General features: G+C 49.3%; 3 protein-coding genes and 1 long non-coding RNA gene across 15 annotated transcripts; 3 read left to right on the forward strand and 1 right to left on the reverse strand.

The window, feature by feature from the left end:
• Positions 1-6438: 6438 nt before the first annotated feature.
• On the forward strand, positions 6439-132204 carry LOC122201876 (transforming acidic coiled-coil-containing protein 2-like). Of its 5 annotated transcripts, none has more exons than XM_042907839.1 (17): positions 6439-6496; positions 22565-22690; positions 33506-33640; positions 79689-79834; positions 90182-91478; positions 95483-95543; positions 96685-96883; positions 103880-103941; positions 105354-105469; positions 106219-106390; positions 115233-115376; positions 115838-115914; positions 120223-120266; positions 125480-125640; positions 125829-125935; positions 126339-126459; positions 129981-132204. In XM_042907839.1, the coding sequence occupies exons 5-17, from the start codon at positions 91084-91086 to the stop codon at positions 130044-130046; spliced, it is 1725 nt and encodes a 574-aa protein (XP_042763773.1). In that variant the 5' UTR covers positions 6439-6496; positions 22565-22690; positions 33506-33640; positions 79689-79834; positions 90182-91083; the 3' UTR covers positions 130047-132204. The 5 variants fall into 5 exon arrangements, with proteins under 5 accessions (XP_042763773.1, XP_042763772.1, XP_042763774.1 ...); XM_042907838.1 differs by lacking the exon at positions 6439-6496 and adding an exon at positions 7212-7452; XM_042907840.1 differs by lacking the exons at positions 6439-6496; positions 22565-22690; positions 33506-33640 and adding exons at positions 49864-49963; positions 107682-107822; positions 108716-108805 and having other exon boundaries at positions 79689-79825.
• An 8124-nt stretch (positions 132205-140328) lies between these two features.
• On the forward strand, positions 140329-185309 carry BTBD16 (BTB domain containing 16). Of its 3 annotated transcripts, none has more exons than XM_042908961.1 (16): positions 140329-140510; positions 141010-141081; positions 142456-142607; positions 146026-146099; positions 148283-148426; positions 152062-152151; positions 154024-154138; positions 157649-157718; positions 159015-159145; positions 166203-166322; positions 177756-177847; positions 178728-178810; positions 181037-181114; positions 182257-182355; positions 183672-183845; positions 185161-185309. In XM_042908961.1, exons 2-16 carry the CDS (start codon positions 141064-141066, stop codon positions 185227-185229), a joined length of 1509 nt encoding a protein of 502 aa, XP_042764895.1. In that variant the 5' UTR covers positions 140329-140510; positions 141010-141063; the 3' UTR covers positions 185230-185309. The 3 variants fall into 3 exon arrangements, with proteins under 3 accessions (XP_042764895.1, XP_042764896.1, XP_042764897.1); XM_042908962.1 differs by having other exon boundaries at positions 142459-142607; XM_042908963.1 differs by lacking the exon at positions 141010-141081.
• Positions 185310-235783: 50474 nt separating this feature from the next.
• Positions 235784-238733, reverse strand: LOC122201988. The gene is made up of 3 exons (XR_006194410.1): positions 238598-238733; positions 237135-237340; positions 235784-235993 (listed from the first exon to the last, which is right to left on the reverse strand). It is a non-coding gene; the product is annotated as an uncharacterized LOC122201988 (long non-coding RNA).
• PLEKHA1 (pleckstrin homology domain containing A1) lies at positions 237177-275221 on the forward strand. Of its 6 annotated transcripts, none has more exons than XM_042908076.1 (12): positions 237177-237317; positions 242697-242753; positions 245172-245217; positions 251738-251835; positions 257591-257716; positions 261514-261657; positions 263438-263506; positions 269818-269882; positions 270498-270561; positions 272180-272269; positions 273523-273593; positions 274878-275184. In XM_042908076.1, exons 1-12 carry the CDS (start codon positions 237177-237179, stop codon positions 275086-275088), a joined length of 1182 nt encoding a protein of 393 aa, XP_042764010.1. In that variant the 3' UTR covers positions 275089-275184. The 6 variants fall into 6 exon arrangements, 5 of the variants coding, with proteins under 5 accessions (XP_042764010.1, XP_042764011.1, XP_042764009.1 ...); XM_042908077.1 differs by having other exon boundaries at positions 273523-273563; XR_006194409.1 differs by lacking the exon at positions 270498-270561 and having other exon boundaries at positions 273523-273563; positions 274878-274928.
• The last annotated feature ends 6631 nt before the right edge of the window (positions 275222-281852 follow it).

The raw sequence follows: 281852 nt of genomic DNA on the forward strand, positions 1-281852 counted from the left end.
CAAAATGCTCGCAAATGTTAACGAGTACTATAGTTTTAAAAAAGTTTTTCAGTTGCCTTTTTGGTTTCCTTTATCTGATTGTTGAGTGGGGAAGGCAGAGAGCAAGCTGTCATGTGGGAAGTATCTTTGCCACCTTTCCCAGCTGGCAGCTGAGGGGATCACCTGTTAGGTGAGCGTGCTTTTTGGGGTTGGGTCTCTGGTGGCTGGGGGAAGCCTTGAGATCTGTCTTGCTGCAGAAGAAGGACTTTAAGGTGCCGTGAGGTCCTAGCTGGAAAGGCTGAGGGAGGCTGGTCCTGGGGGAGGGGACCCTTCTGCCAGGAGAGGGGAAAGGTGGCAGGGATGAGCCCTGGGCCGACAGTCAGCACAGCAGGGACAAAGCCCGTGCAGGGGCAGCACTGGGGGAGACTAGGTTTTCTGCCCGCAAGCCGACCACACTCTGGTTCAAGAGACAGCACACAGGCATTAGAAGACAAAAACAGCTCAAGGCCCTAATCATCTTTGCCTTTCGTTTGGCAATTGATGTAGGTGGCCACCAGCCCGGATCCCGAAGGTATTCTCCGTGAGGCAGGGGGTTTGTCACTTCTGTCCACGCCTGTCTGCCAGCACCTAGGAGGACCTAACCCACTGAAGGTGCTCAAGAAATCTTTGTTGAATGAGCTAATCATAGACTCGTTATCACAAAACGTTCCTCGGTAGATTCAAGAATAGATTTCATTCTCACTACCTAGAGCATTCTATGTTTCTTCTCCTGCCCCCTTTCCTTCTTTTCTTAGCTCAACATTTCAGCAATGTCATTTAGTGATGTACCACCTTGAAGACTTACCTTATCTATAGACCGTTCGTATCACTATCTACTTACTGTTTGTCTTTCTACTGCTTCATTTGTATTTCCTTGTATCATGTTGTTCCATCCCAGGGAATCTCTGGGAAGTTAGAGGTTTGGTGTGCTAATTACGTTTCTTTCGTAATATGCGTTAAGTGCATAACTATTAAAATATCCCCAGAGGAGTAATCTTAATACGGTAACACCTTTTTATACTCTACAACTCACCTTAAGTATTCCCTCTTCTGGAAAATCTCCCCGTACCTCTTGCAGGGCTGATGAAATATTCCCTTTTTGCCCCTATCGTGTAGTAGCCATTCCCTCGTCTGACCTTAGGAGTGAGCACAGAGACCTTGCACAGGGCCCCAACATAGCAGGTACTCGATAAGTGATTTTGATGGGCTGAACGAAACTCCTTGAGTGTATCCAAGTTTACACCGTCTGGCTACACGTAGGTGCCCCGACCAGAGGCCCTGTTATTCCATGAGGACAACATTCAGGGGCTCAGTGTTCCTGAGCTCCTATTCGGGTGCCCGCCAGCAAGTCAGATACATGAACTTCATTTAGACCCACACCCCCAGCAAAGAGCGAGTGTGTTCTTTGTCCAGGGAGATATCACGTACTCCCCGTCGGTTAACCAGCCAGCCCTGTGTATTTCTAGTGTCCGGCCTTATTTCCCAGATTTCTCTATGTATCCGGTTGTGGCATTGGCAGTCCAGGGAGCGGCCCTTGGTCCAGTGGGGCAGAAGAAAGTCTTGGGATAGAATGGAAGTTCCTTTCAGCCTACTGAAATAACTTCAGTTGTATTTACTGACGTAACCTCTACACCCCACGTGGGGCTTGAACTCACAACCCCAACCGAGCTCAAGAGTTGAATGCTCTTCTCACTGAACCAGCCAGGTGCCTGTAAAAAATAACTTCTAGTATACACACTGTACCCTCTCCTTCTTCAGGCACAAGTGCCAGCTACCCCTGGGGTCGGCTGGTGTTCCTGGTTCCACGCTCCTACTTCTTGCCTCTCCAGCTTGAGCCTGTCTTTCCAGGCAGGGTCCTGCCTTATACGGTTTTGTCCCCCCCGTGGGCACCCGGGACAGTGATTGCAGATGCTCAGGGAATATTTTATTAGTTCGCAGGTATTTTTGTGTCGGGCAAGTTTGGGCACAGGTTTCTAGCCTGGCTCCCCACGTTCGTGTGGCTTGTCACTTCTCAGCCACAGCAAAATACCGTTGCCACAAAAGAATATTAAAGGAAACTGCAAACAGGTAGCCAAGCCTTCTTTAGTGGACAGGGCAGGGGTGTTTCCTAGGCACCAATTTGCCTTTTGTAGTCCAGAAGGCTCCCTTGGCAAATGGTCTTTCATTTGCTTTATTGTGGCTTGCCATCCCTTTCTGCAGCCTTAGGTTTGGTATCTGCCAAATGAGCACTTCTCAACATCACTGAAGTTGATCGTTCCGTCAGGGTGCTTTTCAGGATGCAAGTAACAGATGGCCCAATACGAGAAAACCTCGGCCATAATAGGTCCAATCCCCTCGCCTGCAGGGAGTCCAGAGGCAGGGCACTGTTAAGGTCGAGTAATTCATTAGCTCATTTCATCTCCCCTTCTACCCACATGTGGTCTGTTGGCTGATGTCCTCCTGGTCATCGTTTCAAGCTGCCTGCGGCAACACCAAGCATGAGCCCTCGAGACCACGTCAAGAGGCAGGGGGACATCTGGGCGGGAGATACACCATCTTGTGTCTTCTCTGAAGACTCAGGACAGTGTCTCCATAAGCCCAGTTGACTTCCCTTTCTGTCTCACTGGCCGAGGGTCACATGTCACATGTGTCACGATTATTGGAACATAAGCAAGTCCATAAATAGGGAGAGGGAACCTCACTTTTGGAGACCACCAGTGACCCGCACCGCCAAACTTTTCTTCAGAGTTTCTCGCAGTGTGGTTTGGAAAGCGTCTCGGCCCAGAACATGCTTGCTAACATGCACATTCTTGAGCCCCCCCCCCTTCCCTGACCTACTGAACCAGAATCTCTGGGAGCATTTTAACAATAGTCCAGTGGGTCTCACGGGCACTGAGTTTCAGACGATAGGTCTGGTGTTTGTGGTGGTCTCATTGACAGACCGTAGGCAATCCTTCGGCAATGCTGATCCCTTTGCGGGGAGGCTGAGAGAGCAAAAGGAAGGAAGAGTTAGGCTTCAAAATTTCCCTTCCCAGTCCTTGCCTTTTGGAGATTCAAACAGAAATATTAACTGATGCAGGGGTGCCCGGGTGGCTCAGTCGGTTGAGCATCCGACTTCAGCTCAGGTCATGATCTCGCAGTTCGTGAGTTCGAGCCCCGCGTCGGGCTCTGTGCTGACAGCTCGGAGCCTGGAGCCTGCTTCGGATTCTGCGTCTCCTTCTCTCTCTGACCCTTCCTCACGCATGCTCTGTCTCTCTCTGTCTCTCAAAAATGAATAAATGTTAAAAAAAAATTTTAAAAAGAAATATTAACAGATGCAATGTTGATATCTAGGATTTGCTTCAAAAATAATCTGGGTAGCAACGGGGAAGTGAGCATGGGAACAAAACAGAAATGGCCATGAGTTGATAATACTGAAAGCGGGTAAGATACATATTATACCGTTCTCTCTACTTACATTTCAAAAAAAAAAAATCTCCTTCCGGGAAACCTGCCCGGTCCCGGTGCAGCCTTTGACCTTGGGTGTCACTCTCCTTCTTGAGACTCAGGCGGGATGCCAGGATTCCAAAAGCAATGGTTCTTTTCTATAAAGCAGTGTTGCCACATTTTATCCCCCCCACCCCCGCCCCCCAGCTTCTCTCCAAACGAACCTTCTCTCCAAACAAAATCTTGTGTGGAACCCAAAGATAATGACAAATAACAGTGGGAGAGCTCTGGTCATAGGCACTATGGGTGCCTCCCGGGCAGCCTTTAAGGTAACCCCAGAAACCCTAGAAGAGAGATTAGCAGCGGCTGCACGACAGCAGCCAAAACAGTGCTGAAAACACTCATACAGACAGCATTTCTGCAGAGGCCTTGGCCCTGTACTTAGACCCAAGAAATCCTTCGGATGTGAAGATTCAGTCCTGGATGCAGTTACTAAGGCACGTGCTTTCTGCCTGCGATTCCATCTTTTTCTATAGTTTCCGGGTATCCCAAGTCCCAAGGCACGAGCACACATCTTTCCTCCTCTGTACCAGCAGGAGGAGACAGGGAGTGCACGTTCACTATAGCTTCAGCTTTGCGGGCTGGGCAGCATGTCTGTCTGTGGCTGGGACCAGAACCGTGTGGGCCGGCTGAGAATTTCTGGTGTGGGTCAACTCCATCACTTGGTGGGATTTGAATCTCAATTTCCTGTGATATAGGGAGCTCTTGACTTCATCTTTTTTTTTAATGTTTATTTATTTATTTTAAGAGAGAGAGAGTGGGGGAGGGGCAGAGACAGAAGGAGAGAGAGAGAGAGAGAGAGAGAGAGAGAGAGAGAGAGAGAGAATCCCAAGCAGGCTCCACACTGTCAGCACCAAGCCTCATGTGGGGCTCGATCTCATGACTGTGAGGTCATAACCTGAGCTAAAATCAAGAGCCTGAAATCAAGTTGGCTCAACCGACTAAGCCACCCAGACTCCCCTTGACTTCATCTTCTTTTTTTAAAAATTTTTTTAATGTTTGTTTTTGAGAGAGAGTGCAAGCAGGGGAGGGGAAGAAAGAGAGGGAGACACACGACCCAAAGCAGGCTCCAGGCTCTGAGCTCGAACCCACAAACTGCAAGATCATGACCTGAGCCAAAGTCGGACGCTTAAGTGACTGAGCCACCCAGGTGCCCTTTTGACTTCGTCTTCTAATGAGTATATCCTACACTGGCCCATGGCTCTGTCTGGCCGCCGGCTGCCTAACACCACAGCACTGTTTGAGCGTGGAGGTGCCTTGGAGGAGTGCTAGGGACAAGCCTTGCTCAGCCAGAGTGATCTCCTGCAGTGAGTAATGTTAGACGCTAGAAACATTCCTAGAATTCAAGATACTTTCATAAAATCCTTCAACAAAGAGTAAATCACAATAATAACCAGATACCTACCGCCTTGGTTTCCTATTGCTGTTGTAATAAATTACCACAAAATTAGTGGCTTAAGACAATATAAATTTATTTTCTTATAGTTCTGCAGGTAAAACGTCTGCCACGGGTCTTAACTGCATTCAAATTACGGTGTCTGTAGGCGTGTGTTCCTTTCTGGAAGCCTAGGGAAAAATCTACTTCCTTGCTTTTCTGCAACCACATTCATTGGCTCACGGTGCCCTTCAAAGCTAGCATAGCATCTTCACGTGTCTGTCTGTCTGTGCTTCCATTGTCACCCTTCTTTCCCTGACCTCTCTTCTTCCCCCCTCCTTCACTTCCAAGGACCCTTGTGATTACTTGGGGTTCACCTGGATAATCTAGGATAATCTCCCTATTTTAAGGTCTGGTGATTAGCGACCTTAATTCCATCTACAATCTTAATTCCTCTTTGCCATGTAAATTCAGGTGTTCATAGACCGTGGGGCTTAAGATGTGGACATTCTCAGTGCAGGGACATCACTTGGCTGACCACACCACTGGGTTTTCAAAGCCCAGTGGTATCTTCCTTTGTCATGAAAGAGATGCATCCAGCAGGTTTCACGTGGAAGGGACAGCTCCTCAAATTCATCTTAGCTCTTTGCCTAATTGGAATGCTTGAGCTTAACAAGGTAGAGAGTGGGGTTTTTTGTTTGTTTGTTTGTTTGTTTGTTTGTTTTACCATAAATGGGTATGACCTGGAATTAGGGCACAAGGACACAGAAGACTGGGCATTACAATTCCCGCTTTTCCAATAGTGGATGGTATACACTGAAACAAATTAGAAGATTTTGGTCTCGGTTACCACACTTGTGAAATGGGTACATTAATACCCATTGTGAACAAGGAGTCTATTTAAAATTTTGTTTGTTCACTTATTTATTTTGAAAGAGAGAGTGTGAGCAGGGGAGGAGCAGAGAGAGAGGGAGACAGAGAATCCCAAGCAGGCTCCGCGCTGTCAGCCTAGAGCCCCACAAGGGGCTCCATCCCACAAACTGTGAGATCATAACCTGAGCCAAAAACAAGAGTCAGACACTTAACAGACTGAGACACCTGGGTGCCACCTAGGTGTCTGTAACAAGGAATTGATTTAAATTTCCATCAGAAACGTGGCTCTTAGAAGCATGGTGTTAAAAAAATTTTTTTTTTTTTTTTTAGTGGAAGGTGATAAAAGTCTGTTTCTTTATTCTACATGGAATTCTCATTCAGGGCCATCAAGCCTCGGGCATCTGTTTCTTTCTTTCTTTCTTTCTTTCTTTCTTTCTTTCTTTCTTTCTTTCTTTCTTTCTTTTGTTCTTTCTTTCTTTCTTAAATATATGATATTTATTGTCCAATTGGTTTCCATACAACCCCAGCGCTCATCCCAAAGGGCATCTGTTTCTTTAAGAGGAGGAAAGGAAGCGTTGAGTCATTTGTGAGTCTCTTGCCCTTTGGTCCCTGCATATAAAATATAGCAATGCTTTCTTGAAACCGAACTTAAAATAGGAAGCCTGGCATCCGCATATAGCCACAGACTCTTAATTCTTTTCCTTCTTTCTGCCTCGCTGCAGAAATAGCCAGAGGAAGGGTGAGCCTTCAGGGCGGTACAGGCAGGTAAGCGCCACTTCTGGGTATGAGGTCGATGTTAGCGCAGGAGTCGCTCTGGGGCCCTATAAGGGGAAAAATTACAACCAACAAGTCGCAAATGGAAACACAGGCTCCCTGCAAATACCGGGAAGCGGCTTGGCTTTAGTCTCTGCCTACTTCCGAGGGCAACGGCCCAGGAGAAGGCAATCAAGTTTGGCAAACTGTAGAGCACAGCGCACTCTAAAGCATCTGTGGTCGGGCAGGGTTATTCGGTCTCCGCAGATGAAAACAGAAGAGCCAGAATTTGGCTCCAAGGAACAAGCGAGGCACCATTTCATCCCCACCTTCTTTTTCCGGGGCCTGCTCCCGGCTCCCCAGCTGTGCGCCGATCGCAGGGTTGGGACCCAGGGCCCGCCCTCGGCCTCAGGCATTTCGCACGGTGCCTTCCCCGCCTTTGCCAGGCGTAGTGGAAAGCGCCGTGGAAAAACTCAGACCCGTAACAAGTGGTCATGACTCAAAGGCTCCTGGAAGTAGCCTGCGGTGCGTTCGGGAGCCGCGTCCGGGCCGCGCCGCGTCCGTCCGGCTGCGCCCGTCCCCCGCTCGCTCTGCGGCCGCCGGGGCCCCGGGGCTCCCGGGCGCGCCGCCGCCGGCCCCGCGCATTCCTGGCCCGGGAGGAGAGCGCGGCGGGCGCCCTGCGCGAGCAGCTGGCCGCGCGCGGGCCGCTCGGAGCGCCGAGAGCTGGGGGAGGAGCCTGGCCCGGCCGCCGCCGCGCTCCCAGTCATTGGCCTTTTGTGCTGCAACTTTGCCCGACCCTCGGGGGGCCGCGCCGCCCCCGCGCCCGCCCCGCGCCGTTGCCCCGGGAAAGTTTGCGTCGCCGGGCCGGGCCGTGGGGACTCCGCGCGCCGCCGCTCGGCTCGGGAAAGTCAGCCGCGTCCCCGAAGGAAGGCGACTCCGCGCGAGTCATCCGCGATCGCCCCGGGCGGGTAAGTGCGCCGCGGCCGCGGGCGGGCGCCCGGGGTCAGGGAGGAGACGGGCGTCCCCGGGACCTTGGCCGCCAGACAAAGGCGTGCTGGAAGTGGTAGCCGAAGCTCGCCCCGCTTTCCCCAGGAGGCACTGGCTGCGGGCAGGAAAGAGGCGAAGCACGCATTTGTGGCCCCTGCTGGCAGAGGAGTGTGTCTGCGGGGCGGCCGGCGGGTCCCGGGAGTGTGCCCGGGAGGCTCGCTCCGGCGCTGAGACCGCTCGGGGTGCGCGCCCGCGGCCGGGGTCCCCGCCCAGGGTCGAGGTCTCCGCCCGCGATCGGAGTGCGCGCGCGTGGCCGGGTCCTCGCCCGCCGTTGGGGTGCGTGCCCGGGGCCGCGGTCCCCGCCCATAGGTGGAGTCCCCGCTTGCAGTTGGGGTCGGGGACCGGGGTCAGCGCCCGCAGTGGGGTCCCCGCCGGTGACCCGGCTGTGCGCCACCCCCGCGGGGGCTCCTCCCGAGTTCGAGCGGTGCCACCCGGTCGCGCGGGGTCACCCCCGGCGGGCCACGGCGGCGCGTGGATTAGCCATAAAACTGCACTGCATTTCCTCCGAGTTGGGGACTTTTAAATTCTCGAATAGTTACGTCAGCGGGGCCGAGCGCACTTCAGGGCTCCGGCGAGCACGTGACCCGCGGAGCTTCCCTCGGGCGTCCTTGACTCCCGGGCCCCCGCGGCGTGAGTCTTCCTTGGCCTCTGGACGTCCTCGAAAGGCGACTTCGAGAGTCCTGATTCCCCGCACTGGCCGAGGGCGCTTTCTGCAGCACGCTGTTGCCTTGGAGCTCAGGCCGTGTTCGTTGTCCTTCTCAGTGGTGGTCTTTCCTTAAAATGGCATCATCATCGTCATCGTCAGAGGGTTATCCTTGTTGTTCTTATCTGCTAGCTCTGCCAGATGCTGGGACAGGACCTTGTGGCCATGGGTTAAATACAACCGAGGTAGTGCGAGAAAGGGTGACTCCAGGCAAGGGTGGACTGGGGAGGTGGAAATAGGAGCTCTGTGTCAGGAAGGGCCCCCAGGGGGGCTCGGTTGCCGCTGAGACAGTGTGCAGGGGTGGGGGGTGGGGGTTACGGCCGTCCCAAGCCCCTACCAGCCGGGTACTGGAGATTCAAGGGTGCTGGTGCTGTTTTCTGTTTTATGCCAGAAGAGGGCGGAGATTCGTTAGAAGGCAAAGAACTCTGTGTTCTTCTTTCTCTGGGATTCTCTATGAGGCCACATTTCAAAAGCTGTTTTCATTGTAGTATTTGGAAGTGACTTTGGAAATGTCTGGGGCCATGTCCCGAGGCTGGGTTTCATCTGTGGTTTCGTCCATTCCGAATCACTTAACATGTTTCAGAGTCGAGTCTTCACGATTGTTTTCAGGGGCCCTGTTGAAGTTGGTGTAGCTGGAACTGGAAGGAAGGGTTTGCTGGGGATTGGGGAGTGGACTACGACAGCCGTGGACTTTGAGCAGCTCAGGCTGTGAGGTCTTGGAGAGAACAGGACCGGTTGTGCTGCGCAGGTGAGTCCCCTGGGGCTCCTGCTCACAGGCTCTGCCCTGGGCTCAGGCATTCTCCTCGGAGGAGAGCGGGAGCAGGAAGTAGGTCAGGAGCTGCCCTCCTTGTGTAGATGCCACGGCCGGGCTCTCGGGTGCCCGGTGCGTCCTCTTCGTCTCGTGCATTGTTGCTAGTCCCTCAGGTAGGCCAGGCACCCTAGAGCCCGACCCACCACAGGCTTCACCCGCTTATGGAGATGCACTGAGCAAATGCGCCCCGTCTGGGAAACCTGGACAGAAGCTGCTCCCGGTCCCTCTGTTCACCTCCTTCCTCTTTGTCTCTAAGTTTGAGCCCTTAACATTGATTATAGCTGGAGGGAAACTGGAAGATCCAAGTTGCATTTTACAGGTGTCCAAAGGGAAAGTCGGACAAGTCCAGAGTCACATGCGAAGGTGGGACTCAAACCCAGGACCCCAGACACCTGGCGCGGTGTGCCTTCAGCCAAGTCCTGGCGGCCTCTTTGGTCTCATCCTGCTTCGTACTGTGGTTATTTATGTTTGTCATTTCTGTGGAGACAGACACTGCTCGAGGGAGGACCTGCCTAGTTTGTAGTACACCCTGCAGGAGTGACACGGGCCTGGAAAGGGGGGGGGGTGGTCAGTGGTGGTTGAAGTGAATAAGACACAGCCCCTGCTTTCAAGGAGCAGTGTGTGTGTGAGAGAGAGATACTCCTGAACATACACCTGCTGGTCAGGCTTTACGAGGAGACTAGTGCCCAGTAGGGGATGTCTGGAAATGTACGAGGGTGTTTTGCTTGTCACTGTGACCAGAGAGGCCACCACTGATATCTCTCTGGTGAGGGTCTGGGATGCTGTGCATGGGATATTCCTGTACAACCAAAAACTGTCTCGTCCACAATGCCAATAGCACCCCCTAGAGAGGACCCTGCAAGGGTCAAGGGTTTGGGGAATTGGGAGAGACCAATTCTACTAGAAGATGCATGATGGGGGTCTATGGGCTTTTGAGGCCCCAGGCTGCAGGTGTAGATGAGGCTGGGAGAGACCGAGGGCTGAGTTTAGAGCACGTGTGTGTGTGTGTGTGTGTGTGTGTGTGTGTGTTCTTTGGAGATTCGGTTCCACAGCCAAAAGCAAATGGTTCGTGGATGAACTGTGGTTTGGGTTTACAGGCCCTGGTACCTTTTGCACAATCAGGAGAAGGTCTAGGAGGCTGGTGATCGAGTCTCTGACTCTCCCCGCACAGAGGAGCAAAGCGAAGGAGAAGGCTGCAGAACTGGGTGCCCTGGTCTCGCCCACTGTGACGCATGTGAAATCTGGCTCGATGGCTGGGTTTTGTCTCCCTGTCCCTCACCGAGGTCACGGTCCTTTGTCTATAACCTCAATAATCATTTCCACAGCAACTCACTGGGATGACAGAGCGGCCCAAGGGTTACGGAACCGTTCAGGACAAAGGAAAAGGCATGAAAAAAAGAAGACCCAGGGAAACAAAGCTCCCAGTTTAGAGACTGAGCTCCTATATTTGAGTCTCTGCCCCACTCTCGCCAACTGTGTGCCCTCGGGCAGGTCACTAACCGTTTCTGAGTCCCCATTTCCGTCTCCTCATGGTGGGGACACATACCCCTGCCTGCCTGGCTCCATGGAACTGTGGGGGCAAGTGCCATCATGTGCCCGCAAATACCTGGCAAACTGTGACGTGCTGTGCAAACAGGAATTCCTGGTTCTGTTTCTCACCTGGTTATGATTCAGTCCCTAATACCTCCAAGAGCTGATTTTTATTGTTATTATTTTTATTTTATTTATTTTTTAAAGGTTTATTTATTTATCTGAGAGGGAGGAGAGAGAGAGGGAGCGGGCGAGCACAAGCGGTGGAGGGGCAGAGGGAGGGAGAGAGAATATCAAGCAGGCTCTGCGATGTCAGCCCCGGAGTCCGTGGTGAGGCTTGAGCCCACGAATTGTGAGATCGCGACCTAAGCCACAATCAAGAGCCTATGCTCAACCAACTGAGCCATGTAGGCGGCCCTCCGAGAGCTTAGTTTTACTCTTCGGATTTTTAGGTGGGAATGAGACGGTGTGCTAGTCAACATCGTTCTCTTATTTGGAAGCCACTCAGCTAGCCTCCGCTTTTGTCTGTCCTCCCGTTTCATTGGTCGTTTCTATTTTGCCCAGAAAACAAGTAAAAATAACAGAATAGGAAACTGACTTCAGCTCTACCCACAGAGAGCAAATCTGGGGAGAAAAATGGAAAGAAGAAGCAGCTGCTGCATGGGCTCATATGCAGGTGTGGCTGTTTCCAGCCGCCCTCATCCCTCTCCCTGTGCACCTGTGGCCACGTGGGCTCCCCCCCCCCCCCCCCCCCGCCATCTGTGTCATTTACAGCCATGGCTTCTGGCCAGCAGTCCCAGCTTCCAGCTCCCGAGGGCAGGGGCTTGGTTCACATCATGATGGTTCCCCCAACGGGAGCCCCGTTCCAAAGAGAAAAGGCTGTAGGAGGTTGGCTCATGTCGGCATCAGGAACATCTTCTCCTTCCATCTTTTATCCTTCTGACTCTCGGCTTCCCATGGCTGCCTGCCCTCCAGCTGCCTCCTTCCTGCTAAAAAAGGAGAAGGTTCGGTATCTCGCGTGTGCCTTCAATGCAGCTTGCCCAGGAACCTGCATTCGACAGCTCCCTGCGTCAAGCTCCCAGGGTATCTGGCAGTCAGCCATGTGCCAGGGTCTCCCTCATCGAGGGCTGACCAGACCCCACCTCATGTCTCCCGCCCTGCCCTCTGGAACTGCGGGTAGATGCCTTTGTTCCTTGCAGAGGGTCTAGGCTTCACTGCATTCTGTGTGCGTAGGGAGAGCTGTCCCGGGTATTCGTGCTACTTGTGTGGTTTTGGAACCAGGGGGAAAAAAATCCGTGACCGTCAGAAGAAACTGAGGATTCAGCAAGGTTTACAAACACCAACAGGTAAACTTTGGCCTTGTCTGTGTAAAAACACTCAAGGCATTCGTTCAAACTCCGGCGTGCGAGCTGAGATGCCCGCTCTTACGCTCGAAGAAATTAGAGAGGAAGCCGGCCCTGGTCTGAATTAAGTGGCAGCGAGGGCACTCTGGTGGCAGCAGCTGATAACATCTCTGTTGTTGCTACTTTCCATGCATCCATATCGTCAGCAAATATCTATTGAGCCCCTGTGATGTGATTGACACCATGCTTTACACATGCTTCGAGCCCTTATCTCTTTCAACAATCTTTTCAAGTTATACAATTTGTCCCCATTTCACAGGGTCAGAGTCTGAGGCTCCAAGAGGTTAACAAACTTGCCCAGGGCCAACATGGCTAGTAAATGGCAGAGCTGGACTCAGGCTCAGATCTACCCTCTCCAGAGCCTGGGCCGTCTGGTACTTAGAGTTGCTACCCACCTACCTGCCCTGTGGACGACTCAGTTTGATTTCTGTGCCAGTGTTCTGGTGGAAAAGAGTCACCTGTGGGTTCCATGCGCTGGCTTTCGGGAGAAGTAGGCACCCTGGGCCAGGATCTTGACCCCAGAAGTGCTGGCCCGTTTGGCAGGTGTCTTGTCTCAGCCTTGTCCCTTTGATCCGGGGGACAACTGCATCATCACTCCCCTGAGCGTGTGGCTTTTCCCAGCACCTGGGTGGGATAAGTTCATTGTCTCTTGAAAAGAACAGTGGGCACCGCCTCCTTGCCTCGTCCTCCTGGAATGACTTCCTCCCCTTTGGGCTTGTCATCAACCCCCGTTCTTGCGCCCATTAACCCCAAGGGGTGTGGGAATGGCAGCCCAATTTTAACGCATGATTAAGTTGTACACGAGAAAAACGTCTCCTTCCGCGCCTCCTCCCTACCACCAGGCCTCCTGGGAGCTGGAGCCTTGAGTCACCAGGTCACTCCCTCCCTCCCGTCCTTAAGTCCTAACCAGGAACCTGGCCCCTGGCCAACGGGGCACTGTCCAGGCCTTCTCCCAAGCCAGGCCAGGGGCTGAACCTCTGGAGCCTCAGGGTTTGCAGGTCAGAAAATCACTGGGCTGGAAGGGAGCAGAGACGATGAACTGTCCAAACCTCCTCTTCTGGAGGGGGCGCCCACAGCCCGGGGAGGGAAAGGGTTCGCCCAGCTCGCCTGTGCCGGCTGCTCACCTGTTTTCCTGGGGGAGGCAGACCCCGCCTGGCAGCTTTCCTGTCACTGTTCACGGCTCATCCTGGAGAGAGATGCTGCTTGGGGCCGCGCGACCGCGACCCATCTGCCCTCGAGGCCTGGGGTCAGAGCAACCAGGACGGTGCTCGGCTCAGGGTGGCTTTGGGTAGAGCGACTTCCCTGCCCAGAGGCTCCGTTTGCTCTTGGTGAAATGGGCTGTCGCGTTGCTTCAAGTGACAAATGGCCTGCATAGTGCCTGGCACACTGGATGTTCATGAACATTGATTCCCTTTGCTGCCACCTGGATTCCTTCCTGTCCCATGACGTGTGCTGGCGTTCACACGGAGCCAGGGGTTTGTGCGGTGTGCCCACACCTGGGGGTACACACCTGGGCAGGGGAGGGGGGGCGTGCGGACTGGGACTGCGACAAAGCGCTTCCTTCTGGGGTGTTCTGTGGGGAAGGCCGTGCCCCCTGTTGTGTTTGTATTCATGATGTGGACCGCGTCCCAGGTGCCGGGTCCTTTGCCAGAGAAAAGTTCTGTGACTGGGCTCCACCCTCGCCACTCCCTGTTCAGACAGGGGCCAGCCACTGCCTGCTTTGGCAGATGGGGAAACTGAGGCTCTGAGGAGTCTTTCCACAAGGTCACGCAGCTCTTTATTGCTGGCGTGGGTCCAGCTCCTGCCTTCTGGTCCTACTCTGGCCTCCTGCCACCTGCCCCCGGGGAAGTGGGGGAGGGGCCTTAGTCATCAGCAGAAGCCCAGAGCCTTCCTTTCAGGGAGCGTGCCACAAATGTTCTACACCTTAAAAATTTGGCCCCCAAATATGAAAAGCACAGCTCATAACTGAAACGGACAAATGTTCAATTTTGAGTGTCTATAAAGTGTCGCGTAGTATGACCCACGTTGTTGGAGCTCATTTACCTCTTCGAAGAGGCAAGCCGCTGGCTTGCCTCCCTGTGGCTCTGTCTCTAGTGGTTCGTTCACCCCCGGAAGCGTTTTCCTTGCTGACTCTGGGCCGGGAAGCTAGCAGGGAACACAGTAGATTGTCCTTTCCCTCTTGCTGGAGCCGTGATCCCCCTGCTGGCCTGTCCCCTCTTCGTGCCCCACAGTGCCCCTCCCCACCCCAGCCCCACCCCGTTGGCCCTGCCACCCCAGGGGCCTCCACGTGCAGCTGAACTGTGACATGCCCGCTGGAGGAAGGACCTGGGACACAGCATGGGCTCCTGTCATGGGGACAGGCTCAGCGGCAGAAGGCCTGCGTTCTCGCCACTGTGTCTCTTTGCCAAGTTACTTCGTTCCTTGAGCCTCAGTCTCCTTTTGTAGAAAAGAAGTTTTCTGCCAGCTGCATGGGGTGATGGAGAATCACAAAACACAGCCTTTGGGGAAAGTCTCAGGTACCATACAAATATAAGTAGCTGTGTATTTTCTCAAGTTGTTTTTGAAGATGTTTAGTATTTTTTTTTTTAAGCGAAGGCTAAATCTTTAGATTGCTGGACTTTCGTATCGGGGAGTAGAAAGTCTCTCTTCTCCCTGACGTGGGCTCTAGGATCTCACAGGCAAGTTGCTTTGCTTGGAGTCGTGTGGGAGATTCTGCCTGTTCCTAGCTCGAGCCAGGCCCCCCCACTGTGTGGGGTTGCCCGGATCCTGTGCTTTGGGACTTGGGCTCAAATTCTGACCACTCCTCACCCCTTCTAAGGGCTGGATGAGCGAGCGTGTGCATAGTTTCCCTCCGTGGCAGATAAAAGCACTTAACAATGCTCTCTTATGACTGCTGTCATTATCAAGCCTTTGATTGTAATTACTTAAATTTGTTACAACATTTAGTACATGCTAACATACTGTCGTCGGCAGTAGGAACAGTGCCCTTGAGACCTTGGGCAGGCCCCTCCTCTGTCGGGGTCGGCTTCCTCCTCTGCTCCCGGGCACGGTGGGACTCTGGTTTTAGGAATCCTATTATCTATTCAGCCCCACTCCTGTACCTGGCCTTCAGGATTGCCAGGTCATATCCTTCTCACCTCATCGTTTCCCAGATCAGAAAAAGGACAAGTCGTTCTCCATAGGGGCTGAAAAAAAAAAAGCAAAGCATTGCTTGTCCTGAGCAGGTGCCAGGACCACAGAGCTGGATACCTGTGAGCACAATTTCTCAGGCTAGAGCCGAAGCAGAACACAGGTGTATCCTGCCCCTCAGGCCAGAGGACGAAGGTTTCGGCTCCAAATGCCAACGGGGAGATCCGCAGAGGATGCGCGTCGCGTGTGTGCTCCTTATGTTATGTGCCGTGGCTGTGGCGCCTGGCCTTCGCCAGCTGGGTCATGCCCGGCGCGCAACGGGCCAACAGCTCGTGAAGATGTGAGATTTCAGAAGATTCCATTTTGCTGATTGACGACCGGCTTTGCTCCTCTTTCTGAAACAGGAGTGAGCAGATGTGAGCCGCAGGGGGCTCCGTTTCAGCTCTGTTGGTGAGAGCTGCGCCAACGTTTTCCGGAGCGCAGCGCACGGCGTCGAGGGGGCCTTGCCCCCAGCTTGGGTGCTGCCTGGTCCTGTTATGACCTATCTGTTACTCTCTCTGTATTAGAAAAAAGGAAAGGTAGCGCATCAAAACCACATTTGTTTTCTTTCGAGGCTTTCTTCAATGCTTATTTATTTATTTGGAGAGATTGAGAGAGAGAGAGCTGGGGAGGGGCAGGGAGAGAGACTCCGAAGCAGGTTCCACGCTGTCGGTTCAAAGCCCGACACGGGGCTTGATCTCAGGAACCGCGAGATCACGACCTGAGCGGAAATCAAGAGTCAGACGCTTAACTGACTGAGCCACCCAGGTGCCCCAGAATATTCTTTTAAACTGAACAGCTGACTTCACTGAAAGATAAGTCTTAAGTAGATAATAGTACAGTAGGTCTAAGGTATTAAGTACAAGGTGTGAAGTTACTAATGTGGTTTCCAGCCAATTAGATATTCAGAATCCAAATCACTTTTTATTTCTCTCTGTGGCACCCGCACACGCCTGGTGCTGGGCAGACATCACGAAGCCTGTGGCACGGCGGGCCCCAGCTCCTCTGCAGGTGCCAGGGTTCCATCCAACGTTGACCCGGCACCTGAACTCCTCTGCGGCCTTGCTTGCATTTCTTCCTTCGACGTATTCCCCACCCTGGTACATAGTGCCACCTCCCAAATATTCTGCTGCGGGGCACCTGGGTGGCTCAGTCGGTTGGGCTGAATATTCTGCTGCTCCCCTGCTCGTAAATCTCGGATGCTCCCCATCGCCCCCCAGCCAGCAGATTCTTGGCCCGACTTTTGAGGCCTTCTCCAAGCTGGCCTGGGCCCCGGCTGCCCAGATGAGCGTCCACGGCTCCCCTTCTGGGCGGCCCCATCACTTGCCACGGTGTGTCCTCTAGGACCCAAACTGAGTCCCGGGACACTGGGGTGTGGCCATTTGCCCGCGTGCCTTTGCCCAAGTAGTTGTCGTTACTGAAATAATTTTCAACATACGGAAAAGCCACAAGAGTAGAAAACTCCCATATTCCCTTTGCCCGGATGCCTCCGTTGTTGACGCTTCACCACATGTGCTTGGTCACTCCCCTGTATTAGCCTGTCTCTTTTTCTGGATCATTCGAGAGCCAGGTGCAGACACGACTCTGCCACCCTCCAAAATACAAACCAAAATAGACACTCCAGTGTTTGCCTCCCCCGGAACAAGGACGCTCCAGCATCACGCCAATGCAGCCATCCAACTGGGAAATAGATGCACTGTGTGACCGTATCACCCAGGCGTCAGGACCCATTCAGATCACCAGCTCGTCCCCTTTTCCATCTGATCCCGAATTCAGTCCAAAAGCATGTGTCCTACTCGACGTAAGCTTGCGGACTCTCTTCAGTCTGGGAGAATTCCTCAGTCTCCCTTTGTCTTTCATGACCTTGAAGAGTACAGGTCTTTCATTCTGGAAAAATCCAACATGTGTCTATCCATAGTTTTCTCATGACCAGACTCTGGCTGGCCGTTCTGGCCAGTCATCCCACGGAAATGATGCTGTGCTATTCCCAGGGGGGGTCATGTCCCAGAGCACAGCGTGATGACCGTCCCTCCGCCAGGGATGGTGATCCTGGTTGATGCCTGGCCAGGTTGGTGCCCACCAGGTTTCTCCACCAGTAAGTGGATCCAAGAGCACACGATATCCTTTCCTTCTTTAAACCACCCGCCTGCCTTAGCGACCTTTGATGGCTGCCCAAATTGACCACCGCCCAGATGGTTCTGCAATGGTGACTTTGCTTCCATCATTCCTCCTACGCTTTTGACAAGTTGCCCTTGTACTGGAGAGAGGAACTTTTCCTTCTCCCCTTTTTGTGCATTTGTTTGTGTCTTTGTATCTGTGTGAACTCATGGATTATTACTTTACTGGATGGGTTAGAACCCATTAGTATTTGTATTTTTTTATGCCCGAATGCTCCCAGATTTGGCCAGCGGCAGCCCCTTGGAGGTGATTCTTAACGTCCTTTTGACCTCTCTGGGCAGAGGGAGCTGGGAAGTAGAGGTATGTGTATGTGAGTGCGCGCACACACACACACACACACACACACACACACACACACACTCTGCTACACCCAGTTCTGTGTTTATCTCATGCCTCTGATTGCAACACTGCTCGAGAGTGCTTTAGAGCCTAATCACCTTTTGTATATGCAAATGCTCTGTGAGAACCTGGCTCCCATTACCCTTGATGTGGTTCTTTTTCTGCTGCTCTCCCTGTCCCTTCTCCTGTGACCTTCCTTGCCCTGTCCGAGGGAAGGGAAGGGAAGCTTAGTGGCTTTCCTTCCAAACCATCTGAGAGAGAGAGAGAGAGAGAGCGAGAAGAGGGAGAAGATTCTCTTTTTAATCCAGAAACCCTTTTGCACTCGTCTGTCTGCTAAGCACTTTGCTTGCCCCGTTCCAGATCGCCCCACCTGAGAGAACCCTGGTTTTCAACCACAGTTTGTTCTGTTACCACCCTTCCCGGCTCTCTTTATTTTAGACTTTGAACTCCCCGTGCTCTTGATCGGCCTGTCAACTCCGGAGTGCGCGATCCCCATTTCCTTTTGACACTGCTCTGCTGAGGCACGATTGGCACATAAAAAGCTGTGCATTTGAATGTCCGCGACTCGCTGAGTTTGGGGATGAGAACACACCTGGGAAAGCTTCATCACCATCAAGACGTAAACGTGTCCATCATCTCCCAAAGTTTCCTTCCACTCCCGCTATTAGTATTAATTATTGTTATTATCTAGTGATCCCCATTGGATTCAGCCCGGGGCCCTTCTCAGGACACAGGTCCCTCGCGTGTGCGTAGAGCTGAGGTGCAGGCTTTTTAGACCAGAATGTGACTGTCTTCCTTTCTGATGCAGAGTCCTCTCTGCCTCAGTGTCTAAAGGGCGGGTGACTCATGGCCCTTCAGAGGAGCACTTGTTGAGGCCAGGGCCCCTCCCTGACATTCCAGCGGGAAATCAACCCTTTGCTGGCCTGACTAAATTTATAGTGGGCTGGTCCTGGCAGCTGGGGACAGCAGCTGGTGGTTAAAATCTCTGACAGATTTTTTTTTTTTTTTCCCTCCGAAAAATGTTTCGGTCACTCTAGTCCGAGCACCACCACGGGGAGAACTTAGAAGCCATTTATAGCCTCTTGCAGTTGGCCCAAGAAAAGCTGCTTCATGAGAATCCCTCCACTTCCCCAGAAGCCAGCTCTCCCCCATTCTCAGCCATCCGGAACAGAACTGGGTCACTAGAAAGACACAAAGGCCTCGGAGCTGCTGGTACAATGTGAATTTGACAAATGTTTTTTTTTTTTAGTAATTTCTTGTGGTTCAAGCTAATGTATGTATGTGTATACACACATACACTTTTATTTTAAAATTATTATAATTATGTTGTACGGGAGGTTTATAAACCTGTATCAGTGCCTATTAACTCTTGATCTACACACTATTCTAACACCCCGAGCTATGTGTCTTAGTCTGCACGTGAGAAGCAGAGAACTGAAGGCGTAAAGTAGAGGAGAGTCAGGTGGGTTAGCAGAGGTGCTGGCTGACGGCCTGCGAGTGAGGGGCGAGGCTGAGTTGGGAGAGTCCTTGGTGACGGTGCAGCCCAGGGCCTTTGCTTTTACAGATGGAGCAGTCACCTGGCTGAGATCCCAAGGTGGGGCCGGTCTAGAATCCAGCCCTCTTGACTTCATGTACAATTGTGCTTTTAGTGCCCCAGCATACTTCCTCACTGACATCATAGTGACTCAAGATGCTGATTGTGTGTCATTGAGAAAACATTTCATTATGTTCAAGATTCTCTGTTCAGAAAAATCGGAGAAGTGTCCGATAGGCTTTGAAGCATAATTCCTCCCAAAGAGTTAAAGTAACAATGCCATCCCACAGAATATGCAGACAGATATCTCTTCCTCACCAGATCCTCCACTGGAACCTTCATTTTCCCCAGTGGTGCCTGGCGAGCGAGGCGTGGCTGCGTTTGTGCCTTGGGACGAGGCCGACAAGCCCGTGGAAAATGTCAGCACAAAAGTGGGGACTTGACTCTGATTGTCCCATCCCTTCAAACTTTCGCTGAGTTACGTACAAGCCGAAGTTGCTCCCTGCCACTTGAAACTGTCCTTAAATATGTTTTCTTGTTTATTTTGCTTGTAAAAGCCGTGCATAGTCAGCACAGAACTAGAAAACAGAGACAAGTTCAACGGGAAAAAATACTCATGGGGCACCTGGCTGGCACAGTCCGTGGAGCAGGTGATTCTTGATCTCAGGGTTGTGAGTTCAAGCCTCACATTGGGCATAGAGATGACTTAAAACCGTAAAAAAAAAAACCCACTCATAATTGTACTACTGAAAGAGAATTACTATTAACACCTTGGCACACATCTTGCTTGGTGCTTGTTCACTCTGCTGCACGTTTCCTGCGTGTGTGTTTGTACATACGTGTACATATCTACATGTATACACACAGATATATAAACACTGATATACACGTGCACATGAGATCTGGATCGTGCTACTGACATATTTATTTATTTATTTATTTACTTATTTATTTTGAGAGGCAGAAAGAGAGAGGGAGAGAGAGACTCTTAAGCTGGCTCTGCGCTGTCAGGACCGAGCCCCGATGCAGGGCTCAGTCCCATGAAGCATGAGATCATGACTTGAGCCAAAATCAAGACTCAGATGCTCAACGAACTGAGCCTCCCAGGCGCCCCCATGCTACTGACAGTTTTAAAAACATTTCTTTAGTTAATGATGGACGTAATTACCTCTAGGGATGTGGAGATCTACCTTATTTTTTTAAACAGCTGCCAATAAGTCTGTTTCTACAGCTTTGCCTTAATATGATTAACTGTCTCCTACTGTGGGACATTTTGGTTGTTTCCCGTTTTTTTGTTTTGTTTTTGGGGGGGGGGGTTGCTATTATGGTCACAGATGTGATCAGCATCTTTGTTCGAACCCTTAATCATCGTATCATCGTAAAATAAATTCTTGGAAGTACAGTGGCTGTGTTGAAGGGAACAAAGTCTTTTCTCGCTTTCCGTGTGTATTGCCAGAGCTCCTGGGTGATGTTTTTCCATTCAGGTTTTTTTTTATTTTTATTATTTATTTATTTTTTTTTTTATGACTTTGGAAAGTCGCTAATGCCTGTATTTTAGGATTCTCTGAATTGTGATCCAGAATCCCTGCCATCGTCCCGCCTCCAAGCTGGCTCCTTCCTTTTCCCCTTGTACGCCTTTCTCTCTGACTCCTTGGGCCTGGTCGCAGGGCTCTGAGATCGAGTTCTGGGGGATTTGGAACGGTGGGTGGGAACCGTGGAGGAAGAAGGGAATGTCACAAGGTCCATGGGAATAAATAGTAAGGTGTGGTCATGGGCTTGTGCTGGTCTCATCACATTTAAAACATAGTTTCAGGAAATTCACCCTGGGCCCCCCTGCCTCTCATTCATTTCAATGCCAAAGGCAGCACTTTGTGGCAGAGCATTGGATAGAAGTTGGGGGCTGATTCCTTGGCTTAGGGTCTAGTTCCAGTCCCTTGACCTGGCCTTGGGACCTGGCTCCCGTCCACCCCTCCCCTTCCCAGTCTCCGCCATCCACACTCCCTCCACACTGACCTTCCCAGTCTCTGTCAGCCACACTCCCGCCACACTGACCTTGTTGTTCATTGCTCTAGAATGGCCGACTCCTCCCTGGTTCGGCGTTTTCAGATATGTGGCTGCAGACCCTCTGTCTTTCTCTGACTCTTCAACCTTTGGGACACGGCCTAGAGTGGTGGTTTAAAAACATTGCCCCTCGAGTCAGGCTTGGGTTTATATCCTGCTTCTGCCCCTTACCAGCTGTGCAACCAGGGACAAGTTATTCAGCCTCTCTGCGCCTTAGTTCCCATATCTGTAAAAACCCCATTACCATGAGGTTAATGATGGTACCCACCTCACAGGGTTGTCGTGAAGATCATATGTGGTGATATCTATGAGGACTTAGACTGGCAGTTCCTGGCACACAGTACACGTTAGTGAACATTCATTATGGCGAGCTGACCGGGTGGCCTCACCCTACCCCCTAAACAAGGAAATGTTCCCTGTCTCCCGGCTGGGACCTCCTGGCTTTATCTCACACAGCCTTCTGTATCTTTCCTTCTTGGTGGTGACTGCGATTGGTACTAAACAAGCATTTTAAGAAATGTCTGACTCTTGCCTAAGACTGTAAACTCCACGAGGACGGGGCCCGCCTCTTCCTCGTTTACGACGCAAGAGTCAGGCTGCAATCCGTGCCTGCTCACGGAACAAAAGTGAGGGCCCTGCTCCTCGCTGCCCAGAGCCAAGTTCATCAGAAAGAAACACTCATGGACCTCCGTGATGAACTAGTAAGATGTACCCGATTATGGAAGGGGCTTCCCAGCAGAGTGAGCTGTTGTGTTGACCAGACTGTGACGGTGACCTGTGTCCCTCTGCACTCTCAAAGCCCGCTGCCCTTGGAGGCTGTCTGGCATCCACTTTCTCAGTGGATGAAGGGCCAGTGCGGTTTTTAAAAGTTTCTAAGGCATATAGTTCAAAACTTAAACAACAAAACAAAACAAAACAAACAAAAAAAAACGATTAAATGAATTACTAGGAAATGGAAATGATACCCGGCCAGGATTTCTCCTTCCTGAGCACTATTGACACTCTGGGCCAGATAATTCTTTGTGGTGGGGCTGTCCTGGGCATTGTAGGATGTTTAGCAGTGTCCTGACCTTTATTATTAGATCCACAGACAAAATTACTCTATCAAGTCGCCCTGCAGGCTTCTAAAGACTCAGTTTCTGTGTTTTCTCCTCCTGGGCCAGCGCCACCTGTGGGCCACACTTGGAGTAGAAGCAGATCCTTCCGGAAAGCCTGCTGGGGGTCCAGATAAACTGTGCTGTTCGAACACATTGAAAACTTCAAGGAACATTTCTGAGCCTGGGTTTTTTTCCTCTCCTCTCCCTAGGTCACCTATAGCGGATGATGTCATCCAGCCAGCTGCCCTCGAGGACCTTGAAAACCCACTGTTAGCCACCTCTCCCCACCAGGGTGAAGCCATCAGCCAGGTCTCCGGGGACCTGACAGCCCAGAGGTACCGTGGGGGCTGGGCCTGCGTCTGGTGGTGGGACCCCGGGGCCCAGTCTCTGAGGCTGCCTCCCTCCACTCCCCTCCCCTCCCCTGAACGCCACCCCTACGTAGGTTTGCACGCCTCTGCTGCACAGGGCTGGGGACTCTTCTTGGGGCCTTAGGGACCTAAGGGGACACGAAGAAGACCCCGCCCCAATGAGCGATTTAGAGATCTGTTCCCTTGTGATCTTCAGGGGCCCCTATTTAAAATAGAAGTCCTCTGGGAGAGAGGACGTGCTATTTATACCTCTCCAAGGAATGACTCAGTTGACTGCCTCTGACCTCCCAGGACACGAGCTGGGTTAGCAGAGAGCTGTGGTCAGAGCAGAGGGGAGCCAGCAGCACCATGGGGAGAGGGACCGGGTCCTTGTGCCTTTGCTTGGCCGACGGGTTTTGCCGGGGTGGGGGGGGGCGCGGGGGTTCTTCCCTCACCTGCACTACGTGCCTCGGCAACCCCACAAAAATTGCAGATGTCCAGGTGCACTGTGCATAACCCCACTGGCACTTGATTTCCAAGAGGCTTGCCCAGCATCAGCCTCAGGACTTGGTTCAGATGCCAGTACACACACACACACACACACACACACACACACACACCTATCTCTCTCTATACACATGCTCCTCCCCACCCCCCCCCCATATATACATATAGGTTTATTTAATACATACACACACACACACACACACACACACACACGCCCCTATCTCTCTCTATACACATGCTCCTCCCCACCCCCCCCACATATATGCATATAGGTTTATTTAATACACACACACACACACACACACACACACACACGCTTCCAGTTTTGAGATTTAATTCACATGACGTTGCATAAGTTTAAGGTGTTATATACACAGATGTTTTAATTTATGTTTATATCAGTAAAGCAGCCCCAGTGTGTGACCCCACATGGCAGCAGGGATAGCGTGCTGAACAGGCGCTCCCATGGACGCCGAGCTGGGAAGCTGGTGGGGCACACCCATCCATCCAACCCTCCCCCACCCACCCCCCCTGGCCATTTTACAGGAGGGACCCAGAGGGGCAAGCGGAAGCTCTCTGAGCGCTGGATGCAGGGCGACTTGGCTGTGGGGTTCTGTGGCTCCCAGAAGAACTCACGTGTCTTTGGGTCTTGTCCGTGTTTCTGAAGTTCCCTCCCAGCCCTGAGAGCGTATTTTATTTTTTTTCATTTTTATTTGTTTTTTAATATTTTTTAATGTTTATTTAGGCAGAGGAGAGAGGCAGAGTGCAAGCAGAGGAGGGGCAGAGAGAGACAGAGACAGAATCGGAAGCAGGCCCCAGGCTCTGAGCTGTCAGCACAGAGCCCAATGTGGGGCTCGACCTCACAGACCGCGAGATCATGACCTGAGCCGAAGTCAGATGCTTAAGACTGAGCCACCCAGACGCCCCCCGCCGAGACTGTATTTTAAATGATTTGTCCCAGACCGCACAGTAGGCAGTGATAACTGCTCTTAAAGCTTGCTCTGAAGGCCCCTTCTGTGCCCCAGGCACCGCACTTGAGTGTGTCACATTGGGTGTCTCTGTAAATCCTCCAAATACCCCTAGGAGGTGAGGGGTTCTCTTAGGAACCCCTTCGCCATTTTACGTATGAGCAGACTGAGGCTCGGTTCCGTTAACGTGTTCAAGGACACGTAGCTGGAGAGTGGTGGAACTGGGATTCCAAGCAGGTCCTGCTGGCCTGCCAGCCTGTGTTCGGCTGCGGGGAGAGCCAGTTTCCGCCTCCCACAGTGCACGGGGTTCCGCCTACATCACTGGCCCCTTTCAAGTCCAAGGAAGATGACGCACTGTAGGGCTGTGTCACCTCTGACCGTGACCAAGAGTGATCACAGGATGCAGGAAGGAACCAGTGGTCAAGTACAGATTTTATCTGTGCTGAGAACTTGGCCAGCTTTCTGGCTTTATTTCCCAGGAGAACGGTGCAGGTAGAGTTCAATGAGCAACTTTGGTGCCTGGCCAGCGTTATTGAACATTTGTCTGGGGTCTCATTTTCTTGGTTTTACTGGAAATCAGTAGAAAAGAGGCAGTGCTGATAGGAGCAAGGGTGGGTCTGGCTTTGGTCACCAGCTGCTTCCACAGAATACTCATTATTCACTGATTCCATATTTGTGAATTTGCCCCTTCCTAAGATTTATTTGTAACCCCGAGATCAACGCTCATGGCTTGTGGTCATTTGTGAACATGTGCAGAGCAGCAAAAATCTGAGCTGCCTGGGGCCCTTGTTCCCAGCGGGGGTGGAGGAAGACGCCCTGTCTTCTTATTGTAACTCTCTTACTGGAAACAGGTGTCTGCATGGTATATTTAGGGCCATGGCTTTTGTAATCTTGTGCTTTTTCGTTCATGATCTTGCTGCTTAAAATGGCCCCCAAGGGGGCGCCTGGGTGGCTCAGTCGGTTAAGCGTCTGACTTCGGCTCAGGTCATGATCTCACGGTCTATGAGTTTGAGCCCCATGTCGGGCTCTGTGCTGATGGCTCAGAGCCTGGAGCCTGCTTCAGACTCCCTGTCTCTCTCTGCGCCTCCCCTGCTCACGCTATGTCTGTCTCTCTCTCAAAAATAAAAAAGATTAAAAAAAAATTTTTAATGGCCCCCAAGGTAGTGCTGAAGTGCTGTGAAGCGTATTTAAGTGCAAGAAGGCTGTGGTGTGCCTTCCGTAGAAAATATCCATGTTAGATAAGCTTCATTCATGTTAGATGAGCTTCATTCAGGTGTGAGTTATAACGCTGTTGGCTATAAATTCAATGTTAATGAATCCATGATATCTATTAAATAAGATGTTTTCACACAGAAATGCACAGAAAACAAGGTTACGTAGTGACGGGTTGACAAAAATGTTGTGACCAGGGGCTTAGAGGAACCTAACCCAGCTTACCTGCTGGGAACGGTGGTTCACAGTTTAGCTCCCGGAACAACTTGATAGAATGTAACTACTGTGGGTAACAGGAATCAGCTGTACCTGACCTTGCCGATCCCAGAGAATAACCACGAAGGGCATTCTAGGTGGGCACTGGTTGCTTTTTAACCTCAGAAATGGCCCTGCCGCCCCACCCCACCTGTCTTACCTGCTGGGGCTGCTGTGACAAAGGACCACAGACCGAGGGCCTTATAAACAGCAGAAATGTATTGTTTGTAGTTCTGGAGACTGGACGTCTGTCAGGGTGGTCAGGTGAGGATCCCCTTCCCTGCTGCAGACTTCTTGCTGCAGACTTCAAATTAATTAATTAATTTGAGAGAGAGAGAGAGAGCACAAGAGGAGTGGAGTGGCGGGGGGGAGACAGAGAGAAAGAGAGAGAGGGAGAATCTCAAGCAGGCTCTGCTCCGTCAGTGAGGAGCCAGTCTTGGGGCCTGAGCTTATGACCTGGGAGATTATGGCTTGAGCTGAAATCAAGAGCCGGATGCTCAACCAACTGAGCCACTCAGGTACCCCCTGTGGGGTCTCTTATAAGGGCACTAATCCCGTTTGTGGGGACTCTCAGGACATACTCATATCCCCAAGGCGCCATCTCCTATTTCCAGCACATTGGGAGTTAGGATTCCAACATGTGAACTGAGGGAGGACACACATATTCAAACCACAGCACCACCCTCGGATCCCCTCGCGGGTCGTGTCCCGCGTAGGGTAGGGACAGGGGAGGCAGAGGGGAAGAAAACAGGACAGAGAAGGCTGAGACGGTGCACTCTAGAGGTTTGCTCCCCCTAGGAGTAGGTTGGTACTTTAAGTTTCAAAATTAAATTTAAATTAAAATTTAAAAAAATATATATTTTTTTGGCATGGAACTGGAGGGTTTGCTTTAAGCCACCTTTCTGCCTCTGTCTCGATTACCTATTGGTTCTTTGGTGCCACATCTTTCCCTTACAAGACGTCTTCTTTCTGAATTGGAAAAAAAGGCACCCCCATCTCTGAGGCAGTTCTCAAATACAATGAAAGGCATTCGCACGCCCCCCTTCTTCTCTGTTAAAGCCGTCGGAGGACATCAAACCTTGCTTCTTCCCCAGGGAAGAGCCTCCGAACCTGCTCTAAACCGGTTGACCTTCCCTTTTTGCCGTTGGCATCCCTGGGCCCAGACCTTCGAGAACATTCTGCAAATGACTACGCTGTCCATGGCCCATCTGTTTAGTATTTTCAAGACCGTTTTTAAAGCAGCGGAACTTGTTTTTTAAATAAAACCACACTTATTAAACAGAGTAAAACGGGGCACTCTGGTTACATCCTGGAAGTTCCTTTAGCCAGGAATCCAAACAGAGGGGTCTCTTTAGACCTTGAGGGCTCTCCCTTGGACACAGCTGGAAAGCCACTCACCTGACTCCTGTCCAGGGAGGCCAGACTCTAGTGTGCATCCAGATAACCCAGTTACAGCACACATTGCTGCCCCGCCCCTAGAACTTCTGACTCAGGAGGCCTGGGGAGCAGCCCAGGACTCTGCATTCCTAAAAGATCCCAGGTGATGGTGCTGCTGGTCTGGGGTCCACAGCCGGAGAGCCACGAGGTAAGGCGGTGCCGTTCTCGACCTGTCTGGCTATCTGCAGCTCTTCAGGATTGGAGACATCTGCCCCTAGCAGCTGGTGGCTCGAGTTTCTGATTCCCACTGTCAGACGAGAGAGCCAGGAGTGGGCATAGCTCCAGCCAGTGTCATAGCCTCGCTATGGAGTTACCACGGTCGGAAACTTCAGAATTTTCTGAAGTTGAAAGACAGGGAATTCATGCAGATTTACAGCTTCTGTTTTTCCTCTTGCTCCTGAGCCATGCGTTTATTTTGGGGGCAGCGTTTGCACCAAAAGATTTTCAGCTGTGGGTATGCAGGAGCGGGTTCAACTGCCTCGCCGAGTTTAACCAAACTTTTATTGAAGCAAGCACCGTATCGTAAAAACTGCATGACAGAGTGAACGTATTACTGTTGCTGTTGTTGTTTTTAATTTAGAATAGGGATCACGCAAAAATCTTCTCTCAATTCCAAAAACAATAGATATAAAATAAATAAGTGACAGAATTCCTTTATGCCATTTAAAAGGTATGTGTTGGGGTGCCTGGTGGCTTAGTCAGTTAAGCATCCCAGTTCTTGATCTTGGCTCAGGTCATGATCCCAGGGTTGTGGGATCAGAGACCCTGTGTTGGGCTCCATGCTGAACGTGAAGCCTGCTTAAGATTCTCTCTCTCTCCTTCTGCCCCCTCCCCTGCTCGCGCACTCCCATTCTCCCTCTCTCTCTGTCTCTCTCTTAAATAAATAAATAGATAAATGGTATGTTAAAGGTACACGTTTACGAATCCAGTTGATGTGGCCAGTACCCAGTTGGCCGAGTAAATTGGGGTGCATCTGCATGCTCGGACAGGGCCTTTGAGTTTCCAAGTAGCTGGCTACTATTACATGGAAGCTTATCACTTGCCATGTTGGCAGGGTTCAAATATTGCCAATTTCATATCTCAGACGAACGCATGACCTTGTCCTTGTTTTGGTTTTTCACGGATCTTGAGCAAATTTATCTGTGTAGGTAGATTTTTCCCTTCTGAATAAATCGCTACATCTTGGCCACCTGAGATCAGTTTCCTCCGTCCTCTGCATGCCCCTCTCTGCAGTCTCTGTAACCACAGAGCCACTGGCCACTGGGGGGGAATTCGTGACCCAGATCAAAGGCCCTCGGATGGCGTTGGGGTGGTGTTTATGGCCTTTCCTCTAGTTTATTAACTAGCCTGAGTTCTGCTTGGGTCAAGCTCAAAAGCAGTTTCCCATCTCTGAACATAGGCTTGCTTTGTGGAGGGAAACAGGGTAAGAATGTTCTGGGAAGGAACTGATAAGCCAGTTCAGGGTTAACTGTGTGGAGCCAGCCCCCCTTGTTGAACGTGTGAAGGTCAGGATGTTTAGGGCCTGTTCACACTCTCTCGCATGGGCTGAGTTTCACATGCTGGTTTATCTCGAGAGAGACTAGAAATAGCTCGAGGGGCCTGCCTTGGAGCTTCCAGCCAGTTTGCAAGCCTGTCTGGGCACCTTGGGACTCAGGCTTTGCAGCAGCTGCATCTCCGAGGAGTGTATCTCCCATTGCTGAGACTGTCTTATGGAGGGAAGCACAGGCCTCTGCTGGCCTGCTGTCCGGGGCCCCGACCGGCCAAGCTTAGCTCTCCAGAGCAACAGTGTCAAAGTGCTTTCTCCCCTCTAGCTTGTATCTGACTTTCCATCTGAATCGAGTCTTTGGCCTTAGCCTTTGCCCTATTACGTGATTGTGTGCACTTGGGAATTCAAGAAGGAAAAAAATCAAGAGCCTGGGAGGAAAGCCTGTTGTGCTAATACCTTCCAGATGGCGATACGAAATGGGAGATAAGGTGGTGTCGCCCATCTGGCCCGACAGGACGTGCTGTGTTCTGCCCGGGGTTTGGGGGATATTATCGCCCTCCGTGACAGCCAGGTCACTCTGGTGTCTGTCTTTGGACAGGGGCTTAGCTTGGCACCTCCGGCCGATCTCTGAAATGCAGTTCGCTATCAGGTCAGTGGGGGATCTGCCGGGAAGGACTCAAAAGCCCGGAACAGGCAATCCAAAGGTAACAGTTACTGGCAGCATCTTGCCATGGCTGAACTCACAGGCCTGTCAGGCTGAACGGAAGCCCTGAATGGACATCGTCCGTGTGTCTCCGGTTCCTGCGTGGGGCGGAAACTGCATCCAAACGGTTAGGAGACCAGTTGTTGTTTGTGGGGACCTGGGTGAGGCACTGAATCGGAGATGGCGAAGTCTGGCCATTAGCCATGGCTCGCCGTCTGCGTTAGGAAGGATTCTAAGGTCTTGTCCAGCTGGGCCTAGCAGGAAAGAGTGCCATGATCAGTAAGTCATGCCTGTCTGCTGGAAGGAGGTGTGGTGGCTCATGTGGCCTCTTCTTGTTAACTCTTCTCTTGAACAAAAAAGGCTTAAATTAAATCAACATTTCCTTCATTTTCCGAAAAGATAAACATGCTGTGAATGTGAATTCAGCTTCTTTGTTATTCCACTAAGGCTTGGAAAACATTAATTCCTTAAATGAGAAAAGGGAGCTCAGAGTTTTATTAAAAAGGCCTTCAGACACCCTACCCCCGGCCCATTTTATAGAAGAAATCGAGGCAAGAGAAAGTTAGTACCGCGCAGAAATGAAATGAGAATTCACGAGTGAGGCCTGCATCGGGGTGCCCTGGCTTCCTCTGTGCCGGCTCGGTGGCCGTCCGGGAGTTCCCGCTGAGGGCTGGCAGGGGTGCTGGCCATTGCCAAGGGCCCGGCTCCCTGACCGCGATGTCTGAGGACGAGCCCCTGCTGGTCAGGGAGGCTTGGGTACAGACAGAAGCTGGCACAGAGGGGCTGAATTGTCCCCACCTTGTCTAGCAACGCTGTCCCCCAGGGCAGCTCAGGCTCGGGGCGGGGTGGGGGGCAGTACAGGGACCCTGTGTAAGTTCCTGCTTGGCGTCTAGAACCAGGGCTGGCCCTGTGGGCAGGCCACCCAGACAGTCGCCCAGGGCCCTGTGCTTATTTCAATGGTGTGCTGTCACCGTCCTGAGATTCTTGATCCTTCTGGAATGCGGGGCTCTGTATTTTCACTTTGCATTCCATTTTGCCCTCGAGTCAGGTTACTGGTCCTGCCTCAGACTGGGATTCCAAGAAGATTGCACAGGTGTCCTGCTGTCGGTGGCCTATGTGTGGGGGACGCAGGGAAGGAGCTGTCCTGTGTTGAGCACTTTTCACGTGCCAGGCTCTGTGCTGGGGGCCGGAGAGGCCACAGTGGCTGAGACTTTAGTAGGGGAGCAGGACACCTTAGCTGAAAATGAGGTGCTCAGAGGTGGGGCCGGGCCCAGCCTGGCCATGCAGGATGGGCATATTACCCCCACCTGGGGAGGGGGTAGTTTGGTGGCCCCTCAGGATGATTATGGGGGGGGCTGGGAGGGGGCGAGAGACATAGGCATTCAGGGGCACGGTCTGCTTGAGCCAAGGCACAGAAGCAGCCTGGGGCATCAGGGGGCCAGCTTGGTGGGGTTGGAACAGAGAGAGGGAGAGGACAAACCTGGGAGGGGACAGGGACAGAGATGGGGTGTGGGAGGCCAGGGAGTTTTTTTCACCTAGGTTCCTAAGGCTGCAGAAAGTTGGGGAGGCTTTCAGGCAGGGCAAGGACCTTATCAGAACTCGAGCTGGGTTATCCTGGTGACCGTGGGGGTAGGTGTGAGGGGACAGAGGAGGCAGGCAGAGCGGGGCGTGCAGGAGCCCTGCTCAGAGAAGTCGTAGCCGTCGTCACCAGCAGAGGTGGCCGGGACAGAGAGGTTCCGGAAGGAGAAGGAGGTGACTCAGCAGGAAGGGGTGATGGAGAGATGAGGACAATCCCAGCTTCTGGCGCTGATCTGAGTCACTGAGCGCTTCCCTGTTGGGGCCTGACCCCCCTGACCCCTGGCAATGGGCCAGCAGCCAGCTGGAGGCCCCTGGGGGGGGGGGGGGGGCTCTGTTCTTAACAGAGCAGTTGATTCATTTGTTTGGTACCTTTGGCTCAGAGAGCCTGGTGCGGGAAGGGTGTGGCCCTGGTGGTGGGCCAGCAGGAGGGAGGGTGAAGGGCGCAGGCTCCATGGCCTCCAGGCTAGATCTGAGGGGACCCCCAGTGTTCCCAGGGCAGGGAAGTACCTGTCACCTGTGGGCACGCCCCTCAGCGGAGTGTGACTGTCAGTGCTCTTCGCCCGTGGATTTGGCTTTGCTCTGGGGCCACAGATCCCAGGCCGCGTCTCCCACTCTCTCCGCCAGGGTTTTCAAAGACGGAAACCTTCCCCTGCCGTTCCCCTGCCCAGAGTTTTCTGGAAGCAGCAGAACCACGGTCTGTATCGCCTTCCTCCAGCTCACATTAAATCAAACCAGATCTTTACGGGGCTTGCCGAGGAGGGAGCACTGTCACTCCCGTAGGAACCGAAATCGGGGACTAGTAAATTTCTGTCCACTTGTGCACTGGCCTTGCTCCAGGCTTACCCATGGTCCTTACGCTCTGGTCTCTGTTTTTCTCCTCATTACACGGGGGAAGAAGGCATCCTGGGCTCCCGCTCTGCCTCTGTTCCTGACACCCGGCCTGGTCGTGCCCAGTTGGGACACTCCATCTCTCCCTGTCCCTCTGCCTGTTAATCCAGTGCTCACTGTGGGCGGCCTGGCTACATGTTGCGACTATATGACTTCGGCTGAGCGACCTCAACTCTCTGCGCCTCAGTTTCCTTCCTTCTTTGTAAAGTGGGGAGTGGTGACATTTGCCTCAGAGGGTTGTTGTGAGGGTTATTCGAGGTCCTATGTGTAAAGTGTTGGGCACAGGACCAGGTACCCGGCGCCAGGCATGCTGGACCGGCCGCCTACCATAAGGTACCAGGGACAGGGCGCACGGGACCAGGCACACCAGACTGAGCTCCCAGTGGGGTTGAGCTTCTGCTGTTTTTGTGGCTGTCGATTAGTAATGCCCAAGCCGGGGCGCGGAGGCTGAGGGATTGCTGGCTTGGGGAAGGGCTGCAAGTCCAGGAGCACCCCAGGCAGCGCGTGTTGTAGGCGCTGAGGGAGGCCGGCCTGGTGGGAGCAGGGCACGTGAGGGCCAGGGCGGTGGAAACGGGGGTTGAGGCCGAGGCGGACCCCGTAGTACCTGTTAAGCAGCGACGGGGAATTGGAGAGAGGGTGCATGGGGTGTGAGGGCGCCCCTGGCAGCTGTGCTCCACACCAGGAGGCCAACCACACGTAGGTGGACCTGGTGGAGATGGATGGAAATTAGCAGAACATTCTTGACACTGAGACCCAGGGGTCCTGTATTTCTGCCACCCGGGGGGCTTCCTGCAGGGGTTCCCACACAGAGGGAAGAAATGAGCCCTCTACCAGAGGCTCGGAAACCTCAGACCCTGGCTCCAACCTCAGGCCTGGTTTCAGGCCCTTGGTGCTGAGTCACATAATTATAACTGGGCCGCCTTCGGCCCTGCCAGCTTCCCTGTGGGCAGTAGAGTGGACGGCTGGAGGGAGGCTGGGAGGGCCGACTCCCCCCGAAAACTGTTCCCAAGCTTTAGTCTGTGGACGGCACCGTGAGCCTTGCTTTTTGCCAGAGTTGAACATCAAACCTGTTTTGAGCTCTTTGCTTGAGGATGTGTTTGCAGGTGGCTGTCCTTCCTACGTAAGGTCCCCACCCAGGGGCCTTCTCTGCACTCCGGGTATTTCCCTGGATGTCCAGCAGGGGGCGCTCACCCACTGAATGTGGGATGCCGCTCTGCTATAGATCTCTGAGCACCCGCACCCCCCCCAACCTCTCAAAGGGTCCCCACAGGTCCCTGGTGCAGGTTCCTTGGCTACCTGTCAGCCTTTTGGCCTTGACTTTTATCAGCCTCGGATTTTAGGGGGTGTATCCCAGGGCGTTTGCAAAGCTGTATCGTAGTCCTCGATTCACAGAATTCACTGCCTATAAAAAAATGATTCGAAATGATCATACAAAAGTCCCCTCCCCAGAAGAAAAATCACACAAGACAACTCACAGAGTGTCCTGAGCACCCGCACTGCCTCCATCAAGGAAACACCAGGTTCTGCTGAAACCTCACACACGAGGCATCCACGCCTGACCAGGGGGCTGTGGCACCGGAGGGTGCCTCCACTGTGTCTAAGCAAAGGCCCCGGGGAACCGGGCCCGGGATTGAGGGAAGCCATGTGCTGGCTCTTTAAACAGCCCGTCCCACATGTGTGGGGTGAATTGGGTGGGGTGAGGGGGCCTGATGAATGTGCCATTAATGAGCCAAGTTCCACTGGGAATAATTCTCCCTTTGTGTCCCCAGCACCTCCCCAGCTGCTGCCTGTGCGGATCTCACTCCCCGAGCCTCAGAACATGTGTCTTTGCCTTCTGCCCCAGCTGGTGATGGAGTAGAAGCTTCCGCTCTCTCCTGCCAGGGTCTGGCCAAGGACTTAAGCAGGTATTGTACTAAACTTTCCCTCCACGGTCGCTGGAGAGGAGGGGCCTGGTGGTCTCTTCCCCCTAGGCCTTGGACTCAGCTGCCATCGGGTATGGCACCAGCAAGGTGTTGACAATCTGGATCTGTGATGCCATGAATTTGGGCTGTAGCCGATGTGGAGTTTACCCCTGCAGGCAGGTGTCTGTGTCACCATGGGGGCGTCCTTCGTGAGTGAGTGTATTATCAGGGGTCTCCAGAGAAACAGATCCAATAGGAGGTATATATAGATACAGACAGAGAAACGTATGTTAAGGACTTGGCTCATGTGAATCTGGGGAACTGACAAGTCTAAAATCTTCAGGGGGCAGGGGGTGGTAGGGGCAGCAGGCTGGAGAGCCAGGGAAGAGCCAAAGCTGTAGCTCAAGTCTGAAGGCCATCTGCTGGCAGAATCCCTCTTCCTTGGGGGACCTCAGTTCCCATTTACTGATTTATTGACTCATTTATTTCTATCAATGTGGACTTGGGGTTATCTATTTTATCCTTTGGGTTATAATAAAATAACACTTGATTCTTTTTTTTGGCCCAAAGTATCTTAGCTTTGGCCATTGGGCCATTCATTGGCTCCCAGGGCTTTATGTTGAGGGGGTCCAGCAGCCCTGAGGCAGGATAGAGATACAATCAGATGTGCATTTTTGTTTTTATTTTAATGTTTATTTATTTTTAAGAGGTAGAACATGAGCAGGGGAGGGGCAGAGAGAGAGGGAGACACAGAATCGGAAGCAGGCTCCAGGCTCCGAGCTGTCAGCACAGAGCCTGACGCGGGGCTCGAACTCACAGACCGTGAGATCATGATCTGAGCTGAAATCGGACACTCAAACTGACTGAACCACCCAGGCGCCCCAAATTTGCATTTTTAAAGGCTCTCTCCCTAGCTGCCTGGCAGGGCAGGACTGGATTCTGCACTGACCAAGACTGTCCTGAGGCTCTGTGTCCTGCCCAGGGCCAAGACGAGACCAGGCGTGGCTGCGGTTAAAAACACCCTCCACTGCACCTGCAGACTTTGCTAAGTCCTCTCTCTCCCTGGCTGCTCTTAGCCACGGGGCTGTGGCCTAGATCCAGGGATCCAAATAAAACTTGTCTTTTCCCCTCTGGTGTGGGTCGTGGAGGTTCTCAACTTAAGTTTCAAAAATGCACAGATGAAAATTTCATTTTGCTGAAATGGAAGTTGTTTACGAGCCTGGGCCGGAGAGTCTGAAGTTCTCGTTGGTCTCATGGTTTGGAGATACATTGTGCATCTGTTCCCATTTGCAGCCAGGCTTCTCTTGCTGGAGCTGGCGTGCCTTCTTTGTGTTTTCACCGTGCACACGCATGGTGCAGTCTGTCCCTGCTCCCCCCACCTCTGTGGTTTTATCTTTTCCTCTTTGGGCTTGGAGGGGAGTGGCGGGGCAGTGAGGCCTGGTGTCTTGACAAAGAAGGCCCAGGGCACATCTTATTACCGAACGGACAGATGTTCTGTTCTTGCAAGCATGCTGGGCGGCTTCCTGCTGCCTCGTCCTGCTTCTGATGGCTGCTGTGGAAATGATGACACAACCCCACGTTTCCAGGGCAAATGGCTTTTCTCTGGGAATTTTCACACCCCCTCCCTTCCCCCATCCCCGTTGGTAATCATTAGGGCACAAGCCTTTGGGAGAACAGATGTGACTTTGAGAGAGGCCGCGGGGAGGAGAGAGAGCTCCGTGTGCAACCCTGCCTGAAGCAAAGGGCTTGTCCTGGGAGGGACGCTGTCCACTGCGGTGGCTGGGCTTCTGGCCTTCCCTTCGCCTCCGGCCCTGCCCTCTGCAGCCTCCACACTCAGCAGACCCCCTGACCCATAAGAGCATTCTAGACAGCATCCTGTAGTGGTGAGCTCTAAGAGGCTGCAGCCAGGCAGAGAGTCAATGATAAAGAATTTCTAGCAGTACAAGTCCAAAGCCCTCACTCATGCCAAGGCAGCTACAGCTGACCACGGGTTTTTGGAGCCTCTGGAGGCTTGTGGCAACGAGCCTGGTATGTTGGTACCTGGGCCGGTGGGGGAAGAGGGGTGAACCTGAGCAAACAACATCCCTGTTCAGAACTGACTGACGTGCCTGTCGGCCTGCCGGGGACAGCTGTCCCACAGGAACTGGTAACTTGGAAGCCTGGCCAAGGGCTGCCTGGAAAGACCTGGAAGAAGTGAGATTAAGAAGCAGCTTCCTGCAAGGAGGAAGTGATCCCATGCTGATACAGGAGGCCCAGGGCATAACACCCCTGAGAAATGCCACCCCAAACTGCAGCCTGGGATTGGGGAGGGGGGGACAGGCAGGTGGCCTTGGCTCACCGGGGTTTCTGGTGAGATGTCCCCTGGGCCCTGCCTACGTCGGGCAGCCCCAGATTTCTCCACACTTCTCCCGGACTTGAGGGATTTTCCTGGCAGGAGCTGGACTGCGTGACTCCCTCACCCCACCCGGGGTGGTACCCTCTTCCCCCAGGTTAGAGACGTGAACCCCTTCAAAAGCGTTCCACGCCCTCGGAGCCAGCACGTGTGTGAGCTCCCAGCTCGGTGGTTAATTCTGCAGGTGGGGTCGGGACCATCCTCTGTGTTTTAAAGATGTCGGGTTGCTGAGGCTGAGGCTCTCTGGCAACAGGAGCTTCCCCGAGCGGACTCGGGTCTGACCCAGCTCGTTCCTTATTTACATATGCCACCTGTCATTACGGTCATTCTCATGCCTGAAAGACCCACTTCTTACAGGGCAGACCGGGCACGGGTCTGCTGTAGAGCGTCACCCTCCTGGCGGGACCAGCACAGGCCATCCGAGTGGGGCTTTGGGCCGCTGGCCCGTCTCAGGAATGGGAACCGGGGTGGGGGCAGCTGGGCGGGCTTGTCTGGAAGCTGTACCCTGCTGGCTTCGGCCGAGGAGCACAGTGGAGGGAGGCCGCTCCTTCCCCAGGGGAGTAGGTAGAAGTTGGCCGCCTCCGTCTGGGCAGAGCAGGTGTGGAGGGGTGGGGCCGGAGACCCTAGCCCCATAGTTCTTTTTCCCTCTTCTGGAAAGGAGGGGTGGGCAGCCAGGCGGGGCTTCTCTGGTGTGCCCCCAGAGGAAGTGCAGAGCATCAGCTTTGTGACCCCAGCCGGACTGGAGTCCCGGGACCCCTAGGGCAGCCTGGAAGGGAGTCCGACCTGACGTGGGGTTCGGTGAGGAGCCAGTGAGGGCGTGGCCGGGGGTGCCCAGCGCAGCTCCCAGAAGGTGGAGAGTTTCAGGGCAGCGGGGTCTGGGAGCTCCCCCTCCATTCCTGGTAACCCCCTTGGTCCCGTATTATGTTGGCTGCTGTGTGCTAGTTTTCGAGTTTGGCTTTTCTTCCAAGCCAAGCGTATGCCTTAGAGCCTCCAGCCCCAGCTGGAGGTGGGAAGAGAGGGGTTGCCAGCAGCAGGCCGTTCATGGACTGCCCGAGGGGAGGTGGAGAAATAGACCCGAAATCCAAGACAGGGCCCCAGGGAGGTAGGGTGGAGGAAGGGCTTCTCACCAGCACAGGCCTGGCTCAGGGCCCTTCCCCACCTAGCATGGCTCCTGCCAGTGTCAGTCAGTCAGTCAGCTTCTCTTATTCTTTAGCTCGTGAGATGCAGTCACAGGCCTGCTACAGCAGCTGCAGGAAGTGATGAGTGCTCTCAGTCTAGTGGATCATATAGTGGGGTATTCTGCTTTATTTATTCGCCATCTGTCCATCCATCCGCCCGTCCATCCATCCTCCTGCTCGGCATACACGTCCTGGGTTGATTCTGTGCCATATCCCACGTGTGATGTGGTGCGGGGGGAGGAGCATGAAGCTGCAGAGACTTGCCTCTTGTCCGTTAATGAGCTGTGTGACCTTCGACAAGTTACTTGACCTCTCTGAGCTGTCGTTTGCCCATCTTTAAAACGAGGCTAGTAGTACCCACATCTTGGAGGTAATTGTGAGGAGAAAATGAGGTATGTGAAGAATGTAGCTCAGGGCTTGACAAATGGGAGGCATTTAATTAATGCGGGCTCTCCCCTGACATCCAGCGGTGCTGGGAGTGCTGGGGGAGAGGAGACGACACAGCAGTGATCCAGCACGTAAACTCTCCAACTGGCTGAGAACAGAAGAGCCAGAAGAGAGTCTCCTCTGCCTGGAGGAGTCGGGGAGGCTTCCAAGAGGGGGAGCCGTGTTTTCATGGGTTTTCTAGGTGTTTGCTGAGGGTGAAGAAGGAAAAGGTACTTCAGGGAGGGGGAGCTCTGTGTATCGCAGCCTCGGGGGGAGGTGGTGATGCCCAGCAGATTTAGGCAGCGGGTCAGGAGAGGCCTGGATGGACTGGAGGGGGCAACACAGGTGGTTGTGGGCCGAGTAGTGAGGTTAGCGGGAAGGGACGCAGGCATGGCGGGCGGTGGTCAGGTTTGGGGGTGAGCCTGTAGCCAGACTGAGGAGTCTGCTGGGACCCACAGTGTGAAAGAAAGATTGTTTCCCCGGTATTTTTTTTTTTTTAATTTTTTAACGTTTATTAATTTTTGAGAGACAGAGTGCAAGCGGGGGAGGGGCAGTGAGAAAGAGAGAGAGAGAGAGACACAGAATCCAAAGCGGGCTCCAGGCTCTGAGCTGTCAGCCCAGAGCCTGACATGGGGCCTGAACCCACGGACTGTGAGATCATGACCTGAGCTGAAGTTGGACACCCACCGACTGAGCCACCCAGGAGCCCCAGATTGTTTCCCCTTTAAAGCAGGGGAGAGTCAGGACTGAGTGTGGGGGTGGGGAAAATCTCTGATGGCCAAGGGGAACCTGGATGGTGAGAAGAGGCTGGAGGTCACGGGGCCAGTGGAGGTTGGTACTGTGGTCGAGGTGGGAGGTGATGGTGAACTGAACTAGGGCAGTGGCTATGGGGCCCGAGAGGCTCTGAATCTGTCTTTGTGTCTTTCATTCCCCCCTTCCTTCCTTCCTTTTATCCTTCCTTCCTCCTTCCCTCCCTTTCTTCCTTCTTTCTTTCCTCCCTCCCTCCCTCATGTTTGTTGAGCTTCTGTTCTGTGCAGGCCTCACAAGCTGTTGCCGGGGATACAGTAGTGACCCTGCAGACATGGGCCATACTTCTGAGGGGACTGTGCAGGGACAGCGATTCCTGGGCTGGGCTATGGTTCCAGGCGGGGGCTCCCAGGACCTTGGGCTTAACACCGGCATTTCCTCCCTGTGCAGCCCAAGGCTGGGGCTCAGGAGGGCAGGGGTGTAATTCCCCATGGGGCTCAGGAGGGCAGGGGTGTAATCCCCCATGGGGCTCAGGACAGCAGGGGTGTAATTCCCCATGGGGCTCAGGAGGGCAGGGGTGTAACTCCCCATGCAGTGCCACCCAGCATGCAGTCCCAGCTTTTCATGTCCTGGCTACAAGGCAGAGGACGGCCGGCTCTTTGGGGATGGCTTGCCCACTTTGTGCCCCCAATAAGTGCCCCTTCTCCTGACTTTAAAAATCCATCTCATTGAGCATCCTTGCCTGGTGGCTTTGCAAACCATAGGATCCTGTGACCTTTCTCAGGTTTAGAAAGATGGGGGCTTCCCTCCCTCCCCCTTTTTATTGTCCCCGTTTTAAAGATGGGAAAACTGAGGCCCAGTGAGGTCAGGACCTTGCCTGAGGTTACAAGCTCTGAGAGCAAAGTTGTGGTGGGAACCGTTTGGGTCGGGTGTCTCAGCAGACTCCTACTCCAGGGAGCCTGCCCAGCTTCTAACTCCTCCTCCTGAATGAGGAGCTCTGGGCTTGGTATCCCTGGATGCTGTGAGCGTCAGTGAGGCAGGGACACTGAGTGCTCCCCGGGACAGAATGACTTCTTGCTGTTCCGTGAAACAGCACAGCAGCAGCCGCAGCTGACGTGTATTGAGCGCTTGCTGTATGCCTGGCATTGCTGTACTAAGAACATTTGGTATGTTATTTCACTTACACCTTGCAATATCCATGTTGGTGGGAAGGTCCTATTGGTTTTTAGTGCACAAATGAGGAAACTGAGGATCAGAGGGGTTCAGTAACTTCTCTGAGTCAGTTTAAGGATTCAGGTAAATGAGAAATTTCCCCTATTATCCATTAATCTTTCCGAATTAGGTGAGTGAGGAAGTGAGTTTAATTCAAACCTCATTCCTGGGCACCCCACCCTCCCCTCCCCACCAAAATCACACATACGCAAAGCAAGACTTGTCGATGGGGGGGTAGGGGGGTGGAGCTGAGGTCGGGAAGCTGGGGGGCGTGGCTCTGGGCTTCGCATGTGACAGCAGTGGGAAGACCTAGGATCATTTCCGTGATTCTCCGTAAGCTCTGGCCTCAGTTGGAGAGAATTTCAGTTTTGGCCTCTCTCCTCTGTGCCCCTGATTACGGGTCTGTCCACCCGGATATCCACCCATCCCTGTGTCCCCATAGTGGCCAAGAGCCTCCCATGTGCCCAGCTATGGGCTAAGCACTGGGCATTCCGTGGGGCATATGGGAGTTGTGGCCTCAGCCCTCCAGGAGCCCACCTTGCCCAAACTTGTTTCCTAAGGAGAAACCGGATGCTAAGGACGCTGGGGGGCGGGGGGGGGGGGGTTGCTACCCTGGGATGAAGGGGTGAGAGCAGGCCCCTCTGGTCAGCTGCTGACCTCCCAGAAACAAAGGAGCCACGCCGTGTTGGAGAGCAGAGGCATGTTCCCAGGCTGGGCAGTCGCTGCACCGTGGAAATGCTCACGCGAAGGAGAAACCCTTCATCTCTTTCCGGATTAAAAACTTCAAGAGATGCAAAACCATGTAAATATAGCGGGCGCGTATTCTGCGTCAAAACTGAATACGTACCCGGCCTCTGAAAGCGGCTAGGAAACCCAGTGGTACCTCTCACACGTGCTTCCTTAAAGTCAGCGGATGAGGCAGGAATTGGGTCGGTCTGTTGTCAGGGAAAGATTGCCTTCACGTGGACAAATCAGTTCCTGAAAATCTGAGTATTTCGGGAAAATAATCCCTTATCTTCAGACACAGTTACAGGCTAATTGCGTCCAGCGACGACTAGACAGGGTGTGGATGGAATTACACAGACAGGCCCGCTGGGAAGGTTATGAAAAGAGGGTATTATTTTTAGGGCTTGGTAACGCACACACGCGCGCGTGCACACACACACACGTCTGCACACACGCACACACGCACACACACACACACAGCGCACAGCACACGCCTCAGACGCTATGCTAATTATGCTATCAGTAGGTGCTCACGATGCTATTTCCGGCCCAGCCGTTCTGGATTCTGTTCTGTCACGGAGCCTTGAGTCAGCAGTTCTGGTCCTCGGCGCCTGGCTTTGGCTGCACCGCTCGCAATGAGGCCAGCCCCATGGCAGCCTCCGTGTCACTGCTCCTCAGGCACGGAGAGTCGTGCCCCCTCAGACCAGCCGCCCTGTGCCCTGCCTAGCGCGGGGAGCTGCTGCTGGGGAGCCGCGAGGACCCGCTCTCTGCTCGCAGTGAGAGAAGAAGCGAGACACTTGGAGCTTCTGGCTGCACCTGTTTGTGTTTTCCTCCTGGGAGCATTTCCACCCCGACCGGCCTCTTTGGAGCCCCGGGCAGGACCCCTCTCCTGCTGCAGGTGGCGGGGCCTAAAGTTCGCCACCTCTTTCACCAGTCTGGCTTCAGAAACCAGCCTGCTGCTGATTTTGGCAGCTGGGAGATCCCCTCTCTGCCTGCAACTGAATGTTTTTCTTCAAAGGCCTCTCTTCCCTGGGACCAAGTAACCTCTAACACCTTAAGCTTAAGCTCTAGAGGAACTCAGTGGATTAACACATCAACATTCAAACCAAGTACCGTATTTAATCTCTCTTAACAGGCACTGAAAAGTGCTTATGGAATTTTCTGTTCTTGGAAAGATTTCCCCGAGAAGAAAGAGGGGTAACACTGGTGATGTTCTTGATCTGCAGCAGAGGCAGTCACCTCTGGCCCAGGCTAGTCCACCGTTTCTCTCTTCCCAGGTCTGAGCGAAACTTGACGTTGTGTCTAAGGGCGGGCTTGAACTCTGGAGGTCAGAGTTTTATTGGGCCCGATGTCCACCTTGGGCCACCCTGTTTGTTTTTGCCTGTGATCTTAAACCTAGCGTAATACCGGCAGTTATAGGAACAGCCTGGATTCTCTAAAGACAACTGTTACCTGAGGGGCGCCTGGGTGGCGCAGTCGGTTAAGCGTCCGACTTCAGCCAGGTCACGATCTCACGGTCCGTGAGTTCGAGCCCCGCGTCAGGCTCTGGGCTGATGGCTCGGAGCCTGGGGCCTGTTTCCGATTCTGTGTCTCCCTCTCTCTCTGCCCCTCCCCCGTTCATGCTCTGTCTCTCTCTGTCCCAAAAATAAATAAAAAACGTTGAAAAAAAAAATTAAAAAAAAAAAAGACAACTGTTACCTGAGAAAGGCCACATAAAATGCATCCGCTTAAGTCAAAGTTGTATGGGAATAGCGGGGAAAAGGTTTAATTGCGACTCTACCTTGAAAAAAAAAAACACATGAAAAATTACGAAAATGGCTTATTTTATATTTAACAAGATGTAGGCTTTCATTTTTTTTTTAAGATGTAGGCTTTCATGATAGCCATATGTTAATATTTAGAATGAACAAAGAGTTCTGCCCCTATTATTCTGACAGGTTTTCGGGGCTGTGTTCTCACCTCACATTTGACTCTTGCTGCTGAAGCAGAGACCCTTCTCTGTAAATACGCAGGGGCTTAAACAGTTTTCTGAAGGGCTCCTCTCAGCTCCTTGATCTTGACATTGCCTCTCTGAAGCCGCCTTCTTCACCTTCCTGAGTGTCTCTTCTTCATTCGTTCACAGAATGCCGTTTGTCACGGCTTCGGGTGGCTTTTGAGCACTTCCGCGGAATCGGGTTCAGTGACTTCACGGTGTCCTGCATGTTTTGCTAAATTTACGGCTTCCTCTGCACTTGGTGGCATCGTGCTCGCACCGACAGTCACTGAGAGATGAGCCAGACAGGCTCCCTTCCCTCTTTGAGGGGGGATTGAGGCTCCAAGGCATCGTTTCGTTGGCGGAACCCTCGTAACGCTGACCTTTGCTTCCTCTTCTAGAACCGTGTTGCCGTGACAACATGGATGGTGGGGACCCTCTCCGAGGGATGGGACAACTTGAAACATATCCTCTGCGAACCTCTTCGCTTTCTGATTTTCCCGATTGCTGGGGGAAGCCGAGTAGCTGCTGCTTTGCTCGTGGAAGCAGGCTTTGAAATTGAAGGGTGCTGTTGAAGGTGTGGGCCACCATATTCATGGGCTCTTGGCAGAGGACCCACAGGAAAGAATATATTGAGAGTGTCAGTCATAGAAACACCTGCTCATCCGCGGAGTGACTTTTTTTTTTAAACTTACTGGGTGTTGTGAATTATGTAACGGATCGCGATCGTTTCCCTTTTTGCTTTGGCTGTTGGGAGACTGCAACTTATTCCAACAAGGGCTTCTGGAATAACCTTACCCCCTCTGGCTTTTCTACACCTTTTCTACCTGAGTTTCTTCTTCCTCCCTCCTTTCCTTTTCTTTCTTTCTTGAGTCGGGGTGGGGGGGGGGGGAGCCGGGGAGGGGCAGAGAGAGAAGGAGAGAGAATCCCAAGCAGGTCTTGCACTGCCAGCACGGAGTACTATGTGGGGCTCAAACCCACAAACTGTGAGATCATGACCTGAGCTGAAACCAAGAGTTGGATGCTTAACCAGCTGAGCCACCCAGGTGCCCCTCTTTTTTGCTCCCTTGAAATGGAAGCTTAAATCCTTTTTGAAATTAGGTAGAGCGGGCACCAGGGTGGCTCGGTCGGTTAAGCATCTGACTCTTGATTTCAGCTCAGGTCACGATCGCACGGTTTGTGAGTTTGAGTTCTGCATCCTGCTGGCTCTGTGCTAACAGTGCTGAGCCTGCTCAGGATCTTCTCTCTCTCCCTCTCTGTTCCCCCCTGCTTGTGTTCTCTCTCTCTTTCAAAATAAATAAACTTAAAAAAATTGTTTTTAAATTACGTAGGGTATATTTTCCAGAAAGTTTATCTCAGGAGCATCTCCTACAACTTCCATCTCAAAAGAGCTGAATGGATTTGGTAAAGGAAGAAAGGTGTTTGAGGCTCTTATTTTGTCGTCTTGGATGTGCATTGTTTGCCACTAATTCCTTTCTCATGTGATGAGACTTCTTGGCACTAACTTAAGTTTTTCATAGCCCCCGAGGTTTCCCCCATCAGCCTGCCTTCCTTCTTTTTTTTTTTTTTAAATATTTTTTAACGTTTTATTTATTTTTGAGACAGAGAGAGACAGAGCATGAACGAGGGAGGGTCAGAGAGAGGGAGACACAGAATCTGAAACAGGCTCCAGGCTCTGAGCTGTCAGCCCAGAGCCCAACGTGGGGCTCGAACTCACGGACCGTGAGATCGTGACCTGAGCCGAAATCGGCCGCCCAACCGACTGAGCCACCCAGGCGCCCCCCTGCCTTCCTTCTTGTAGGAATCAAAGGTTAAAATTGCAACCTGCATGCTTCATTTAGAAACAAAAGTGAGTCCCCTCTCTCTTGACCGATTTCTAGCTCATTTTGGGTTGCCTCTTTGGGCATAACAGTAAAACCCACAGCCTCCATTTTCTGTCGTGACAGAATTGAAAGAATGTTCCCCATGAAGAGTAGTCTTTGGAACTTCTTTGTTTGAAAGGAACTCTGGAAGGTCTCATGCGGATATGGTGAAGATGGTGAGGAAGACATATAGTAGAGCAGCCCTTTCCAAGAAGAACGCGAGAGAACTTTCTGGAAGGGATGGGATTTTTACCTGAGCTTGCGCTTCAGCCCAAGGAAACCACTCAGGCTCCCGAGGGTGAGCATGTGAGGTTGAATGTTGGAGTCTAGAAGATTGATAGAACCCATCAGTCTTCTCCCCCTTCTCTATTCATCAAACAATTCAAGACGTTTGCCAGGACCTTTGCCCATGCCCTCTGTGGTTTCACACCGCATGTCTTTATGGAGCCCTGGCTGTACGTAGGGCACACCGTGTGGCTGGAGAGCAGAGCGCAGGTGCAGACACACGGATAAAGTGGGATGGGACAAGGATGCACCAAGGCTCCCACCTGCCAGCGGTCGAGAGAAGTCTGAGGGCCGGCTGGGACTGACCCTTCCAGGAGCTGGCCCGGGGCTGTGGCTTGATACCTGGGAGGCATTGAGAGAGCTGGGGAAGGTGGGGAGGGCGCCTGCTCGGCAGCGAGGTCACAGGGAGGACCCTGGCCCTGCTCAAGTACAGGGTGGAGCGTGTCACAAGATCAAAGCCAGGATATGGAATTGGGACTTCTTCCCGAAGGCAGTGGTCAGCTTTTGGAGCAAGGTCGTGTGACATCCAAGCTGTGTCTCCCACACCCGGGGACGAGGATCCCAGATCTGTCGGACCTGGTGGGGAATGTGCCAGCAGGGTGCCATTCGTGCCCGCACCTGGTCCTGTTTGCTGGCCGGATGTGCTGGTCTCGGGCTCACGTTCGCGTGTGGTCGCTGAACTTGGGCCACACGCAAGGGCTGAAATGGAACAGCTCCCAGCAACTGGAACCTTAGGGAGACGTCAGCGAGCACAGAGTGGTGTGACGTGGGTTGGACTTTGGGGGCCTCAGACGGAGGAGCAAGACGCAAGCAGGCGGTGGTAGTACGGTCAGAGCCGGCTCCCTAAAGAGAAGGTTCACGCGGTTTTGGGCAGCGGCCCACAGCCCCCACCACGGTGTACTGGATGGCGGTGAAGGCCAGCAACTTGAAGAAACAGGACCTGGGCCTCCTCCATCGGTGTTTACATTCTTAGCGTTCCCCAGATGGAATTTTCTGTGATCTGACCTACTTTTCTTTAGCATGTGTGCTTGGGCTAATTAGCAGTGCAGGGGTCCATCGGTCCTGTTTGGAGAGCACGGCTGCTATGGCAACTGGAGACCTCTCCGAGGCTGCAGGCGAAGGGAGAGCGGCCCAAGTTTGTTTCTCTTGCAGTCTCAGAGGTGTTTCAACTTGCTCCCCCACCTTGACTGTGGCCCAGTGGGATTTAAAAGTCTCTAGCACATAGTTTATCTCTCAGGTACAGAGATTTGGCAGGTCGGCCGATCTTTCCGGTATGTGTCAGTAAGTAACTTGAGGACAGACTTGTCTTACTCAACGTTTATAGGCCAGGTACATGGCAAGGGTGTTAATATGTGTTGAATCGCTAATTGTTTTAGAAATCGTGGGTGCATCCCTCGATTTATCCAGGTTTCGAGGGTGTCTTGAGGACATGAGTAGGAGGGTCGGCAGTGGGGCCGGTCGACGTGGACTTAGCTTGCCAGCAGGGTCCCAGAATATGTGTGCGGTGATCCAGAGGCCCCAAGAGGGGCTGAGTTCACGGTTTCATTGCAGCCACTGCTAGAAGCTTCAGGGATCACTGGTTTGCTGTAGAGGGGGCACGCTGTGCCTGGGGCAGGGAAAAGTCTGGAGAACCAGCTGGGAATGAAGAGATGGGAAGGAAGGCAGCACCTCCGGAAGAAAGATCAGGAGTAAGCAGAGGGGAACCGTGCATGGCGTCTGTAGGCTCAGCTGTAGACAGTAGCGTGGCCGGGTGGGTGCTCGCTGCAGGTGTGGATAGCTGAGGGCGTGAGTGCTTGGAGTGCTAACCGCTGGCATTTTAGTCATTTCAGATGGAATCTGTGCTTTCTCGCTGTACGAACCTACGATTGAACCTTTGCGGAACGATTTGGGGTGGGACGGGGTGAGGGAGGGAGGAGGGTGAGGCAGGAGTGGGGGCTAGGGGGTGGTGTCTGTGTTATATGCAGTTCTCGTGATAAACCATGACCCGGGGCTGGGTCTACAGAGCACTGACGCTGGGTCGGATGATGGCTCTGGACTGCTGTTGTTTTGAGTTTCCTTGGTGTGGCTTGAATGGTTTGTCTACCTTCTCGCTTTTTTCTTTTAAGTTTATTTATTTTTGAGAGAGAGAGAGAGAGAGAAGGAGGGGCAGAGAGAGAGGGAGAGAGAGAATCCCAAGCAGGTTCTGCATTGCCTGCACGGAGCCTGACGTGGGGCTCAAACTCACGAACCGTGAGATCATGACCCGAACTGAAATAAGGAGAGGGAGAGAGAGAGAGAGAGAGAGAGAGAGAGAGGTAGAGAGGGGAGCGTGAGCACATGAACAGCAGCAGGCCCTTGCGGCCCTTGTCCTCTGGAGTCGCTCTCCCTCCCCTGCTTTTTTTAGTTTGACGTTTTCTGTCAGCTGAATTACTAGGTAACCAAATTTGTTTTAATCATGTGCCAGCTGAGCATCAAGAGGCCCTAAACGAAGATGTCAGAAGTTCTTCTGTAAGCACACAACACAGACTCGTGACGTTTGGACTTCCGTGGCATCCACCTCACCGGTGCCCACATCGTTATTTGTTTTTCCCCGCGTTCTTGGTGGCGTTTTTGGCATCACTGAGTCGGTGGCAGCCTGCTAAGTGAAGTGTCACTGTGTCATGACATTTGAGTTGCTGGGATTCCACATAAGAGGACCTCATTTTATCGACTCCTTATTTCCTTAAGGGCACTTGTTTAGGGGAAGATGCTTCTCATCAAGAAGGAAAGAAAGTTAACACTGCCCGGCACCAGTTAGGGGCCTGGTCCTGGGACCCTATATATATATATACACACATACATAAAATTTTCTTTAATTTCCCAATACCTTGCAAAGTCCACACTTTCCCTCTTCTGCCAGCTGAGGAAGCAGGGCTCAGGATGGTTAAGGGGTTGGCTGCAGCCTATACCACAAATGAAGAAGATGCCAGGCTTTGAATTCTGGTCTCATTTCAAAGGCCTCTCCTGTTATTGTGGCAAACCCTCACCTGCTGAGGGTGAGGACCTTTGGATGGTTCTCTGCTTTCACGTGTCGTGAACCAAAAAGCTGATGAGTTCTGACTGTGGTTCTTCATTTTTTTTTTTAAATTTTTTTTAACGTTTATTTATTTTTGAGACAGAGAGAGACAGAGCATGAACAGGGAAGGGTCAGAGAGAGGGAGACACAGAATCTGAAACAGGCTCCAGGCTCTGAGCTGTCAGCACAGAGCCCGACACAGGGCTTGAACTCACTGACCTCGAGATCATGACCTGAGTCGAAGTCAGCCGCTTAACCGACTGAGCCACCCAGGCACCCCTGGTTCTTCATTTTTGTAGCGCTGAGTTTGGCTAAAGCCCATACCCTTGGTGCCCAGGGACGGGGTCGCTTTCCTCAAAATCTTGTCTAGGTTAGTGCTTATGAAAATTTTCAGCTCCAAGCAGTAAGGTTGCTTGGACTCCCAAGTGTACATGGGGCCCAAGAGATCTGCTTTCTGGCGGGAAACAAACCCTCAGGGTACCGGAGGCGAACAAATTGCGGGAACTTTGCCCCTAGATGACACCCTGCGCCGACAGTGAGTGACGGCTGCCCAGGACGTGCTTTCCAGAGCAAGCCTCATCGGGCCACCCAGACAGTTACCCTGCCTGCGAGATTGACATTAGCTGCCTTCATCGAAACGCAAAAGTAAACCTTCTCCGGGTTTCCTGCAAATTTCATGTTGTTCTGGGAAACAGTTTTGATTCTCTGGCGTTTTGTTTGACAATAATCTTAAGCAGGCACAGGAGAAAGCCAGTCGGCCACGAAGTCTAGAACTATCCTGACGTTATGAGCGGCAACCTCAAAAGTCCCTGGCCAAACATCCTTGCCACAGCTTCAGAAAACACTCAGGGTATTGGAGGAAATTTCTAAATGCTTTGAGCAGTTCTGTGTTCATTTTATTTTTCTTTTGGCCACAGTTTAGATGCATTTTAAGCTTACTGTGCCATGGGGTGAAGACATGCCGGGAAAGTGTAGAAGGGTTTTCAGCTGATCATCAGGGGCTCGCTTTAATTCCGTTGCCAGCCTGTGTTTGGAGCGCACAGTACAGTTGCACTGAAAGTAGAGCCGGGGCAAATGGTCAGGCTCCCAGGAGTGCCCCAGACTTTCGAACCTGTGAGAGATGGAACCCTTCTCTAGTAGCTTTTGGTGAGAAGGTCCCGGAGCCCAAGCCTTGAGCCTTTGTGAGCTAGCTGGAGCCAGGCGGGGGACCTGGCAAGCTGGGCATTGTTGCCCTAGCCAGGGCGGGGGCCGCGGTGATGGGGTGTGTTTAGAATCACAGAGTTGGGCCCTTTGGTTGTAGGTCACAGCAGGCTGTCTTTTCCCTGGTCACCCTGTGGCTTTCAGGGCTTGACACGGGCCTGTCAGCTTGCCTGGCCTCTGGTTAGGGGGAGCACCTGCTCAGGGCTTCTCCGTGGAGAACTCACCTGGTGGCCAAAGGTGGGGTTGCAGACCTTGTGGCAGGCCGTGGGCTTCTTTCTCTCCACCTTGCCTACCAATTGTCTGAGCGAATCGGAGGCCGGACCGGGTTGGCTGTGAGCAGGGAGCCAGGCCCTGGGATCTCCCTGGTACAAGCCTCATCGGGCTCCGGGCCTGGCCACCGGCCTGAAGGAGGCAGAAGGGGACAGTTGGAAAACCGCACACATCTTGCACATTTCCCGCCGCAGCCTGTTTACCTGCCCTCTCTCCCTCCACACACACACACACACTGGTGGGAGAAAAGTCTATTCCCCTCCTTCTGGAGGGATGAGCCAGCCGGGGGGCGGGTGGGAGGGGGCGGTGGAGAATACCCCTACTTCTCCCTGCGGTCAGCTCGGCGGAGACCACCACGCCCCTCCCTCCTTGGGGCCCCGGGCTCCCCAGCCCGCAGTGCATTTGCATTTCAAAGCCACACAATGCGGTCGGTCGGGGCGAGGCAGGGGAGGCTGGGGGAGGCGGCGCGCACGCAGAGGGAGGGTCTTCGCGCTCCCTCCCCCGGCCCCGTTTCCGGAGCCTGCGCCGGAGCTTTGTGAAGATGCAGGCGTCGGGGCCGCTCGGCGATGATGACATCACCGTGTCACACACCGAAGCCGGGCTGCCGGGGGGTTTAGGAGCAGCTCCACTCGGACCACACCGGCGCTCACGCTCACACTCGCGCGCCCCGGGCAGAGCCGCGCGCGCCGGCCACACTCGCGCACACTCTTAGGCGCGCGCCGGCCACACTCGCGCGCACACTTCCGCGGCGCTCGCTCCCCGGGCTCCGGCTTCGGCCCTAAGCCGCAGCTCCCCGCCGCCGCCGCCGCCACCGCCACGGATGCCAGCAGCTGCTCCCATCTGCAGTGCAGCAGCCCCGGCCGCCGGCCGGTCCGTCCCGGCTCCCGGCTGGAGGAATCGCGCCAGGACGCTGGCCCCGCTCGCGGCTAGTCTGCTCGCCAGGGCGCAGCGAGGATGGGAGGGTCGCAGTCCCTGCAGCCAGTCCCAACCAGCGACCCGAACCTGGAGGCTTCCGAGGCAATGTAAGTGCTCCGCGGGGCCGCCCGGAGGGCCCCCCCCGCCCCTACCCCGGGAGGAGGAGAGGCTGCCTGGGCTTTGTTAGTGTCGCCTCTCCAGATGCCCGTGCAGCCTGGAGCCCGGGCTGGCCCAGGGTTCTCGGCAGCCTTACATGGCTTTGCCTGGTGGCTGCTCCTTTTAGCATTTAGTCCTCCCTCTGGAATGAGCGTCTGGCAGCCCTAGGACTGCCCCCGCCTGCCCCCCACCCGGCAGAAATGACCCTCTGGCATTCGATTTCAGTTGTTCAGCGGCCCAGTGCATGTTCCGGGGCTCCTGCCATGAGCATCTTAACTCTGCACCCCCAGCACAGTGGTATTTCCTGCAACGGAACAGCCGGGCATCAACAAGGGCCTCTTGGGAAGAACCCTTGAGTGTGGCAGCTTGGTGCCCATGGAGACAGACCAGTTTAGGGGCAGCCAGTCGCCTGGCCAGGCAGATGGTGTGGATCATGGCTGGGAGACATTCAGTCCTGTTAGCTTAAGCATCCGTATACTCACTCTGGTGAGCATTGTGGAGGACAAGGCTGCTTGCTATTATTAGTCAAGCCAGAGGAAGTCTTGTCATTGGTCCATTGGTCAAGGCAGGGCTTGACTGCATTGATTCCGGAGCCCAATCTTTTCTCCAAACCACAGAGCTGATGTGCTCAGAAGAGGCCTTTATCCTGGAATCCTTAGTATTGCCATTTCTGTATGGTCGTATCCATTTCCTCTCCAGGCATGTCTGGAGGTTGGGGCTTATTGGGTAGATCTGGCTGGCTGCCGGGCACATTTCAGCAGGTCAGGCCGGCATCCAAGGTGGGCCTCCACATCCCAGGCTTACCTGCTCTACTTTCCCGAAAAGAAGAATGTCTTTCAGAAAAGAGTATTTTCTGGGCATCTGGGGGTGGGGCGGTAGGTGAAGTGATTGCTTGCTGAGAGCCACTGATGTGTAGATTAAAAGATTAGCAGGGATTGGTCTGGGTGTTGTAGTAGGGACAGGGTGCCATGTGGGGCTTCCTCACTGGTCCCCACGCCTGGGCTTCAATGAGGAGCTAGCTCAGCGCGGTGATGTAATGCTAGGCTGAGCCTCATGGTTTTCTAAGGCCCCGTCTCTTTAGCAGTGAACCATACTTAGGAGCAGGTGTGCACTGATCATTTGTCTTCCTCCTTGTAGCTTGGGAAAGCGTCATCTTACAACGGGAGGCACATCAAGCTGAAGACTTTTTTTTTTTTTAATGCTGTGAGCCTTGTACTACGCCTACCCTGTTTTTTGTCTCTGTGTCATATTGTTAGATGCTTGGAAATACGTATCACCAGAAAAGACTGCAGCCTAGGCAGAAGAGAACAATTTCAACCTATTTTTTAAAAGTCTGTGAACTGGAAATCAGTTCATCAGTGCTAATCACTAACTAATTGGTATCAGGACTCACGCCTGTCAAAGAGCGTAAGAGGCTTGGAAAAGACAATGTGACCGCATGCTTGGGAAAATATGTGCCTCAGCCATTGGAAATTCAGCTCACCGGTCCCCAACATCCCCGCCCTCTTTCCCCGTTGAGTTAAGAAATGACCAGTATTCTGTTGGCTGAGGGCTGAGTTTGGGGAGATTCAATTAGGCAGAAGCTGCCTTTTGGATAAGGCCCCTACAGGTTGGTTCTGCCCTGTGGGGATAGCGGCGTTTGGGTAAAACTCCAGGCTGATCGGCCACATTGTGCTGAAGTCTGCTTATCAATATTGCATGGTTGAGTTCGTTCCTGTGCGCCAGCCTGAGGCATCTCTCCCTGGAACTGCTACTTCTGCAGTCTCTAAATGGAGATCTTTAGGATAGTACAGATGCTCATTCACTGATCCCACCCTCCAGCCCCTACCCTTTTTTTGTTTTTAAAAATGAAGAGAGGGGACATATTTGGGGCTGGTACCGTTCCCAACAGTTATTTTTCTCTAAAACCCCATCTCTGCTGTCTGAATAACGAGGGGCTCCTTTGCTACTGCCGAGTTGCTCGTTTCCAGTCTAGAGGTTTTAAAAAGTGTGTTAAGGGAGCGCCCCTCTTCCGTACAGGCACAAGCCTTGCACGATGGTGTGTATTTCCCTGCGCCTCAAAACGCACGCCCAAGACAGTGCGGCACATGGTCCGTGGCGAAGAAGCTGCTGCTGCTGCTGTCGGGGTTGCTGGGGTGGAGGTGAACTTGGGGTGGACTTCTGCTGTAAGACCGTCCGTGACAACTGGAATCTAGAGTAACCCTTTGTCTGTTTTTCTCTGCCGAAAGATGGGCCGGAGTTGGGCACCCCCGCGGAAGAGTGAAACCAAAAGACAGAGGGAGGCAGGATGAGGTGGAAATGCCTGCAGGAATTTTTTTAGCGTCAGGATTTCTTTCTTGCCTTCTGCTTTCAGGTGCGGGGTGCCTTTGGGCAGCTTTTGTAGCCCTGCCTGGTAGCTTCACGCTGTACAGAGTGCGGTAGGGTACGCAGGTCGGGGGTGGGGGGTGGGGTAAGATCCAGAGTCCTGAGTCTCCCTCCTGGCTGGTGGAAACTTAAATCCTGGAGGGGCAGGAGGGCACGTGGGGCTGGGAGCCGGTGGGGGGGTGGGGTGGAGGCTCAAGCATCGACCCTTCCCTTGCTCCTCCCAGGGTGGTCCCCAAACTGCTGCATCGCCTTCTCCGAGGGGCTTGTTAACAAATGCACAGCCCCAGGCCCCTCCCCAGACTCTCCATTTGAGCCAGAGATCTGTCGAGATGCCCGCTGAGCTGTCGACGAGAAAGTTTGAGAAGCCCTGAGCTAGCTCAGTGTCTCCATCCTGGTCGGTGAGGAAGTCTGGCCACTTCTCTGGCTGATTCTTTCCTGTGTGGGAAAGAAGTTCCGGTAGCAACAGCGGCCACTGTTTCCAAACAGAACAGGGGAAGCTGGGAGAGGAGAAATCTGCTGCAGAAAACACTCGCTAACCAGCGCAGCCACGCTGGGAAGTGCAGGGAAAGGACAGGAAGTGCTACAGTTAAGTGTGGTCTCGGCTATTGATCAGACTTGCTGTTCCCGCCTGTGCCTTCCTCCCGCGGCGGCGGCCCCTTGTGGCCCTGCTGCTGCTGAACGAAGCGGCACAAAGTCCTTTATCTTATGTTTAATTGGAGCTCCCACCCCCAGCCGGTTCCGGGGGCTCCCGATCAGCTAGGGGGACCCATGCCCCCGTAGAGCAAAGTAGAAAGGCCAGGCTGGGTGGAGAGGGGCAGGTTAAGGATGGTGGCAGATTCACCATGGAGGTTTTCTGCTGCCACCAAGAGAAGGACGTGGCATCTGCCGGGAGGAGAGAACTGGATTAGGAGCACCCTGGGGGAAAGCTGATGGGCTTGGGCCAGGATTTGACAAGCAGGTGGGACAAGACTGATAGTTGAGAGAGTGGCCGAGCCCAGAGACTCTGGTTCTGCCCCGCCTGCCTCGAGGGTTTCTCCAGGTGAGGTACCCTGTCTGTAAAGACTCAGAAGGCGAAAGCACCCGCCCGTGGCCAAAGTGGGTACACTGTGTGCCTGAAGTTTGCCAACGTTTCAGTAGTTCAGAAGGCCAGAAAGGGCTGCTGGGGCTGCTGGTAGGAATCTATCTGACTGGAGGCCTCACCAGATCTCTTTCAAAGCCTTGTTTCTCGAGGTGACCCTTGGCTAAGTCATTGCCTCACGCGACCGCATCCCTGATGTGGGCTGCAGACAGCTTCTCGGTTCCAGGAAGCCGATTGCACTTTGGATATTATCGTTGGACAGAATCAGTTGAGTTTTGTGCCCCCTAAAATGGAATGAGCTCCAAAGTTAGCTGTACAGTAGGAGTTGCCTGAGTCCCGAGGGAACCTCTTGGGTGCTGTCTTGATTCAGGTTGCTATGACAAAATACCACAGATCGGGGAGCTTAAGCAACAGACATTTGTCTCCAGACAGTTCTGGAGGCTGCAAGTCCCACATCAGGGTGCTGGCAGATTTGGGGTCTGGTGAGGACCCACTTCCAGGTTTAGAGATGGTTGTCTTCTCCATGCATCCCTGGCCATAGAAGAGAAAGCAGAGATTTGATCCTTTTGTGGGGGGGGGGGGGGGGGGGAGGGGAAGAGAGAGATAGAGGGAGGAGGACGGAGAAGGGAGTATGGGGGTGGGAGGGAGGAAAGAGAGAGAGATGTGTCTTCATTTTTTTAAAAACGTTTATTTATTTTGAGAGAGAGAGAGAGAGAGGAAGCACACATGAGCAGGGGCAGCGTAGAGAGAGAGGGAGAGAAGCCCAAGCAGGCTCCACTCTGTCAGTGCAGAGCCTGATGTGGGACTCGAACTCATGAACCACGAGATCACGACCTGAGCCAAAATCAAGAGTCAGACGCTTAACCGACTAAGCCACCCAGTCGCCCTTGTGTCTTCTTTTAAGGGCACTGATACCATTCACGAGGGCTCCACCCTTATGGCCTAATTACTTCCCAAAGGCCCTACCTCCAGATACCACCACCCCGGGGGTTAGAGTTTCAGCAAACAGATTTTGGGGGGACACAAACATTGAGGGCGAAAGCAAGCGCTTTTCCTCCGCCATCATTCCTCGGTATCTCCAGCATGGCCCCTGCGGTCCTTTACTGCTTTCTCTGTGGGACTTACTTGCAGGCTTTCGCTAAGGTGAGCCGAAGGCAGGAACCTTCCGGGGCCCTCCAGGGAGCTGCCAGTTGTCCAGGGAGTCATGCCATCCCTTTCTGCTGGGGCAGTGGGATGGAGCGCCCAGTCGTTACAGGGTGAGCAGACATGGCTGGCATATTTATCGGGTGAGTATGGGTACGTGTTACATCTGGGTCGGTGGAGTCTGGGCCACTCTCTCCCCATAGGCCCTCTGCCCCCATCCCCCTGTTTCTTTCCACCATCTGTGGCCTGTATTTTCTGTGGCTGTATCTTTGGTTGCCTAGGACCTACTTCAGCCTGAAATCTGATTGGCTGTTCGTGCCAGATGGATTGCCCAGCGTTCCTGGGTGAGCAAAGGATATTGAATAATTCCATCCTTTCCCCCTTAAGATTGATGATGAGGACTTAGGCATTGGAAACAGTGGCTCCGTGAAAACCAATTGTTCATGGACTAATGCTTGTGTTTCAGATTGGACAGGAAGGAGTCTGGGGAGGACCGGTTGGCCACAAAGAGCTGGCTTAGTCAGAACTGCTCATACACACCCATCCCGCGTCGGAAGCAGTGGCTCAGATGGACCCTGGTTCCGTTTATATTTACAGGTTCCCTTTAGCCGTTGTTTCTGGAGAGCAGTTGTGTGCTGTTTGCGTCGCCAGACGTGGAAACGTATCTGGATTTTGTAGCGTGAAAGCCAAGAGTGCAAAGTTCTGCGGCCCTGAGTAGACTAGATTTAGCAGAAACTTCTGTGTTCTGGATGTTTTCCACTGTGGAAATATGGCATCCATTAATCCTATGAGGCAGGCACTTCCAGCCCCGTTTTAGAGGTGAGGAAACTGAGGCCTCTGGATGGCTTACAGCAAGGGCTCAGCACACATTTTCCATAAAGGGCTGGGTAGTAAGTATTTTAGACTTTGCAGGCCATATGGTCTTGGTTGCAAGAACAGCTCTGCTGTTCAAGTGTGAAAGCAGTCCTAGACAATTAGTAAAACCAGTGTTCCAGTAAAGCTTTACTTACAAAAACAGGCGGTGGGTTGTAGCGGGCCGACCCCCTGGTCACACAGCTGGCCAGGACAGCGCTGGGATCCATGCCCCCTACCTTCACGACTGTTTATGAGCACAGGGGTCCTCAGGTCTTTGGCCTGGGCCACATGCTTTGTCTCTCTGTGCTCTCTGCAAGCTGTTGCATGGGCTTAAATACTATCACGTACTGAGAACCCCCTGGCTGATGCCCTTCCCCTTTCTCTGAGCACCCTGCTTGCCCAGCTGCTCACTTCATATCTCTCAGGTTTCTGATGGAGGGCCCAGGCTTAATGTGTCCCAAACTGAACCGATGGCCTTCCTTCTCTCAAACACAAAAAAATCTATATACAAACCAACCCAGTCCCAGCCCAGCTCCCCATATCAGCACGTGGCACCCCATCCAGCCAGCTGCTGCACCCAGAAAGTCTGGTTTCCTCCTCTTCCCGCTCCTTCCTTCTTCCTTAAACAGACCGATCAGGGCCCTTCCCCCTGTCTGCTTCCCACTGGTTTCCACCTGAAGTCCCACCTTCCCTGTGGGGGCCTGCGGGTCTGGCCTCCCGCTTCCCCTTGCCAGCTGTTCTCCGGCCACACTGGTCACCTGTCAGCTCTTTGAACGTGCAATGCTCAAGTGCCTCAGAGCCTTTGCACGTGCTATGGGTCGTCCAGAAGGCATTCCGCACCGTGCCAGCCTGACAGACCCATCTCCAGCTTCAAATCTTGACAGCTTTTCCTGCTGTTACTCTCCAGTGCTGTCCAATGAACCTTCTGGGATGATGGAAAGTTCTGTCATCTGCACTTCCCAGTATGATAGCCACCTAGCCTGTGGCTGTTGAGCACTTGAAGTGTGGATAGTGCATGCAAGCAATTGCATTTTATTTTATTTTGAATCTATTGTTGTTTAAGCTTATTTATTTATTTTGGGGAGGAGGGGCAGAGAGAGGGAGAGAGAGAGAGAGAGAGAGAGAAACCCAAGCAGGCTCCGTGCTGTCAGCACAGAGCTCGATGTGCGGCCTGATCTCATGAACTGTGAGATCATAACCCGAGCTGAAATCAGAAGTCAGATAATTAACCGACTGCCCCACCCAGGCACCCCCAAGAAATTGAATGCTATTTATTTATTTATTTATTTATTTATTTTTAATTTTTTTAATGTTTATTTTTGAGACAGAAAATGCCCTGGGCTGTGCAGAGAGGAAGGCTATATTCCTACTGCCACGCTTTTTCCAAAGTCCTTGCTGGCTCCTTTCCTTGTACCGCGTCTCCCCGGACATAGTCCAGCTCATCAGGTCCCCACTGCGTTCCGTTCTTTGCATCTTGGACCTAGATAGGCTTGGAGAGGGCGTGCTTAACGGATCTGGGAAGGCCCCTGGTGTCCCCAGCAGCAAGGTTGGTCTCTGCTCTTCAGGCTTCAGAGAGAGAGACAGAGCACCAGTGGGGTAGGGTAGAGAGACAGGGAGACACAGAATCCGAAGCAGGCTCTATGCGCTGTCAGCACAGAGTCTGACGCGGGGCTCGAACTCACAAGCTGTGAGATCACGACATGAGCCGAAGCCGGACATCCAACCGCCTGAGCCACCCAGGGGCCCCAAGAAATTGAATTTTGGATTTTAATTAAAATAGTCACACATGGCAAGAGGCGATTGATTGTATTGAACACCGCAGCTCTGTATCATTCTGTTGTATGAGTTCTTCATAATACTCTGCAAAATATATAGTTATGGATTTGTCTCGTTTTTATTTAAAAACTTTTTTTTAACGTTTATTTTTGAAAGAGAGGCAGAGCGTGAGTGGGGGAGGGGCAGAGAGAGAGAGAGGGAGACACAGAATCTGAAGCAGGTTCTAGGCTCCGAGCTGTCAGCACAGAGCCCGATGCAGGGCTCACTCTCATGAACCGTGAGATTATGACCTGAGCCAAAACCAAGACTTGGACACCTAGCCGACTGAGCCACCCAGGTTACCCTGATTGATCTCTTTGAACTGTTCTCATCAGAATGGAAGCAACCTGAGGGCCTTGTATTTATTGTGCTTGTCCCCAGTATCTAGCACAGTGCTGAGCACGTAGTACGCACTCAGTAAACAGCTTGTTGAATGAATAAATGCATGAAGAAATGGATAGTCTTACTGGCAGAAACAATCCTAGGCACACGTCTGCTCCACACTGAGCTGTGCTCAGGGGCCCTGCAGCCGGGGACTTGGAGGGGCAGGAGAGGCTTGGCTCGACCTCGGGTGTTAAGGTTCTGCGGGCCCCACGTGAGGACGGGACCCACTGCCACGAGGACGGCCGGTTCAGTGCTCTGCCTGCCTGTCTCCCCTACGTGACTCTGCCTCGATGCCCTTGCCCAGAGCATCCCAAGCAAGTACACTGCGGGCTGCAGCGGATGGCAGGTCACCCAGTGACAGGTCACGGCCCTGCTGTCTCCCCCTCTCTCCTCCCGGATGGTTTGCTCTTCTTACAGGACTGTGCACTCAGCCCTCTCCGTTCTGCCGTGTCTTTTGGCCGTCGCTTAGCTGGTGTCTCTTGCCTGCCTTCCTCTCCATCCACCTGAGGATGCTGCTCCTCCTGGAGCGGGGAGGGGGACAGGGCGGCTGCTGCCCGAGCTGCAGAGGCTTACAGGGAGGCTGGGGGGATGGCAGCGCATTACCTTTGCTTCTGCCTTCTTCGCCCTTGCAAAGGGGAGCAGCTGCCGGGGCCAGGAAGGTGCATGCCCCCACCCCCGGCCCCGCCACTGTGAAGTGAAGAACCTTTTGGGCCGGTGGGCTTCTCAGAGCTCTTTTTGCACCTGCCAGCGCTCCTTACTTAGAACGGTTGTTTCTGGGTTGGCCGCTTCCATGGTTTACTCTGCTTTGTCCTTAAATGGAAGCAGCAGCAGCCTCTGGCTCTGGGCAGAGCATTGGGAGCTGGAGGTGGGGGCAGGGGTGGGGGGTAGGGGTAGGGGTGGGAGCTGGGGGTGGGAGCTGGGGGTAGGGAGGTAGAGGTGGGAGCTGGGGGTGGGGGCAGGGGTGGGCCGTAGGGGTAGGGGTGGGAGCTGGGGGTAGGGAGGTAGAGGTGGGAGCTGGGGATGGGGGCAGGGGTGGGGGCAGGAGTAGGGGCAGAGGTGGGGAGGCCCCATCCTCAGTTTGCTCTGTGTCCTTGTGCGGCTGACGCTGACGACTCAGGCCAACTGTTGGGTCCAGTTTGCCGTGGGCATCTGGGCTTCACTTCAGGGTGTTTGTGGAGATTCAGAGTCTGAGAACTTTACAGCTGAACCATCAGGGCCTGAGAAGTCACAGGGGGCTTATTCTTAATGCAACCTTGTTTCAAATTCCACAAGCACATCATTGGTGAAACACCACTCAGGCCTTTCCTGCTGGTCTTTTTTTTTTTTTTTTTTTTTTTGATAGAGAGATTGAGTGCCAGTGTGTGCACCTGCCGGGGAGGGGCAGAGAGAGAGAGAGAAATGGTGCCTGACTCGGGGCTCGATCTCCCCAACTGTGAAATCATGACCTGAGCTGAAATTAAGAGTCGGGCGCTTACCTGACTGAGCCATCCAGGGCCTGCTGGTCTTTATTGAGCATGACTCAGGTAGTCAAAAATTTTAATCTCTTCCCATTAACTTCCAATTTGCTAAAAAAAATTTACATTTATTTTTATTATTATTTTTAATGTTTGTTTATTTTTGAGAGCGAGAGAGAGCGTGAGGGAGGGAGGGGCACAGAGAGGGGGAGACACAGAATCTGAAGCAGGCTCCAGGCTCAGAGCTGTCCGCACAGAGCCCACAGTTAGCGTGTGTCTTTGCGCTCAACTGTCATTTTTCTTTTTTTGGTTTTCCGATTCCTTCCCTCTCCTCAGGGAGGTTCTAAAGATAAGTTTGCAAGAAAGGTCGCTGTTTATTTGCTCTGTTCATCCTGAGTGAGCAGTGGCTGCAGATACGGCATTTGTCGAGGCTGAAGCTTGACACTTGTTAAAGCTAGGGCTGCTCTCTGTCTGGGCTGGGGGAGAAAGTCCAGCGGAAGAGAGTGTCACGGTGAGACTTGCCACCCTGTGTGTGGCGGCTCGCCGTGTCTCCTGGAGCTCTCCCGTGCAAGCACCATCTTTAATGGGGATCAGGTCTGGGTCTCTGGACCTTCAGGAACAGTCTGATCAAAGGGGCTCCAGCTTCTGAGTTACTCCTCTTTGCCATTCACCAGGGCCCTGGGGTGGAAGTTGCTGGTGGCTAATTGTTCTACTTTGGAGGGACATGCCTGGCGTGCCCTGTGAGTATTTTCCAGGAAGAAGGCGGAGAGGCTGGCCTGGCTTTAGGGAAAACATCTGTAGACTTGTAGGTCGTGCGTGGGATTTCCTGGCCCAGCCTGGTTCGGAAGTGGGTCCTGTGACTTGTTCATTTCCCTTAATGCTCGAGGGGAGAAAGAGTGGCCCCAAGACACTGAAGGGCAGGGCTGCGGGGAAGAGGCCATCACAGCATCAGTGTCCGAGGGACTCTGCTCTTGGGGAAGAAGGAGGAGGGGCCGGAGTGCAGAGTGTGTGTGAGGCAGCGGGGCGGGAGCATAATGCCAGCCCGGCCCCCGGGGCACTACAGCCCGAGTCTAGTGGGCAACGAGTTTCGATTCCTCCTAAACCAGTGACTGGCAAAGTCTCTAAGTCTAAGCGGAAGGTTTTATGACCAGGAACACAGGGTCTGAGGGGCTGTCCCTGGGCAGAGGTGCACCCAGAACGTTCCTTCCTCAGAAGGGCTCTGCCTGTGGACTTAGCCGGGTACCTTGGGTAGAAGGCACAAAAACCATGTGAAGTAACTTAAAGACGAGAGAATGTATGTGTCCTATGACTGACAGGTAGGGTTCTTCCAGCAGTGATTATCAAGATGGCTTTGGAAAAAAGGACCCCTCTCCCCCACAAAAACAAACAAACAAACAAGCAAAACTGAGAAAAACCCCAGAACAACCTAGAGCAATAGAGTTGGTGGCCTTTAGAATCACTTTCTTTGAGGGGCGCCTGGGTGGCTCAGTCGGTTGAGCGTCCGACTTCGGCTCAGGTTATGATCTCGCGGTCTGTGAGTTCGAGCCCCGCGTCGGGCTCTGTGCTGCCAGCTCAGAGCCTGGAGCCTACTTTGGATTCTGTGTCCCCCTCTCTCTTTGCCCCTCCCCCGCTTGTGCTCTGTCTCTCTCTCTCTCTCTCTGTCAAAAATAAAATAAACATTAAAAAAAAAATGAAAAAAAAAAAGGATCACTTTCTTTGATGTACAGCAGGGGACCTACACCTGGGGCTGCCTCGGGCTCCCTCTCTGACCCGAGGCTGCAGCTGCTGGGGGACCTGAGTGCCACGGCCTCTGGGACTGTCTGCACGGACCTAGAGCCACATCGGGGAGGCGAGGAACCTGGGGAGCACTGGGGTGCTTGGCTGGCCTCTGGACTGGTCTTGAACAGCTCAGCTCGTGTCTCCTGCCCTCACTGGCGAGCCTGCTCCTGGGACAACTCTTAGGTGTTTTGACACCCATAGGGAATATCTTTAGTTACCAGACTGGAGATACGTGACCTGAAGCAGAGGGAAGGGGAAGGGGAAGCGGAAGGGGCAGGAGGAGGGCCGTCAGGCCTGGCTGGAAGCTTCCGGCAGTGTTCTCCCAGGATTTTTGCTGTTGATGGTATCTGATGCTAGACAGAAGTGGAGTCAGTGGGAAAGGGCTCCAGGTAAGAAAGGACAAGGCGTACCTTGGTGGCAGATGGTACCTGGAGGTGCTGTCTATGAGGATGAGGGAAAGCAGGGCTTGAGAAGTGGAGAGGTGTTTGCTCCTGATGTCTGTCACGTCCAGTTGTTCTAGTGACAGATGAGAGAAGGGTGTGTTGGCGCCCACCCCTCTCTGGGGGGTAGCTCTTAGCACCCAGTCTAACTGCACGGTCCTGGGGCTGCCCCCAGACTCCAGAGTCACGGCGAGGTCGAGCCAGGGCCCTGTGGTCACCAGCCACCTGCTCCCATGCACGGGACAGCGGGCAGGGGGCTGAGCGGAGGCTGTAGCCAGCAGTGTTCTTCTGGCCACTTTCTCCCTCCCTCATGTAGGCCCTGAGCCCCGGCCCTTCACGTGACCTCGGTGGACCAGAGGAGGGTTCTTTCTCCTTACTGGAAGACCGTGTGACTGTGGGTCCCTGTCTGTGACCAGCATATCGTACATGGACCAGAGAGCTGGGTGGCATTGGACTGAGGGGGTGCCTGATGAACTGACCTACTGCTCCCAAGAAAAAGCGGGGAGAACCTGCGCGGGTCACCACCAGCCAGCCCAGCTCCACTGTTGGGAACAGTACAAAGTTCGACAAATTCCACCTTTAGAAAGCTCATGGACCACAGCACTGGCTCAGTGCAAAGCTGTCCTGGGTTCCTGGGCGTGTGGCATTGCGGGTCCACGCAGTGCCCTTGGAGGCTCAGTTACGACATCTGTGAAATGGGGCCGATACCCCATCCCCCTCTCTGTTGCTGACAGAGTCTACGGATAAAAAAGAATGCATGCTCATGCTGGGGACTCTGGAGAAGAAATGACAAATAAGATGTTTGAGTACTGTGCCTGTGGCTTTTAGTTTTAGTTTTAGTTTTTTAAATATAGCATCGTTCCTAGTGAAGTCTGCTGAAGAAACCCTGAATTGTTGCCGCTTTGTGCCAAAGGATGCATTAGTGTCACTCTTCAAGGAAACCCCTTAGTGCCTGTGAAGTGGAAAAGGTGCTGAACCTCAGAAACCAGTCTGCTCAGATGGGCTTTCTCGAATAACACACTGTCCGCCCTGTGCTCACTCTCCTGGCTTTATGCTGTGCATTTCCCAATCTGTGCTTGAAGTATATATTGTATTAATTATATTACACCATATTACACCATATTACATCATATTTATTATATTATATTATATTATATTATATTATATTATATTACATCGTATCATATTATACAGTGCTATACTATGTTGTGTTATATTCATAATCTCCTGAATACTGGTTTTCTCCAACCTCTCCAAATGTAACCATCTCTTCTAAAGCTCAGGGCTTGGGGCGTCTGGGTGGCTCAGTCGGTTAAGCGGCCGACTTCGGCTCAGGTCACGATCTCGCGGTCCATGAGTTCAAGCCCCATGTCCAGCTCTGTGCTGACAGCTCAGAGCCTGGAGCCTGTTTCAGATTCTGTGTCTCCCTCTCTCTCTGACCTTCCCCCATTCATGCTCTGTCTCTCTCTCTCAAAAATGGATAAACGTTAAAAAAAATTTTTTTTTAATAAAAAAAATAATAAAAGTCAGGGATTAAATTAATCCTGGCATGGTGTGTGAAAGGGAACCAGGGGTATGGGGGTGATTGGGTACAGGCTTTCCTGGAGATGGTATAAATTGCCCAACTCTCAGGGGCCCTGGGAAGTATTTCCCTCATACTCAGATGTAATATTTCACTGGTAAACGTTCAGCGGGGATAAAATAATGGAGGGCTGCATGGAGGAGGGGACACTTCCACCGAGCCTTTCTGAGCAGGTCTCTGCTGGGCAGGAAGAAGCAGCGAGAGAAAGTGCAGAAGAGCTGGAAAGGTCTGCTGGGGGACTGGTGGAGGGCAGGGTGTGGGGTTTGGCTTGAGTGCACAGAGCAAGAGCGGGAGGCGGGATCAGAGGAAAACGTCAGGGGCCAAGTCGTGGAAGGCCTCACGAGGCGCTGAGGAATTCGCACAGCCTCTGAAGGAGTTAAGAGGGGCGTCACGTGACCAGATTTGGGTTTAGGTTCGAGGAGAAAAGGAGAAAACAGCCCACCTTTGTTTCTTCATCTTGGTCTGTGTCACACAAGTGACTAGAATTCGGGAGTTTCCAGATTTGTTACTTAAGACACTGGGTGGCCTCTGTATGGGTCCTTCTTTATAGAATTAAAAGCCAGCCTTCGGGGGCGCCTGGGGGGCTCTGTCGGTTGAGTGTCCGACTTCGGCTCAGGTCATGATCTCACGGTCCGTGAGTTCGAGCCCCGCATCGGGCTCTGTGCTGGCAGCTCGGAGCCTGGAACCTGCTTCGGATTCTGTGTCTCTCTCTTTCTGACCCTTCCCTGTTTATGCTCTGTCTCTCCCTGTCTCAAAAATAAATAAATGTTAAAAAAAAAAAAAATTAAAAAAAAAAAAGCCTGCCTTCTTCAGGATTGTTTGGACACTGGCTTTCTGAAATTCTCCCCCGAGGCCCTTCCTCGTTAATAAAGAATTCCCAAGTCTTATGCCCCCATGTGGGTGGTTTGGTGCCTCAGAGGCTGCCCACCAGGGGGGTTGTTTGCAAGAAGCGGGGGCCGTTCTTGAGGGGACAAGAGGACATGTGCCCAGTGGGGGCCGTTCTTGAGGGGACAAGAGGACATGTGCCCAGTGCCTGTAATTCTTTCTAAGTGGAATATACAGTCATTTGAGTTGCATCTCCTTGTACGTGTAGACAGACACAAGTTTTTTGTTTTTTGTGTTTTTCACCTCTTTCCTGGATAATGTACGGCCTCGTAGCTTGCCATGCAGATTAGGGCCGCCGAAAGGGCAGGTCTGACCCTAGGAAGCCAGAATGTGTGTGCAGGTAGGCAGAGCCGGTTAGCTAACAAGGAAGGCAGTAGGAACCTAAGGATTTTGTTTTTGAAATTTTATTATTATAGTTTTCATATTTATTTTTGAGAGAAAGAGACAGAGCACGAGTAGGGGAGGGGCAGAGAGAGAGAGGGAGACACAGAATCTGAAGCAGGCTCCAGGCTCTGAGCTATCAGCACAGAGCCTGATGTGGGGCTTGAACTCACGAACCGTGAGATCATGACCTGGGCCGAAGTCGGACGCTCAACCGACTGAGCCACCCAGGCACCCCCCCTTTTTTTAATGTTTGTTTATTTTTGAGAATGGGGGAGGGGCAGAGAGCGATGGAGACAGAGGATCCGAAATGGGCTCTGCACTGACAGCAGAGAGAGCCTGATGCGGGGCTCGAACTCACGAACCGTGAGGTCATGACCTGAGTGGAAGTTGGAATCTCAGTGGACTGAGCCACCCAGGCACCCCAGGAACCTAAGGATTTTGGAAAGAGCGGCGTGTCGGGAGGCTGAAAGCGAGAGAAAGGGAACCCCCAGAGGAAGATGCAGCTGTAGGAGGTGATGAGGGGTCTGTGCCCGGGACCCTCCGAAACTAGAAAGGGACGGGAGGCTCCCCACTGACGTTTTCTAAGCAGAGAGGACAATGAAATGGGGAAATGGCTTGATCTGTCAACGTGGCCTGCGACAAATAAAGGAAGAGATAAACCCCTAATTATCTAAGTCAGCTTTCATTAAGATGCCAACTGGAGCCAGAAGCATGACTTTTAAAATCGTAGGAACCTTGAGATAAGGGAAAACTTTGAGCCTTTGATGCAAGAGATGTGAGAAAACAAAGCACAAAGCGGCCCTTGTCCTAAAAAGAAGAGAGAGAGAGAAGTCTGGTGCTGGTTTAGAAGTCAGAGGGCTTGAAAGGCCTGAGGAATAGAAATAGGCAGGTGCCATTGTCCGATTTCTACCTCATTCTGTTCCTTTTATCATCAAATTGAGTAGTATAGTGGCAGGAAGGTCAGCTCTGAGGGTCTGTTTTAAGTCAATTGGGTTATTGTCACCAAACCCTTAACCTTGAGGCAGTTTGCCTGTTTGATGTGGGAAATTGGATCCATTCGATGGAGCGTCGTCATATGTAATTGGAATCTGAGGTTCCTTATCAGCCTTGTCATATTTAAACCACTGATTAGGGCTCTGATACTTTCGTTATTGAATCAGCCAGTGTAAGAGACGACTCTTGGAGTCCAGAAGAACAATCTTCTTGCTTGCATCCATAGTACTGACAGTAAAAAAGTAAATGCTTATTATTTTAGCCAAAACTTTTTGAAAGCACACTTGGGATCTCAGCTTTCAACTTAACCTTCCACGTGTGTCTCGAGTCTGACCGCTCCTCACCTTGACTGCCGCTGCTGGTCTAGTGCACGGCCCCGCCTTCTGTCTCTGGACTCCTGTCCCCTCGATGATCGGATGGGCTCTGCCCCAGTCCCCCACTGCTGCCCTAATGCTGTTGTCAGAGCAGTCATGGTGGCCTTTGAAGACCATACATCTGGGGGAGTCCTTCCCCCTTTGAAGCCCTCTGCTGGCTTTCCAGTTCCTCGTGGCAGACTTCCTCCTCCTGGGTCTCTCCTCCTCCTGGGGGCCATAACTAAGGCTGCCTCTTGCACCTGGTAAGCTCCTTCCCACCTCAGGGCCCTTCATCCTGTGGTTCCCTCTGCCTGGAACCTTCTTTCTCCAGCTCTGTGATTACTGGCTCCTCCTTCCTTCTTCATGTCCGTCTTCCTTTGACGGAATGCAAGAGAGAGAAACTCTAGGTGCACCCCGGAGCCCAGAACAAACTAAGTCAGCACACCATCTACTTTGCTGATTAGAATTTCTGCCAAAGTGGCTGTGAATTAATTCGGTAAATACTCGAGTGAAATTTATTGCTTGATTTTACAATTCCTCGCCCACAGCCTTTTTAGCAGCATGTGTGTGTGTGTGTGTGTGTGTGTGTGTGTGTGTGTGAAGGAGAGGGGGGTGTTGGGTATGTAGGAGGAGCAAGAAAATCATAATCTTTTCTCCTTGCTCATGAATCATTGGTATAGCTGTCTCCTGACTACAGGGGGCTTTAAAGAAAGTAGGGCTATGCTTTATGTTTCTCTGGTTCTGTTCGGGTGAAAGGTACAATAATCTTTTAACACATTAAGGACCGGAGAGAGTGAACGCTTTCTAGATGCCTGGCATTGTGTGAGTACAGAGTCACTTCTCATAGCAACCTCGTGTGGCCGGTGGTACTCCCACTGGATAGAGGAGGAGCTGGGCCCATGGTCAAGGTTGTGTGAAGGAACCTGTCCGAAGTTGCCCCCCTCACAAGTGGCAGAGCATGAGGTTTTGGAGCCAGATCTGTAAATGCTCATTTTTATATTTTGTAAATATTGTGCTGTCTTCTACAAAATTAACGGATTCAGATAATTTAGATATTATGTATGAAGAGCATGCTCAACTTCAGACTTTGTTCAGAATTTCTTTAATAGCATGTCAAAGACTGAGCATTGTTGCTGCGTTACATATGAGAGAATGGCGTGAAAAATATCCTGATGCAGGCAATGCCTCAGGAATGCATGTTTGCAAGGCGTTGAACAATACTTCTCTGCAACTGGCATGCTATTTACAAGCCATTCTTTTCCTTTTGGTTCTGTAAAGCGATTGGAAGGAAGGGACAAAAGATGTAAGTGCTCCTTCTTTATTGTACAAAAGCACTGTTTGCAGACATTGGTAGAAAAAGGGTTTTTAAAACTTTCTAAACGTTGGGCTTTACTAAAGTACTACAGCCATCCCAAGGCCAGGTTCGTACGTTTTGTTTCTAGTTGCAACATCGTGGTTGAGACTCAGGGTGGACTGCACATTGCCATTTATTTAGCAGAGCCGGGGAACAATTTTTAGGGGAGAGTTTGTCTTTGTGATTCGCGGAGAGAGGCTGTGGGGGGTATCGGTTGAATATCACCTCCAGGCAGGACCCAGAGAATTACTGATTTTTAGGTAAATGAAATCTAACAATAACTAAACCCTCTCTGGGTTTAGTTCTCTTAGTTAGCAAAGCTTCAGGGTCTCCGGAGGCTGGCTCAAAGTCAGCGGTCTCAGCAGGAGGGTGTGATGCTGTGATTTATAATCCCAGCTGCTTGGATCTCACGAGGAGCTCACAAGGCTTTCTGGGCTGCTCAGGGCTTAACAAAGTGGTTGAAATCTACCCGTATGGTGCATACAGCTGATCCTAGAACAACACGGGTTTGTGCTGCGTGGCCCCATATACATGTGGTGGTGGTTGTTGTTGTTGTTGTTGTTGTTTGATGCAGTTTGGTGCAATAAACGTATCTTCTCTTCTTTATGATTTACTTAATATTTTCTTTCTTTTGGTTTACTTTCCTGTAAGAATATGTTATGTAATACATGCAACATACAAAACATGTGATAACCAGCTGTTTATGTTACCAGCAAACCTCCTGGTCAACAGTAGGCTATTAGTGGTCAAGTTTTTGGAGAGTCAAAAGTTATACTTGGATTTTGATTGCATGTGGGGGTCAGTGCCCCTAACCCCAGCATTGTTCATTGGGTCAACTGTATGTATTTGTTAAAAGCAACCTTGATGTCACTCAGTAATGAATTTACGCTGAAACATTAGGAAGAGAGGACTCTAGGGATGTTAATGTCCAATGCAGCAAAAGCCCTCAAATCCTTTCTCCATTGCTATTATTATTTTTTTTTTTTAAAGAAGCATCATGCTTTTTTTTTTTTTTTTTTTTTTTTTTTTGCAGGGGGTGGGTGGGGAGAAGTAGGAGAGAGGCAGGGAGAGAAGGCAAGAGGGAATCCCAAGCAGGCTCTGCACTGTCCGCTCAGAGCCTGATGTGGGGCTGAAACCCATGAACTGCAAGATCATGAGCTGAGCCAAAAACAACAGATACTTAACCGACTGAGCCACCCAGGCACCTGTCCATTGCTATGGTTAATAATAGCTTGCAAGGCTTTAAAAGACCACTCTAAAGGCAAAATTTTAAATGATGAATTACAAAGTCAAAACACATAAGCTTTAATTATTGATAGAAAAGGGCACGATTCAGATAAGCAGGACAGCCTCCAAATATGCTTTTCCTCCTTTTGACTAGAAACGGGGAGGGAAACGGGGAAGTAAGAGGTGGGGGCGTGTGCATGCGTGCTCACACACACACACACACACACACACACACACACACACACACAGGGGGAGGGGAGGGCAGAGGAGAGAGAGGCAACTCCTGAGACAGAGACTCCAGAGCAGATGGAGGCCCAGCCGGATTCAGAGTCTGAGACAGAGGCACACAGAGATAGACACAGAGACAGACAGAGACTTAGGTGAGGCCGCTTTAGACGTGAAGAAGTGAGGAGCCGGGAATGCTGAGGCCGGAGCCACCCTTGCTCTGCTGAGTGGAAATCGTGGCCCCTTTGAAAGACTCTGCTTTGAGCTTAGTCAGCACTTGAGTCTCCCTTGACCCCATGATGCTATGGCCTTTGGTCCAAGATGTGAATCAGTACGGGCAGCAGCATTCAGGGGCTGATCCAACCGCCCTGCAGAGGGCATGTGGCCAACCCCAGGGGTCTGGGTGGCCCACAACCTCCCCTGTTACCCAAAGTAGATTGTAGGAACTCAAACGGTTATAGTCAGGAGGGCAGGGCTGGGGCCTCTTGGATGCGCACTCGATGGCCAAATGAGGGGACAGGTTAAGGTGTGGCTGAGGAACAGGGGGGCAGGAGTGAGGAGGGCAGAGGGCAGGAGACCCAGGCTGGCCTGGCTGGCTGCTCCCATGGGGCGGTTGTGGATCTAGATGCCAAAACCCCGTTTGATCCATCACCCTGGAGTTGAGGATGCCCTGGAAACCGATGGCACCCAAATATACTGGAGACTGAGTTGCAGACCAGCCTGCCATCCTACAGGAGCCATTGGGACGCAGAGGAAGCTGCTTCGTTTGGGACAAGGGGCACAAGACACGTGCTCTCGTCTCAGCTCTGCCCCTGCTGGGCTCTGAGCGCCTCCTTGAGTCACTGGGCCCTTTGGCTCCAGATTCTCTTCCTCAGGACCCAGAAGGATGTGAGCGTCTTGTGAGCGGGTAGCTGCTGTGTCTGACGCGGCTGCCCAGGTGCTCGGCTCGGGATAGGTGACAGACAAGTCCTGCTGAAATTGTCATAGAATGGTGTCCACACGCCTCACCTGTTGTGAGGGTCAGATGGGAGGAGGGGTGAGGAAGCTGAGGAACAAAGTGTAAAATTGGCTGGGGTGGGCAGTCCCTGGTTGAGTCCCTGGTTGAGTCCCATCCTGGTGCCCGGGTACTGCCTGGGAAACCACCCTGAAATCAGAAGGATGCTTGTGGTGTGTGGAAGGTGAGCCAGGGAGGCAGAATGGGTGCTTCTTGGGGCACCTGGGTGGCTCAGTCGGTTAAGCGTCCGACTTCGGCTCAGGTCACGATCTCGCAGTTTGTGGGTTCGAGCCCCGCATCGGGCTCTGTGCTGGCGGCTCTGAGCCTGGAGCCTGCTTCAGGTTCTGTCTCCGTCTCTCTGCCCCTCCTCCACTTGTGCTCGCTCGCGCGCTCTCTCTCTCTCTCTCTCTCTCTCAAAAATAAATTAAAATTTGTGAATGGATGCTTCTCACTGGGTGTGGGAGCATGTGAAGGGGCAGGTCCCTGGTGGGTGCGTCTGCCCTGGGCTATGCAGAGAGGAAGGCTATGTTCCCATTGCCACGCTTTTTCCAAAGTCCTTGCTGGCTCCTTTCCTTATACCACGTCTCCCTGGACATAGTCCAGCTAATCGGGCCCCCACTGCGTTCCGTTCTTTGCATCTTGGACCTAGATAGGCTTGGGAGGGCGTGCTGAAAGGATCTGGGAAGGCCCCTGGTGTCCCCAGCAGCGAGGTTGGGCTCTGCCCTCTTCAGGCCGGCATCCGCCCTTTTACCAAGGCAAACACATGCTTGTGCTGAGATACCTTTTTCTGAATCCAAAAACAACATATATGTTGCCTGTATGTGCGTATATTTCTGTCTCTACATAGGTATATATGTGTTCTGGAAGTGGGCCTATGTGTTTATGTATATTTCTTTGTGTTTATACATGATTATGATGTCCCAGGTCAGCTCCTACTATATGCAATTCCTTAATTTGCTGTTTTTCCTACTTATTACTTGGAGCTCTCCTGACGGTACATGTGAACCCACCGTGCCCGCGTCATCAGTATGCGGTGCTGAGGGAGGGGCTGTTACCTGCCAGGTGCTGGGGAAACCCTAGGGGCTGACCAGACATGACAGTTCCTTCCGAGTACTTGCATCTTGTTTCATGGTTTTTCTATGTCATGGATCACTCAGTCTTGATAGATGCTGTCTGTGCACCTATCTTCTCTGCCCCTCTGACTTGCTTTGGTTTCAGAAACTAGGTACCAAACCTTCTTTGTCAGTTAAGGCTGATAGAACAAAAGTGCCATATGGGGCGCCTGGGTGGCTCAGGCGGTGAAGCCCCCGACTTCGGCTCAGGTTGTGATCTCGTGGTTCGTGGGTTCGAGCCCCGCGTCGGGCTCTGTGCTGACAGCTCGGAGCCTGGAGCCTGCTTCGGATTCTGTGTCTCCCTCTCTCTCTTCACCTCCCTTGCTCGTTCTCTGTCTCTCAAAAATAAATAGAAAGGTAAAAAAAAAATTTCAAAAGTGCCACAGATGAGATGGCTTTAACGGTACCCATTTGTTCCCCACAGTTCTGGAGGCTGGGAAATTCAAAATCAAGGCCCCAACAGATTTGGTGACTGGCAAGAGCCTGATTCCTTGTTCATAGATGGTGGTGTCCTTACCATGAAGTCACATGGCCGAAGGGGACAAGGCAGTTCTCTGGGGTTTCTTTTTCTAAGAGGGCCCTACTCCTGTTCTAATCCCATTGGAAATTAGGTTTCAACGTGAATTTTGGGGACATTTACACACGCACATTGAATCATAGTGCAAACCCGTTAGGATAGTATATAAAAGAAGGAAAAGTATGTCTTTGGACAAGACCAGAAGAGCTTTCCACTGAGTACCGTACAGGATTTTCAGCGCGCTTGGTTGGACAGAGATATTTATGTGTTTACTTGGGTGCTGGTTGTGTCTCACCTGGGTGAGATACTGTTTGCTTGTTAACGGTCTGACTAGGTAGGATGGTCTGGAGTTGTTCCTAGAGAAAAGAGAAGTCCTCTTGGTGATGATCTATTGGAAGCTCCTTTTTTTTCTTTTAAGTTTATTATTTTTTGAGAGAGAGAGAGCGAACAGAGGAAGGGCAGAGAGAGAAGGCGAGAGAGGATCCCAAGCAGACCCTGCACGGTCCACACAGAGCCTGATGTGGGGTTCGAACCCACAAACCATGAGATCATGACCTGAGCCAAAATCAAGAGTCAGATGCTTAACTGACTAAGCCACCCAGGCGCCTCTCAGAGGCTCCCTCAATTCTGTGTGTTCTATTTTTTTTCTAGCTAGCCTCCATAAATATCTTATTTCCAGTTCGGTTTTTCAGAATCTGAGTTTAAAGATTCCAACTAAAGTCACCCAAGCAAAGAGTTCAGCTACAAAGATGAGATGTCAGGGATATCATTGCAGAAGGCAAGGGAATTAAAGGGTAGCCGAGTCTCCCTTCTTTCTTTATTTCTCCTGAGACTCGATTGGCATTCTGGCATCTCTCCCGGATCCGCTTACAAACAGGTGGAATCCGCAGCCTGGGGCTGCTGACTCAGCCTGGATTCACACCGCCCGCAGGAAGGCGCTCAGCCACTGGAGAGCCTCTCTTGCTGAGCGCCTGGTATCGTTGCACATAAGTCCGTTTTAAAACTAAGTGTGTGGGGATGGGATGTTCCATTGGGCACCTGTGTGTGCACCCACACACGCACAATGCCGCACCGAGCCTCCCCCATTCTGGAAACACTCCCCTGACCCTGGAGTTTATGGGTTGTGTACACCTCGAAGGAAGGGTAGAGTCCAGATCGGCGTGACTTTCAGAGTCCCTGCGTCCTCTGGGACCCACTTCTGTCCACAGACGGTCTGGCAGGACGGCCCTCCCACGTCGTGTGTAAGCTCCAGCTTCCCCTCCATGCCCAAATCGGTAGCTGTGATGAAATAAAAGAGAAGACTTAGTTTGCTAGCAAATTACACTTCCCCGAGTTTCTTTCTTTCTTTTTTTTTAATGCGGGGCTCGAACCGTGGGATCGTGACCTGAGCCAAAACCAAGAATTGGACGCTTAACCGACTGAGCCACCCGGGCGCCCCCATTTCCCCAAATTTCTAATGGCGCGTGACCTAGCTGGAAGGAATTCCGTGGTAGACGTTCATTGCTTGTGGGTCTCCTGACCGCCTTTCGGGGGATTCTGTCTGCCTCCCCCATCTGTTCCATGGGATCTGGGTGGGTTGTTTATTTATGTGTGCTTTTATGCCTTCACCATGCCACTTCCCTCGCCGGGGACGCTATCTAACCTCGAAACGGCCAGTGTGTTGATTGCCAATATCCCTTGAGCCCTGATGGTATCCCTAAGTAGCCAAGTGACAGCTACTTGTATCCGAAGATGGGAGCTGTCTCATAAACCCCACAGACGCTACGTGCTGGGAATCTTGGGAGAAGTGTGCTGTCATCTGCTTTGATTTTCCCTGGAGCTTGAGCCTGGAAGAGTCTAGCAGCAGCCCGGCTTGCCAGACCCTGCGCTGTGTTCATGGAAGACGGCACCTGACTCAGTCACCCGACAGTCCAGGAAGGGTGTTAGCTCTTGGTTGTGTTGAAATAATGTTCTCCCTTGACTTAAATGTTAAGGAGTGATATTGCAGAGCAAATCCCTTTTCTTTTCTTTTTTTTAATGTTTATTTTTGAGAGAGAGAGAGAGAGACACCCAGTGCAAGTGGGGGAGGGGCAGAGAGAGGGAGACACAGAATCTGAAGCAGGCTCCAGACTGAGCTGTCAGAACAGAGTCCGACGCGGCTTGAACTCAAGAAATACGAGTTCGTGACCCGAGCCGAAGCTAGATGCTTAACCAACTGAGCCACCCAGGCGCCCAAAAAATCCTTTTCTATACGTATGATAGGCACATTAAAGTGAAAGACCCTGTTCAGTCAGCCCAAAAAAATCACCAGTCAAGTTGTTTTAGGCAGGAGGGAAGTGTGTGTGTGTGTGTGTGTGTGTGTGTGTGAGAGAGAGAGAGAGAGAGAGAGTATGCACACATGTTCCTGCAAGGACCGCATTTCTTGACGAGCCTGTCTAAAGTGGAATATTTTGATGAATAGAATTTAGTGGAGAGCAATCTCACAAACATCCTGTCGCTCAAATCCATCAGACTCTTAGATGCAGAGATGAAGGAGGTGATCTGATCTGCCGAGAGCTCCGTTTTTGTTTCTGGAAGATCTCCCCCACTTCAGGGATGGCCCGGTGGTCTTTGGGGCTGGAGGACGTGAGCCTCCTATGGATGCAGGGCTTTGGGCCAGCACTGTTGCCTCTCCCTGGGTTTGGTCAGGGGGAGGGAGGCTGGGGGGCACTTGCACCACTCGCTCAGGTGGGCCCCCCCCCCTCCAGAATCTGAGAGGGTGGGGCTTATGTCACAGGAAGCCCCCCCCTCTAGAGTGCTGGTGCTGGGACCATTCACTCTTGCTGGGTGGTCACAAAATCCTCTATCCCCAGGCTCACTTTCACAAGAATTCTGAGAAATTGCTATAGAAATAGGTAACTTTCTAGAAGGAGAACTTTCCTTTAGCAATGTTTAAGAATGAACTGTTTCTTGGACGCCTGGGTGGCTCAGTTGGTTAAGCTTCTGACTCTGGGTCAGGTCATGATCTGGCGGTTCATGGGTTTGAGCCCCACGTCGGGCTCTGTGCTGACAGCTCGGAGCCTGGAGCCTGCTTCGGATTCTGTGTCTCTGTCTCTCTTTTTGCCCCAACCCCACTCATGCTCTGTCTCTTTCAAAAATAAATAAACATTAAAAAAAATTTTTTTTTAAAAGAACAAACTGTTTCTTGATAATCAGATAACATGTAAGTATAGGTAACTTTAGATTTCCAGGTGGGGGGCGGGCACTGAGGTTAGGAGGGAGGCTCTTATTGACGAAAAGCAGGCTGGTTCTAATGAATGTCGTGTCGTGTCCTTGCTGGAAAGGGCTGGTTACTTTGGGAAGTCACTGCAGCTCTCCTGGCCTCAGTTTCCTTGCCTGTTTATTTTATTTTATTTTTTGAAGTTTATTTATTTATTTTTCAGAGAGCATGCGTGCAAGTAGGGGAGGGGCAGAGAGAGACAGAGAATCCCAAGCAGGCTCTGTGCTGTCGGCACAGACCCTGACGTGGGGCTCCAACTCTCAAACCGTGAGATCATGACCTGAGCTGAAATCAAGAGTCAGACACCACACCCATGCGTCCCTCCTTGCCTGTTTCAAAGGATGTGATAAGCATGTTGGAATGGGAAATTTTCTACCGTCTTCAGGGTTGGAAGATTCAGTCTGTGGTGTTTGAGATTTATTTCCCCAAACCCTTGAATGACCTCCAGTACAACTTGAGCAAAACATAATCATTTAATAAGCTGAAAACTACATTCGTAGCACCTCTTTATTAAGAGAGACCCGTGTTTTGTTTATAAACATAGACATTCACACATACTTTTGTGTATACGTGTATGTATGTGTTATTATACTAACTTCATTTTATATCGTGCTAACCTATATTACATTAATTGGTGTGTGGGTGCTGATCTTTTACTATTTTGTTGTTATAGTTCATGGAAGTAAAACATGAAAATATTTAAAGTAAAAAGAGAGGCCAACAGGCCCTGGGGTTCTACACTTTGCCAGCTGTCCCGCTTTGGGGACAGTTTGCATAAGTCTCTGTTTTAACACAGCGTGTTATCTGTGGAGGGACTGATTCCTTCATTGCGTGGAGCACAGATTTTCGAACTGTGCTCAGTGGAACTTCAGAACTATAGAGAGATTCTCTGAAATCTGAGAAAATGTTTGAAAAAATACTTTAAAACTCTACGAACAGACACCCGGGGAACTTGACAGGTTTAGTTTCGGTGGCTAGCACAGTCTCTCTGTACTTGGGATTATATGTTTCTATCTTTCCTTCCCTTCTGTGCACACCACGCTGGGTGGCATTGGAGACCACCAGCATACTGCCTTGTGCTGATGGATTAATTTAGTTTTGTTCTTCGGTAGCTCTTCTGCCCTGTCTGCCTTATTAAAGAATACAGGGCAAGCTGCTAAAAAACAGGTGCTGTTTGTAATCACTCATCAGGTTGCATCAGGACTTTTCCTGATAATGTGCAACCAGGGGAGAAATCAGCAGACAGAGCTCATGCTGCAGTTAGCATCGCCAACCCCTAGTGTCAGATTTTCAGGTTTGTCAAATAGCTTTATTGTTCCCAACGATAGACTGTGTAGTGAGAATATAGTATAAATTGAGCTTATAAAATAAACGCAACTTTTCTCTATGCATAGGATTCATTTGGAAGAATAGTTCTGCTGTTGAAAATATCTGGGAGCCACTGAGACAGGGAAGAGAACACAGATTTTATAGGCAGACGGTTCTAGATTTGAGCCCAACTCCCGTAGCTTACTAACTAGATGGCCAAGGGCAAAGTACTTTGCTTCTCATAGTAGTGCCATCTGTAAATTGGGCTTGCTCACCGCCAGGCAGGATATTTTTGAAGATTACAGAGAAATGCACAAATGGACCTAACCCGTGACCTGACACATAACAAAAAGTTCAGCATGTGATAACTATTACCAAGGTTTTCGTGCTGGGCCATATTTCATGCCTGGCCATTAAGAGCTACCTTTTACACTATGGAAAGACATTCTCTCGGTTTATTTGCATGTATTTGCATATTGACTTATATGGTGAACATAGCGTATGCATATCCTGGTAAATACATTTTCGTATAATTTAGAGACATTTTGGCAGACTGGAGTGGCGCGTTCTTTCTGATGCATCTTTGCAGCATTAAGTTAATTTCCTTTTCTTTCATTTTGAAAGTCTGTGGAGCCTTAACCGAAGAATTTATTGTACTTTAGTTTTTTCTAGTAGAAAAAAAAAATCAAACAGCCGATGGGAACTGCTTTTATGCATTGGGGCTCCAAAGTGCTGCTTTATTTGTGTGTACAGGCTCTTTGTGGGTGGACTGCAGAAATCCCTGCTCTTGGAAATGTTTCTGAGCCCTCTGGGAAACTGAACAGGGAAAAAAGAGCTAATTAAAAAAGCTGCCATCCGCCTCCTCTAATTAACTTGCTCTCTGCTCCTGGGAGAGGGTACGGAAATGTGAAAATAACACAGGCATCACCGGAAGTGAATGCCATTCTTGTGGTGCTCCGGTCGGTCGCCCCGTGGTGTTGTGATGCAGAAATGGTTCACGGTAAACAGGCAGGGAATCACAAAGGGGCTCCATGTGCCCTCTGCCTCCCTCACTGGGCAGTGGTGAATGGGGGTTCCTTCTGAGCAGGTGTTCCGGCCATCCGGGCAGCTGCAGCAGGAGAGACCTCATTGGAATTCAGCAGCTTGAGCCCAAGAGTATCTGGCCCTCCCTGTTGCTTGCCTGTGCTGTTAGGGAAGAGCAGGGGCCCTCTGCGCTCTAAAGCCGCACATCGCCGGGGCCCAGGGTTGCAGAAGCCAGGGGAAGAGCTCTCAGCCTCTCGCCCCCTGTCTCTGCTGCACTTTGGAGAAGCTCGCAGCATCCGTGACTGGCGGTGCTGCTAACGTCTTCCTGACATCTTGGGCAGATTAAGATCCCAGAGACAACGGCAAGGGAATCAGGGGTGGGCATTTAGGGGACGGAGGCCGTCCTTCAGCAGAGATGGCTTTGGCCTCCTGGCGGATGTGGCCCCTGGTGGAATGGGCCCAGTGGATGTGGACAGCAGTGAGTAGCAGTGGAGACTCCAGTCTGATGGCCCTCCAAGGAAGTTCTGGAAAGAGGCAAGTTGGCTTTGTGTGTCTTGTCAGTGTTGCCCCTGCCACATTCCGTGCTGGGGGGCAGGGTGACTTCCGGGACCCCCCAGGGTGATCCAGAGTCTTATTCCTCTTTGATATTCCCTTGTGTAACTTCCTTGTGTTTTTCATGCCCCTCAGCAGACTCTGCAAAGCTCAGGTACCTCGATCTGTCGTTGTCCAAGCGTGTATCTTCACTTCCCTACACAAAAGCGAAGGCCTTTAAATATTAATGTGTGTTTGTAAAAGGTCCGCATGGCCCCCATCCTGTTTGCGTGGAGTAAGTCTTTACTCAGGAAATTTGATAGTGTGCAGGCTTCAGCTCGTTGGATCTCATCAAAAGCAGATCCGATGTTTCTGTTCATCTCTTTGGGTCCCCTGAGGGCTTTGTGGCTTTGCTGGAGGAGCCAGGGTTCTTGGGGATGGGGGAGGGTGGTCTTTGGCACTGACAAAATGAGCCACTGACGAGTTGTAAAAACATCAATGTAGATCTTTCTGAAGGAGAACTCACCAAATGGCTCTTTTTTCCTGTGCCGGCAGACGGTGGAGGGATTGGCCTGGTTCCTGGCTCTCTCTGCCCGCTGGCAAGACAGTCGTTGGGAGAGGTTGCCCTCTGCCGAGGTCACTAGTCCTCTGACCCTTGCAGAGCTCAGCAGTGTGAGCACCTCGTGCTCCGATGCTCACCTGGTCCGTCACCCTCTGATTCCACGTCTTCACCCAGATTGGCCCGCTGGGCCACTGTGTCAGCCCGGAACTTAAGTAGCTGCCCTCTTGATCATTGCCTTTCTTGTTGCAAATGAGTAAGCGGCCTTTTGGTGTATTTACAAGATCTTGAGATGGGCATCAGCCCAGGTGATGCTCTGCTTCTTGGGCGCTGGCATCCTCAGAGCAAGCTTGGGCCGGGACCGTGGACCGCTGGGCATCTTGAGCAAGGGCCTCAGGGCACGTGCCTGGCTCCACCATCTGGGGAGGCCTCATTCTTTCTGGCTTAAAATGGAGCCCCCGGGAGAAGGGGCGTGATGAAGAAGGGCCGTCTGGGTTTTCTGGAGCCCAGGACAAGGCTTTAGTTGAGCAGCTCCCCACCCTTACCCCCCTTACCCCCCCCCCCCCCCCCCCCCCGTTACTGGGAGGGGCATCCTCTGGGTGGAATTTTGGGCCAGTTCTCTGGGTGAGACCATCCTGCTGAGCAGTGAGGGTCATTATCATATCATTGGGGTCAGCAGGCTGTGTTTTCTGTCTCCCGCTGGCACATCCTCCAGTGAGCTAGCTAGCTTGCTTTCCTTCTTTCTTTTCTTTTCTTTCTTTCTTTCTTTCTTTCTTTCTTTCTTTCTTTCTTTCCCTCCTTTCTTTCTTCTTTCCTTCCTCCCTTCCTCCCTCCCTCCTTTCTTTCTTTCTTTCTTTCTTTCTTTCTTTCTTTCTTTCTTTCATCCTTCCTTCCTTCCTCCCTCCCTCCTTCCTTTTTCTTTCTTCCTTCCTTCCTTCTTCCCCCTCTTCCCTCCCTCCTTTCTTTCTTTCTCTTTCTTCCTTCCTCCCTCCCTCCTTTCTTTTTCTTTCTTTCTTTTCCTTCTTTCCTTCCTTCCTTCCTCCCTCCCTCCTTCCCTCCCTCCCTCCTTTCTTTTTCTTTCTCCCTTCCTTTCTTTTTCTTTCTTTTTTCTTTCTTTCTTTTCTTCCTTCCTTCCTCCCTCCCTCCTTTTTTTCTTTCTTTCTTTCTCCCTTCCTCCCTCCTTTCTTTTTCTTTCTTTCTTTCTCCCTTCCTCCCTTCCTCCCTCCTTTTTCTTTCTTTCTTTCTTTCTTTCTTTCTTTCTTTCTTTCTTTTCTTCCTCCCTCCCTCCCTCCCTCCTTTCTTTTCTCTTTCTTTCTCCCTCTCTTTTTCTTTCTTTTCTTCCTTCCTTCCTCCCTCTCTCCCTCCCTCCTTTCTTTTTCTTTCTCCCTTCCTCCCTCCTTTCTTTTTCTTTCTTTCTTTCTCTCTTTCTTTCAGTCAACAGATGTTATTCACTGCCTTTTGGCTTCAGCTCAGAAATGCTGTGAGAAACCAGATTGGCTGCCATCATGGCCTTGAAGCTCGGTAGATGAGAGAGACAATTAACACAATTAGAAGGTGAATAAATCCATAATAAGTTGTGAGAAGCTCTGGGAAGGAAGGGCAGCAGGAGAGAATGACAGGGTGGAGAAAGGCCATATGAGATTTGGTTTCGTGGAGTGGGGATCCTACAGCGTGTTGGAATCATGGCATTGAAATGCGTTCCTGGGAATATCGGTTTGAGTGAATTGGTGTCAGTGTTGACCAAAAGATTCCCCTGTGTTTGTATTTGCCACTAAGGCCAGAAATAGGAATTTTTCTTAGAGCTAAGTTTCAAAGCATATATCATGTGGGCACAAAGCTGGTGATAATGAGATTCCCTCTTGGGAATCATGAGGGGAAATGATTTTGTTCACGTCTGTCCTGGAACAGTCGAATTGGGTGAGCCTGATTCTAGCAGTCTCGGGTGGGGGGTCAAAGTCCTCACCCCCACGTGCAGTGGGGGGCCGCACGTCCTCAGCAGCACTGACCCCTGGCCCCTCGGAGCAGACTCAGCCCTGGCCCCCACCTGACCTTGCGTTTCTCCTCTCTTCTCTCCATCAGGAGTTCTGACTCTGAAGAAGCATTCGAGACCCCTGAGTCGACGACTCCTGTGAAAGCCCCACCAGCCCCACCTCCGCCGCCCCCCGAAATCACTCCAGAACCTGAGATCAGCACACAGCCTCCTGTGGAAGAACCAGGTAACCAAGGTCAGGTGCTCCCCGGGGGAGTTTGGGGGCAGCCGTGGGCTGGGGCAGCTGGAGGAGGGCACCCACTCCAGGGGGCCATCACTGGGGCTCTTTAGACACTCCCAGCCTCTGGGGCCTCTGCTCTGGGCTGTGTTTTGTGAATGAAAACTAAGAGTGAGCAGATATAGTGGATTATACGTATGGGGGAGGCCTGTGGAGAAACCACCTGGCATCCAGAATTGGATTTGATGGGCCAAGCGGGTCTGGGAGGTTTCTGTTTGGGATTCTATCTTGGGTTCTAGTATGTGGCCCTTGGGCCCTGTAAGAACACTGGTTCTGTCTGGACAGCCCGCATGAACCTGCATTTTTATTAAAGACCATAGCCCCCATGGGCTTGGGAATAGAGATAAGCGGTAAATGGGAAAGAAGAGAAAGCCATAGATAGCCAAACCCGCTCGTGGATGGTTCGTTATTCCTCGTTAATCACAAGTTACCTGATTTCATATCACTTTCTTCCCTAGTGTGACTTCAAACATAGACCTTTCCGTGCCTTTCAGATGTGGTGGTTCCTAGAGGTGGTGGGGGCGGGGGGGACGACAGAGCTCATTCCCCAGCCTGCCCACCTAGCTGGTGCTCTCTGCATACATTCTCCAGTTATACTGCAGGGGTGGGACCACCTCCAGCCTGAAGGTTTAACAAGACCTGGAAGGAGATGGGGACTGCCAGAAATGGCCCCACAGGCTGGTCAGGGGCCAAGTGGTCCCAGAAGTATGGCCCCCTAGCCTGGTCAGTGGGCCAAGTGGTCCCAGAACCGATTTTACAGGCCGGTCAGGAGTCAGGTGGTTCCAGAAATGGCCCAGCAGGCTGGTCAGGGGGCCAGGTGGTACCGTCCCGAAACCTGGACTACCTATCTGCTTTGGGCCCTGTAGTTTAGACGGCCTCACTCTGGCTTCCCTCCAGCCACAGCCCTTGCTATGTGGTGGGGCTGCCTGGCCAACCTCCCCTTACACCACATTGTGGATACCTGGGGGCAGCCACTTCCTGGGCCCGCCTAGTCCCCTTCTCATGGCCCATCTTCCCAGGGCTGACTGTACCCATGTTTGTACCTCTCCGCCAAGGAGGAACCAAGGATGGGCCTGGGGCCTACAGGTGGGATGTCCACGTATCTGTGCTCAAGGCCACCCCAGGTGAGGGATGGGGCTTGGGTGAGTGGAGAAGGAACAGGCTGATGGCCGGGCCTCCGTTCATACTCTTGCCCTGGCCAGGAACCAGGTGAACTGTAAAATAAAATGACATTTTGATCTTGATGTTGGTTTTACAAAGAAATGGGTAGAGTTCTTTATACCTGCCTGGGTTCAAACAGACCCTTACTTTGGAAAGGGTTGACTCTCCAGGGCTGATCCGCAAGCAAATACACTCCCTTGCCCTGGGGGGAAAGGGTTAGGACCATTTTTAGGGAGGGCAGATGTCTTTGCTGCTGTCTGGCAAGTGCAGTTTTCAGATTCTCCCATCTTGGACAGCTCATCAGTTAGTAGTGTCTGATTCTGTATGGCCAGTTCTAGGTGCTGGACCCGAAGAGGGGAATTCTTGTAATTTATTTGATTTTGAGGTGGAGAAGGAGCCAGGCCTGCTGAGTCTTAAGCATTACCATTTTTTCTTTCATACTGGAAAGCATATAATAATTCTCTTCCTATAATATTGTAAAAACTAATCATGGATGACAAATAGATTATAATTCCTAGGTCAAACGTGTGCATAGGAATAAACGATTCTTTTTTTGTGTGGGTACAAGTCATGCCCATAATGTGTGGGGCACTTTAGGATAGAATTTGGCAGAAGATGATGGTGTATTGCAGTGCACAGACCATCCCCACGCACCAGGGAGTGACCAGGGAAGGCCATTGCTGAGAGCAACTGTGCACCTTCCAGAATTTCCAGCCACGTAACCTTGCTGCGTCTGGGGATGGTTTGCTGCTTCTTTTCTTTCTGTGGCCTGCCCTTGTTCCTGCTGCCTGGCTTGCTTTTCAACAAAGCAAAGAACAGTCTGCATCCTTAAAAACAAACTCACACACACAGCACCCGCCTCTTTCTGAGACGCCAGTTTCTGAAAGAATGAACATTGTAGGGGATTAAGAGATAACCCCCACCCGGAAGGGGTTGGAGCTGGTAATTGCCACGAGTCACAGCCCCACGGAACTTTTGATTCCACCAGTTGGAGTCTTTGAACAGGGACTTTACGCTTCTCCTTCTCAGAAAATTCCAGGGGAGCTAAATATATGTGGATTACACAATACGGACTCTTACGGTTGGGATTGTGACTGCTTAACGCCCCCCTGGCTTGGGCTGTGCAGAGATCCATTTGATTTCCTTCAGTTATTAGGAAAGTCTGCCTGTCCATTCTGCAGACAGCATGGGGCACAGCAGAGGCCTGAGAAGGCGGGAGTGCCTGCTTTCAGAGGTGGCTAGAGGGGAAGAAACGTTCCTTCGGAGAACCACAGGAAAGAAAGGGCAGAGGGGGGATGTCTATTGTTTGGTTTGCCTCTGCAGAGTGCCTGGGATATTGCTAAAGGGGCCGGAAGAGCCACATGAAATAATAGACTAGACCCTCGGCTGTGAATAAAGACATGATTTGCGCTCCTGGAGATCCACATTGTACAAAACAATCAGCTACCTTACCCTGGGTCCTGCCAGCTGTTTGTGCCCCGATTGGGAGATACTGTGTGCTCACCTGTATCTGGCCTTCTTTGGGGCCGGGCCGGAATGAAGCTTGTCTGAGCCCGGTTTTCTTGTCCGGAAGAACCTCCTTCCCTTTCTGACCTTCCCTGGTTCTGAGATTGCAGCGCGTGGCTGCTGTATGTTGGCCATGTTATCAGAGCTCAAAGCCGGTCAACGAGGGACATAAGTGAATGCCACATAATTAAGTAATAGCACCCACTCAAGCGTCCACCGTGTGCTGGGCCGACGCTGGGTCCTTTGTGCGTTTCATCTCCCGCTCAGCCGAGACTCATCCCCTGTGCTCACGGCATCTCTGCGCGTCTGGTAACAACCACCTGCTTCCCCAGTGAGATGCGGGGCTTCCAGACCACGCCCTCCATCTCACAGCACACGAGGGGCTCTGGGATCGGAACCCAGACCTCTTGACTCCCTTCCGTTTAGGGACAGGGCTGCTCTCCGCCGGTGGACTGAGCTGGTGCATTTAAGTACCCCGAGGCAGGGGATGGGCAAGCAGTTGTGAGGTGAGCAGCAGGCAGATGGCCAGTGAAGGAAGCACTTCCGTGATACCAGAGGTGGACTCCTCCCGTGGTTGTCCTCCCTTCGGGAACACTGCTCCCCTCCGGGATAAAGCCTGTTTTCTTACCCTCGCTGGGAGACTGTCCAGCACCGGGAAGGCCCACACTGGGGCCTTGGAGGTGACTGGAGACACTGCCCTGCGTGCCCTGGGTCTTTCCTCTCTGCCCCATGGAAAGTGTGGCCTTTGCCGAGGCAGTGGTTTTGTTCCACACAGTGGTTCGTGGCCACCGTCTTCAGATTGACTCAGAAAGGAGCTCAGCACACCTAGTGGCTTCTGTCCCCACAGGGGACCATGGCTCCATACTCACTGTCACTTGCCTTCTTCTCCCCTGAGGTTGCTCTGCAGGGGTGTCCCCGCAGAGAGATAGGAAGGCATCCGGGAGCCCAGCCTGGGGCAGGGGCACAGGGAGTGGGTGTCACTGTGGCATGTGCAAGAGTTGGGGGCCCCCCGGCTGCCACGTCCCGGTGCTGCTATACCCTGTGCTAGGTGCTTCTATGGTTCTCCCTTTTCAGCCTCACAAGAATGCCTGATTTACAGCCGAAGCTCAGAGGAGTCACAAACGGGAGGAGGGTGGGCATACCGAGAACCTGGAGGGGCCCTGAGCCTCTGGACTCACACTGACTTCCCTTAATGACCTCGTCAGGGGATCTGACTGCACTCAGTGTCCAGCACAGTGGCCCCTGACGGCCCAGTGAGTCACAAGAGTATCTCAGGATGCTCGTGGGCCCCACACACCTGGGCAGGTGGCTCGCTCTCTACTGGGATGAGTATAAGCTGGGCTCCATATATGTTTTCCTGTTATGGATGCCTTTTAAAAAATATTTATTTATTTTTGAGGAGGGGGGAGAGGCAGAGAGAGAGGGAGACAGAGGATCACAGAAGAGCTCTATGCTGACAGCGGAGAGCCCAATTCAGGACTCGAACTCACAAACTGTGAGATCATGACCTGGGCAGAAGTCGGACCCTTCACCAGCTGAGCCACCCCGGTGCCTCTGTGACAGATGACTTTTGCTAAGAATAGAACAGGGGCACCGGGGTGGCTCGCTCCTCTGGTTAAGCACTCGACTCTTGGTTTCAGCTCAGGTTATGATTTCATAGTTGGTTGTGAGATCGAGCCCCACGTTGGGCTCTGTGTTGGTCATGGAGCCTGCTTAAGATGTTGTCTCTCTCTCTCACTCTCTCCCTCCCTCCCTCCCTCCATCCCTTTCCCCCCCTTGTTTGATCGCTCTCAAAAGAAAAAAAAAAAAAAGAATAGAACAACAAGTAACAATTGTGAGCATTTTCTTTGCAGCAGCCACTGTCAGAAGCATGAGCTCTAATTTCTGTAGCAGCCGGGAGGTGGTACCGGGGCCAGTGACAATGAGGCACAGTGGGGTTAAGAGACTTTGGCCAGGGCCACCCAGCTGATCAGCGGCAGAGCCCGGGTTTATGTGCCTGTGGACTCGTCAGCCCAGACTCCGCTTGAGTCAGAACTGGGTTGTGTGGCGTCATCCTAGCGATGTGTCTGGATGCTATCTCCTTTCGCTTGTACAGAAAGCACTTTTCCGGAACTGCTGGTTTCATGCCCACCGTTATGCTTGAGGGATGGTGGGAGGGAAGTCTGGGGACACAGAGGCTGAAAGGAGCAGGAGTGGCCACTGTCGGAGTCACAGCGAGGTTAGTTGTTAGCTGTTAGCCCTGCTGGTACCTCTGTCAGCCTCCTGGGAGTGAGCCTGGCCAGGGGCGGACGGGGGCGTGCCTGGCAGGCAGCCCTGTGTGAGGAGAGCCCTGGCGGGTCAGGGGGAGCAGGCAGGGGGGAAGCGGCAGTCAGTGGGGCAGGGCAGAAGTGACATTCGGGGCGCTAGGCAGAGCCGGGACCCAACCCCCAGCTGCACAAATCCCAGCTTTGCACACTGCCCTCCAGGGGGACTGTGCCCCCACAGTGCTCCTGGGTGCCCGTGGGGTGAGGTCACCTTTTGCTCCTCCTAGCAGGGCCCTCCTAAGAAGGATCACTTCCATCTAGCTGCTCACAAGGCGGGGTCTGGTGGGAATAAGCCGGTTTTCAGAGAGAACTCCCTCTTCAGCCTTTGGCATCTGAAGGGAGGTTGTGTGTGATCAGTGCACGCGTCCAGGAAATAGCGGGCACAGCCCCACTGGGTTTGGAAGAGAAGCCGACTTCCCACGGGCCTCCTGCCTCTCTTGCTGGCCAGGCACACGGGCTGCCTCTGCGGCCACTCCCGCCCTCCCCGACGGCTCACGTCTCAGAGGCAGAATCCCCACAGGCGATCAGAGCTGGCCTCAGAGAGGTCGATCCAGGCCGATCCAGGCTTCTCCAAACCATTTCTGTGGCCAAATACTCAGCTGTGGCCCCTGGAGGTTTTCAGAGCTAGGATAGGTCCTGATAGGGCACAGGTGAGGTGAGCCAGCCCAGCCCCCCGACTTTCCCTCTCACGGCTGCCCGTGGCACCTGTGGAAGTGGGGGTTCGGAGCCCCCACTCCAGCTGCGCCAAGCTGCTGCTTCAGGTTGGAGCCGGGAGGCTGGGGTTTTAACGAGTGTCTGGATGTGTCTTACGAGAGGCAGGTTTGGAAAGTGCTGGATTCTCCTGGACTTGCTCTGAGTGGCCCACGGCTGCCAGTGAAATGCCACATGAAGACCAATAATGCTCCATTTAGATCTCGTTAGCCTGCTTAAAATGGAGATTTTTGCCAGAATAAACACTGTTAAGTGCAATAGATTATTGTTCGGGTACCCAGAAGATGTAAATCTGTGCCCCCTGTGGATGAGACCATTTCCTTTGGTCTGTTGGTTTAAGGTGAGAGTGTGTGAGCGCTGGGGTGCCACGGGTTGACACGTTTGGTCCTCTGGGCCCACGGATCCCTGTCTAGAGTTGGGGGCTGGGGCAAGGGGGGCAGAGAGAGAGGCACCAGCACAGCTGGCAGTAAGTGCTCAGTTAGAAACGGCCTCACGAGGCTGCAGAATGTGGCCTTTGGAGATGGTAGGGTGATACCAGTCGAGTGTCCCTTACTAGCTTTCTCTCTTTCCTTGGAAATCCCTCTCGTTTCCACACACGTTTGTTTTTAACCTTAGCTTGGGGATTTGACTGCCCCGCACTGGTGTTAATGGATGACATTGTGTTCCCCCAAATCCTTATGTTGAAGCCGTAGCCCCTAGTGTGACAGGACCTTTAACGAGGTGATGGAGGTTAAACAAGGTCATAAGGGTGGGGCCTTAATCCAATAGAACTGCGTCCGTGTAAGAAGAGGAAGAGGCCCTTGGGGATGAGCTCGTGCGGAGAAAAGGCCGTGTGAGGCCACAGAGGAGATGGCCATCTGCCATCGAGAGGTTCTGTGGTACTTTGTTATGGTGGCCCGAGCTGAGTGATGCCCTTGGGAACCCCCCTAGCAAGCCTCCATATGATGAACCAGAGATGCTCTTTTTGTTATCAGACTGAACCAAAACCTGGAGCCTGGGCAGGCATTGCCCGGGTCTACACCGATGGGGCGCACAAGGAGGAGGAACCCAGATTATTTGTGGAGCGAATGAATGAATGGTCTTCATGCAGATACAGCGAGTGGAATTTAGAAATCTGGTAGGAGGGGCAGGGAACCCAATCAGACCACACTTGCTTTGGAAAATCAGGGCCCGCGCATGGCAGTGACCTTTTCTCGGGTCTGTGAAAGCCACCTTGCCCAGGATTCCTCTGAAGAGCACTTAGAAGCCCCCCCCTCCCCCCAGCCCCATAATGGGCCCTGTGGAGCGACCTGCTTGAATACCACGCAGTAGGACAGCAGTTCTCACCCAGGGGCTCTTGTGCCCCTCACGGGGACATTTGGCAATTTCTAGAAACGTTCTTGGTTGTCACAACTGGCGTTGGCATGCCGGTGGCATCTAGTGGGTAGAGGCCAAAGACGCTGCTAAACATCCTGCAGTGAACAGAAGGACCCCTTGCATCAAAGAACTAACTAACCATCCCAAAATGGCCACAGTGCCAAGGCCAAGAAACCCTGCAGCAAGATTAGGTTTCCTGGCCCATGAATATCGGTTCTAAAGAGGAAAGAGTGTTACTCAGGCAGGGACGTTTTGGTCTGGGTCAAACAATGAGCAGATGGTTAAGCTGAATATCTGCTGCATGTTGCATGATTCGGGGGGACCCCTGACATCGGAAAGACCTCGGAAGGCACGAGGCAGCCTGAAAAGAGAAGAGGCTGGCGGTTGTGGATCTTGCTTTGGGAATGATGGAAGGGGCTGAGGTTCTTTCTCCCTCTTTCAAGGCCCACTCGAAAGCACCTGTTCCACTGGGTCCCCTGGTCTTTCTGTGGCCTCTGTGCCGTGTGTCCGGGCAGGAGGATGGGGTGCTTGAGGGTGCCAGGTCCTGGAGGAAGCAGGAGGGAGTTGGTTTAAGAAAGAAGCAGGGGGCGCCTGGGTAGCTCAGTTGGTTAAGCATCTGACTCTTGATTTTGGCTCAGGTCAGGATCTCACGGTTCCAGCGCCCGCTTCAGGCCCCATGCTGACAGCACACAGCCTATTTGGGATCCTCTTTCTCTGCCCTCCCCCACTTCTCAAAATAAATAAACATAAAAAAAAAGAAGCAGGGAGGAATCTTCTTCTTTTGAGATGGAAAGGAAGCAGGAGTGTTTTGAGGTGAGGGAGGCGTCTTTCAGTGGGAAGAGCTGTGAAGTTTCAAGGAAGCTCTCCGTCCATCTGCTCCAAGTAGGGCCTGGGTGGCGCTGGGCACCGAAGAGATGAAGAAGTTTTGAACCATGAATAGATGTGCTTCCAGAGGCATTTTTTTTTTAATGTTTATTTATTTTTGAGAGAGAGAGAGAGAGAGACAGAGCACAAGCAGGGGAAGGGCAGAGAGAGGGAGACACAGAATCGGAAGCAGGCTCCAGGCTGTCAGCACAGAGCCCGATGTGGGGCTCAAACCCATGAACCAGGAAATCGTGACCTGAGCGGAAGTCAGACGCCTAACCGAGTGAACCACCCAGGTGCCCCTAGAGGCGTTTTTGGAGTCTGCAAGAGAAAGTGGGACAAGTCCAGGGAGAGCAAAGATGACCAGACCAGTCCCTGAACTTGGGAGGCTTGGACTTTCCTTGTGATGTCGTCCCCTGCCCGCACCCCCTCCCCCCAGCACTTCCTCTCCCAGGTGCTTCAAGAGAAAGATATGCTTGTGAGCAAAGTTCCGGAAGCACCGTACAAAATACTCACGCCCTGGGCATTTGCAATAGTGAGCATGAATTGCTCTGAGAAAATCTACAGCGACAGGCCAGTTCAGTGTTAGCTGAGCATTTCCCAAACCTTGTACATTTGCTAGGATGAGGCATAGAGAGGGCTGACAGATTCAGCAAATAGAAATACAGGGCACCCAGTTAAATCCGAATCCCAGATAAACAAGGAATTACTGAGACATATTGTATACTAGAAACTACTCAGTTATCTGAAATTCAGCTTTAACTGAACATCCTGTATTTTATCCGGCAGCCATCCCAGCCGGGCACGGGGTGGGCGTTGGGGGCATGACCCCCATCACTGAAACCCAACTTTAGAGACGCCGTCCCAGGCCATACCTGTGCTGACTCTCCGATCCCTTCTTCTGCAGACCTCTTTGCAACATTTGTCTTCCTTTGTCCAGTGACATAGTGTTTGTTCTCTGGCCACTTTCTGGCCTCCTGACTGCCCAGGAGAGCCGTGAACCCAGAAATGCATGGAAGGCACCACCTGGCACGGGGAGAGCCCAGGGTAGCCAAGCCAAGGCCAGGCTGGCCAAATCCCCATGGAACGGTGGGGTCATCGGGTGATGGAGCATTTCGTGGCCGACATGTAGAGTGTGCGTGGCATGTTTTAAAATAAGGAGCAGCCTCCGTGGACGGCAGTGGCTGTGGCGGTGGGGAAGCCAGCAAGAACAGCAAAGCAGGGCGCCTGGGTGGCTCAGTCGGTTGAACGTCCGACTTCGGCTCAGGTCATGATCTCAGGGTTCATGGGTTCGAGCCCCGCGTCGGGCTCTGTGCTGACAGCTCGGAGCCTGGAGCCTGCTTTGGGTTCTGTGCCTCCCTTTCTCTCTGCCCCTCTCCCGCTCGTCCTCTGTCTCTCTCTGCCTCTCAGAAATAAAGAAACGTAATTAAAAAATAAAAATAAATAAATAAAAGTGTTAAAATTTTTTTTAAAAAAGCAGCAAAGAGAGGAGAGGGAATGGACTAGAGGTAAGGCCAAGAAGAGGAGCATGGCAAGCAGAGCTGGAGGGAGAGATTATAGGGGACACCTGGCATAAGGACAGGTGGCAAGCAGGGCATCCTCAGCCCTGCTGCAGTGGCCTGGGGGCCTCCACAGAAAGGCTCCCAGTTGTTCCTCACAACAAGCTCCGAGTAGTCAAAAACAGGCTTGATGATGCTAATGGCTGTCTTCCTCTCCCTTGCTTTAGTCACACTGGCCTCTGAGGTTTCTTTAACACGTTAGCGTGCTTCTACCCCAGGACCTTTGCACTTGCTGTTCCTTTTGCTTATGATGCTCCCCTCACACCCCCACCAGATATGCTCCTGGTTCACGCCCTTCCCATGTTTCTGATCTTTGCTTCAGTGTTTCCTCCCTGGAGAGCTTTGCCAACTCCTTTATTTTAAAATTGCAGCACTCGTACCCTGGCTTTATTTTTCTCCATATCACCTATCACCATCTGGCAGTCTGTGCATTTTGCTTGTTTATTTATTTCTTAACTGTCTTCTCCCCGAAGGGTGTACCTTCCGGAAGGGCAAGGATTTTTGTCTGTTTTGTTCGTTGTTGAATCTCCGACACCCAGAATGGTGCCTAGTCCCGACTGGGAACTTGGTAAACGTTTTTGGAATGACTGAATGATTTGAGCTGTCCCCCAAACAGCCCGCGTCACTCCCATTTGACAGATGAGGGACCGGAGGGTAAGCCTGCCTGGGGTCTGGAGCCAATAATGGGTGAGAGCAGACTTGGTGCCCACGCACCGCGCCCACCCAGCGGGGGCCCGGGGTCCTGGGGACTCTGCCTAGAGGGTGGTAGTCTGGCACGAGATGAAAGCAGTCCAGTGTCCTGTGTCCTTCGTCCTTCGGTGACTGCTTTGTCTCCTTCTCCTCAGGATGCGGTTCTGAGACAGCCTGTGTCCCCGATGGCCCACGCAGCAGCTCGGTGGAGGGGAGCCCCTTCCGCCCCCCGTCACACTCCTTCTCTGCCGTCTTCGATGAAGACAAGCCTATAGCCAGCAGCGGGACTTACAACTTAGACTTCGACACCATCGAGCTGGTGGACGATTTCCAGACCTTGGAGCCCCGCTGCTCGGACTCTAAGAGTCAGGAATGCAAAGTGAACACGCGGAGGAAGTCCACGGATTCTGTCCCCGTCTCCAAGTCCACGCTTTCCCGATCTCTCAGCCTGCAAGCCAGTGACTTCGATGGTGCTTCCTGCTCGGGCAACGCCGAGGCCGTGGCCCCGGCCCCAGATGCCTACGGCGCGGGCTCAAGCAGTGCCTCCAGTACCCTTAAGCGAACTAAAAAACCGAGGCCGCCTTCCTTAAAAAAGAAGCAGACCGCCAAGAAACCCACGGAAACCCCCCCGGTGAAAGAGACACCACAAGAGCCAGTCGAAGAGAGTCCTGGCCCCAGTGAGGAGAACAGAGCAGTCGAGACCAAGACGGAAGCTTCTGCACCAGCCCTGGCAGAGGAGGCACCCCTGGAGCCTGCTGCCGTGCCCAGGGCCGCCTGCCCTCTGGACCCAGAGGGTGCCGAAGGGGCCGTCCCCCCATCTTCCGGAAGCGGCAGAGTGCAGAACTCACCCCCCGTGGGAAGGAAGACGTTGCCTCTTGCCACGGCTCCGGAGGCGGTGGAGGTGACCCCGTCGGATAGTGGGGGGCAGGAGGACTCCCCGGTCAAAGGGCTCTCGGTGAGGCTGGAGTTTGACTATTCTGAGGACAAGGGCAGTTGGGACACCCAGCAGGAAAACCCCCCTCCTACCAAAAAGCTAGGCAAAAAGCCGGTTGCCAAAATGCCCCTAAGGAGGCCAAAGATGAAAAAAACACCCGAGAAACTCGACAACGCTCCTGCCTCACCTACCCGGTCCCCCGATGAACCCAATGACATCCCTATTGCTAAGGGTACCTACACCTTTGATATTGACAAGTGGGACGACCCCAATTTTAACCCTTTTTCTTCCACCTCAAAAATGCAAGAGTCCCCCAAACTGCCCCAACAGTCCTACAACTTTGACGCAGACGCCTGCGACGAATCCATTGACCCTTTTAAGACGTCCTCTAAAACCCCAGCCTCACCTTCTAAATCCCCAGCCTCCTTTGAGATCCCAGCGAGTGCCATCGAAGCCAACGGAGTGGACGGGGATGGGCTGAACAAGCCCGCCAAGAAGAAGAAGACGCCCCTCAAGACGTAAGTGCAGAGGTGCAGGTGGTAAGCTCGGGGGCTGTGCCTCGGCTGTGAGCCCGGGTCGTGTGCCTGGATGAACGTGGCCGCCCTAACCCTTCTGCCGTCTGCCATAATGCCTCCAGGTTTGCAACACGATCCCTGTTTTCCTCCCTCTCTGTGCCCACGGTGGTGGCATTTCCCGTGCACAAATCCCTCTGGGTCTAGCGTCTTTGATCTTTTGCCTCATTATTATGTCAGTGGTTTAAGGCTTTACCTTGAGCTGAAGGCCTGACATTTGACTCCGGGGGAGCGTGGGAGATCCCACAGAGAGGGAACTCATCTGTGCTTGGGTGACTTAACCTTTTCCCTGCTTGGCACAGGAATTACTTTTGGGGGTGGCCTAGAAGCTAGGAGATCCACCCTTCAAATAGTGTTAGAATTGGGCGTATTTGTGTCTGCCCGTTAACGTGTTCGTCAGGAGGCAAACCCAGTAGTCTCTGGGAGGCCCGTGAACGAGAGGCCTGGCCTGGGCCCTTCCTCGCACCCCAGCCAGCCTGTCATCCCTTTTTCTAGCCATCTTTTGCAGACAAGAGCCCAAGGCCCCATAGGTCCAGAAAGAGATCGAGGGAACTTGAAAGGGAGAAACCATCCCCGAAATCCCCGTGACCCCCAGGGGGCCACCAATAATTGGCTCAGCTGTCCTCAAACACTTGCCAAGTAGAGTGCCTTTAACAACCACGTGTCTGTGCTTCTGGAATTCATCTCCAGACGCGCTCTCACCTGGATGGCTGTGGGTCCATTTCCAGGACGTGGGTCCCAGCATACTGGGTGGGGAGGGCACTTAGAGCCTTTCTCCCGCCTTCATGCGAAGTAGGGTCAGTAACTGAACAAGGCCACAGAGACCAGGCTTCTGGCACCAACTCAGCAGAGCAGACCGCAGCTGCTGGCCTCTCTGCCTCTGTCCGGTATGAATGGAGACAGGGTAGACCTTCTTACCTCCCATTCTGGGCTCCCCGAGGAGTTATCTTGAGAAGAACTTGGGACTTCCTGAGAAGAGGTTCTCTAAGCAGGCGCGAGTCTTGGGATCCAAGGCTCCCCAACCAGGAACCTTGAGATCAGTTTCCCAACCTGGCCCTTCCTAGAGATTCCATCGAATCTGTGTTGGACGCTTTATTTTAAGCCTCAAACAGAACTCTGAAATGCTCAGACGACAAGCCGCGTTCCCTCATTTTTGGAACGGGAGCCAGCCTGCAGCCACTGCGCACCTCCTCCTTCCGCACAGATAGTTTGGTTATAGTCTGTCCTGTCATCAGAGCACACAGGTCAGGGAAGCCACCCCATCTCTTGTCCTCACCTCTAGTGCAGATGGCCTGGAACCCAGCACGATGTGACAAAGCTCTTTGAACACCGGCATTTTAGGGGGTGATCGGAAGCACGAGAGGAAGGTGTTCTCGGACAGCCCCCTCTCCAAAAAGCGGGGATGTGGCCCCCTCTCCCAAGCAGAACTCACAGTGGATGCCTCTTGGGTCCCAACCCATCAGTAGCCAATTGTGTGCAGATGGATCTTTTTTGTCAGTTCCTTCTGTCCGTCTCTCTTTTTTCTTGTCTTCTTGTCTTAGGATGGTTGAAGATGTGATGTCTGTGTGTTCTCTGTTGTAAGTAAATTTAACGGAACCTGCCTCTTCCACTGAATGTGCTTTTCTTCCCCCTGCTTTTTGTTTTTGCTTTCAAGCTCTTTTCATTTCTTCTCCGTGGCTGCTGCTTGTGTATCTCTGTTGGGCCTGGGGACGGGGAGGCGGGGCATGGGGCTCCCCGGTAGCAGAGGTTACTTTCCTGTTTCGTAGTGATTAGCATAAGTGAAACTGCTTGGCTGTGAAAATGCGATTACCCAACATCTGCCTGCTTGTCAGGAATGGAACTCTCCTGCTTGCATATTCGATGTCTTCATCTGAAACCCATACATTTTTTTTTTTTTTAAGCTCTCATTCCATTCTTTCATTTCAAATTGGGCTAGTGAGCGATTGCTTTCAAAGTACTGGGTGTGGCTTCACGTTGAAATAAGCATCCGGCCAACGCAGGCGGCGACTGAGGTCACTTGTTCCTGCTAACGTGTGAAGCAGAAATCTGTGGGCTGTGTCTCCTTGAGACCTGTGGGTTGACTCGGAGTGGAGCACACGGCTGTGAGAGCCACCACCAGCCTGCTCTGGGCCTGCGTCCTTGGCCACCCAGGACCAGGCTGGGTGTCGATCGGCATGCTGTCCGTGCACGGGTCACCCTGCTGGGTGTCGCTGCAGGCAGAGCAAACCGTCTCCGTGCCTGCACGGCTTTGCCCCCACGGCCGGGAGAGATGTCCTGGGCGGCTCCCGGGGGCCCAAGGACAGGTACCTTTCCTGCTTCCCTGTCTTTACAAGGGAAGCTGGCCTGGTCCCAGGGGTCCAGCAGCCATGGGATAGAGTGGAGTCTCTCAGGCTTGCTTCTGGCCAAGGGATTTCTTCAGTGTTTTAGAGCCATTTAGCAACTCTGAAATATACAGTTATATATTTATATGCATGAATAAATATATGCTTCAAGCTGTGACTGTATTGCTCATATGGCAAATGCTATAAGTGCTGGAAATAACCATTTCTAGTATTTTCTCATGACTGAATGCCATTGTTGGAGCGTTTTTATTGAAGAGAACACAGGGAAGGAACTTGAGTGCCAAATTGCTTTGTCCATCCAGTTATTATCTATTTATTTATGTACGTATGTATGTATTTATTAAGAGAGAGAGAGAGAGAGCACGAACAGGGGAGAGGGCAGAGGGAGAGAGAGAGAGCATCCCAAGCAGGCTCCACACTCAGTACGGAGCCTGATGCAAGGCTTGATCTCACGATCCTGAGCCAAAATCAAGAGTCAGGACGCTTACCTGACTGAGCCACCAGGCGCCCCCATCTGGTTAATATTTAGAGCAGGGAAAGGTAGTGGGATCTAAGGTCAGGGGCTGCCCGCCCCCGCCACAAAGCCGCTGCTTTGGTGGAGGCAGGACCATACCGCAGAGGGGCCTGAGACCAGGGGTCTGTCTGCAGGTGGGAACGCTTCCATTCTGCCTGGGAAATGACCCCCCCCCCCCCCGCTACCACCACCCCAGACCACTCAGTGGACTCAGTGGAACCACGTATGCTAAAAATGCTTTCCTTCTGACCCTTTCATAAGTCTGATCTGATTTTCCTTTGCCTCTAGTGACCTGCGCCTGCCCCCAATTATTTATATAAAGGAGAAAGAGGGAAAAGAGTTGTTAACCATGGTTGAGAATAGACATTAGAGAAATCACCTCATCCCTGAAAAGAGTTCTGGAGATTGGTTGTACAATGTGAATGTACTTTACGCTATTGAACGTGAGTGTTTAAGATGATAAATTGTGTGTTAGGTGTATTCTACTGTAATTTTAAAAAGAATCGTCTCAACCCTGGCTCTGTCTCTGGTCAGAATCTCACCCACGTCTGAGGTGCAGGAATCCGTTACGCTCAGAGTTCCAGTGAGTGGGAAGGAATTCTCCCTGAAGACCCAGAACATTCCTTCATGTTTCTGCCCAGATCCTTCAGCTGTCTATTATGTGCTGTGTCGGCTGGCCAGTCAGTAAACTGGTTCCCCTTAACTGGTGTCAGGAACCTAGATCCCTGCCCCCCGCCCCGTTTGGTTCAGACATTCTTGGATGAATCTGAATACATTAATGTCACCCAAATCTGCTTTTTTAACACAAGAACATCTGGCTAAATTTAGCTTCATTTTCTGGGCCAGCTCTCCAAAATGGCATCTCTCTAAAGATTTCCAGCTCGAGGACTCTTTCCCTCGGGGGCAGTCACGGTATCTGATGTTAAGTGGGAATGATCAGCAGGACATCTTTCAGCTGGTGTGGAGTAGCGAGGGCTGGAGGGTGGGTCTGGGCCAGATACTCCGCAGACACGGTGGCGTGGGTCCACTCTGTGGAACTCCGGACTGTTCTGTGCCCCTGTTTGTTGTGTTGACATTTTCCGTTCTATTTCCAGTGACACTTTTAGGGTGAAAAGGTCGCCAAAACGGTCTCCTCTCTCTGACCCACCTTCTCAGGTACGATGTTCCCTCGATAAGTACGATTTTGCCACTCACCCGGGGAAGTTAGAGCCCATGTGTTTTGATTCCCTACTAGTCAACCGAAGTTTCTCTTCTGTTCGTCACGGGCACATTCCAGCATCCTCTTTGGCTCGTACGTGGAGGGGTGGAGGGATGGGCCGTCCCTTGCGGTTTGCAAGACACCGTTTTGATCCCTTCCCTTTGGGAAAGATCAGAGTGCGTAGAAAGATGTTCAGCGAGTGTTCGTGGATTCTGTAGGAATCGCACCAGCCCATTTGTCCATTCTGCCAGTTAATCAGCCGAGAACGTGTATGAATTTCAAATTGAGAAAGTCCGTTGAGACACATGAATGTATGGTGAGAAAGGATGGGCTATGTGTCAAGAGCACTGGATTATGTAACCAAATCCAGGCAGGGGAGGTCAAAATCATGCCCTGAGGAAGTAGGCGCTTCGGCCCTCCCTTCAGGTGTGCCCATCGCGCTCTAACCAGCCCCTGTATGAGATCTGTACCATTACCGACCCAGGAAGGTTAGCCTCGGGCGTGTACGTCAGGCCCCCTTCTGAGCCAGCGAGGCCCCCGGCCCCGCAGACCCTAGCCCGGCCCCAGGAGAGGGGGCTGGGGTCCCGGTCCCAGCTCTGCTCTAGCACTCGGGGCTCCCCCGCTGCCCTGCTCAGCTGCTCCCCCTCCATGGAAAAAATCCCGCAGCCACAGGCATGCAGATCCTCAGGCGATATTAAGGATATCGCTGCACAGGCCCTGAAGCCCTGTGTAGACATAACTCGATAGTTGTGGTCATGAAAGTGCCAAGAGTTAAAGTTCTTTATTTTTCTCGGACTGAACAAGCAGGAATGCCCCCACATCACTCCGACACAAAATCCTAATTTGTCTGAAACCCTCCACCACCCCCTGTAACAAGCCATCAGGAAAGGAAAGTCACAGAGGAAAGAATCTTGTCTCCTCGGGACCATTTTGGGCAGAGTCCGAGGACCCAGAGGATTGTGATGGAGACATGTCCTGGTTAGGGGGGACCCCCAGGCCTGGCTGGGCGGGTGCAGCTGGGGACACAGAGACGGGTCGGGTGCAGTTGGGGACACAGAGACCATATGAGAAGAGCAACTGCTTCGCTTCTGCCCCCAGGACTCCACTCCAGCGGCTACCCCGGAAACGCCGGTGATCTCCGCCGTGGTCCATGCAACCGACGAGGAGAAGCTGGCGGTCACCAACCAGAAGTGGACGTGTGTGACAGTGGACCTGGAGGCTGACAAACAGGACTACCCACAGCCCTCGGACCTGTCCACCTTCGTAAATGACACCAAATTCAACTCACCCACGGAGGGTAAGCGGCTTGGTGGCCAGCGGGACCCCTACCCTGCCTCGGAGACCACTGTCCCTAGGGAGCAAAAGGCCAGGAAGGAAACTTCCATGCCAGGTAACCATGCCATGGGTGCCCTCCCAGCTAAGTCTACATTTGAAAACAGCCTGAGGCTCGGGGCGCCCGGGTGGCTCAGTCGGTTAAGCATCTGACTTCGGCTCGGGTCATGATCTCACGGTTCGTGAGTTCCAGCCCCGCGTCGGGCTCTGTACTGACAGCTCAGAGCCTGGAGCCTGCTTCAGATTCTGTGTCTCCCTCTCTCTGACCCTCCCCTGTTCATGCTCTTTCTCTGTCTCAAAAATAAGTAGATATTAAAAAAATTTTTTTTAAACAGCCTGAGGCTTGAACCCCGCTGTGCCCCCACCCCCAAGACACCAGCTGAGAGCCAGTCAGCTTAATACACCCCCCCTCATTCCCATCCTGAGCTCACCCAAGCTTGGCTCATTGTCTGTGGCTTATGTGCCTGGGTGAATTTGAAGCACACGCCTGGCTGCAGACAGCATCGTCCCAGCCGAATGCTCAGTGTGGTCAGCCCCTCCCCACGGGTCCTTTGGTGCCACTGCTGCTCATCAGCCCCACGGGATGGCCCACAGTGTGGTCACACCATCTACCCAAGCCCCAAACCAGAGGGTTCACTCCAGTCTTGCCAACAAAGAGGACCGTTTTCTTGGATAGACCCCCAGGCCTGTTGCTTTTCTCAACAATAGCTTTCTTCCTCTTCCACATATTAGCTTCCAGCTTTCTTCCTGATTCTTTGGCTTGCGAAATTCACCTATCTTAAGTCAGCGCAGCATCACTGGGTGAAATCAAGAGGTTTTTTTGTAAACTGCTTATTCCACTCACGCTGTTTAGTGTCTGAATCTATATATTGGCTCCCACACTTCCTTTCCCGTTAAGAAGGCTGTGGAGGCCTGAAACCATCTCCCTGCCTGATCGTGCTCTGCCCCAAGCCCTGCGTGCCTTTCCTGCACCTGCCCCGCTGTGAGCTTCCCTCCAGCACTCGTTGGGGACTGTTGCGATGGTGCTGAGGCTCCCTTTCCAAGGTCGTGATACCCAACAATTCAAAAACATGGAGTAGAAACCAAGTCGAGGACCGTCGCACGTGAAAATGTTATCTCTGCTTCTTTGCTGCTGATGAGGGGCCACGACTTCCATTAAACACCCTCTTGCTCCCTCCGGGCGGGCACTGGCAGAAGTGGGGAGCAGGTAGTTGGGGGCTGTAGCTTGGATTTCTTCCTCTGCAGGCTCTCCTGTGATCACCTGCTCGGTGGCTAGCTTCGTGCCCATAAGGTCTCTGAACGATACCAGTGAGGGCCATTTCATTTTGCCGGGGGCGGATTCTGGATGCCTGTCTTCTCACCATGATGAGGTTTTTGGGGGTGATGGTAGGATTCGTGGGGTCCAGAGCCGACGACTAAGAAAGAATTCTTGAAGATGTCTTTGGTGCAAAAAGGTGATTCTATTAAAGCTTGGGGACAGGACCCTGGACAGGAAGAGCTGCCCCGGCACCATGAGGACCGACTGGTTATTTACTATGGGGTTGGGGGGTAGGTGAAGTTCCAGGGGAAGTTTCCAGTGAGATTTTCATATGCTAAAGAAGACTCACAGGATCTTGGAGGCCTAGCTATTGTCATGTTAAGGTTGTTTCTCCCTCTAGCAAAGATTAGCATTAAGACTTCAAGGAGTTCCCGGAGAAAAGTTTTACTCTGCCGGCCTCAAGTATTTGTCAGTGGACCGCAGGTGATAAGGAAATTCAGTTTTATCTGCCATTTCCTTCGGCCTTTGTTCCCCACATCGCTATGGAGGGGTGATGTGGGGCTCCAGAAAACAGTCTATAGGTTTCCGGAGATTAGGCTATTGATAAGAGTGCCTTTTTCTTGTGATTTACTAAGATATTTGTAAATAGATGGAGACTCCGGGTCCTGCAGGACTGTGATCTCTATCAGTTAACTATTTGTTTTTCCCCTTTCCTTTGTTCTTGGGCATCCAGCAGTGCCTGAGGGATATCACACTTGACCTGCCTGGGGAGTTTTGCAGGGGGGGTGGGGGGGTTGCAGCCTGTCAGCTTGCCTTATGCTCCCTCATCAACTACACTGCCTCTTTACAGTTTGGAGATGAACGGACCATCTAAATTATGTGAACTTGGATGTTTTGGCAATATGAGTTCTGTGGAACAGACCCTTTTGGTTGGCTATCCGGTTGGCTTTCAGGTTGGGGTTTGGGAGACTTAACAGTGACCGTCTCCTCCCTGACCCCTGGGACCCTGGGACCTGCCCTTTGCCCCTCTCCAGTCCTCCTTTTTCTCTGCACACACACCTGGTCCACGAGCCATACTGGATGGAACCACTTTTCCCCCACGGATGCCCCCACTCGGCTGTCCCTGCAGGGGCTGCTGGAGGCAGGAATGTTCCCTGCCCTGTCTCCCACCCTCGCCCTGCCCTCCAGCCTTTCCCCGGACATCTCTGTGCTGTCTGCCCTCCATGCTTGGTCAGGGCCGCTCTGAGGTCACTCGGTTCTGTCACGATGATGCAAATACATGCATTTTTAGTAGAAAATACAAAAGCTCTGAATAGTAGCTGTTAAGCTAACAGGTGCCCGTTCAGTGGTAACGTCTGTTTCTTCATCGTTAACATTGAACTGACACAGACAACTCACTAGCCTGGTGACCTCTTGGATCATTGCTTGTTTTCTGCAAAAGTTCAACAAATAGGTAAATCTATATGTTTGAAACAAAACCCTATTACACCTGCCTCCTTAGAAAAAGATCGTGAAGATTCGGGCTGCCCGACCATAATTACAGCTGGCGGGCAATCGGAAATCTGTCACCTACATGAATACAGAACAGTTGCAATTTCAGGAGGTGCTGACCCTGCATTCACTTTTCTAATATAGTCTGCTTCCCTCCAGCAGCTGGATGTAGAAACTGGATACACAGGCCCCTATCAGATTGTCCTTCCTGTTAACCTCATGGGGGTCAAGTCCAGCCACACCAGACACGCACCTGGGGTGCTGATGTCATCACCACAAAGAACCTGGCCAGAGCTGTAGCTGTGATTGAGACTTTGTTATGCTGAAGTCACAAATCACCGGAAAACGAAATTTGGAGTTAGAAATAATAATTACCAACCGATTTCCCAAGGGACAACAGTAAAGCAAACGTGATTTCATTTCATTCTCTCCATCCCAGAGAGCGGATTTCTGCTCTTCTCCACCTAGGGGCGAAGCAAGGAAACAGAGGCTTTGCGCTCTCACAACTTGCGGAGTGTTGCGGGGCTCATCGGTGTAGAACCGCGGCTGCCTGACTCCTAACGTCCCCACTATGCCCTTGTATGTGACCACGCACAGGCTTCCTTCCGTTGTCTGTAGAAGGAGGGCGTCGAGCTAATCGGTACTCCCCTACCTAGGTCCACAAGAGCTCCAAGTTGTCTTAATGGTTCAAGAAACCCTGATGGAACTCGTTCAGAGAGATGCCCAGCTAATTGAAACTACCTGTGCGGGCTACAATTACACCAGCTCACTCACTGACAATCTCCCACTGATTAAAAACTCAGATTGGCAATTACACGCGTTTTTCTTTGAACGCTTGCTTAGCAAATGGCCTCTCCCGGCGGACTCTTTGGAAACATAGTGGGAACAAACCTCGTCCGCGTGGTCTCTAGGGATGCGGAGATTAGGAACCGTTTGGAGACAGAACCTCCAAGGCCTCTCCCAGCTCTGACCCAAGAGACCCTAAGAGAGCAGTGTTTTAGATTCACCAGTCTGGATGGGCCTTTGGGGGTCACCCAGCTCTCCTGTCTCCCTTAACACGGGGCAACATCAGCCCCGCCTTCTTGCATTCAACAGAGGGGCAGACACTCTCCTCAAGAGCCTAACTCTTCTTCAGTGTGAGGCACCATTGCTGTCACACCTCAGACATTCAGAAGAGTGACAGCAAGGACGTTGTCCCCTTCCTAATGGTCCTTTTCCTCTCTCATCACTTATGTTACAAGTCCCAGAAATTTTAGCAGTGAGCAGTAACATACCCTTATATTTGTATAGCCCGTGGGAGGGCTTTTCTGTGACCTCATTTCATCTGCCAAACGTAGTCACTTTGAGCTCCACTGTAAAGCTAAGGCAGTGGGGGGTGGGAGGGAGTCAGCGAGTTGGCTTTGCCCGACCCTGGGAATGACTGCATCCTTCCGGCTTCTGCCCGGGGATCTTGGCACTCGCCGGCCGGGCTCTGGCCATCAGCGAGTCGAAGGAGAACGGCCGTCGGGGCCTCCCCCGGTGCGTTGTCCTTGATGAAATAATTACCAGAAGGAGCCCTCGGATGGGACAGGGCCCATTAAAAATAACTTCAGGCCTCTGCATCTTGAAGCAGCACACGCATTAGGGAGCGGCCTCTTCTCTTGGATATGAAGGCGTCCCATGACCCTTCCTGGCCTGCCAGCTGCGTGTGGCCCGGGGCCGAAGCCGGATGGGGCTCAGGCTCCAAGCCTGCCCTTTGAGGCTTTGCACTCTGAGCAGAGGAGTGAGATTTTGAATAAACGACGTTCAGGAAGGCGTTCCCTCAAAATACAGGAGACGATATTGATATTGGTCTTGCTCACATCTTTTCCTGGCCATTTGGTAAATTATAAACAAGAACCCCAAATGGCTATGATTACAAGTTCAGGTCCGAAGGAACACCTCCGGGCCTCACCAGGGACTGAAGCTCCTGTATAGAGTGTGGGCCTCCTGTAACCACACACGTTAAGAAGCAGGCATTTCTCTGGGGGGCCAGACCACCCCCTGCTATTGCACCGTCATCTGCTGCCTCTGAAGGGGGGGACGGGGCACTGGGCACCTGGCAGTGAAGCCCCCTTGGCAGGTAGGAAAGAAGGCAGGCAAGTGAGCTCCGTGACCCGACACTCACCCAGATCAGCTGCCAGGAGACAGCTAAGATTCCAGGCAGGACGCTTCACTGAGCCGAGCTGGTAACCAGAGCTGGGCACTAAGCCAGGGCCACAGGTCCCTGGAAAGTCTCTCTGTGCCGGCCCTTAGCTCGTTTGGTGCATCCTGGGTGCTCTGTGCCGTCGTGGGGTGTGCTGGAGGGTTTCTGTTCGATACTTTAGGGTTAAATAATGCCTTGGCAACAATAATGATACCTTGGAGAAGGGGGCCGTTAATTCACTATTGTCTTCTCAGCTTAAAACAGTCTTTAATAGGACAATAAAATAATAGTCCTGAGGTCCCGTATCTGGAAAGTGATAGATCTGGAGGAGGTCCTAGAAATCGCCTTGTCTTTCACTGTCCCTGGCTCACCCTCTCGTTTGTAAGATGAGGAACATAGTAAGTCTTCATAAACAAACATTTCTGTGTCCTCAGCTGGGGCAGAGTCCCGGTACGGGTCCCCATTACAGGCACAGATGCTGAATCCAGCCCAGCTGTGTGTGGTTGGCTTTGGGTCTCTGCTCTTCCCGAGTGACGCACAAATCGGGGCGGAGGTCTTTCTGGTCATTAATCCACAAAACCGGCTGCATTCCCCTGAGCAGGCCAAGCCTCCTAGAAGGATGTATTGGCTTCCCCAGGGAGATTCAAGGACTCCTGAAGAGTTGTCCACATGTTCAAGTGCTTCAGTTCGTACGGCCGTGACCCCACACATTTGCAGGTCTAGGGAAGGTCTTCCAGGAAATATCTCCTTTTAAAGCTCCTATTAAGGGATCATTTTTTAAGCGATGACTTCAACAATACATACATGGGGAAGTGCTTTATAACCAGAACTGCTATTTGTATTTCGTGTTAAAAAAAAAAAAAAAAATTCAGGGGGCGCCTGGGTGGGTCCGTCCATTGAGCATCCGACCAGCTCAGGTCATGATTTCGCAGTTCGTGAGTTTGAGCCTCGTGTAGGGCTCCGTGCTGACAGCTCGGAGCCTGGAGCCTGCTTCCGACTCTGTGTCTCCCTCTGTCTCTGCCCCTCCTCCGCTCAGGGTCTGTCTGTATCTCTGTCTCTCAAATAAATAAACATTAAAAAAATTACAAAACAAATTCAGGCTTTAGGCTTCAGGGATTGCCACTGACACTCTTGTCCAGCTGCTTTCTGAGCAGCTCACCTGTCATCTCTTGGCTTTCTTTTCAAGTAGGAAAGAACTGGTAGCTGTAGATGTGGCTTCTGTGAGGAGAGAGTCCTTTCCGGTTTTGTTCACCACTCCATCCACAGTGCCCAGCAGTTGAGGCACGTCGTATGTGCTCAGAATCCAATTGCTGGGCAGGGAATTCAGCTGAGGGTGAACTGGGTGTCCCCGTGGAGCTGCCCGGACACCCGAGGGCGTCAGGGTTTCTAGTCTCCAGTGAAAGCTTCTCGACTTTTCTTTCCAGCCTGAGGTCTCCAGTCAATTTGAAATAGGTCATATCTCCACCTCTTTGGACTTGAATCGTCTTTGCATCTAAACATCTGATTTGGACCCGCCCTGCAGGCCCTGGTAGAAATTGAGGGAATGTTCCATGTGATTTGCAAAGCTTCTCTTCCAAATAGCAGTGAAGGAACCATGTATGTTCTTCCCTTACTTCAGAGTATGGCTGGGGCTAAAATCTCAGTTCCAGAATGTCCTCGGGATGTGGGAACTTTCTCCATGTTGCCCAGGAGGCTGACAGAGGGAAACGACACTCAAAACACACTGTTCTGAAAACTCAGTGCATTGTGCGGAGACCTGTTCGCGGTCAGATCTGTGTCTCTCACGGTTCGTTCTCTCAGGCTCTCTCAGGTTCCCAAATAGCCGAAGCCCCTTTGCAGCCCGAGGTTTACGAGCGGTCTGAAATGAGCCTCCCCTGCCAGCCGAATTGGAAACCTCAAGTCAGTGGACAGGCTCAGAGTTTAGAGTCTGGTTCCAGACCTCACCCTGCCTGGCCCAAACCTTTCCTTTTTTTTTTTTTTTTTTTTTTTTTTTTTCTTTTTTCTTTTTTCTCTCCCTGATGCTAACTCTCGTTTTGTTTCTTTTGCAGAGTTGGATTACAGAAACTCCTACGAAATTGAGTACATGGAGAAAATTGGTTCCTCCTTACCTGTAAGTTCTGCTTGCTTTCCCTCCCTGTCTTGTGAAAAGGTAGTCACTGGCCTCCTCCTGAGCTCAGGCCCCAAAGCCAGGGTCCTCTGTGTCTGCAGCATCCTTGGCTGCACAGGAAGGGTGAGCTGGGACTGGGGGTCTCAGGTTTGTGGTTCGGTCCACTTGAGATGGCATTTTCAGGCAGAAAATGATCGAATACAGTTAGGCCTTCCGGCAGAATGATTTCCCTTGAGGGGGCGGGGGCAGCGCCCTGGGTGCCTCAGTCGGTTCAGCGTCTCTTGGTTTTGGCTCCGGTCATGATCTCCTGGTTTGTGAGTTCGAACCCCGAATCGGGCTCTGAACTGGCAGAGCTTGAGTTTCTCTCTGTCTGTCCGTCCCCCACTCGTGCTCTCGCTCTCTCTCAAAATAAATAAATACACTTTAAAAAAAAAAAAAAGAGTTACTTCCCTGGACTGAGAAAGAACTAGAGCTTTCCTTGAAAAGGTGGAGGAGCATTTTGGTTGTTTTTAAGGCACACTGTTATCTATGGTCTTCAAATTAAGTGCTTTGTGTAACTGAAGACTGCCTTTTCTGGCAACATGTCTCTCCCCACACTGCCATCCCGCTGTCATTTAAGTGGCTGTGATGGGCGTCTGTCTTCCCCGGCTCAATGTCTGCTGCCTCCAGGGCACTTGGTTCCGAGCAGGACCTCTCGCGTTGTGCTGTTGTCCGGTGATGCCATCGGAGGCCTGCAGGTGCCACTTCCTGTGACACTGATGGGCCGGACACATTGCTGGGATCTTTATCTTTCTTTACATCATTCGTGGATGCCGGGATTGCTGTGTCCAACCCACCGTTTGCTCTAAGTCAGCAGACCGACCGTGATGGAGCCACTCACTGCACTGGGCCACTGGGCTTGTCCCCCCGGCATTCGGCGGTGGGCAGCGCCCAGCCTGGGGGGCTTGCCTACCCCTCCCGTTTCCCTGTCCTCTCTCCTGGCCGGCACCTGCTGGCTCCTCCCTTCTTGGTGGCTCAAGAAGAACGCAGGCTTTTCCCAGATAAGTTATTTGTTCTATTGAAGAGAGTTCTGCTTTTCTTTCTTTCTTTCTTTCTTTCTTTCTTTCTTTCTTTCTTTCTTTTTTCTTTAAGGTTTATTTATTTTTGAGAGAGAGAGAGGGAGAGAGAGAGAGAGAGCATGAGCAGGGGAGGGGCAGAGAGAGAGGGAGACACGGGACGCAAAGCAGGCTCCAGGCTCCGAGCTGTCAGCACAGAGCCCGACGTGGGGCTCCAACTCAAAAGCCATGAGATCATGAGCTGAAGTCGGACGCTTCACCGACTGAGCCACCCAGCGCCCCAGGAGCTCTGCTTTCCAATCTCTATAGCATGTTCAGGCCACCTGTAGCTGAGCTGACATGTGCCTTTGATCCCTGCAGCAGGACGATGATGCCCCGAAGAAGCAGGCCCTGTACCTTATGTTCGACACTTCTCAGGAGAGCCCGGTCAAGTCTCCCCCAGTCCGGACGTCAGAGTCCCCGACGCCGTGTTCAGGGTATGACTTAAACGAGGGGAGAGTTACGGGTCGGGCCAGCTGTCCCCAAGCCTCTGGGCCCTGTGGCACTGCTATCCTGGCTTGGTTTCATTCACATGTGTTCAGGCGGCCCGCATCTCGGTCTCTGACCGTCCACATGGATGTACGTGTGGGGCTGTGTTTCCAGCTGCCCTTTGTCCTAAGGAGAAATCCGTTAGCAGCTGAATGCATGAGCCTCTCCGATCGCCCCCCAGTGCACACATGACTTTGTTTTGTGATTTGTCCCGTGGGGAGGCAGCGTGCCTCTGCATTCAGACCCTGAGTTACTGGCTGCGTGACCTGATGCGGGTTACGTGACCCTCCTGTGCACAGTGTCCTCATGCTTTGTAAAGCGAGGGTAGTAACAAGACCGGCCCTGTAATTAAATGAGGCTCTCAGTCTTACAGGCACCCCCCAAACTGTGCCATGGGGAAGGGGGCCGACCGTCCTCCCTTGCCATCGGGAGCATTAAACCGAGGCGTGGAAAGGAAGGCATCTGTGCCTCTGACTCTCCCTCGTGAGCAGGCCCTGGGGTGGGGCGGGACCACCCTCTCCCTCAGGCTGTCCGGCCCACAAGGCTCCGTGGCCACCCGACATCCACCCCATTTCCCTCTGGGAGCGTAGCCTTGGAAGTCCAGGATCCTTTGGGATGTTGACTGACGGGGGGCATCCTGGTCGATTTCAGTGGGATGTCCCACGAGAAAAAGTAAAGCTGCTCTTGGCTTCCTCAGGTCAAGTTTTGAGGAAACTGAAGCCCTCGTGAATGCCGGGGCAAAGATCCAGCATCCCGTCACAAGAGGGCTGGCCCCCAACCAAGAGCCACACTTGCAGGTGCCGGAGAAATCCTCCCAGAAGGAGCTGGAGGCCATGACCTTGGGCACCGCTTCAGACGCGATTGAAATTGTAAGTGGGGTCGGAGGGGCCCGAGATCGCTTGGGGTGAGGCCTGGGCCGGCTGAGTCCCATCACCAACGGGTCCAGGCCTTCAGAGCAATACTCATCCGGTACCAGGGGCGGGGCCCCACCCAGTCCCTGGACCGCAGAAGCCAGCCTAGGAGACCCCCCTCCGTAGCCACGAGAGAGCTGTGACTCTCCACTTTCGCCAATGGGGTTTTGCAAATTCTCACTTCTCTTGAAGTGCTTTATTTGCCTTCCGGGTTGTTGGTTTTCCACGTTAGTCCCCTGGGGCTCGACTGTTGGCTTTGGAGCCGTGCTCGGTCTGTACCCTGCTTCTCCATGCTCCGTGGCAGGAGGCAGAGAATGGCAGGTCAGGGGACACTCCTTTTGGGGAACAGTTGGCTTTCCTGGGCCTTGGTGATGGGAAATCCCTCCTGTGTATGGACCAGGGCTGTACCTCTCCCCTCCCAACCCCTGTGGAGCCTCGCAGAGCCAGCAGACCCCCTGAACATCTAATGGACCATGTTTGTAGGTGAATTTTATGTGCAACTTTTTTTAACTCCCTCTTAGCAGTCCCCAAGAGGGTTTGAGGCTGTTGACTTAGTTACTGTGAGTGTCAATTTTGTTGTTCTATATTAGCAGACCGTTCATTTATCTCATGCATCAAACACTTATCGAGCACCTGCTGTGTGGCCGTTAGATACCGGGAAAATATTAGTAAGCAGAAAGAGAGTGGATGTGATCCAGCCATCTCTCAACTAGACACCATGGAAGGATTCATGCACGATTCAGTTTCTACACAGTTGGCTCCTGATGTTGAAGTCTTTGTGACCTACCCAGAGACCTGTTTTCGTTTGCAATCATCTTCCCGTTATTTAGAAAACGACCTTTCCCAAAACCTTTGATGGTATTTATACTTGGAGGTGTTTTCTCGATGACTTATATTATGTTTGGAAAACCCATCAACTGGCTTGTCTCACCCCGAGCCTTTGAAGTAAATAAGTAAATGGTAACTTTCCTCCCACCAATTGGTTAGGGGGTGAGGGTGGTGTGGAGTGGGAGGGTACGTACCTAACGCTGTGCTTTTGGGCAGGGCGTTGGGCCTGTCCATCTCCAGATGCCCATCATCAGCATGTGGGAATCAGTCCAGATGAAAAGGGAAGTATTAGCACCTAACGAACATTCTCTTTAGCCTCAAGTCAGAAACGTCCAGCAAATAGGCGCATGGTCCTTGCTTGGAATCGATATCACTCTGTCTCCTCTATTTTTCCTCTGTGTCCTCTTCTGCCGGCCTTCAGACAGCTCCTGAGGGCTCCTTTGCCTCTGCTGACGCCCTCCTCAGCAGGCTAGCTCATCCAGCCTCTCTCTGTGGTGCGCTTGACTATCTGGAACCCGACTTAGCAGAAAAGAACCCCCCAGTATTTGCTCAGAAACTTCAGGTTTGTAGCCCACATGTGACCTTTTGGGGAGTTTGTGAAAACCTCAGTAGAGCATGAACTCCGAACCCCACATGCAATGAGGCGGGATTTAAGGAGGTGTTACTGGAAATGCTCCACATGAAATCTCTTCCCCCCCCCCCCAAAAGACTGATGTATGGGTGTTCTTGATCCAAGACGCCAAGATGATATAAATTGTGCGATTACATATGGGACAACCCATTTATATTTCAATTTGGAAATTGGACCCAAACAGTCATTTTTCAGAAATTTTGATAGCCCCAAAAGCAGTTTCTGTGATTTATTCACGGAACCAAGGGTATTAGATCACCATCGCGCCCTGCTCTTTAATATATATGGGAGAGCTAGCTCAGACTCCCAATGAGATAACATCTGGACTCGGTCTTACATCTGGAACCAAAACAATCAGCTGCTCTGTGCCTTAAATTTGACAGCTTAATTTGACATCCTCTACACTAAGACCTTCAGGGCAAACCTAGAGAGATCGTGAGCAGTCATTTGAGAATGCAAAACCATTCACGGAAATTGTCGGCCAACTTGACGTTAAACCAGCGAAAGGAGAGAAACCGAAGGAAACAGTGCAGTAAAAATTTTGATCCCGTTTTAAAAATCGTGTCATATTTGACCACATGATACTTCCCGACAGACATTCCAAAGGGCAATTAGAAAGAAAGAAAGAGAAAAGAAATTAAACACTTATTTCATGATCTGCTGAGGTGTTAATTGTGAAAGAAAGCCAGAGCGTGTGTTTTTCCTGAGTACCTGTCATGACATCACGTGGCACATTCATTTCTTGGATGTGGAAAACATTGACATCCTGTCTTGGTGCATTTTCCCCCGCGGTTTGCTCACCCTACCCCCCCACCCTTGGGCAGGAGGAGTTAGAGTTTGCCGTCATGCGGATAGAAGCCCTGAAGCTGGCCAGGCAGATTGCCCTGGCCTCCCGTAGCCGCCAGGATACCAAGGTACGGGTTTGGTGCTGCCGTGCGCTGCCTCTTGAGAATGTGGTGTGGTCCAGAAGTTTGTTTGCTAACCATTGGCCAAGCAGGCAATGTCCATATTCTACAAAGTGATCTAAAATGTTCTAAAAAGCCAAAAGCATAACTTGTGTAGACGCCGAGCTCACCCCTAAGATCCAGTTAAATCTGTGATGAAGGAAACAGCAGGTTGGTTGGTAAAGCTGGTTGAATGGAGGAAAATATGAGAAGCCGGTGTAGAGTCGGTGGCAAAAAGAAGTCTAGAATCTTAATGCAGTCTTATTGTACGGTCCGATATAAAACTGGTTAATATCGGCTAAACAAGACAAATAGAAACTTTGAAGTTTTGTTTTCTGTAAAAATCACTTCTCTACTGAACGTAAATAATTCGCAACTTTTCTATTTTTATTTTAAGTTTCGTGTATTTTTAGAGAGAGAGTGGGTGAAGGACAGAGAGAGAGAGGGAGAGAGAGAGTCCCAAGCAAGCTCCGCATAGTCAGCTCAGAGAGAGCCCCGTGCGGGGCTTGAACTCCCAAACTGTGAGATCATGATTTGAGCCAAAATCAAGAGGCAGACAGTTAACGGACTGAGCCACCCAGGCGTCCCACAAGTTTTCTATTTTTCTACAAGTTAATATCTAACTGTAATGAGACCGGATCCTAATCAATAGTAAATAGTGGAACCAAGACCTTCCTGAGACATTGGATTGACCCATAGGCCAGAGTCGATAGAATTACTGAAAAGCAACCCTTTTCTGTAAAGGCCAGATGGTCAGTATTTTAGGCTTTCTGGGCCATCTGGTCTCTGTAACAACCACACAACTCTGCCACTGTAGCTCAAGAACAACCACAGACAATATGTAGGTGAATGGGTATGGTGGTGTTCCAGTAAAACCCTTTTTACAGAATAGGACATTGGACCATTTGGCCCGCACACCGTAGTTGGCCACCCCTGCTCTAGAGTAGAGTATGATACTGACCGAGCATGCAGAAATCTTTGTGCCTGGCTTCCAAGTTTGGCGTAACTTTTCTTAACTGTTTGAACGAGTCGCCGAAGACGTGCAAAACTATGGCTCTGTGAGGTTCAGCCCAGCCCTCGGGGCTGACGGTGAGCTGTGGTCTCCGAGGACCCGCTTCATGCTCACCCCCCACACTCCGCCCTGAGTTGGGCAGCCCAGTGCACTCTGTGGCCTTGAACGTGTTGGTGAACCTCTCTGAGCCTCCGTTTTTCCAGCTGTAAGATGAGGCTACTAACAGCGAGTTTGCAGGTTGCTGTATAGATGATGTGTGTGGGACGGTGCCATGCCTGGCACACAGTAGGTGCGCAATGAATGAAAGCTGCTCTTGTCAGCTCACCTTCGCTTTTGCCTCTGATCTCACAGCTTCTCTGCTGTAGGGAGTCCAGGGCCCGTTTTACAGATGGGGAAGTGGAACCATGGAAACAGTCCAAAGCCTGACAGTGAATCACTGACCCAGCAGGAACGAGGACTCCAGTCTCCAAATGGGAGCCCCTTGCCTGTCCATCTCAATTAACAGCTCACTTGATATAGAACCAGAAGTTCATGTGGTGCTCCTGCCCGCAGGCCTCCCACGTGTGATTTCCCTGGAGCGAAGGAGGGGGGCTCCCTCCCAGAGACATTGCTCACTGAGAGAAGGTGGTCATACTGTGTGTGTCCAGACTGGGAACACTGGGACCCAGGGCAGGGACGAGAATGTCAACACACATTGCTGATGTCCTTGTTCTTATGGTCAACCCAGAAGCTTGGATTTAATTTCCACGAGAAAGATTTTTAGAAAGCATTAAGCAGTGATGATTTTTTTCCCCATTAGATTTATTTCTTGATATTCTTGGGTAGTGGCCTGAGGACAGAATGAATTGCTTCAAGTTTGGCCACTGTAAATGCAGTATATTCCTGTCCAGCAGTTTGAGGCAGAATTGAGCATGTTCTAGTAAGAGTTCAGATTGAGTGTGAAATGTTCTGGAAAGTCTCGTACCCCTGCCTCCTTCTTCCAAGGGTGCATCAGACATGACAGTCGGCAAGTAATTGATTGGCTGGCTGTTGACTCCTGTCAATTACAGCTTGTTCTCAGACCATGTGTCCCGATTTCCATATAGAAAATACTGTCACCTGACTCTACTGCGTGTGGGTCAAGAGGCGGCCCCAGCCACCTCCTTATGTATTTCAGAAGAGTATGCTAAAAGAAACATTCCTGGGGGTAGAACTGTCTTGGAGCGTAAGGAACATTTTTCTCTGCTGTAGTAACTTGTACCGCTTTTTTGGGTTTCTGTGGGTTTCTCGTTCATGTAGACGCTTGATTGCCCCTTTACTGCTTTGGAAATTGCTGATGTATAGAAAGAGAAACAGCAGCTGTGTATCCAATTTGCTCTTTTTTCCTGCCCATAAATTTCAGCTGCAGGTGACATAGCCCAGTCTTTTTGGCAGCATGGTCTTAAACTGTTGCTAACACAAAAATGAAATCACTTGGAATGAAAAGAAATCATTTGGAGGGATGAAAAGCCACATGAAATATGGTGGCGGTGATTTCTGGTTGCTCCTTCAAGCAGCTTCACTTTACATTTCCCTTTAGACCAAAAGCCAGCTGCGCTGACCTTCGAAGGTCTGCAGTGGGGTTTCCTGTCTCATTAGTCAGAAGATGTTAGAAACGGGGAAGACTCCTTGGGGCCGGGGTGTGGGGCTGTAGCTCCTTAGCGTTTTTCTTCCACCCCCTTCTGGCCGAAGTGAGTTCGATCGTAACCTCCTGGGGTTATTAATCTGACCAGGGTAGCCAGCTGTGCGGTACAGCCGCCCCGAGTGTAACCAGGATAGATAGAGCGTAAATGGCCTGTCTGTGTGGCTTTTGCAGAGCGATACAAGGCATGCGAGGGGTGGATTTCATCTCTGTGCGTAACGGTTACTGGTTGCGATCCCTGAAGCCGTTGGCCTTTCTGGTTGAGGGGACCCAAATACGAAGACCGAAGGAAGTGTGTGGGTAACGTAGGAATAAGGATCATGTAAATGACAAGCTTCAGGACCGGAGGAAGTCCTAGAAAAAGGCCCCTTAGGGAGGCAAAGGGTGCTGATCCCCAGTGCAGTGTTGGATCCCTCCACGAGTCCTGGCTGATAAAGGCAGACGCCTGGGTTTTATGTCGGCAGGAGAAGTTGGCAGGTCTGGGGCAATGGCCTGTGCGGGCGAATGGCCTGACATCATAGGCTCCTTCTCTCGTGCTTTGTCCGGAAACCACCCACCACCCCTGACATTAATAACCAGCACGATGCCCGAAAGCTGCAAGAACAATCTGAAGAGCAGAGACAGAGGGCTGGCCTGGGGTTTCACCTCGCATTTGCCAGTTTGGGGAGTTTGCGGTCATCGCCTGCAGCCTGTGTGGAGAGGGGATGAGGCCACGTCTTGACTCATTGAGAAGGAGCGGCCAGTCACTGGCTGGTGGCACCTCTTGTGGGAGCGGGTGAGGGCACACACTGAGTGTCATCCTGAGCTCAAAGCCTGCAAATTTGGTTGCAGCAGCTCCAACGAGGGGCCCCGCCTGGCTCTACCCCCAACGTCCCAACCTGTGCCCCCTCTCCATGACCTTGACCCAGCTTGCCCTGGGTTCCCAGCCTGACCTACACTCCTGGCCCCCACCTTGTGCACGCGTCTCCCACAGCTCTTGGGGACAGCTGGCTCCCAGACAGGGATCCCACCTTGCTTCCCTTGAGGCCTGGAGACAGGGAACCGGCCACAAGGACTGTGAGCCCGGGTGCGTGGCAGGACCGTGAGGCCAGAAGGGCCCCAGGCATGAGCTCTGCGGGTCTGACTGGTGGCAGTGCCCCCAGAGGGTCCCATCAGGAACCAGGATCTGAGTGAGTGGATTGAGGGGCCGCAAGCTGATTCCAAAGGCTCCTGCTTTTTCTGAGGTGGGGCCATTTCACATGTTACTACTCTGTGATTCTCCTGGCTTTGGGGCTTCTCCAAAGCTGCAGTGAGTGGGGGTCTCTGCAAGAGGAACAAAGCTTAATCTAAGCCCGATGTTAAAATATCAGCGAGACACAAGCCTATTTCAGTTAGAAATAGTTCTTGGTTGTAAGAGAAAACCGGAGTGTGTACCTTGGATTTCATTAACATGCAGATAAGTGCAGGCAGTAATTCAAATGGATTCTGAAGTCATCTGTTCCTTTATTGAAAACACCAGGTGGCCGGGATGAAAGGTGATAGTGAATCACTGTGGTGCTAACCATTGTGTTTACTTAGAAAGCTCATTAATTTATTTATATTTCATTCCCTTCCTTGTTGTACAAAGGACTCAGGCAGCTTCAAGAGCACCAGCTCCTGCAGCGGTCAGATTTCAATTCTGCCCTGTCCGATGAAGTTAGTTTTAGTCCATTTCCCCTCGCGCTTCACAGAGCTCTCTTACTTGGAGTCAGAACTGGATCTCATCCTGGGAAACCTTTTGGCCGAATCACTTTGATCCTCCCATTTTTTCATCTTCCGGAGGACCAGGATGAGTGGATGGTGTCCAGTGTTCTTTCCACTTTGAAATTTTATTCTACTTATTTTTTCAAAGGACACTTTACTTAAAAAGTGACAGGAACAGGTTTTTTTTCGTCATCTTCAGTATCTTGTGTTTATGAATTTTCTCCGTAAATATAAATAGAGTCTTATTGTCTAGGTGTAATTGTGTCTTTACTTCCTGAGAAGTTTCCCATGTGACAAGTAGAGCCTTGAAAACATTTCAAACAGCAGAGATTCACCCATGCACGGGAGAGGCTCCGTAGCTCTGATCTGGTGGCATGCTTTCTTCTGCGAGATCAGCCTGCCAGCTCCTGGGTTTTGGTCAAATGTCCTGCACTGGAGGCTTCTTTAGGACCCGAGGAAGGAAAGATCGTGGCATCCCACTAGACACCAGAGTATCACCAGGGTCTGGTAGAACAGGGGGCCGTGTGCTCCCCTCTCTGAGTGATCATTCGGGGCCCACTGCAGAGGGAGCCCAAACGCTCAACACCAGGCAGGGGCAGCGAAACCCAAGCCCGCTTCTGGGACAACCAAAACCATGTCTTTCGCTGTGCATGTGTATGACTAACTGGCCCTAACTCTGTCATCTCCAGTCCTATCCATTAAATTTCTGCCTGAGTTTTCTAAGTTATTTCAAGTTCATTTCCTCTGATGCTCTAGCGGGGGGTAAGCAGGCCTGTTCGTGGGATGGAAGAGAGAGAACCTCCGGGTGCGCCCCCCGCCCCCGCACCGTCGGGTCTTTAACCTTACCTGCTTCCGCTTATAAGACCAGTCCTCCCCGTACTTTCTGCACATCCCTCTTTCGACTCCACCAGGGTAGAGCTGTGTTCCCTGCCCACGTCTCATGAATTTCCCTAGGAACCTGCAGTCCCACCCTGACCAGCTCCCCACCATGATACTTCACATCGCGTTGGACTCTAGTCCCCAGGGGTGGCGGTTTGCCTGGGCAGCCGTGACAGTGTCAGGAGGTTAATGCATAGGACTGAGAGTGTGCTTGCCTGGTTTGGTGCCTCTGACAAAAGAACTAGACTACCAGCCCCGGCTGCACCGTTGACCATGCTCCTAACTCCGCATCTCAAGTGTGTTGGAAATGGCTGAGCTTTTTGTGCAAGGGGAGGAAGAGTAACGGTGGTCCTCCCCTCCCTCCCAGGAGGCTGGTGACTGCCCTGTCCAGTCAAACCAGTGTCAGTTGTGGGAGAGGGCAGGGAATCCCACCACCTGTTGAGGGTCTTACCAGCCAGTGGGGATATTGTCAGCGATCCGGTTTTCGGTTTTGCCGTCGACACAGCAGACTTCAGGCGATGTAACTGCAAAGGAACCCTTCCCTTGGGGCATCCGGAAACTAGCTCTCGAAGGTGACGTTGATTGATAGCCACGGTAGGCCCTGAGCTTTGTGTGAACATATCCTTTCAAACGGGGCTGAACGAATGTTCCCCGAATTGAAATGCAGACAGTCTTGCCACACTGATCAGATCTGCAGTTATTCAAAACTAGGCAAATGGAGTTTAGAATTCAGCATCGTTCGCCATCAGGCTTTTATTTTGGGAGCGGAGCCCGCCGGAAAACAGCCTTGGTTCTTAAGCGCTGTGCCTAAATGCCTCTGCGTCTGATAAATGGCAGTGATAAGCAGGCACCAGACATGCTTGACTCCGAAAGCTGGGAGTTGGGGAGGCCTCTGCCATTAGCCCCTTTGTCTGCCTGTGCAGGTGCAAAACGATCGATTTCCATAGATTGTATCCGGCCTTTCCCCACTCATCAGTCTGAGCATTTTCTCATACTTTTGATGTTCTTTGTTTCAAAACCATACAACTGACCCACTCACGAGGGGGTGAATGCAAATCCTCTGTCCTATGCGTGATATTAACGTGTTTTTTTTTTTTTTTTTCTAATTAAAAACCATTCCACAGAGAGAAGCTGGTCACCCAACAGATGTCTCCATCTCTAAAACAGCCTTGTACTCCCGCATCGGGACGGCCGAGGTGGACAAGCCCGCAGGCCTTTTATTCCAGCAGCCTGACCTGGACTCCGCACTCCGGATCGCCAGAGCAGAGGTACCGTGTGGCATGCGTGTGGCTCGGAGGAAGGCAGCTCTGGTTGCCCTGGGAAAGGCTCCGGTCTCTGCCACGCCTAAATAAAATTATATTTACACCCATGGTCCACAAAGCCAGCATCTTTGGACACAGACTGTATTCTGCAACCACTGCAGACAGAGGCGGGTAGCAGACGGGCTTTGATCTTCCTGGACACCATTGTTTAATGAGCCTCTATGGCCTTGTTTGATTTATAACAAAAAGCATATGCCTTTTAGTTGCTCCCTGGTGGGCATTGCGGAAGTCTGATATCTGGCTTATTTCTGTCTCACGCTCTGGGGAAGTTCTCGGAGTCCAATTATTGTTTGGTGTGGGAAGTTCTAATTCTACATTTATTCAGTGTTTCCTTCTTGGTCTGTGAATCGCTCAGATCTGAATTCACTCCTCTGGAGCTCACCTTTCTCTTTCCTCCCTGATGCCAGATCATAACCAAGGAGAGCGAGGTCTCGGAGTGGAAGGCTAAATACGAAGAAAGCAGGCGGGAGGTGATGGAAATGAGGTCAGTTGTGGTGCTTCCTGGCACCTGGGGCATGGCCCACCTGTGGTCTCATAGCAGCTGGAGCTGCTGTGGCCCATGAACCAGCTCTTCCCAAGAGTCACCTGTTCTTTAAGAGACAAGGTTTATATTTTCGCAAAAGTGTTTTTCGTCATGGTACTCTTATGAAAGTATCATGCACCTGAGCTAAATATTGCAAACAAATAAATACCTGTGCGATGAAAAGCAAATCTCTTTCCCACCCAGTCTCCAATTCCACTCCCCTCAGGTAGCTGCTATCCACTGTTTCTAGTATAGCCTTCCAAGAATTTTCCATTTCTTCCTTTTTTTTTTTCTGAAGTTTATTTATGTAGTTTGAGAGAGAGAGAGAGCATGAGCAGGGGAGGAGCAGAGAAGAGGGGGGAGAGAGAATCCCAAGCAGGCTGTCAGTGCAGAGCCCGACATTGGGGCTCGATCTCAGAAATTGTGAGATCATGATCCGAGCTGAAATCAAGAGTCAGATGCTTAACTGACTGAGCCATCCAGGCACCGCTCTTTTATTTTTTTTTTTTTTAATTTATTTTAGAGAGAGAGAGCGGGGGAGAAAGAAGGGCAGAGGGAGAGAGAGAATCCCCCAATGCAGGGCTCCATCCCATGACCCTGGGATCATGATCTGAGCCAAAATCACAAGTCGGACACTCAACCGACTGAGCCACCCAGGCGCCCCAAGAATTTTCTATTTCTGATTGCCAATGTGTGAATGTGTCTATACAGACTCCATTTTTCTTCCAAAGTGGGGAGTAGAACATGTACATTATCCTGTATTCTCTTTTAACATTGTAAAAAATCTGTTTAATGTTTTTATTTATTTGTGTGACAGAGAGAGACAGAGCATGAGCAGGGGACGGGCAGAGAGAGAGGGAGACACAGAATCCGAAGCAGGCTCCAGGCTCTGAGCTGTCAGCACAGAGCCCGATGCAGGGCTCAAACTCACAGACTGTGAGATCATCACCTGAGCTGAAGTCATAACCCGCTTAACCGACTGAGCCACCCAGGCGCCCCTCTCTTTTAACATTGTAAATCTTGGACAGATTTTTATACAACTGGACCTTATTGTGTAACAGGTTTAATGGTCCTTGTATGGTTCTAACAAAGTGAACTTCACCAGTCTCCGTGGATAAGCAGTTGGGTTACCTCCGGAATTTTGTCTGAATGATTTATTTCCATTTGCTGCATTGGTATTAGAAGTATAACAGCCACCACATCTTAAGTGCCTATCACATCACGTGCCATGTGCTGTGTTTCTGGCCCACGGTCTCTGTTGCTCCCCAGGCCCCTCAAGAAGCGATCATCAGCCCCATCTGACAGTGGAAGGGCTCAGAGAGGTCAGGTGACTTGTCCGAGGTCAGGTGACTTATCCAAGGTCCCGGAGCGTCTAGTTAGAAGAATGTGAATTTGAATCCACCTTTCTGGTCATAAAACCCCAACTCTTTCCACTGTACCCAGGGGCCTGCCTCCCTCGTCATGTCTGACGGACCTTTTTGCCTTTTATTTTCCTTCGTGATTCATCGTCATCTTAGAGACTAAGAAACCATGTCTTGGGCTAGAACTTACCCTTGGGATGTGATCTTAAAAATGGTATGGCCAAGTGGCGTTTTTAAGAAACTTGGACCCAAGCCTTGGCCCGGGCCATCCCAGGTTAGTGAGCACTGCCCGGGGCTCCGGCTGCTGCCGGGTCTGAGAACCGCTCCTGGGAACACAGTTCCTCTCTCCACACACCAGCCCTTCTTCAGCACCAGCTGAACTGACACATGGGTTTTCCAGTCTCAAGGGAAGAGATGAGAGATCGTTTTGAACGAGACGAAAGATCTGGTGCTATATTGAAAATCCTCAATAGGCTTGCTTCGTTTTTGAGTCTCAGGGTTTGGGAATAAGGGAAAAATAGATGAGTTTTTAAAAAGTGGTTGAATTAGTTCATTTAGAGGGCGCTTGATTGCAAGAGTCGCTGCTGGTTAATTATCAGAATCGGCTGCATTCCTGGCTACGGCTTTAAGTAGCAAATTATTTAGGGTAGTCGGATCCCCTGTTTTCTAGGTCAAATATTATCTCCCTGGAAATTCTCCTATTAGTCCCTTCTTCCTACCGATGCTTTCTGTGACCGCTTCTGGAGGTTAATCCGAGCGTGCTGTTTCACACACTCACACTGAGGCCCTGCGGTGGCGTCATTTGAAAATTTCTCTCCTTTATCTCTCTCTCTCTCTCTCTCTCTCTCTCTCTCTCTTTTTTTTTTTTTTTTTCAGTAGGGGAGTAGAGGAGGGAACAACATGGCTTTCATTTTTTGCCTGCCCTGAAAATGAAAGCAGGGCATGCTGGGAAGGCTAGAAGCTCCATCCCTGATTCGTTTTGCGTCCTCGGGAGGAGCTGTACCTCTGGGGGCTCCAGGGAGCGCTGTTGACCCACCAGTGTGGCGGGACTCCAGTGTCACCAGCCGACACAGCCGCACTCGTGTTGGAAGGCCCAGCTGTCCACCTTGGAGCCAGACCAGACCAGGTGACCATCAGGCTCCGCTTCCTAGCTGCTTTGGGGCCTGTTCCTTAACTCCGTAAGCTGACTTTCCGCCTCTGTGAAGAAGGGTGAATCCCAGCACCTCGAGGCGTAAGGGGTATGAAAAGGCTCCAGAGTCGGAGGTCTGGATGCGGAGCCAAGCTCGGCCGCTTTGTAGCCCTGGGATTCTGAAAAGGTTCCTGCGTCGCCCCGTGCCTCAGTATCCCCATCAGCAATCCTGGCGGCAATCAGGCACCACTTCACTGTGAGGAAGAAAGAGCTGCAAATACAGTGCCACCGAAGCGGCTTCGGGCCCCTGGTCTCCCTGCACCTCTGGAAGGACACATCCCGCACCCGCTGTGGTCCAGTGATGGGTTCAGGTGGGGCAGCCTCAGGGGGTCCATCGCTGTTTCGTGACTCAAGGGTACAAGGAGGTATTGTTTAATTACAGAAGACGCAAAGTGCTCCTGTGTAGGTAGGATTCAGAAAGAACCCATGTGGGCTCATGTCGCAGTCACCTTTTTTGTTGTGGGTTGGCTTTGGTCAAGGCGCTGTCCTTGGGGCCAAGGTCAAGAAGCCAGGGACAGACACCCAGCTGCTGCGACGCCTTTAGACTCTGCTGAATGCCTTCTGCTTTCACCGGTCTTTTAACCTCATTCAGTTCTCCCACGGCCCTGAAAGTCAGGCTCCAGGGTAATCCTCAACCATACCAGGGAGTCAGCTGAGTCCCCAGTGTCTGTGACCAACCTGTCTGAGCCACTCAGCTGGGAGAGGCAGGGCCAGCTGGAATCAGGGCCGTTCTGGGCTCTCCTGTGGAGATTAACTGTTGGATAATGTAGGTGAAACTCTCAAGTCTTTTTTGAGAGGTTCCTTGCAGAAGGTTGACTTTCAAGAGGGGGGGGGTGCTTCTTCACTCCTGGGTCCTTCCACCTGGGGGCAGCAGTGAGACAGTCTTCCAAGCCGGGGATCTTCGTGCTTTTGTGTAGCTAAGGTTTGTTTGAAGTTCGGAGGAGAAATCAGGGAAGGCTTCCTGGAGGAGATGGCATTTGAATTGGACCTTGAGAAGCAGACAAGACTATGAGAGGTGGAAGTAGAGAGGCAAAGTGAACAACACGGGCAGGGTCATGGAGGTGGAAAATCCCAGAGGCGGCAAAAACTCATTTGTTCTCATTGAACCACTTTGTTCATGAGATGGCAGGGAAGGAGGTAAGGTTGATGAAAGCGATCAGGCTCAGGTTATGGAAGGCTTTGATTGTCAGGCTGAAGGGTTGGCCTTATGTTTTTTCCTCAGTGAGCAGTAGGGATGCGTCGAAGGTTTTGCCCAGGGGCATGTTGTGTTCAGAGTCACGCACTAGGAAAATGAACTTATTTGGGTATGTAAGAAGAGGGGCGGGGTTGCAGGTGCACCTAGAGGTGTGAACCAACTGTGACAAATAAGACTTGTCCCCTAGGGGCGGCTGGGTGGCTCCATCTGCTAAGCATCCGACTCTCAGTTTCAGCTCAGGTCATGGCCTCACGGTTTGTGAGTTCAAGCCCCCCATCGGACTCCACACTAAGAGTACAGAGCCTACTTGGGACTCTCTCTCTCTCTCTCTCTCTCTCTCTCTCTCTGCCCCTCCCCCACTTGCACGCTCTCTCTCTCTCTCTCCTTGCTCTCAAAATAAATAAATAAACTTTAAGAAAAAAAATAAGACTCGGTCAGGCTGCTGAGTCCAGCACGGGGACCCTACTGTCAGTTAGAAACCATTCTGTTGTCACAGTTCCAACGTATTTTTACTTCCGTTACAGGAAAATAGTGGCTGAGTATGAGAAGACCATCGCTCAGATGATAGGTAGGTGTCCTGACTGGCGGCCTCAAGCCTCCCCGAAGCTTCTGAACCACGGGGAGGGCTTTGAAGTTAGACGCTCGGAGTGTGTTCATCTTCGGCCCCTCTTAGAACGTGAAGTCCTTCAGGGAGGGACCGATTTTAGTGTGTGTGCTGCTAAAGTGACCGCTTTTCACCGAGGGACCAGAGCATCCCAGAATGTGAGCCTGGGGGCCTCCTGGAAACACCTGCTAGAATGTTCCTTAGCACCATTCGTGCCTGTGGGAAGCCATGGCAGTTACCTCAATGGCCACCATCGAGCCAGGACTTGCCCGCTTCTTGGGGAAAGAGGTTTGGGTTGGTTCCTAGGGTGTTTGGGGGATTTCTTGGCTCATGAGAGGGACGAAGAATCAAATCCCTCAACTCTAACTTAGACTCAAGGGACAAAATACTCAGCCTTCACGCAGGGTTCTAGGGCAAGGACGGTGGAACGCGTGGCAGTCCTGCCTGCCCACCCCCCCCCCCCCCGCCCCCCTGTGCATTACCTGATCTCACAGGGATGGGCATTGACTCAGAATCTGTCTTCGCACCCCTGGCAGCCGGTCCTGACGCTGCTTTGGCCTCCAATAAAAAATGGCCTCAAGTGGCAAGTTCTACACCCCCTGGCACTTAAAAAGAAAAAAGAAGAAGAATGGGAAAAGAGCTCACAGAAGCGCTGAGCCCGTTTTCACACTAATGATCACTATTCAGAAACGATGCTATGACTTGGCAGGGGCGGGGGAGATTTTTATTTATTTATTTTATTTTATTTGCTTAGGTCCAGGATACCAGTTTAAAAAAAAAAAAATCTTTTACTCCTGAGGACACATGGAGTAAAAGCCCCAGCTCACTGCACGCCAGTTTCTGTGTCGAAGCTGGACGCTGGGTTAACAGATGATTCCTCTCTCTCTCAAACGTTTGGGTCTGAGTCATGCTACCACACCTCTAGCTTGTCCCAAGAGAAATATGAGAGCAGCCTTGGGAATGGTGAAGAGGCTGACAACTGAGGGCTTTCTATTCAAAGGGGCTTTAATTTTGATATATTACAACAGAGGCCGTTCCTCCCAGATCTCAAGGAAAGTCCATTTGGGTGTTTCTAAGGATCAGCTCGTGGTGTATGCTTTCTATCGAATGAAACCTCTTTATTAAATTGGTATACGAATTTATGAATACATATGGATGAGATATAAAAAAAAAAAAACCTCTTGGAACCAAAGCTGCCTGTAAAAGTGGTCAGGAAGGAGGATTTATGTCTTCCAATATACAATGTTTGGCACACTGAGCACAGCGTGGCCTCCTGGAGTCTTAGGTTGTGAAAACGTCACTCAGACCTACCGTGGCTCATCTGGAAATACCCTTCTGCATCTCAGAGCCCTACATTGTTATTTTTGCCCTTGGTGACGACACTTGGGCCAAGGTTGAGATGGGGGTAAAAGGGCAGGAGCCTCTGCCCCTGAGAGAATGCCGTCCAGAGCCATCTGCTAGCACTCGGCTGGCTGTTTTTGATAGAAGTAGACATTCGTTCCCTCTTAAACACCGCAGAGTAAGAATCTCTCTCCCTGGCGCAAGTGGCCTGTCCCTGCTGGACAGAAAGATGACTCAGCTCTGACTTCCTTGCAGCCTATTTGCCGGTGGGAGTAGTTTCAATTGGTGGGAGAACATTTCAATTCTAGGCAGGTTGAGTGGGTGGAGCTCAGACCGCAGGCGTTAAGGCTACGCACCCCCAGCCCCCCACCCCCCTCCCCCGGGGAGACCTGGTATGTTTGGCCGAAGGGTCCCTCTCTTCAAGAGCTGTGATCTCACCCCTCTGAGCATTTTCCTCTTTGGGGGTGTTTGAGCGCTGCCAGAGGCCCTGTGAGCGCCCTCCGGTGTCCCTAGCTGCAGGCAGCGCTGTCACCCAGGGTGACGCATGTCCCGTCCTGGTTCCCCGTCCTCGGGCATTTTCATCAGCCACTTTTCAGACCTTGTTCATCAGCTGGCATGTCTGTGGCTGTCACCTGTCAGTCACTACTGCAGGGCATTGATGAGGGCCACCGCAGATTTCCAGGTCCTTGTGTCCTTGTAGACAATGGCGTGGGGCTGAGGCACAGCCAGGACTCCCTCCCTGTCACTGCGGGCGGGACCCGCCTTCTTGCTGGGCAGGCTGTGGGTCCCCATACGTGGAAACATACCAGCCTCCTCTCTCTCTTCTTCTCCTTTGCACCCACCTACCCAGCATCCCTGGTGAGAGGGAAAAACTCAAGCTCCAGGAGCTTGGCAGTTCAGGCAGAATGAACATTGGTAGCGTTTTGAAGTCAAAACTTCACCCCACCTGCGCCAGCCCCTCCTGGCTGCAGCCCGGCTCCCTGGCTTCCGTGTAACCGTCACAAATGTTCCACGCCAGCGTGACACGTGTCCTGCCATCGTCGTCCGTTCTCGTCACATGTTACTAAAGAGAATATGCTCTTGAGTTCAGAGACTGCATACTTAGGATTCAGGACAAAAAAGACCTCTGTGCTTTTCTGCATTCCAGGTTGTTGCAATTGATTTCTTTTTTGCTTTCCTAACAACTGCCCTGATTATCTGTTTTGCTTCCATTTTCTGTTGCTTCTTGCCCTTTGCTTGCAAAACACACAGGCAAGCCTGGTAAGTAAACGCTTCTTCACCTAACGTGACACCTGCCCATTGCAACCCACGTCTGTCTGTTTGTTTGTTTGTTTCTGTTTTTGTTACTTTTGCTATTGTGTATTTGCCGCATTCCCCCTCCCCCTCCCCCGAAAAACATGGTTTAATAATGTTTTGCCTGCAAAAAGAAAAACAAAACAGAAAAATCTCCCAGGGCATTGTTTTGTTGTTGAGTCTGGAGCATTTTGAGTTTGGGGCTGATTTCCTGATGTGAAGAACCTGACTGCGTGTGTAATTTGCAAGAAGATTTGTGGCGCGTTCTCACCTCCTCCGTCTCCTGGGAACCGGGAAATTTCTATTTTTACGAGCCTTTTGGGGGGAGGGCAGGAAACCTGAGGCAAGCTAAGTCTCAGATCCAGGAAATCAGATGGACTCTGTTTGATAAATGGCTTTTTACAAGCCAAGTGAAATGTATCCGTGGCCTCAGATCAGCCCCGGAATGTGCATTTTACCATGTGCCGAGGACTAAGGAAGCAGCTAAAATGTAATAAAAACAAGCGTTCGGTTACTGGAGCATCGTTTCTTTTAGGAGCCTGGGCGCAGCAAGATTGCGGGCAGTTCTTTTCTTGCCGTGTGTTAAAAAGCTCCCCCTCCGTGAGTGATTGATGTGACATCATGCCAGTTTGGGGGTGCCCGTGATGCTGTTGATGATGGGTCACTGATCCTGGGTTCTTATTATGTCACAGGCTTCATATACATTTTCGCTTAATCTTCCCTGAAATGCCACGAGATAAGTAATGTGAACCCCTCTTTCAGCTCAGGAGGCTGAGACTCCTAGAGGTTAAAAACCCTGCCCAAGGCAGCAGAGCTGGGGAGTGTCAGAGCCAGGACGGAACCTGGGCAGTCGAGAGTCTGGCGCCTGGGTCCTTCCTCTCTGCCCCGGCAGCGGGGGCTCTGGAGGCAGGGGTGGAGGTCCATCAGACGTCTTCCGGGTCTGTGGCTCTCCAAGCGTGACCCCTGGACCAGCCGCTTCAGCATCATCGGGGAACTAGTCACAGATGCCGATTCTCGGCCCCACCGCAGGCCTGCCAGATCAGAACTCACTGGGTGGGGTGCTGCTGTCTGTGTTTAAACAAGCCCCTGCTGATTCAGGTGCACGTTCATGTGTGACAACCCCTTCATTTTGGAAATGAGGCCCTGAGCCCCCGAGAGCCAGGACTTTTGAATGAGTTTGTATCACAGCCGAAGCTAAAACCCAGGATGTGGTTCCCCTGCCCTGAGCCCTTTCCCTCCACAGCACGCAACAAGAATACACGTAACTTTAGGAGACAGGACAGTGCCGATCCGCCAGGAACGCAAGGGAAAGAACCCAGAGCAGCGTCCCTCTGCTTTTTTTTTTTTTTTTTTTTAAGTTTTTACTTAAATTCCAGTTAGTTAATATACAGTGCAATATTAGCTTCAGGTGTAAAAATGCTTTGATACAATACCCAGTGCTCATCACAAGTGCACCCCTTGCTTTGAAGGGAGCTTCCTCCTTCCAGGTCTGTTACTAACAGGCTCAGGGAGAGAAGGGAGAGAGATGGTTATGAGCATGGCTTGGGGTTTGGATTGCCAGGTTCCGCTCGTTCATTCACAGCACGGATGTGTTGAGGCACCCTGTGAGTCAGGCGCTGTCCTAGGCTCTGGAATTAAAGATGTGGACAAAGCAAGACTTAAGACCCTGCCCTCACGCAGCGCGCACTCTAGGCAGACAGACAGCTGGTGCACACCTGTGTGCATGCATGCTGCTGGGAAGAGAATGGACTGGAAAGTAGGGAGGAGGCGCTTCCCGCAGGTGCTCAGGAAGGCACCTCTGGGGACGTGGCCTGGTGTCAAGAACCCGAGTGAGTGGGGAGCCGTGGACGTTCACGGTAGAATGGTCGTGGGGGTCAGAGGACAGAGCAGTTCCTTTTACTAGGCTCAGCCACTCTGAACTGGGCCAGAATTCTTAGGCACATAACTGAGAAAGTCACTTTGACGGAAAGAGCTCCATTTTTGTCGGAGTTAAAACATTTGCTGTGTCCAAGGAAATGTCCGTTTCTGTGCGAAGCAGAATTTCAGGGCTGGTGGTTATGTGGGCCTTGGTTCATGGGATGTTTTAAGGGTGAAACCTTTTTCTTTTCCAATAACCATGTCTTTATGTCGATAATACACAGAAAGACCTGTTCCTCGGAGCCCAGACTCCTATACCTTTTTATCTTGCTCAACACAAAATTCACTAGTGATTTTTTTCCCACCTTATGGATCTGTTGGCCACCATCAACCACATAGCATCCCTGGGGCCTCGAATGTCGATTTTGAGGGGTCCACATTGATCGGGTTGAAGACGGTGGCTGGTTTCCATCCCTTCTAACACTGCAAAGGCCCAGGTCTGCGATGCCGGAGCTGTGGGGGTTTTTGTGCCTTCAGAGACGGTCTGGGTGGGCTCGGGGAGCGGGTCCGTCCCAAGTCTGGGATGCCCCGTGCTTAGACCGACTTGCGATCTGAGGCCTCGGCTGCCTCTGGGACCAGGCCGGGATGCACCGGTCCCATCGTCTGTTCTTTGTGTCTCTTGCCAGAGGATGAGCAGAGGGAGAAGTCAGTCTCCCACCAGACTGTCCAGCAGCTGGTCCTGGAGAAGGAGCAAGCCCTGGCCGACCTGAACTCCGTGGAGAAATCTCTGGCCGATCTCTTCAGGAGATACGAGAAGATGAAGGAGGTCCTTGAAGGCTTCCGCAAGGTGTGTGTGTGTCGGGGCCGAGCAGGTGGCCGGACGTGCGGGGCGGGGGGAGGAGGCGCAGGTTGAGAGAGTGCACAGGGAGCTGGACTTGGCTGTCCAGCGTTCTACCCGCATCAGGGAGTTCTCGGGGTTCCCAGCGCCTGGGCTGTCTCTTCCGTGGGTGCGACCTCTGTCCTCTGTCGTGTCAGAATGAAGAAGTGCTGAAGAAATGTGCCCAGGAGTACCTGTCCCGGGTGAAGAAAGAGGAGCAGAGGTACCAGGCCCTGAAGGTGCATGCAGAGGAAAAGCTGGACAGGTAACGCGGCCTCAGGTCTGCTCCCAAAGACCTCTCGGCACCCCCTGCCGAGGCAGGCTGGGAGCTCCAACGACCCCACGGACCCTGGCTTAGAAAAAGCAGATAATCCCTTTGTGTTTTTTCAGTGTGACTTGTGATAACAGTGTCCTCGGCATCTTGATAAGTGGAGCGTGCATGTTGTAATCTCCAGGGCACCCACTCAAAGCGTTTTGGCCTCATGGGAATGGGGGCTGGGGGCAGGGTGGGGGTGCTCCTGGGCTCCTAAGCAGGCCCCCACTGGTAGGAACTGGATCCAGACAGTTCCCGCCGTCCAGAGCTGAGAGGAGGAAGGTGGGAAGGGTCTCCGGGGAAGGTGGTCTTTTCTGAGCACCGCCGCCCCCCCCCCCCCACCTTGTATCCGTAGGGCCAACGCCGAGATCGCGCAGGTCCGAGGCAAGGCCCAGCAGGAGCAGGCCGCCTACCAGGCCAGTCTGCGGAAGGAGCAGCTTCGTGTGGACGCTCTGGAGAGGACGTTGGAGCAGAAGGTAAGAGCCGACGGCCGGTGGGGCTGGTCAGACCCTCAGATCAGCAGAGGCTGGGGTTTCCTGCGGCCTCCGCGGCTCCCGGGACAGGTGTATGCCTCGTGAGCATACGCTTGTTCTCCCTCCGGAAGATCCAGTGTAGGGCCAGCCCTGTTACTGTCCTCTCTGCTCTTCCTGGAACTGCCGTCCGCTTGGGTGTTTGCTGCTGGTTTTCGCTCCCTTTTCAGCATCCATTCATTTGTCACACATCTACTGAAAAATCTCGATGTGCCGGGCATTGTATTTCGCCCTGCATCTAGACGCTTACCGGTGGGGGAATCGGGTAACCACCAGAGGCCAGGGGCAGATGCAGAAAACGGGCCACGTTGGGGTCGAAAGGTCCCCCAGATGTCCGCCTGCTTCCACGGATGGGGGGGACCCTCCTGAGGTCCCTTAGCTTGTCCTGATTTCCGGTCTAGCACTCAGTCCACTGCACACACCCTCTCCCCGGGTGTCCAAATGAGAAGCCCCTTCCGCCCAAGAGTCCGAATCTGGGTAAGCGTGGGCCAGGCAGTCTCCCTCCCTGAGTGTGTTTCCAGAACAAACCCATATGGTTGATCCACTGAGCCTTCGGAGTCCCCTGGATGGTTATCCAAGAACCCAGTGGCCTGGGGTAGCATCACTTCACCTGCATTTGGGCCTTAATGGGTAGTCACGGTTGGGGCGGGGGTGTCCTTTGTGGGCCAGTGGCACCAGTGCCGTCGCATGGTGCTGGGTCCACAGTCTTCCTGGCTGTCCAGAATTCAGCACTAGAAAACCCACATTCCAGATCATTCTTGTTCTTTGCCTTTTCTTTTTGGGATGAAGACAAGTGGCTGCCAGACAAAATTGTATTTTTAAAAAAGAAAGAAGGAAAAAGTCTGGATGGTGCCAAATACCCCAAGTCTGTTCTACCGCCTCAATTTTCCAGGCTCTGCTCCGCGTTCCTAGCAGAAAGCACAGAGTCAGGACCAGCATTTACTCATTCTGTCTGTATTTTTTGAGCGGCACTGCATTGTTAGTGTTAAGTGGGTGTTTATTTTTAAAGATTTAAAAAAATTTTTTTAATGTTTATTAATTTTTGACAGTGAGAGACAGCATGAGCAGAGGAGGGGCAGAGAGAGAGAGAGAGACACACACACACACACACACACACACAATCCAAAACAGGCTCCAGGCTCCGAGCCATCAGCACAGAGCCCGATATGGGGCTCGAACTCACGAACCATGAGATCGTGACCGGAGCTGAAGTCGGGACACTTAACCGACTGAGCCACCCAGGCGCCCCGAGTGGGTGTTTATTTTTTATTCTTTGAATGTTGATAATCCATGTGTGGCATATTGGGTGACTCCTGAAAAGTGGAATACTCCTTTAAGTTAAAGACCACATTCCCCCCAGCATTTTGGGCAGTTGGGCATCAGATGTTTCTAGGTGGAAAATGCAGCAATATGTTTGTTCCCTTCTGTTTGCATCAGGATTTGATGGTGTTTGCACTGTATCCTGGTGTTAGCTAAAACAGTAGAGGTAAAACCCGAGTCAGGATAGATGTTTTCTAGGCAACCTGGCCTGTTGAGACTCTTCATTGCCAAATGAAGGTAATGATAAACGTTCTGGCAAACTAGAAAACACAGAAGACGGCGAGGTGGGGTGCACCATTTTGGAGAACAGAAAAGATACAAATAGATCTGCAACCATCTGAGACTAAAACCGAGGAAACACGGATTTATCCCCTGAGTTCTTCCCTATGGGACTCTGAGATCCAGAAGGGACGGTCTCTGTTTTAAAGAGATTCAGAAGCATTATCCTCTCCCCCCCCCCCCCCCCACCTCCCCACCAGGCAGTTCTGAAGTGAGGGCGCTGGGCATTTTGCCCAGTCAGGGTGCTGGAAAGGCTGGTGCCCAGTGAGCTGAGCTGCATGGTGGCTGTTTGCTAGGCAGTGGGCCGATGCTGCAAAGACAGAGCTGGAGAACCTCCAGGAGTCCATAGCGGGTCTGCCAGTGCCTCTCAGCCATCAGTCGCTGGACGTTACGCTAAATAAGTGAGATAGCAAAGCCATCTAGGAGCCAGGCCGGCCTCAGTCTGTGCTCCAGGCTTGCTGCGCCTGGCCAGCTGTGTGACCTTCCGTTAAGCGCGACGCGTAACCTCTCTGAGCCTCCGTTTCCTCGCTGAAACGTGGAAATAACAGTGGCTCCCACGAAGGGACTGTTGTGGGAACCGAGTGGGGCCGCTGCCCGGGGTGTGTTTGGCATGGTGCCTGGCACCCAGGAAGCGTGCTGGTAAGATGAAAAGTTATCCTGGGCGGCCCCAGCAGCCGCAGGTTGGCGAGAATAGTAATTTCAGGATGAGCGGCCAGTGCTGCGTTCCTGCAGGGCACCCCTCTTCCCGCAGGCATCTCCGCGCCTCTCAGAACGGAGCTCTCAGGGCTGTGGATTCGAGCAGGGGGTGAGCCGGGGTGACCTTCCGGGTGGGGCTGTCTCCCGGCGGGGGCTGGTGGCTGAACTGCAGTGAGGACTGAATTCGTCTTCCACTAAGGAGGCCCGGCTCTTCCCAAGTAGTGACACTCAGGGATGGCACCCGGAGCCCATCCCGGAAAGCACGGGACACGCGGCTCCGAGCTGGACCAGGAGGAGGTTCTGAGGTTTCCAAAGAAGGGTCTTGGGTTAGCCCCAGGGGAGAGGCTTGAGGTTAAGGCTCCCCGTCCACAGGGACCTCGAAAAAGTGGCTGTGGTGTGTTCCTGGGATACCGATCCAGCCCCCTTGGCGAGGGCCGTTCGAGATGGGCCGCCGAAGCAGGTCGGCATCAGGGCAGAGCCACACCTGCCTTTGAACGGACTCATCCCGTCGGATCCCCGGTCTCAGAGCCCGGACGGTGTTGTCTGCTGGTCGGTGCGGGCTGAGCATGTGGTCGGCTCCCCACCGGCTTTGGCACACGGGCAGGGCATGCATGGCACAAGAGAACCTGGAGGCATCTCGCATCTGCCCCTGCCCCTCTCCCCACCTCCCCATATCCACAGCACCCCCTCGTTTTGCAACCTCTAAATGCTAGAGACCCTATTCAAGTAGGATTGCTCAATGCTTCCTGGTGACATTTCTCAAAAAAGCCACCAAAGAGCTCAGCCTGGACCGTCCTTTCATGTCCGCATCCCTCAGAGGCAAATGAAAGGAAGAGAACCAATACTTGGTTCAGCCCCTGCTGCGTGCCGGTCACTGCTGGGGAGCTTTGCATTCTGACCGCATTCCTTTCTCAGACAGATGTTACCATCCACATTTCAGAGATAAGGACACCAAGGCTCAGAAAGGTTGTGTGAGTTGCTCAGGGTCACAGCTAGCGCTTGGATGTGTGCTTTGATTCATCCCTCGTACCGCTTTGGAGAATTTCAGGGGGACCAAGAAGCCTGGGGCACCCGGGCCCCTGGAAAGCCCAGAGACCATTCTGCTGGGCTTGATTTCAGACAGCCAGGAGATTTCAGCAGCCTTTTCTTTTCTGTTTTGTCTTCGCTTTCAGAATAAAGAGATAGAGGAACTCACCAAGATTTGTGATGAACTGATTGCCAAAATGGGGAAAAGCTAACTTTGAACCGAATGTTTGGACTTGACCGTTGCGTGCAATATGACCGTCGGCACACTGCCGTCCTTCCAGCGACGCGGACAGGTTCTGTTTTCACTTTTTCGTATGCACTACTGTATTTCCTTTCTAAACGACATTGATTTGATTGTATGCAGTACCAAGGAGACTATCAGAATTTCTTGCTATTGGTTTGCATTTTCTTAGTATAAATTCATAGCAAGTTGACCTCAGAGTTCCTGTATCAGGGAGATTGTCTGATTCTCTAATAAAAGACAAATCGCTGACCTTGGCCTTGCCCTCTGTACATGAGTTCCCAGGGTGAGCGGCTTTTGGATTTAATATGAACTTGTACAGCTTGCACAGGGACTCTTGCCTTAAGGAGTGTAAACTTGATCTGCGTTTGCTGATTTGTGTTAAAAAAAATGCATGTTTCAAATAAAATTCTCTATTGTAAATAAATTTTTTTCTTTGGATCTTGGCAGTAAGCGTGGCTATGATTTCTTTTCTGGGAAGGGTTGGGTCTTTTCTCGCCTTTGTTAAAATCCTATCAGATCTGGCCCTTTCCCCCTCTCTGTCTGGCTCACTTCTTCGTCCATAGATTTAAATAACATTTCCTTCATTATCGTGGCTGTTTGTACGTTGGAAGCTAAGGAGAAGTATTGACTTGCTATTTTTTAAATGCTTATGTGATTATATTGAATTAGCTTAGATTTGGTTTTTACAAATGCTTTCTGAGTTTTGGCGGGAAAGTCTGTTTTCCTTTACTGGCTCGAGGAAGTTGCAGGCTGTCCCTCTTCCTATGCATTCTTTTAGTGTGTGACCATCAACCCTGAAACATGGCCCAGTTCCCTCTAAAGGACCAGCCCCAGGCGAGCGGTTACCCACAGGAGACAGGTAGTGAGGCCAGTTGGGAGATGACGGCGGGATGCACCGGCCGTAGATTCTTTAACGGCTCCTGACTTTCTCGGGAACCCCAGCTTATAGGTTGGGCAGTGAGAGGGTGGGAAGGCATCTTAGTTTCCTAAAATTGCCACCACGTCACATATTTAGCAGCTTAAAACAGTAGAAATGTATTCTCTCGCCGTTCTGGAGGCCAGAAGTCCCAAATCTGAGCATCAGTGGGGTTTTTTTCCCTCCGGGGCTATGAGGTGGAGTCTGTTCCTTGCCTCTCGAAGCAGTCCCTGGTGTCCCTTGGGTGGTGGCTGTGTCACTCTAGTCTCAGCGTCTGTCTTCATGAGCCTTTCTTTTCTGTGTCTCAACTCCCTCTCCCCTCTCTGGTAAGGGCACCGCTCATTGGATTTCGGGCCCACCCCAAACCCAGGATGATCTCTCAGGATTCCCGATTACATCTACGAAGACCCTGTGTCCAAATAAGGGCACACTCCCAGCTGTGGTGGGCATTTGTGTGGGGTCCGAGTGTGCCCGTGGGACGTGTGGCGTGCTGTGTGAGCTTGGAAAGCAGCCGCGAGCCCCCGGTGGCCCTCAGCTCAAGCGCCCCTCGTCCTGCCCAGGCGCAGCGACCACGGGCTGTTCCCCTCACACGGGACCACCCGACGCCTCACAGGACAGGCATCCCAGGCAGCACAAGGAAAGAAAGACAGCCCGCCTCTCCGGAAGTGAGTCCCAGCCTCTGGCCCCACCGTCAACCCCCCTAACAGGGCAGGGGTCTGCCTCCTCCCACCGCCCAGCCACCTCTGCCCGGTCCCGTCTCCCAGTCTCCCCTCCTCACGGCTCAACCGGGCCTCCCCCGGTCCCCCCCAGTCTCACCTGTCCAGGCCCAACCCCTCCCCCACCCTCACCCCAGATTCTGATCTCAGCTGTGTTCTCAAAACAGCCCAGCCTCTTGCTCTGGAAAGTTTCTATTTTTCTTATTACCTAAGCAAAACATTTCCATTGCTAAAAAGTCCAGAAATGCAGGTAAGAAAATGAAACAAACAAACAAGCAAGCACCATGATCCCTAAACCAAGAAATGATCACTGTTGATGTTTTTGTATTTATTTTTCTATGCCTTGTTTCCTCAGTGTATGGAATATTTATTAACTTATCTTTTTAAAGGCGGGATTATTTGGAGTTCTGCAGCCCCCTGCGTGCCGTTTTGTAAACCTTTTTTTTTCATGTAATACTATAATGTAACCATCGTGTTATGCAAACTTTTATATCAATAAATACAGCTCTTTCTCATCATTTCGAATGACTGCATGTATTCTGTGGTACCCAAAATGTGTCTAACCAGCCGCCCACTACTGGACATTCATATTGTGTCCATTGTTTTGCTGTCATTATGCACGCACATTGCATTGAGTTGCCTTATGCATAATGTTTGTGGACAGGAGTTGTCCTTAGGCTGAATTTTTAAAGTGAATAACCTGGGTGAACATCGTCACTACTCCCGCCCAAGTCCAAGTTGGCTTTACGGCTCGTTGCAGTGAGGGAGGACAGCCACCAGGGGGAGCTGTAGGGCACCACCGTAAGGGCGTCTTGGGAGGCAGGTGGGACAGGATTCGGACTTGGTCCAGCTGCTTCTGGGGAAGACGGCAGGAAGCAGGGCTTTGCTGCGTATTGGATGCTCTCGGGGCAGAGACAGTTCTCAGGTTGGGTATCTCGTATCTTCGCTAGACTAAGGCAAAGCTGTAGTTGGTAAAGAAGCAATAGTTGCTCAAATGCATTAGCCAGGATGGAAGGATATTTGGTCCTTTTTGGGGTTTGAATAATGTTCAGGTTCTGTCTGTTCAGACTGATTCTGGGTGGGGCTTGTTTTCTCTTGACCCAGCACAGCGCGGCTAGTCTGACCCTGATTTTCGGCAAAATTGTTAGCGTTCAACAGGAGAACAGCAAGGCGTCGGCAAGAGGGCCAGGCCGGCTCCCAGATACCACAAGCTGTTTTTCTCCCTCTTGGACATTATACACATTTTTAAAGTTTGGGAAACCCATTGCCAAATAGGCTTCCACTGAGGTTGTAGTAAAATTTACCCCTCGGGAGGCGCGTGGGTGGCTCAGTTGAGCGTCCGACTTCAGCTCAGGTCATGATTTCACGGTTCGTGAGTTCGAGCCTCACATCTGGCTCTGTGCTAATAGCTCAGAGCCTGGAGCTTGCTTCAGATTCTGTGTCTCCGTGTCTCTGACCTTACCCCACTTGCGCTCTGTCTCTCTCTCTTAAAAATAAACAAGGAAAAATTTTTTTTACTATTCCTCCCCACGACACACACACCCAACACACACATATTCAGTATATACCTGTTGAGGCATACATCTACCGCTAGGCTACTCTGTCCGCCTGTCAGCCTGGTCTAGCTTGGAAAGGCCTGGCCCTACCTTGGCCTCAGGCACCTGCATGCTAGGCTGCTTCCCCAGACCTACCCACAGGGCCACCGTGCAGAGGGCCTGGCCTTGGGAACCCCTATGGGTTGAGATCAGCTGCTTTGCATCCTTTGCTCACTTGATATAACGCACACGTGCTTGCACATGTTCACCCACGTGATGGCTGCTAGGGACTTCAATTATTTTGCTGTGCTGAGTGGGACGACCACGAGAAGCCAGCACCTGACCTGCCGTCCAGAGCTCCCCTGCAGCCAGCATTACAACCTCGGAGATGCTCAGCACCTCTTCAGAATTTCGGTTTGCCAAGTCCGTTGAAATCTCGAGCTCTGAACATCCTTTTCGTTTTGTTTCTGGGTCAGCATTTCCTTAGGGCTCTCAAGTTGAAGGCGGTGCGACGGGGATACTAAGATCACCCACGAAGACAGAGTGGGGGGGCGGATAGAAACGAGGCAGGTGGTCACTGATGACTGGGATGGGGGCTGCCATCAGAGGGGGAGAAGGTTCTTTTTCTCTCAGGTTTGGCGCTCAGCCCCTTAGGTGTGAGATCTGAGGGGCCCAAGGCCACGCCAGGAGCATGACACAGGTGGAAGAGGTAATGGGCCCGAGTGGGGGCTCAGGCTCTCTAGCTGCTTCTTTCACTTAATTGTCGGCGTTGGGAGGATGCTCAGGTTTTTTAGCCAACCTGTCTGCTTTCCAGGACATTCCACTTGAAAAATTGAACTAGGCGGGGGCGGGTGTTCCGACAAAGGCAGGGTGGAGGTGTGTGCCCAGGCAGGGAAGGGCTGGCAGGAGGAAAGCTGTGTACATCTGAGGCCCACAGGGCTCCCTCGGGGTTTGCGCTCTCTAGCCCTGAAACAATCTGGTGAATGGAAACTATTTTTATTTCCATTTTACAGGAAGGAAACAGAGGCTCAGAGGGGTTAGAAACCTGGGGATTTGACTATCTCAGGCAGGAGAAGGGCCAGCCAGGATTGGATCTGAGCTCTCCAATGACTGCAAGTTCCTCAGGCTGACAGCATCCTTTGTAAGACGTCCGTCGAAAGTAGTGTGGAGAGGGGCGCCTGGGTGGCTCAGTTGGTTACGTGTCCAACTTCGGCTCGAGGCATGATCTCGCGCGGTACATGAGTTCAAGCCCCACATCAGGCTCTGTGCTGACAGCTCGGAGCCTGGAGCCTGCTTCGGATTCTGTCTCCCTCTCTGTCTGTCCCTCCCCACTCATGCTGTTTCTCTCTGTGTCTCCCTCAAAAGTGAATAAACATTAAAAAAAATATATTAAAAAAAAAAAAAAGGAGTGGAGAGAAGGTACCGGAAAGGGGATGTGCCCTCGGGCCGGTAGGGGTGCTCACATCCATCCTGTAATTAGACCGATTGGTGGCCCTGCCTTGAGTCTGGGCTGGCTCTGCTGCTATTTCTATGGACCATGAAAGCCCTGCCGTTCAGTAGATGGGAATGGCTGCGGGGCTCCCCCCGTGTGCCCTGTGAGGCTGGCGTGAGTGGCTCTGCTCCGCCTCGCCTTCACATTTCCCTCTTCAGTGGGTGGACCCGTGACATCTCCCCAGGCTGGTGGCACCTGGCTGGGCTTCTGAGTTCCCCGAGGCCAGAACGGCAATGGCAGAATACAGAGAATTCATGTATCTGCCTTTTGGGTTTTTCAAGAACTGGGAAACACAACCTGGAGATCAAAGGGGTAGGACTAAACAAAGCCCCTTCCCCCATTCCCACCCTACAGTGCAATCAGAGCACGTGGTCATTCCTTCCGTAGCTCCTGACCCCTCTACCGGGGACACCCACCCCTGCCCCATTAAGGTTCATTATTATGATTATTTTTAATGTTTATTTTTGAGAAAGAGAGAGAGACAGAGCATGAGCAGGGGAGGGGCAGAGAGAGAGAGAGAGAGAGACAGAATCTGAAGCAGGCTCCAGGCTCCAAGCTGTCAGCACAGAGCCTGATGCGGGGCTTGAACTCACAAACCATAAGATCATGACCTGAGCCGAAGTTGGACGCTTAACCAACTGAGCCACCTAGGGGCCCCTTTAAGGCTCATTATTGATGTCACATCCTCCAAGAAACCCTCTCTGAACCCTCAGGCCTGGGTCAGTGTTTTCAAATGTAAGTTTTATAATTATTCAGGCATAATGAGGCCGTCAGATCGGGAGACAAGTGCCCATTGAAGACATCGTTCCTTACCCACAGTTCCCGAGAGGGCACGCCATGCCGGGTAAGACCACAGAGTGAGGCATCCCAGTTGGTCAGGAGGCAGGGGAGCAAGGGAAGGGTAGGATGTGGACAAGAGCCTTTACTGTGGTTCCGAGGGAAGGAACGGGTGACGGGGGTAACTAGGCTTAGGATCAGCTAGTGTGGATCATTTCCGTAGGCTCTGGGCCACTGGGGCTCTCTGTAGTTGTTTAATGTCTGGCCCTGGGGTGATTCGCATAGGGGGACAGTGGTCCTAAGTGTGAAAGTCCAATAAAGGGAGTGATGGGATATGGGCTCTGGGTTGGTTGGTTTGCAAGTGAAAAGTCTCGCTCATAGACACGTGTTTTACCATCCCCAGGAACTGACTAACCCTGAGAGGGACGGTCCCTCCTGGGTCAGTCAGCAAGACGTCAAGATGCCAGAGCATCAGGATAAAAAGACATGTTTCTGTAGTCGGCTGCCCCTGCCATGAACTCCTGCAGCTCACCGAGCTTGACCCTTGACTTGTCCATCACGCTGTACTGTCGTAAGGGCAGAGGTAAACCTCCCAAAGCAAAGCGTCTGCACACAAAAGATGATGGAGGGGGGGAGGCAGCTCACAGACAACATTTTGAAATAGTTATAGAGTTAATCTCATGTGCTCATGTGCATTAGAAATAAACCGGCATACCAATGTGTTATTTCATCGATAAAATAAATTTAGAGAAGATGGCTAAATAAAGAACATTCCAGGTTGGGGGAGGATTTGAAAGTGCACAGGTGGTTCTCATCCTCTACTTTGCTCCCCTTTTAGCCCCAACCCCCAGCACAAACCTGATGCTCAAACTTTGTTTTAAATGTGTGAATGGGGCAAGCCCTAGGCCACCCAGTTTGTCATCACCCCCACCCTCCCGGAAGTCTGGGAATACTAGGATGGGCCGGGATAGAGCTGAGCGGTTGTTTTGTCTGAGCTTTGTTGAGCAGATGAGCCAGAGAGAAGAAGGCTTCGCCGAGGCCCCACAGCAAGTCAGTGGCCAGGGTCTGACCCAGTCTAGGGCTCCTCACTTAGCACTGAGACCACCCCACCCCGGCCATACAGGACTCCGTTCAAGGGCAGGACCCACCCTCTGCTTCTTGGTGGAAACCCCTGCCTGTCTTCTGGCTCATACACTACCTCAGCCGGAGGTCTGGTCTACAGGCTGCACCCCACCTGCAGCAACCTGGACCCTGGTGCACAGAGAGCCCCCCACCCCGGGGAGCCAGGCAATCCTGATTTGGGCACTCACAGCCTCCCACTGTGCACACACAGACCCACTGGGTCCTGAATCTTCTAGAATGAGGTTCCTTAGAGCCAGCATTCAGGCTCTGAGGTCAAGACACTCCAAACTGCCAGGACTCCAGGCCTCTGGGTGTACTTTCCACTTAGGGAGGTTAAGGTCATGTCCAGGGGTCACACACAACTAGTCCCAGAGCCAGAGTCAGAATTGGATGTTCTTTCCTGGGTACCCCACTTCCCCCCACCATGGGTGACTGGATGGAGGGGGCTGAAATGGGCTCCCTGGGAAGCTAGGGAGAAACATGTCTCTGGGGTGTTTGAGAAAATGGCTAAGCCACCAGAATCCTCCTGTACCGGGCATGGGAGATTTTGGTACGAGGTGGTTCTAGCTGAAAGCTGTGCTCTTTGGGGTTCGATGTCTGAGCCCCCAAAGGCCTTTGCTCTTGGGGTGTCTGGCTTGGCTGGGCCCATGAGGCATATATCCCAGCACACAGGGCACCACCGGGAAGAGGCCTTCAGAGAAACTTGCTGGGAGCTGTTTCCATTTCTTTGTATTAGTTGTCTTTGCCTTTGGCTAATAGCTCAGCTTGACAGAGCTCTATGGGGTTGTATGTGCAGAGGGCTTTGGAGATGAGCTGAAGGCCTGTCGGGGGTGACAGACACAACCAAAGCCAGGGTCCTGCTTAGGGGCGCTGGGGAGTATGGCACTCTGGGACACTTCCCTAGAGTGGCCACTAGAGAGCGCCCAAGGGCCAGCTCCCAGCTGTGCCCCAGAAGGGGTGCCTGGAGGGTGTTTCTAGGCTTGCCCATGATGGACAAGATGGTCCAGGACAAGGTATTTCAAACTCTTTCACTGAAACCTTACGTGGGACCTACATTCCAGGGACAGGTAGCTGAGAAAAGTTTGGGGTGAAGGGAGAGAAGTGGCAAAGCAGAAATCTATCCACTTGTGCACAGATATCTGCTGACATGAGATGGTGACCCACACAGAAACAGATACACACATGCATACGTGAACACGTGTGTATACACACACACACACACACACACACACACAGTGCTCACCCATGTGCATAGGCAGAGCAGTGGGTAGGGACTGGTACATCCATTTACCGAGTCAAGAGATGTCTTTTGAGCACTTCCTAAGGGCTGAGTTTGGTTGCTGGGTCCTGTGGGGATACAGGAGTGGATAAGGCACCGGAAAACACCCCACAGAAACCAACTACTCTCCCGAGCAGAATGTGGGTGTCAGGGGAGGTAGAATCACAGATCTGAGGGTGAGGAGGGAGGGACATTTAGAGGTGCCTCCTATTTGTGGAGAGTTTTATATAGTTCTAGAACTCCGTTACAAGTAGGCAGATCAGTTACTTTCCTGTTTCACTTTATAGTTTGCATGACTCAGGAAAGGCCGCACGTGAAGACCCTGGAGGAAACAGGTCTCGGGTCTTACGAGCTGCACTGCCTCCAGGCTGCTCTTACTGTAGCTGAGACTTCTGTGAGCCCTGGGGTGGAGGTCCAGGACTTTGATGGACCAAGACTCCCAGGCATGACAGATGTGGCCCCGCCACCCCACCTCCTGGCTTCCGGCCTGGGCTTTGCAGACGAGGTCACGGAGTGCACTGCAAGATTCTGCCATGGCCCCCGGAATGAAAGCTCTTGACTTTGTCCCTGACTTTTAGGCAGTTCTTAGTTGCTGGAGAGAGCTGATTAAAAATCATCTATCAAGATGCTGGCGAAGATGTGGAGAAACAGGAACCCTCTTGCACTGTTGGTGGGAATGCAAATTGGTGCAGCCACTCTGGAAAACAGTGTGGAGGTTCCTCAAAAAATTAAAAATAGACCTACCCTATGACCCAGCAATAGCACTGCTAGGAATTTACCCAAGCGATACAGGAGTGCTGATGCATAGGGGCACTTGTACCCCAATGTTTATAGCAGCACTTTCAACAATAGCCAAATTATGGAAAGAGCCTAAATGTCCATCAACTGACGAATGGATAAAGAAATTGTGGTTTATATACACAATGGAGTACTACGTGGCAATGAGAAAGAATGAAATCTGGCCCTTTGTAGCAACATGGATGGAACTGGAGAGTGTTATGCTAAGTGAAATAAGCCATACAGAGAAAGACAGATACCATATGGTTTCACTCTTATGTGGATCCTGAGAAACTTAACAGAAACCCATGGGGAGGGGAAGGAAAAAAAAAAAAAAAAAGAGGTTAGAGTGGGAGAGAGCCAAAGCATAAGAGACTGTTAAAAACTGAGAACAAACTGAGGGTTGATGGGGGGTGGGAGGGAGGGGAGGGTGGGTGATGGGTATTGAGGAGGCACCTTTTGGGATGAGCACTGGGTGTTGTATGGAAACCAATTTGACAATAAACTTCATATATTGAAAAATAAAATTAAAAAAAAAATCATCTATCAGGAGGGTCGCCTGGGTGGCTCAGTCGGTTGAGCGTCCAACTTCGGCTCAGGTCATGATCTCATGATTCATGAGGAGGAGTTCAAGCCCTGCATTGGGCTCCCTAGTGTCCGTGTGGAACCCACTTCAGAGCCTCTGTCCCCTCTCTCTCTGCCCCTCCTTCTCCCTCTCTGAAAAATAAATATAACGTGGGGCGCCTGGGTGGCTCAGTCGGTTGAGCGGCCGACTTCAGCTCAGGTCAGGATCTCGCGGTCCGTGAGTTCGAGCCCCGCGTCGGGCTCTGTGCTGACAGCTCAGAGCCTGGAGCCTGTTTCGGATTCTGTGTCTCCCTCTCTCTGACCCTCCCCCGTTCATGCTCTGTCTCTCTCTGTCTCAAAAATAAATAAACGTTAAAAAATTTTTTTAAAAAAATTAAATAAATAAATAAATAAATAAATATAACATTAAAAAAATCATGTATCAACAAAACAAATCATCAGGCATGGTTTTAGTAATGTAAAACTCTCCAATTTTTTAAATTTATTTGGAGAGAGAGAGTGTGTGCGCATGCGAGGGCAGGAGGGGCGGAGAGAGAGAGGGAGAGAGAGAATCCCAAGCAGGCTCCATACTGTCAGCGTGGAGCCCGACTTGGGGCTCGAACCCACGAACCGCGAGCTCATGACCTGAGCCGAGACCAGGAGTCAGACGCTCAACTGACTGAGCCCTCCCAGGCACCCCCAGACTCTCCACTTGGTATTTAAATATTTTTGTCGAAACACTCCTGGACACTCGAGCTAGAAAACAGAGCACCCCAGAATGCCAAATCTGGGAGGGATCTGAGAAGCTTCCAGTGCAATCTCCTCTGACAGACGAGGCCTGAGGACTTGGGGGTGGACTCTTCACGGAAGCCCTCTTAGCGGATCTTCCCCCGGCTGCTGTAAAGAGACGTGGAAACAGCGACAGCTCCGCTCCCCTGAGGAGTATGGCCTGGGACCTGCCACCCTTCCCAGAGCCCCTCGGTGAGCACCACCCCCACAGCCCCCAGCTGTGCTCAACCAGGCCTGGAACAGGAAGTGCTCGGAACCTTCCCTGACGTTGCCATGGCGCCCACGACCCGGAAACCAAGGGCAAGCTCTCCCTGCCAAAGCACCTTGGCCCCTAAGAAGAGAAGGGTGAGCCCCAGATGTCATGAGCGCTCTCGGGATTCAGAGTCGGAAGGTGAACGGCCCGCAGCAAGCCTGTAGTTCAGAGACCGGTGCAACGAGAGTGTCTCTGTTCCACAAGCTTCTCCGGTAAACACACCCGTGGCGGCGAGGGGGCTTGAGAGCAGTAAAGTATGGCTGGTGCTTTTCCATCCCTGTTAGAGAAGGAGGGGGTCCCTAGTGACCGGCACTGCCTGGGCTTGGTAGGGAGGGGCTTGGGGGGCTCCAGGCTGGGAGGCAGGAAGGCCTGGAAGCCGAGGGACCAGCACAAATAGCAAATTCTGTGACCAGCCTACTTACAGACCTCCTTCGGTTCCTATCCCTTAGTTGAGGGCGAAGAACTGTGGGTTCTCTCCCGTTTGGCCTTATTGGAGCCACGTTGCCAGCACAGCAGCAGAACTTTGTCAGTCTCCTGGCGGCCTTTAAAAAGTCCGAGATTCTTCTCTTGATTTGCCGAATAACCCACCCTCCAAGTTTCCCCGTGATTACTCTTGTGGCAGAATACAGAATCTCGGGGCTAATCTCCTGTTTAGAAGAGACCCTTGGGAAAGTTCTTGAAAATGGAAACCTCACCTCTTTTGTCTCCCAGGTGTTTCTTCCCCCCCACCCCCCGCACCCCCGAGGGTCATTGCCACTACCGCTCATGAAAATGCTGAATCCGGTGAGTAGACGAATTTCCCAAGGGGGCAGGCGGTGGGGAGCAGCGGAGGCATCTGCTCACGGCTGTGCCGCCAACGTTGCCACAAGGGGATGGGTCGCGCCACCGAGGACCCCCAGCTTTACCGGCTGACCCCGCTGTCAGAGCAGTCCCGCTGCAGGAGCCGGCCACTGTTCCCGTCTGACGCTGCACGGGACTGCCTCTAGATCCCCACTCCACCCTGTCCCATCGCCCCCCATTTCCAGGCACTAGAGCGTACTTCCCAAACTTCATCTGACCGTGTTAACTTCATCACCGTCACCGTCATCATATGAAAACCAAGAGACTCAAAGGTTAAATGACTTGCCTCAAGGCCATACAACCCGCTAGTGGCGATAACAAGATTTGACCTTAAATTCTCCATCCCATGGCCCCTGGTCTCCCCACCCCCCACCCTGCTGGTGACTGGCGTGGCTTAGGAACAACTGTATCCATTTCTGGGGGGTCCCTCGTGGTCCACTTTTCCTGGCGAGGTTTCTTTGAGCCACCACGTCTAAGGTTATATTCCAAATATTCTACTGCTCCCCTAAGGAAACTGCTGAAAGGGTCACTCAGTCAGTTAAGCGTCCGATTTCGGTTCAGGTCACGATCTCACGGTTCGTGAGTTCAAGCCCCACATCGGGCTCTGTGCTGGCAGCTCAGAGCCTGGAGCCTGCTTCGGATTCTGTGTCTCCCCACATAGTGTATGATTCCACTTATGTAAATATTCAGAAGAGCGGATCCACAGAAGCAGAAAGCAGATGAACAGTTGCCAGCAGCTGGGGGAGGGGAAGTTGGAGTGACGGCTTAATGGGTTCGAGATTTCCTTTTGGGGGAATGCACATGTTCTGAACTGGATAGCGGGGGGGGGGGGGGGGGGGGGGGGTGCCGCGTGGCCTCGTAAACGGACGAACTGCTACCGAGGTGTAGGCTGTAAAATGGTGAATGTTCTGTTTTGTGTATTTTGCCACAATAAAAAGCAGTCCCTACCTAGGACCCCCTCAGTTTGTTAACCTCTCAGCATCCCGCGTGAGGATGAGCATTTAAGGAAGTTTCTGGACACATCATCCTGTCCTTGCTTGCGGGTTCTTCAGAGCTACCTGCAAAGAAAGCATCTCTCTCCCTGTTGCCTCTGGCACCTTCTGGCCTAGATTCTAAAATTCCAAATTACTTGGTACCTGGAAATCCTCTGTCTCCCTGGAGAGGATGGCTCCTGGCCACGTTTGAAAGTTGACCAGTGTCTTCACGTGTCTCGATTTCCCTTCTGCTGCACGATTTGGAAAACCTGGCGCGTGGGTGAGGTTAAAAAAAGAAAAGATTTAAAAAAAAAGATTTTCTCCCTTCCTTTGCTTCCGACAGCAGCGCAGAGCTCGGCTGGAACGCCGGATGGTTGGCTCAACAAACCGGTGGCGTTTTCCCTCAAAGCCCTTCTCCGGAGACCTGCTGGGGCTTTCGCAGAGGTGCAAGGCTTTGAGCGTGGACCTTGATGAGGCTCTGAAGAACCCAGACAGGTAGGGAGATCGAAGGCCCATGGCCGGGAATGCCCTGTGGGGGAACTGCGTTTCTGAGAAGTGCCCCACAGGTGGGTCGCTGGGTTATCTGGGCTGCCGTTGGGACCATCCTTCAGGACGGACTACTTCCTCGGAGGAGGTCCGTCGGTGTGACAAAAGCATAGAGAGAGACGGGCCGTTTTCTTTTTCTTTTCTAGATTTTTCTTTTATATTGGGAGCTTTGGACCCTAACAGGATTCTGTTGTGTTTATCAACGGGGCTGTTGACAAAGGAAACTTAGCTAGTCTTGGCTGCGGGTCTGACCCGAACTCATGAATGGGCATTTCCACCCGGTCCTGGCTCCCCATGTGTGAGAAGGAGGCTCCTCCCTCGTTCCCAAGGTGTTCTCACAGCAGGCTGGGAGCATTACTTCTCCATGTGACAAGTTCTTTCCGGCCTGGCCTGGGACGTGGAGCTGGACCCTACTGCAGAGGGAATACTTCGCTTCCCTGGTGCTTTGGACATGAGTGTGCCACTACCCTCCCCGGGCTGACAGTACCTGCCTTCTGAGCACACGGTCGAATCTTCCCGAGCAGGGCCTGTACCCCTGGGCGGCACCTGGCACAGAAGAGCTGTTTGTTCCACCTTTGCCGAGCGAGTAGCCAAATCCTCCCTTTCTAGACCCCCCCGGCCAGCCCTGCTCCAATACCCCAGCCCCTCACAGGTGACGATACGTTACACACATTTGGATAAATCAGATCCATCTGTGTTTGGTGCCTCGCTTCTCTGATGACCCCGGCTTAGAAAAATCGAGTGCTGTGCATTGCTGTGTTTGGCATTAGCCTTAAGCTATCTTGAACTTGTTTTGTATTTATTTCATACTTTGTCTGGGTAGGCGTTTGAAGAAGTCTTAGAGTCACAGGCCCTTGTGTTCCTCAGTGCCGAGGCCAGGCTGGGGATGCAGGCAGTGGAGCTGGGCCTGGGAATATAAGCAAACTGATCCTGAAAACCGACGAGGGCAGCCGGGCAGCAGGAGCAGAAGTCTCCAGAACTTGGTCTGTGCGATCGCTGAGCTGAGCTTCAGGTGGTGGCCTGAGAGGCAGGGCACAGAAACCTGAGGGTGATGGCAGTTGCTGCCGGGTTTTAGGACTATCAGACAGGGTTAGAATTCCTTCTCTTCCATTTACTAAGCTGTGTGACCTTCAGCCAGTGGCTTAACCTCTCTGAGCCTATTTCCTCCTCTGTGAAATGGTGACCACAGCATCTTCCTTGAAAAGTTATCTTGGGTGTTAAATCAGACACCCTAGCACGTGCTAGACGATCCATTAACGGAGTTTCATCTCGACAGCGCGAGCAACCGTTTTGGTTACTGGTCCCGGTGATTTCATTCTGGGGTGTGTCAGCCCTGTGCTCTGCCAGCCAGCAGCCCCATTTTTCATTCTGCCTTGTACCACCTTCCCCAAAGCAAGACACCATGCCTAACACACACAAGCGACACAGCGGGCCTCTCTCCTTGGTGGTGCGAGGAAGCTGTGGGTCCAGAGGCCAGCTGGGGCAAGGAGACACTCCGGGAAGGCTCATCGCTCATGTACCCGGCGGTCAGCTGACCTACGCTCAGCTCACATGGGCGGTCGGGCTCTTCTCCGTGAGCCTCTCGACCTCCTCCGGAGACAGTGGACTCACCTGGGCGTGTTCTCGTGCTGGTGATGACAGAGGACAAGAGGCAAAGCCCAGGTGCACAAGTGCTTTCCAGACCTACATCACGTACACTAACAGCAAGGCGAGACGCATGGCCAGACTCAAAGTCAAGGGGCAGGACGTCAGGAGTTTTGCAAGCATTAAGCCAAAAGCCCTTTGAGCGGTTCACCGCAACAAGTCCTTATGTCCATAAGATATATAGAGAATTTCCCCTTTTTCCTCTCTTATTTCTTCATCACGACTGGGGGAACTGAGTCCCCAACCTAATGGCATGTCTCCAGAATTTCCATGTGCCACTTCATCCCAGGCTGTCTGGTCCCAAAGGGTGACGAGGACAACTCATGCCATTTATTCCATTAACTTTCCAATGGTCCTAAAATCAACCTAGCCCTTGAAATTTGCGGAGCCCACAGGGTAAATGGTATACCTTGGCAAGCACCCATGACACCAGGCAAAGGCAATGTGGTTACTTCTGTTGTCTGGCTCAGCCGATGACAGTGATGTCTGTGAGAGTAGGTGAGCTCATGGGCATTGCCCACAGTTTCCAAAGTCCGTTGCCTCACTTTGAGATCACAGTCTGAACCCCTGACCTTGACCAGCGCTTCCCAGACGTGTGACCAAAGTCACCAGCAGGATCGAGGCTGGCTTGGGTCAGGTCCACTACTCCTGCTGGATAAATACCTCAAGCTCTCACTGCCTTCCTGGGGCTGAGTCACTAGAAGCCACCTTCCCCACTTGGAAAGGGCAGCATGTGGTCAATATTATTCTGGACACAGGTTCCCCCACCCATGCGCCCTCCGTGAACCCTGGCCCACGAGGGTTCTTGGAACCATTGGAAAAACAGCATGGCAAAAGTGACACTGACCCTATGCGGTCATCAAGTGCCCTTTGGCTGGTTGGCCTTCTTAGCCATGCTGAGGAGCGTGGGCTTTCCCCGAGAGCCCTGGGGAGACACTGAAGGATTCTCGGTAGGAGACAGGCAAGAGCAGATGTGCGTTTCACGTGGTTCTCAGGCTGCAGCCTCAGCTCTGCACCCGAGGGGAGCTCCCTGGAGACTGGAGACTGGCGGTGATTACAGGGTGATAATCATGGCTTGGGCGAAACTCACAGTAATAAGGGGAAAGAGAGAGGGATGAATTCACAAGATATTTGTCAGATCTAGGCAAGCGATCAGATGTGACAACATGCGGTACGCGGGCCTGGACAGCTGGAGGCTGGTGGTGCCGTTTGCCGGAGAAGGAGCAGGGCTGGTTTGGGGTAAAACCTGAGTTTGGTTTTTGGACACATTGAGACTGGGGCATGCATGACCCCTAAACAGAAGTATTGGTAAGTAACTTGGTAAGTTATTGGTAAGTGACTTCCCAGAAATGCTCAGAACTCTCCCTCCCTTTCTCTAGCAGATATTTGTTGAGTACCTACTCTATCCTACTGGACATTATTTTAGACCCTCAGCAAAAGAGGAGTCATGCAGGCGACCAGATATAACCTCAAATACCTTCGTGGTAAAGCCTCCCCGCAAACTGAAAACAGGAATCGAAATTCGGAGCCAGCCATCAGACAAAGCTTATCGTTTGCCAAACCGGCAGTCAAATGGTGACCTAAGGAAACTCTCGAGGGGCAAGATATGATAAGACAGATTAATTGGTGCTTTGAGGACACTCACACTAGAACGATACGTGTTGCAGCTGGAGAAAACCGTCAGTATTAACTCCAGAATTTTTTGTTTGCCTTTTCCCTTGAGGTTATGCGTTTCACAAATTCAGAAAATTTTCTCTGAGACCTCGAAGAACAAGCCCGTCCAAGGCAGGGAGGCAGGTGAGTGCTTGTCGCCAGTGGATTCCATCAGAATTCTGCTGCGCTCAGGGCCGAATGGTTTCTACGGAAGGAAACCCGCTGATAGGCCAGGTTCCTGGTCTCTGAGTTTCAGTTTCTGCCCGTTGCACACTGTCTAATGTCACATAGGCTCTGTAAATATTTGTCAAATGCGCCGTGAAATGATGCGTGAAACCAGGCTTGGCAAACATATTTTCATATGCTAATTGGTCACAGTCGAGACAGACATGCCGGTGTAAATAAATAGGCTTTGGATCGGTAGACTAAACAGAAACTCCATCAAGGATGGACAGTTCTTTCTTCTCTGTCCCTTTCAACTCCAACCAGTCATGACCTGGACATCACATTTGCACGGGTCCAAGAGGACTTTTTCTGATTTAGAATCAAGAACCAGGCTAGGTCTGTCCAGCTGGGAAAGGCTCACTGAGCCTCATCAGGCCTGGACAGGTCAGGTCCTTAAAGGAGTTTTGTTTTTGTTTTTTTTTAAATAAAGCCCACCCCACATGAAAGCTGCCTGAGGTCAGAGCCAGACTCCTACCCCAGGACAGGCCAATCGATTTCTTCTCACCTCTGGGTTCTGGTTGACTTGAGGCCCTGAGGAGTAGTCTGGGGCCATCTCCTGGCTCAGAGAAAAGAGTTCTGGGGTGAAGTGTGATGCCTGCCAGGCATGGGCCATCGTGAAAGCAAAAGTGGGTGTCCAGTGAGGGCACATGCTTTATCCACAAGTCTGCTCCTGCCTGAAACCACCCAAAACAGAGTAGGATTCTTTCTAGCCCGGCACCACCAGACCGTTTCCCAAGGTGACCCAAGATTTGACATGCGAGCCCACATGCTGAACCGCAGCACAAAACAATACCATAAAGTTGGTGAGTGACAATGTTAGTGACAGGAGAGGAAACAGGTGCCCAAGCTCATGCAGTCAAAATAACGGCAAGGCCAAGAAACAAGTCGATGGGGGCTCATGGCCCTCGAGGTCCCGTCTAGACCTGAGCTTTCACCAGCTCTGTGCTAACAGGAGTCCAGCCTGCAGAGGCCTCCTGCCCACAACCTCTCATGCCTCACCTGGCCGGGTATCCTTGGGTCCCCCATCTGCCCTCCCATCAAAGTGTCTCTCTTTTTCAATTTTTTAATTTTTTTTAATGTTTTGAAATGTTTATTTATTTTTGAGAGAGAGACAGTGTGAGCAGGAGAGGGGCAGGGAGAGAGGAAGATACAGAACCCGAAGCAGGCTCCAGGCTCCAAGCCGTCAGCTCAGAGCCCGACGCGGGGCTCGAACTCACGCGCCGTGAGATCGTGACCTGAGCCGAAGTCAGACGCTCAACTGACTGAGCCACCCAGGCGCCCCAAAGCCTTTCTCTTTTTAATCACCTATACTATAAGCATGAGATAAAGCCCCTTGCATAGCCCCCTACAGTTTGCAAAAGCCTCCTTTACCTTATAATCTTGTCCCATCCCTGTAACAGGGTTTTCCAGTGGTCCCCATTCCAAGGGAGGCTTATGAGGACTCTGCCTCCTGGTGATGGGACTTTGAGCTGCACTTTGCTGTCGCCTTTCAAGTGGGTGAAAATTAAGCACCCATACCCAGTAGCTTCAACAGGGGACTGGGTAGTGAGATCGCTTCCCAGGGGATATTTGCCAATGTCGGGAGACATTTTGGGTTGTCACAACTTGTGGGGGGGGGGAGGGTGCTACTGGCACCCAGTGGGTAGAAGCCAGGGATGTTAAATAACCTACAGTGAACCGGACAGCCTCCCAGCAGAGAATTATCTGACCCCAAATATGATCGGTGCCAAGGGTGAGACATACCGTAATGGGAAGTTATGGGGAGGCCCCCAAGAATGTCCCAGCCAGTGTCCCTTCCCCATGAAGCCTTTCCAATTCCCCAAGTAGAGGAAAGCGCATGTCCCTCTGGAGTCCTACAGCCGTTGGTCAGCCGCTCTTAGCCACTTATCTCTTTCTGTGTTGCCTTGTAATTCTGCTTATTGTATCCCCCTGGAGCAAGTGCCCCGAGGCCCACGCTGTCTTTTTGTTTTCTTCCTGGAGGGCCCAGCAAAGCCGCTGCCCATCTGCTCAGTGACTGTGACTGAATGCAAGGTGGGGGATTGACACGTCTCTTGGTAGGGACGCCGTGGAAGCATTTACTCAGCACTGTGTTCTCTCCTCAGACGTGATTCTCGAATGTCTGGGCTCCAGATGGGAACTCCATCAGCCCCAGCTTTTCCAGTCCGAGACCTTGAGCAAGCTCTACCTGATGGCGCTGGCCCAGAGCACCAAGAGGCCCACAAAGGAACTGGAGAGTCTTCTGCGAGGTATTTTCTCCCTGGCACCCAGCACTGAGCCCCAAATGCCCTCTGGTCTGAGGCTCCCCAGCTTTGAGTTTGGTCATCTGTTTCGAGACCAAGGCCACTCTGGCAGATAAGAGCAAGGCCCGTGGTGTGACCTCATCACAGGATTTAACCTCAGTCTCTGGCTATAAAATGGGAATAATAAATAGTTCTCACTATGTTCCTTTGAAGCCTAGAGAAGAAGGTAATACCTGTGAAGTTCTAGACCAATGCCTGGCATATATTGAGCGCTCAGTGAATGTCAGTTATTTGTCTCATAACAACCCAGTCCTGCCAGCTGAGGTGGAGACTCTCCCTGCTTCTTTGAGAAGAACAAACGGTGGTGTGGAGTCTCCTGATGAGTTTTCTGGAAGGCAGGCATAGTTGTCACATCTGGCCCGATACGCTGGTTAGAGGTTTACATGTTGTACGTCGATGTTATGTTTCCTTTGCTTTCTCTTCTCCTAACTTCACGTCATTCCATAACGTATTCAGGCCATTTCTTTCTTTCTTTTTGTCCTTTTCAACCCTCGTAATCCCCAGGCTCCCCTTCTGTGTCCCCTAAGTCCTTCTCCAGATGCACTGCCTTCTTTGGGCGATAAAGTTTGGCATCGCTTCGGGACGACTCCTAAGCAGGGACCATGGAAAAATTCAAGGTTTCCCAAGGCAGCCAGCCTTCCAGGATGTGGCAGCAAAGTTCTGTTATTCTCCGGCCAGACAGGCTGGCTGAGCCCCCGGCTGCTGCCGCACCCTGAGCCTGGAGAGAGGGCCTGGCCAGGGGGCCTCTGACTCAGTCCTTCCTGGCAGAGCTGGGAGCTGAGAGCAGGCTGCGGCACTCCCCCAGGACGGTGACGTCCCTCACGCGCACTCACAATCTTCCCTACTCTTTCCAAGTGTCTGTCCCAGTGTCTTCGAGAAAGGGACTGAGTCCTCCTTCCGTGTCCCCTGTGTCTGAGTCAGAACACTCACGAGGCACCCGGGGAAAGACCACGGAGACCCAGACATGAGTGCATTGAAAAGCCAGAGAACCTGGGCGCCTGGGTGGCTCTGTCGGTTAAGTGTCCGACTTTCGCCCAGGTCATGATCTCATGGTCTGGGAGTTCAAACCCCGTGTGGGACTCTGTGCTGACAGTGTGGAGCCTGCTTGGGATTCTCTCTCACTCTCCCTCTCTCTCTCTCTCTCTCTCTCTGCCCCTCCCCTGCTTAGGCTCTTTCTCTAAAATAAATACGCTTAAAAAAAAGAAAGAATTGGAAACAGAAAATAGAATGACTGTTAATGCTGTGGTCTTTGATACGTCTAGAATGATCTCACTGACAAGACTGGGCCCTGCGAAGACAACCCCCTGCTAGAGGCTGGGCCTGACTGGGGGGTGTCAGGGAAGGTGCAGAGATGAATCCCCACTGCCCGGACTGTCACAATTTTCCGGGGTCTCTTCCCAGGCACCAGCATGTGCACCAGGCCCTGGGGACCATGTTCGCATGATGCTCAGTAGACACGGCTACCGGCCTTTGTGCACCTGGGAAAGCAGGACGCATCTCACAGCGCATGGCTGGTCTCATGACCCCTGCTTTGGGTTCCTGAGAACACCCGCACTGCATCCTGGAGTGGTGGCCTGTGTGGAGAGGCAGCCTCCTGCAAGCACCCCTGTACTGGCCACACACAGCTGTCCTAGCTGCTCACTTTAAAAAAAAAAAAATTATTTAGAAAGAGAGCATGTGAGTGCAGAGCCTGATGCGGGACTCAACCTCACGAACCACGAGATCACGACCCGAGCCAAAATCAAGAGTCGGACGCTTTAACCGACTGAGCCACCCAGGCGCCCCCAGCTGCCCATTTTTGTCCCACCGAGAGTCCCGGATTAGCTGTGCTTTGGCAGGACATGCTTCTTCTCTAGGAAGAACCCCAAGGAAGAAACTGTGCTCTTTTCCTGAAAAGGAACCACCTTGGTTTCAGAGAACCTCAGAAGCACACGATTCAGCTATTACTTTCCTATTCGATTTTGAGGTTCTACATAAAACAGAGGGAAAGTCGAAGTTCTGTCTTCCACTGACTCTGACCCAGCCAATGATATTCCTTTCTTCCTTCAACAAATGTCAAGTGCTTAACCCCTCCTAAGCATGGTCCTAGGAACTCTGTCAGGAGGTTGGGGGACAGACAAGCCAACCCAAAATGACGATAAAGCCCAATAAATAGCATGACCCATGATGATACCAACTGCCACTTCCGGAGTGCCTCATCGGTGCCCAGCACCCGTGCAGCCGTCCCAGTCAGTGCCCCCAGTGGAGGTGGACAGAATGCAGCGTGCAGGCGAGAGGTGGTTCTGAAATCCTGGAGAAAAATGATTCAGAGAAGAGAACAAGGCTCAATAAATATTTGCCAAATGAGAGCCTGAAGAGAGCCAGGTGCCGTGAGCATGGTGAGGGGAGGCTCGACGGGGCCTTGCACGTCTGAGGAAAATGGATCTTTATTCTCCCTTTCTCTCCGCGGTCTTCGTAGTTGAACAGCGTGACATCCTTTTTTGGATCCTGACTCGTGTCATTTTTCATCACCTACAACCTTGAGCTCATTAGGCTTAGGATTCTGGGGATGGAATCCACTCATTTACTGGGGACCCGTGTGGGCAAGACTGTGTCGGGTCCCGGGGATGGAGTGGTGAGTAAACCGTCCGGTGTGCCGGCCCCCCCGATGAAAAACCAGCAGGCACATGACGTAATCGCAGGTGGTGGTAACAGTGAGTCTAGGAGGAAAAGTAAAGCCAGTTTGGGGGGAAGGTGAGGGTGGGGTGCTACGTTACATATGGAGGCAGGAGGGAGCCTGATGGGGAAGGGATGGAGCCCCGCGACTCTTCTGTGGAACAAGCCACAAAGAGGCAGGTTTGGGGTCCACTGAGCCGGAGACTGGTTGTCTTGGGGCCACTGGAGGGGCTTCGGCTTGGTACCAAGGGTGTGGGATGCCGCTGGAGAGCTGAGAGCGGTGTGTGTTGTAACTCACGTCTCAGAATAAGTCTGAGCGGCTGGCAGTGAATCGGGCTGCCCCTCCCCTGCCTCCTGGAAGCCTTAGGTGGCAGGGGTCCTCTCTTTGGACACCTGTGGGGCAAAGCTTCCACAGCCACAGGGTGGGTGCCTGCTTCCCATGCTCATTCTTTAGCAGGGGGTCACTGTGATCCCATCTTGTGCCAGGTCTGGGCTGCGTGCTTGGGTGCAGAGATGACAGTGGCCCACCCCTTGCCCTCAAACTGCTCCCAGGCTAAAGAGAGAAAGGGAGGAGGCAGGGAGAGAGAGTGAGCTCGGGAGGAGCTAGTGAAAAATAACTCGTGCAGTGAGAGCAACGGTTTCCCAGCTTTGACCGTCACAGTGGCTGTTTAAGAGCGGGGGGCAAGGTAGCCGACGAGCGCACGGGAACTCTGAACTATTTTTACAGCTCCTTATACTTCTTCCACTATTTCTAAATAAATAATCACTTCAGAAATACATCTTCCAAACCAGCAAACAGAAACAAAACCTGGTGCGATAAATGCCAAGGTCATGGTTGCAAAAGGGCCGTGGGACCGCCCCCTGTACCCGGCACAATTTGCTGCAGCTATCAGGTCCCTACATCCCTCTTCTTTTTCCTTTACCAGCTCAGCTGCCTGGGAAGATCAAGGAAAGACCCCCCACGAAGAAGATGATCATTTCCTTGAAGATCAATGACCCCGTGGTCACTAAAGTTGGTAATGTACCCCTGTCGTTTTAGGCTAAGAATGCCATTGAACAAACGGCCCTCCCGGCTTTAAAAACAAACAACAGAACCACAGAGGAGTGGCAGTGTTCAGTACTTCCTGATTAAAACTAGCTGAGCAGAGCAGAGACGGTGGAATGCAGCTAAAGAGAGGTGCTCATCCCTGGAAAAGAGGTGTGGAGGGTGCAGAGGAGAAAGGAAGTCGCAGGCTCATTAGACCCAGAGGCAGGGAGGCTCAGGTCCGTCCTCCCTCAGGGAGCACTTCGTGTGCCCCTTCCTACCGACTCCCATCCCTGGCTGGCTGCCAGCAGCAGAGAGCTCACCCTCTCCCACTGCACCCTGGCCACCTGGAAATGGACTTCAGTCTTAATGAAGCACGTGTGCTGTCACATGCTGTCATGGTCTGCAAATGTGCAGGTCAGGAAGCCATCTGCAGAAGCACCGGGTAGACCAGTTGTCCTCGGAGTGCATTGGCTCCCACACAGTGCTGACTGGGATCGGGGAAAATTTGGAATAGCCCAGTCCCTCTGCTCCCTGGTCCCCAGACCTTAGTTCTTAGATATGAAAATATCCGGGCTCTTTCCAGGCATCCTTTTTTTTTTTTAATTTTTTTTTTTTACATTTATTTATTTTTGAGAGACAGAGAGACAGAGGACAAGTGGGGAGGGGCACAGAGAGGGAGACAGAGAATCTGAAGCAGGCTCCAGGCTCCGAGCCATCAGCACAGAGCCTGACGCGGGGCTCGAACTCACAGACCGTGAGATGATGACCTGAGCTGAAGTCGAACACTCAACCAACTGAGCCACCCAGGTGCCCCTCTAGGCATCCTTAACTTTTTGGGAGACCCCAGACTCTGAGGACAAGATTTTCCTTAGGAAAAAAGCACAGCCACGCGCACACAGCGTTCTGTACATGTTTGGGCAGTCACCTCCCTGCACAGGCCATGGAGCCCAGGTTAGCAGAGAACCCCTGAGGCGCAGACCCCGGGATGGGTTTAGAATAGCATTCTTTCAGTGCAAACTGGTGCAGCCTCTCTGGAAAACAGTATGGAGGTTCTTCACACAATTAAAAATAGATCTACCCTCTGACCCAGCAATAGCACTGCTAGGAATTTCCCCAAGGGATACAGGAGTGCTGATGCATAGGGCACTTGTACCCCAATGTTTATAGCAGCCCTTTCAACAATAGCCAAATTATGGAAAGAGCCTAAATGTCCATCAACTGACAAATGGATAAAGAAGATGTGGTTTATATATACAATGGAATACTACTTGGCAGTGAGGAAGAATGAAATCTGGCCCTTTGTAGCAATGTGGATGGAACTTATTATGCTAAGTGAAATAAGTCAGGCAGAGAAAGACAGATACCATATGTTTTCACTCTTATGTGGATCCTGAGAAACTTAACAGAAGACCATGGGGGAGGGGAAGGGGAAAAAAAAAGTTACAGAGAGGGAGGGAGGCAAACCATAAGAGACTCTTAAATACTGAGAACAAACTGAGGGTTGATGGGGGGGGGGAGGGGAAAGTGGGTGATGGATGATGGGCATTGAGGAGGGCACCTGTTGGGATGAGCCCTGGGTGTTGTATGGAAGCCAAGTTGACAATAAATTTCATATTAGAAAAAAAAATCGCATTCTTTCAGCAGGAGCTCACTTTTCTTTGGCTTCATCTTCCTTGGTGGAGGCTGGGAGCCCGGGCTGTAGCTGTGCTCAGGTCCGAGCACGTGCATTTCCTCTAAGGGCGTCTCTGCCAACACAGCCAGGGGACCCTTGAGCATCCAGCCAGGAGGGCACCTGCAAGGGAGGGACGCGGGGTCCAGAGCCCCGGGCTGACGGCTTTCTCTCTTGGATGCTGCCTCCCAGCCTTCGCCATGGCCCTGAAGAGCCTCTACCTGAGCCAGGTGGAGATGAACGTCGACGACGTGCTGGCCGTGCTGGCTTCCGCACACGTTCTCCAGTTCAGCAGCCTGTTTCAAAGGTAAGGAAACATAGCAGGGCTCGGGCCAGGCCCAGCCCTGGGCAAGGTAGAGGGGGTGCCCCCTGGCCCATTCATAGAATGGCCGCTGTCCACGGGCTAGAACATCCGGGTTTCTTGGCACAGAGCTGTGAGTCTGCAGAGGGACCGAGGCATGAATCCACCCGTCTCTTTCAGTATTCTTCAAAAAAAACCAGTCTTTTTCTTAAAGTTTTCTATTTATCTTTGAGAGACAGAGTGCTAGTGGGGAGGGGCAGAGAGAGAGGGAGGCACAGAATCTGAAGCGGGCTCCAGGCTCTGAGCTGTCCGCACAGAGCCCGATGCAGGTCATGTGAGATCATGACCTGAGCTGAAGTCAGACGCTTAACTGACTGAGCCACCCAAACGCCCCTGTAATATTTTTATTCTTACAAATGTTACACACGGTCACGGTAGATCTTTCAGAAGAGAGAAAAATGCAAAGATCAAAGTCAGCTGCCCACCAGTCCCGCTGCCCACTGGGGGCACAGCCTTTCTCTTGGGGATTCAGACCCCACTGACCCACCTGGGCTGCCTGTCCGGGGTGCCGAGCAGGGGAAACCAGGAGGCATTCACAGTGGATGGACATCGAATGTGAAAGCCTGCTCATCCTGCCAAGGGTTGCCTGGGTTCATGGGCACCAAGAGAACATGTGGGTACTGAAAGCAGGAGAGTGCAATGCAGCCTTGGGGGCTGACATTCAGAGGCTCCCAGTTTTCATTAGACTTTTTCCGCAAAGCCAAAAGCAGCCTAGGATGCGAGCAGCAGGGTCTGTGCTGAGCCCTGCTCTAAGCCGCTCTTTGGTCTCCCTGTGCCTCAGTGTTCTCAGATGTGAAATGGGGCTCATTACATTCATCCTGAGTACTTCGCGGGACTTTGTTCAGGGTGAGGGGATGTCGGCATGAAGGGCTTTGAGGTGGGGCCTTTGCCCCGGTCAGACACTGTTCTCAGCTTTTGGCGAGGGTGACCTCACTTTATCCTCCCTGCAGGGAGGTGGTATATCATTATGTCCACTTCACAGACAAGAAAACTGAGGCCTCACAAGGTGAGTAACTTGCATAAGGCCACAGTAGAGCCGCCAGAACATGCAGGAGGCCAGGGGTCTCGGAACCTGTACCCCTAACACTGTCCTTTTCGGCTTTGCTCTGCTGAGGAGGTAGTGTCGCTTGCTCGTTCAGGGGTTCACTGACTTTCAGTGGCATTTGGTGAGGTGAGGTTTGCTTGGGGCCAGTCACCTGCCAGCTCATTCCGTCACCTTCGTTCACTCATCTGCTCCTTTAAGAACGACGTCTTGGGCGTCTCCAGGACACCAGGACCAGAGGGGCAAGGGCCCTGCCCTCTGAAGCTTCTTGCCCTACGGTCTCCAGGGCACAGGAAATGAGTAAAGTGGAATGAAGGATGGAGATTCCCAGATGGAACATTTTGTGTTATGTGTGATTAATTTCAAGTAAACGGGGCCCAGTGATTAACAAGAAGAGTTCTTAGAACCTCCCCCTTTTCCGTATCCCGTAATACTGCTCCATTCCAGTAACTTACGAAAGGGTAGGTGAACCGAGTGGAAAATTGCTGATGGGATTCACTCTTCTAGAATATTCTGTCCCTTCCCTTGGGCTTTTTCGGGGATGTGTGCCTCCTGCAGTCACGTCCTGGACATCGAGCTGGTGTCTTGTAGTCTTTGATTTCCTAATACCTTCTGGGATTCAACATAGGGGATTTAGGGCAGGGATGATCCACCAAGCTTGTTCTGCTCTACGCCTCAGTATCCTCTTTTGAGGAAATGGATGGATGAATGAACTTCCCATCCAAGACAAGAGAGGACATCAGCTGCTCTGTAGAGGGCAGGGGTAGGATCTCTCCCAAGGATCTTGCAGGTTTCAATTCACTTTCGTAGAGTCCACACAGCCAGATTCAACCCCGAAGACACTTTTGAGCAGGGGTCTCATTTCTGGGGCGCCTGAAATGACTCAGGCCAGATGCTCGATCAAGAGCATCAAGAAGCCTTATGAGGGATGCAGACGTCCTATGAACTGAGGGATGCAGGCTCTCGGAGGCCTGGACGTGACAACCGAGGACACACTGAGGGGACCAGAGTCTTGAAAAGGTGCTCCAGCGTGTTGGCATGGCCTGACCTGGACGGTGGGTGGCGGGAGGTGGGAGACCAGCAGGTGTAGGTACAGCCGGATTGTGCAGGGTCTGGGGCTAACTAAGGAGTCCAGTCTGGACTGCAGTTGATGGCTGATCGTCCGGGGTTTGCTGAGATTTCCCTCGTGTTGTATATGCCACCCATCTTCCGTGCCATACAGACTTCATAAAACTGCTAAGCCCCAGCTTCCTTGCTCAGGACACTTCTGAGCAGCTCTTTCCTGGTGTTCTAATATCTCTGGTCCCTAAGCCGGAAGGCCAGCCTCCCTCATGGAGCAGGGATTCCAGCTGCTGTCTCTCAGCCTTGGCTGCCCTACCTCAGGCCCAGCTTCCTTGGAACCCTAGCCTGGCTATTGGGGGCCCATCTTACTCTTGGAACCCTAGCCCTGGCTATTGGGGGCTAAGCCAAGAATGACAGGTTCTTCATTTTCCTTCCTCCGCCCCAACTTGGTTCAAGGTCAGAGCGCAAGGGCTTTGGGGATAATGAGCCACACCCGTCATTGCACGCGGGCATATGGACCTTGCTCAAGATTCTCCAGATAGCTGTGGCCAGGTCTTACAGGTCAGATCCCGGTCGACCTGGCACACCGCTGGGCTGGCTGTCACCTGCCTTCAAGAGGCTGATGGTACATTTGGCCGCAATGTGACAGCACAAGCCTCAGTGTGTGTGTGTGTGTGTGTGTGTGTGTGTGTGGTACGTGGGTGTGTGTGGGTGTGTTTGTATAGGGGAACAGAAATGTCGTGTGGGTCACTCTGATAGCATCACAAATCCAGGTGCTGAACAAGACCTCGAAGGTCATCTTGGCTGAGCTCCCAGCCAAGGGCAGAATCACCCAGATGGCTGCCCTGGTCTGAATCACACGTAGCAGAAGCCATTCCCCTTTGGGGGATGCGGAGTGTGCGTGCCGGTTCCATCTGGTACGGTTCCTTGATTTCGTGCATCAGATATGCGCACTGGCCCAGCTGGGCTCAGGGCTGTCACGTGCATGCATGTATGAGCATGTTTCAGGCTTGCTTTGCCTCCCCTGGTCTGGGGAAGCCTGGCCATTCCAGTTCAGCCTGGCCAATGAGTCTGACCGTGAGAAAGGGGGAGCACGAGTGAGGGTGTCAGCCTCTTAGAACACTAACTTCTGTGCCTTAACTCCAAGCCCAGCTAATTCTGTTCCCGTTTGTCGCTGGTAAGAGCCAGCACCTAAAGAACACCATGCCTGGTGGCCGGCAGGACTCGCACCTCTGGCAAACACTCGGTTTCCAGCTCTCCCACCATCCTGGAGGTGAATGAAACCTCTGGGGCTGCCCCTTCTCTGAAAGCAGCCTCGGGACCCTCCAGGAACAGCATTTCTCTCTCTGCAGGTGTGTGGCTTTGATGATGAAGGGACTCACGCCAAGCACCATCAAGAGCTTTTACCTGGCCGGCTGCAAGGTGAGAACAACCTGGACAGAGCATACGGCACCTGGGGACTTTGGGGAGCACCCCCCAGCCTCTAGGATTTTACCCGCCAGGCCCAGCTCCAAACAATTATGAAAAATAATTTTATTTTGAAGGGACATCTTAGGGGCGCCTGGGTGGCTCAGTCGGTTAAGCATCCGACTTTGGCTCGGGTCACGAACTCCTGGTACGTGAGTTCGAGCCCTACTTCAGGTGAGCTCAAGCCCTGCTTCGGGCTCCGCATTCTCTCTGCCACGTGTGGGATTCTTTCTGCGCCTTGCTCACTCTCTCAAAATATAAATAAATAAATAAATAAATAAATAAATAAATAAAGTGTTAAAAAATTTAAAAACAAACAAACAAATAAATAAATAAAGTGTTAAAAAATTAAAAAACAAAAGGACATTTTAAAGCCAAAAATTAAATATTAATAATAATAATAATAACAATAATAAATGTAAACAAAAACTTAAAAAGTAAGGAGGAAAAAATATGAGCACAGTCTTTCTCACCAGAATAGCAGACAGTCTTCCAGGATATCCTTTTTGGAGTCAGGTGGAATTGTGTCCCATCCCCGTACCCTTGCCCTGGGGCCAGTCACTGTGCCAGTATCGGGAATAAATGATGTAATCTAATGGTCTCATTCTCAGAGGAGAACACCACCGGATCCATCCTGATCAGGGTGACAGCTTCTAAGTGGCAGTGCTGGGCTCGAACCCCAGGCCATCTGATCCCTGCCTTCCTCTGTGAGGCTACCGTTGGCCTGGATGGGCACTCACCCCGTGAAACAGGCCCATCTGACCATGACGTCTGGTTCACTCACGATCGGCTGGTCCCAGTGCTCTCGTAATGGCAGCTAAGAACGTGCTAAGTGCCTATTTTGTCAAAGACAATAAGTGTCCCCACCGTCCATCAGTAACTAGAAAGTCACTCTGTGGGCAGTGTCTTTGCATTCTGGTCAACATTTTCTGGCCACTCTTGGCCTGGGAAGGACTGTAGCCCCCAGGATGTGCAAAGCGTACTGAGACCCTGCCAAGGTCCCTGGCCCTGGGAGAACCTTCCCACTTCCTTTGGACTTTGATGTCAGGGTATGTGCCCCCCACCAGCCTCAGCACTCCATCTGGGGTACACCCTGCAGGCCCTTCCATGATCCGTGACTGACTTCAGCCCGGAGATTTCAGTGTGCAAGTCCTGTGGTCAGACCACCAGGCAGCATTGTCACAGGCCAGCAGAGGGCGCCAAGAGTTCAGGGATCGCTTTATCTATCCTTGGCTTTTCTTGCCTTCGCAGTACAAGGAAGAGCAGCTCACCACTGCCTGCGAGAAGTGGCTGGAAATGAACTTGGTCCCTCTGGTAGGAACACAGATCCACCTCCGGAAAATCCCGCAGGAGCTGCTTCACAGAGTACTTCGGTCCCCCAGGTCAGAGCTGGTGCCCAGGGGTGCTATGCTGGGGGGGGGGGGGGTACCAGGAGCTGTCCCTGGGGTGGGCCTGGGGCAGCAGGGCCGGTCCTGGGAGGGGGGTGCTCCAGCGGGGTGCATCCACACCTCTGCTGGCCATGCCAGGTGTCCTACACGTCCTCCATCCCAAACTCCCCACCATCCGGAACAGCTGGCCGGGGTGGGGGCTGAAACGCAGGGCACTGTGGGTAGGGATGGGGACAAGATCCCTTCACGCTCCTTCACTGGGGTGAGGACCTTCTGGGTGCCCGCTGTCCCGTGACCCACATGGTGGTTCATTCGGTAATTGCCTACATAATGTTAAAAAATCCTGACAACATTAATATACACCCGCTGTGGAAAATGGAAAACAGGGAAACGCAGAAAACAGAAAATAAGCACTCTCGTCCTAAATTGATTCCTGCCTTTAGCCCTGAGCCCTCTCCTGAACAGATGTGACCCAGACACCAGACTCTCTGTTTGACGCTCGAGCTAAAACCCAACCCTGGGGGCCCCCACCCTGTGTTCCTTTAGCGGCTGATCAAACTGGAATCTTGGGGGGCCTTCTGAACATCACGTGGCCCTCCGCCCCGACTGCGTCAGTAGCACTTTAAGACCCAGCCCGTCTCCAAGGGCTTCTCTCCACAGGCACCAGCCAGAGATCTCCATCATCTGTTGTCTGGACCACTGCGGGGACCTCTGACTCGGGGTGTTGTGTCAGCTCTTGACCCCCTCCAAGAACATCTCTAGCCAAAGAGATTTTGGCATGCCCACGTACCCCCAACATCTCACCGGCCGCGAGGCACCCACGGGGGCTACCTTGGATCTCAGCCCTGCCGAGCTCCTTGGTACCCACCAGTCTGCTCCCCTCCAGCCCAGTTCCTAGAAACGTCCCCAGTTCTTGGCCTTTTAGGCTTATTTCCAGTGTTCTATCAATATGAAAGTAGTGCCTTGGTGACCTCCTTCAACGTACCTCCTTCTGTCTTCATCCCAGATATCTTCCCATATGAAATTTCTAGAAGTGACATTATTAAGTCAACAGGACTTTCTGGTTTTGTCACAGGTAAAAAGCATTCTAAAAAATATTCTATTTGAAAATAATTTCTAACAAATCAAGATGGCAAGAACAGTATAAAGAATATCTCTATACCCTTTACCCTATTTTGTTCAGTTTCTGCTGTTTGTTTGATCATCTGCATCTGTAGGTGTAACTGTGTACCCACCTAGTTTTTCCTGAACCCTCTGAAAGCAAGTTGCACACATCATGTACCCTGTCTCCTAAATGCTTCAGTGTTTATTTCCTAACAGAAAGAACCTTTTAATGTAATCACAATGCAGTTGTCAACTTCAGGGAATTTAGCATTGATGTTAATGCCTTGACATGATTAGCCCAGTGCCGTCCTTTATAACATTCCTCCCCCCAGTGCGGGATCTGGTTTAGGATCACATATTGCATTTACTTGCCATGACTCTTTGGGACTCTTGAAAAGGTTCTCGATACCCATTGCCAAGGTACCGAGATTGTTTTCCCTTTGGGCAGGTTTCAAAAGTGAGAAGTAAATTCCGCTAAACATTTTAGCCGTATGTTAGAAATGGAATGTTTACTCGTGGTCGTGTGGTGGAAAGCATCTGATATCAGAAATTAGATCTGCAAAGATTCATTCCACTGTTGGTTTGAATTTACTAAGTGGCTTGTGAGGCCCTCGCACTTACAGAGAAATGTGGTTGGTAGAACAGAGTTCTGGTGTGGAGGGAGACCATATTAGCAGGAAGACCTCAGGAACCCAGTCCAGGAACACTTCTGGGGCCCTCGGGGGGGGCACTCCTGGTGTCATTCTGCCCTACTCCCTGATGCTTTTCCCCAGCCTCCGGCAGAGGAAAGGTTACACAACCGTGGAGGAAAAGGTAAACAAGGCATCCCTTAGACTTTTCGTAACACTGTCCCTCCCTTGGAAAGACTGAGCTGTCGCACCCTGGTAGTATTTGACCAAGAAAAGGGAAAAGTTGTCTGACCACAGCCAGAACCTTGGTGATGGAACAGGCCTTACAAAATGTCCACTAGGCAGGAAAAGAGGTCAAGCACCTTCCACGTCAAGCGTCTAGACTCACAAGCTTGGAGAGACATGACAGAGCTGGGAACTGGGTCCTGCTCCTCGGGCCCCTCCCCCAGGAGCTGTGTCCACACAACCCAGAGCCATCCCGGCAGCTGGAGGAGACCCTGTGTGGCCTTGAGCATGTCATGGGGCCCATGTGCCTTGGAGAGACCGGGCTAACGGCTCCCAGACTCGTGTTCGTGTTCCCCGGGGCACATTCTCCTCACCCGCCCTGTTGATGTCCAGTGACCGCCTGCTTTAAAGCTGGAGGGAGGTGGGGAAAAGAGGGTGCTGGAAGACAGGGCCTGGCCGCACCCCGTGCCCGGCGGGATTGTTAGACATTCACCCAGGCTCGGGTTCCTCATCCGGGCGCACTTGTTGGCTGGTGGATCTGGCACTTTGGACCGCAGCTAATGAAGAACAAACCTTTGGACGAGTGCGCTGTTACCAAGCACACTGGGGTATGTGTGCAGCCCTGTGCACTGTGCCTTTCAACCACCACAACCCTATGCGATAGGTAGTTATTGCCCCTAAGATAAGAGGGACAGTAAAAGGCAGGGCTGGGCTCCAACCTGGGACTCAGGCTCCAAGGTCCAGGCTCATACCCTCCATGCCGCAACGTCTCTTCATTCGTCACAGAGACCAGGCTTCCCGGCAACCAGAACTCCACCAGATCTGGGTCGTCCTGGCAAGTCACGTGACGCCAGAGCAGCCGTGTGACCACACCAACCCTTGAGGTCGGGGATGGTGCATCCCCGGGGCCCAGGAAGGTACACTGTGGCCCACCCCCCGGTGTTTGGGTTTCTAAGCATCATCGGAACAACATCCTTCTCAGCAGGTGCTTCAACTTCTGGGCTGTTCACCTTCCCTTTCTGAAGTCCCTTTGACCTCAGCTCCCTTTGGGTTTTGCTCTCCATTTTATAAATGACCTCGCATAAAATACACACCGGTTTACTAGCCTCCAGGGCCTCTGGTTTTAATTTCTTTGCCTGGGCCTTGGGTTTTCAGTTCATTTTGTCTTTAGAGGTCACCACTAGGTTACCCTGTTCCACTAACTCTAATATTATGAAAGCTTCATTCCGAGTTTTCTGGAAGCCAAGCTCCTTGTAGACTCAGGAACATGGGAAACTTGGCAAGCTGTCTGGTTCCTATCAGCAGGAAGGCTGCCTTGCCGCCCCTGCAACGGGGGTGTGCCCGCTTCTCCCTGGCTTCCTGTCGAGGACACCACACGTCTTGAGGGCTCAAGAATTCCCAAGAGAAGCCCCCTCCCCCCCCCCCCCCCCCCCCCCCCCCCCCCCCCCCGTCCTCCACATCAGGCCTGTCCAACAGCTTTCCCACTAACATCTGGAACGCCACGGGGCATGGCTCTCAAACGTGATAGTTCCTGGGGCGCCTGGGGGGCTGAGTCTTAGGTTAAGTGTCTGACTTCGGCTCAGGTCATGATCTCGCAGTTTGTGAGTTCGAGCCCCGTGTCAAACTCTGTGCAGACAGCTCAGAGCCTGGAGCCTGCTTCAGATTCTGTGTCTCCCTCTCTCTCTCTGCCCCTTCATCACTGTCTCTCTCTCTCTCAAAAAAAAAGTAATAGTTCCTGAAGCTGGTGGTTCTCTGGCTAATCGCAACAATACCTACTAACTATTGAGCACTTGTTGCATACAGAGCACTCTGAGTGGGTTATCAGCCTAATTCCTATAGCCACCCAGTGAGGTGGGTACTGTTACCTGCTTTCTTACCTGTGGAATGGAGATTACGGGAAATGCAAAGATTGACCCAGGCTCCCTCCATGTAGCATGAGAAATGGGATTTGAACGCAGGTCCGGGCGGCCCCAAAACCCCAGGTCATTACCAGCCTAGCCCATTTCTCCTTATTGATAATCAAGATCAATAAGGATATTGATGGATCTATTTTTCATTGTAGAAAAAACTTTTAAATGTAGGAAGATCACAGTTGGGCCCACTTCCCAAAATGAACACTGGCATTTTGTCATAAGAAAGAAAACATTACCAATAAAGCAGGACTCGACTGTGCACCCTCCCCAGCCTTATTCTCCTTCCCTTCTCTCTGCCTCCCTCCCTCCCTCCCTAAAGACAATCAGACCATTGTCATGGGCTCGCGCGAACTCATCCGTGTGATTATAGTCTCACTACATATATGTGTGTCCATAAATAACATTTTGCAAAGGCTTAAACTTCAAATAAATGTTCTCATAGTGACTTTAATGTTCTGCCGCTTTACCTTACTCACTAACATGATGCGATGTGTTCTCTCCATATTGATACTTACATATCTGATTAGCATTTTAAATTTGATGTTGTACAGGGTTCCATAGAATGAATAGAGAACAATTTTTCATTCCCTTCTTAATGGCCGTTTGATTTATTTTGCTTCATTTTTTGTCGTGGCAATCGATGCTGCCGTGGGTACCCTTGTTTGTGGTTTCTTGTTTGCGTTGAGACGGCGTTCTCTATACTCAAAGGGGGGCCTTTATTATTTACATACAATTTTCTCAAAAAAAAAAAAAAAAAGACCAACAGTGCCTTGTTAGAAGCATTCTTCTCTTAAAGAACAAATGCCAGTTGCCTCCCAATGGCTATTAGTGAGCCCCAGTAAACACAGGGAGAACAGCCCAGATGTTCCCCGAGGGAAGTTTAAGAACTCTGTAAGTCCTGCTTTGATTGAGGCCATCAGGGCTCTTATGTAAATGAAAATATGTTTGAGTGTCCTGAGCAGGAGCCAATACTTTCGAGCACTGGTACTTGGTCTAAAGACAGGGCTTTATTTGAACAATTACCATTCACAATGAAAGTAAAACCAGAATCCTGATTCATGGAGCCCCAATTACTCCTCCTGTGTTGCTGCCTGTTCCTCTTTGGAGAGGTCCCAAAGAACCTTCTGGGCTTGGGAACCTTGAGCTTGGATTCTGCACTGGGAGTCACGTAGCTCCCCAGCCCAGAGGTGGTTGGTGTCCCTGTGGAGTTCTATGTGGGCACATCATATCAAGTGGCTGTGACATCCGCCCTCCTGCCTCACTGTCATTGCCCAGACAGTGACAAATTTGGTCCTGTCTGGCCAGAGTCAAAGCCCATGCATCTGTAGGTAACCTGAAAACAGAGCAAAGAGACATTCTGTGATCAGAAATGGTGTCAAAGGTGGGTGGGTGACATTTCCATTGTTCTTTAGAGTCCCTACTTAGCTTGGGTCCCACCCACCAAGACCACTCAAAGTTGCGGGTGCAGAGGCCGTGACAGGTTTCGAAGCCAGTGTGCCATTCCTGTGGTCAAGACCGGAAATATCGAGGGGTTTAAGAAACACCGAAATGACTTCTCAGATAATCAAGTTGTTGGAGGCTGTTTAGAGAACCTCTTTGGGAAACACCCTTCCTTTACAGAGTTGACACCGTGGGGAGCGACACTCGCTCCCTCTCACCCCTTGTTTCTTGATAAGAAGTCTCATGCCGCTGCAGGCCAAGCGTGGGTTCTGCAGCCAGGACCTGGCCCTGCCACTTACGAGTCCCAGCGGCCACTCATTAGCACGCTCCTAGGTGCCAGGCACTGCACTGAGCAAGCTGTACGTGTGTGGTCGGCTCGATGATGTCGACATCCCAACCCCCAGAGCCTGTGAATCTGTTAAGTTGCATGGCAAAGAGGAAAAACATTGCGGATGGATGACCTTGAGCTGGGGAGGGCGTCCTGGGTTACCCAGGTGGGCCCAGGATAATCACAAGGCTCCTTCCACATGGAAGAGGGAGGCAGGAGGATCAGAACCAGAAGGAGATTGATTGGAAGGCACTGTGCTGTTGGCTTGAGGGTGGAGGAAGGAGCCACAGGCCATGGGATGTGGGTGGCCTCTAGAAGCCGGAAAAAGCAAGGAAATGATTTTCCATAGAGCCTCCAGAAAGAAGGCGGCCCACCCCTGGATCTTAGCTCAGTGAGATCGATTTTTATTCTTCTGACCTCCACAACCGTAAGATAATGCATGTGTGTTGTTTTAAGCCACTTGGTTCATAGCAGTTTGTTACCGCAGCGACAGGAAAACTCAGCATTGTCACTCACGTAGACTTTGAGCGTTGGCTGTCACCACTATCTGCAGATGAGGGCGTAGTGGCTGGGGGGCCGCCCAGCAGCCTGCAGGAAGTTCCACAGCCAGCGTGGGGCTGAACGGAGCCACGCCAGGTCTGACCCCAGGATCCTGTGACCTTGGATAAGCTATTTAGCCCTCAATCGGGGCTGGGACTAGAAGGTGATGAGTGAGGCACTAACCTCGGGTGCAAAATTTAAGGGGACACAAAACAACCCTCAGTCTTCAGATAAAGTATATTGTAGTGCGATACTTTAAAATCGACAGTAATGCAAAAAACCACAATGAATGAATGGGGCGCCTGGGTGGCTCGGTCGGCTAAGCATCTGACTGTTTATTTCAGCTCAGGTTATGATCTCATGGTTCCGGGATGGAGCCTTTAGTCGGGCTCCATGCTGGGCATGCAGCCTGCTTGCGATGCTCTCTCTCTCCCTTTCCCTTCACCCCTCCCCCCCTCAAAACCCACGCTGAACAAAATATTAAAATTTTAAGTAAACATAGGGCCAGTCTGAATTCACATATCCATATAAGGAATGTATCGCAACTTTGCAGGATTGCTGTGTGGAATTAAATGAAAGAAACATCCAAACACGTCTCACACACACCTGTCTGTGGTAAGGGCTCATTAAATGCTGCCCGTGGCTTTGGTGGCACAGCTGGTGGGCGTCAGGCTGCTGAGGGTCACATCCCAGCGCTGCCATTCACTGTCCCAGTGACCCTGAGAAGGTCACTTCATCTCTCTCTGGCTAAAGTGACCGACAGACTCGGGGGTGGTATTGCCTCAGACCTCAACTCACTTTTAACTTTCTGCTTTCTTACAAATCGTGTGAGATTGTGCTATTCCTGAAATGTCTTCTCTTATTTCGGCCAGGTTGTTCACTTTTGATGAGTTTCATCTTCTGAAAACGCTACTTTTGTGGGTCTTCTTGCAACTGAACCCCAAAGTGCAGACAGTTCCTGTGCAGGAAACGGTGCTGGCATTTTTTACCAGGTAACAGGACTTCGTGTTGATTGATGAAACGCACATATGCCGGGTTTCTGTACTCGTAATATCATGGAGGAAAAGCGTCAGTGACGTGATTTTTGATAGCATCATCATCTAGAGTGCACAGAATGCAATTTTCTTTATGGGGCCTAAGATTTTGGGGTGTCCTTGAGCCGCTGGAAACGGCTCACATACTTGAAAACGTGAATAACATGTAGGTGCGATCATAAGAGATACTCATGTGCTTCTGAACACGTTCTGTCCAGCAAAAGACATGCTATACGAGGTACTCCTTTTATTTAGAAAAATGTATTACCAAACCACACTGACCTTAAAAACATCGTATTTTATTTTATTTTTTTATTTTTATTTTTTTTTTAACGTTTATTTATTTTTGAGACAGAGAGAGACAGAGCATGAACGGGGGAGGGGCAGAGAGAGAGGGAGACACAGAATCGGAAGCAGGCTCCAGGCTCTGAGCCATCAGCCCAGAGCCCAACGCGGGGCTCGAACTCACATACCGAGAGATCGTGACCTGAGCCGAAGTCGGACGCTTAACCGACTGAGCCACCCAGGCGCCCCAAAAACATCGTATTTTAAATGTACCTGGGGGCGCCTGGTGGATCAGTTGGTTAAGGGTCTGACTCTGGATTTCCACTCAGGTCACGATCTCATGATTTTTGGGTTTGAGCCCTGCATCGGGCTCTGCGCTGACAGTGTAGAGCCTGCTTGGGATTCTCTCTCTTCCTCTCTGCCCCTCCCCCACTCACTTGCTCTCTCTCTCTCTCTCTCTCTCTCTCTCTAAGTAAGTAAATAAATAAACTTTAAAAAAGGTACCTAAATTAGACCAGGTTGTCCTCACTTATATTTCACAACAGCATATAAAATTCTGAATTTTCTGAACAAATGAAAAAGCATTTGAATGTACAAAAGTTTCATAGAATTAACTTAAGTTTCTTATCCTCTCTAAACTTATAAGTTCTAATAATTGCGCGTTCTAATAATTGCGTATCTCAAAATTTCAGTAAAAAATAACTACAGTTTAATGTTCACCATTTAATTATGCTTACTAATTCTGATACGTGCTTCTTTTTTAAAATGTTTATTTTTGTGAGCGAGAGAGAGAGAGAGCATGAGCAGGGGAGGGGCAGAGAGAAAGGGAGACACAGAATCAATTCAAAGCAGGCTCCGAGCTGTCAGCGCAGAGCCCGATGTGGGGCTTGAACCCATGAACCGCGAGATCGTGACCTGAGGGAAAGTCAGGTGCTTAACCGACTGAGCCACCCAGGCGCCCCGACAACAGCACCTTCTATTTGTAATCTCATTTCATCTGTAAAAGACTCCGGGGCTTGCTTTGTCATTCCCATTTTACAGATGACTAAACCGAGGTGGAAATGAACTATCCTGTCAGAGATCACACAAGTGGTAAGGGACGGGGTCTGACTTGAACTCGGCCTGCGGAAATCCCAAGACACTTTGCTGCCCATTCCTAGAATGGCCGATTGGATATCCTCTCTTGTGTCCACAGCTGGTTCAGTAATAGCTCCCTGGGCGCTGTGTTCAGAAAGATCCTGAGGCTGCCTCTAGGTTCAGTGTTGGTGTTAGCAGGGGACTTGGAGTGCGCCTTCCCCTCCCCGTGCTGCCCTCTGCTGTGAGTGTTTTCTATCTGTCCTATCAAGAGTGCCCCCATTAGCAGTGGCAGCCTGGGCACAGGGGAGCGGGGTGGGGGGGCAGGGCGAAACTGGTAGTTTATGGGCTCCCTTTCATGCCTCTTTATAAAGCTTCGATTAAAACTTTGTATGTATGCTCACATCACGCGAGCTGGCTGTGGAGTGTGGTGGCCCTGTAGCTACAGACAGTCCCAGGCGGGCCGCAGGGGGTCTGCCTGGAGGAAGTGACAGACGGCATCACTTTCATTGTCGGGTTTAGGCATCGGCTCCCCACCTCCGCAGGAATGGGGTTTCCAGGCACGATAAGGCGTGTTCAAGGGAGCAAAGGGGCTCCATTCCTTTTGTACGTGTGAGTTTAGCAGATAAACACATCTTCCACCTATTCGTCAGTGGCTTGGCCTGATCAAGCCAAGTTCCGTTTGCATTGTTCTGAAGCAGTGAATCCTTTTCTGGAACATCTGTGCACCATGTTAACTAAAGAGCCCATTTTTCCTGTCTCGTTATTTGGGGAAAGCGGTATTCAGTGCCAGGATGATATGCACTTTGCTTAGTTTCTATATAATTTGCTTTGAGCGCAAATGTTTTACTAACCACCCCCCACTCTTTTAATAGCCCAAGAGACACTTTTTCCAGTGAGTCATGCACAACCAGGAAAACTTGCTCTCTGATTCCAGGTTAGCTTTCATACTGGGAATGTCTTAGAACCGGGAGGTAGGAAATGAGCTGGAATGTGGAAACTGCTTTTAATGCGGTAGAAACAGAGGGAATGAGGCTCTCAGGGGGTGGCCCCCTGCTGAGAGGAGGGTGCGCCCCGGTTTTCCTGAGCTGGAGTCCCAGGGCTCCTCCTCACCATCATTAGCTTTTCCATTCCTCTTGAACCTACGCTGGTTGCCTCTTGACCTCACACCTCCCACGCCTGGCATTTCCCAAGCCCCCGATGCTACATTGTTCCTTGTTGGAAACCATTTGTGAGTTTCCCTTTGGTCCCAGCACCTTCTACTGGGGGGCCCCGTGTTCTCTGACTGCAGCACAGCGGGGGACTCCCAGCAGCCTGTGCGCCTGCCTTCCCTCCCGCTTCCCCGCCAGCAAGCTTGGTGCCCCAGGGAGAACAGACAGATGGTCTGGGCCTCGGGGCTCTTCCCCTGCAGCTGTCCAGGCGCACCCCCGACTCTGAGGACCACGTGCCCATTTTTAGGATTGTGGGCGACTCTCCTCTCATCCCAGCTCGCTCTTCTGCCCTAGAACAGTGGCACCTTTAAGGTGTTCCCTCATCCATGGCCTCCGCCTCCCAAATGTGTGTCCCCTGAGTCTCCAGACTCAGCCTAGGGATCAGCACTTGCTTCTCCTGCTAATGTAACTCCCACCCGTTCTGCCCCCGCTGCCAGTCTGTCCACGGTGGGGCCTCCCCTGAGAGCCTCTCTGACCCCTGAGAGCCTGACGGCCACTGATGTCCCCCGGGGACATCATGAGCAGCTTCAAGGAAGGGTCTGTGGGCCTTTATCACACCCCTAGCTTGTCTGGCACCGTGCTATGCATGGAAGAGCTTCTGAAGGATGAGTTTCCAGCAATCGCTTTTTTTTTTTAACATGTATTTATTATTGAGAGACAGAGCATGAGCATGGGAGGGGCAGAGAGAGAGGGGGACACAGAATCCGAAGCAGGCTCCAGGCTCCGAGCTGTCGGCACAGAGCCCGACCTGGGGCTCGAACTCACAGACCACGAGATCATGAGCTGAGCTGAAGTCAGACGCTCAACCGACTGAGCCACCCAGGCGCCCCCAGCAATCGCTTTTGTGTGGCTTGGTTCCCCTCATGGAAGTGGGTTGTAATATGCTGATGCAAAATTCAGAGAACACCTTGTCTGTAACAGGGTCTGTAGCCAGATGACTGATGGCGGGTGCCTGCTTGGTGTTCTAGACAAGGAAGGGTTCCAAGGCTTTCTGTAGGCTCGGGGAGAAATAACGTCTCGGTTGGTTAGTGATGTCTACCCCGGACATGGCAGTGGGTACTGGGTGCCTTGCTCGGTGTTTACTATCCCTTCCTGCGGATCCCCGGGGCTGCCCCACAGCAGGGCAGGGTCTTGGGGCCGCTGGCCCAGAGGAGCTGGCGGCCTGAAGGCTGGAGCTTCGAGAAGGCACTTCTGCTCTTAGTGGAGGAGGGAGGCTGCCGGGAGTCACAGCCAGCGTGGGCCAGAGTCGGGTCACCAGGGGAGCTGACCTTCACGGCTCAATGAGGCACCAACGGGAACAGCTGGTCAGGTCTCTGTGGCCACGGGACATGCCAGGGACGCTAAAAGATGAGGCAGAGGAGTAGACCCCCTGGGAGACAGTTCATAGGCTTCGGAATGAGGATCAAGGAAGCTGAGTCTTTGGCCCGGTTTTTAAAGTTACGTGTATTGATGAAAGAGTGTAAATGACAGAGTGATCTATGAGGGATCTCCCAGTGGTCAGAGTGGACATCTTGAGGCCACCACAATATGGGGACTTCCCAAATGGGACCGTACTTTTGTAACGTGCAGCAGTGGGACAAGTGGCCCGAACACAAGCTAGTGGGGCCCTGTGAGGCACTGGAAACAAGGCCACGCTGCAGCCGTGCCTGTGGCCTTGGCCAGCCTGGCGCCCGCATCAGAGGGTTTGGAACGGTAATTGAGTAAAAGTAGGGGCGCCTGGGTGGCTCAGTCGGCTAAGCATCCAGCTCTTGATTTCAGCTCAGGTCATGAACTCACGGTTTCGAAAGCTCGAGCCCTGCATCAGGCTCTGCCCTCACAGCAAGGAGCCGGCTCGGGATTCTCCCTCTGTCTCTGCCCCTCCCTTGCTCGAGCTCTCTGTCTCTCTCAAGATAAATAAATAAACTTAAAAAAATTTTTTTTAAATAGATCAGATGCCCCTTTTCTTACCTGTCTTAGCAAGGTCTGGAAGGCACACTAGGAGTGAAGGTATTTGAACAGTCGACCCCAGCACCAGCAATGCCTGCAAATAAAGACATATGTCCAAGCCTTGTTTATTCTCCCAAGTTCTTTCATTCTTTGATTTTTTTTTCAAGTTTTTATTCATTCTACCGGTAGTTATAGAACATGCACTCTATGCCAGAGACCCTGACAGAAAGCTGAAGAGGAAGTTTCTCTACCTAGCCAGACATGTACAAACACTTTGCAACTTATTTTCATGGCTGAGTATAACGGCATAGGAGGGGAGCATTCATACACACACACACACACACACACACACGCATGCACGCACACACCCCTTGGCCCCCACAGTCTGTTTTCTGGCAGTGGTTAATTTAGAAAAACAAATAGACCGGCCAGAATTAAATTTAACATTTCCTTGTAGGAAAAACAAAAAATGTAAGCAAAGCTTACACAGATTCCATCCACAGAGGAGAAGTCATCCTTTCTTTCCAGTTAGCAGTCTGAGAAGTCCAGGAAAACTGTAAAAACTCATCAGTTGGAGTAGGGCCAGAGGCAGGCAAGTTTTTCACTTTTTTAAAACTGCATTTTTTTTTTAAGTTTATGTATTTATTTTGAGGGAGAAGGTGGGGAGCAGAGAGAGGGAGACAGCAGGTTCCCAGCCATTAGCACATAGCCCGAGGGGGCGCTCAATCCCGCGACCTGTGAGATCATGACCTGAGCGGAAATCAAGAGTCAGACACTTAACCGACTGAACCACCCAGGCGCCCCAAAGGTACATTTTTAACCAAAGCATAAAATACATACAGAAAAGTGCACAGACCTTAAGTGGATTTCCGCAAAGCTCACACATCTGTGTCAGCAGGGCCCAGACTGAGGGACAGACTCGACCAGTCACCTAAAGTGTCTTATCTCAGTCCCCACCTTTCCCAGAAAAAGGAAAACAACATCCAGGCTTCCTTTACTTTCCAGATGTCTTGGCTGCTTTTGAACTTTGCGTAAACAGAATCTTACAATATACACTTCTTAATGTCTGCTTTCCCTTTCACTCAATAACGTATCTATAAAATCCGTCCAGGGAGGAACAGCCAGGGAAGGCAAGGGACTTGCTCAGGGTCCTTCTGCGATGAATTGGTGGAGGGTCTTCTAGATCTTTGGACACGTCCTTTTATTCTATTTTTTTAAGTCCGTTTATTTATTTTGAGAGAGAGAGACAACACGAGTGGGGAAGGAGCAGAAGAGAGGGAGAGAGAGAGAATCTCAAACAGGCTCCACGCTGCCAGCACAGAGCTCAATGTGGGGCTCGAACCCATGAAACTGTGAGATCATGACCTGAGCTGAAACCAAGAAATGGACACTTAACCGACTGAGCTACCCAGGCACCCCCACATCCCTTTCTTTTAAGATTCTCCAGATTGTAATTCTGGCCCTTAACTGATTTGTTAATCACTAAGTGGGTCCTTCTTAGACACAAGGATGGGTCCCAGCCATGGGCTTACAACCTTTCCTGAAGGAGGTCACTGAAAACAGTCAGCGAAGCCATTTTCCGCATGATCCCAATGCCTGGATTTCCCTGGCTGCTGCTGCTGAGTCTCCCCTCCTTCCTGGGGCCTATCCAAATCTGATCCAACCTTGACAGCACTAGCCGAGGACTCCTCCCGGAAGCCTTCCCAGATCTCACTTGCACACAGGACAGATTCCTCCTCTGAGCTCCTCTGTGCAGAGGGAACCAGAGCATGTGCTGACTGGGTGGGTGGGCACTGACCTGACAAACCCAGCACCATGTTCCCCCCAGACCCTGAGGGGGGAGCCCTGGAGGAGAGCCACCATGCCACGGCCTGCGCCCCTGACCCCTGAGCCTGCTGATGTCTCCAGGGAGACGCTCTGTGATCCTAGGTGCTGGGGCAGCCAGAAGCCATGCATCTACTGTGATTAATTAGTGGCATTTGAAATGTGGCAACAGAGTCATCATGAAACTGGGCACCCCTGGTGTGAGAACTCTCATCTCTTAACCGGAACATTCATTTTGAAATATGCCATGAGTCACAGACATGAGCGCCATTAAATTGTTTGGTCTCAGATTAGCCAAGCCCTATAGAGGGGGGTAGGTATATGTGGGGACAACGGGGTTTCCCGTCGCTGGACTTTGGTGTTTCTTGCCTTTTTTAAATTTCTTCTTTTGCTCTGACCACATTGCCTCTGCTCCGCTAGACTCTGGTTTTCTGGAAGCTGAATCTTTCTTTTCAAGGTCCCTAAATATTACCCCCATTCCTTACTAACTTTTCACTTCGGTCACATGGCTTCTTGGCTTGCCACCCAAATGGGGCGGACCCAGTGTGTCATCTTCAATGAGAGTAGAGACGTGGAAGGAGCCCAAGAAGTGTAGAGCGTCCAATGCAAGAGGTCCCTCCAGAGGGCAGCTAAGGTTATCGTTACACAGGATTTCTAGACCCAGTTCTGCCGTCGGGCAAAGGTTAGGACGGACTTTCTTGTCAAGATGACATCGAACTGGGTCTCAATGAATGTCTAGTAGGACTTGACCCGGCAAATAAGCGTGGCAACAGCAGGGGGGCCCATAGCACAGGAAACCCAACCTGGAGCAGCCTGGTCTGTGTGCACACGTGTGTGCGTGTGTGTGTGTGCATGTGTGCACGTGTGCGTGCATGCGCTGGGGCGGGACAGCTGGCGTTCCTTGAACAGACACATGGGCGCATGGAGGGAGGGGATGGCAGGACGGAGGCTGCTGAGTTGGCGGGATCGACTCCTCATCCAATTCATTCACTCAACAAATTGCAAGCCGGCTGAGCGCCAGGCCCTGCGAGAGGCGCCGAGAGGACAAGAGCAAACAGAACAGATGCCAAGCCCCAGCTTCGCGGCGTTTACGACCTCGGAAGCAGAGACAGACAATACGTTCAGTGAATAAGATGCATGTTAGCAGATGGTGGCCCTGAGTCTGGGTCCCGCTCCTGCCACAAGCCGGCTGGAAGTCTTTGGACGAGAACCTGACCTTTCTGCAGGGACATTAGCAAGACCCATGTATCAGGCGCAAGTTCGTTCGGACTCGAAGAAAAGGCCCTTGGCGGGAGGCGCTGAAAGGCAGTGACATCTGATAGGTGACAGTGGGAGCGGCCATCAGAAGTGTTTCACTTACCGCACCGTGGGGTTAAGAGGCTAGAGGATGGGCTCGTGGTTGCTGGCTTTCTGAAGGCACCCAGGTCTATACTGAGGGACGGCTGGAAAAAAGCCGTGTGCCCTTCTCATCACGAGGTATTGCCTCAAAGAGTGCAGTTTTTTTTTTCACGCTTCACCTTAACATTTAAAACTACTATTTCAAATATTTTTTCACAGAAATGAAGTAATGTTTTAATCCTAGTTCTTTTTTATGATAGTAAAGTATTAAGATAAAATTGGCCTTGTTAGGGGCGCCGGGTGGCTCCGTCCGTCGGTTAAGCCGCCGACTTTGGCTCAGGTCATGATCTCGCAGTTCGTGAGTTCGAGCCCCACGTCGGGCTGTGTGCTGACAACTCAGAGGCTGGAGCCTGCTTCGGATTCTGTGTCTCCCTCTCTCTCTGCCCCTCCCCCACTGGCACTCTCTCTCTCTCAAAAATAAATAAATAAACATTAAAAATTTTTTAATTAAAAAAAAAGATAAAACTTGCCATTTTAACTACTTTTATGTGTGTCATTGAGTGGCAATTAAGTACATTCACACTGTGGTGCAACCATCCCTGCCTTCCATCTCCAGAACGTTTTTATCTTTCCAAACTGAAACTTTATCCGTTGAACGATTAACGGGTCTCCATTCCCTGTCCCCCTGCCCCTGGCAAGCACAGTACTCCTTCTGCTTCCATAAATTCAACTCCTCTAGGAACCTCATGTAAGTGCAATCCCATAGAATTTGTTCTTCCGTGTTGGGCTTATGTCCCTGAGTGTAAAGTCTCCAAGGCTCATCCATGGAATATCATGTGTCAGAATTCCAAAGTGGATATTTTAAGGTTAAAATTTGAGGTGCTGGGGTCATGGGGCCCTGAGTCAGACACACAGGAAGGATAAATGACTCCGACGGATGACAGGATGGGGGAAGTGAGAAGGTTGTGGCTAAAAGCAGCTCTAAAATTACGACTGGTGCCAGTCAGAGGGACACTTGTCCTGGGCATTGCCTTTCAGGAAGTCTGGGGGGGGGTTGTCCCCGGGGCCCTTGAAAGCAGGACCCAGAGCCAACCTGGGCATGTCTTTCAGTCTCAGGGACCTATGAACTGTCCTCCCCAAAGGGGTCATGCCCCAAGCGTTTCTTGAAGACCTGTAGGAGGCAGACACTATGGCCTGACGTTCGTTCCAGAAAAGTCAGTGCTAAACCCAAAGGGATCTTTGCCCGGATGGCATCGAGTGCCAGGGGAAGCCAGGCCAGCATTTGATCCCACCAACAGAGCCAGGCAAAGAGGCCCCCCAGCTTTGTGTTAGCTTCCTGTCACATTGGGTTGGGGTAATGAGCCCATCATCGGGCCAGAGAGTAGAGGATGCCTCTGCCTTCAGACGGTGGAGAGGAGCCGGGTTCGATGGAAAACGCGCTGAGCTGTTCTCAGGAGGCCTAGGTAGAGTCCTGGCTCTGCAACAGTCGGCCTCACCCGTCTCCAAGGGCAGGGCTGTGTGCATCGGTTCAAGGTGCTGGACCACATCCCTCCGATGCTTTCAGATTTTAGAAAATCAACAGCTGAAGCCACCGTCTTCTTCCTCTGGGATGGCCCAAGGCTTGGGCAATTCAGAGGCTGGCAGTGACAATGAATGCCACCAAAAACAACTCCATGCCGTTGGACAGCTTGAGTCCAGGTCACTTTCCCAGGGACGAGAGGACAGTGGTGGTAATCATGAGGTACGGGGTGCCTGTGGGGCATCGGAAGCTGTGCCCAGCACCATCACCTTTACTCTTCCTTGATACCCATGGAGGCACACGTGGCCGTTGTCCCCACTTGACAGAGAAGGAGATTGGAGCTCGGGGAGGCTCAGTCACGTGACTGATGGCCAGCTGGTCCAGGACCGGAAGCTAGTCCCAGCTCACGGAAGCATGATTAGACAACAGATGAGCAGACTCATGACCTCGTAAGTCAGCCACCATCGGTGCCACTTTCCTGTGACCCAGAGGGATCTTAAAGTCCGATCACCTGTCTCCACAAAGCTCCTTCCCGAATCCTCTGGGAAGGGAGGTCTGTCGGGAGAGCTCCTGGCTGATGGGCTGTCGGGTCCGAGCGCCTCTTCCAGGGAGACTCTGCGGCTTGGCTTCCTGTACCCTCCCAGCAGCCGTCCCACAAAGCTGCAGGGTTGGTGCCTGGGGGCTTCTGAGTCGCAGGGGACGTGCTGTCCTCAACCGTTCAGCTTTCTGGGCTGAAAGTGTCTCTAACCATCAGCTCCAGCAAGTGCTCCCTTCTTAGGGCAGTACCAGAACGTAGGTGCCCTTGCCGGGGACGCAGGCTCATTCCCTAGAGCACTCGGCTGGAGGGGACTGTGCCAGCTCGGCCCCTTCTTCCCTCCGTGACACCTACACCCAGTACGATGTCACCTAGCTTGTTCCTCCGTTAAATGGTGAGAGAGAGGCAGGAAAGGGAACAAGCGAGTCTTATCCGTCCACTCGCTTCGTGATGAAGACATCACTCGTGATGAAGACATCACGTTCTCTGGGTACCGGCCCGGCCTACGCTAGCCCAGCTACATGTGCGCAGGCTGACGGAGGGCGGGTTCCGGGATCAGTAGAACTGTACTGTGCCTGAAAGCATCAGCATTCCTTTATTTACGCCTGATCTGTCTACCACCAGAGACTGGCACCCAGTGGCATCTAACAAATAATCACTGAATTGAATCAACTCATTTGTCTTTGTGCCCCTCTCCCACCCCACGCGCCTCAGCATCCCTAAACTAGCTCCTGGGACCGCGGACACGGAGGGTCCCAGAAATTCCTAGGACTTCTGAAAGCAAATGGTCCTTAGCAGAATGGTGCGTTCAGTCTGGCTGAGACAGGGTGTGATTTGAACATCACTCTTGATTCATGGAAAAATAATCTGCGGGCGCCCTTGGCTGGTCTCATACGGATCTGCCTTGAGGGAATGACTTTGCGTTTCCAAAGGGACTCAGAAAAATTACTCCCGTTGTCCCCATTGATGAAACGTGACGAAGCAAGTTGTTGCAAAACAAGAATGGTGAATGTGTGTCCGCGTGTATGCGTGTTCGCAAAGGGAATCTGATCTCAACCCAGCCCTGACCTTCAGCACGGATGGAAATTAACTGGAGCTTAGTACCGACGGTAACTGCAGAACAGCTACTGAAATTCGTCACCCGCTTTCCTTCTTTTTAACCCTACCGGAAGGCACTTTTGAAGGACCTAAGTTGGTCACTATTGAAAGGGCAGCTTGTGTAGAGGAGGAGTACAAAGTCCTGCGTTCAAGTCCTAACTGAGCCTTTGTTTTTTCATCTGTAAAATGGAGCCCATGACACCTGCCCTGTCTGGCCCGCAAGAAGTTTGTGAGGCTCAAGTGAGAAAATGTATCTTGAAACCCTCCATAAAGTAACATATGTTACCGCCAGTCACTTACTTCATCAGTATGTGCTGTGCACCTGCTCTGTACGTAGTGTGGCAATGGATGGCAAGGGACTAGGACCAGTGTCTCGTTATCACCTGTGGGGTCAGCCTTCACCCAGGCTGTCCCAGCTGCCCTCTGCTTCCGCACGCCTCACCCATCCAGAGAGAACCAAGCACATCTACCCCTGACGGGTGAAACCACTAGTCTCTTTGACGTGACTCTCGTTAGCCCTCGCCAATTCCAGAAAGGAGGTTTAATGACAGTCTCTTGTTCCTCTTTGCACCTCTGCTCAGCTTCTCCAGGAAGAATTCCTTTCTGGATCAGGACACGGGACAGAGCTTGGTGCCACTTTTCCTTTGCCTGCGCCTGCACGGCATCATCAAAGGTAAGCCCTGCCTGAGTGAGTGCATCTGGGAAGGCCCTTGGGGACCCGCGCCACCCTCAGCAACTCCCAGGAAATACCCCACAGGCCTTTCCAAAGGAATCAGCTAGGATATGGCATGGTCACCTCCAAGTTGTGTGACTTTGGGAAAGTCACATAACTGCCTGGTCTCAGTGTCCCAGTCTGTAAAATGGGGGATAGTCAGAGCTTCCGTGAAATATGATATTGGATGAAGGGACTTATGGATTGGGAAAGTATGTGCAGCCTCCAAGGGCTGTGTTATTGTCATCTAGCCACGTGCCCTGCATCTTAGAGCGGCGTCCCCTCCAGGTCACTTGCTCCGTGGTTGGGGAGGAGACTCCGGGTCTGTGCGCCAGACCTGGCTTTCTCAGCCTCCTGCGCTGGGCCTGGGGGAAGGCATCTGTGACTTGGAAAGAGGAGGAAGCCCCCTGGGGAGTGTGTTTTGGGGCTGCCCGGGTGCCCCCCCTCCCAGACCTTTGTGAATAAAAGCACATTTGGGAAAGTTTTCAAAGCCATTTCCAATTATCCAGATAAAACGCATAGCTTTAAAACCCAGGAATGGTTGATGGACCCCAGGTAGTTTTGTCCAAGTTGCTTCTAGACGCTCCCAGAGACACTGATGATCCGAACTCAGCCCTCCCTTCCTGGGCAGGATTTCGGCCAGGGGGCCTTGAACACTCTGGGGGAAAGTGCTCTGTGCCGGTCCATCTGGGCTCCACGCACCTTGTGACCCCCGGGGGGCCCTGGCCAGGCCCTCTAATCCTCAACCCTTGACTTCCTCCTTTTTCTCTCTGCAAATCAGACTTCTGCGGCTCTGTTATGAATAAATCTATAAAAATGTTCTCTTTGTGTTTCTTCCAAGGCAAAAATCTGGAGGAGTTAAGGCACATTAACTTCTTCCCGGAGTCCTGGCTGATCCGGGTTACAGCCAACCATTACCACGCAGTGAGTTGCCAGCTCAGCAAGGAAACAATTATTGAAATTTATTGCTTTTCTGACCTGGCTTTCTCTGGAGACGTGTTTTGCATTTGAAACCTCTGAGCCTTTGAGGTCGGGATGTTTCTGGCTCCTCCTTCAGGGGAGTGGAGAGATTCAAGCCTGGGGGGGGGGGGGGCGCGGAGGGAGGAGGCTTGGGCGGAGCCAGGTGCTTCGGGCATGTGCGGGCATGTGCACTGTTGACCTGGAGAGTGAGGGGGGGGTCTGGGACCACTGGCTGCCCCGCCCTCCTGGCCCAGCCCTGCCCCCCCCATGGACACACACGTAACCTGTGCTTGTTACTGAAATTTTTTTTATTAATTTTTTTTTTTTAATTTACATCCAAATTAGTTAGCATCCAGTGCAACAATGACTTCAGGAGTAGATTCCTTAGTGCCCCTGACCCATGTAGCCCCTCCCCCCTCTCACCCTCCCTCCAGTAACCCTCAGTTTCTTCTCCATATTTGTGAGTCTCTTATGCTTTGTCCCCCTCCGTTTTTATATTCTTTTTGTTTCCCTTCCCTTATGTTCATCTGTCTTGTCTCTTAAAGTCCTCATACGAGTGAAGTCATGATTTTTGTCTTTCTCTGACTAATTTCGCTTAGCATAATACCCTCCAGTTCCATCCACGTAGTTGCAAATGGCAAGATTTCATTCTTTTTGATTGCCGAGTAATACTCCATTGTGTGTATAAATCACATCCTCTTTATCCATTCATCCATCGTTGGACATTCGGGCTCTTTCCATACTTTGGCTGTTGTTGATAGTGCTGCTATAAACATGGGGGTGCATGTGTCCCTTCGAAAGAGCACACCTGTATCCCGTGGATCAATGCCTAGTAGTGCTATTGCTGGGTCATAGGGTAGTTCTATTTTTAGTTTTTTGAGGAACCTCCATACCGTTTTCCAGAGTGGCTTCACCAGCTTGCATTCCCATGACATTTTTTAAATGCAGAGAAACTGAATGAAAGAAAAGACATACCCGTCAGACCCATCACCCAAAGACAACCTACAACCACTACTAGTTGTGTTTTACTGGCCGCAAACTCTTCCACCAAGAACATCTGCTATATAAACAACACTACTTTGCCTCTCTTTTAGTGCAGAAAATTTGCCACGCTCCTATTTGTTAACTCTTAGACATGGCTGTAGGCTGAACATATTTGCACGTGATGGTTTATTTTACTATCCTTAGAATTACTTTCTTGCAGGAGACTGTCAAGAACAGAAAATACTGGCCCAAAAAAGGAATGTTCATTTTTGTTCTTGATATGTGGTAACAGTTTGGGACCAAAACGCTCTTCCCCCCGTAATGAATGAGCTTGCTTCACTTCGTACATGCTCAGCAAATTGGGCGTTTTTATCTCAGATCCCGTTTGTCAAATGAGAGGCAAACAACGAAATCTCATTTCTCAATATGCATTCCCTTTATTACTGGGAAATACGGATATTTTTCCAAGTGGCATTTCCCCCTTTGTGAATTGTCCTATGCCAACTGTTGCAGTTCTTGTGTTTCCAATTGTGCATTTTTAGAGATGAAGTGGGGCAGTGTTTGAGTTCCGAAGATTTATGAGTCACTAGTTAAAATTCAATTCAGCCCAACAAATACCTATTGTAATGTGCAAACCACAGCGCCCGGTGCCCCTGCACAACAGATAATGACTCCATGGAACCGAGCCTCTCTGGGACGTAACTCAGAACTGTGCTCTAACAGAGCACAATGGAGGCGGGAGACAGTCCTTGGGGCTGGACACCTCAGGAAGTTCCCCTCCCCCCCCACACACCCTCTTCATGTTCTTCTGACCTGGCCCACCTCCTTCCTTTTGCCCCTTGTGGGATCCCGCCATGTCATGGAGCCCGCCATGTGGGATCACGCTTGTGACTTTATGGGCGTGATCATTCTCTGCATCACAATCAGGCTATTTATGTGCACATTTTATTTACCCGGGGAAAATTCTCAGGAATTTTTCTTGTTCTCATCTCTCGTTCTCTGAAAGCATTAAGCACAGTACCTGGCACATAGTCGGCGTCGACAAATACTGCAGACTGGATCCATGGCCAAGTGTGGGATCCAGAGACAGAGCTATCTATCAAGCATGGTGGGGGCTGTGGGATCAATGAACTGACGCAGAGATGGGGAGAGATGCTCGTGTCCCAGGGTCAGATTGCCAGTGAACTGTGTGCACCTGTCTTTCAGCTGGAGAGTGGGGGTGACATGGCCCACGTTAAAGATCTTACCACCCAGGCCGTGAGATTCGGGATGCTCTTTAACCAGGTACAGACCCCTGGGCCCAAGCAAGGGGAAGGACCGTTTTCTCCCAGGCTTGGCTAAGGACATTTGTATAATCACTTCTTACCTCTGTTAGGAAGGCCAGGGAAGAAAAGAAAATAGTCATGTCTCTTCTGCATGTTCCCACCACACCCTGGGAAAAACAATTCGCAAGACAGGGGCCTGGGACAGGCCATTCATTTATCTGATGTGCACATCCAAAATTTCTCCTTGAGGGGGACCAGCTGTCCTCGTTTTTCGGGGATGGAGGAGTTTCCCTGGGAAGCAGGACTTTCAGTTCTGAAACCAGGAAAGGCCTGGGCAAGCTGGGATGAATTGGCCGTTCTCTTCCCTGCAAACATCAAGACTTGCCAACAGTTCCGGGAGAGATTCCACTCCAAGCCTGTGTTGGCAGTTACAAAGGGGAAGCTATTCTGGGCGGGTATTTTCATGGGTCCCCCAAATCAAAGCAGAGTGGGTCAGGGAACTTGGCTGCAAGGTATGTGGGCACTCAGCCACCAGGGGTGTATGCAGGGCTAGTGGCTGCATTCTGTCTTGGGTTCCCTGGGATGGGCACAGCTGTCCAAGCAATTGCTGTACTCAGTTGTTGAAAGCCACTCCAGTAGTGATCTCAAAAGAAGTTGTGTTTCAGGGACTCGGGGCTCTGAATCTATCATCAAAGACTCCCCTCTGGGTCAGGCCTGGATGGGCTGGGTCTACACCTCACTTGCCTACACCTGCCTAAGTGGACAGACCACACACCGCAGGGGCCAGGAGGACACCTTGCAATACCATGAATATGGAATATCTTTTAGGCCCATCCAAATTGGAGCAAATGCTTTGCTTCATAGGTCCGCAGGCCACAGATTATCTAAGAACATGCCTAACTCATCCTTCTCCCCACTAGAGGATGTGTAGAGCAGTTAAGATCATCACTGAGTACAACCCATGGGGTTTGTGAAGTCACTACAGTTTGTTCGGCCCTTCCTGAGCTAAAATTGCTGTTGTGTTTTAATTAGTCACTTTTGTGTGTCAAATTAGTCGCTTCTGTTTCAGCTAGAATTTGCTTTTTCTGTGTCCTCTTGCCTTTGAATACAGAAGGTTTCTTTCCCTGTCACTTTGTTGTTTGTTTATCCTTCCCAACTTAGGAGTATACAACTCATTCGGAAGTGATTGCCATATACGGATTCTTCTTTGAGATAAAGGGAGTCAGACATGATACTACCTCTTACAGTTTTTACATGCAGGTAAGAAGGACAGCGCACAGGAAAGTTGTGTCTCTGAAACAGTCTTTTAGATCCAGAGTCAATTCATACGAAATTAATAATAATTGATCAATCATTAGCTAATGATGAATACGAAACGTGTTGTAAGCCTACTGCTAATTATGTTCATACATGTGAGGCCATTTGATTTTTACAACCTTGGGAGGTTTGAGGGTCCATATGGCCCCTATTGGCAAAGTTGGGGTTCCGTTCTAGACTCCGACTCTACGTTTGGGGCCCAGTTCGTCTTCTGTTCCTGCGTGATGGGCGATGCTTTACAGATGATCATTCTTCAGTGGAGGGAAGAGGGAACAGTCTTGTTTAGAGAGGCAAAGCAGGGCGGTGGACAGGACACTGGTGAATTCAGGAGGACAGAGGGATTCGCCTCAGTGCTCTTGCTACAGGCTTTTGGAGGAGTGCTGTGTTTTAGAGCAGAGTCGAAGTCAAGCTGCCTGGTGAGCCCCATGATGTTGACAAGCCCGTGAGCCTCCCCATGTCCGGCTTCCTGAGCCTTGAGATGGGGAAGGTAATAGGACCTACCTGACTTGGTTGTGGGCAGTATTACTGTGTTCATTTGTGCAAAGCATGTGGAACAGGGACTGATGCATAAGGCACTATATGATGACACCGACAATGACAGTGACCACTATCATCAGGGACCGCTATGTTCCCCTTAGGATTTGCCTTGTAAGTCTCTAAGGCATCAAGCTCCTTGAGAAACCGTATCTCATTAGTCTTTTTGTTATCACCACTAATCACAGTACCCGGAACACGGGGAGGTACGTTTGTATTGTGAGCAGGTAAATGGATACATGCACGCCTGCAGAAACCTGAGCTTCAGCCCCAGCTTCGCCGCTACCTCCTTCCATGCCCTCGAGTGAGTCACATCTCTTCCTTGGGTCAGTTCTTGTCTTCAGTGACTCAGGCATTTCCCTACATGATGGAATTTACTGGATGCAGATGAATTATGTAACAACACCCCTCGAAATACCCGTGTGCACGCTCCATTGGTTTTTAAATCCTGGCAAGGCGATAGTGAAGACCTTCCAATTCGGTACAGCCTGACTTAGTGACATTTTTCTGGGCTCGCCAGACCCCAGTCTGTCTGCCGGTGGTTTTGGGCGGGGGGTCAGATGCGAGCTGATTCAGCAGTGGCAGCCGTTCTCAGGAGGCGGGGCTGCGGGGAGCACCCCCTTGCTCTCCGCACACCTTACACGGGAGAGTCGACGGACCACGTTTTGCTAACTCTGGGTCACCCCAGTTTCAGTTCCACCTAAGGTGGGTCACCCTCCTTGCAGAGAGTGAGGCACAGTGACGTGGTCTGCGAGCACGGCCCCGTCAGCCTGCGGGCGGAACGCCTGGTGAAGTACGAGATCAGAGCCCAGACCCTGGTGGACGGCCAGTGGCAGGAGTTCAGGACCAACCAGATCACCCAGAAGTTTGGGTTCTCCAAGCCGTCCTGCAAAAGCCACGTGAGTGTTTGCCTTTGACTTCTTTTCTCTTTTATGTCTTTTTTTGCACTTTCTCTCCACCACTCCTTTTTTTGGGCGATCACTGGCTTTCCATCTCCAGTGGTCCACAGGGGAAGCTTGCTCGCTTTCTTTTTTTTTTAATTTTTTTTTTTTCAACATTTTTTATTTATTTTTGGGACAGAGAGAGACAGAGCATGAACGGGGGAGGGGCAGAGAGAGAGGGAGACACAGAATCGGAAACAGGCTCCAGGCTCCGAGCCATCAGCCCAGAGCCTGACGCGGGGCTCGAACTCACGGACCGCGAGATCGTGACCTGGCTGAAGTCGGACGCTTAACCGACTGCGCCACCCAGGCGCCCCTTGCTCGCTTTCTTAATAGACGGTCACAGCTCCACAACACGCTCAAGAGAAACCTAGAATAAAAAGCTGAGGGTGTGGAAAGCTATCACTATCACGCCAGATCCAGTTTGTAAATGTCAAAGGGTCCTGTTTTGGGAGGAGGGGAGGTTTGGTGGAGTGTGCCTGCCACCATCGCCTCCGCTGTTGCCTGGACATCCCCTGCGACGTGCCCCAAGATCCGTGGCCTGGCCCACCTGGCTCAGTGGCCGGCACGAGCATCCGGGTGGATTCTGTACCTGGCCTGGCTCCTGACGGGTAAAATCCAAAGTCTGCCAGAGAGCCTGTCTGTAGTCCTAGGAGGAACTCTGAGCGTGAATTTCAGGAGGTCCAGGGGCCACCCTGGGTGTCCCGCAGGGAGTGGGACTCAGCTTTAAGCCAGGGGGTCCTTCCCTGTCCCGGCTGCGCATCAGAAATCAGCACGCTGGGCTCCTCGCGAGGTCCACGGGCCTGCGCGCCACCCAGCTCCTCAGGCGATGTATTCCGCAGTGGGGCCCGACATCAGTGTTGTTTAAAGCTTCCCAAGTTATTCTCTGCGATGTCAGAAATCAGAACCACAATTTCCCCTTGTGGAGGTGGGGGCAGGGAGGGGGGGGGCGCCAGGATATTGGCCAGGAGGGAACGTGAAGGTTTTTGGGGGTGCCTGAAATGTTCTCTGTGGTGATCGGCGTGGCGGTCACCCAGGTGTACTCACTCGTGAAAATTCACCGAGCCAAACCCCTAAGATGTGTGCACTTTATTGTATCTAAGTCATACTTAAATGTTTTAAAGTTTGCTTTACAGACCTTCCTTAGGCAGTTCTAGTGTGCAGCCAGAGTTGGGAATGACTGCTTACACCACTGTTAAGGCCTCCCCCCCCCAAGAGAGCAATCGTGTTCATCCTAAAAGCCCCATTTGCTTTCTTCCGTTTCATCTTCTAGGCCTTGAAAATCCACACCGTGGGCCTTCCAATCTATGCAAGTTTTTCATTCATCTTCCCAGTGTCTTGACAGTTTCCAGAAGAACCTGTGGGATTTTTCTTTCTTTCGCCAGTGTCTACATAAAAGAAAATAAAACGGCGTTAAAGGGACTGCTCAAGCATTCAGGTGACTTTCCTAGTGGACAGCGAGCGATCTCAGCAGAACTTGGGCCCCCTGTCGGGCTGCTGTGACAGAGAACCACAGGCCGGGGGGGCTCACAAACAGCAGACGTTTACTGCACACAGTTCTGAGGGGTGTCCAACATCAAGATGCTGGCACATTCAGGGTGGGGGCTGGTGATAACTTGCTTCCTGGTTCACAGACGGCTGCCTCCTCGCTGGACCCTCACATGGTGGAAGGGGCGAGGGGGCCTCTGGAGCCACATTGTTTTTTTTTTTTAATTTATTTCTTTATTTTGAGAGAGAGAGGATAGAGAATCCCAAGCAGGCTCTGCACTGTCAGCACAGAGCCCTATGTGGGGCTCGAACTCACAAACCATGAGATTGTGACCTGAGCAAGAGTCAGATGCTTAACCGACTGAGCCCCTCAGGAGCCCCGTGGGGTCACTTTATAATGGTTAGAATGGGGCCATCACAACCTACTCACTTTCCAAATACCCATCACTTTTGGGGGTTAAGATTCAACATAGGGGTTCTGGGGAGACCTTCAAACCAGAGCACCATATTTGTATCATTTGTGGATGGAAAGTACCAGACGTGAGTCCATTCACCATCCTTGACCTCAGAGCAGCCGGAGGTCAGCCCTAACTTGCTGCTTGAGCTGGAACACTGCAACGGGCGCATCAGCAGTGACAACAAACTCCAGTTGGGAGCACTTGTGCGTCTCTGCCTGCTACACAGCACACACCAGACCACTGTCCTTGCAGCTTTGGTTCAGCCAGAACAGGCGGCAGGAAGGGACGGGAGCCGTTACAAGGTACAGAGTGACTTATTTCCCATCTGCCTTTTCAAATGGTGCTCACTGGTTTGGAGAAAGTGAGGTAGAGAGCCTTTCTCCCCACTTTGCGGATTCGTTTTCTGTTGCAACGTAACAAAGGACCACAAATTCAGTGGCTAAAAACAACACACAGGTATTGTTTGACAACTGCTGTGGGTCAGGAGTCCAGGCAGCTTTGCTGGGTCCCCTGCTCAGGGTCTCACAAGTCTGCAGTCTAGTGGCAGCTGGGCTGTGTTCTCATCTGAAGACATGACCGGGGGAGAGCCCACGTCCAAGTTCATGACGGTGTTGGCAGATTCATTTTCTTGTAGCTGCATCACTGAGGGCCTGGCTGTTCACTGGCTGTTGGGAGAAGGTCACCCAGGTCCTGGCGGCCCCCCTGCAGTCCTCTGCTGGGAGTCTTTCTCTATAGACATTTCAAAGCATGGCTGCCTGTCCTTCAAGGCCAACAGGAGAGTGTTGCTTGTGCCAGTCTGTTAAGACAGAGTCTTATACCAAGGTAATCTTGGGAGTGACATCCGACCATCTTACCCATTTTGTCTGGACTAGAAGTGAGTTACATGTTCCACCCACATTCAAGGGAAGCGGGTTACACAAGGAGTCATCTCAAGTGTGCCCACTGCAGCATGTTATCCAGTGTCTTTGGGAAAGTGACGGAGCATCCTTGATGCTGTGCAGATACCAAGGTGGGCAAATTTTGTCTAATGATCACTTCAGTATCAGACATGGGCCGAAGGGACCCCCTTCCCAGCAGAGGACCGATGCCCCGTGCAGAGTGACCTAGGAGGGAGGGAGGGAGGCTGGTGGGAAGGTGGGAGATTTGGAGCAGAGAACTGGGAGTTGGATCCATTTTCCAGGGGTATCCCTGCTCCCCGTCTTCAAGTCCTGGCCCGTCTCCCTCACCAGCTTGCTTCTGGCCAAGTCCCGCCCATGGGAAGTAGTGACAGAGGCTTGAAGGACAAGAGACTAGGAGAAGCCAGGCGTTTTCCAGCAGCAGCTGTGTCTCTTTCGCGGCTTCTGCCTGCCTCCTGCCATGGTCCCAGCGTCCATGAAATGGTCCTGCTTCTGGTTCTGTGTCCCTTCAGGCCAAGAGGCCACAGTGCACGCTTCCTTCTGCTGCGAGTCTCTGGGTTATCTCATCCTCTGTTTGCCTTCTTAGTTCTTCCTTCATCCCCATAATCAGTTCTCTGTATTATATTCATTCTGTTTGAAATCCCTGGAGTACTGTGTGCTTTCCAGACAAGCCCCTGATAGGAAAGCTTTTGATTAGTTGGTAAGTGTGCCCCAGTGGGGTAGGTGGTTGGAAAACCCCATATGGATAATTCTTCCCATCCCTGCAGGGCTGGGGCAAGGGTGAGGCTCCCCTCGCACCCAAGTACTCAGTAATTCAGATAAATAATATTTTAATGCAATATTTAAAATTTTTAACATTTATTATGGAGAGACAGAGACAGAGAGGAGCAGGGAAGGGGCAGCGAGAGGGGGAGACACAGAATCTGAAGCAGGCTCCAGGCTCCGAGCTGTCAGCACAGAGCCCGACGCGGGGCTCGAACTCACAAACTGCGAGATCATGACCCGAGCCGCAGTCAGACGCTCAACCGAATGAGCCACCCAGGCGCCCTTCTGATGTGATATTTGAAAAAAAAATAAAAAATCAATGCTAAAAATCTATGATGCAGTTTGATGAATTACATACGGTGAGCACGCACATGTAACCAGCTCCGAGATCAAAACCCAAAAGAGCATCATCCACACCCCAGACACCCCCACCCCTGCTCACTACCCTCCCAGTCACTACGCCTCAAAAGTAAACACTGCCCCAACTGTCACCATTAATTAGTTTGGCCATTTAGTTGCAATATTCAATCAACAGTATCACACAGTGCACTCTCTCCCGTGCCTGCGTTCTTGTGTTCAACATCTTAAGAGATTCACTTATGTTTTCATAGGGAGGTACGGTTTGTCTTCAAATAAGCCTGATAGTTTCAGTTTTCTTTTTTTAGAACAGGAAATGTTATTTCTAATAATATAGGCTTGTCGAAGAAAAAGAAGAAAATACCAAGAAGAAAATAAAGTCCGCTGGGATTTTATTATGTTTATTATAAAGTTATTTATTTATTATAAAATGTTATTTATTGTAAAATTATTATATAACTTATTATTGTATTAGATTTTATTTTTTGTTATCTCCATCACTCACAAGTCTGGCAGGCAAACTTTTGGAATCAGTTGTAGGTGCACTTACAGTTTTTGTGGGGTTTTTTTTTTCCCCATTCAAAATGGGACTATGCCGTGCTTCTTCCTTAGAACCTTGATTTTATTCTTAAGGATGAAACAGAATGATTTCCTTAACCAAGGAGCGAGTATTTGGGGAAGAAGACAGCGAATGGTGTCATCTGCGTCACCTCCAAACTAATTGTGCCGAGTTGTACAAGTCACCTGTCACTTTAAAAGTCACCTGTCACTTACCCTCAGTGAGCATTGCCGGTTCCTCTTGGGACCGCGCGAGCCTGTGCCATTGCTGCGTGTGACAGCCCCTTTACGGCCGGCCCCTGTGCAGCCGTGTGGGGGCGTGATGATAATGGCTCTAGAGAAAGAGCGGCCTCCTGGCGCTTTTCCAGAGTCCTGTGGGATAACAGCGAACGTGAGAACTAAAACCTTCTGAAAAGCGAGTGTGAGTCTGCAGATGTCCAAGAGAGAAGAGGCTGTTTGGAAACACTGCTGAGACAGGGATGATCGCCCACCATCTAAACGATGCAACGGTGCCAGCTTAGCCCTGCGGAACGTGCAAACTCGTGATCCCGGACCCCGCAGGAGTTCGAGAAATTCGCAAAGCAGCAATGCCAAAACTATCTCCCTGAGGTGCATAGCCAAGCCGCGAGGGTCCAAAAGCCTGGGATGTAGGAGGAAGGCAGCCCCCCAAAGAAAGGGTAGGAATCTCCTGCCTCCAGGACCAACAACGGAAGGGCAGGAGGAAGAAGCACTTGACTGGCAACGAGAGGGGCCCTTGGATGTCATTTCTACCTGCTCATTGTACAGTGGGGGAAACCGAGGCCCAGCGAGCTGGAGGGACAGTTCTGGTTGGCAGATGCTTACCAAGCACCTCTGACCCATTAGGCACTTGCCACCCACCTTCTCATGGAATTCTCCTAACCCTTCATGAGTTACCTGTACCTTCCACATCTGGCAAGAGTGGAAGCTGAGCCCCAGAGAGTAAGGCACTGAGGGGTCCAAGGCTCCTCAGAGTGACAGAGCTGGGGGCCACTCAGGGCTGGCCACAGGGCCGATGTGTTTCCACTTCCCTCCATGACCAACGAGAAGAGGCGAAATGTTTTAGGGTACTTAATTCAAGTATTGAATGAACGTCTACCTTATTCTCAATAAAACTGTGCCCTGAACATCCGGGGCATGCAGGACCATGCCGCGTAGGGCCGTGTCCCATGTGAAAGGCCATGTGATTCTGACCGGGGCTTTGGGACGGGGTGAGGGTGATGGCACTGAGAAGGTAGCACGTACATGGGCCTTGGAGGGCGGGCAGTATCCTTGCAGGTGGAGGACGGGGGGGAGGCGGCCCACTGGTGTGGGAGCAGGCGGGTCTCCCGGTCCAGGGCTCTTGGATGGAAGGCGTCACCTGAATCCCCTGGGAGCTGGTGCAAGAGGAGGTGGCCAGGCCCCAGCCGCAGAGGCTGACGTTGCAGTCCAGGGGACGCCTAGGCACCTGCGCTTTAAGAGGCTTCTTGGGAGGTCCAAACGCAGGACGTCTGCCCCCCCCCCCCCCCCCCCGCGCACGCCCCCCCCTCCCGCGCACGCCCCCCCCCCCTCCTGCGCCCAGAGACTCCACCCTGAGGGTGTCCTTCCCACCACAGGGTTCCCCGCGGCACCACACACACAACCGACTGCCTTCCTTGCCCGGTGGGGAAAATCTGACAGCTCCACCAGACCTGTGAATGTATTTCGCCACGCTGATTTTAGTTTCACAACCAAATTTCCTGTCCTATGAAAGAAACAACTTTTCAGGAGGCGCCACCCCTTTCCACTAGGGGGCGAGGTCTGCCTCCAAAAGGGGAACCGGGATTTTCGCCGCAGAAATTCGCACCCCAAAACTTCACCTTGCGGAGTCCCCCTTGCTTAGTGGCTGAAAGTGAACTTTTGCACAGCCTACGTCAGGCGCTGGTCCTTTGAACGTCTACAGTGTTCACGTCAGAAAAATCTCTGAACTTGGGGAGCGTGGGTCTTGAGCCAAAAAAAATTTTTGAGATGATCTTACAAGCTCTTCTCTTCATGAGAGCTTCTTAGACCATAATTTTATTTTATTTATTTATGTATTTTTACTTTAATTTTTTTTTAACATTTATTTATTTTTGAGACAGAGAGAGACAGAACATGAATGGGGGAGGGTCAGAGAGAGAGGGAGACACAGAATCCAAAGCAGGCTCCAGGCTCTGAGCGGTCCGCCCAATGCGGGGCTCGAACTCACGAGCTGTGAGATCATGACCTGAGCTGAAGTCGGACGCTTAACCGACTGAGCCACCCAGGCGCCCCTAGACCAGAATTTTAAAACTCAGTCACATGCCCACAGCAGTGACCGTGAGTGCTGGTCAACATAACCTGTTGTGTGCCAGGGCCGTGAACTCCTCTCTGCTTCTGTCATCACCCACCAGCTGGCTCACCTCCCCAGACCTTGCGTCCAAGAGGGATGGACAGAAGCCGCTCTGCGTGCAGCAACACCTTGAAGCCTTAAAGTCGTGAGTTTGGGTCCTAGCTCTGCCCTTTACTTTCAGTGTAGCCTTAGGCAAATCACCTAACCTCCCTGAGCCTCAGAGCCTAATCTGAAGTTGGCAAATAATCCCGTGGTAAGTGTTAAATAAATCGATGTGTGATTTACAAAGCCCCCAACGCATAGCAGGAGCTTAATACGATTTATTCTTGCTTTTCCCTCATCGCTCGAGGTCATTTGGTACCTGTTGAAGGTTAAGACGGACACTGTGTGATCTCCGGCAGCTTCCTTTCCTTTCTCTGGGCCTGCTTTCCCTTATACAAAATGACAAGGTGAAAGTAGGTGCCCTGGGTGGACCTTTCCAGCCGCAATCTTTTGAGTCCTCTGATTCCCCGGGTGGAGGAGAACCGAAGTGGATGGATGAACCTAGGAGCCAGGAGAAGGAGGGCCTGGGGAAGAAATGAACTGCCTTCCCTTTCCACAGGCTCATCGGATGGAGGCCCAATCAGAAAGAGTAAGAGCTACTTTTTTTTTTCCTGTCTCCTCTTTGGAGGGTTTTGCATCCTGGAGACTGGTGTGTCTGTGGGAGCGGACAGGGGAGAGGAAGTTTTTGTTCTTGCGAGCCTAGGCCGGGCAGGGGAAGTGCGGGGGGCTGCTGAGCCGCCGGGAGTGGGTGGGCTTCCGAGGGACTGGGTGGGGGAAGTCCCAAGCTGCATTTGCACGCCGGGTGTTGGTGTAGGAGGTGGTGGGGGCTGGTCCACAGACCCTGAGCCCTGGAGAAACCGGGCAGGGACGGCAGATTCTCTTGAAGGAGACGGAGACGGAGAAACCTCTGTGAGGGAATCCTGGGGGCAGTGCTGTCCACTGAACTTTCTGCCATCATGGAAATGCCCTAGATCCACCCTGTCCAGTATGGTAGCCACTAGCCCCCTGTGGCCACGGAGCACTTGAAATACGGCCAGTGGGACTGAGAAATTGAGTTTTAATTTTAGGGCATTTTAATGTATTTAAATGGCCACAAGTGCAAGTAGGAGCGAAGTGACAGTTGCACCCACCGAGGAGGGACCCCCAGGTCCTTCCTGCTTCTGGAAACCCTCCAGGGTACTGAGCCTCCTGGCCTCTCCCGGAGGCCCCAGGAGTGTAACTTCAGCCTGGGCACCACCACCCCCCCCCCCAAACATTTACAGACTGCTGGGCGAAGTCTACCTTCCGGGGGGCGGGGGCGGGGGCAGGGGGCAGGAAGAAGCCAAGCTGGGGGGAAAGAAAGGCTCTCATGCCAGGAAAGCAAATTCAGCTCTGTGTGGGGGGTACATACAACGATGGTACCCCCCCACTTCTTCTACCAACACTGACGGTCATTTAAATTCAGATAAGTTAAGGGGCGCCTGGGTGGCTCAGTCGGTTAAGCGGCCGACTTCGTCTCAGGTCACGATCTCGCGGTCCGTGAGTTCGAGCCCCGCGTCGGGCTCTGGGCTGATGGCTCAGAGCCTGGAGCCTGCTTCCGATTCTGTGTCTCCCGCTCTCTCTGACCCTCCCCTGTTCATGCTCTGTCTCTCTCTGTCTCAAAAATAAATAAACGTTAAAAAAAAAAAAATTAAAAAAAATAATAATAAATAAATTCAGATAAGTTAAAATGAAATAAAATTAACCACTGAATGTCTCCATCCAACGGGCCCCATCCCAAGCGCTCAGTGGCCACACGTGGCTAGGGGCTACCCTGCCGGGCAGGGTGGATACAGGACGCAAGGCTCCTACGGGCTCTGCTTGGTGACCTTGAATGAGTCATGTGCTCTTTGTGCTTTCATTCCCTGACTCATTCGTTCATTCCACAGACTGCTAGTGGCTGCTGCCGTGGGTCAGGCTTGGGTCAGGGTTTCAAAGGTGAACAGCGCAGGCCCTACCCTCACGGAGCCTACAGGGTGGGGGGAGACGGTGGGGATGGGTGCCTGAGCGCCCTGAGGAGAGGGAGCCCAGTCCTGTGAATGCAGAAAGCAGAGAAAGCCGACAGAGACCCCAGGAGGGGGAGTGAGGCCCGTGAAGGACCCTCCCCAGGGAAGTGACACTTAGGCTGAGAGCAGAATAGGAATGGAGTTAGAACAGGTTTGCCAGAGACACCGGAACAGAGACAGAAAGTACATTAGTGGGTGCTTGAGGCTGGGGGGATGCAGGGAGACTGCTAAGGGGCACAGGATTTCTTTTATCTTTTTATAAAAAAATTGTTTTAATGTGTATTTATTTTTGAGAGAGAGAGAGAAAGTCAGCGGCGGGGAGGGGCAGAGAGAGAGGGAGACACAGAATCTGACGCAGGCTCCAGGCTCTGAGCCCGACGCGGGGCTCGAACTCACAGACCGTGAGATCATGACCTGAGCCGAAGTTGGACGCTCAACCAGCTGAGCCACCCAGGCGCCCCAGGGGCACAGGATTTCTCTTTGGGGTGATGCAGATGTTCTAAAATGGACTGATGGTGTTCATCCACAGCTCTGTGAATATGCTATGAATCGTTGACCACTGCCTGTACCTGGGTAAATTGTGTGATACGCGATATATCTCGATAAAGCTGTTAAAAAAGGCAAAGAGGAGGAGTTGGGGGCTCGGGAAAAGTCTCAAGCCCAGACGACAACATGTGCAGGGGAGCCTGGCGCCTCCAGAAGACACAGAGTCAGCGGAGCAAGCAGAAGTGGCTGGGGCCAGGAGTGAGTCGGACCTGGAAGCCACATGAGGGATTCTGGTCTTTTCTCAGACAGCAGCCAGGAGCATTGGAGAGTTTTTAAGCCTGGGCTTGACCTGATGAAATTCGCATTCTGAAAACAGTGTCATTCTGGATCATATATGGCAGAAGGAGTGGGGGTGGGGGCACAGCAGGACCGAGCACACTTAAGAGGCTTTGGTGGTGGGTGACCCGAGGAGAGGGGAGGGGGCGTGGGCAGGGGTGACAGCCGTGGGGATGGTGCCCCAAGGACAGGCTGGGAGAGAGGCTGAGCTCACCCCCCCCTCTGTGCAAAGGGAATGACCATCCTTTAACTGCACTGCATGAATGTCAACCGTGGGCCACGTCCCTGGCACCACCCAGGGGTGTGACTGTGGCCACTTGGGACAGATATTGTGTGCACTCTTTTAGAAGTGGGTGCACAGGTGCAACAGTTTGTTTAAAAATAACTATTCACGGGGAGCGAATGGTAGCGGGGAGTCAGTTTAGCCTCCGACCTGAGCTGAGGTCACAATCTCACAGTTTGTGAGTTCAAGCCCCGCATTGGGCTCTGTGCTGACAGCTCAGAGCCTGGAGCCCTGGATCCTGCTTCTGATTCTGGGTCTCCCTCTCTCTCTGCCCCTCCCCCACTCATGCTCACGAACGCGCGCTCTCTCTCTCTCTCTCATAAAATAAACATTAAAAGAAAGAGAGAGAGAGAAAGGAAGGAAGGAAGAGAGGAAGGAAGGAAGGAAGGAAGGGAGGGAGGGAGGAAGGAAGGAGGGAGGAAGGAAGGAAGAGTGAGCCTAGGAGGTAAACTTCTGTGGTAGATCATCATTATAATGGCCCCAGTAAATCCCACCTCCCCATGTTCCTGCCCCTTGGCAGGCTCTATCCATCAAGAGATGATGCCTGTTTCTCCGCCCTCTTGGAGCTGGGCTAGCCTCAGGGTTTTCTTTGGCCAACAGAATATGGAAGAAGGAACATCGTGTGTGTTCGGAAGTCTGGACGCGAGGGGCCTTGCGGCTTCCACTCTTGCCTCGTGGGAACCCTGAGACCAGACCGTGCAGCAGCCCAGACCGGCCTGCTGGAGGCCTCTTGAGAGACCAAGTGGAAGAGAATCAAGGGCCCCAGCCCACTGCCAGCACCATCTGCCAGACATGGGAACTTCTGGCCCAGTGGACCCTCCGATCAGTGGCCTCAAAGGGGGATCACACTGCAAAGGATTTGTCCAGCCAACCCTCAGAATCACAAGAAATAATTCACTATTATTTGAAGCCACTACATTTTGGGGCACTTTCTAACCTCACAATAGATACTGAAATACCCACCCTTCTGATGAAACAAATCCACTTTAGGTATTTATACCAGTAAAAACAAAATCAGAAAACTAGCCAATGGTTTAGCTACAGAGGTGTTCCTTGAAGCATTGTTTATGATACAAAACCTCGGCATGATCTTAGATTATCCAAAAGCAGGAATTAGATAGAATGTGGTACATCTGTATGTTATGGAATCATTAAAAAGTTATTGTTGAGGTAGGCGAGTGGCAAGATTTACAGAATTACAGCTAGTTGGAAAACAAGACAAGTAGAATATGCATATTTTTAAAATTTTTTAAATTTAATGTTTATTTATTTTGAAAGAGGGAGAGGCACAGCGCAAGCAGGGGAGGGGCAGAGAGAGAGAGGGAGACACAGAATCCGAAGCAGGTTCCAGGCTCTGAGCTGTCAGCACAGAGCCCGATGCGGGGCTCGAACTCATGAGCCATGAGGTCATGACCTGAGCCGAAGCGAGACGCTCAATGGACTGAGCTCCCCAGGTGCCCCAAGAATATGCATATTTTAATTACATTTTAAGGTAAAACTGATGGGTCCAAAGGCAAGGGCTATTTCAATTTGATATCGGTGAACTGCTCTCTAAGCTGGACGTCACTATTTATCTTCCCACCAGCAGTGATGAGCCTTTCTGCTTCTCCACGTCCCAGTCACGTCCCCCCAGCCACCTGCTGACATTTGCCAGGCAGGTCAGTTCGCTCTCAGAGCTGATGTGAGTTACAGCAAAGGTAGCTTCAACCTTTATTTCACTGAACAGGATTTCCTGGTTTCTTGGCCACCCAGAGACACCTTCCCCTGACCCATTTCTCACCCAAACAAAGGGGTCTGATTTACTCCTGGACTCCCTTTCAGAAAAGGAACGTTTCAGGTGCATGGTGAAAACCCAGCAGGAAGCCAGGCGTCACGCCAGTGCCAGTCGGATGGGACTGCGGCTGGCAGCAGGGGAATTGTCATGTGTCAACCCAGCACAGCAGAAGAGGCTCGGTGAGTCTCAAACACAGTGATTAACTTCTCTTTAATCTCTGCATCGCTGAGCAGCACAGCCCTACTGCACGGCTTCCCCAGCAAGCTCTGCATGAGTCACTGATGTCTGACTGCGGATGTCCTACTGTGGCCTGAGCGTGTTTCATTTCAGGCGGGTGTGACTGGTCCTTGATGTGCCCTTGAGATGCCCAGGGAGTGAGTGATGCCTGCTGTCCCCCTCCGACAGCAACCACAATGCCTTATTTAAGACAAAATAATATTGCTCTCGAGTCTTTTTTCTGCTCCATTTCTTTCCTTTTTTTCCTGGCTGTTGAACCAAGGCTGAAGGTCCCTGGGATATGGGGCATCTCCTTAAGTAATAGGAAGTTTATTGACTCATGGGTTAATTGAGAAAATCATTTACCAAACCATATGTGGGCAGGCTGTGCCAGCAACCCTTGAACTGCCATAAAGACGGAGACCCAGCTGTGGCCTGCTTAGCTCTTTCTTCTAATGTGGGTCACTCCTTGAACTAGGACAGTCTGCAGGTGTCCCTTTGTGCTTAGACAGATACTCAACTCTTAACCCTTGAAAGAAAGAAGTAGGAACAAAGGCCTGCCTGGGCATGTCAGGGCACAGGAATCAGGGAGAGAAAAGCAGAACCTTTTTCACATTGCAGATGCCTTGTACTCCTCTGACTTTATTACATAAACTGTTCAGTTCAACTAGACTCACAGGAACCTCCCCTTGCCTACAACTTTCTTGCTGTGTGACTTTCAGCAAATCACCCCACCTTCCTGAGCCTGTTTCTCAACCTCACGGAGCCATTGTAAAGATGAAATGGAGTGATGGATGGGGACGTGTGGTAGGCAGAATAATGGCCCCAGTCCCCGGAACCTGTGAATGTTGCTTTATATGGCACGAGGGACTTTGCAGGTATGATTAAGAATTTTGAGTTGGGGGGGGGGATTATCCTGGATTCTCTGAATGGGCCCAGGATAATCACAGGGATCCTTATAAGAGGGAGGCAGCAGGTCAGAAAGGCAGAGAGATGAGACCATAGAAGCAGAGACTGGAATGATGTGGCCGTGAACCAGGGAATGCCAGCAGTCTCCGGAAGCTACAGGAGGCAAGGGGCAGATTCTCTCCCTGGGCCCCCAGAAGGAACCAGTCTTGCCGATACCTTGAATCTAGCCCAGTGAGACCGGTTTCAGACTCCTGGCTTCCGTAACCGTAACAGAACAAATGTCTGTTTCAGACCACTCGGCTCGTGGTAATTGTTACAGCAGCCACAGGAAACTAATATGGGATGATCTGGAAATACAAAATCCTGCACCAGTAGGGAGATTTGCTGTGAGGTAGCCAGACCCACGTGAGGCCGAGTGTGGCGGGAGTGCTTCATCAGGCCAGCAAGGTGTCAACCTGCAGGCGTCTGTTTTTGCATGAGCTTATTTGCAGGGAGGGTAAGTGCCTCCCCCAGGGCCGTGAGTGGCTGTGTGGCTGGAGTGACGTCTGCTATCTACTCCTACCTGGTCACCCAGATGTAAGCCCCAGTCCAGTGGGGAGACGCTCTGGACAGAGCTGAAGGGACTCTGACAGCCTCATGGGTGGCAGCTGAGTCGCCGTGATGCCCAGTGACAAGGCAGGACACAGCGGGAGCAGGGATCATTTGCCCCATTTCTACATTCAGTAGCATCTCAATACTGCCTGGCCTGTTCTGGCCCCCAATACCGCATCTCAAGACCATTGGCCCACGTCAGCCTTGACCCGGGACAGTAGGGAAACACCACTCTTGGGACTTTGCAGGCAGGCAGCAAGTGTCACCAAGAGATTCGAGCCAAAGACCTAAAGTTTCCCCTGAAATTCCCCCAAGGAAATATGCAATAAGTCATTGTGGGGGATAAACACAAGAAATATGCAATAAGTCATTGTGGGGGATAAACTAACGTGCGATGGTGCCCACCTGCCAACGAGGCCTTGGGACCCTCAGGCCATCGCAAGGACCACCTGTGGGCATCCATCACCGTTCCTCTCGAGGACAGCTGCTCCCTACATGACCCGCTGAGCTGTTTCACAGCGGCCCCTGCACTCTGTGCAGGGTGTGACCACACCTCACTATGGTAACGTGACCTGTTCACTGGAACTCAGGTGTGGTTCTCTCGAATTCCTCCTCCCCTGTGTCACGTGTATTCTGAGTCCACCGGACATGCTGGATGTCCCAGTGCCTCTCACGCTGCAGGTGGCTCTGAGAGTTTAGTTAACCCAGCGGCACTACAGCTCGTGGCAAGGGCGCCTGTGACCTGGGAGCTGGACCAACGGGTGGGATTCCCTCTGCCTGAGGATGCGGTGGCCAGATCCCGAGCAGATGGGCCTTGGGCCTCATCCATCGCGAGTGAACACTCACCCGCTTGGCTGGACCCCTCAGCGACCAGCCCGGGCACGCGCCCTTTCTCCCTTCTGATCTGCTGCAATCCCAACTCTCCTGCCACGCCACCGCCCACGATCTGCGCGGCAGGCCGACCCACCCAAACAGGGAACAAATCACACCGGGTCACCCCTCCATCGCTTTAAAACCCTCCACTGCATCCCAAATAGGACTCGGAAATAGACTCAGCAACAAAAACACTAGGTGCCCGGTTAAATTTGAATTCTGGATAAACCGGGCATAATTCTGTTAGTGTAATGTGTCCCAAAACGATCTGCAATTCAGATTGAACCGGACATCCTGTATTTTATGCAGCAACCCCTAACTGAATACAATGACTGCAGTCTCAACACCTCGCCTTGATGGACAGGAGCCTGGGGAGCCCCACTTTTGCCTGCCTTGTAGACCTCAGATTCCACCCTCATTTGCTCCACAGGCTTCACTACATTAGGTTTGTGGTTGCTGCTTAATTGCATTAAAGCCTTTCCCCACTGAGCCTTTATACGTTGTCTTGAGGCGCCTGGGTGGCCCAGTCGGTTAAGCGTCTGACTTCGCAGTTTGTGAGTTCGAGCCCTGCATCCAGCTCACTGCTGTCGGCGCAGAACCTGCTTTGGATCTTCTGTCCCCTCCCCCCACACCCCGTTCTCTGCCCCTTCCCCACTTGCGCTCTAAATAAATCTTCGTACACTCTCTTCCTCTGCAGAGTCCTCCCCAGATCCTCATGCAGAAGGCCTCTGCGTATCACTCAGGTCTCAGCTCCCGGTCACCCGCTCGGGGTGGCTTCCCCGACCCCGTCCAGGGGCTCTCTTGCCTCCTACTTTCTTCCTGTCGTACACCCAAGTTCACTGCTCACTGGGCTGGAAAATCTCAGAAGCTAGCCAAGTGGAAAAGGCATGGGAAGCCCATGAAGTGATTTTCCATCGGGATGGACTGAGCGAGGGTCCGTGGAAAGCTCGGGAAGTCCACCTGGTTCCCCTGCTACATTTCTGTCTACTCCCCTCTGAGGGTGCTGGAGAGACCGGGGTGGGAGAGGGAGGAAGGAGCCAAAGCTGCTTCACCTCTGGGGCCTGTCTCCCCCCCCTACTTTCTCCTCCCTGGTCTTGTGTTGTAGCGTCATTAACAGACTGCGTTTTTCTGTCTTCCCCTCTGCCCTACAGACTGCGTTTTTCTGTCTTCCCCTCTGCCCTGACCGTGTTCTCTTCGTGAGCTTGGTTCCTCCGGCCAAGTGTCAAGGATACTCAGGAAAGTTCCTCCTGGTCACCTGGTGTTCAAGAAAAACCTCACAAAAGGGTCTTAGCATTGCTGTAAGCCTACCCCTGGACACCTTTCTCAGAGCAGGATGTGTCTGGGTCATTCTAGAATTTCAAAATCCGTAGTACCGTGACAGGGGAGGGGAGCCAGAGAAACTCTTTGTTTCAGCAGGGTCCTCTCCTTCTGGAAGTCAACAGACCGTCCTCAAAACCCCAAATGCCCTTGATGTCTGGGTCTCTCCAAGGCCTTCAGAGGCAATGCGTGCCTGTAGTAGAATCCGTTTTCTTTTTATGCCCCAATCCACCTTAGACTGACACGCCTATAAAATACACTAAAAAATGAAGCCCTAGAAAAACAGGCTTACGAAATACAACCTTCCTGACTCCCTGACTTTGTGTATTGCAACGTCAAAATGCTACATGCACTTCTAAACGCTGACTCTTGCTTCGGCACGTGACCCACTGAGGGCAGGCAATAAACGTTGGCGCGCTGTACCGGTCCACGGAGCGCACTCAGAGTACGCAGTTCTGAGACGGTGAGGATGGGCCCTGTCTACCTCCCTGTCCCGGCAGGGAAGGGAAGCTGGCTGGAAGAAAGGAGTCTCCGAGCCACGTTTGCTCTGAGGCTCAGTCGGGATGATTGCTGTCGCCATGACTTCAAAGTCATGACCTCCCTTATAAGAAAAGCCAGTGGGCGTAAACCTTAATTTACAAAATGGTTATTGGTAGTTAGGATGGCTCATGTGTTTACTCTGTGGCAGGCACCTTGCAGAGAGCTCTCGAGGGCTTAGCCCCGTGACCCTATCAGGTTCTTTCCATTGGCATAACGGTCACTTTACAGAAAAGGATCTGGCTTCAAGGAGCCAGAGTGCCGTCCCCAGGAGGTGCAGCTGGTGAATGGCCCAGCTGGGATTTGAACACAGACCTTCTGGTTTCAAAGCGCCCTTACCCGCCGCATCATGACTCCTTCCAGATCCATTAAAAGGGCTATTTACGACATTTTGGGAAAGGATTTCCTGGCACAGGGCTCCCCAGAGTCAAAGGTAACTTCCGTGCCTGACACTGGGATGCTAGAAGAACAGAGTTCCACAGATGACCTCATTTTGAGCAGCGGTTCTCAAACTTGAGTGTGCCCGCCTCACCACATTCACCCAGAGGCCCGCCTCTGCCACAGACTGCTGGGGCGGGACTCAGGCAGTGAGTGCCCGGGGAGAATGAGAGAATTTCCGTTTCTAACAAGCGTCAGGTGATGCTGAGGCTGCCGGTTCAGACCGCACTCTGAGAACCACTGGCTGGCGGAGAGGCAGGTAGGACTGAGTGCTGCTGAGATGGTCTCTGAGTTGGGGAGTTGCTCCCTGGGTGAGGCCGACCCGAGAGCTGGGAGGCTGGTGATATCTCTTGTGTCCACTCCAGGGGGCTTCCTCCTCTCTTCTTGAGGACTTGCGGTTTGTTCTAAAGCAAGCACCAGGCGTTCTAATTCAGCACAGTCGTAACAGTGAACTTGGGGGCACCGTGGCTCAAGAACAGGTGGTCCCCTACTCCTCCGACTATGGTGCCCAGCCCAGGTGTTTGCTAAAGGCCCCGGTAGATTCTCCCCAGTTAACTAATCCTGTGAATTCCAGCTTATTGCCTTGGCGGGGAGGAAGAACCCGTGATACTTTTCCCTGCTCCCCATGACCTTGCTTAAGGATCTTCAGGATTGGAGATGGACTGACCCGGCCCAGAAATGACAAGGGAAGGAAATCAGAAAATGGGATTCCAGGGGCGCCTGGGTGGCTCAGTCAGCTAAGCCTCCAACTTCATCTCAGGTCATGATCTCACGGTGGTTCCGGTCCGTGAGTTTGAGCCCCACGTGGGGCTCTGTGCTGACAGTGGGGAGCCTGCTGTGGATTCTCTGTCCCCCGTCTTCTCTCTTCCCCTCCCCCGCTCGCTCATGCACGCACACACACCCTCTCTCAAAAACAAATAAAAAAAGAAAAAGAAAATGAGATTCCAAATGGAAATGAAAATTTTGTGCAAGGAAATCGGGAAGCCGACTCGACACCCCTTCAGCTCCGAGAGGCAGTCGCTGTGCTGGAATCAGTTCTGCACAGAGTGGGTGAACACTGTGTTTTGTCCGCAACTAACTCGGGCTAGCCCAAGATGTGACCTGCTTCTGTGGGATGATGTCAACACGCCAGGTGGGTGGGCAGGACTGTTTTAAGACCGTCTTGGGCCCAGTGTCGTTTTCAGAGGCTCTGCTCCCAGTCATGTCAAACATAGGAAAACAGCCCATTCCTCGTTCAAGAGAATCCATTTTGCTATAAATTTCGAAGGGGCTTTTGTAAGTTCTCCCGGGAAATTACTTGGCTCTACGAAATATTTAATGTCTGATAGTTGTCTATAATTTCTTAGCCATCACGTATATCTGGAAACTTTCCGTGAAATTTCAACGTCATGAAATTCGAACTCTCCATTTCACAGATAAGGGAGTTGACAAAACGTTACATTTCAGGTGGACATTTGATTAAACGTTACTAACAATACGGTCATTTTCTTATTTTAGAGATAATAGTTTTGGGGTTTTTTTTTTGCCTGGTTTTAATCATTTTCAAAGACCCTTGGGTCCAGATGCTGTCTTTTTAGCACCTAAAGCTTCAAAAAGGCCATCGCGCAGGCGCCTGGGAGGCCCTTCCCCCCAGCAACCCTGCCTGGGCGCCTCTTCCCTGCAGCTCATTCATTGACCTGCTCCAAGTGCGAGCACGCACACGTGACCTCCGTGAGACCAGCCCTGACCACACCCTCCCCTCCTTGGCATCACTAATCCCTTTTACTTGATGTGACTTTGTCATCTCCAAATGTACCGTATAATTTACTCAGTTATTACGTCTACTGTTCATTATCTGTCCCTCCCACCCCACCTCCACCTACCCCACCTAGATGGGACATAAACTTGAGAAGAACTAGAACTGGATCTTCCGGGGTTTTTTCGCTGATGTATCCCAGGTATCTAGAAGAGTGCCTGGCACTCGGTAAATACTTGTTGAATAAAAGTATGCCACAAATGTAGCTGGAGGTCAGGATAACGAGCTGGGGCTTTTTGGTTTAGGACTGGAACCCTGGAAGGGGACAAGACCTCCTTTTGCATTATAATACCTCGGAGATCAGCTCGCCTAAGCCTCGCCTCCAGGGGCCGGAAAGATCTGAATGGTAAGTTTCCCACCCTGAGTGCAGGTCTTTGTGAGGGCCCGTCCCCCTCATGCCCTGCCCCCCAGAATCCAACAAAACGGAGAGTGACCCAAGCCTGATCCGGAGGCAGGACCCGGGAGAGGGAGGGAGGGTGAGAAGGAGTCCAAGAGACTCCAGAGAGGAGACAGGAAGAGAACGCAGGAGGGAGGAGAGGGCCTCTGCCACTCAGAAGCAGCGACTTGGGCCCAAACCAAGGCCCTGTGACCAGGACAGAGGCTAAGAGGAGTTGCGGATGCTAGAGAACCCCTCGCAAACCTGGCACCTGCGAATCCTCTGGAACGTGTCCTAGAGCCAGAGGTCAAGGGCAGAGCAGACACCTTCCAGGACTCCCAGGAGTTTGTTTGCCACGGTGACACTCAGATCCCACGGCTGTGGACTGACCTACCTGCCTCCTCCACCATGAGAAGCTGCCAGAGCTGTGGACACCAGATTGTGACAGGAGCTCTCCCGGGCCCCGGATACTGCCGGGGGTGGCCGGTGGGGGCTGCTTGGACCTACAGGAAAGGAGGGATGGATGGACCTCCCCGACAGGAGAAGGAAGGGTAGTAGCCTCAGCCTCCTCCTTTCTGGGCATGCTCCTCGGTCGACTATTATTTGCCCACCAACATCTACAAAAACGTCCACGAATATGTGCAGCGTCTCATTTGCGCAAGGTGGGACCTTGAAGCTCCAACATGCGCCAGTCAGACAAGAGGCCTGCGTCACTTCCCCGGAGTCCCTTGAGGATTACAGAGCAGGGCTTCCCGTTACGCCCTGGCTTCCTGGGCTCGAGGGTTCCAAGGAGAAGGGCAAAGGGGATTGGAAACTCAATCCTGTGCGTCAAAGTTAAAGGGGCAAGGGATTGTCAGTCTTGGGGAAGTGGGCTGAGGGGGCCGGTGCCTGTCAATACTGGATGGTTTTGTTTTGTTTTGTTTAGCATGTGAGTGAAAGGTGTTAGTTTGGGGAATCAATTATCTTCCATTTCGACTCAGGACCCAGCAGACTTCCTGGAGTTTAAAGACCAGTGAAAGGACTCTGAATTCGAGGCAGGACTACACTTCTTTCTGTTGTTGATCAGCAGAGCTTGCTGCTGGAAGTCAGAGCAAAAAGAAAAATTCAAAAACGATAGTTGACTCCGTCCCCAAAGGTGCATAGAATTACGTGTTTGAAGGTCCTTTCCACATGATACATAGCTCACATTTTTAAAACTAGGTTGTCCTTATCAGTAAGGGCCTACAAGCACGCGAGTGTTGGAAGTTGGATCCCATGGGGGTGGGGGATGTTCCCGTTTGGTATTCAGGTACTAAGGCAAAGTATGTGGAGAACCCTCTCATTCTACTTTTTGAGAAGGCCCAGAAATGGGCACTTTCCACATATAGGAAGCCTCTGCACCCTGCAGTATTATCTGAAGCCTGCTTGCTTTTTCCTCTGAATGTCTCCATCTCAAGCAATGCACCTGTGGAGGCCAGCCACCCCTGTGCATTTGGGGTTCAAGGTCGTCCCAGGCGATTCACCACCCCACCCAGCAGGTGTGGACACCTGAACCAGGTTGCCATGAGGAGCAAGGGGGCCTGGAAGAGGAGAAGGGGGCTTTGAACGGGGAAAGAGGTAACTGCAGGGTTAGTGTAATCTTCAAAGGCAGTGGGAGAGGAAGACCCAGAGCTGGTCCAGGTGGGGGATATGGACCCTTTGGGCCTCGTGTCAATTCAAAATCTTTCTAAAAAAATTGAAAGCCTTCAGAATTTGCTCACCTTTTGGTTGGTATTCCACCATGTACAATTTATTAATAGGATAAAGCACACACAAAGATATATAAATATGATTTGTCAGCAGAGCATTATTTCTTAGGAAAAGCTGGGAAATAATCAAATTGCCCCTTCATGGGGGATCGCACAAGCAAATTACAGGACCTCCAGGCAACAGACCCTGATGGGTTGGGTCTGCTCTTGCCATCATGGGAAAAGAGGAACAGGTGCTTTTGCTGAGTTGAAAAAGAAAACAAGGGGCGCCTGGGTGGCTCAGTCAGTTGAGCTTCCGACTTCGGCTCAAGTCATGATCTCGCAGTCTGTGAGTTCGAGCCCCGCATCGGGTTCTGTGCTGCCAGCTCAGAGCCTGGAGCCTGTTCCAGATTCTGTGTCTCCCTCTCTCTCTGACACTCCCCATTCATGCTCTGTCTCTCTCTGTCTCAAAAATAAATAAACATTAAAAGAAGAAAATTTAAAAAAAACCAAAAGGATATAGACATGCTTCTCTGTTTCCCTCTCACTAAGCACAGAAAAGAACCCTGAATATTATATACAAAATGAACACGAGAAGACTTTGTATAGTGGAGAGAAGACAAACGGGCTAGAGTAGATCTAGCCCGACACGGGGCTAGATCTCACGAAACATAAGATCGTGACCTGAGCCGAAATGAAGAGTCAGACACTTAACTGGCTGAGAGACCCAGGAGCCCCTATTATTTTTTTTTATGTTTATTTATTTATTTATTTATTTATTTTGAGAGAGAGCGCGCGAGTGAGTGAAGGAAGGGCAGAGAGAGAGAATCCCAAGCAGGCTCCATACTGTCAGCACAGAGCCTGACGTGAGGTTCGAACCCACGAACCATGAGACCGTGACCTGAGCTGTAGTTGCTTAACCAACTGAGCCACCCAGCGCCCCTATTATTATTAGTAGTAGTAGTATTACATTATATTTTATTTTTAAGTAATCTTTATACCCAACATGGGGCTCAAACTTATAACCCGGAGACAGAGAGTCACATGCTCTACCGACTGAGCCATCCAGGCACCCTATTTTATTTGTTTGTTTTTGTTTTTTTGCCTCCCATATTCCAGTCGGCATACTGGAAAGGCTGGCAACTCAGAAACACGGATGGGCGCGGACAGAACAAGGCCTATGAGAAGCCTGTGCTGTCCACCCAAAGAACCAGGAGAGGGGGCGCAGCCCGGCAAAACAGAAACCTCGTGGACAATGACCGCTCCCACGGCCAGGGCGGCGTCAGCTGAGACCCAGCGGACAGCTAGAGCGTCCAGCCCTGGCAATTACAAGGACGCCTCCCACCCTGGTGTCCGTGAGACTAAGTGGAGAGCCTGGAATTTCATCCCTACCCAGAAGTGACAAGGTGGCATCTTGCCACCTGCCAGAGGGTGTCACAGGAGACCTCCTAAAACACCAGAGTCAAAGATACTCCAGAATCTCATCTCATACCCGCACGTCCAGGTTTTAAATATCACTCATCCTACGGAGAACTAGGACGTCTCACTTGGAAGGAGAGAGGACAACCAACAGACAGCAACACTGCGATGACACACGTCTAGAACGATCTGACAAAGATCTGAGAGCAGCCATCATAAAAGTGCTTCAGTAGGCAATTGTGAACTTGCTCAAAGCAAGTGAAAAATGCAAATTCTCAGTAAAAACGGGTCTCAGCAAATACATTGAAGATTAAAGAAGAGTCCTGTGGAAATTTTATTATTTGTATTTTGTTAATGTTTATTTTTTGAGAGAGAGGGAGGGAGGGAGGGAGCAGGGGAGGGGCAGAGAGAGAGAGAGAGAGAGAGAGAGAGAATCCCAAGCAGGCTCTGTACTATCATCGAGGAGCCTGACCAGGGGCTTGAACTCATGAATCCTGAGATCACAACCTGAGCCGAACTGAGACGGACGCTTAAGCGACCGAGCCACTGGGGTACCCTGAGTCCAGTGGAAATTTTAGACCTGAAAAATACAATAACCAAAATTAAAGCTCTGTGGTTGTTGGGGCTAGACACATATTGTGCCAATGTCAATGTCTTCGGTTTGATATTATACCTAATTGTGTGAATGTACCCATTGGGGAAAACCGGATAAAGGTTATAGGGGACCTCCTTGAACTATCCTTGCAACTCCCTAAGAACCTATAAGTATGTCAAAATAAAAGTTTGAAAAAAAGGTATGTTGAGCATGATGTCATCTTATAAAATTGTTTAGCTTTATCTATAGGGGAAGTATCTGTGTAGAAAGGTATCTGGAAGGAAGTTCACCAAATTTGTGAGTGACTGCTTCTTGAAAGATGGCATTTGGAAGTGATTTTCACTTTGTTCTTTCTATTCTAAATATTGTGTGACTTATCTTTATTTTATTTTTTAAAATTTTTTAACATTTATTTATCTTTGAGAGACAGAGCATGAGTAGGGGAGGGGCAGAGAGAGAGGGAGAGACACAGAATCTGGAGCAGGCTCCAGGCTCCCAGCTGTCAGCACAGAGTCCGACGCGGGGCTTGAACTCACAAACCATGAGATCATGACCCGAGCCAAAGTCGGACGCTCAACCGACGGAACCACCCAGGTGCCCCTGTGTGACTTATTTTTAATTTAAAGTCTAAAATAAATTAAAGGGCACTGATGGTTACTGGAAAGAGAAAGGGAAAGTAGAAAGGTCACATCCATTTGGCCTTGGCAATGGGTGGTTGTGGTAGAATGTCCTGTGGCTACGGGACCGACCGGTGGCCCAGGTCTTTAGCAGCGGGAGGGTACTTGCCACCTTCCCTGTCATGGCAGTCCCTCTGAGGAGCTCAATACGCAGCAGTTGCCTCTCTGATCACAAATTAGAGGCCTGGCCAATCACTCTACCTCGCTCTCCACACTCCTTTTCGCCATGCCCTTGAGAATGCTTGTAACTCAGTTCATTTCAAAGTCTCACTTCAACTGGACGTTTCTAACTTTCATTTTAACTCCAGGTAGAAAACAAACCATAGAGATCTTGCTGTTTCTATGAACTGATGCATATTAAATATTGAAACCAACGACAACAACGGGGATACGGTAGTCATTTTTTGAGCCCCAGTGTGCTAAAGAATATCACTGACTCTTTTTTTTTAATTATTTATTTTTAGAGACGGGGGGTGGGAGAAGAGCAGAGAGAGAGAGAGAGAGAGAGAGAGAGAATCTCATGTAGGCTCCATGCCCAGTGTTGAGCCTGATGCAGGGCTTGATCCCACAACCCTGAGATCATGACCTGAGCCAAAAATCAAGAGTCAGATGCTCAGCCGGGTGAGCCACCCAGGTGCCCTGTCAACCCTTAATATACCCTAGAAGGTCCCGTTTCATGCAGGTAATTTAAATAAGTACGTGCAGATTCCATGACATTTTTCTTGGTTCTGATGAGCAAAGCTTTTTTTTTTTTTTTTTTTTAATGTTTATTTATTTTTGAGACAGAGAGAGACAGAACATCAACAGGGGTCAGAAAGGGAGGGAGACACAGAATCTGAAACAGGCTCCAGGCTGTGAGCTGTCAACACAGAGCCCAACGCGGGGCTCAAACTCACGGACCACGAGATCATGACCTGAGCCGAAGTCAGACGCTTAACCAACTGAGCCTTCCCAGGCTCCCCTGATGAGCAAAGCTTTGTTTGGGTCTTTCCACTGGGGAGTTTGTGCGTGCAGGGTGATGATAGGAAAATGCACTGGAGTGTGTATTTCCACGGAGCTCAGCACTCTTGTGTGTCTGTTAACACAGACGTTGTTGGTGTGGCTAGAAGCACAAGGCCTTGGGTCTTGGTTCTTCTACCTCCTACGTGCATGAGTTCCAGTGCCCTCACCTGAAAAATGGGGGAAATACACGACAGGGCTGTTGCAAGCCCTAAACGCGAACATAAAACGTGGGTAAAAAGGATAACGTCATAAAACAGGGTCTGGCCCACAAGGTTGTTCACTTTGGTCCGCTCACCGATGTGTCCATTAGCAAAAGAGGGGTTGAAAAGTCTATGGCTTTTTCATTGCCTTAAAGAAGTGGTAAGAGGCTCCAGCCCAAAAGGTCTTGAGGCGGGAATCGGGCAATAGGTAGATGGCCAGCTGGCAGACCTGACTGATTTTTGCAAGATATTAAATGAGATTGTTATTTTAACCGAAAGTGGGTCTCAGCTTTACACTGAAAGGCCTATAGAGAAGGGTGGGGAGTATCCAGAGACTTTGGGCTTTTTCCTGCTCTGCCTTCTGCTCTTCCCATCATACCCTGGGCAAGACTCTTTCCCTATCTGGGCCTCTTTATCTGTAATGGGCTGACAGAGTCAAGCACTGCCTGGCTGCCTCCGAGCCTGGTTGCAAGAACGGGGCCAGCACTGTGAATGGTTCCTCAGTCAGGGGGCCTTTGCAGATGGGCCTTTGTTCCTTGCCCCAAGGGTGATGCCGTGACTGACGGAGCCGTCTCCTGACCCACAGGCTCACAATCCACAGGGTAGGGGCCGCGCCCCACCGCTCTCCAGATCCCCTCTTTCTGGGATTCTAACCCCCTCCCCTGGCTTGCTTATGCCAGTTGCATCATCTCTAGCGAGGCAAACCGTGTCGCCCTTCGGAGGCAGGAGGTCCGTGACTGCTGAGGATACAGTGCCACACCAGGAGAGCACCTGGCCTGAGCTTGCCCACCGGCTGCTCGGGGCGGGTACTTTCTCGAGTCCCGGATGCATTCATCCTTCCCATCCATTCCTCCATCCCTCCACCCACCTCCCCATCCACCCCTTTATTTGGTGGGTCAGTGATGAAATTAGCCAGGCAATCCATAGACACATATGTACTCCCATGTCCAAACAACTATTGTGCTTTGCAGAGCTTAACATCCAGTGCCAGGCTACTATGCCCTAGGTACGGTGCCAGTCTTTTAACATGCTTGATCTTCGCATTAATCCCAGAGGCAGGTACGAAGCTCCCCACATACGGAAGAAGAGAGTAAGCCCAGGGAGACGGGGTGATCTGTCTAGAGACAATCGGTGAATAGGAGACAGACCTCACAAGTCCCATCCTGGGTCTTTCAGTCTCGGCAGCCCACACCTTTTTTCAAGTTTTTGTTTCACATCGCTGTTTAGAGTGTCTCTACATTCCCCAGATACTCACCATAATCCGGGGAGACGCATCAGACTGCCCCGTTGTGCAAATGGCAAAGTGTGGCTCAGAGGAGTTGAGTGAGAGGCCAAAGACCACAAGTTGCTAAGGATGGACTCTGAACTTGAACTCGGGCTTTCTGACCGCAAAGTTCTGTTGTTGCTACATGATGTGTCCTCCAACAATTAGCCCCATGGGGCAGCAAGTTCTGAGTGGCTCCGGCCACTGGGTATTGAGGAAAGAACCCTGGCTTCTGGGAAGGGAACAGTGAACATGTGTCCGGGGCAGAGAAGGATCTCTGGACGGGTAATAATGAAGCCAGGCCTTGAGGGATGGGGGAAATGTCACCCGGTGGAGAGCACTCCAATGTGACAAAGGTGCAGACAGTCTGTTTCAGAGTTTGGCTAGAGCAGAAAATTTGTGACAGGCCAAGGAAAGAGATGAGGCTGGAACACAGGGGTTGGGGTCTTCTCTTCCACCAAGACCCCTCAAAGAGTCCAGAGGGACTTCTCTAGCCCACAAATCTGATCATGCCCGCTCTCATTTGAAAGCCTTCAATGCCCGCTCTCCATTTCCCCCACGATCAAGCCTACACCTTGTGCCTGGCTTACAAAGCCCTCTGTCCCCCATCACTCTGCCCGTGCACCCACCCTACCCCCAGCAGTCCTGCCCACAGGGCATCCTACCTCTGACATGCCCGTCCGTGTGGGTGCTTGGATTTGCTAGCTTCTCCCAGCAATGACTCAGGGAGCAACTTTTGTTTCAAGGAACCGCATGGGCAGGCCTGCCACGCCCTGGCTGGCCTCTTGCATCCAAAACAAACAGTCTGGCGGGCAGCGTGTGGGCACCAGAATGAAGTGGGGGAGGGCATTTCAGGATAACCAGGAGAGCTTCCAGAGACAAGCCTGTTTGTTGTTAGAAAATAAAGACGATGAATCCTGGAATGGGGCTGGACGTGGGGGGAGCGTGTACCTTCTCCAATGGCCCAGCAGATGCTGTCATGAGCACCCACTCTGCACTAAGGCCCATCCTCACGATCTCTATGCAGCAGAGGGATCACTTAGCCAATGAGGAAACTGAAGCTCAGAACACTAGAGTGAGTGGTTCAAAGTTGCCCAGCCAGCAAGCAGTAGACTTGAACTCAGACCCGTCTGGCACCAACAGCATCCCCTTGCTACGGCATCATGGGTCAAAAAGCTTAAATCACAGAGATGTGATCTTTTGGGTGTTTGTGAAAGCGGCTTTTGTAAACAGTGCCGATCATCTTTCTACAACAAAGAGCCTGAACTGATAAAGGGCTGTTGATGCAGAGACTGAGGCTGAGTAGGCTGTTGGTTTGCCATACTGGGTACAGAACTATATCGATTGGCATTTGATTGAGTTACGTGAAAGAGGAGAAAGAAAGCAGAGAAAAGGAATCCTGCCACAGGAAATACAATGAATACTGCTGGCCTCCTCGGACCGGCTTCCTGGACCGATCCAAGTGCCCCAGTGGAAAGGAGGTGACAACCATGAGGGACTAGGGCCATGCGGCAGTGGTCACGATGGTAGTCTAGAGAGAGCTAGACTCTCATAGCTGGGTCCCTTGACACCCGCCCTAATGGCTCCATTCTCCCAGGTGCCTGAGCCCATTTCTACAGGTGCTATGTTGGGCTTAGCATCCGGAGCTAAGCCTGGGGGCTTGGAATCGAGTCAGTAGGAGCTGCTACCAGGAGCGAGTCCTGGACAGTTGCACACCACGCTCATGCCCCGTCTGTCCCCACTGGACTTCCCGATGGTCTCAAGGCCCTTTCCAGGCCTGGAACCTGCCCTCCGTTCCCAAAGCCCCCAGGCATACCTGCCCTCCCTGGCAGGGTGCTTGCCTCCCAGAAACACTGCACTGTTTCTTGACCCTCCTTTCTCCAGGGGCTGAGACTACAGGGGTAATTAAGACATGGTCCTTGCCCTGAGGAAATCATGGTCTCCTGGTACAGACACAGCTATAATTTATTTTATTTTTTTTTAAAGATTTTTTTTAATGTTTATTTTTGAGAGACAGAACATGAGTGGGGGAGGAGCAGAGAGAGAGGGAGACACAGAATGCAAAGCAGGCTCCATCCAGGCTCTGAGCCGTCAGCACAGAGCCCGATGCGGGGCTCAAACTCACGAACCGTGAGATCAGGACCTGAGCCAAGTCAGACACTTAACCGACTAAGCCACCCAGGCGCCCCCAGACACCCCTATAATTTAAACATGGGAATAATAGGGTCACAGAAGAGAGAGGCTCACTCCTCTCTGCAAGCCCAGGAAGATTCCAAGAGGTGATGAGTTTTTATTGGGGTATTAATGCTTGCCTCTCAGGGTAGGTAGGTTTTATCTGTGGGAGATCAGGGAGGGTGGGATGGGGCCCGAGGGAAAAGCCATTCTGGGGAGAGGAAACAACATGAGCTAAGAAACAGAAGGGGAACAAAACCAAAATGTCTATCAACAGGAGAATAGATAAATTGTGTTTCATTCATAAAATGAAATATTACACAGCGATAAAAAGAACAAACCTATTACCGCACTCACAGACGTAGGTAAATCCCACAGATGCAATGTTGAACAAAAGAAGTTAGATGCCAAAGGGTACATGACATAGTGTATAATTACAATTACATCAAGTTCAAGAATAGGGAAAACTAACCTATGGTGATAGAAATCAGACTAGTGGTGATCTCCTGCTGCCATAAGAAGCCTTTTGGGGTGTTAGAAATGGATCTTGATCTGAGTGGTGGTTACACCACTTATTGGGCTTTAAACTTAAGAGTTGTAGATTGGGGGGCACCTGGGTGGCTCAGTCAGTTGACTGTCCAAATCTTTTTTTTTTTTTTTTTTTTAATGTTTATTGAGAGACAGAGAGAGACAGAGCACGAGCATGGGAGGGGCAGAGAGAGGAAGAGACACAGAATCAGAAGCAGGCTCCAGGCTCTGGGCTGTCAGCACAGAGCCTGACGCGGGGCTTGAACTCACAAACCGGGAGATCGTGACCTGAGCTGAAGTTGGATGCTTAACTGGGTGAGCCACCCAGGCGCCCCTCTTTGTTCAGTGTCCAACTCTTGATTTTGGCTTGGGTCATGATCTCGAGGTTCGTGGGTTTAAGCCCCACATTGGGCTCTGCACTGACAGTGTGGCACTTGCCTGGGATTCTCTCTCTCTCCCTCTCTCTCTGCCCCCTCCCCTGCTCGAGTGCTTGTGCTCTTTCTCTCTCTCAAAATAAACACTAAAATAAATTTCCTTAAAAAAAAAAAAAAGAGTTGTAGATTTTGCTATATGTATTAGTCAGTTTGAGCTGCTATAACAAAATACCACAGACTGAGTGGCTTAAATGGAAGTGTATTTCTCACAGTTCTGGAGGCTGGAAAGTCCAATTTTTCCGACAAGGAAATGTGATTCAGTCCCTGGTGAAGGTTCTCTTCCTGGCTGGCAGATGGCTGCCTTCTCCCCAGGTCTTCACATTGCTGGCAGGAGTGGGAACAGTGAGCTCTCTGGTGTCTCTTCTTACAGGGACACTAATCCCCTTGGGTCAGCCCCCGCCCTTAAGACCTCATTTAATTGCAAGAACTTCCATAAAGGCCTATCTCCAAATACAGTCACACTGGGCGGAGGGCTTCAATATATTAATTTAGGAAGGGACGCAGTTCAGCCATAACTCCATCTTTAAGTTATACTTCAAAACAAAGCCAAAACAGAGAAGGGAAATAGTAATACCAATGTCAACTCCTCATTGGCAGAGATTCTAATCTCAATTGGCCTGGCGTGGGGTCTCGTCCTAAGAATTTTTTTTAAAGCACTCCCAATGATCCTGCCATGGCAGCGGGGCTTGGGACTCACTGTAGGCCCCCTGAAAGACCTGTCTCCCTCGTTCCAGGACTTGAACCTGGCAGGAGAAGTCAGCCGCTGGGCTTATCCTGGGACGCACAGACTGCCGCGCCGGCTAAGGAAATCAGTGCAAAGCCCTCTTTTATCTGCAGGAAGTCGTGCATGAAGTGCGGGTGCAGAGGTGGCTGTTGAGGTCTCCAGCCTCGGGGCGGTCTGGCTCGTCGCGAGCCACTGCGCAGGCTTCTCCGCGCCGGCCCCCCGAGCGAGCGCACACCTGCACCCGCTGCCCTTGGCGTTGGGGGGTGGGGTGGGGGTGGGGGCGGGCTTAGCCTCCCTTTTCAGCCTCTCCGCAGCCCCGCTGAGGAGGCAGGAAAGCCGTGATTGGAATAAGCCGCGGAGGGAACTAGGTGAATAATTGTGAATGGAATTCGTGCTGGAGACTTCTGGTTCTCACAGCTGCGGGTGGGGGCGGGGGGGGGGGGGGGGGGGAGGGGGGACCACCATGGGAATTCGGAGTATTGTTCAGCGCTGGCTGCACCTTCCATTGTTCGGCTCTAATTACAGCTTTTGTTTCAGCATAAAGTACAGTTATTAAATGCTGGCCGGAACAAAGATGTATTTACGCGCCAGGGGTGGGGTGGGGGTGGGGGGGGTGCGGGGAAGGCTCGCTATTTTTAGAGCTACCCCTGCTGTTAGTCTGCGATGGGGGAGGGGCTGGAGAGGGGGGTAGCCTCCAGCTTTTAGGTGAAAGCGACAAGTTTCTGAGGGAGGCGGGCGGGATTGAAAATGAACAAGGAGCCATCGCGGTCCTGCTCTAGTCCGCCTAAGTCTGTTTATTTACTTTTGTAGCCAGAAGGGGTGTAGGGTACACTTGGGAAAGCAAACTCAAGTCCCCCTGTGTTATTAGTCAAGGTTTTCCAGAGAAACAGACTACTTAGGACTTACAGAGATAGATATAGAAAGATATAGGGGCGTCTGGGTGGCTCAGGCGGTTAGGCGTCCGACTTCAGCTCAGGTCATGATCTCGCGGTCTGTGAGTTCGAGCCCCGCGTTGGGCTCTGTGCCGCCAGCTCAGAGCCTGGAGCCTGCTTCCAACTCTGTGTCTCCCTCTCTCTCTGACCCTCCCCCATTCATGCTCTGTCTCTCTCTGTCTCAAAAATAAACATTAAAAAAAAAAAAAACTTAAAAAAAAGAAAGATATAGATAGACAGATGGACATAAAGATAGATAGATATATGAGAAAGGAGACTTCTGTAGTTTCCTCTGCAATGGAGGCCGAGAAGTCCCACAATCTGCTGCCTGGGCTGGTGGTGTCTTTGGGTTTGAGTCCAGGAGCACGGACGTCTGAAGGGCAGGAGAAGAGGAGAAGAGGTGTGCCTCCTCAGCTCAGGCAGCCATGAATTCACCTACCTCTGCCTTTTTGTTCTGTTCAGGCCCTAAATGGATCCGACGATGATGCCCATCACATTGGGGAGGGAGATCTTCACTCAGTCCACCGATTCGAATGTTAATCTCTTCCAGAGACAGCTTCACAGACACATGCAGAAATCACGTTTTACCAGCTATCTGAGCCTCAGTCAAGCTGACACATATAGTTGGCCATCACATCCTCCTTAGGCTGGTGTCCTGGGTCCTTATGCAGGAGCCCTCCCCCACCTCTCCCCTCCCTCCCCCCCGCAGCGCCATATCCACGCAGCCCTGCTTTCCAGCAGTACCAAACTCCCCAAGATCCTAGACCACAATTACTTCCATCGCAGGCACCCCAGATAGGCGTGAGGTTCACAGCCATCAGAGTCGTTCTAGAACCTACCCACCGTCGTCCATCTTGGTCAGGCGAGCTCGGAAATTGGGCTAAACTGAATAATACAATCGTGGATATTGGTGGAGCCATTAATATGTGCCAGACGCTTTGCTAAGAGTATGTCTTTGCTAATATGCGTTATTTCATTTAAGACTCATCATGAGCTGTAAAGTGGGAATTACTATTGACTCCATCTTACGGATGAGGAAATGTTGAGGCTCAGAGAAGTAATGAGCCCAAGGTCATAGTAGTCAGGGCAGACGGACTTCAGAGCCCTAGCTCCTTGCTATCCTATCCTTTCCTGGGGTGGGACCCATGATGTCCACAGGGCTCCTGGTGGAAGCTGTGACTTCTTGTCTTCCTCTGGGGGTCGGAGCATGGCAGCCCTCCCAAACACCTGACACGTTGGTTCTTGTTATTGAATGCACGTACCCTCTTCCGACAAATGACAAGAAGGACGAGAGAAACCAGCGGCCTTTAACTCAAGGAGGAGCTTGGCCAGAGTGGGGCAGGTGAATTGCAGGGTCTGAGGAGGAATTCCCACAGGCCGAGGGGTGTGTGAAGCCCAAAATGGATTCATTCCCAGATCTTCTCCCATCTCTGTCTGGGAGAAAGAGCTCTTTACTTTCTAGAATGTTCCTCCACTTAGCTCCCCAGCCGTGGTCCTGGACACACACTTTGGCTTCAGAAAACCTTCCTTTTCACATTTTCATGCTACCCTGCAGCAAGATTCCACATGTTTGGACAGAGCAGGCATTCTGTGCTCCACGACTTTAGGGCTTACCAGCATCCCAGACCTGCCACATGCGGTCAAGAGAATTAAAGTATGACCTAACTGGGGTGTGTGATGGGGCTGGAGCCTCACCAGACCCCAGAGATCACAGTGGGTGCCGAGGACTTTTAGGGGTCCTGTGGAATTAGGCAATAAATACTCTGCATCAGGTTCCATTCCTTATTGCCTGATGATTCCAAGGCAGAACATACCTGGTTCTGCTCCCTAAAAATCCCGGAGGCAATTATCTCCCCTGATCCCCCTTTTTTTTCTTGTTGAGCCTGGAGTTTGGGTTGGTTGCTGACCTGTTCCGAAATCCTGTTCTCACATCTCTGCGAGCACGACTTGGTGAGCAGTCCTTCATAGTTCCTTCCTGATTGCCCTCCAGCCTTGGGACACAAGAGTGAGCTCCAGAAGGAGCATCCAGTCACCTGATCTGTATTCTGGGTAGGTCACTTAATCCGCCCCACCCTGGGTAATTACTGAGACTCATCCTTCATATCGCTTGGCTGAGGCTCAGTACGTGGGAAGGCTGGGAGGGCCAGCCTTCTGCCTCCTCAACCAGAACAGCAACCCCACTGACGGCTACAGGTTTCATTTTTATTTTTTATTTTATTTTTTTAACTTAAAAAAATATTTATTTTTGACAGAGAGAGAGAGAGACTGATCACAAGTGAGCAGGGGAAGGGCAGAGTGAGGGGACAGAGGATCCAAAGCGGCCTCCACGATGACAGCAGAGAGTCTGATGTGGGGCTTAAACTCATGGAACTGTGAGATCGTGACCTGAGCCGAAGTTGGACGCTTAATCGACTGAGCCACCCCGGCGCCACACGGGTTTCATTTTTAAACTGAAAATTAAGGAGGAGCTGTTTTTCACTCTCTGCTACTCAGTTTCTGGAGGAGACATGACAGGAACAAAGCTGGGTTCCCAGAGCGTTTGGTTCATGTTCAATTCTTGTACCACATTGGTTCTGGTTTGTAGCGAGAATAAGGGTTTACTTCTGGAGTTGCCTCTTCGGTTAACTTCTGATTCTGACTGTGAAGTTGGCTGGTGGCCTTCACCATGGAACAAATATTTCTGTTCTAGGCACTGAAGGTACAGTGATGAACAAAACAGCTAAAATCCTGATGAACAAAACAGATAAAAACTACAGGTCACACTCATGCAACATGCAGAAAATAAACAAGATAAATAAGTAAAATATAAAATGCATAGGAAAGGGATCATTGCTAAGGAGAAAAATATAAAGCAAGGAAGGAAGGGGCGCCTGGGTGGCTCAATGGGTTAAGTGTCTGACTTCGGCTCAGGTCATGACATGATCTCACGGTTTGTGAGTTTGAGCCCTACATCAGGCTCTATGCTGCTGACAGCTTAGAGCCTGGACCCTACCTGAGATTCTGTGTCTCCCTCTCTCTCTGCCCCTCCCCAGCTCACTCTCTGTCTCCTCTCTCTGTCAAAAATAAACATTAAAAAAAATAAAAATAAAAAAAAAATAAAGCAAGGAAGGGAGATGTGAGGTGTCCGTGAGGGGAGAGGAGGTCCAATATTTCAGAGGCGACAAGTGCTCAGTAACTTTCTGTGTGATTTTGGATCAGTCATGTGACTTGTCTACACTGATCTTTGTGTCGTCGAAGGAGTTAATTCTATGTGAAGGATCCTCCACATAAGCGTATGGAAGGGACTCCATGGATGTTTTTGAATGGAATATCAAATGCTTTACACCCTCAAGGCATAAAGAGGAGGAGAGTGATGTTTTAAAGGTAAATTGCAGATTCTTGAATTCAGACTCCTCCTCTCCCTTTTCTTCAGATGACAAGTAGCCATGGAATATTCCAGCATTCCTCACTGCTGTCTGTGGGTCCCGAATGTTCTTGGTTTGTTCTCAGACTGTAATTTCAACAGGGGAATATTCCACATACTTCTTCTTCTTCTTTTTTAAATAACACTGAGAGCACTGTTATGTAATAAACCTCTCTATCCCCCCAAAAAAAAGGCTGGAGGAAAAGGAGAGGGAAGAATATTATTATGGTTATTATTATTATTACGGCCACTGCATTTACTGGCTGATCCTGAGCCTTCCACACAGAAGGGTGTTAACAGGTGTGCTAGTTACACCCCAAACTCACAGTACCTCTGGCATTACTTGGTTGTGCATCCTTAGGTAATTGAGTCACTTTTCCGGCTTTCTTCATTGCCTAATACACGTGGCTGTCAATATCAAACAAACTTTGGGACTTGTTAGGCAAAAAGAACAAGAGAATAATTTATTTAAAAAAAATTTTTTTTTTAACATTTTATTTATTTTTGAGACAGAGAGAGACAGAGCATGAACGGGGGAGGGGCAGAGAGAGAGGGAGACAGAATCGGAAGCAGGCTCCAGGCTCTGAGCCATCAGCCCAGAGCCCGAGGCGGGGCTCGAACTCACGGACCGCGAGATGGATCGTGACCTGAGCTGAAGTCGGATGCTTAACCGACTGAGCCACCCAGGCGCCCCGGGAATAATTTAAAATCACGCAGTCAATAATGTCAAATGGTACTAACAATAAAGAGAAAGTTTCCCTCTGGGTCCTGTCCAGAGGGGGTGAGAAGCTCTCTGCTTCAGTGGTCTGATCTCTGGGCGAGGGTTTCCAGATCAAATACATGTTAAATTTGAATCTGAATTTCAAATAAACATGATTTTGTTTTATTTTGTTTTGTTTAAGGATGTCCCAAATATCCCCACTTAGAATCTTCTAAGATTCCAGAGCTATAGACCCCCTCCAGACCATCTGGCCAGGGAAGGCAATCTCAAATATCCAGAGGAATCAGAAAGGTGACATCTGGATTTTTATGTGAAATCTATTTTTATGCATTTTTTATTAAAAAAATTTTTAATGTTTATTTAAGAGAGACGAGAGAGAGAGAGAGAGAGAGAGAGAGAAAACATGAGTGGGGGAGGGGCAGAAAGAGAGGAAGATACAGAATCCGAAGCAGGCTCCAGGCTCTGAGCTGTCAGCACACAGCCTGATGCGGGGCTCGAACTCATGAACTGTGAGATCATGACCTGAGCTGAAGTTGGATGCTTAACTGGGTGAGCCACCCAGGCGCCCTGAAATCGTCCTATTTTTAAACGTTTGCCACACATTCAGTTAAAAAAACAAAAACAAAAACCCACTGCATGAACCAAAGGAAATAGTGCTCTGGCCAGTTTATAAACTATGATGATGCCAAACCCTTTCAACCATTATACAGATGAGGAAGTAAAGCCTCAAGAAGACAGGGGCCAGTGAAGCTACACAGCTAAGGCTTCTCAAAAAATAACAGAACAATCATCTTGGGACTGTTGAAGAAAGAGCCAGGACTGGAGCTTTCCATGGAAGGTGAAGTCACCTGCATCAGCTTATGGGACTCTGAGAACATTCTTCAAGTTTAGCAGTTGAAATCGCTGAGACTCAAGAAAGACCAAAGCGTCACCCTCTGCCTAAAGCCACACAGGTAGGTCTCCACAGGTGAGTTGAGGGCTGTTTTTCACTTCTCCTTTGATTTAGATGACATAATACCCAAACTCCCTTTAGGATCCTAGGAAAGATAAACTCCAAATCCAATTTTCTGCCTCATAAACAGAATGGAGTCAGGAGGCCAGGCTGAGTGCCCAGACTTTTAACCCGGCTCACAAATACAGAAGGGATGTACATCTTCACATGGGAAAGATGTTCTAAAAGGCCTGGACAAAGATTTTGAAGGGATAAGGATGTGATCTAAAGCTGTGCAGGAAGGAAAGGAAGGACACGGACATAAATATTTACGAGAGCCTAGTGTGTGCCATGCACAGCAAGAGTGTGGCACAGAACTTTTTCCCTGATCTTGGCACGTCTGAATAATTCTCATTTTTCAGGTTTCAGCTCAAGCATCACTTCCTCCGAGAGTACCCCTCCATCTCTTTAACTTACTCCGTTTCTCCACTTAAGTAAAATCTAAAGTGATGTTGCTTAAGGATATCTCCCTTCACAGATTGAGGACAGGACGGTGTCTGTCTCGCTCTCAGACGTACGCTTAGCGTCTATCATGGGACTTGGCGCATAGTAGGTGCGCAACAAATATGTTAAACATTTATGAATAGTCATGAGAATAATATTTATGCTCCATCTTTCCCGAAAGAATTTCAGTTAATCCTTCAAGTTTCTCTAAGCCTCCTGTCCTATACAGTAGGAGGTGGAACCAATAGTTCCAGGGAGAAACGGTTACGAGCAAAGAATTGGCGCGCAGAGCTGTAAAGCGTTTTTCTCCAGGCCACACAGCGGCCTGTCAATTTATGCTTCCTGGACCGATTATGGAACAGCTTGCAAACAAATTATTCGCAAACGAGCGAAGCCTATTTTTAAAGATCCCCATGCCGCGAAGCTCTAGCCGATGACATCAGAGAACCCCGAGTTTCCGCCCCGCCCACTCCGAGCCAAGCCCCTGCTCCTCGAAAACTACCAATCCCAGGAGGCACCGCAGCGCAGTGGACCAGGGCTCCACGCGCGGCCCGCCCCGACGCGCCGAGGCCGCCTCCTCTGGAATTAGGAAGACGCCCGATGCCCGGCCCGCCACGCCGCCGGGACCCGCGCGGGGCCTGCCGGGACTTGTAGTCTCCGCGGGCTGGGAGTGCCGGCTTCGGAATCTCGGCCGCCGTCTGGGGGCTGAGGCGGCGCGGGCACGCGTGCGCAGTGTGCGGACTGGCCGTCGTGGGCGCCGCTCCGGCAGCTCGGTGGCTGTGGGAGCCGGGGCCGCGGCGGCGTGGGTGCTGCGGGCGGAGGGCCGACGTGAAGCTGGGCGTGAGGAGCGCGGCCGCACCGGGGCGGGGTGGGCGGGGCCGGGCTCTGGGAGCGCCGCGCCGGCTGAGGCGATCGGGGAGGCGGCCGAGCGTCCGCCGAGGAGCCGGCGGGCGCTGGTGAGTGCGGGGCGGCGGGCGGCGGGCGGTGCAGGGTCCCGGGCTGCCCCGCGGCCCCTGTCGGCGTGTGTCCGCCCCGCGCGGCTGCACCTGGGAGAGGCCGCGGCGCAGGCTCACCTGCGCGCGGGCTCCGGGGCGGCGGGAGGGGGCGGCGTCCTCTTCCCGCGACTCCTTTATTGTTTTCCTGACCTCAGCCCTCGGCGGCGTCCGGCGGAGGAGGGCGGGGAGGCCGGCGGCGGTCGCGGTCGCCGACGAGCTAGCTAGTCGGGGGGCTGTGCTGGGGAAGGACGGTCGCGCGCTGCTCCTGGACGCCCTGCGCCGGCCAGCTGTCCGGGGATTCCCGGCGGGCGACGCCTGTCGGGGTGGCCCGACTCCAGGACTGTGCCCACGGGGGCTCAACTGCCCGGGGCATCGTTTTCTACGGTCGTAACGCGCTTTCACTTTAGGACTCTGCGAGTCTGCAGCCGACTCCGCCCTGTGCTATGCATAGAATCACGCTTTCCCTTCGCACCTTAATGGTGCAGATGGCCGGTGCGAGGGTTGAAAGTGACTTGTCCAAGGTCACGCGGGTAGGACCAGGGAGGCGACCCGAACCCAGGTCCTTAAGCCTCGATGCCAGCCGGCAGCCGCAGCGCTTTGGGGAGGTCCTGAGTGGTTTGTGGTTTATTTCAGATGCTTTCTAATGACCCTCCTTGGATAGATCATCAGAGGGGAAAGTGTTGTCATAGTGAAAACGATCTTGTTATTTATAGTGTTTACTGCCTTTGTTGACTTCTGGTTATGCTGAGTCCCATAGCAGAGCACCTGCCCTCGGCTGGGCACTCGATCGCTCTGGCGGGGGCGGGGGGCGGGGGGCAGATCCAAGAAGAGGTTTAAGGAAGAAATATGCACGCGATTTGTGCCCTTTTCCTCTTGTTTCACCTTCCAATCCTGCGATCCTTCTTAATTTTACGATGGATCGTTGTCTGTTTCAGCAAGACTTTCTTTGCTTTAATGAAGTCATTGCCCTTTGTGAATTAGTTTTCTAACTAGAAAATCTTATTTCCTGTGTGTTTAATGACTGGAACAAGTAGCGCGGTATGAGTTTTGTAACTATTGTCTCTTATCTTAGAACTGCTGATCAAGTCCGCTTTATTACCCCCCGTCTCCCAAGCGCTCAGCTTACATACTTTCTGTTAGTTTAATGCCATTGAGACACTTTTGACAGCGAAATTTGGCCAAGCTTTAATATGATTCAGAGAAAAACTGAAAAGAGTCATTTTGTGAAACTCCATTTTTCTTCACCATGTGAAGAACTTGAAGAACTGTTATTTCAAAAATAGTAAGACCCATTCTTACTAAAATTGCTATCGCTTTTCGTACTCGCAATTTTCATATTAATACACTGGTGGCAAAAAAATATTTCCCCAAACATAGTAGGTTTAAATACACCTTATCTTGGCCAAATCTTCCCAAGGAAAATTACATATTAGAATAATTATGTATTTTAAACATGTATGTTTAAGCTTAGCAGAATTTGGGTTAATGGTTAATTTATTTTATAGTGCCATAAACCCTAGAATGTTTCCACTGATGAATTTCTCTTGAATAGAGAGCCCTATCAAAGGATAGCAAGGGACATGGCTGTGAATTTGCTCTTTGCGGTAAGTAGTAGGTAACTTTTGTGACATTGAGAAGATGTGATTCATCTGTGTTGAAACTGCTTCATATGGCACTTTATCTTGCTAATTAGTAGTTTTATGGTTGCTTTGGGGAGGAGGGAAGTAGCAGGGTTGTATCTTTTTTGTTCTCCGGTTTTAGCAATGTAGCCAAATAGGAAAGAGAGGTGATGCGTAAATTTGAGTTGGTCATAGACTAGGAGAGACAGTAAAACAGGATAAGTATACAATTGTTAGGAAACTGCCATGAGTTCATAAGCCGGAAGGACCTTTTTAGAAATGTTTAAGGGTATTAAGAATAGCATTGGGGTGTTTTCTTTAGAAAGTCGCTGTGGGCAGTCCTCGCACGTTTGTTGTTAACTTATAGGATATGAGGATGTTGAAGACGCCTGAGAAAATATCTGGAAAAGATGGAAACATTTTATGTGTTTATAGGGGCTTTTTCTCTAAAAATGTCTAATGCAGCTTAAAAAACAAAAAAACAAGACTTAAGCCCGAAAGTTCTTATGGCCATACTGCAAAACTTGCTGTTCTTTTGACTGTATGATACTTTGTAACCCAGAATGAAATCTGTGAAATAATTTATTAGCATAATTTAAGTCAGACTTTGATTTTGAAATATTGCTTGCTGTTAAGTAGTTGTTCTTGTTTAAGTATTTCTGGTGTTTAAGAATGAGAGAGATAAATCATTTTCTGAGTAGAATATAGTAATTATTCAGATGTGACAACAGTTAACTCTGCTTTTATGAGACCCCAAACTTCAAGTACCATAGCAGTAACTGCCTCAGCCTTCAGCTTGAGCTGAAGTACTATGCAAGTATTACTTCTCTACATGCTTGAGCATTTTACTGTTATTAATATTAAATTTTGATTTTCAATTTCAAGATGGTTCTCTCGTTTCTGATCTGCAGTGATATAATAAAATGGCTTCAGTAGGAAATAAATATGAAAATTGAGTTTTAATGGTTTTGACCATCGTGAGTACACAGCATTTAAAAAGGTACTGACATGATACCAGAAAAGAGTTCTTAGGGCAGAAACTTGGTGGTTTTCGATGCTTGTCTGTTATTTTTAGCAACGTAGAAATATGGGATGTTTTTATTTAAAAATAAAAATTCCTGTTGCTGCTTGTTTAGCAGTAGGACTCTGTTATGCCTAATGAGTAACATGAAACCACTGAACTCTAATATTTTTACTAATAGCGGCTGTGTAATAAAGAATATGTGAGCTTATAATGCCTAGAAGATATTTAAGCAAACGTATTTGCTGTTTATTTTGATAAGCCTTTTGATTAGTTGCATTGCTTTGATTCAGGGAAGTAGTGTTCTGGGGATGTTATATCGTAAGTTTTCTTTGATTTGGAATGTCTGTTGACCGTGAAAGAAAATGAGTGTCATTTAGGATATTTTTTAGCATTTAAAGAAATCTGAAGGTCTTAAATATTTTTTCCTACATAGAAACCTTATAATTGTCAGTCTGATAGTTTTATTTTCCAAAAAGTTGTGGTTTTATCCTTCCATACAGCCTAGCCTTTTATAGTTTAACCATTGAACTTTGGATTCTGTATTCAGTTTACCCTCTTCCCGAAGAAAGGACAATCACAGGCACTTAGAACTGGAAGCAGTCTCAAAGGACTTCTAATGTAGCGTCTTACCCAGTACAGTAAATCCCCCGTGGGAATTTTCATGTCAGGTGTTTCCTCTCATTACTAAGGGCAGTGATGCTGTTCTGTATGTCATCAGGTTATTGAGCAGTCTGAGCTTGGTGAAAACAAACAGAAGACAGTTTTATTTTTCACTGTTTACTGCTTTCAGATATGATTTGTAGGCTCTTCCTTTCCCCCCTCTCTCTCCACCTCATAATATGGACAAATGATAGCTTTTCCATCATTGACAGCTATTAAAAGCTCATCTGTCTGTTTCAGTTTAAGCCTTCAATCTCCTATTCAATTTCAAGTTCCTTTCCTCTCTTACCCCAGTGTCAGGCCACTTACTGCTTGAAGTACTTGGAGTGGAGAGGGATTGTGGTATGCTCCCAGAATTCCTTTCCCTTTCCTCTTCTGGGATCTACTTGGTCAGGGACTCGTAAGAAGAAAAATGGAAAAAGACAAGTCTTACGGGGGGCTGTTAAAGCCCTCTTTTGATGAACAGTGGCAAGCCATTCATATCCACTGATAGTCACCCACACTGGAACTTTTGGTGAGATCGCACTGAGAGACTCCCCACCGCACGTAGTTCCTGGATATGGAATTTGCTGTGGGTTAACCTTTTCCAGCCTACATGCCCACCTCCTTGTTCCTGTCGTGGTGTTAGTGTTAGTGCCACCTTCGGGTTCCTAGGAGTGTGTGGGGGTGAGGCGGGTTGGGGATCTTCTCTCTACAGCCAGATGTTTTGATAACAGCAAGACAGCTCAAGTCTAGCCAACCGTCTGCAGTTTTCATTTAATCCACTGGAAACTCACTTCCTTGTGACGCCAAATGGTGCTATGCCAGCTGCAAAAATCTGCCCCCTTTTTGTGCCCTTACATTTCTTTTTTTTTTTTGGTCCCCTGCTCAGATAGCTGCACGATCAGTCACGCGGTCTACTTCATAAGTAGGCATTGAACTGGAGAATGGGATGCCAGTCTCTCCTCATAGGCACTTCTTGGTGGATGATTCTCTTGGAGGGCCCTGCCACTGTTTTTGGGTGAATACCCTCATCTTTTCCCTTTGTTCTCCCTGAAGACTCGAAAGACTTCTAATTTTTTTCCCTCTCTTGTATCCCAGCCACTTGTATTGAGTGATGCTAAGGTTAAGGTGTTGATTAGGGTGCCAGAGCTGCCCCTGTGTGGGGGGAAGGGGTGTCCGTGCTGGGCTCCCCAGGTGTTGATGTCCTTACATCTTCAGCTTTGTATTTGTTAGCAAATTCGGGACGACAAGGCTAGTCTCACCCAACACTAGGTAACAAATGATAGTGAAGCCCTGTGGGCCTAACGAGGTCTCACTGTGCAGAATTAAAAAAAATTTTTTTTTACGTTTATTTATTTTTGAGAGACAGAGAGAGACAGAGCACAAGGGGGGGAGGGGCAGAGATAGAAGGAGATACAGAATCTGAAGCAAGCTCCAGGCTCCGAGCTCTGAGCTGTCAGCACAGAGCCCGATGGGGGGCTCGAACTCACGAACCGTGAGATCATGACCTGAGCCGAAGTCGGATGCTTAACCGACTGAGCCACCCAGGCGCCCCTCACTGTGCAGAATTTAATTTTTCTTTTTTTTTTTTCCCTCTGTCTCTCACTGATTTTTGTTTTCTTTTTACTTTTTGGCTTACTTCCTGGTTCTTGACTGATGAAGTATTAACTGTGAATATGTTAAGTTATGACTGATTATATGGTCTAACTATACCTTAGACTGAAGGATACATTTGGGGGGAGGTTTTAATAATGCAGTTTTATCTGTTCTCGCCTCATTCAATTTTTACTAAAAATATAATTACAAATAGAAATCCAGTATTTGAACCTTTTTCCTTCCATCGTCTAAGCAAATCAGTCATTTAAATCTGCTAGATGATTTCTTGTCTAATGAGGAAAAAGCAGCTTTTTATCTAGAAACTTAAATGTTAATACTCATTGCAACAACATGGATCTAAGGGTATTATGCTAAGTGAAATAAGTCAGAGAACGACAAATACCGTATGAGTTCACTCATTTGTGGAATTTAAGGTACAAAATAAGTGAACAAAGAAAAAAAGAGACACCCCCCCCCCCCCCCCCCCCCCCCCCCGCTCTTAACTATAGAGAACAAACTGGTGGTTACTAGATGGGAGGTTGGGGAGGGGTGAAATAGGTGAAGGGGACTAAAAGTACACTTACGGAGATGAGCACTGGGTAATGTATGGAACTGTGGAATCACTATACTGTGCACCTGAAACTAATATAACACTATGTTAGTTGTATGTGAATAAAACAATTGTGGAGGGAAAAAATGTTGGTTGAAGTAATTATGGGCTCCTTACTGCTTCCTTCAACAAATAGTTACTGAGTGCCTTCCATGTGTCAGCACTGTTTTAGGCATTGGAGAAACAATAGTAAATTCAAAAAAAAAAAAAAAAAATCACTGCTCTCCTGGAGCCTTTCCAGTGTGGGGAAACAGACAACAAACAGGTAAATAAATAAGTGATATTGTTTGTTAGCAGCAAATGCTAAGGAGAAGAGTAAAGCAGGAAAGGGAGCTGGGAAGTGGCAGTCCGGCTCATAGCATTTGCAATTTTAGATAGTGTTGAGATGGGGTGTCACTTTTTCCCTGGGAAAGTGACATTTGAGTTCAAAGGCCAAGTGGGGAGCTTGTCTGATGTAGTAGGTGCCCTCGCTGAACACTGACATCGTCTGGGGAGATTTTAAAACGTACTGATGTTGGGGCACCTGGGTGGCTCACTTGGCTGAGGGTCTGACTCTTGATTTCGGCTCAAGTCATGATCCCAGGGTCATGGGATCAAGCCCTGCGTTGGGCCCCCGCACTGAGCATGGAGCCTGCTTGGGATTCTGTCTCTCTCCCTCTGCTCTTCCCAGCTTGTGCTGTCTGTCTCTCTGTCAAAAATTTTTAAAAAGTAATGATATTCCATCTCCAGAGTTTCAGTTTTGTTATGTTTTTTTTTTTTTAAATTTTTTAATGTTTTATTTATTTTTGAGACAGAGAGAGACAGAGCATGAATGGGGGAGGGGCAGAGAGAGAGGGAGACACAGAGTTGGAAGCAGGCTCCAGGCTCTGAGCTGGCAGCCCAGAGCCCGACGCGGGGCTCGAACTCACAAGCCATGAGATCGTGACCTGAGCCGAAGTTGGACGCTCAACCGACTGAGCCACCCAGGCGCCCCTTGTTATGTTTTTTTAAGTTTTATTTAAGTAATCCCACACCCAACGTGGGGCTCGAACTTAACAACTTTCGAGATCGGGAGTCACATGCTCTTCTGACTGAGCCAGCCAGGTGGCCCTGTCTCCAGAGTTTTCTGATTTAGTTGGTTAGGGGTATGGGGCCAGCCTTGGCCTCAGGACTTTTAACAGCTCTTAGGTAATTCTCATAAGCAGCCAAAGTTGAAGACTTTTGAGCAGGGTGACTTTACATAATATTGTACCGAAGGAAGAGCCTGGGCTCCAGGGCTAGACTCCCCTGGTTTGAATCCTAGCTGTGCCACTTCCCAAACCTAGGACAGTGGACAAGTTATTTAAAAAATTCTCCATACCTTTGTTTTTTCATCTGTAAAGTTGTTGGTATAAGGATTAAATGAACTAATATTTAAGTATTTGGAACAGTGCTTGGCAAGTAGTAATACGTGTTTGTTGAATAAACACTTTTGAGTATATGTTTTAATGGAGAATAAAGTGAATGGGGCAAGAGCAGAAGCAAGGAAGCCCCTGCAGTAATCCAGTGGAGAGGCAGTGGTGATTTGCACCACGGAGGCAGCAGAGCAGGTGATGAGAAGTAGTGGGATTCTGGGTATGTTTACAAGAGCCAACAGGCTTTGCTGCTACGTTGGACGTGTAATGAGAGAGAGAGAGAAGATTCATTCAAGTCCAACATCAGGATATTTTACCCAAACAGCTGGAAGAAGGGAGGGGTTGGTTTTTGAGATGAGGAAGGCAGAGAGGAACAAGTTTCTAAGGGGAATATCTGGAGCAGTTTGTTAAGTTTGAGATGTCTGTTAGATAAGTAGGTAGATCTGTAGAGTGGACATTTGTACACGTGAGTCCGAAGTTCAGCTGAATGTCCAGGGCTGGAGGTAGGTATTGGAAGTCATCTGTAAGTGGACCTACGTGAGTAAGCGAGCTCATTTAAAAATTTTTTTTTTAATGTTTACTTATTTTTGAGAGAGACACACAGAGCGTAAGCAGGGGAGGAACAGAGAGAGGAGGAGACATAGAATCTGAAATAGGCTCCAGACTGATAGCTCAGAGCCCGACGTGGGGCTCAAATTCATGAGCCGCAAGATCATGACCTGAGCCTAAGTCGGATGCTTACAGGCACCCCATCCTGTTTTTAAAAAACAGCTTTATTAGAATATAATTCACCCATTTAAAGTGTACAATTCAGTAGTTTTTAGTATATTCACGGTATATTGTGCAACTGTTACCACAGTCAATTTTAGAATATTTTTATTACTCTGGAAAGAAACTCTGTACCCTCCCATCCCTAGGTAACTCCTCAATTCCCCTCCTCCCTTCTATCCCTAGGCAAGTGCTAATCTACTTCTGCGTTTTGGGTTTGCCCACATGGAGTGCCTATCAGTGGAATCCTATAATATGTGGTCTATTTAGAAAGATGCGGTATTCATTAGGACCTAGCATCTAGATTCATTAGATAATCCATTTGGTAAAGATGGGGGCTATAAGATCTCTCTTGTAGAGATACATTTTTCTCTTTGTAATTAATTAGTAAGAAAACTGTGGGGTAGGTATTTTGAGGCTATATGAATATTCTGTTCTCTAACAACATATTATATAATGGTTTTAGTTTATTGAAGATCCTCGCTCCAATCCATGATTATAGTGGGAGTGCAAAGTGATGATTTTTTATTACTATCACATTTTCAAAGACCATACGTTTATAATATCTCTAGTTCCGATGTATTGTGTAGAGTTTTGCCTTTTTTATGCATCTTTTCTCTTAACATGAAAATCATGGTTCCTAATAACAAGTAAATAAATGTTTTATTACTTTATATTATATTGTATACATCAGTAAATGTTATCTAAGATAAATCTTAGCATCAATATGTTTATGTTATTCTATAATACACATAAAATACTACCATATAAAATAGTTTCAGAATTATAATACTGAGTAGAATTACTGGATTATAGGCTAAATGTATATGTGATTTTGTTAAATAGTGCCGTATTCTCTTCACTAGGGTTGCACCATTTTGCATTTTCATGAGTGATGTAAGAGAGTCCCTGTTTTCTTACAGCCTCATCAATATAGTGTATTGTCAAGCTTTTGACTTTTTGCCAGTCTGATAGGTGAGAAATGGTATTTCTCTGTAGAACAGAGTTTTTCCATTATGAAGAGTTGTGAACATCCACAAAGGTAGACTGAATTGTATAACCACGGTACCCATCACTTAGCTCCAACAGCTGTCAATCCAGCCCTTGCCTCCTTCAGTCCCTCCCCCCTGGATTTGTAGGTAATATTTTATTTCTGTATCAGTAAATACCTCTACCTGGTAAGGATTCATTTTCTTGGTAATATAACCACAATGACATTATCACACTGAAAATAAAGATCTATTTCCTTAATACCCTTAGGCAATATTCAAATATCTAATTTTCTTAAATGTATCAGTGTTTTGGTTTTTTTTACTTTTTTTTTTTTTTGTTTAATGTTTATTCATTTTTGATGGGGGTGGGGTGGAGCGCCGAGGGGCAGAGAGAGAGGGAGACACAGAATCCAAAGCAGCTCCAGGCTCTGATCTGTCAGCACAGAGCCCCATGTGGAGCTTGAACTCATGAACCCTTAGATCATGACCTGAGCCAAAGTCAGATGCTTAACCAACTGAGCTACCCAGGCTCCCCAGTGTTTTGTTTTTTTTTTTTAAACAGGATTTATATAAGGTCCCTATGTTGTGATTATATCTTTTTTTTTTTTAATGTTTATTTACTTTTAAGGGAGAGACAGACAGAGTACAAGCCAGAGAGGACAGAGAGAGGGAGACACAGAATCTGAAGCAGGCTCCAGGCTCTGAGTTGTCAGCACAGAGCCCGACACAGGGGCTCGAACTCACGAACCATGAGATCATGAGCTGAAGTCGGACGTCTAACCGACTGAGCCCCTTCTAGGTCCTTCCTCCTGTTCCTTTCCCTCTGCTCCCCGGAATTTGTTTTTGAAGGAACCATGTTATTTGTCCTGAGAAATTTCTTACAGTTTGGATTTTGCTATTTGAATCCCCGTGGTATGGTTTAACATGTTCTTCCTCTGTTTTCTGTATTTCCTACCCGTTGGTAGTTGGATCTAGAGGCTTGGTGAGATTCAGCCATTTGTATTATTTTTTTCAGAAGTGTTTCATAGACATAACGTAGTGTATCACGCTCTTAGACAAGTAGGCACGTGAAGTCTGGCTGCATTTTCTGTGGTGTCACTGGCAGTGCCTACTTTATCTTTGTATGTTATTTTGGGATTTTTCTTATTATGATTAATGTTGAGCATCTCTTCATATGTTTAAGGGCCATTTTTATATCTTTTTCTATAGAATGTTGGTTCATGCCTTTTGCCCATTTTTCTATTGAACTTTTTTTTTTTAAATTTTTTTTTTTTTTAACGTTTATTTATTTTTGAGACAGAGAGAGACAGAGCATGAACGGGGGAGGGGCAGAGAGAGAGGGAGACACAGAATCTGAAACAGGCTTCAGGCTCTAAGCTGTCAGCACAGAGCCTGACGCGGGGCTCGAACTCACGGACCGCGAGATCATGACCCGAGCCGAAGTCGGCCGCTTAACCGACTGAGCCACCCAGGCGCCCCTCTATTGAACTTTTGATACATTTCTCTTGATATTTTTTTGCAAGCTCTTTAAGTGTTAGGGAGGTTAGCCGTCTGTGATGATAGAAGTTGTAAATATTTTCCACTGGTTTTTGACTTTGCTTATCAGGTTTTTGCCATGCAAAAATAAAAAAAAAAAACAAACCTTTTTTTAATGTTTATTTTTGGGAGAGAAAAAGAGTATGAGTGGGGGAGGGGGAGGCAGAGAGGGAGACACAGAATCAGAATCAGGCTACAGGATCCGAGCTGTCGGCACAGAGCCCGACATGGGGCTCGAATTCACGAACTGTGAGATCACGACCTGAGCTGAAATTAAAAGTCAAATGCTCAACCAACTGAGCCACCAGGCAGGATGGAAAAGCTTTTATAAAAAGTTATTGGTGGTCAGTTTTATCAGTGAATTTTTTGTTGCTGCTGGATATTTTTTGTTAATTTTTTAGAGTTTTAAGCTACATACAATAAACCGTATCCACTTAAAGTTTATAGTTCGGTGAGTTTTGACTATATTGTAGCATGTTCCCCTGTGAACTGGTATTCCATTGTATAGACAAATTACATTTTATTTATCTCTTCATGTGTTGACGGACATTTGGGTTGTTTCTAGTTTGGGGCTGTTAGGAATAAAGCTGCTATAAATCTTAGTGAATGAGTCTTTACATGCATATGTGTTTTCATTTTCTTGAGTAAATACCTAGGAATGGAATGACTGGGTCATAGATTAGGTGCATGTTTGGTTTTATTGCCAGAACTTTTCCCAGAGTGGTTGTATCATTTTACATCCCATCAGCAGTACAGAAATTCTGGACGCACCACATCTTCGACAACGTTTTGTGTTGTCAGTCTGCTTACTTTTAGTCATCTGGTGGGTGTGTATGATGTCTTTTCAGTTTCATGATTATTGCTGTATTATTTACAGTCACTTTTACTCATTTTAGGGTTCGGTTCTGTAAGTTTTGACTTGTGCATATAATTGTGTAAGTTCCACCACTGTCAAGATAAACAGCAGTTACATCATCAGAAACATTTGACTTCTGCTCCTTGGTAGTTACTCCTTTTCCTTATTTCAAGCCCTAGCAATTCTGATCTGTTTTTCTGTCATGGTTTTGTTTTGTTTTGTTTTGTTTGTTTTGTTTTTAATTTGCACGCAGTAAAGTTTACTCTGGTGTGTGGGCCTGAGTTGTGGGAGGTGTGTAACAGTGTGCCCACCACAATCAAGAATGAGAACATTTCCATCGCTAAGAAAATTACCCTTTGAAACCAGCCCCTCCCTTCACACACTGATTTGTCTTCTGTCCCTATAGCCTTTTTGATCTGGCTTCTTTCACTTGGCAAAATAGATCTGAGATTTATCTATGCTGTATGTATCATTGGTTTGTTCGTTTATAATGTCAAGTAATATTCCATTGTATTAGATGCATCCGTTCATTTATTGGTCAAAGGTGGTTTTTGCTTTTATGCCTGCTATAAATAATGTTGCTATAAATATTTGTATACAGATTTTTCGTAAGCACAGCTTTCACTTCACTTAGCTAAATACTGCCGGGTCGTAGTATATGGGTATGTTTCACTTTGTAAGAAATTGCCAAACTGTTCTTCCAAGTTGCTGTATGATTTTGCATTCCCACCAGCAGTGTATGAGAGGGGGTTCATTTGTTCCACCTGCTCGTCAGCATTCGGCATCGCCAGGGTTTTGTTGTTGTTTTTTGGGTTGTTTTCGTTTTAGCCATTCTAGTAGGTATGCTGTGGTATCTCTTGGTTTTTATTCGCAGCACCTTTCTGACTAATGATGGTGAGCATCTTTTTATGTGCTCATTTACTATTCTATATCTTCTTTGTTGACTTGTCCAGATTTTTTGGCCATTTTCCTAATTGGTTGTTTGTCTTACTAAATTGTAATAATTTCTTGCCTGTTCTTGGATATCATGTATTTGATAGACATATATGTACTGAATATTTCTCCCATTCTGTGGCTTATCTTTTGATTTCTTAACAGTGTCTTTCAAAGAGCAGTTTTTAATTTTGATGAAGTCCAATCTAACAACTACTATGTGGTGCATGCTCTTTGTGTCTTAATTAAGAAATCTTTGTGTACCCACAGAGTCATGAACACTTTCTCCTATGGATTTTTTAAGAAGCTTTCTTGTTGTGGCTTTCAAATTAGGTCTGTGATTAATTTTGTTACATTGTTTTCCCACATGGATAGCTAATTGTCCTAGCACCATTTGTTGAGAAGACTATCCTTTCCCAATGGAATTGCCTTGGGAACATCTTTGTTGAAAATCAATTGACAGTGTGTCTAAGAGTCTGCTTCTGGATGTACTCTGTTCCATTGATTTATTATATCTGTCTTTCTTTTTTTTTTTTTTTTAATCAACCCTACATTGTCTTTATTGCTGTAGCTTTATTGTAAGTCTTAAAATCAAATAGTGTAAATCATCCTACTCTATTCTTTGGGAAATATATTTGGCTTTTCCAGATCATTTGTATTTCAATATATATCATAGAATATGTGCCATATTCTCAATTTTTATAAAATACCCTGCTGGAATTTTGATTGGATTAATTGTATCAATACTTCAGTTTTTTTTTTAATGTTTATACATTCTGAGAGAGAAAAAGCGCGTGCCCATGTGTGAATGGGGGAGGGGCAGTGAGAGAGAGAGAATCCCAAACAGGCTCCATGCTGTCAGTGCAGAGCCCAGCGTGGGGCTCCACCCCACGAATGGTGAGATCTTGACCTGAGCCGAAATCAAGAGTTGGATGCTTAATTGACTGAGCCAGCCAGGCGCCCCTCAGTATTTCATTCTTTTCTGTGTCTGCATAATATGCCATTGTGTGGGATACATCTGTGTTGTTTAGCCATTCACCTGTTGGATGAACGAATAGGTTTATACTCGTTCGCTATTGTGAATAGTGCTGCTACGACTATTCATGTATACGTGAGTAACTGTTTTCCCTTCTTTTGGGTATATATCTAGGAGTAGAAATGCTGAGTCATATGGTAATTCTGTGTTTAACTTTAGAAGAATTACTGAACTGTTTTACACAGCTGTTATACTGTCTTACAATGTTGGAGGGTTCCAGTTTTTCCACATCTTTGCCAACATTTGTTATTTTCCTTTCTTTTAATTATCGCCATCCTAGTGGGTGTGAAGTGGTGTCTCACTGTGATTTTGCTTTCCATTCCCCTGGTTACTAACGATATTGAGCATCTTTTTGTGCTCTGTTGGCCAGAACATCTTTTGGGTTCTGTCGTGTATCTTCTTTGGGAGAAATGTCTTTTCATGTCCTTGCCTGTTTTTTATTTGGCTTGCTTGCTATTGCGTTGTAAGAGCTGTTTATATATTCTGGGTATTAGACCCTTGTTAGGTATGTAATTTGCAAATATTTCCTTTCATTCTGTAGGTTCTCTTTTCATTTTCTTGATGTTCTTTGATGCAAAAAAGCGTCTAGTTTTTATGAAGTCCGATTTAGCTTATTTTTTCTTTTGATGTTCATGCTTTTGGTGTCATATCTAAGAATTCACTGCCAAATCCAAGGTCATGAATATCAGCCTCTATGTTTGGTTTTTTTTTTTAAGTTTTATACTTTTAGCTATCCTATATTTAGATTGTTAATCCATTTTGAGTTAATTTTCATATATAGTGTGAAGAGAGGTCCAGTTTCATTCTTTAGCATGCGGATATCCACTTGTCCCAGCACCATATTTTGAAGAGACTAGATCTTTCTTCATTTGCATGATGTTGGCATCTTTGTTGAAAATTAGTCGACCATAGATGTGTGGGTTTATCTGGGCTTTCGGTTTTATTCCTTTATGGGCACCTGGGTGGCACAGTTGGTTAAGTGTCCGACTCTTGAGCGTGGCTCAGGTCATGATCTCACAGTGTGTGAGTTCGAGCCCCACGTTGGGTTCTACGCTGCTGGTGCGGAGCCTGCTTGGAATTCTGTCTCTTCCTCTCTCTGCCCTTCCCTAGCTTGTGCGTGCGTTCCTCGCTCTCTCTCTCTCTCTCTCTCTCTCAAGATAAATAAAAACTTAAAAATTTTTATTCCTTTGGTGTATGTCCGTCCTCATGGCAGTACCACACAAGCGGATGGTTTTTATCTATGGGATATGGGCACACCTAGGAGATGCTGTGGGTTAGGCCCCAGACTACCACGATAAGGCAACTATCGCAATAAAGCAAGTCCAATGAAAAATTTGGTTTTCCAGTGCATATGAAAGTTATGTTCACACCATACTGTAGTCTCTTCAGTGGGCAATAATATTACATCTAAGGAAAACAACATATATACCCTAATTTAAAACTACTTTATTGCTAAGAAAATGCTAACCATCACCTGAGCTTTTAGTGCGTCATAATCACTCATCACCACGACAAATATAATGATAATGAAAAAGTTTGCAATAGTGTGAGAATCACCCAGATGTGACACAGAGACACAAAGTGAGTGAACAGATGCTGTTGGAAAAAATGGTGCCAGTAGACTTTCTTGATGTAAGGGTTGCCACAAAACTTCAGTTTGTCAAGAACACAGTAACTGTTCGTGCAGTAAAGGGAAGGGAAGCACAATAAAATGAGGTATGCCTGTACATTAGTGTATTAATATTTCAAGTTTTGATTACATTTTAGAAATTTTTTAAAGGTTGGATAAGTTCATTGAAGAAATTATCTCCTCTAAGTGCCAGATTTATAACAACACACATATGCAAACTTAGTGGATACTTTTGTTTAAAAAGTTTTGGTGTGTCTTAACCATTTCTCTGGCTGCGTACAGAATAATGATTTAGATATGCAGTCTATTAGGATGTGTTCTAATTGAATTTTCACTATGGGTTAAACTTACCTTGAGCCTTTAAATGAGGAGCTAGTTACATAAATAAATTCAACCTGCCAGAAGGTGTTGGCGCTGGCTGTAGAAGAATTAGAACAGGAGCAGTTCAGATGTGCATCCATTAGGAAAAGGAGTCATATCTATAGTTTCTAGAGGAAAAAAGTGGCTGGGAACTCTGCTTTTTACTTAAGTCATGGTTTTTAAGTTTAATCCCTACAACCAAAATTTTAGTACATGAAGAATCAGAATATGATATGCCTCTGAAGTCTCTTTTAATGTATAACTTCTCTCTTCCCCTCTTTTTTCCCCATGGTAATTTATTTACTAAAGAAACTGGGTTGTTCTATTGTTTCCCACAGTCTGGCTTTTGCTGATTGAATCCCTATGGGCAGGCAGTGTAATATATTCCTCTGCAGTCTTTATTTCCTGTAAATTGGTAGTTTGACATGATAAAAACTTTTTTGTTACATGTTCGCTTCATAGGTGATGTTTGTGGCTTTCATCAGGAAGTACATAAATACCTGCTTATCTCTCTTTTTATGATATTAACTAATTTTACTTTGATTCATTTTAGTTTTAGCAATTTGAAGGGTTTGAGAGAGACAGGGTGGTGTAAGATGTTAAGATTTAAGCTCTAGAGCCCAAGAATCTGGGTTCGTGTTTTGATTTATTATCTACTGCTTCTCTAATCTTGGAAAGTCACTTTCCCTTATGAGCGTCAAGTTTCTTATCTGTGAAATGGGGGTGATGATGCCTGTTCATGAGGTCGTTTTGAGCGTTCAGTGAGAAAATGCGTGGAAAAGAACCTTGCACAGAGCCTAGCATATAGTCAGTGGCCAATAAATGTTACCTATTCTGTGACCTTAAAAATATTCTAAACTAATCTGAAAGGTAGATTATATCAATTTATAAGTGAGGAGATTAAGTTTGGATAGCTGTTTTTTGGGGAGTTTCTTGTTTTTGCTTCACCTGTGTTTATTAAGGGAAAAAAGGAAGTCAGTTATTCAGCTGAGGTGACTAGCTCTCCTTTGCTCCCATCAATGTGTATAGTTGAATTTAGTAACCATTCATAATAAGCTTAATTTCAAAAGTGATTTTTGCCCATGCGTCCTAAGGCTTCACATTATCTGGCCCTCACTTAGTTTTGGAAAACAGGCTCTTTCTTGAACAGACTGTACCATAGCACGTATTATGCATGAAGTCCACCAAGAAATACTTACTGTTAATGTTTTTATTTTGCAGTGTAATGTTCAGGCTCAGAAATGCCTTATGTGGATCGTCAGAATCGCATTTGTGGTTTTCTAGACATTGAGGAAAATGAAAACAGTGGGAAATTTCTTCGAAGGTACTTCATACTGGATACCAGAGAAGATAGTTTTGTATGGTACATGGATAATCCACAGGTTTGTAAAATCCAAACGGTCACCTTTTTTCCAAAACACACAAGAGTTTTAATTATTCAAGTATTTAACATACCATCTGGTGTGAGGATTTGTCCTACTAAATAAACAATACGTGTTTAGATTTATTTCTACTGGCTGCGTTCTTTCTGTCTGCACCCTCAACTCCTGCTATCTTATTTGAATTTCAGAAGATGAAACTAAGTTTATTTAATAAAAATTTATGCATGCATATCTGGGTTTTTTTCCCCCCTTGGGAGAGAAATGCTGTCTCTGGTAGAAAATACATAAATCGTTTAAATTTAAGAGACTTTCTCTAGAGACTACTGTCTTTTGTTTCTTTGGTAAAGAAATGACATCATCTAGTTGACACTTCACGTGGGTAGTCCTTTCATCCTGCAGGGTCAGATTTGAGTGTCAGTAAGTGTCATGCCATTCATGAACTGAAATGCACTTTGATTTCATTGTTGCCTTTCAGATCATTGGGGAAATGTCATAAATTAAAACTTAGAATCCCCATTTTAAGATCTGTGAAAGACCTTGGACTGGAGAGTATCTGTCGAGTAGTTTGTAAGCTTTCTCTACCTGTGAAACTCTTCATTCAAATTGGGGTGGATGTTGCAAGGAGTCCCTAGCAGACGTCTAAGCTGGTTTGGTCTGGCGGGTGAGGGACTCTTAGAGTCGAGGGAGGAGCGGGGACTGGTGGGAGGTTCCATTCTGTTCCACAGAGAAGGAACTAGATCTCCTGACAACCAAGCTAGTATTCTTTACCGGTGTGTACTTATTTTAGGTTAGACAAAATACTTATTTATTTGTATTTGTTTATTTAGAAGTCAAGTTGTAAGAGACCTGAGTATAAATTTAACCTCCTCTTTAATGTAGGAAAACTGTCTATCCCTAATCTCCACTTTAGCTGTTGTTCGTATTACACGTTATCAAAAAGTACTTACTGTATTCGAGACACTTCAATTATTATTTGCTCTGTGAGCCAAAATCTGTCTCCTTGTATTTGCTACCCATTAAACCTACTCTGTCCTCTGATTCTCTATAAACTTTAGTCCTTTTATTCAGACACAGCCTTTGAAATTTTGGAGGGTAATTTGTATTTTAATTCAGTGTAGATTATTTGAGTGCTGACTTTCAGACTTTTTTCCCTAGGAGTGGTCTACACTCTATCCTTCTTCTTCATAGAGTTTATTGATTCTGTTTTACTCTCTTATCCCTGGGTGTAACCACCTTTCTTGGGTGATAGTAACCTGGCTATACAACTGTATGATTAATACCTTTATTTACTTGTCCAGAGTCAGTGGGAGAAGGAACAGGTCAGCAGAAATCAGAAGTTCATGTTTGCCTTTTTTTTTTTTTTAACATCAGATTTCTCCCCTTTATGACCTCATCTTTTTATCTGTGGCATAATCCCCTCCCAAACTCTCTTTCGCAAAGAGGAAAGTAACTTCGTTCCCCTTGACTCCCTCTAATTACTAGTTTCCAGGGAACGGTTCTCCTCTCCCTTATGAGCCGTTGCACGGTCTGCCTGTGCTCTTCCTGGTTTGTCTCTCTTTGCGAGATCTGATGGACCGATACGTATGGTTTCTCCTGAATCGTATTTAAAGCTCCTTGATTATTTTTCTTCCTTCATATATGATGGATTCTCCTCCTCAGAATTCCTCCTTTCATCAGCACTTCCCACTTCAAGCTAGAAGAAGGTGGGCACAAAATGGACTATGTTTATTACGCCGAAGGAAACATGAACTTGGAATTCAGAGTTAAGGTCTTTGCGGAAGTAGTAGCATTCGGAATTGACCCAGAAGGGTGGGTACGATTTTGGCCAAGAGATGGAGAAGTGGGTATTCCCACTCTTAGTGCTGTAAGAATAGCATGGGCAAAGAAATCCAAACAAGGAAGCCTGTGGTGTATGTGGAGAATAGGTCACTTTGGCTATAGCAGGCAGGGTGTATGTTGAAGTCTGCACTCAGCTAGGTCTTTTGTTGTTGTTGTTAAGTTTGTTTGTTTGTTTAAGTAATATCTACACCCAGCATGGGCTCGAGCTCACAACCCTGAGATCAAGAGCTGCATGCTCTTCTGACTGAGCCAGCCTGGCGCCCCACATGAACTCTTTTAAAGCCAAATTTCCATGATGTAATTAACACATTTTTTAAAACTTGAATGTAGTGCAGAATTTTAAATCTGTTTTTATATTCAGTTCTTAATAATTTTAACTCTTTATTCTGATGAGAATCTTTTACCATCTTGACTCTGCAACCAGTGGATTAGCCATCAATATAATAGCTTGGTGTCACTTTATTTAAAAAAAATTTTTTTTTTTTAATGCTTATTTATTTTAGAGACAGAGAAACAGAGCACAAGCGGGGTCAGGGCAGAGAGAGGGAGACACAGAATCTGAAACAGGCTCCAGGCTCTGAGCTGTCAGCGTAGAGCCCAAAGCGGGGCTTGAACTCACAAACCATGAGATCATGACCTGAGCCAAATTCGACACTCAGCCGACTGAGCCACCCAGGCGCCCATCTTGGTGTCATTTTTAAATGTATTAAGACTTGTATCTCCTCAGGAAAACTTTAGTAAAATGTCTTGCTAAGGTTATTACGTTAGGTTGAGCCATGTGAAATGGCCAATATACCACCGTTTTAATCTATTAAAAAATGACAGTTTCATAGGATTCAATCTAGTTGCCTATGTTATGGTGCTGTAGATTATAACGATCATAAGCCCTGATAATGAAAGAAAATCCCTTTTACTCACCTGTCCTTAGGGAACCATTCCTCCTCCATTTTCCTTTCTTTACCACTAACCATTGGTTTAAAAATCCATTCTAGTGTATCACTAGGGATCAGTTTGGAGCTTTCTGTGTTTTGTCGAGGGCGTGGGTGTGGTGGAGAATTAAATAATTGAGTAGCTCTCTCAGGAAGTGACTTTGAAGAAACTTGAAAAAGATATTTTGGCAAAAGGAGTGCAGAAACTCATAAGGACAAATGGCTTATTTTCCTTTTTATCTTAAATGTCATGAGTTGATTATTTCTTGTTCACTGTCAAGTAACAGATTTTGAAACCTACTTTTATGTAGTTGAACTTGGCAGTAATCATACCAATCCATAGAAACTAGGTATTTTGAATATTCGTTATCTCTCAGCTACTTATATTTCTCTATACTGTGCCACTGTTCAGTCTGTGATCCTTTATGTCATGTGGCCATGACATAGTGCTCATTTCTCTTCTTCATACAGAGGCTTAGAACTGTATTCAGTTAGTTAAAATAATACATTTTTGGAGGACTTAACAGAAAAATAACAATTTTGAATGAAGGGTAGCAGTGTTTGAAAAAATCACGTTGACAGGAGTTAGGAGGTCTTGAAGACATTTTAACATTTCATTTCCTTATCCAAAATTTAAAAAAAACACACACAAAGCAACCTCTAAACTTAATAAAACATTTTGTATAAGAACAACCATTTAAAATTCTACCTTAACAATGATAATTTTATATACATATTTATTTATGGTTTATACTTAGAAGCTTGAACATAGTATACGGTTTAAAGCAAAACATAATGCAGTTTACATAGGAGTGAATGTCTGAGAAGACCTGTCCCTGTCAACAATAACCAGTTTATATTTGGGAGTCTTGAGGCTTTCGTGTGATTGTCTCCAGGAAGCTCATAGAGAGGTTCAAGAGAAGTACCTCCTAATCGTTCATGAGAACAAAGCCAAAGGTTTTCTTTTCTTTTTTTTTCTTAATGTTTATTTATTTTTGAGAGAGACCGAGCACGAGCAGGGGAGGGGCAGAGAGAAAGGGAGACACAGAAGCCAAAGCCAGCTCCAGGCTCTGAGCTGTCAGCAAAGAGCTTGATGTGGGCCTTGAACCCACAAGCCGTGAGATCGTGACCTGAGCTGAAGTCGGATGCTTAGCCGACAGAGCCACCCAGGCGCCCCAAAAGTTTTCTTTTTAATGTACATACTTATAAAGTCAGTAAAGAAGTTGATCTTGGATGGGGCGCCTGGGTGGCTCAGTCGGTTAAGCTTCCGACTTCGGCTCAGGTCATGATCTTGCGGTCCGTGAGTTCAAGCCCCACGTCGGGTTCTGTGCTGACAGCTCAGAGCCTGGAGCCTGTTTCAGATTCTGTGTCTCCCTCTCTCTGACCCTCCCCTGTTCATGCTCTGTCTCTCTCTGTCTCAAAAATAAATAAACATTAAAAAAATTAAAAAAAAAAAAAAAAGTTGATCTTGGTTAATCTACAGTGGAGGAAACTTTCAAAGTGAAGACTGTTTTAATTTTACTTTTAAAATCTATCAGAGGTTTCCTTTATTTTCTTTATTAATTTTTTCCAGGTTCTTTACCTGGTGTTCCTGCCTCCTTCTTCCCCCTCTTTCACCGGTCCCCTTTATTATATTACAGGATATGTTAAAGCACAATTTCAACTACAAAACTGCTCACAAGCCTTCTTTAATGGTTTCGAATTCTTTAACGGTATAAATTCTTTGCCACTTTTTTATTTAGGTCTTTTTTACTTAGGTTAGATTCTTGGTTCAAGTTCCCAAACTGGTGTTTTCTACTACAACCCTGTACGATCCCATATTATGTGTAGCTTCTGGCCGCCCTCATCTGCCTGCTGTAGCTCCTCTGCTTTCTCTGCCTGGAATATTCTCTCTTCTGTTTGCATTTCACATATTTCCTTTAAAGACCAACCTAAATGCTGTTCATGTCTCCACAGAGTCCTTCCTGCCAGTCTTTCCTAGACATGATTCTCTCTTCTTAATAGTTTACCCCTAGCTCTTCCAGGACCCAAACCCTGCCTCAAACTTGTTAGGGAAGAACAAAAATATAGTGAACATGTCAGTATATACACTCCTGACATATGGCTTAAAGAGTATCAGTTAATAATTATTTTAAAAAATGGAATCAATATAAATAAAGGACGGTATAATACTAATATACTTAAATGGAAGAAAATCAACCTTTTAGGGATATATTTGATTAATAATTTTTAATAGAACAAAGTAACGTGTAGTATTGAAATCTCTTACAATTGTATTTACGTCTCAAGTATTTTTTCCCATTGCCTTCAGGAACAAAGTCTGATCTTGTTTATGGCTTTTAAAGCTCATGAAAAAGAAAATGAGTTTAGCTGCAATGATGAAACTAGCCTTTTAGTTATGGAATGCGTTACGGTGGAACCAAATAGAATTTGGTTTTGTTATCCATGCCGTCAGCTTGATTTGTAAATACTTGAACTGAAAAAGTTGATTTGTAAAGTGTAATATTAAAAAATCTAATTTCTTAACTGCTTTTAGTATGTGTAGAACATTATAATATAATATAAATTAATAATGCTGGATACTAATTATATATTAATGATTTGTTTCCAGAACTTACCTTCTGGATCATCACGTGTTGGAGCCATTAAACTTACCTACATTTCAAAGGTAGTTTTTCTCTATCGTTTCTCAGTCATGCATGAATTAGAATTGCTTGGGATATGAGTGTGAATGAGGGGCGGTTTCCTTTCTGTGTCATTTAGTGATGATGTTCGGGGTCATATCATGCTGAAGATGGTACCTGGCCACTGTGTGTAGGAAGGTCTTTGGTAAAATTAGGCAAAATATGGAGTTAACTTGTAAGATGTGGCCAATTGCAAAAGTTAACATTAACCTTTACGATTAGGTATATGAATATCAGAAGGAGAATAAACAGTTAATGATTAAGTTCTGTCTTTGGGAAATCTGGAGTTTTGTTTTGTTTTTTTAAGTGTATTTATTTTGAGAGAGAAAGTGCAGTCAGGGAGGGTCAGAGAGAGAGGGAGAGAGAGAATCCCAAGCAGGCTCTGCACACTGTCAGTGCAGGGCCCAACATGGGGCTGGAACTCATGAACCGTGAGAAGTGGACGCTTAACCAACTGAGCCCCCCAGGCTTCCCCCCTGGAGAAGGTTTTTTCTGAGTCCGTATTGTATTTATTTAAACTGTTTTCCAGCTTTTAATCCCATTACCTCTGACTTTTTATTTCTTTATGTTTTATTTTGAAGAAAGTAAGAACCATCTGCATGATAAAAGAATGATTCTTCCCTCATTTCACTTTGTCTCTACTAATTTCTGTTTTCTCGTTTGTCGATTTTTCTGGAATTTTTGCAATACTATTTTTCTCTTCAAAAATTGAGATTTGGTATTTTCAGGTATTTTTTTCCCTTTATTATATTGGGGTGGTAACTGAGATAGAGATGTCGAGGAGCTAGGCCTATGGGGTTTTTATACAAAGTAATGTGCGTCGATGGCTCAAGATAGAAGGTGTGAAGAGTAGATTAAGTAATATGCACGTGTATACTATTATGCATATATTGGGATTTGTTAGCAGAGGTCTTCAAGAGAAGACCAGTTTACAAGTGTGCTTATAAAGGTAGACGTTCATAGATAAAGTACTTCATTATCAGGATCACAGCAGAGCTGTTCATTCTCACTGACCAAAAAAAAAAAAAAAAAAAAAATCAGCCCTTGGATGACAAAGATTACATATTGAAAGGGAAACCTTTTTTTTTTATTATTATTTATTTAATTAAAACCATATTATTTAATCTGCAGAAGACAAATATTGTTTAAGTATACCTTAAGTGTCCCTGTAAATCAAAACATTTACTAAGTGCTTCAGGGTAGCTCGCAGCTTCAATTCTAGAGTGCTTATTATTAAGAAGCATAGCGTGTCTTTGTAAAGTGTTAGAGCCCTGGTCTGCCGGCCGGCCGGTAGGGTGTCGCGCTGTAATGTGAATTTGTTGCCAAGCGCTTTTGCCTCTCCGGGCGGTGATGAGGAATAGGCAGTTGAGGGAGAGATCGCCCACATGCTCCTAGGTTTTCAATCGTTTGTTGCCTGGTCTTTTCAAAAATGAAGCACTGACTGAGCGAGTGGCCCTGACTGACCAGCTGCTTCCTGAATCTTCCTCGGCTCCTCTTTTAAAATATAACCTTTTCTGTGCAGCCCTGTTGACTTTCATCTCTGTCCCGAAGTTTCACTTGTACAGTTTGTACTCTGCTTTAGACATGCCTCTTTTTTTCCAGAATTTATTCTTGGAACAAATTCCAGTGTGACTCAGAGCTGTGAATTTGTAGTTGGGATCAGTCAGGAGCCCCAGACTTAGAATTCCTTTTGAAGGTACAAAACAGACGCTACAATTACATGTTCTGACACCGGCACTAGGGTCGGAATAGTCAGGAAGAAGCTTCCGAGAGAGCTACGTTATTTGAGGGAATAACAGTAACCAGGTGCCAGTTGCTTCCCTTCTGAAAGGAACCACGTGCTGCGTTTAGCAAAGGGACCCCGCGATCCCAGGGTATTCTGCTGCACACGAGGGCATCCGGTGCCATTTTGGGTTCCTCATTGCAGATTAATGCCTTTTGGATTTTTGGACGTTGTTAAATACACAATCTCCCCCTTGCCCGCCATCATTTTCTCTTCAGGTTCACAGCTAATTTAGAAATAGGCAATCTGGGAAGAATTCAGAGTTTCTGTAGTGTATCCCGAGGGTATTTTGAAAGTTACGTTATACTACAAAATGTCCTATGTGTTACATAAAACTTAAGGGTTTACTTTCAATTTCTTCACATTTCCTTAGGATAAATGCAAGTTTGTTCAAAGAGAACAGGGAAGTATCGTTTGTTTTGAACATCTTACAGTTGGGACCCATGTTCTGTGTTCCATTTGCAGTTCTTTTTCAGTAGCCTTTAAAGTGTAATTTCAGGCCTGAGTGCTAAATGTGTGGGATTACTGGGAGATCGTACTTGTGGGAGTTGGTGCAGCATTTAAGGTTGGTTACGGTCACATATGAAGAAGTCAGTGACTCGTCTCTCTGTTTTGTTAGGTCAGCGATGCAACTAAGCTAAGGCCAAAGGCTGAGTTCTGTTTTGGTAAGTAGCCTTATTTTATATGTTAACTGATTTAAGTTTGCTAACATAATTACATCATAATTGTAAAAGGAAACAGTCCTGGAAAACCACATGACACAAACCTGTGGGTTAATGGATTATTCTGAGGCAAATTCCCTTGAAGCCACCATCCAGGTGAAGAAATAAAACTTCTCGCCTACCCTCGAAGCCTCTTTTCCTGTGTCCATCCCGGTCACGGCCGCCTCGCTCGGCCCACATATAGTCCTTACCTAGGCGTTTATAGCGATGACCGCCAGTGAGATTTCAGGTAATTTCTAACTTTCTACCTTGTATTATTCTATATTACATGCATTTATAAATAACGGAAAGGATTTGGTCTTCTGCTCGTGGGTCGCGAGAAGTGTACAGCTTGGGGGTAGAGGTAGTTGAGGGTGTGTGATTCACTTGTTCGGCAAACATTTAGTGAAGGTCTAGTGTGTGCACACTGTGCTTGGCACTGGGCTTGTTGTTGCCCTTAAGAATCTCACAGGCTGCTTGTCTCTCAGACACCGGACCTGGTGAGATCCTTGCATTTCTTACAGTCAGTGCATGACGGAGCGTACAATTTATTAAAGAAACACAAAGGAAGAGCTTCACATCCTTACTGGGGATCCTTACCAGGGGAAGCCACACTGGGTGAAGAGGCACTTGAGCTGGTGGCCAGCTCAACCTTGGTCATCCTCCAGCGTTGGGAAGAGAAGGGGGAGGGATCACAGGACCAGAGGCACGCGGGAGAGAAGAGCGAGGTGTGTGCGGACATCTGAAAACTCAGGGAGGCTGGCAGGAACGGTGAGAGACCAGAAAGTAAAAGGCTGGGCAGAAGTCCGGGCGTAACATGTGGACAAGTGGCGTATGTGTATGTATGTGTGGGAACGAGAGGCGAGAAACTAGCATCTAGCAAGCTGACATAGGTGGAGGATGTGCTTTGTATGGATAGAGAGTTTTGATACAGGCAGATTAGCTCGGTGGCTTCCGAACTACTCTCCTTATCTAAGGGCCCGCATCTGGGTCGTGGCAGTGGGAAAGGAGGGACAAACAACCCTGGAAGGAAATGTGCAGGGCCTTGGTGACTGGATGTGTGGGAAGAGAGAGCTATCAGGTAGGTTCGCTTCAAGTAAAGAAATGAGGACCTGAGAGCTGGATTGGGTAAAGTGTTTGGTAAGGAGTTTGAAGTGGTGAGGAAACATCCAAATGGAAATGTTCCGGTGACGGTAATTGAAGATGGATGGAGCCTGAAGATCAAGAATGGAGAAATTTGGAACTTGTGAAAATAGTTGGGTGGTAGTTGAAGCCGGGAGAGTTGATGTGCTCTCAGAGTCTGTCGGGACACCAGTGATGGAAAGGACAAAATTCAGAGTGGCCAACTGGCATCAAAAAGGACCATTTTACATTAATGTAAAATACTTCTTGAGGTAGAAATGATATCAGCGTTCTTTGTTCTCTTTTTTTTTAAGGTTTTTTTTTTTTTTTTTTTAATTTTTTAAATTTATTTTTGAGACAGAGAGAGACAGAGCATGAGCAGGGGAGTGGCAGAGAGAGGGAGACACAGAATCCGAAGCAGGCTCCAGGCTCTGAGCTGTCAGCACACAGCCCGACGCGGGGCTCAAACTCACGGACTGTGAGATCATGACCTGAGCCGAAGTCGGACGCTTCACTGGCTGAGCCACTCAGTCGCCCCTGTTCTCTTTTGCTTGAAAAGGGCGGGTTTCTTCTTTAGGCATTATGTTGGGGATAACATCTGTGGCAGTCATATACATCCAGTAAGCGACTAGGGTGTGGGCAGGATGTAATGCAGCTGTTCAGAGAATCCTCTATAAGGCTTTTATCACCTCTAAGAAACCAAAAGAAAAATTTATGTGCTTATTACAAATTTATAAACAGGAAAATGCTTCAGAGCCTTGTGAGTGAAAAGCAAATGGGGGCAACAGAGAACTTTGTTTTAGAATGTATAATGCATATTCTCTTGACAAGTCTTTTTAATGTAAAACCTCAAACCTACAGCTTGAAGGAATAGTAGTATATAGTAACATACATAACATTCAGTCATTGGAGTATGCAGAATGGGTGATTTTAGTTGGAGTCAAAGATTAAGGTTATTTGTTGGTCTGTCAGTAGTTTGTTAGTCCGTACTATAGAGGGCATAGAGAAGAGATTCATAAAATGCTTTTCAGAGAGGGCGGCACAGGTTCCTAAAATGGAACCACAACTTCCATTCAGAATGGCAACATAAAGATTCTTCCACCTTTATTTCATCTCCCGATTGTTCAGAAACAAGTGAGAACAAGAAACACTCAAACCATCGTTGCAGACGTCTGTAACCCACAGTGTATACAGGTGGGAAGTGGATGGGGGGAATGGAAAATAACTTAGCAGAGTAGAGAAGAAGCCAGTGAGGAGCTGGCCTGTCAGCGTCCTGCCCCCACCCCAGCTCCAGAGAGACTTAGGTCCTGGGTGCTGTCTGGGGAGGCAGCGGAGAGGAGGACCCAAAACGGACTACATTTGGATGTCTGTGTCAGGGACAGCCGCCAGTCCCTGCTTCCGTGCAGCTTAGTTGGGCAGCTGTCCTTCCACCATCCCAGCAAGAAGTGGCATGTGTAGTACCTTTAGAAATAGAATCAGTGAGGGGCGCCTGGCTGGCTCAGTTGGAGGAGCATGTGACTCTTGATCTCAGGTTCGTGAGCTCCAGCCCCATGATGGGTGTAGAGATTACTTAAATAAATAAGAACTTAAGAAAGAGAAAGAAAGAAAGAAAGAAAAGAAAAGAAAGAGAGAAAGAAAGAAAGAAAAGAAAGAGAAAGAAAGAAAGAAAAGAGAGAAAGAAAGAAAAGAAAAGAAAGAGAGAAAGAAAGAAAGAAAAGAAAGAAAGAGAAAGAAAGAAAGAAAGAAAGAAAAGAGAAAGAAAGAAAAGAAAAGAAAAGAAAGAAAGAAAGAAAGAAAGAAAGAAAGAGAAAGAAAATAAATCAGGCTCTGTGTTCGGGAAGAAGGGGAGAGATGAAGTGTGAAACTGAAAATAGGACTAAGTGAAAATATGTGCATGGAATGCACCTCTTTTCCTGTGTCCAGTTCCAGAGCACTGGGCAGCCAGGTGTAGTGGAATGGGTCTGCATACCCTAGAGAAGAGAGCCATAGGTGCTGACATCTGGGCATTTCTACTGGAAGACTTTGCCATGCACTGAAGTCCAGCGGTCAGTAACCCTACATATCTTTCAGGGAGCTTCCAGTTAGTTTTTTTAGTACCTTGCTTTTAAATACGAGTAGACAGCCCGGGATTACATGACATTTGAGGAGAGAGCACTATCAAATAGGAAAAGGAACACAAGACAATGCAAAACTCAGAAGAAAAAGTCAAAAAATCTCAAAGAACAAAGACAGACCGATGAGAGGAGAGAAATAAGAAAATTAGTGGTTCCTTTTAGAAAGTCTGCCATCTGATTGAGAGAACGAGAGGATGGAGAAAGAATAGAGGGAACTGAGAAAACTGGCAGATAATGTGAGAAAATGTCTCACAACCATTTGGTCCCTACCCATACCCGAACTGTAACCAGTTGATCTTAGGTGTCAGATGATTTTTGTTTGCAGTCAAGCTAGTGTTTGTGCTGCAGGCTTTACCCGTTTGATACATTCACTCTGATGGTAAAGATTTGAAATGAAGTAAAGAAGTACTCAAGTGAAAAGATAGTAGAACACAACCTCTGGGATGGAGTCATCATACGCTGCGGAACCCTAGGTTCAAAAGCATGGCAACTGGCAGGTTTTGTACACTTTGTTTTCATTCGAATATTTTTTCTTTCTTTCTCTGTCCCCCCCCCCTCCGCCCCCACCAACATGGATTGTTAGTATGCACTTCCCAATAATTTGCTTTACATTTTCCACAATGCTTCCTTACTTGGAAGTCTCCAGATGATGATGAAGATGATGTCTATTCTTTCCCAGGCGCTGTGCTACTTCCTTTACATAGATCACCTCCAACCCTTCAAGGAACGGATGGGTTGCATCCATTTCCTTGATGAAAAAAATGGGGCTCAGATTACATGGGTTTTGCAGAATGTTATTGCTAGTTAAGTGCATGAGCTGGTCAGGTCTGAGTGATTCCAGGCTCGGATTCCAACCCCCCTCCTGTCCCCACCGTATCCTTATGCCTCTTCCTACCGTGAAATAATACAGCACATGAGTTTTTATTTGGACTGCAAGGTGTGCTAAGACCCGTTTTAGAGGTATATTTGCCTCTTTTTTCTTTTTTAAAAGAAGTCCTTATATAAATGCTATTCATTCAAAAATAGATGTATTAAGTACTCACTTTGTAGCAGATGCAGTGTAGTACTAAGTGCTTAGATTTTCAGACTCTTCAGCTGGTCTCGGCAGATGCCCAGAACAGCGCTGAGGGGAGAAGCCATTGGGAGGGGGCCCAACCTCAGCCCGAGCTGGAACAAGGTTGTGAAAAGAGTCTTTACCAATTGTTAGAAATTAAAAATAAAAGCCATGTGTTGATATATGTCCTACTGTGCTACTCATCTTAACTTATGCTTATGGCATGGATCATTTCTCCAGTCTCTAGTAAGATATAAGAGAATTGATTTGTAGTGTTTTAAGTTTCTGTAGTTTCCATACTAGTTGTCTGACAGCACTTCACAAGGTACTATTTGACTTCCTTGCTCAGATCCTCATCTCCATTCAAGGAAGCTCTGCCTCAGTGTCTTGGTCTCAGTTCCAATTTCAAGTCTTGTGCATTTGAGAAATAACTTTTTCCTTTGAGGGTTTTCATTTCCCCCTTTCCTTAGTCATACCCAACTGAGTGGTAGTATGTTGGTTGACACATACATACATACATACATACATGTGTGTATATATATATATATGTATATATATATATATATATACACATATATATACATATATATATACGTATATATGTATATATATATATATATATTTTAAGTTTATTTATTTTGAGAGTGAGAGAGAGCAAGCAGGAAAGGGGCAGAGAGAGAGAGAGAGAGAGAGAATCCGAAGGGAGCTCCATGCCCAAAGTGGGATCTCTTGAACTGTGACATCGTGACCCGAGCCAGAATCAAGAGTTGGATGCTCAACCAGCTGAGCCTGCCAGGCACCCCTAAAGGTGTTTATTTTTATGATCTTGGGTTGGGGAGATTTTCTGCATCTATGAAAGCTCAAGTCATTACAGGAAAAGGAAAAGATTGACAGAATATTTTTCTCTTTGTTAAAAGATACCATGGACAAATTTGATGAGGGAAATGACAGGCTGAGAAAAGTACTTGAAATAAAACAAATGATTAATATAAAAGCTCTTAGAAGACAATACAACATAAGTGGACACTCAGGAGAAATATGGACACAGAAAATAAAGCTCACAAAACAAATTCTGAGGGCCAAGAAACATAGAAACTAATTTGTCTCAATGATCAGATAAATTCACATTTAAACAAGATATAATTATTCACCATTTAGGAGGTCAGAGATTGATGTATCTGTCGGGGTCCAGTCGGGAAAACAGTCTGCACTAGGTATTTCGAACCTGGGGTGTTTGTTAGGAGGAATTGCTTACCCAAATACTGGAAGGCTGAAAGAGTGTAGAGGGGATGCCGAGGAAACCCAGAAATTAGAAATTGCATAAAGCAGCTACCACCTACATGCTGGAGAGAAACGAAAGGGGAAGAAGGGGTGTTACCAGAAGCTGGGACTTCGGACGGTTGGAAGAGGGGCCCTGATGGAGCTAGCGATGGGTGTCTGAGGAGACTGCAGGGCTGGTGTGGGGAGTGGCCGCAGAGCCTGGAGCAGTAGTAGCTCGTGGTATGCTCCTGCAGGGGGAGGGAGGTCAGCAGTAGTGGGAACCTTTAGGAGCGTGGCCTCTCCCAGTCTCCCATCAGTCCCTCCCATTAGCAGAACAGGGCTCGAGCTGGCAAAGGGTTTCTAGGGAATATTGTTCGCAGACTCCGGCTCCAATGTCAACAGTCTCGGGGCTGAAGACAAGGTCCCTATCTAGCACAGGTGCTAATAACCAGGACGGGTGCTGAGCACTGGATAAAACAGGCCTTCACTGTTGCTAGGAATGTAAATGGGTTCAATCTTATAGGAAGACAAGTTATCAGTATCTGTGAAAATTTTAAGGGTGAATTCCCTCTGACCCAACAAATTTATCCTATAGAACTGGTAGCCCAAGTATGGAGAGATATTATGTATATGATGGTTCATTGGGATATTTTATATAATTTCAAAAATTGGAAATGGCCTAAATGCTCATCATTAGGGGATTAGCTAAATATATTCTGGTATTTCCATTTAATGAAAAACATAGGCATTAAAAATAAGAATGTTACCTATGTTACAGAGTGATAAAAGCATTATTTCATATGATCTAACATTTTGTCAAATCTGAGAGTCACGGTATTGAACCTAGCCTGGTTTTTCAGAAAGCAGGTGCCAACATAAATTTAGATGCAACAAGTGCAAAATTTCATGTACTGTTTATTTTTTCTCTCAACAGTTATGAATGCAGGGATGAGGAAATACTTCCTACAAGCTAACGATCAGCAAGACCTAGTAGAATGGGTAAACGTGTTGAACAAAGCTATAAAAATCACAGTAAGTGTTTGTTGTGTTTTTAATTTTTAACATCTGGAGGTCATCTTTACATTTTGAAAATATGCCTGCTGAGTCTCCAGTTTACCAACAGGTTGCATCCTCAAAGTTTATTATTTAAAAGGCCGGTGTTTATAATGGGAACACATTTTCTTGTACCAGGTCATTATCAGCCCTTAAAATCAGCCCGAAAATGCCATTTTAGCCCATTATGTACCTACCACGGCATATGCTAGTGTGCATTTCACCCACTGCACAAGAATGTTTCTAGGGGAAAATACACATCGAGGATGTTTTCTCTTCCCGAGTAGGATGAGGGGCTTCCTGCCGCCAACCCTGCTACTAGGCGTTGGCCTTCCTGTCTTCCAGGCCCTGACTGGGATCACTGCTGGGTAGGGTACAATTTGAAGATAGGAGCAGGAAGCGGAGGTGAGGCCGTGGAAGTGAGGCACGGGGTTAGGGAGTGGATCTGGAGAGCTGTAGCGGCCAGAGGGTCCTGCCCACGTGGCCCCCTCGGGAGTTTGTCTTCAGGCTCTAAACTTGCCTCACCCACTTTTCCTCCTTGAGTTCGGGGCGGCTACCCTTGCAACTCCGATGTCCCCGGGCTACAGCTTCCTGCTTGCAACCTGGGTTTCTTTTTTTGGTTTTCTGATCTTGAGGGGTTTACCTCAATTATCTGGAAAAGTGATAATCCTCGGGATTAAGTAACTTTTACTGGTTTCATAGCTGGTAAGTCGTGGAACCGTTGAGCCAAACCCAGGCTGTTTGACTCTGGAGCTCGACCCTGGAGCACAGGGTCCTGAAAAAAGAGCCCTTTCCCACTCTTTCGTTTGTAAAGCAAAACCCAGACTTTTCTGAGAAAGTTTACTACTGATGAGGACAGGCAAGTAGATAGGTTCTGCGCCCTGATTCTAGCTCTCCTTGCTTTTTTTCTCCTTACACACTTGTAGAGAGACACAGAGAGAGGCTCTGGAAGGAGTTCCTGTGTGAGGTTTGTGTGAGCTCAAGTGTGTTTTACTAAAGTACAGTTGTTTACTGACCCTAAACGACTTACTCTCGAAAAACATATGCTCTGAAAGTCAGCATATGTTAGTCACTTGTTAGTTTCCATCTAAAATGAACGATTCCATATTTATATCACAACACAGTCAAGAGTTAATATAACCAAAGCTGTTCTCGGAGTGAAGTCGGGTTTTTTGTCTTGCACCAGAACAGCTTGTTGCCACATGACAGAAAACACCCACGCAGTGCCTCTGATCTGTACACGAAGCAGAAGTTATTTTAGGTACGTGCAGTTTCAGGAAAGCAATTTTTTGAACTGATTCAGAAGTACATGTTCTTAAAAGGTCTTCACTAACAGTTTTTAACCCAATATATATATTTCTTAGGTGAAATTTTCTTTAGGAAGACAGTATCTAGTAACTTCACCGAATTGGTTCATTTCTTACAATTTGCAGTAATTAGTAGCACTGGGTTCTCAGTGCTTTAAGAGAAAAAGGAGTGAATAGTCTCAGGCTTTTTACCATTTGGGGGGTTCTTGAATTGCTAGATCTAATTTATTAATGGTGTGAAACCATCTTACACAGATGACACTGCTAAGCTTCTTCAAATGCACGAGAAGCTGATTAGGGTTGGGTGATGTTGCAAAGCATAAAGACTTTTAAATACCAGCGTTTGTGGTCTTACGGTTTTGTTTTACACGTTGAAATTCATAGTTTTTAGGCTAAATAAGTTGGTATTCATGCTTTTATAATTCATTTTTTGTAATTCACATTTAGAAAATATGAATACGTAAAAAATCTAGAAATCCTTAGCTTGTCAACAAAGTGAATGTAACTGTATGAAAGTGAATGTAGAAGTGAAGAATTGATAGCACTTACTAAACATCAATTTTATATAAAAGTGTAACTTATCGGATGGCAATGAAAGAATTTCCCCTGCCTACGTAAGATTTATTTAATTCTTTTTGTTTAAAGGGCCTTGCCAGTTTTCATATCATGTGCATTTTACACGTGTAAATGTATTCGGGTGTGGAATCTCTAATTTGTCATACATTCCTATGGAAATCGCGGATGAGTAATGCAGATTTCTTTGCAAAATAGAAGTTTATGTTTTAGTGCATGTGTGGTTTACAATTCTATGGAACTGCTCCAAATGACAAGTTGGTCAGCTGTGTAACTTAGTGGTCTGCTGAGTACAATGTGATTATGTAAACTTAAAATTTTTAGAAATTCATAATTAGGGTTTGGAAGCACATGGTTTCAGGATAGGGGGTGGTAGGGAGTAGTGGTAAGGGAATGGTGATTATTTAACTACTTCCTAATTATAGTACCTTGTCATCTTAGTGGACTGTCCTCTGATACCATGGTCTGTGGCTTTTCGAACTTGCCTAACGTCTACGTGAATGTTTATTGGTGGCAGCCGTTTAAAAAAGTTTCCCCTTATTTGAAAAGACAGAGAGCTGGTCGTGGAGGAACCGACCCTGAAGAGAGTATCCGTGAATAGGGTTGGGAAAATCAGATTGATTTTAAAGTATACTTTCAACTAACTTTTTATAGGAAGTAATAACAGTACAAATACGGTGGCCTCTGGTCCCTTATCGATGAAGGAATGTCCAGGATGTATATGGTGTATTCCTAAACAGAAACCCACTGTTTTTTAAAATAGTGTCTTTTCCCCACCATAGGTGGTAATTCAGAAATCAATACTAGATTTTAATCTACATGTGGTGTTTTTGACATTGTGGCCAAAATTCCACTTTTTTTTTGGACAGCTGGGAGCAAGTAGAGGAAGCTGAATATAGGACTTTGGTCCTAACAAAATGGTAAATTTGCCCAAAGGTACAAGGCTTTCTACTTGATACTAGTGTTTTTCAGCTGGCAGGTCATGGGTAGAGCCCTCAAAAGGCTCCTAATATACCCAGGAGTTTGTGTTGGAACGTTTTAGGCTTTCGTCCACAAGCCCTGTCGTTTTTCTCCATTTTGTTTATCTCTTCATTCTCTGACTGCCTTTTCTTTTTCTACTATTAGGACCACAGGCAAACACCTCCTAAAGATACATGCAGATTTCTCACAGACTACAGCTCCAATAAAGAAGGGTAGAAAGCAAGAGAGAGCAGGGAAAAGTCAGGGGCAAGGAAACCATTCATGTTCAGTGTCTTTGACACTTGCTGTCTGCCTGATGAGACCACTTTTCTGATTCTCATTAAATAGTTGGCTGATTTTTTTTTTTCTGTTCCTGAAAGTATGTTTATTTTAATGGCTGAATTTAGACTTTCATTCAAAGTTTTTAAGACAATTACTGTATTCATGGGTATTTTGCTTGTACTTTTCGTATTCTTGGGGAATGTTTACAGCTTAGATGATTTTTTTTTATTGATAAAATGTTAATATTAGTTTCAGGTGTATAACATATCGATTTGAAAATTCTACACATTGCACAGTTCTCACCACACGATTTAGATAAGTTTTATTGTAAAGTGCAATTCTAAGTTAATTATTGAACTCTAACATTAGAATTATGCCATACTTGGTATTTTATTTTATTATAAGGACACATTAGAAGCAGTGAGCTTAACAGCAGTGAGAAGGATTTTTAATATACTATCATTTCTGGAAGAAAAGTGGAAAAAGTATAAATATCACTGTATTTTTGGGGTGGTATAAAAGATTTTTCTTAGGAAATGCCCATGTATGACTAAACTGTAAACTTCTTAAAAGAAGGACTGACTTCATATGGGTCACCTCTTCGTACATTTCAGCTAACACAGATGAACAGATAATTTTTTCTCTGGCTTAAAATTCTCTCAATGCTGTGTTTCTGTTCTTAATGGGGTAACTTGGCCCCGTTTTCTCGGTCATATTTCAAATACATGATGCCGTTCATTCAGAACATCGTGGGCTTCCTCGGCAGACTGTTTCTGGGTAGAGTGTCCTCAGTAGTAGTCCTTTCACCGTCCTGTCGTTGTGTGGATCTTGTCAGGTAAAATTCTAGCTAGTACCTGTTGCCTTTAAAAAGCTCTCCAAAAAGTGTAGCCTCTTAGAAGATTTCAGGGGGCATTCCTTAGCAGGATTCATTTGCCTTCCTTTCCTGTTTTCCTGCATTGTAGTGTAAATATGGATGAGGGGGCCTGAAGCCTGGAGAAAAAGCCTTGCGGGGAAGCATCTCCAGGGGAGAGAGGGAGGGAAAGGTGGAGAGGAGTTGCAGAAAGTCGCCTGAGAGACAACTTGTGTATATTCGTAAATTATGCGGATTGGGATCTACTACAGCCCGGCTTAGACACACATAGACCGCATTTGCCCGGTATTTCATAAAAGCCTTGTCTGTAGACACCACTGTCTACCTGCTTTTCCCCAGACCTGGTGGGAGAGCACAGGCCTGGCAGCAGTGTTTCTCGGGGTGGTTTCTGCAGCAACTACCTCAAAAACCACTGGTGTTTCTGCTGACCGTGTGGCCTTGTGCACAACACTGTGGCTTGAGCAAGTCAGAATTTCTGGGAGGTGCAACCTGGAAGTCTGAAGCTTTTAATAGTGTTCCTGACTGATGCTTCATGAGTGTTAAAGCTCGAGAAACCACACTGCTTTGGAATCATATTAACAAATGGTTTGGGTCTTTGACTGCAACGTGAATGGTGTCCCCTAGGAGCTGTGCCAGTTCCCTGTTAACATGGATTAACTGTAAGGCAAGCAAGTTACTTGATTTTAAATGTTTTTACGCCACCACTATGGTGCTGGTTAGAAGTACTTGTCAGAATGTTTCTGAAACACTGCAGGATCCTCACATGCCCTTTAAAATCATTGGACAGAGATTAACTGTCACGCTCAACATTACATCAGTGCCGAGCATATTTTATTACGTTTTTTTATCTACGGTCAAAAGAAATCTGCAATCCAAAGGCAGACTACATGCAGCAGTCTATTGGCAGAAGTATCGCACCTTGTTTCCTGAGTGGGCCGTATCAGAAAAGCTAAAACGTATGCTAAACGTTTGTGATCCCTTCGATTCTCTGATTCCACTTCAGTGACGTTTGTGAGCGATTTATCATTGATACCAGTGTTGGAATACCTTCTCAAAATTTCCAATAAGCTTTAAGTTATTTTGAACATTTTAATTTTTAATTTGTGTCGAGTGTCTTATTCTTTTTTTCCTGATGATTCCGGATTCATCCACTGAGTCCGTCTCTCAACATTTAGTGAACACCGTGTTTTCAGTAGTAGACTCTGGCCTGGCACCAGTAATGCTGAGTTTGCCACGGTCTTTGTCCTCGGGTGCTACCAGAATCATGGGCAGCGGCAGAGGATGGGGAGTGAGAACGGCATGGAGCTGTGCTCTGGTGTCAGGTGCTCTAATAAATGGGGGACATAGAATAGTGGTTGAGTGTAGGGGGAGAGTTACACAGACTTCAGTAGAACGTAGTACAATCAGGACCTACACCTATGTTTCTTCACACCTCTGAGCCTCCGTTTTCTCACTGCTACCACGGAGGTACAGGCCCTAAGCATAGGGTTCATCAGAGGATGAAGTAGAAAAATGTATGAAATAGTACCTGCCCAAGTAAACACTCAGGAAACGATGGCTGTATTATAAAGTATTACTGTAACAGAACAGTGTGAGAACTTAAAGGGGCACATACCTATTATACATAATTTTTATAAATGTCAGTTATATATAAATGGACAATTAGTTGGATATTCTGTGATAAAAGAGGGTCCCCTATAAAATGCTGGTTGCAAAATGATTCATTTACATATTATTTTAGGTACCAAAGCAGTCAGACTCACAGCCTCATTCTGATAACCTAAGTCGCCAGAGTGAATGTGGGAAGAAGCAAGTGTCTTACAGAACTGACATTGTTGGGGGCGTGCCCATCATTACCCCAACTCAGGTAATACATCAGTTATTCTGTTGTGTGGTGGTTTACCTACTGCGTAGTAATTTTTATGTCATTATAAAATAGAACATCTTTACTGAATAAATATAGTAATCAGTTAATTAAAAATGCTTCGTATCTGTTTATTTCAAAAGTATGTGTTTATTAAAATAGTTGGCAACCACAGGCCACACTTCACACTTTTCATGTTTTCTCTGAGCCTTTCTTCTTTTTTTTTTTTTAATTTTTTAATGTGTTTATTTTTGAAAGAGAGAGAGAGAGAGTGAGCACCAGCAGGGGAGGGGCAGAGAGGGAGGGAGACACAGAATCCGAAGCAGGCTCCAGGCTCTGAGCTGTCAGCACAGAGCCCGACGTGGGGCTCGAACCCACAAACTGTGAGATCGTGACCTGAGCTGAAGTCAGATGCTTAACCAACTGAACCACCCAGGCGCCCCTCTCTGAGCCCTTTCTTCTGTATACTTTTGTCCCAAGAAATGGAGACCCTCTGTAAATAACTTTTTTCACTCACATCTCAAACATTTTCCGAGTCACTAAAAATTATTCTACATCAATTTAAATGACTGGGTAGTCATTTTGACTTGAATTTAGCATAGTTTACAAATGGTCTGTTGTTGGACAGAGTTCCTTTTCTTTTTGTAAACAATATGAGTAGGAAAAACCCACTCTTCCTCTCACATGACTGCCACACTCACGATGCTGCTGACATCAGAGGTGTGGGGATCCCCTCACACCAAGCAGTTCTGTGACCCTGGCTGGGTGTCCTGCAGTTTAACTCAATTCTGACAGTCAGCCTGGATCCCACAGGTTAAGGGCTCCGTCCTCCAAGACTGCTCCCACCCCAATCCTTTCAGATGTCGGTGGAAGGTCCAGGTTGTTACCTCTGCTTCTGACCGATGGGCTGTAAACTGAAGGTTTCCATGACCTTGTCCCCAGATTTGATTAATTTGCTAGAGCTGTTCACAGAACAGAAGCAGTTTATTTACTGTTTACCTGTTTATCATAAAAGGATATGATGAAGAATGCAGACGAACACCCTGATGGAAGAGATGGGAAGGGCATGAAGCTTCTGGGACTCTCTCAGCACCTCCACATGTTCAGCAACCCAGAAGCTCTGTGAACTCTCAACTTTTGGGATTTTTTTTTTTAAGTTTATTTATTTTGAGAGATGGAGACAGAGCACATGTGAACGGAGTTGTGGCAGAGAGAGAGAAGGAGAGAGAGAGAGTCCCAACAGGCTCTGCATTATAGTGGGACACTTAACCTACTGAGCCACCCAGGTGCCCTTCTGGCTGCTTTCATTTTGTACAGAATTAAGATTTTGTTGTATTTTAGTTTTAGTGTAGATTATTCAGTAGGTTGTAAGATTGCATAGCAGCTGCCGTATTAAAAAGATCCCAAAGAATTTTTTTTTTACTGTGTCATTTTGTAATGTAGCTTTTTAAAGAAGTATTTACTCATTATAAAAGCATTTAATTGCTATATATTTGTCAAGAAAATGACAAATCTCATTTGGTTGATTAATTTATTCAGTATTGGGTTAGTGGCAGTTAAGTGCTGGGATTGCAAAGTTTAAGTACATAATTAGTGCTGTTGACCTGTCTAAATGTATAACAGGTTGAAAATTCCTCAAGACAAGACTCGAGTGTTCGTTTTTCTCTTGAAAATTAGGAGTTCTTGAAAAAAAAATACACATTTGGTTGATTAGTGGGATTCTAGATTATAACATGTTGCATGTAAGCCAGTGCTTTGGGGAGCATGAAAACATGAGTATAGTTAGATCTTTTTTAAAAAGCCTGGACTTGGCGTGTGAAAAAACAAAGAACAAAACCCTGCAGAATTTTTAGATTCTAAGAGCAAGGAGAAAATCGTCTGGAGCAAAAGAATTTTTAGACTTGCCATCAAAAGCACAGCCCATAATGGGGCGCCTGGGTGGCTCAGTTGGTTAAGCTACTGACTTCGGCTCAGGTCATGATCTCACAGTTTGTGAGTTCGAGCCCCGCGTCGGGCTCTGTGCTGACAGCTCAGAGCCTGGAGCCCACTTCAGATTCTGTGTCTCCCCCTCTCTCTACCCCTCCCCTGCTCACACTCTGTGTCTCTCTGTCTCTCAATAATACATAAACGTTAAAAAAAATTAAAAAAAAAAAAAAGCACAGTCCATAAAAGGATACATTGATCCTCATCGAAATTGTAAATGTTTGCTCTGTGAAAAACCCTGTTAAGAGGATGAAAGGGAAAGCCGCACACGGGGAGGAGGTATCTGCAAACCACGTATCCAACAAAGACTTGTATCCAGAACATACAGAGAAAGAATTGGGGCTCCTGGGTGGCTCAGTTGGTTAAGCATCTGACTTTGGCTCAGGTCTCGATCTCACGGTCCGGGAGTTCAAGCTCCGCGTCGGGCTCTGTGCGGACAGCTCAGAGCCTGGAGGCCTACTTCAGATTCTGTGTCTCCCTCTCTGTCTGCCCCTCCCCTGCTCATGCTCTCTCTCTTTCTCTCAAAAATACATAAACATTAAAAAAAAAAAAAAAAAAAAGAAAGAACTATCAGAACTCAGCAGTTAAAAAATAATCCAATTAGAAAAGGGGCAGAATTCACGAACAGAGATTTCACCAAAAGATAAAAGATACGTGGCAAAGGAGCACTAGAAGGGCTGCTCACCGCTATTCGTAAGAAATGCCAAGACCACAGTGAGTATCTCCCCGCACACCTATCAGAACGACTCCGATAATTAATAACACACGTGTTGGCAAGGCCGAGGAGAAACTGCCTCGCTCGTACGTTGCTGGTGGGAATGCAAAACAGTCCGGCCCCTCTGAAAACCGGTACGGAAGTTTTTTGTTAAAGTGCACTTGTGATTACTCTCCGGCCCGGCACGTGCACTCCTGGGCTTTGCTCCTAGAGAGATGGAGACTTACGTTTACACCGGTCTGTATGGGAATGTTCATGGCAGGTTTATTCCCAATGGCCCCCAACTGGGAACGACTCAACAATGCCCTTTCACAGGTGAAGAGTTAAACAGCCCATGGTACGTCCAGACCATGAGCGTTCCTCAGGGACAGGCTAGTGATAGGGGAGCAGCCTGCGTGAGCCTGCAGAGAATTATGCCGAGTGAAAAAAAGCCGATCTGCAAAGGTCACCTACTGTAGGATCCATTTCTATTACATTGTCTAAATGCCAAAATAATAAAGACGGAGAACCAGGTTAGGGTTGCCAAGGGATTGGGCACAGGGATTCTAAAGGGGTCACCCAAGGGAGCCTCATAATGATGCTGTACGTGGTTGTGGAGGTGGTTTTACACAAAGCTGCATGTGACAGAAATGCACAGAATGATCCATACGCGAAGACATATGAATGCATGTAAAACTGATGACATCTGAATAAGGCTTGTAGGATGTTCCAGCGTCAGTTTTGAAATGTACTCTAGTTACTATAGTTACACAGTTTCCCTGTTGGGGGAACCGGTTGAAGGGTACATAGGAAGGATTTCCTGTATTTTTTTTTTTTTTTTACAGCTTCCTGTATATTATTATAATTACTTCAAAATAAGTTAATCCCCTCCACCCTCTACCCACCCCCCACAAGAGAAATAGAAATGTGTGGTTTTATCAGTGATGTGACTGTTTATGATTAAGTATCTCAAATTATTTAGAAAACTTCACTTCAAAATCTGTGTTCCTAACTGAACTAAGGTTAGAATTTAAGGTTTTCTGTTAGAATTACAACATGAAATACAACTGTGCTTTGAAGCTAAACAAGCAAGGAAAGACTTTCTTTATTTGCTTCATTTTAGAAAGAAGAAGTAAATGAATGTGGTGAAAGTATTGACAGAAATAATTTGAAACGGTCACAGAGCCATCTTCCCTACTTTACTCCTAAGCCACCTCCAGACAGCGCAGTCATCAAAGCTGGGTATTGTGTAAAGCAGGGAGCAGTGGTGAGTACCTTACGAGAGTATGTGTAATCATGAAAAAACGAGTCTCTGTTAGCAAACTCTCAGCACACGAATCATTTGCTTTGTTTTTCGAGAGACCCAAAGGGAGCCATGAACGTGCTGAGGAGTCAGGGTGATTCTATGTTATTTTCTTGGTCTGTGGGTGGCTGGGTAAGTTAGTGCTGATTACCACTGACCTTCAATTTTAGATGAACTTTCCTAACACTTTAAATTTATTCCAGAAGGCTTTCCTATTGATTTTTCTCTCCCTTGGGAGTGGGTCAGAGAAAGAGAAGTCTAGCAGGGAGATATCAGGAAAAGAGGGGGCAAGGGAGTGGGGTATGGAAGGGCCTGCTTACTCCATTTGGTGTTGGGCTGACCTCAGTCGAATTCTCTGTGACCTGGGGCTTCTCATTTTCCCTCTCAGGCTCTCTGTTCCTTTTTAAGGAAAATTAGATTATAAAACCTACCATTTGGAGATAACTTTGAAAGATGCAAATTAAGAGAGTATCTTAGCAGCACCTGGTCCTTCATAAGAGCTGTTAAGGGTTAGCTGGGTATTTCTCATCCAGCCAGACCCACGGCGGGAAATTGTAGGAAGGGCAAGTACGTTTACCAGTGTTTCCAAGGTTCCAGAGTACCTTTCTTTTTTTTTTCTTTTCTTTTTTTTTTTTTTGAGAATGAGAGAAACAGAGTGTGAGTGGGGGAGGGGCAGAGAGAGGGGGAGACACAGGATCCCAAGCAAGCTCCAGGCTCTGAGCTGTGAGCACAGCGCCCGATGCGGGGCTCGAACTCAGGAACGGTGAGATCACGACCTGAGTCCAAGTCAGACGCTTAACTGACTGAGCCACCCAGGCGCCCCCAGAGTACCTTTCTAAAATTTGTCATTCTTTACGCGAACCAAATCGTTAGCATTTTGTGAGAAGATAAACTTTGAAGTTTGAAAATAAAAGTAAAAAAGTTTCTGTGAGTGAGGAAATACTTAAAACTCTGCCGGCAGTTCTGTTTGACTTCACGTCCCTTTCTGGCAACGCTAATTGGTGTAGGTCAGCCGTGGACAAGTTCTTTTATCTCTAAGCTCCTGACCTTGAAGTGGAGGGAAGTGGGGGGGGGGGGCCGAGACTCACCCCTTGTAGCGGGTCTGCAAGGAACCTCAGAAGCTCCTCAGGCTGTGGCTCACTTGTGCTAATGAGGGCTTTTAGGGAGGGAGACCTTTCTTTCCTTCTGTTTCGTTCCCAAGTCTAAAATAGCAACCCTTGGAGATACTGAAGTGCTTCCACAAAAACTGTTTCAGTGACAAAACAAATATTTGTACAGAGTAGGTTCATTTTATTAAATATCTGTTGCTTTACTACTAAGCACAAAGTACCTGCAGAAAGATTCTTGCATTTTACAGATTTTACAGAACTTGATGTGGTTTAATAACATTTCCTGTGCTTGCTCTTGAACTCTTGATGACATTTACTTTGTGGGTTGGGGGATGGGGAAGTGCTTTTTTTTTTTTTTTCTTTCCTAACTTTTAGAGCATTAAAAATAATGAAACCATATTCTGAAATTGTGTGATACAACAAACTGAAGACTGGCCACCAAAGTTGAATTAGGAGTTTAAGGCCTGAGCAGTGGAAGAGATGATGTTTCATGTATTTCCTCACTAAGGGAGGGTAATGAGGTTTTTTAGGGCTTGACATTTCGGATTATGGGTTCATATCAGAATATGTAAGTGGCTGTTAACATTTGACATTCTTAGAAACAGAAGTCTTATGTCTGTGTTCATCTCTGGTAGATGAAAAACTGGAAGAGAAGATATTTTCAATTGGATGAAAACACAATAGGCTACTTCAAATCTGAACTGGTATGTTGCTGTGTCATAAATGTTGCTTTAAAATGTTTGAGAAGTATTATTCTGGTGATTGTGTGTGTGTAGTTTCTTGTCCTGTTTTCTATTTCTAAAATAATTCTGGTTTTGAGAAGCATATACAATTCAGTTTATTTGGTTGTGATGTCTTAATGGTAATTTTGTAAATATATCTTAAATAAAAAGATCATACCTTCAAAGGCGTTCCACCTTGAAAGAATTAAAAACATCAGAACTCCTTCACCTACCGATGTCCTCTGAAGGGCAGCTGGAGGAGATTGTAGGAAGAATTAAATCTCTAAAAGTCAACATTTTAACTCTGCATTTCTACCTTCTTTTCTCTGCCCTCTCTTGATAAATTTTTTTTTTTCTATTGCAGATTGACTTTTCAAGTTTTTTCGTATAAGACCTTTTTGTCTTGTGGGGTAGAATCAAGATTGAAATTCCCTCTTTCACTTGTTCGAGTAATATTCTTATTTAAAATATTCTTCTCACATAACTTGAGTTCTGCCGCAGATTGCTGGATAATTTGAATGCTTTTTTATTCCTTACATGTCTGTCCTACCTCCTTTTGTTTTATGGGACCTTTGAGTGGGGATCATATTCTTTATTTGAATGAAGACACCAGAACAGCACTATCTGGTAGAACTTTCTACACTGATGGAAATGGTCCATATCTTCACTGACCAGGTTTACTGGCTACATGTGGCTGTTGAATACTGGAAATATGGCTAGTATGACTGGGGAACCTACCTTTATTTCATTTTAAAATTAAAACTGATTGTTCTTTAGTATTTTTTAATTTAAATAGTTATACATAGCTATTGGTACTATACTGGACAGCAGAGTACTTAGAGAACAGGAAAGGACTATTTTGCGATTCATCTCAGGTGTCTGTTCTTCTGGGAAGCTTTTGAACTCTGCCTTCTCCTTACACACCACGGTTCCTGAAGTCCACTTCTATCATAATACTTCCGGCTGCGTTTTGCCATTGTATGCATACTTGTCTTTAGCATTTGACTCTATGAGCTTCTTGAAGGCAAAGATCTCTTTTATACCCTTTTATGAACACAGCCCCTGATACTTGGTAGATAATCAAGAAGTGTTTTTGAATGAAGGAAAAAATGGCATAGCACAGCAAGAATAGCCATTTTAGCACAGGGACCTTTCTCAGACGTCCAATTCGAAGAGCCTCAACGGGAAGTAGTAGTTACGTGGTTCAAAAAGTATCAGACGTGGTGTCTCAGAAGGCTGCACGTTTGCTTGGTTAGTAGGTTGATTCATTGCTTTAATTAATGATCGTACTCTTGGGTAGAGTCATTAATGCAACAGACATTCATTGAGCCCTCCGTGGCTTTGGCACACTGTTCCGGGAACTGGGAATAAAGAGAACAGCAGCGATATTCTGGCCTTTTTCAGGAGTTCAGTTGTGCCAGAGAAATTGACATGCCCCCCTGTCACCCACAGTAATTATGAGATAAGAACTATTACGGAAATACTTGCTAAATTTTGAAAACCTGCATGTAGACGTTATGCTATAAAATTTGAGATGAGAGAATACTGAACTAACAAAGGAAGCAGGGAGATTATGCCATGTGTATTTAGGAATGTGTTAAGCACTTCGAAAACTCAGATACAGCTGGAAACTTTAAACATACTATAATTACTTACCTTTATCAATAACTCAGGTGCACATTCCCCCCACATGTAACATTTCTGAACGGCTGTCTTAGCTGCGGGGGAGGGGCAGTCAGGCAGCAGCTGTGGGGTAGTTGTCTTTGCTTCGGGCGCACAGCACCTCTGGATAAGATCGGAAAACACCGGCACCAAAACCCGCAGAAGAGGGTGCTGGCAGCTTGCAAGAGAATCTCAGGGACACGGTAGAACGTTCTTAAGAAATGCTTCATCCCCTTCACTCTTTTTGACACAGAGAATGGTATGGAGTGAAAAACATTGACATTGATGGCTCTGAGTCAAAAAGTGATTCAGAAGAGGTGGAATCCGAATGTGAAGTTTTAAAAAAACCTTAGTCACTTTACTTTTGCTTATGTACCTATATATGCTCAAGAACGATAAATGATAGAAGTTGATGTTTAGAGTACAAACGGGCTCATTTATGAAACGTTCTGATCATTAGAAGTTTAAACATACGGTAGATAGAATAGTATTCTGAACCCCTCTTATCAACACATGGCTGGTTTTCTTAGGTACCACCACCCACTTCCCCTTTATATTTTGAAGTAAGTCCTAGACATATTTCATCTGTGATTACTTTAGTTTGTTTTTCTAAGAGATAAGGAGTTAAAAACTTTTTCAGTAGGTATGAAGGATTTAAGTGTATACCTGAAAACCTGGAGAAAGTATTTGTAATATGTATCAAGGATAAAACATTGATACCCCTAAAGAATGTTAAAAATTGAGGGATTCTTCCTTACCCTCTGCCCTCTTTCCTCCCAAACAATTAAGACCTAAAATTTTTAGGTGAGGCAGATCAGTGTAGGCATTCGTGTGGTGGGACAGGGGTGCAAGGAGCTACAGTAGCCTGGGTGTGGGCAAGGAACCCAAGAAGGACGAGGAGGCTGTCCTCTTGGAGGATTAGCCCAACATGGAGTAGGGGGAAGAGGGTATTCAGATTGGGAAGAGGGTGGTGGCAGAGATGGGAGGATGTTTACATATATACTTGATAAAATAAGTAAATATGTTAGGGATCATAGAAGCCTAGTTTCTCACTGTCCAAAAAGGGAGTCACAAATAAGGAAAAGGAGAAGACTTTTTGTATTAGGTTGGAATTCAATGTATCGATGTGAGCACTTAACATATACAGGTAGATGTAGAATTAAACAGAGCTGTAAACGTATTCATGGGTTTACATATATATGCATATAATATACTTCCTAGCTCCGTGCAACTGGAAAAAACCCCCACCATTTTCCGTGGAAAGAAACCTGGGCTCTTGGAGAAATGACAAGACTCCAAAGCTGAAACAGTAGAAATAAATAAAAAATAAGCCTGGAATGTCTCATATCGGAAAACAAAGTGCTCACAGGATGCTAGGGACATGACGGAAGGACCCAGAATCCAACTTGAAAACAGCCGCCCTTGCCAAATTTGGGGGATTATTTTAGGCATCAAAATAAGTAATGATGGTAACAGATTATTGCCCTTTGAATAAAGTGGAAATCCATGAACCCACACGGGAGAAATGGGTGGATGCATGAGTATACACGTGTGTGTGATGAGGAACCAGAGGGCACATAGTTTCAAAGTCCCCATCCGCAAAATGCACATTAAGTACAAAAAGGGAAATGGTAACTTGATAGCGATAAAGATACCACTGTAGATACCACTCTAAACAGGTGACCAGATGATTAAAGCGGACTTCATCAGTGATGAGATGAATTAAAATTACTTACCGTCTGACAGGATAGCTTGAGAAGGTTGCTGCCTCATTTCTGTGATGTTCCTGCCAAAGATGCCTGACCTGAATCTAATCCTGATGAAGGATCAGACACACCCAAGTCAGGGGCTTTCTCCAGAATGACTGCCTTGGAGCCTTCAGGAGAGTCAAGACTGTGGGAGTTAGGGACAGAATGACTGAAGGAAAGAAAGATATGACAAGTACATGCAGTCAGCGATTCTGAACTGAATTATTTTGCTTTAACAAAAGACACTTGGGGGACACCTTCCTGATTTGGATGGTTGTGTTGTGATAACATAAGGGATGTCTTTGCGGGAAATACACACTAAAGGGCCTTGGGGCCAGGTCAGCAACTCACTCTGAAATGGTTCCGGAAAGTCAGGTCTTTGTGCTATGTTTTCAACCTTTGTCTAAGTTTGTGGTTGGTTCAAATTTTACAGAGAGAGAAAACCAAGGGGAAAGTATCCAGTAGAAAAATGAGGAAAAGACATGAATAGACAGTTCCTTTATAAAGAAATTAAAATGGTCTTTAAACATATAAAAGATATTCAGTATCACTCGTAATTAGAGAAGCACACATTAAAACCTCACAGGAGTATTACTTCTCATGTATCGTGAGAAAGCCATGGCGGAGTGAAGAGATGAGTGGTCTTCTTCCCCCAAAAGCAAGTATAAACGCTATTCTTCAACAGGAACCGGGAACATTGGAGAGATGGCTGATGTCAGAGGTGGGGCAGGCACAGGAAGAGCTGGGCCCGGAAGATCCAGTTGTGACAGAAGATAAGGAAGTGGCTCAGTGAATGATGGGGACGTGACAGAAGGACACAACCAGCTTGAAGGGGCTCCCAGTACCCAAAACTCATATAGTTTGAGCACCAGAATAAAAAATGATAGTAATGGATTACAACCCAGAGAATAAAACAAGCCAAATAAGTAAACGGAGAAAGAAAAGCATTTCCGTAGAGTAAAATTCCAACTAATACATGAATGGATGGGGCTGGAGACAAATCACCATTTGGCAGCTACTACAGTAATGATGGTTTCGGGCAAGAATTTTCGAAGCTTGATAAAATTAGTGGGCAAAACGATGGGAAAAGTGGGTATTCCGTAGGCTTCGAGTGTCTCCCCACAAGATGTTTCATAATGGCAAAGGAGAAAAGGGTAACTTTCTAGTGACTGCAAACACGGCCTTACGAGATGAGGTGTAACACCCTAGTAATGGGACACACCCCTCTCACGCGCTCCCTGAGAATGATGCCCCGAGAAGAACGAAGTGCATCTGTGGTTTCCCCGCCAAACTGCATAGCCTGAATCCAAGCATGGTCAACATCATACAGAGCCAAATTAAGGGACGTTCTACAAAACAACTGGCCTGGACTCTTGAAAACTCTAAAGGTTGAAAGGGGGGGTGGGGGGAAGGCCTGCAGAACTATTCCACAATAAAGGACACGAAGAGATAGGACCACTAAATACAAGGTCTGATTCCAGATTGAACTCTGGAGCAGCAAATCTGTAGTTTTCCTTTTTATGTTAAGGATACTGCTGGGCAATTAATGAGATGTGAATATGGTTTTTAGATAACAGGATTGCGTCAGTGTGGAGTTTTTGGGTTCTGTGATTGTACTGTAGTTACGAAAGAAACATCCTTGTTTTAGGAACTATACACTAACATATTTAGTAGTAAAGCACATATCTATGATTTGCCTTCAGACATTTCAGGAAAAATATATACACACATACCATAGTCACATACATGAACACAACAAGCAGAATGATTTAACAAACGTGAAATTTTAACATCTTGGAAAATGGGGTGCGATGTGTACAGAAATTCTTTGTGCTATTTTTGTAAGTCTTTTATAGTCTGAAATTATTTTAATTTTTTTTTTTTTTTATTCTTGAGAGAGAGAAAAACAGAGCATGAGCGGGGGAGGGGCAGAGAGAGAGGAAGACCCCAAATCCAAAGCCGGCTTCAGGCTCTGAGCTGTCAGCACAGAGCCTGATGCAGGGCTTGAACCCACGAACGGTGAGATCATGACCTGAGCCAAAGTCAGACACTTAACCACCTGAGCCATGCAGGCGCCCCTATACTCTGAAATTATTTTAAAAATGAACCATTTTGTAAAACTTAAAGACTGGTGATTTTTTAAAGTGTTCAGCCATGCTTTAATTTTTTTCTTAGGGCTGCATCAAATAATGGCACTTTTTAATCTTACGGTGTGATACTCGGTGAAATATGGCATATAGTATTTCGTGGCACGTGTAGTATAAACAGGCTATTGGGAACTAGTTGTGTCTTGTGTCTAGTTTTGTGACCTTGGGGTGAGGTACTTAATTAACGTGTGAGGCTCCGTTTCCTCAGGTGGATAGGAGTGCGTGTACTGTGGGGTTGTAGAAAGTTGAAGTGAGCTCACATGCTTAAAAGCTAGTGGATGTCCTGGACTTAGTAAAAGTTCAGTAAATTGTGCTTGTTAAAATAATGTATTCATATAAAAGTGATATACCTAAAATGACAAATTTAACTCCGAGAAGCTGGGTATTTGCTACTCTGGTGCCTTCTACCTCAAAATAACATTCCAGAAGAGGAAGTCTTCTACTTACGGGGTCTGGAAGGGTCCACTGGGGGAAAGTCTGATGATTTCATGGCTTTTAATAAGCTACGCTGTCATTAAGGCCAGAAATAATGTGAATACGGGTTATATGCCAGTTTCCGTGTTTCAGACCACAGTGTGCATAAGGTTATTCAGTGTTTGAGCTGTTCTGATGCTGGATGGTTCAGGAAGGTAGATTTACGTCTCAGATGTGCTTCATAGAGATCTCCAAGTAAGACAACTAATCCTTAAAAGGACTTTAAGAATATACATCATGTGTCCGTGTGTTTTTTTGCCAGGAAAAGGAACCTCTCCGCGTAATACCACTTAAAGAGGTTCATAAAGTCCAGGAATGTAAGCAGAGGTAAGTAAGCACCCGCTGTCACTTAGTGCCTGCCGCAGCACTCTAGTACTCAGCAGGGCTTCAGTTTGGTTGGTGTGTACAGGTGATGTTTTCCTGGGTTATTTGTAGCATTACTTTTAACTCTTCCTAGTTGGGATATGCCAGGACTTACAAAATCCTCAAAGTATTGAGATATTTTTTTGTTTCATTTGAAAACTAACAATTAGGCTTATTAACGGAAAGGAAAAATTTTAACGTGAACAACTTCTATCATATTTGACAGATTGATGTATTAGTAATTTAAGTATTTTGAAGTTGCTGCAGAATAGAGCTTTATAAGAAAATGTGGTAACTGTGCAGTGTTTCTTTGAGCAAACTGATTTATTCACAGCTGAAAACTTTGGATTTTAAACTTCTTTTATGAACCTCTTCTAAAAATATATATAACATATAAAATATGTAAAATTAATGCAAAAATAAATTGGAAAAGATGATTTGGTTTTGCTAAATTACATCAACATTTTATCTCTGTTTATTTTCTTATTGACCTATATTTGGTACTAGATGAATGAGTGAAAGAAAAACTATCAAACAACTGCTATTTAAGTGCAATTGGACGTTTGTTTTTGTTAACAGTGACATAATGATGAGAGACAATCTCTTTGAAATTGTAACATCGTCTCGAACTTTCTATGTGCAGGTGAGAGTCTTCTTTGGAGATTATAGATCCTCCTAACAAGAGATTAATAATTTTAGAGGTGACATGAACATAAATAAACTTACTGCTTATGAGGATAAGGAAAAATATGACACCTGTAATTCACAACTTAAAAAAATGTTATACATAAAATTATCGGTAGGTCATATGTTCAGCAGATGGTACTCTTGACTATGAATTCGTAGAGTAGAATTAAGTAGTATTTATGGGAAGGGAAATGCTGTTTTAACGTAGATGCTAACTTTCAATTTGGATTATTTTTGCACGTATTGTAGAATTTTGACTGCATCATTTTTGGTAATTTTAGAAATGGGACTGAAAATACCCACAATAAAAGGAGACCGTAGATCTCACCAGTGGTAGATAGGCATCTTGTATTTAAGTTTAAAATACTCTTTTTGGTGTATTATTTAGATTGGAAGTTTTTCTTTTTTTTTAAAGAACATTTGTTTTTGTCTTATAAAAGCTACATATAATTATTGCAGAAAACTTGGAAAACATGGAAAGATATGAAGAAAGGGGTAGTTTATAAAACACACAGAATCCCACATTCAGGAAACCATTCTAATTATAGTGCCTTTTTTAAAGGCGTATATTTTTATAGCAAGTGGGGTCATATAAAGCACACGCAGTTATATTCTATTTAATATATTATAGTCATTTTTTTCCACATCATTAAAAATTCTGTAAAAACTTTTTAGAACTGCACCATACTCTATTATATGAATGCTCCACAGTTAAACTCTTTCCCTGCTACTCTGTTACTGATTATTTTTGTAGTTTTGTGTATTTACTATTATAAACAATGTGAAGATGAACATTTTTGTGCTTAACTTTGCCTGGATTTCTTCTATAGGTTAAGTTTCTAGATCAAGAATAACCGTCAGAACATAAAACCTTTTTAAACCCCCTCTTTTGCCAGATTGATTTCTAGATTTTTGCTTTACCTTTGCCTGCTCTGGGTTTTTCCTTTTAAAAGTCCTTATTAAAATCATTGGTTTGCAAGTATTCTTCTGTAGCTTAAAAGTTTTGAACAGAAGTAAAGGGAGGTGTCTCTACACCCCTCTTGGGTTTTGTTTGGTTGGATTTAATAATAAAGTTTTAATTCACGTAGGAAAGCAAGGTCCTGTCAAGGAATATGATACTTTGGAATATGACCACCAACACTACTTTCAGTAGTAGTTCAGTAGTACTAGAAATGATCTCTAGAAAAATAATACATAAACTTATGTCAAATGGCTTTTTAACTCCGCAGTTACATAAATACTCTTGTAGCAGAGTCAGACGATATAGCAGTAGATAGAGCAAAATGAGAAGCTTTGTCTTTGACTTCTTCCTCTCGTTTTCTCTCCAGAAGTATTCATACTGACTTTCTGATGGGTCTGATCTTAAAGCATCGAGTGCCCAACTTACGGCTCTGTAATAACTTACCCGGCAAAACCTGACTTAAAAAAGTGACTCTGAAAGTTTTTGGAAACCATTGCCTTGGAATGATTTTGTTGTTGACACTGCACTTTACCAACATGAATACGTTGGATTTGTAGATGTAGGAGCTGATTTGGGGGGCGAATTGACTGAATGAGTCCTTTCTTTCCCTTAGGCTGATAGCCCTGAAGAGATGCACAGTTGGATTAAAGCAGTCTCTGGTGCCATTGTAGCACAGCGGGGACCTGGCCGATCAGCATCTTCTGTATGTTTCCTGTTCTCTGGGGTGATACTCCCTAGGGTCCCCCCCATCCTGTCGAGTTATTTTCCTTCCTCTCCCCCTAATCCTTCTGGTTTCTTTCTGTATTGAGATTTATTTGCATGTTGACTTTCGTACCAATTGGACTTGCAAAAAAATAATGCATTTCTAATTTAATGCTTCCTTGTAGTGTTATGTATATATAACTTTCTGTGCATTGTATTGTCTTAAATGCACAAGCAGGGCAACTAAAGAATGAACGTTTCCTTGCTTTGTTTTAGGAGTTCTTACTTGTCAGTAGGTCTGGATTTGTTACAACTTGACAAATTCTCAGTACGGGATGTGGCCTAATCCTGTAAAGCGCCTTAAATTGTAGCATAACACAGTTTGGTGAAAGTCTCCATTTCTCCTCTACTGCCTTGAATTTCAGTTAAGGTGTTTTTGGCTTACTGGCACCATAAGGCCGTTGAATGGAGCAGCTGGAACCCGAAATACAGCTTCGTGTTCTCCGTCACTATTTTCCATTGCGTGTCCTCGTTGTCCTTTTCTGGTAGAGTAATTTAGAAGCCCGCTGCTTTTCACTATCATAATTGTCTCTGTGATGATATGAGAGTAAAACTGAAATGTTAAACATTCTCAGAAATAACAAGAAAAATGTTTTTAATTTTTAATTTATCATGTTCAGGTACATCATAGGAATAAGATTTGGCTGTAGGACACTTTGGTCACTGCTTTCATCTGAAAACACAAATATTCTACTGAGGAATAGAAAAAAACATTTTAAGTGTCTTGAAACGTATCACTGCTGTCCACAGAATGTAGTCTAACATGTAGCGTGAAAGCCTTACATTACCTTTTACAGGTTCATTGTAAATGCCAGATATTCTGCGCTTTTGGTATTTTTCTGGTAGTTTCCTGGTAGTGATAAACTACAGATCGGTAAAAACAAATCCATGTTTCTCATTTCTTAAATGAGTCTCCTTGTATCCTTTCTGGAATATCTTAGAAGTCACTTTCATACCTGTTAATTTTGTAACTGCCTGTGTTTTATGTGACCTTTTCAGCAGCCAAATATGAGACTCTCTGCAAAAACACTGCCTGTGGGGAAACAGGGAAACTTGGAGAAGGGCACTTGTGTTTCGTGCTTTGTGGTGGGGGCGAAGTGGACTCTCTAGCTGTGACTGTCGGCAGAACTTTCTCTTTTCCTCCCTCTCCTCAGTATAGGTTAACTCTAATCTTAGCTTTGCACTGTGTTCCAGATGCGGCAGGCCAGAAGGCTGTCGAATCCTTGTATACAGAGGTATACATCAAGAACTGGTGAATGCAGCACGTATGTGGGCTCTCACGCAAACGTGCCTTCTTACTAGAGGGCCCGGACTTACTCACTACTCACAACTGATCGTAGAAAGTTGAGTTAACCAAACTGCCTTTTGCAGTTATCGTAACTGACTTTGTCAACACTAACGCAAACTATTTCCCTCTGGTCATCCGGTTGGATACGTATATTTAAACAACAACGAGAAAAGATAAATCATGAAAGAGCAATAGAACCTTACTAATTGAACAAGTCGCATTAAGCTGTCCTAAAAATTAATTTACCGAATTGCCACAAGTTTCAACTTCTGTATTTTATGTATTTTGAGATTTTTGATGCTACACCACTGCACCGCACCCTTGTTCTAATAATCTATGCAAACTCATGCACGCTTATGCATTGGATAAACTCCACATTACTGTAGTTTGCATGGCATTTTCAATTTCAGGCGAAATTTAGCCAGCTCGTGGGAATCTGGAGTGTTTTGTGAACTTGTGGCGCTTTGTTTTCAAAGCCACGAGTGTCATACATGAGCACAGCACACCGGGAACTACATGGCAATGCATTTGGAACGGTCCTATTTAAGGATATCTTAAGTTAGAAGCGAGTGGGAATTAAGAGTCACAACTGACCATTATTTCGCCACAGATTTAATGAATGATTAAATATGTACCCTTTGCTGCCATCAAACTCTCAAGCCATGAGAATCAAGGACGTGTTCAAAACTGAATAAATACAGTTAAGAGGAAGTGAAAAGGCGGCACAATTATCCGCTGCCGTGAAACTCAGGGCAGAAAAACGAAGGTTGGTCAGACTGCCAGACAGAATCGTAGGCTTGAAAAATAGTGAGTTCTGCTTATTAAAAAAATAGGGCCTTTCATTTTTATATCCTGCATTTTTATTTTTTATCTTTCTAAAATACGTGGGACGATCCCTAGTGTTGATCGAGAGACTAGAACACACTCTTACGTGACCCGACGCCACAGGGCCCTCTCACACACCTGCTCAGCCGCGGCTGCAGCGCCGCATTCCGGTGCAGGCCGACCGAGGCTTCGAGTGGCAGAGCTTTGGTGACAGAACTGGTTTCTTAGTGGAAATGGTTGTGGACTGTCCTTGCTTTAACCTCACTCCTAAAAATGCATTGCTTTGGGAAGGAACGTGCACACGTTTGCTGCATGGCTCGTGCTTCTGCTCCGTGTGTGTGTGTTTTGTTTGTTTTTCAGAGAGTAAAGTCTCACGCTGAGTTACTAACTCCGTCGTTAATGTTTGACTGTGTCTGACGGCCTGTCCTCTTTCCAGGAGCATCCCAGCTGTCCTCCAGACCCCAAGCACGCTTTCCGCTCTGCCAGCGCCGCAGCCGCCGCCTCCCTTTGCACGGCCTCTCGCAGCAACTCTTTGGTCTCAAGCTTTACCGTGGAGAAGCGAGGATTTTACGAATCTCTTGCCAAGGTCAAGCCAGGGAACTTCAAGGTCCAGACTGTCTCTCCAAGAGAACCAGCTTCCAAAGTGACTGAACGCGCTCCGCTCAAACCTCCAAGTAAAACTGGCCCTCAGGATAAAGATTGTGACCCGGTGGACTTGGATGATGCAAGCCTTCCGGTCAGTGACGTGTAAGACGAAGCACGCGCCCCCCCCCCCCCCCCCCCGCCCCCCTCCGCCTCCCCAGCCCCTGTTTCCTCTCACGAGGCTTCTAGCCAAAGATGATAAAGGGTGAAATGGTTTTTAATACATAGATTATACTGCCTCTTAGATGTACTCTTCATAAGCTGGTAAACCAAGGATCTCGGGAGTGGCCAAACGAAATGTAATTTCCTTAAAACAAAACAAAACAAAACACAGTGAACGAACGAAAGAAAAAAACCTAAGTGTTTCAGTATCAACTGTCTGAAGCTTCGTGTGCTCTCGCTTGGGTGATGAAAATGTGTGCGTGGTATTTTTTTTCCTAGTGAATTTGACAATTGAAATGTTTCACCACGTAAAACATTAAAAATGCTTATTAATTATTTTGGTTGTTTTTAAAATGCTACTTTGACTTCCTATTAGATGCTTGATATTTACACATTCTTACTGGTTAATATTATTGAATGAAATATGGTCAGACTAAGATAACTGAAATCATGATGTCTGTGGTGCTGTAAAATTTATACTACGACGTGGACAGTTTGGAAATGGTCACCACTTTTGATGCTCTGGTTATCGAGGTGAGTAGCAAGTTTTGCCGCAGAGATTATCACCGGACCGTTTAGCGAGGGTTGGAGGTTGCCCGGGGGGGTTGGGGGAGGGGAACTAATTCAGACAACTGTATCTTGGACATGTGTTTGAAAAAGCTTAGGACCTTAAGCAGTCATTGCTTTATGAAATGGTGAAAATGACTTGGTGTGAAATTTCTGGGAGATCTGATTTTCTTATCAAGGTTTTTATAAATAGTTCTTCTTTCTATATTTGGATCAGTGAAAGACTGTGAGTTTGTGTGTGAAGACATAACTGCCCTTAGTCATGCCTCTCCTTTTTGTCACTAATCACATTCAAGTGCCTGTGTTTTCTCATCTTGCTTGAGAACGTTGTCAGATGAACGTGCTCCTCAAAAGTCCTATGTGATTGGTTTTAAACGTTGAGATAGAATTAGTTGTCAGTAGCATAGTTTATTGTGTTAAGCAAGATATCATCTTATGTTTGAGATGCCAGAATGCTTTTATTCTACTACCTGTGCAATATTCGTGTTTTAAAACACACATTTGAGTATACATTGAATCACGGGGACGTCATCAGTGTAAGCACCGCTCTGAGAAATCCTTAGTTTCAAGTGTTGAATAATAGACGAGTTTGAGGTATCGTCTTTATGGTTGATTCTTAAACGTTTGCTTTAAGATAATAGTCTTGAATCTCACATGCTGCTGTTCTTATGATACTTTGCCATCTTACTGTGCTGTTCTGTTTTGGAATTCATACGTGTCACTGTTTCCCCTTTTCATTTTCTAAGATGACTCTTGTTTGAGAAAGAGAGGGAGAGATTTCCTGCTCCAGCAGTGGGGTCCAGAGTTTACTATTTATTGCATTGGAATTGTCATAGAATCAGTTTAAAAATCCAAATGCGTCAAGTGCGCTACTCAACTTTTTTTATTCATAAGCTAATATTTTGAAAAGGCACATTTCGATTGTTTCCTTTTTTGCAGCTATATTCGAAAATGGTAGAATGGAAAGGTTTTAAGTAGTTGTCACTTTTTCTGATGATATGCCCATTTCAGTGGCTCTTTTGAAGGTTACTCTTTCATGAACATACCTAAGAAATCTTGTGTAGACAGTTTGCAATATTCAGGAGCCTCACGCTTTTTTCTTTGGTACAGCTTCTACGTTGCATGTTTATTTTAGCATATTTTGGTATTGGTAATTTGATATATTTCATAGTGGCAAAATATTAGCTCTATTTTGGGACTTTTTATAGAACTACCCCTCATATTCAGTAGCGTAGGAAAATGTTCTTGTGATTGTCAGGGTCTCCTAATATTTATCTCAATACTTTTATAATTCTATGAAAATTATTTAATTATTTTAAAACTTATACTTTTCTTGTAAATATATCACATCTGAATTGTCAGAAAATTACTTTGAATACTTAATATTTGCTGCATTTTTTTTTTTTTTTTCTGTATATAGAACACGTCTTCTTTCAGAATGGGAATATACATGTGCTTCCCAGTGTTTACTTTTACGTCTGCTACTTTATAATGTCAAACTGGTATGAACACTGTAATGATTTGAAAATAAACTTCAAATTCTAACTTACTTCTCGTTCGGTTTGATTCAGTTTCTGATGTGAACAGGCAACCGGAACTAGTACAAAATCCGTTTGGTTAGTTGACTTGAATTTCCATGTTTAAGGACGGAGTAACTATTTGGTGGCCTTTGGAAGGCACAGCTGGAATGAAAGGTGCATGAGAAAAAATGATTGTTTTTGGAAAAAAGAGCTGGATTATTTTGCTTACCTCAAACAAAAGAAAAACACGTTCTCAAAAGCAGTACTAGATATGTTGGCTTCAGAGCATAGTTTGAATCGTCCAAGCTGCTTTTGCAGCGCGTGGTTATCGGTTAGACTGGACCCGGCCTGAGCGAGGCTGGGTGCAGAGGGCATTTTGATACCCAGACGGGCTGTTGACATGTACTCATGAAACTGCTTGTCGGGCGTTAAAGACTGCTTTTTGCAGACCCGCTGTTGGTAACAAATCGTCCGTGTCTGCTCCTGCATCCAGCATCTAATAGCGATGGTATTGGAGAAAGTCTGTCTTAGTAATTCTTGTTAACTGGTGCAATTTAATTTTCTTTCCCTGAAAAGATTTTACATGTTTTTATTTTTAAAAAGCCCAAAATGAGAAAGTTCGAAACTTTGTGGCTTTCACAGAAAAAGAGATTCCTTTCTCAGCTTTTCTTTTACCCTAGCTGCTGTTCAGAAATCTTCGTCGTTCCCATACCTTTGTGAAAACGTTAACAGTTGGTGAGGCAGGAGATACGTGTATTAAAAAGTGCAGCGATAGAACAGCTTCATACCAGACTGGGGAAGAATCTTCCTGGTCTCTGGACGGGTTTGCCAGTCTACACAGGACATGATGAAAATACACGTAGTTAGATGGCTTTGTATTTTCCATTTGCCACCTTCCATGTTATGCAGACCCAAAATTGGTTATTTTATATGTTGTTTATTTTTTAATGATTTATGAAAATTGTACTTTTTCAAATCTCATCTGAGACTTATTGAAAATATTACTGAATTGGGGTTAGCGTTTACGGTTTTGATTGGTAAAACCTTAGTATTCCGTTTTCATGACGTTTAAAGTGACAGTCCCTTACCGTGGTCTAGGGATGTGGGAACAGTGCCACCTTCTGGTTAGGTCATTGCTAAATTTAAAATAAAGTAATTTGTAGTCTGTTTGACTTTGTCTATTTCACTCATCATAGAAGTTAGAAAAGAAATGTAATTGCATAGGATAGTTTTGAAATTACAGTTTAAGTCAACATTTGCAAAAGACCAATTAAACTTTCTATTTGGAGATAATTACAAATTCACATGTAGTTGTTAAGGAATAATACAGAGTTCTTGGATATCCTTTATTCACGTTTCCCCAGTGATAACATACTGAAACACTATAGTAAAATATTGTAACCAGGATTTTGACCCAAATACAGTCAAGATACAAAACAAGGATCCCTTCTTATTGCCGTTATAGTCACACTCGCCTCCCATTTTTCAGGTTTGGAAGTACACTTAGTCATAGTAGATGTAAAATCCAATTATTTTGGTACCAAAGTTTGGGCTCTTAACTAGTATGGTATTACTGTCTCGGAAGAAGTCTTGAAAACTATTCTTTGCTTAATTGTACTATCTCCAGATTATTAAATTAGTTGACTTTTCATTAAATCTATTTTTAACATTTCCCGGAAGCATAGTATTTCAAATGTTAGAAATTGGAAAATAATACTTTATATATACATTTAAATTTAACATTGGGGAACCAGTAGTACATAAGTATCCTGATCGTAACCTCCCTGAGAGATGTTAAGCCCTGCCGTTTATATATATACTTAGTAAGATTACTAGAAGAAGGACTATTAAATAAAATAGTTTCCAGATGCCAGATTCTTGCATTGGAACTAGTTGTGGAGACTGGTTATAATCACTTGTAGGGTAGGAGTGAGGTGTTCTTCCATGTGAAGGAGGTTTTGACCTTGTAGTGTAAGATCTTGGGTCAAACCGGAGTCTTCGGTGTATGATATGCCCACGACAGGGATCTTGGAAGATGACGAAGACCATCCACAAGGAGTCTGCGGAAAGAAATACACAGTACGTGATCAAATCAAGCGTGGAAAACCACACGTGGAGAGACTGAGGTGGTCAGTGAGTGACTGAGCGGGTGACAGAAGCTTTGTGCCAGAGGGGCCCTCCAAAGGTCCCAGAAGAGGAGAAGGTACCCAGTGAGTAAAAACTAGGTGACATGACAATACATTTGCAGATGTTGATTTGGAATTTGAAGGGTCCAAAATGGTGCAAAAACTTAAATCTTCCCTTAGAGGCTCGTTGCCTCTTTCTCCCTTTCAAACTACAATACTTGTACCAGTCACACCAGTTTTCGTCAGCAGTGTGGTTGGCCCGGCGAGAGGTTGACGGGGAAGAAGTGGATGGGAAGTGTGGAGAACTTTCCATGATTTAGAAGATTACCGTGTCAAAGCCCGTTTTGGCCTCTGCCTTTGCTACCTTCGTAATGGGAACATCTATTGCCTGTGGAACCTTATTTACTATTTCCAAATAGGGGCTGTTAGTCCCAGTGACCTGCGTTTCTTTGTGACTTTCACATACCTCACGTTCACTGTCTCAGTTCATGTCACTGCTCGTGTTGTCCTTTCTCCTCCCCCTCTGGCCTGTCTAAAGAGAGTTGAGATTATTACTCTACAGAGTTGGTGCTATACTTAGGGTCCCCTCTGGACCCCTTTTGGGAGGGTGTATCTGACGACTTCCTCATTTCCTCTAGAAAATTGATGTGCTTAGGTTTTCTGTCTCTTCTAGAACCAGTTCTGTTAAATCATATACCTTGAAAATTACATCCCAAGTTTTCAAATGTATTTGCATGGAGTTGAGCAAAGTATATGGTGCAAGAACTCCTTTTGTCTTCAACTCAAAATGTATGAACAAATGTGAAGACGTTATTTATGTGGCAGATGATGATATCCTCTGTATTTTACCTGGCACCGAGGTGGTTACAAACACAAACGTGGACACCAAAATAAAGTGGTAGTATTCAGGTATAAGGAGGCCATGTAAGTCCAACTTAGGAGTCCTTTAAAAATTAAAATTCAAGTGTGAAATGCATTATTTCTCATAAAGCACCTGTGATCCCTGGAGAACAAGGCTGAGTTCCCCGTTTATGAAACACTCTCCTTGTGAAGCAGTGTTTAAACTTAGCTTAATTTCAGGGCCCTCCCACCTTCTCACGTGTTGCTGCTGCTTTTTTTGTTTTTGTTTTTTAATGTTTATTTTTGAGAGAGACAGAGAGACCATGAGTAGAGGAGGGGCAGAGAGAGAGGGAGACACAGACTCCGAAGCAGGCTGCGGGCTCCGAGCTGACAGCATAGAGCCTGATGAGGGGCTCGAACCCATGAACCATGAGACCATGACCTGAGCCGAAGTTGGAAGCTTAGCCAACTGAGCCCCCCAGGCGCCCCTCACACGTTGCTTCTTGTATATCCTATGTTCCAGTTCAACCGAACCATTCTTCGTTTCTTGGTTTCCCCACCTCTCTGCCTTAATTCTTGCTGCCCCTCATTGGACGCCACTGTCCCGGTCATCTTTGCCTTGTGACTCCACTCGCCCTTCAGTTCTTGCTAAGATGCAGCGTTCTCCTTGAGGCGTTACAATCACTTTCTCAACTTTCCCACAACATAAGCCAGGATGACCCCAAAATACCCGATTCCCTCTCCCTTCGTAAGCCAACATTCAACTCTGTTCGTTGGAACTGGAATTCAATGTAAGCTTCTGCTCTCAAACTCTGGGCTGACTAAAGAGCTTTTCTCTCTCCCCTACAGTTCCTTTTAAAAACCAATGACTTCAAAATTTGGAAGAGATTAGAAAGTGGAAAGAGCCCAAATCGAGCTCTTTGTTGATTAGATTGGCCCAGAAGAGCAGTCAGCGAGACAGGAAGCAAAATTCAGACATGCTGGTGGGCCTGGAGGTTCTATAAAAGCCCTTCACCAATGCAGCGGCTTCAACAGTTGCCCACGGCTGTTGGGAAGGTCACGGGCCCCTTTCACACACTTGCACGTTCAATTTTACCTTTGAGTAGAAGCCGCCTGACACGCCCCAGACAGAAGAATAAAAGTAGAAAGCACCTGACACTCCAGCGCTTGCTTCTGGGTGCACCTTCGTGCTCATTTACACGCGTACACGGGCACACTTACGAGTTTGGAGCCATGTTCTGTGGGCTTTTTTGTAGCCTTTTTTCCATGCCATAGGATATTGTGGACACCGTCATCTGGCGATAAATATGGATCAACACTCCTAGAGGCTTCAACCTTTGGTCTTGTGTGTTTCTATGCAAAAGTCTCTACCTGTTCTGTTACTGGGCCTTTTGATTGTTTCCAACTATGCAATTCTTTAAAACAAATTGTTTTTTAATGTTTATTTATTTTTGAGAGAGAGAGAGAGAGGAGAACGTGATTGGGGGGAGGGGCAGAGAGAGAGGGAGACAGAATCCGAAGCAGGCTCCGGGCTCTGAGCTGTCAGCACGAAGC

The sequence above is a fragment of the Panthera leo genome, chromosome D2 (assembly GCF_018350215.1).
Source record: "Panthera leo isolate Ple1 chromosome D2, P.leo_Ple1_pat1.1, whole genome shotgun sequence".
Taxonomy (NCBI): Eukaryota; Metazoa; Chordata; class Mammalia; order Carnivora; family Felidae; genus Panthera; species Panthera leo.

Bases quoted from the DNA above. Each gene is read 5' to 3' on its own strand.
- LOC122201876 (XM_042907840.1), top strand. From the start codon at position 49,896: ATGGGAGGGTCGCAGTCCCTGCAGCCAGTCCCAACCAGCGACCCGAAC. The intron at 91,479-95,482 runs GTAAGTGCAGAG...TTCTATTTCCAG, and splicing joins AAGAAGACGCCCCTCAAGAC to TGACACTTTTAGGGTGAAAA. The intron at 125,641-125,828 runs GTGTGTGTGTGT...CTGTCGTGTCAG, and splicing joins TCCTTGAAGGCTTCCGCAAG to AATGAAGAAGTGCTGAAGAA.
- PLEKHA1 (XM_042908075.1), top strand. From the start codon at position 237,177: ATGCCTTATGTGGATCGTCAGAATCGCATTTGTGGTTTTCTAGACATT. The intron at 251,836-257,590 runs GTAAGTGTTTGT...ATATTATTTTAG, and splicing joins ACAAAGCTATAAAAATCACA to GTACCAAAGCAGTCAGACTC. The intron at 269,883-270,497 runs GTAAGTAAGCAC...TTTTGTTAACAG, and splicing joins GTCCAGGAATGTAAGCAGAG to TGACATAATGATGAGAGACA.
- BTBD16 (XM_042908961.1), top strand. The intron at 182,356-183,671 runs GTAAGAAGGACA...CCCTCCTTGCAG, and splicing joins CTTACAGTTTTTACATGCAG to AGAGTGAGGCACAGTGACGT. The intron at 183,846-185,160 runs GTGAGTGTTTGC...TTCATCTTCTAG, and splicing joins AGCCGTCCTGCAAAAGCCAC to GCCTTGAAAATCCACACCGT.